A 284642-nucleotide genomic window follows, 5' to 3' on the forward strand; every position below is an offset into this window, starting at 1 on the left:
GCGTAGGGAGGCTCGACACAGCCCTTTAGCCTACAAGCACCCCCACACCTTCAGACCCAATCAGTGGGTGGTGAGGCCCCGGAGTCTGGTTGGGGGGAGCATTGTGCATGCTGAACAACCCCAATGTCCAGAGTCCAGTCCTGAAGGACAACAGGGGCTTGTGCCAGCATCTGAATGAGGACAGTGCTGGGCTCTATCATCTCTCTGTGGGCTGTGCTGTCACAGCCTGAAGTTGTCACATTGCAAAACTGCTCCCTCTGGGCTTCCCTTGCCAGCCTTGCTACCTATTAGAATCCCAGTCCCTTCAGCCCCCTAGACCTACTCTGGCATCTGGAAAGCCCACTCTAGACACAAGAGCACATTCTGGAGGGAAAAAGACATGCAATTTGGATGCCAGTAGACTTGGGTACGAGTCCTGGCTCTGTCCTCACTCTCTGTGTGGCCTCAGGCAAGGCACTTCCCCTCTCTGATCCTCAGTTTCCTCATCTGTAAAGTGGGGATCCACTCAGGACCGCCGAGGACTGTCCAGAGACCTGAGGGAGAGGATGGACATGAGGAAGCTTGAGCACAGAGGGGAGCTCAGCAAGTCTCCTTGTGGTGAGGCCTGATCAGCTGATTGCCTTGTGCCCTGGGGCCGTGGTCGAGATCCCCAGAATCAAAAGAGGCCAGCTCAGGGACGGTAGGGAGGGGCAACCCCAACTCAGGAGAGGCTCCAAGTGAGCAATGATGACTGAAGGCGCGACAGGTCTGGGGCTGATGGGAAGGGAGGCCGAAGGGCCAATGCAGAGGGAGGAGGGATGTGTGGGCACCACTACTCTCAGGTAACAGAGCTGGTGTTCCCCTGCCAAGTTTCTTTCTGTTCTTGGAATAGCCCTCCCAGGGCCTGAGTAAGCTGGGCTGGGAACCGGGGAAGGAGAGGAGGCAGTGGGTTTAAAATCCAAGAGGAGGGGCTGCAGGCAGAGTAGGGGAGGGGCTTGGATGATGGCTTCCTGAGATCCTAAGAGAGGGTTGGGGAAGAGGACACTCAGCCTGCCATTCAGAACATCACAGGACTCCATCTGCCACCGCTTCTGGACAGCTACAGGCCCAAGAGTTATTTTAAGGTGGAAGAGGCCCATGCCAAAATTATGATGACACCCCCTAACATCCCCCAATTCTTCCATCTTTAAATTGTAGTTGAGGGATCAATATGATCTTTTCAGGCAGTGTGATTGGAGTCTGTGTCCACACCTATTATCAGGGAGCGTTTATTGAGCATCTGCTGTGTGCCCGGCACTATTCCAGGCACTTTACAGTTAATGATCGTTCAATGCTCTCAGTACATCTGTGAAGGGGAACACTATCACTGCCCCCATTTCACAGATGGGAAAACTGAGGAACAAAGAGGTTAAATAATTTGCTCAAGGATACACATCCAGTAAATTGCAGAGCTGGATTGGAACCCTATTAGTGAGCAAGTGTGTGTATGTTTGGTGCTTATCTGTGTCTGAGAGCATCTGCCAGTACCTCGTCTGGGTGGCGGGGTCCAGGTGTCCACATCTGATCCCGCAGCACCCCCTGGTGCTCACACACTCACACAGCTCACACAGGCCTTCCTGTGACTTGGCCACAGGGAGGCTCCCTGGGTCCACGAGTCCCTGCCCTGCAGTGCCCAACAGGTCTGAGTCTGTGGGTGCCCCCTGGCTTGCTCTCCCAAGCTCTGCATGGCTGCTTGGTCCTTGGGGCAGGGCCATTGATCGGCAGGGGAGGGACACTCCGTGAGCCTCAGGGGCAGAGGCTCAGGGAAGAGAGACTAGAAAGGCCAGAGGCCTGGGATCCCTGGAGCGCCCACCTTGTGTGAATTCCCCCCTGGCCACTGGGCTGGCGCCAGGCCATTCCCCACCTCCCCGCATGGAGGAAGCCCTAGGAGCCATGAGGGGAGAGGGGGAGGGAAAGTTGGCAGTGGGACAGGGTCTAAGGCCTTCCCTACCCTTTCCAGAGCCCTCTGGTGATGGTGACACCAAAGCCCATGATAGTGCCCCCCCATGGCTGCCAGATGTGGTGCACCCCCAGGCTTGGTTATTTGTACGTCCAGCGTGGTCCAAAAGAGTCCTTGATTCCCAGCCCACTCCTGCTTGCCTCCAGGTTGCCCCTGGGGAGTCTTCCTTCCCCTCACCTTCGTGTCCCGTCAGTCACCGGGTCTGTCTGTAGACTCTAAATCTAGAGCCCTCCAGTCCCCTCCACCTACCTGGAAACCGGTGCTGGTGCCCTCCCTGCTCTGCAGCCCCACTCTCACCACCACCCCCAACCACTCTCCAAATGGCATATCTGTTCATGTCGCCTTTCCAAGACTCTCCATTACCCTCAAGTCCATGCCCCCGTTGCAGCCCACGAGGTCACTAGTAGTCTGACCTCTTCAGCTGTGCAGAACTGTGTTTCCTCAGCACATCTCAACCTCCAGGCCTTTGTTCCTGCTGTTCCCTCTGCCAGGAACACCCTTTCCACCCGCTCCCTACCCCTCGAGTCTACTACTCTGGCTGCACATTTGAGTTAAGCTCTGCTTGTCCTTCAGGTCTCAGCTTAGGTGTCCCTCCTTCCCCATCCCCCAAGGCAGGGCCAATCTAGGCCTCTGTGCTCCTACAGCTCTTAGTGTCCCCAGGAACACACTGTGTGATTGGGGCCTGCTTCCCTGTCAGGCTCTCTACCAGCTTGTGGGGACAAGCTCCCCTGGTGGAGAGAAGGGGATGAGAACAGGAGGCCTTCAATGTCAGGGAAAGGGCTTGGACTTGCCCTTATGGTGACGGGAGTCACTGGGAGCTTTTGAGCAGGGGAGTGCACGACCCAGAGCCCCTCTGGCTTTCTATCTTCCCTTCCTGCCCCAAATGGACTGCCCAGAACAGAACTGGTCCTCATTCCAAGTGCTTTTCATGTAACCGTCAGTAGACAGGAACTTAGTCTGATTGATGACGGGTATATGTGGGATTGGAGCTGGTAGGATGAGATAGTGGGGGCAGGGGAAGCCATTGTGATACGTATTAATATCCAGATATTTCAAGGGAACAGTGCATTGATCCTTATGAAAAGAAATATTTGCCCCCACTCAAAAACCTCTGGCTGCTTTTCACCTATTGTAGCCTGAGTGGGTAGGCCTCTTCTTTTCTCTGTGACAACAGCCTGACTGATGCACTAGTCCAGACACCCTACCCCAACATGTTCTGTGTCCTGGTAGGTGCTCTGGGAGCTGTGCTGAGCTCCCCCAGAAGTGGTCTCCCCTAGGTGGGAGGGGTGGGAGGATCCCCCCAGGTCTCTGCCTTTGGAGTCTGTCCACCCTTCTGTCCAGGGAGAACAACATCTGTGCAGGACGAGCATAGCTTTGGCACCTCAGGGTCCTGGGTTCATGTCCAGCAGCCACTATTCACTTACTCTCTCAGTCTTTCACTGACTCCAGGTCCCGCCCAATCCTGGTGTGGGAGACGCAGAGTGGGGTCAGGCTGATTTCCACTCTCAGAGAGCGCCTCAGAGAGGGAAAGAGACACAGACCCAGACAGTGCTAGCCTAGACTGGGCTATGCTGTAATGGACATAGACCCAGGGCCAGGCCCAGAGAAGGCAGGGAAGGCTTCCTGGAGGAGGGGGGTCCTCTAGGGAGCTTGAGGAATGAGCTGGAACTTGCCATGAAGCAAATGGGAAACGCTCTTCAAGAAGAGGGAGGAGTTTGTGCAAAGGACCCCAAGAAGGGAAGCAGGTGATGTTTCAAAAGAGCACAATGCCAGTCATGGAGGGGCTGATGCTTTAAGGGACATGACCACAAATCAGCCTGGTTTGGGTAAACATCTCCTAGCAGGGGGAGAAGGAGGCTGCCCTGCTGGGACTCTGCCACCCCTAGGGTAGGGCCCCAGCCAAGAAGGCTCAGGCCCTGCCTCAGAGCTCCTCCTGGGCCTTCCTATTCTTCTGCTTCTGCTGCCACTGCCAGAGCTTGGTGGACAATGTCTCTTCCCAGAACCGCATTTGGGCCTCCTTTAGCTTTTCGCTGACCTGTGGCACCACGCTGATTTCCAGGTATTGCTCCGACTGGTTGAATGGGGGCCAGGGAGGCAGCCCCTCGCCATTGGGTTTCCTGGGTGGGAGGAATGAATGAAGACCAAGGCCTCTTGTGTCGGTCCCCTGGGGGCAGATCTGAGTGGTCTAGGCCCAAAGCCGGGCGTGCCTGCTCACTCACTCACCCTGTCCGGGCAAAGTGGGTCCACTGGGCCATCATGGTGAGGCTCAGCTGCTTCTCCTCCTCTGTGGCTTCTGGAAAGGCTATGGGAGGAACAGTCCTGGATCAGGGTCAGGTGGGTCCTAGGGGAGACTCAAGCGTTCCTTGTGCTGACTGGACACCTCTGTTCCTGCAAGCCCCACCCTGGCCCTGGCAGCCTAGGGATCACATGTCTGTCTGTCCTCACCCAGTAAGGAGCGCTCATCCGTGAGGAAGGACCCCCGAAAACGAAGGCAATCTCAGTCCCATGGTCAGCCTTCACCCAGGCCGGCTTGATCTTCCCAAAAGAACTGGGTCGGTGCTGGAACTCATAGAAAAAGACGGAGACCCCAGAATCTGCAGAGAGAGGGCTGGATCAGAGTTAGGTACTCACAGCCTGATCAGGTCCTACCTTTGGCAAGACAGGCTCATAACAGCACCAAGGCCAGTAATAATAATGATGATGACCAAATGATTGGCAGCAAGCATTTACTGAGCACTTGTGAGGTGTCGAGCACCATTGCACGGGCTTTATATGTAATCGTTCATTTGATCCTCATAACAACTTATGGATTAGATTCTATTATTATTGCCATTTTACACATGAGGAAACTAAGGCACAGAGGGGTTAGGTGTCTTGCCCCAGGTCACTAAGATAGGAATTTGGAGCTGTTCCAGGGCTGTGTTAGGGATTAGCCTCCAGGTTTGGAGGAAGCAAGATTTTTCTCTCAAGAGAATTGCTGAAAGCGGGAGAAACCATTCCTGAGTAAAATGAATCCTTGAGAATCGGTGATGGGCACTGCTGGGTGACCTTTGACAAGTCACTGCACCTCTCTGAGCCTTGGTTTTCTCCTCTGCAGGGTGCCCGGCCAGAGTCACCTCTCATTACTGTGACACTGCATCCCAGAGAGGAAGCAGGGTGTGGGGGTAGCAGTGGGGTGGGGGACCATGTCACCTGTGATAACTCAGCTCCTGGGCTGAAGTGGGAAGGGTGGGGCAGGTGGACAGGGATAGGCTCACCTCGGAGGTTTCTTGAGAAATTCAAGATGGGAAAGTTTATAATAATGTCGCCCAACAGTTCCTGGAAGACCTTGCATTTGCCTTGTACATCTGATCTGCTGTCTAGGTATTCGGCTATGATGGTGGACATCACCTCAGCGGGCATATCCTGGGGCAGGAGGCCAGGCTTAGGCCTACTCAGGTCCCACAGCCACAGCTGACCCTCCCAAGAAGCCTCACACCCTCCAGCCTGGCCTCTTTCATGTCCCAGGGCTCATGTGCCAGGGGCCAGCCACCTGCCTTCCTTGGGGTTCTAGATGATGCCTGGGCAGGATAAAGTCAGAGTTGGAGTCAAATGCTAGCTTTGCAATCACTGCTTGGCTGTGTGACCTCAGACAGGTTGCTGAGCCTCTCTGAAAGTCAGTTCCTGCCTGGGAGAGTTGTTTGGCAGCCTATGTGAAGTCCTTAGCAGAGGGTCTGGCTTGGAGCAGGTGCTCAGTTGAAGTTAAGCAGGAAGTTGGTGAGAGAACAAATCATGGGGGCTCCCCACAGCTCCAGAGAGTAGTGATGAGGTTGTGTGAATGGGGAGGGCTCTGGAGGTCCCACAGAAGGGAAATGTGCAGAGATTGAGCACCTCCTGGGTACCGGCTCCCTGGAAGACTCTTCAAAAGCAGCATCCAGTTTCCTTCTTACAACAGCTCACGTGGGTGGGAATTATCATCCCCATTTACAGGTGAATAAATGGGCTCAGAAGGGTTAGGTTAACTGTGGACAAGTAGCCAGGGTTGGGATTTGACCCCAGGTCCACCTGGCTCCACATCTGACAGCGTGATCTTAACAGCTGAAGCTCTGGGATCAGACAGAGCTGGCTCAAGCTCTGCCTCTGCCCTTTACCCACCATGAGACCTTTAGCTTCAGTTTCCTCATCTGTAAAATGGGGATGATGGAAGTTCCTACTTGACAGGCTTGTGATGAGGATTGAAGGAGATGAATGCCTGTCCTAATGCTCAGCACAGCACAGTCTCTGGCATAGTATGTGCTCATTAAGGGACAGTCTAGGATGACAATGATGATGATGATAATCTTCCTCTAAGAACCACATTGACTCATATCCAAGGGGATTCTTGGGTGGAACTAAAAGTTAGCAGTTGGACCAAGGCACTTTGTGGTAGGTGGGTAGCTGCGGGTGTTGGAGGGTAGGAGCAGAGACTATGCTGGGTAGGAGGACACCCACTGGACCACCCCTTCCTGCCTTTTGTCTCACCAGAGTGCTGAACATGGGCCTCAAGGTGGTCAATATGTCCTCCAGGTTCATCTGCTCCATCTTGTCCAGGAAACCCCAGCCCTGTGGGGACACCAAGACCCTTTCAGTATGGCTTGATCACTGCCCCAGTTCCAGCCACGAACAGGTGAGTGTTCACAGCCCTGTGCCCATGAACTCGTTATAGAGCCAAGTGTGACCAAACCCACAAGTCCACAGACCCGAAGAGATAAACTTCATACCAGAGGGAGAGGAAGCAGCATCAAAAACAGCAGGCAAATGGTTAACAGCAACCCCAGAATTTGTTCCACATTTTCACAGAGTAACATCAAGACCCCCAGGTGCTGTAGCAGGGGCTACAGGAAAAGTTAAAATGTTGTCTTTAAAGTCAAATGTTGGCTTTGTATGTTACAGTTTTAAGGGCACAGTCTCTGGGTTCAAATCCCAGCTCTGCCACTTACTAGGTGCATGACCTGGGGCCAGTTACTTAAACTCTCTGTGCCTCAGTTTCTTAATCTGTGAAAGAGGAATGACAATAGCCTCCTCATAGGATTGTTGTGAGGACTGAGTTACTACATATAAAAGCCCTGACACAGAGTAAGCAGTGTGGAAACGTTAACTGTTAAAGTCAGTTTCATGGCTGGTAGGCTCTTTGTTAATCTTTGTGAGAACAGGAACAGAAACTCCACAGATGAATAAACACAAAGGGTGTACACCCAAAGGGCGATATTAATCTTCACTAGAAATTAAAGGACTAAACTAAAGGCTATAGAAGCTAAAGTAGCAAAACTTTTTAAAAATGTTGGTCTACAAGATCAATATACAAAAATCAATTGTATTTCTATACACTAGCAAGGAACAATCTGAAGATCATATTAGAGAAACAACTCCATTTACCACAGCATCAAAAAGAATAAAATACTTAGGAATAAATTTAATAAAGGGAGTGCAAGACTTGTACATTAAAAATTAGAAAACATATACTTGATGGGGCTGGCCCAGTGGCGTAGCGGTTAAGTGCGCGAGCTCCGCTTCGGCAGCGCAGGGTTCGCAGGTTCGGATCCTGGGCGCACACAGATGCACCACTTGTCAAGCCATAATGTGGCGGCGTCCCATATAAGGTGGAGGAAGAGTGGCACGGACGTTAGCCCAGGGCCAGTCTTCCTCAGCAAAAAGAGGAGGATTGGCATGGATGTTAGCTCAGGGCTGATCTTCCTCACAAAAAAACAAAAAAGAAAACATACTTGAAAGAAATTAAAGAAGACCTGACTAAATGGAAAGACATCCCATGTTCATGGGTCGGAAGACTTAACGTTGTTAGGATGGCAATTCTTCCAAACTGATCTGCAGATTCGGCATGATCCTTATCCACTCAGCTGCTTTTTTGCAGAAATTGACAAGCTTATCATAATTCATATGGAAATGCAAGGGACCCAAATAGCCAAAACAATTGTTATGGATTGAGTTGTATCTCCAACAAAAACAAAGGTGGACTCATCAGCCCCAGTACCTCAGAATGTGATCTTATTTAAAGATAGGGCCTTTACAGAGTAGTCAAGTTAAATTAAGGTGATTACAGAGGTAATCATTTGGGTGAGCCCTAGTCCAGTATGACTAGTAACCTTGTGAAAAGGGGAAATTTTGACACAGAGACAGACAGTACAGAGGGAAGACAATGTGAAGACGGAAGGAAAAAGCCAAGGAATGCCTGAGGTTACCAGAAACTAGGAGAGAGGCATGGATTCTTTCTCACAGCACTCAAAAGGAACCAACCCTGCTAACAGCTTGGTTTCAGAGTTCTAGCTTCTAGAACTGTGAGACAATTAATTTCTGTTGTTTAAGCCACCCAGATTGTGTTCCTTTGTTATGGCAGCCCTAGCAAAGGAATATAGCAATCTTGAAAAAGAACAAAGTTGGAGGGTTCACACTTCCCAATTTCAAAACTTACTAGAAAACTAGAGTGATTAAGATAGTGTGGTAGTGGAATAAGGATAGACGCATAAATTAATGGAATAGAATTGAGAGTCCAGAAATAAATCCCTACATTTAGGACTGGCCCCGTCACATAGCGGTTAAGTGCGCATGCTCTGCTGCTGGCGGCCCAGGGTTCGGATCCCGGGCCTGCACCGACGCATCGCTTGTCAGGCCATGCTGTGGCGGCATCCCACATAAAGTGGAGGAAGACCTGCATGGATGTTAGCTCAGGGCCAGTCTTCCTCAGCAAAAAGAGGAGGATTGGTATGGATGGTAGCTCAGGGCTGATCTTCCTCACACACACACAAAAAAAGCCTATATTTACAGTCAATTGATTTTTAATACAGGTACCAAAGCAATTCAATAAGGAAAGAATAGTTTTTTCAACAAATGATGCAGGGAAAACTGGATAACCACATGCAAAGGAATCCCTAACTCACATCATATACAAAAATTAATGTCAAATGAATCATAGACCTAAATGTAAGAGCTAAAATTATAAAATTCTTAGAAGAAAATATAGAGGTGAATCTTTATAACTTTGGATTAAGCAATTGTTTCTTAGATATGACACCAAAAGCACAAGCAACAAAAGAAAAAATAGATTGGACTATCATCAAAATGAAAAAGTTTTGTGTTGCAAAGGACACCATCAATGAAATGAAAAGACAACCCATGGAATGGGAAAAAAATACTTGCAAGTCATACATCTGATCAGGGACTTGTATCTAGAATATATGAAAAACTCTTACAACTCAACAATAAAAAGATAAATAATCCAATTTAAAAATGGGTAAAGGATTTTAATAGACATTTCTCCAAAGAAGATGTAAAATGGCCAATACACACATGAAAAGATGCTCAACATCTTTAGTTATTAGGGAAATGCAAATCAAAACCACAACGAGATACCACTTCACACCCCCTAGGATCACTATAATCAAAACGAAAGACAATAACAAATGTTGGCAAGGATGTGGAGTAATCCTTATACATTGAAATGTATACATTTATATACATCCTTATACACTGAAATCCTTATACATTGCTGGTGGGAATGTAAAATGGTGTAGCCACTTTGGAAAACAGTTCAGCAGTTTCTCAAATGATTAAACACAGAGTTACTATATGACTCAGCAATTCCACCCTTAGGTATACAACCAAGAGAAGTTAAAACATATGTTTGCATAAAAACTTGTCCATGAATGTTCATTGTAGGATTATCCATAATAGCTGAAAAGATGGAAACAACCCAAATGTCTGTCAACTGATGAATGGATAAACAAAATGTAGTATATCCATACAGTGGTCTATTCAAGCCATAAAAAATAATAAAGTACTGATACATGCTACAACATAGATGAACCTTGAAAACATGACATTAAGTGAAAGAAGCCAGACACAAAAAATCAGATATTGTATGATTCTATTTACAGTCATGCGTCGCTTAACAATGGGAATACATTTGAAAAATGCGTCAGGCGATTTTGTCGTTGTGCGAACATCATAGAGTGTACTTACACAAATCTAGATGATGTAGCCTACTACACATCTAGGCTTTATGGTACTAATCCTATGGAACCACCGTCATATATGCGGTCCGTCATTGACTGAAACGTCATTATGCAGCACATGACTGTACATAAAATGTCCGGAATAGGCAGATCGGTAGATTTGACAGAAAGTAGATCAGAGACAAAAAGTAGATTAGCGGTTGCCAGGGACCAAGGCAGGGAGGAATGGGAAGTGACTGATAATGGGTACGGGCTTCTTTTTAGGGTGTTGTAAGTGTTCTAGAATAGGATAGTGGTGATGGTAGCACAACTTTGTGAATATACTAAAAACCACTGAATTGTACACTTTAAAAGGGTAAATTTTATGGTATGTAAATTATATCTCAATAAAGTTGACATTTTAAAAGTTATGGTCTGCAAATGCTGGTAAAGTTACAACAAAACCTGTACACCCAAGCTGCTGGCAGCTGTTTAAATTGGAGTAGCAGTTTCAGAAAGTGCTACGCCAGTGGTAATATGTAAGAAGTGGCAAGATCTCCATAAAGGGTATGAATTACTTTCCATGGCTAAAGCTTTCACCGTGGATATTTCGTAAACATCTAGTTGGCTAAAAAATATACAGTTGTGCTCATATGGATACAGGGGGAGTGGGGGGAATGCCTTCACCATCAATGAGGTGAGCAGCCCTCTGAGCCACCCAATTCCTGAGAAACATCCTTGGCTACAATTCCTGGGCACAGCATTCACACCAGACAGATTTGCCCAGGTCTTGGGACCCAGCCAGTTTGGCTCTCTTGCACCATTATACTCGTAACTTTAAGTTGACAGCGTGGCAGCAAGGCTTCCTCCCAGTCCAGGACACTGTTTCTCCTTAACTCTCTTCTGCCATTACACACACACACACACACACACACTCCTGGCCTGGCCTAGAAACTTCTACAAGCTTCGTCCTTGAGTGTCAAGATTGTGTGAGCCTCTCATCCAGCAAGCACCCAAATGCCCCTCCTAGAGATTAATTCCAAAGGAATAAGTCAGAGGACAAAGGCCGTGGACATGAAGCTGTTCACTGAACTCTTAGATTCAGTGGTAAAAACTAGAAGCTGCCCAAGTGCCAAAATGAAGGAACTTTACGATGGGACCCTCCCTTTGTGGAAGGTTTTGCAGTCATTACAATCGATTGCCGTGAAGATGGGTAGAAGGGTGAGAATGATATGACAAGATGCTCAGAAGGAAAGCATGATGTTGACACTCTGTGTGGGGAGTTCTGTGCACCTGGAAAGGACTGGAAGGCACTTGGGCCATGACTTAATGTTTCTGGCCCAGTGGCTTAATGTTTCTGAAGCCTGAGCATCTCAGGTACTTAGTCTCTCAGGTACGGAGTCATGCTAATCAGTCTCACAGAGCCTGATATATAAACCAGACATAAAGGCATGAATATGCCTTGGATCAGCATTGCCCAGAAGGCCACTTAGTGCAAAAGCTTGGCCCCAAGAAGGATACATTTGCTTTGGGAAAATTAAGCTGGGTAACCTTGAGTAAGTCCCTTAAACCTCTCCGATCCTCAGCTTTCTGACCTGTTGAGTGGGAGTGCTCCGCTCACAGGCTATGGTGATGATGTTGGGGTGGAAGAAGACTGGCTGGGGCAGGGCCTTGAAGGGCACAGGGGCCATAGGACACTCACTCTGGGGATGAGCCAGCTAAACTCATGATTGTTGAAACCCAGGAGGAAGGGCACAGAGTGGAACAGCCTCTCCCTCAGGAGCTCCTTGGGGTTCTTGGGAAAGAAGTTGCCATCAATGGTGTAGGAAGCTACAATTCTCTGCAGGAGAAAGCAAGACAGGCCTCCCAGTCACGCCCAAGTCTCAAAAGATGGGACCCCAGAGGCCACCCGGCTGCATGCCTGAGTGGGTGAGCCTTAAGGGAAAGAAAGGGGATGGAGGCCACCAGGGTTAGAGGACCCAAGGGGAGTCAGGAGACCAGGCAACTGATGCTTCCAGGCAGGCCACTTCCCTGGAAGCCAGGGCTCACCCTCGGGGCTGCGGTGGCCCTCCGTTCATGCTCCCAGGCCTAGTTGGGCCCTCAGCCCCTTCCCCTCATGGGTGGCTGCCCCAAGCCTCACTCCAGACTGCTGATTGTCCCTCTGTTCCCACAGGAGCTGGACAGGACCCCCTCTGTGCTATTGCCCGTCACCATCCCCCAAGGGTGGGCATACCGACATCTTGGGAGGGATCAACTCCTTGTCTGCCTTCTGCCGAAGGCACGGCAACATCTCAGCCGAGGAATTAGAGCTGCAGGCCAAGAAGTCCACGAAGCTCTGGGGACAGACAAAAGGGTCTTCCCTCCCTCTCACCCATCAACCCCCACCTTCCAGCCCTCCGCCTCCCGTAGAGAGATGCATCTGTAGGAGAGCTGGGGCACCGATGTCAGAGATGGGACTTCAAGACCAGCAAGACACCTGCCACCATCCCTGAGAGGCCTTCCTTGCCCACCAGCTTGGGTGGTCCCCAGGGTCCCCATGTGTCCCCCATTGCATCACACTGTCATTATCTGTGTGTGTGGCTGAGTCCCCTTTATCCCTCCAAGAACAGTGTCATTATCTAGTTAACTATATTCTCAGAGCCAGTGGCGTCAATAAAGTTTGGCGGAGTGAATAAAAAAATGAGATAGGGTTTAGAGGGGGAGGGATTCCAGCACACCCAGTCTGGCAGGGAGGGGGTGGTGGAAAGTGCTAAGGCTGGAGCAGGGTTGGGGAGTCAATGGGAAGTGAGGCTGGAGAGATGGGTTCCTGAATTATCTCGCATCCAGCTGGCACTGGTGGTTTTCCCTGAGCATCCAATGGCCCTGTGCTTCCTTCATCCCGGTGAGTCCCTCTTAGCCAACAAAGAGCTCCCTACTGGTAACACCCCCTCTGGGACTCCAGGGCAAGCACAGGGTGGGGTGAGGCAGGTACATGGTGGGTAACAGAGTGAAAGAAATGCAGACCTGAGCCTGGGGCCATGGGTCAGAATCCAGTAACCCCGGCATGGTGATGACTCCACTCTGTGCTATGGCTCTGTGGAACAGCCCTGCAGCCAGCGGGGACAGAACCTGTGGGCAGTGGAGGACAGAGGGCTGTGAGAGGAGGGCAGAGGAGCTGGGAGGTCTAGGACCACAAGAGACACCATTGCTAGCCCCCTGGGGTGACTCACCAGGGCAGAGACAATGCAGGCACCGGCAGATCCGCCAAAGATGGTGACAGAGTTGGGGTCACCCCCGAAGGGGGTGATGTTCCCCTGCACCCAGCGCAGAGCAGCCACTACATCTAGGAAGCCCCAGTTGCCAGGTGCATGCTTGTCCCCAGTGCTGGTGGTAGAATGGGGGAGTGGTTAGTGCGGACTGGCTCCCCCTGACAGATTTTCCTCAGCCTTTGCAGGTTTGCTTTGAACTAGCCATTAGGACTCCACACCCTCCCCTGCTCCCCAAGTCTGACTTGGCTATGAGCCACACTTGGTATCCACATGCCCAGCACATGGTGTGGGTGGTCCTGGCTGGGCAGCCTGCCCTGGCTCTCGAGTGGCTGGCAGAGCTTGTTGTTCCTTGCCCCTACCCTCTGCTGGGATCCTGGCCCCAGACCAGAGCCAACGCCTTCTGCCCAAAGGACCAAGTTCACTGTATAATTCTGGTTTTGGTTGAGCTCCTCCACCAGAGTGGAGCCTCAGGGAGCACTCTACTCTGCCCCAGACAGCGTGGGGGAGGGGCACTTGGTCTGCAGCCCCTCTGTTTGCCTGAGAGATCTCCATTCAAGCTCTGGACTCTCACCCTAGATCCCCAATTCCTCTCACAAGCTGGCCTCTGCTCAACGCAGTCAACACAGCCCGTGCTCTACCACCTCACCTGAAGAAGCCAAGGAACCCCAGGCGGTACTGGACTGTGACCACTACCACATCTCCATAGGCAGACAGGGCTGACCCGTCCTGGGAGGTGGCAGCGCCAACCATGAAACCGCCCCCATGGATCCATACCATGACCTGCAGAGATGGCGCTGAGGCAGTTACCCCCAGCTCTTCGGGCCCCAGCTGCCCACGCACCAGCCCAGGGCATTCTTGGGACCCTTGGAGAGCTTTGGGGGCAGGGATGGGGAGGGGGCAGGCCAGGCAGAGCTGGATGGGTGGACAGTGCCCTCTGGGCTGCACACCGGCTTCCCGGCCCCTGCAGTGGCCTCAGCCGGGCTGTAGATGTTGAGGATCAGGCAGTCCTCCGAAATAGGGAAGATCTGGTGCTTTCTGTTCAGCATGAATCTGCCGTTGTTCATTCTCTCCGGATCTTGAAGGCACCTGCGGCCAAGAATGAGCCCGAGGGCCGGCGGGTCAGTCCTACAAGCTCCAGCAGCTGGACCTCTGCCAACCTGCTCACTTGCCCACCTCCACGGGGGCTACTCACATTGGGGGGGCAGTGCTGGCATCTCGCACACCCTCCCAGGACTGCGCTGGGCGCGAGGCTGAGAACCGGCCAGGCCCCAGTGGTGGCTGGGCAAATGGGATGCCCAGGAAGACATTTACAAGGCGGTCTGTGCCCTTCACGCCCACCTGTCGGCCTCGAACGCGGCCCAGGGTGGTGTCCACTTCAGGCTGAGCGACCTCCAAACCTGAGGGCAGGACAGAGGGGCCATGGCGGATGGGACGGCAGATGGACTCATTAAACATTCACTCTCTGAGCATCTGCTATTCCAGGCCCTGTTCTGAGCACTTGCGCACAGCACTTGGACTAAGCTTCCCAGCAAGCCTGTGAGATGGGCCTTATGATTAACCCCTACTTTCTCCTCCCTACTCACTCTCCTCCAGGCCACACCAGTACACCGAGGGAAGGAACCAGGCTCTTCTGGGACCCACAGACCTATTTGTGGGGCCTTGGGTCTTGGGCCAGCCACTCACCCTCTCTGAACCTCAGAAGACTCATCTGCTAAATAAGATGTGATGACCATGTCTTTTTATTTTATCTCTTCTGATATTTTGACATCGGGAGCCTTGCTGACCTGGGAGGGACTGCCCCTCCCAGGGCTAGCCAACTCTTCGAAATAGTAAATAACTCACTGGGAAGTGAGACTTTTATTTTTTATTTTTTTTTTTTAAAGATTTTATTTATTTATTTTTCCCCTCAAAGCCCCAGTAGATAGTTGTATGTCATAGCTGCACATCCTTCTAGTTGCTGTATGTGGGACTCGGCCTCAGGATGGACGGAGAAGTGGTGCCTCGGTGCGCGCCCGGGATCCGAACCCGGGCCACCAGCATCGGAGCACGCGCACTTAACCACCAAGCCACGGGGCCGGCCCGGAAGTGAGACTTTTAAACGGGAACCAACCAATCCAGATCCCACCCGCCCTCTGTGGGGCCCTCGGACTTCAGGCCACTAATCACCTGCCCTAGTCACTCCAGAACCAGGTACCAGACACTAGGGACAGCCCCATGCCCCAGGGCCCACTGAAATTATTCAAGCTAGCCAATGCTAAACCTGCTCAGCCTGCCTCACCCATTCCTTTCCCAGGAAACAACCACAAGGCTCTTGCCCACATTTTTCCCTCACCTTCTGCTTCCTTGCATGCCTCCTGCCTCTAGGCAACTGTGGGTAAACTTCTTTCATGACAGTCATTTCTGTGTCTGTGTCTTACTGATTAAAACAAATCCCAGGGCCACTTTAAAAGTAAGGACAATCATGTTGCCTGGCAGGGCTATGTGTGTATGCCCATCTCATACACAACAGCGAGGGCAGACCCCCTGCCCAGACAGGATGCACAGCCCCTGGCATTCCTATGAACTGAGGGCTCCTTCCCTGAGCAGGCTGCCCACTCCTCCCTGTCCCTACCTCACTCTTGCCCCCTCCCCCCAAATCCTCCCACCAACCCAAAAGCTCCCACCTCTGCAGGCCCTGTAGCTGTGTCTTACCAGGGGCTGTGGCAGGGAATGCCAGGAGCAGACAGGCCACCGCGACCAGGACCCTGGATCCAGTTCTTACCACTGTCCCCATGCTCCTCACTCACAACTGACTGGGCGGAAGTGGGAGAATGTAGAACAAGGTCCTTGCCCTTCGGCACAACCAATCTCTAAAGGATTACTTCATGAAAACTTCAGTGGACTTGCCCACCTGGCTGGTGGCCAGCCCTAGGTCTAGTGCCTAGTGCTCAAGCTGGGAGAGGAGGGGGTTGGGACTGGAGAGTACCCCGAAGGGGCCTGGATGATATGACAGGCCTAGGCACGCGAAGAAGCCTGGGTTTGGGGCTCTACAGCCCTGGGTTCAAATCCCTGCTCTCTTGACTCAATGACTTCCATGAGACACTGTGCACTCATTGTAAGATACACACATTACCAACCTGAGGGAGTGGCGGCCAATGACCCTGGCGCTGCTCCAAGTGAGCCAACAGTCCTGGGGTGGGGACTGGTGTCCAACCCCGCCTGCTAGCATGTGCTTGAGCCCCGATGAAGGGTGGAGGGAACTGAAGTTGAAGCTCTTTTTTTTTTTCAACTAAGGTTAAAGTCACATAACGTACAATTAACCAACATAAAGTAAACAATTCAGCGACATTTAGTATATTTGCAATTTTGTGCAACTACCATCTCTCTCTAGTTACAAAATTCTTTCATTATGCCAGAAAAAACCCTGTTCCCAGTAAGTAATCATTCCCCATTTCCCCTGCTATCCCCTCACCTCCACCCCCATCCCCTGATAACCATTAATCTGCTTTCTGCTTCTATGGATTTACCTATTCTGGATATATCACATAAAAGTAATGTTGTGGAAGAGGGAGAATTGCCCCCCACTCTTTCCCTTAAGGTTCTTATGGCTGGCCAAATAATTAAAAAGGCAGGTTAATAGGAGAAAATAAAACAAAGTTTAACAACATGTACACATGGGAGAGACCCAGGGGAAGTGAGTAACTTGACAAAATGGTAGAGGTTCTCATCTTAAGTACTATCTTCAGCTAAAGACAAAGGAGGATGTTGGGGGTGTGGGGAGTCAGTTATGGGAGATTACCAGAAAAGCACAGTAAACAAGAATAAGGTTATTATGTAGATTTAAGGCCTCACCTTCCGCACTGATAAGTTTCTAGAGATGAGGTCATCCCCTCTTCTTCTCAGTACAGAGAGGGAGATACCTTTACAAATGGAGATTTCCCTTACAAATGTAAATCTTTGGTAAACAGAATTTTGATAAGAATGGGCTTAGCAAGGACCCTCCCAGTCTATCTATACCCAGAGTTATCTATGGTGATGGCCTGTCCTGGAGACAGGCCTTCTATCTTAAATTCTTTTAGGCAGGTAGTGGTGGGGGGAGGTCAAAGTTTCTTTCAGAGGAAATAATCAAGGTAAAGAGACATATTTTGAGATGGCTAATTCTGATCCCCTACAGTTCTGCCTTTGAAACTAAGAAGTTTCACAGTCCTTTTGTAACTTTAAAAAGTTTCATAGTCCAGAAGCTGAGTTGGTAGATTGTTCCATCTCACTGAACACATTTCTTAGTCCTGATAATAGATCAGGCCAGTTAAGTTCATTTTAGAAGGCAGTGATGCAGGTGGGCTCCCAAAGTTAGGCCTATATTGTGGAAGCAAGCAATCAGGTATTTAATATGAAGCATTTCTATGGAAACAAAAGAAAAACAAGGTTAATGGTTGGAGCAAATTATAAAACAGTTTCTGAGCTCAGAGGATAGCCAGTTAAGAAGACTTCTAGATGTCAGCATCAAAGCATCTCTTGTAGCTTCCCTTTGAGTGGCTTACACAGCAACAGGCATGCTATCATGGTGATCTCTCTTAAGTTTATATCAAGTTGTTCTGCTTCAGTTTGCAGGGCTTCAGAAAAAAGTGCAGGTTCAGTTCTCAATGATTCCAAATGAAAAGTATGCGAAAATTGAAAATGTTGGTTCAGAGATTTGTAGCCAGATATTTTGGGAGACTAGAAGAATTCAGGATCCAGTCCAGTCAACAGATATAAAACAGAATCCTCAAAGACAATTAACAGAACTAGGATCTAATATCCACAAATGTGTACTATAGTTTCCACTGAAATAATTTTTCTTTCTAAAATCACCCTCATTTTTACAAAAGATAGCCGATTAAGACTAACTAGCTTGTAAAATAAGTCTAGTTTTAATAAATTTGGCCCAATTACTTACATAAGTACAGCAAGAATAGCAACTGATCACATAGGCTCTTTTAAATCTGCTTTGCTGGAATTTTTTATAAGGAATCTCAGATTGAACTTCAAAGGCCTCTCAAGGCCAGGAAAGACAAGCCAAGGACTTTGTCATTAGACTTGCCTATAATACCTACAGATTTGGGTGAGTTCCTCTCTTTTCAAGGTTCCCTAAAATATTTTGAGGTTCCTTGCACCTGCCAGATAAGTGACATTCCTTACTCACCTGGGTAAGATTGCTTGGAACTTCTGTAAACAAGGTATAAGGCCAATATTTCCAAGTAGCTTTACTCCAGAAAGTCAACCTTTATTCCTCAAAAGCTGTCTTGTCATATTTGAGTCTGTATGTTTCTCTCAAAATATGACACTCTAGTCAAAGCCTTGGTAATATAACCAGTGTTTCCAATTGTGTCCTGTTATAAAGAGAACAGGTTCTTATTGAACTTATGCAAATAACTATATTGTCATGAAAACAATATTCACTAAGAGTTTCCAAATTCTGGAGAGATCAAGTAGAGAGAAAAATATAAATGTTTCAATTCCGTTTACAAAAGTATAATTCACCAAATTGCTGTAAGTCATAGTTAGCTTAAGAGAAAAGAGAAAATGTTTTCCTTAAATCTGAAAAAATAAAACATTAAAAAAATCAGCAATATTTCAAACAAAAGTCATAAAAATTATAATCATCCTCATCAGTTCATTCAGTCCTATGTAATCAACTCTTGATCCTGACCTTTTTGCTATCTGCTTCATGAAGTCACCAGTCTCTCCATCAGAGTTCTACAATTTTTTTTTCAGTTCAGTTTTATAATCTGAAAGTTTATCAGAAATCTGCATTCCAGAGAAAATGTCAGAGTCCTTTCCATGAATCTCTCTGAAGGTGAAAACATTTGTAAAAGCATCAGAGTAGGGCCGGCCCCGTGGCTTAGCGGTTAAGTGCACGCACTCCGCTACTGGCGACCCGGGTTCGGATCCCAGCACGTACCGATGCACCGCTTCTCCGGCCATGTTGAGGCCGCATCCCACATACAGCAACTAGAAGGATGTGCAGCTATCACGTACAACTATCTACTGGGGCTTTGGGGGAAAAATAAATAAATAAAAATTATAAAAAAAAAAAAGCATCAGAGTAAAACAATAACTGTAAACAACAGAAGACTTAAAAATGACAACTGACAAAGAAACTTATTTAATTTCTGTGACATACAACACTTTAAGATAATAACTAGAACTATTACTGATAACCAGGACAGATCAGAATTCTAGGAATGTTATATAATTTTTAAAACACTTATATCAATAATATTTACCCACATAATACCACCTAAGAAGGTTTATCATCACTTATTTGACAATGCTTCCCATATAACTTAACATACCAAATAAGCCTAATAAGTTTAGTATCTTTCTCCTTATAGGAAGAGAGCAAATTTCTTTGAGAAGTCCCAGGGGCCCTCTGAAAATTCTCAAAGGAAAAATAAATTTCTTTCTTCTTCCAGGTCAAAAGAAAAACTTCATTCAGGATTTGAATATTTTGTGTGTGTGTGTGTGGGAAGCTTGTCAAAAATATCAAAAGGTTTTAAAACACCTGATCAAGTAGGAAACAAGGCTCACTGTGAAAGAACGCTCAGTTATCCACTTAATCAAAGTGACAATAGAAACTGTCAAGGGTAAATAGAGAGTTACAACAGTCAAAAAAAAACTTAATAGAGAGACATCGGTCCCTTCGAACGTAGGAAATTATTATTGTTATTTTTTTGTGTGTATGAGGAAGATTAGCCCTGAGCTAACACCTGTTGCCAATCCTCCTCTTTTTTGCTGAGGAAGATTGGCCCTGGGCTAACATCTGTGCCCATTTTCCTCTACTTTATGTGGGATGCCTGCCACAGTGTGGCTTGATTAGTGGTGCGTAGGTCTGCACCCGAGATCTGAACCTGTGAACCCCGGGCCACCAGAAGCGAAGCGTGTGAACTTAACCACTATGCCACCACGCTGGCCCTGCGAACATGGGAAATTATTTTAACATAGTTTTTCTGTCTTTTAGGTAGACTTACTCGAAGGTAAAGAAAAACCTTTTATAACCTCTCAGACGAAAAGTTCAAGAAAATTATCCTTTTAAGAGAAAGAAGACCAAATTTTAATTTTGCACCAGTTTACTTTTGACATTAAAACTCACTTACTTAATTGGATTTAGTTTAATCTTAGCCAACTTGACCACGCATAAAACTTCTCAGGGTTTTACTTTCACAAACTTTCTGTCACTTACTTTTTACATTCAGAATTTGTCCCATGCCTTCCTTTCTTCCCTTCTAGTACTTTCGAACAAATTTATCTTTCTTAAGAAAACAAACAAAAATATTCCATTCTTTATACTTTCTTTACTGAAAACATATCTTACTTTCCTTGAATACAAACATATTTTCCTCATTAATTTCTAGCAGCCTTAATCACATAGTAGAATTTTTAACCTTAGAAACCTTAATTTTTGAGTAAAAACTAAGTAAGCAGTTACAAATTGTCTTTTACATTAGCAGTCTGTGGCTTGGCAAGTTTATAAACACTTTTCATAATTTCTAGAAACATGTTATGTTATGGTACAATCTTTTATTAAAACACAAGACATTTTTACCAACAGACCCCAAACACCTTTTAGTTTTTCTGTAATAAAAAGCCAAAAGTAGATAATCTTATATTTAGTAATTAATATCTAACATCTTATCTTATTTGAAAATGAACTAAATACTCAATGAATTCTTAACATTTAATTTAATTTAACCTAGTAAAACTTCAGTTTCAAGTTACCAAAGAGATTTTGGAAGTTATTTTAAGTGCACATGTCACAAACTATAATTATTGCTAAAAGTTTATCTATAAATTCTAAATCACTTACATCTAAATCATTTGTGCCCAACCATTATGTTTAGATTACCCAAGAAAACTTCATGAGACATTGGACTAAATGAGCTATCATTTTAAGTTATGCTGACAAATTTGTAACAGGGATAATGTGAGCTTATTTAACTAGTAAACCTAGGCTGTAGGTCTACATCATATCCAATGCTGTTAACTCTGAGGACATGTCTATTTTAATCAAACCAACAAACTTAAACTAGCTTTCATTTACCAAAGATTATTTTACATCGCATTAACTTGAAAGACATATAAGAGCTTACTTTAAGCCAATTAAACAGAGCTCTTAATTTTGGCTATACCATCCGAAGGTAAACTATCTCACATATATAATACACATATAGACACACATACACAGAGATTCCACAGCTATTGTTTTAAAATTACTGTCATGGATTGGCCATGTGGCGCAAGCGGTTAAGTGCGCGCGCTCTGCTGCGGTGGCCCGGGGTTTGCAGGTTCGGATCCCGGGCGCCCACCGACGCACTGCTTGGCAAGCCATGCTGTGGCGGCGACCCATGTAAAGTAGAGAAGATGGGCATGGATGTTAGCCCAGGGCCAGTCTTCCTCAGCGAAAAGTGGAGGATTGGCAGATGTTAGCTCAGGGCCGATCTTCCTCACAAAAAAAAAAAAAATTACTGTCATGAATCAGGTACAGTAACACAAAGCTCCCTAGTTATGAATCCAAATTTTGTTTTAAGCCTTTTTTTTTACTATTATTTGTGGAGAAGACACTCAAGATGCTAGACTTTTGACAAGGGTGCTCTTATGGCCATTTTTTTCTGGCCTTTTTACTTTTTTTTTCCTTCAGTCCTAGGAATTAGTGACGGGCTAGATAGCAGTTCCTGGAGAGGCGAGATGATAGTTCTCTTTGAGATAAAGGAACTGGGTGGAACCTGAACTGCCTCTGGAGTTGCTTTTCCATTCTTGCAAGGAAATTTTTAAGGACAATTGCTCTTGACTTCTCAGAAATTGAGTTGTAACTCAAAAACTGACATTGTAGGTTGAACTACCTGTCCAGCTACATTACAAAGACACAGAGAAACCACTCAAGTTTTCTCCAAGATGGAGTTCCTGGGGCATATCTGCCTTACCTGTTTCTAATGTCTCAATCTTTTGTCTCAATCAATATCTAGGAGCATTCTGAGTAACAGGAGAGGCTTTGGGATTGACAAAAGACAGGTGAACTTTGAACTGCTTTCTAAAGTCTTACCTCTGGCCTTGCAGAGATTTGTAAGACAAAGATGTTTGCTTCCAGTTCCCCCAAAGAACTGGATTACATTTTGAATGACAAAAGAGGTTGATCCACCCTTCCAGCTACATTTTTTTTTTTCCATTTGCTTTTTTTAGTATCTGGGAAATATTTAACTTAAGAAGTGAATCAAAAGATTGGTATATTCTAATACTTCAGGAAAATGTATCACACCTTTAAAAGTCTGCACACAGCATTTAACAAAAGGTCCCTTTTCTTAGTGTCAAAAAAGAGATACAGGGCCGGCCCTGTGGCTTAGCGGTTAAGTGCGCGCGCTCCGCTGCTGGCGGCCTGGGTTCGGATCCCGGGTGCGCAGGACACACCGCTTCTCTGGCCATGCTGAGGCCGTGTCCCACATACAGCAACTAGAAGAATGTGCAACTATGACATGCAACTATCTACTGGGGCTTTGCGGGAAAAAAAATAAAATTAAAAAAAATAATAATAAAATTAAAAAAAAAAAAAGAGATACAATCGCTTCACACAAAGCCCATAAATATACCAGTTTTTCTACAAAATTTCATTTAAATTCCATCACCTCTTTTATCTCTAATCATAGTTTTCATTAGGACTTTATCAATAGGTCTTGGTCTTATAATTTTGGACAGGAGAAGCATTCCCACTCAGACATTTTAAAACATACTCTGGCAAAGTTGATATAACCTCTTTATATGAAATTAGTTCAAACATTCCAATCTTTATAATCTTATCAACACTTACACTTTTACATTTTCTCAATTTAATTGTAACATGAGTCAGGGTCTTAAAGCTAGTCATTTTTTTTCTCCCTTTTTTAATTTGACCTTTTCATAGGTATCAATAAAACAATTATGATGAGAGCTCTCACAAATTTTTTCCCCAATTTAGAAGTTTTCCCAATTTAAACGATCTATCGTCTGGCCACATTGACGAGTAGGATCTTAACCGCGACTTATACCAAAGCTTTACTATGGACGCAAGAGGCGTCCCAAAAAGAGATCCAGAGAATTCACTCCCCAAAATAGCCTAAGACAGCAAAGGCCACCGTTGCACAATAAGCAACGAAGGTTGAGATGACAAAGTCCCCTTATGAAAGCAAATGGGACCCCTTATGACAAACCCCTGAGAGCAGACATAGCCAGACGATGAGTGTGTCCCAGAGCCCCAGTCTACTTGACTGGCTACCAAGATGCACATCAGGATGTACATCCTCCAGATGGTGGACACCAGAAAGGTCACAAAGCCAAGCTCTCAAGACATAGAACAAGACAAAAGAAAAAAATCTCATAACCCACAGACTGCAGGACCAGCCCAGACAATGGGCTTATGGAGATGTCTGCATCTTGCCCTATGGTTTTTCCTTTTTATAACAAATGACACAAAGACAGAGACAAGGAAAAATACTATCTCTGGGAGAAAAAGGATCTACTTAACCAATGAGTACTCAACCAGATCCTAGCATTGCTGAGTCCAAGAAGGTAGCTTCACCAATATTTTCTCCTGCTAACCTAAATTTAGAAAAGAAAAAAAAACTCACCACTCTCACTTCCACTGGACCCTGCAGGCAGAGATCAGGGAGACTGACGTGGTAAGAACTCTTACCTCCTGCTGGCTTTTGTCAGGGGTCCAGGATCTCTCTGCTGTACTAGTTCCAGGAGAAAGCAGTTATTCCAGCCAGAGAAGGCTACTTGTTAGCCAGTGGGGATCCTGCCGACTATGCCAAAACTGTTGGGGAAGGAGAATTCCCCCCCACTCTTTCCCTTAAGGTTCTTATGGCTGGCCAAATAATTAAAAAGGCAGGTTAACAGGAGAAAATAAAACAAAGTTTAATAACATGTATACATGGGAGAGACCAAGGGAAAGTGAGTAACTCAACAAAATGGTGGAGGTTCTCATCTTAAATACTACCTTCAGCTAAAGACAAAGGAGGATGTTGGGGGTGTGGGGAGTCAGTTATGGGAGATTACCAGAAAAGCACAGTAAACAAGAGTAAGGTTATTATGTAGATTTAAGGCCTCACCTTCCATATTGATAAGTTTCTAGAGATGAGGTCATCCCCCCATCTTTCTGGTACAGAGAGGGAGATACCTTTACAAATGGAGATTTCCCTTACAAATGTAAATCTTTGGTAAACAGAATTTTGATAAGAATGGGCTTAGCAAGGACCCTCCCAGTCTATCCATACCCAGAGTTATCTACGGTGATGGCCTGTCCTGGAGACAGGTCTTCTATCTTAAATTCTTTTAGGCAGTTAGTGGAGGGGGGAGAGAGCAAAGTTCCTTTCAGAGAAAATAATCAAGGTAAAGAGACATATTTTGAGGTGGCCAATTCTGATCCCCCACAGTAATCATACAATATGTGACATTTTGTGTCTGGCTTCTGTCACTTAGCATAAATTTTTTGAGGTTCACCAAATTTGTAGCATGTATCAGCACTTCGTTCCTTTTTATGGCTGAGTAATATTTCACTGTATGGCTATAACACAATTTGTTTATCCATTCATTCATTGATGGGCATTTGAGTTGTTTCTACTTTCTAACTAGTATGAATAATACTGTTATACACATTTGCATACAAGTTTCTGTGTGGTCCTATGTTTTCGTTTTTCTTGGCTGTTTTACCTAGGAATAGAATTGCTGGGTCATATGGCAATTCTATGTTTAACGTTTTGAAAAGCTGACAAGCTCTTTTCCACAGAAGCTAGATGATGCTCTTACAGAGCCTCAGGGTCTGGGGCCTGAGCACCCCTGCATGGAACCCCAGGTCTGAGGATACCCAGGGTGCATGTTGGGTGTGACTTTCTCATGTAGGGCTACTCTCTTGGAGGATCCTCAAGTGACAAGGCAGATGCAGGGCACTGCCCTCAATTAGCTCTAAGACTCCTGGGCAGGGGGAGCTGAGATCTGCAGACAGGGATGATGTGGGAGAGGGGGCAGGAAGATTCCTATTAACAACTCCAATCCCACTCCAAATGCCAGGAAGATGTGACTCAAGAACCAGACCTCCTGCATTCAAATCCTGGCCCTGCCAAGTGCTAGCTGTGTGACATTGTACAAGTTACTTCACGGCTCTGAGCCTAGTTTTGTCATCCATAAAACAGTGATGATAATATGAACAACTTCACAGGGTTGAAGTGAGGTTACATGTGTGAAAATATGAGGCATGGAACCAGAGCCAATGGAAGCCTATTCTTGTCTCCGGGCGGTGGTCTGTTAGGGTATCTGTCTCCCTGCTGGCTTGGGGGACCCCCACCCCAGGGGAGGGCAGGACTCACCTCTGGGCCTCAGTGTCAGAAACACGGCTGGCTGGGAGTAGGGTGGGGGATGGGCAGAGAGTGTGAGGCAATGGCAAACATTTGCTAATTCAAACAGTTGGAAGTGCTGGCTCAGTGGGGAACAGGGTGAGAGTCACGCCGAGATAAGATACCAGACTCTCTCCTTGGGTTCCAGCTGGCACCTAGAACTGGAAAGCCTCAGGCTCAAACATCTCCTGCCAAAAGTAACCAGTGCAGCTGCCTGAATCCTTTTTTGGCAGCCTCCCTGGTGGGACCATTTCCTCTCCCTTGATCTCTTTTTTTTTTTTTTTTTTTTAAGATTTTTATTTATTTATTTTTTACCCCCAAAGCCCCAGTAGATAGTTGTATGTCATAGCTGCACATCCTTCTAGTTGCTGTATGTGGGACGCGGCCTCAGCATGGCCGGACAAGCGGTGCATCGGTGCGCGCCCAGGATCCGAACCCAGGCTGCCAGCAGCGGAGCGCGCGCACTTAACCGCTAAGCCATGGGGCCGGACCCCTCTCCCTTGATCTTGATCAATGAACTTTGATTCATAGGCTTGGGCACGCATAAGAGAGAGAAAGAGAGGGAGAAACAGGGAACTAACCACAATAAGATACTGCTAAACACCCATTAAAATTAATCTAATGTGAGAGACTGATAAGACCAAGTGTTGGTGAGGATATGGAGTAATTGGAACCCTCGTATATGGCTGGTGGGGATGCAAAAATGGTATAGTCACTTTGGAGGACAGTTTGGTATTTTCTTTCAAAGTTAAACATACATTCACCATATGACCCAGGATTTCCACTCTTAGCTATTTATCCAAAAAGAAATAAAAGTATACGTCCACACAAAGACTTGTCTGAAAATGATCATAACAACTTTATTAAAAATAGCCAAAAAAGTAGAAATCACTCAAATGTCCATCAACTGATGAAGAGATAAAATGTGGCATATGATTTACGGAATACTACTCAGCAATGAAAGAAAAGTACTGGATGAATCTCAAAAACGTTATGCTAAGTGACAGAAGCCACTAAAAAGTGATTCTATTTCTATGACATGGTAGAAAAGGCAAATTATAGCAAGAGGACGCAATTTGGTGGTTGCATGGGACCGGGGTCAGGGAAATGATTTATTGCAAAGGAGCACGAAGGACCTTTTTGGGGCAATAGAAGCATTCTAAAACTTGATGTGATGGTGGTTGTATATCATATACACTGGACCCAAATTTATCAAACTGTATACGTAAAATGGATGAATTTAATTGTATGTAAATTATTCCACAATAAAGCTGTTAAAAAATAAGATTACTAAAACTAGACCTAAAAACTAGTCCTGGGAACCCACTTTTGGGAAGTATACTGTGCATTTGCAGGACTGAAAAACACACAGACACATGCATACCATGAGTGCTTAACAAATGCTTTCAGGATGCAGAGGAAGCATTATGCACCAGTCAGTGTTCACTAAAAAGAAAGCTCCTTCCCTCTCCCAGTTCCAGCCAGTTCAGGCTTAAGGTTATCCTTGTCTGCCATCTGGTGGCCACAGCAGGCAATGCAGGAATTTCCATCTTTCACGCCCAACTTCAAGGAGGCTCTCTGGTTGGACGTAAACACAGTGGAGAGAAAGAAGGGGAACTTTCCTCCTGAGAAATCTAGTGCCTGGAGAGGGCAAGCTGGTCAGAGGTAGGGGCCTAGAGGGAGTCCTGGGTCTATGAGAAGAGGGACATTGCCTCTTAGTGACAGAGAGAAAGTGCTTTGGTGGAACAAAGAGGCAGGGTGAACACAATTTGGTACCTTCGCATGCTGGGATAAAATATAAGAGAGGGGTTTTTTTTGGGGGGGGAGGGGAGCAACGTTTAGGGAAAACAATGAGGTAAATAGGAAAACTAATCATGTGGATGCCCACGGTGAGTTGGAATATGCTCAGCAGAAGGGGCGGTTGTGGGAGGTGGCAAGGGGAATTTCAAAAGGCAAGAGGAGACCTCCCTGGATGGAGAGGCCCTTGGGAGACAGGGGACAAGAGTCTCTTCTCCTAGCTATGCCTGGACCTCTGACCTCTCAATCTTACTTCCAGGAAATATCCCACAGATAAACATCTTCACCCGTGTGCTACAATCGTCTAAAGTTTGGGCCCTACAGTGTCTGCATAACCACTGAGAACAAAGGCAAACTTCCAGAGGCAGGTGACTGAGGAACCTGCCTGGTGCTCCTGGCCACCGCATAGCTGGCCCAGGCTTCAGGGGCCCATGGACAGGCCCAGTCCTGCTTCTTACAAAAAATGGGGCCAGTCACTTCCGTGGGACAATGATAAGTGTGTGAGTGGGTTGTTTAAATGTCAATGATAGATGACATTTAATCTAGGGGGACAATGGGTGAGGACAGGGACTTTTATGTTCTCAGTAGTTGGTAGCCTCCGTGGCTGAGATCTCAGAGCTCCCAGGCTCCTGGTGTCCAGGTTTTCTATTGGCCACTTACAGATACAAGAGCATGTGGGGCTTGCTGAGAGCCAAGTGTGGGCAACATTCCCCAAAGCACCCTCCTTCCAAGGGAGAGGAGAGAGAGGTTGGGGAGTGGGTGGAGGTGAGGAAGGGAGGATGAGGCCTGGGGCCCAGTGGGGTGTTGGGGAATGTGAACTTCCATTGGGGTTTGCCCATCCACAGCTTTGTGGGAAAATTTATTGAGTGTGTCTGACAAGAGAGGATCCATGACGGGCTTGGCAACCAACATCATGCAGTAGATTCTTTTTTTTTTTGGTGAGGAAGATCAGCCCTGAGCTAACATCCATGCTAATCCTCCTCTTTATGCTGAGGAAGACCGGCTCTGAGCTAACATCTATTGCCAATCCTCCTCCTTTTTTGTTCCCCCAAACCCCCAGTAGATAGTTGTATGTCATAGTGGCACATCCTTCTAGTTGCTGTATGTGGGACGTGGCCTGAGCATGGCCGGAGAAGCAGTGCTTCGGTGTGCACCCAGGATCTGAACCCAGGCCGCCAGTAGCGGAGCACGCGCACTTAACCACTAAGCCATGGGGCCGGCCCATGCAGTAGATTCGTAATAGATGTTTGCTGGATGGATGAATGGAAGGATGAATGAATGGCTGTGTGAATGAAGGAAAAAATTAGTGGCTCCTCACTGTGTGTGGGCACATCTGGCAGACCCCTACCTGCACTCAAGCCCACCTCTACCCCCTCATCTCCAACACAGGGAGCTACAGCTCTGTGTGTTTCTCCTTGGCCTGCATTAGCTCATGGATCTTCTGGGGCAGGGTTTTCGTCCAGAACTGGAACCTGTGGGCCTTCAGGGCCCGGCCCACTGCAGGTTGCAGGTTCAGCTGCAGGTATTGGTCCTCCTGGTTGAACATGGGCCAGTGGGGCAGACCTTCACCGTTGGGGTTCCTGTAGACATGCCCTCCCACCAGGGCAGTGCAAGGGTCACTCTGAGCCCTATGGAGCCTAGGCCTGAGCACCTTGACTGGGGTCAGGCAAGGCAGCCAAACAGGCCAGGTGGGCATGGGGAATGAGAGGGGGAGGTTTCCAGATGTAGGAAAGAAACTACCTCCCGCTAGAGTGTCAACTCCACTAGGGGGCGGGGCAACCTTTGGCCCTCCCTGACAGAGGGAGGCTCTGCCAGCAACATAGCGCTTTCACTCCCCCTCCAGGTCACCCGGAGATGGAAGGAGTGTCCAGCACCCACAGGTCCCCTCTCTGTCCATATGGGTCCTGGAGCTGGGGAAGAGGCCGCCATGCAGTTAAGGACACATGTATGCTAATGAGGTCATCACAGACAAGGGGAGCCCTGGATGGGTTCAAGCCCCCCATGGAGGTTGAGGTAGGGCTGCGACATCTCACCCGTTTCGGGCAAAGTTGGCCCAGTACTTCATTATCTTTCTGCTCAGCAGCTCCTCCTCTTCAGTGATTTCAACTACAGAGAGCAACAGGACAAGGGTCCAGGTCAGGGTGAGCCCCAGTCTAGCACATAGGTCATCCCCCCCATACCTACCATCCCAGGTGTAGCTTTTCCCTGGCTCTTCCTCTGTCCTCCCAGGGCTGGCTCTCTGCCCACTCCCCCAGAGCCCAGAGGAGCCAAGCTCTCCCCTTGCCCAAATCCCGCATATTCATCCCGGCTTCTGGCTGACCCGACACTAGGCTCATTCCTGACCCAGAAGGCTCCCTTCTGCCTTCTGACACTGGGAAGGCATTTAAGAAACAAATATGCCTTTGAAACACCCCGCTCTGTACCGATGCCAGATATCCATGGTAGGGGTGGGGAGACGTGGAGGGAGCACAGGCCCCAGGCTGAAGAGTCTTGGACTCCAATTCTAGCTCAGCCTCTCTAGCTGTAAGATCTTGGACACATGATCCCATCCTCTCTCTGAGCCTCAGTTTCATCATCTGTACAGGGAGGGCAATCACTCTCACTCAGGGACCCAGCCAAGGTCCCATCCCACATCCTGGAAATGAGGAGCCTCTGAGGAACCTTGCCCAAGAAGACTCACTGTAGCTGCTCCAGAGGTAGTTTCCGAAGACAAAGAAAACCTCATCGCCGTGGTCTGCCTTCACATGGGGTGGCTTGACGTCCTTGAAGAAGCTGGGCCGATGCTGGAACTCGTAGAAGTAGACGGGGGCATGGAAACCTAGTGGGGCGGGGTGAACAGGCTGTGATGTGGCAGCCTCTCACCTGGAGCTTTCCTGCATCACCTATGGTGATGAGATAGCTAGGTCCAAAGCTGGTTGGAATCTGGATAATGGGCTGGGGAGCCCCAGGCTGGAGCAGGGGCAGTGGGAAAGGCCTGGGTTCAAATCATGGTGTTGGAACTTCCTAGCTGTGTGGTCTTGGGCAAGTCACTGAAGGTCACTGAACCTCAGTTTCCTTATCTGTAAAATGGGGAAAATGTCTGTCTCCCAGACTAGCCATGCGAGTTTACCGAGATGAGGGACATCAGTGCCTGGCACCCAAGGGCCCAATAAATAGACGTGGGTTGAGACTTGGACACAGTAGAACTCACCTGGGACCAGCGGCTCTGAGCCACCCCCTTGCTAGTCTGGCCTTTAGTTACAGATATACTCACGCTGAAAATTTGCTACTCGGAGTGCAGGGATCACGAAGATGGAATCCCCCATCATCTCATGGAACTGGATTTGGAGGGTCTGGGGGTCCTCACTGTCCCCCATGTACTCCTCCATCACCAGGTCACCAAACTCAGGAGGCAACATCTAGCCCAGGTGGATCAGGAAGAGTCAGGTTAGGCAGGCTGGCAGGGGCAGGGAGGCAGCAGGAGCAGGGTTGGGGAGATGGATCCTGATGGGATGGGGGTGGGGGGAAGGGGCTAAGCTCTGGGGTGACCCTGGCCTTTACTCATGGGGGACGCTGCATGGGCAGGATATCTGGGGAGTGGGTTTCCCCTGCCTTGGGACAGGAAAGGAGCCCTTCTCCACTGGGGTAGGACTCCAGGAGCCTCACCGTCATTGCTGATGTCTTCTGCAGAACAGCCTTCATGGTCTCTCTGTCCATTTCCCTCTGGGTGTCAGAGGTGCCTATGCTCTGGGTAATGGAGGAATCTCGAGTTGGGGATAGGAAGGGCCTGGACTAGGAAGCCCTGGGGCCCCGCCCACCGGATGGGCTCCCCAGAACCTGGGGGCTTGGGGCTAGGCCTCACCGAGGGGATGATCCAACCATATTCATCATTGTTGACACCAATGATGCTGGGGACAGGTTGAAAGTCGGCAGAAGCCAGCAGCACCTGGGGGTGCCTGGGCAGGAAGATCCCATCCACCACGCCGGGGATGATCTTGAAGGCCTGAGGGGGCACACAAGGTCAGGTCACAGACATTTTCTGATGCCCTCTGAGTGCCTTCCAACCCTTCCCAGCCCACCCCAGGATGCTCACACCCACCCCAGGAGGTCCTACATCTGGCTTAGCATGGCCTAGCCTCGATTTCCCATCCAGGGCTGTGAGGACACGAAGGCATGGGGATGGAGTAACTTGCCCGGGGAGTATGAAGGGCACCAGGTTTGCCTGCCCCACATCTATCAGCCCCCTTCCTCCACAGCCATGTTCATTCAGCTTGACCTTGTTGATGGCCAGAATCTCCTCTTCACTCTTGCCCCGCAGGCAGTCCACCAGGGCCGCTGAGTCAATCTGGCCACAGGCAGACAGGTTGGCCACCATCTGTAAAGAGACCAGGCAGGGGAAAGAGGTTTGCCCAACACCCCAGTTGGAGGCAGGTGCACCCCAAATCTCACAGAGTATCACGATACTTAGCCTCTGCGATGGCAGAGGTCTGTGGATTCTGACCCTTGAACCATCCCCGGATAGGCAGCACATCCCAAGACGCTCTGATGGCAGGGGAGTCCTTGTTATCCCCGCTCAACAGACAGAGTAATGGGAGCTGAGAAGTAAGAGATGAGGCAGCAGGTCTAGGCTTCCCACGGTTGGGGGCACTCACTGTGGAGACCACGTCAGATGAGTTGGTGATGAGGTCAGGCAGCAGGGCCACGCCACTCTCCATGATAGCACGGTGGAAGAGTCCTTGGGACATGGGGGACACAATGTGCGAGGACACACTTGTGCCACCCGCAGACTCGCCAAAAATGGTCACATGGCCAGGGTCACCTCCAAAGTAGGCGATATTCTGCTGGACCCAGTGTAAGGCAGCCACTTGGTCCAGGTAGCCCCAGTTGCCAGCTGCATGCTTGTCTCCAGTGCTGAGAGGTGGCAGGGACAGGGATCATGAGGCTGCCTGGCTCCACTCAGCCCATGTTGCCCAGCCCAGCCCCAGTCTCACCTGAAGAAGCCCAGAACACCCAGGCGGTACTGGATAATGACCACCACCACATCCTCGAAGGCTGCCAACACGGAGCCGTCATACATGGAGGCCATGCCCAGCACAAGCGCACCACCGTGGATCCACACCATCACCTGGGAAAACCAAGGCACAGACACTATGTGGCTCCCATCCAGCCCAAACTCTACCAGGGCTCTGACCTAGACAAACCACTGCTCAAGCGGTGACAGGGTGGTGTCTTCATGATCTGGACCAAAGGTGACTCAAGTTCTATCGGGAAAACTGGGCCTCCCATACTTTGGGGCCCACTCCATGTACCAAAATCTGGCTCCATTTCTCCCAGAACCTTCTCAGAGGTGGAAAGAAAAGGGGCATCTCCCTGATCATCCCACGTGCACATTAATTAAAAGTGATCTCCATTCTCAATGGCCCAACCGATAATCCACTGCTGAGGTCACTAGCCGCCTCCAAGTGCAGCCCTCAGGCACCTGAGTGGGTCTCCTGGGCATAAGTGGGTGAGGTGAGTCCTGGGTCCATCACAGAGCCACAGCTTCTGACCTCTGGCGGCAGCCAGGGTTCTGTGACCCCATGCCCAGGGGTGAGCCGCCCACACTGGGGAAGAAGCACTCTCTTGGACCTGACAGTGAGAGGCTTCTCTACAGGGTCCACACTGCAGTGGGGCCCAGGCTGATTTTCTCCTTTCTAATCTTCCTGCAGAACAAAAGTCCTCCCACATCCTAGCCAGCGTGGCCTGGCACTCACAGGCAGGTTGGAGCCCTCGTGGGTATGGGCAGGTGTGTAGATGCTGAGGTACAGGCAGTCTTCAGACATGGAGGTGGAAGGCAGGGACACATTCCACAGTTTCAGGGCTATTGAATCCATTCTAGCAAAGTTCTGCAGACACCTGGTGACCATGGCAGGCAGTCAGTCCAGGGACCATGCTGTGGCCAAAACTAGATGCTGGGCTCAGATTTGCTCCCAGCCACCCTAGTCCCCCTTCCCCTGATACCCTACTCATACTTGGTCCCTACCAAGTTACAGGCCACAGGCTCTGGGGACGCTGGGATGGACCCCAGTCTTCCAGGGAGGCCTCAAGGTTGTGAGGGCCTTGGGTACAAATCCTCCCAAGGCTGAGAAATCTTGACTCTTGGGGGTCTTTATGACAACCATCAGTTGCATGTGTGGACACTCACCACTGTCCCCCGGTACCCAGACAGGCCCGGAACAGGGGAGTAGGCCACATGCACGTGCTGCCTGAATGAATGGATGTTACCTTCTCATGAGAAGGGCAGTGGGACCCCCCTCATCCCAAGTCTAGATGCTCAGGGAGCCTCATCACTCCTGCAGTTGCCGGTTGTAAGAACATACACAGTCCCTTAGCCAGTGGCACCTGGCCCTGTCGGTTGGTACAGTGACTGTGGAGAGGGGGGGTTCCCCACTCCTCAGGGATCTATAGTATTGCTGCTCGAGTCAGGGGCTCCTACAAGGTTCAGGGAGCCATCCTGAACCCCTCCAGGAGACACCTCCCCCTGGGGGCAGAGAACACATGACATAGCTGGAACGTAGGCAGATGTGTGTCTCTGCTCATCTCGTCAGCACCTGGAGCTAATGCCCTTTGAGCGCCAAGCCCTGAGCCTGGGCAAGTTACTTCATCCTTCTGAGCCTCAGCATGCTCATCAGGAAAATGCACATGGGAATCGCCCAGACCTAGAAGGAAAAGTGGCTGTGGGGGTTTAGATGAAATGAAAACTGCAGCCTGGCCCAGAGTTCAGAATACCCTCCACCCCAGGGCTTGGAGTTCCCTGGACCCTCTGCTTACATGGCTGGGTGGGAGGTCCCATCCTTTACACCACTCCAAGATTCAGGGGGCTCAGGGGGTGCAAATCGCAGTGGCCCTAGAGGCGGCTTGGCAAAGGGAATTCCCAGGAAGGTGTGGACCCCCACGTCAGTGCCCTTCACATGCACGAGGCTCCCCCGCACCTGCCCCGTGTACGTGGTCCGGATGGGGCTGGCAGAGTCCTGGCCTGTGGGCAGAGAAATGGACATCAGGGTTGGGTTTACCCAATCAGCTGCCCTCCCAGACTATTAATGTTGCTGCCTCCTTCCCATCCGCAGCTCAGCTCAAGGGATCCTGATCTACAAACACTTGCTTTACAAATTTCCTGCCTGTAACCCTGCCCCTACTCCACTGCCTTCCCTAGGTCCGGCCCCAGCCTTTTCCACCACTCTCAGAGAGGCCCCTTGTGGCTTGGTATCATGGTTTAGCCCCAGGAGCTTCAAACAATGATCACATGAGCTTGATGGGCTGAGAATGTCCTTTCACTGACTGAGTGCCAGGTGAGATGAGGCAGCAGAACTGTGGGGCGTGGACAGACAAGGTTCCTGTCCTTAGGAATCTCATGCTCTAGGTGGCAAGAAATGACATAAGGAAAGTATCCTCCAAACAGAATGTTGTTATGAGGAGAACTACAAAAGAGAAGTGCAGCTGTCACTAGAACGAAAGAGCTCAGCCTGTCCTGCTATGGGGATTAGGGAGGGAGGAAGTGATTGAAAGTCACCTAACGGAGAAAGAGCCGATATTCTCAATAGATAAAGAATTTCAAGTGAATGAGAAAATGAACAAATGAATAAGAAATATGCCACCTGCGCATATTTGGGGAAAGGCTATGAAATGGTGAAAGGATCTGTTCAGACAGAATAAGGAAGACAAATAAATGGTTCTCACACAAATGAAGAGATGTTCACCTCACTTGTGCCTGGAGAAATGCACATTGAAATCTGACTGGGATGACAACAGTTTATTTTGTCACAGAAAGCAAGACAATCAGACATTGTGTGTTTTCTATTGAAGTCCCAGCACCACATACGAAGTAGTCTTGCCACAAAACAAAACAAAGCAAAACCTAACATCCAAATCTGATCAAGCCTCTAGAATATAAATACAAGTTTACAGGCATATAAATACAAGTTATACAGAGAAACAGTTAAAAGACACTAATCAGTTAAACCCAAACTCGGGATCCTCTCTAGAGAAATAAGCTGGTTTCTTCCACACAACAGCAAAATTACAAGGAAAGTAAAAGAAAGGCAGAGGAGGAATCTGAAGATTGAAAGAGACTCACAAAACATGTCAAAAAGATAGATAATAACAAACGTTGGTAAGGATGTGGAAAAATTGGAACCTTCATACATTGCTGGTGAGAGGGTAAAATTGTGCAGAAACTTTGGAAGACAATCTGGCAGTTCTTCAAAAGGTTAAATAGAGTTACCATATGACCCAGATATTCCACTCCTAGGAATAAGCCCAAGAGAATTGAAAACGTGTCCACACAAAAACTTGGACATGAATGTTCACAGCAGGATTATCTATAGTAGCCAAAATGTGGAAACAGGGGCCGGCCCGGTGGTGTAGTGATTAAGTTCAGTGTGCTCTGCTTCGGCAGCCCAGGTTTGCGGGTTCGGATCCCTAGCTCACACCTACACCACTCATCAAGCCATGCTGTGGTGGTGACCCATATACAAAAATAGAGGAAGACTGGCACAAATGTTAGCTCAGGGACAATCTTCCTCGCCAAAAAAAAAAAAAAAAAAGTGGAAACAATTTAAATGTCCATCAACTGATAAATGGATCAATAAAATGTATCATATCTACACAATGAAATATTATTCAGCAATAAAAAGAAGTACTGAACGTGATACAACACAGATGAACCTTGAAAGTATGATGCTCAGTGAAAGAAGCCAGACACAAAGGACAACACATTGAATGATTCCATTTATATGAAATGTCCAGAACTGGCATATCCATGGAGACAGAAAGTAGACTGATGGTTGTCTAGGGCTGAAGCTGGGGGAAAGGGGAACTGACATGGTGAACTCTGCGAACATACTAAAAACCATTGAATTGTACACTTTAAATGGATGAATGGTATGCTATGCAAATTATATCTCAAAGCTGTTATTAAAAAAAAGAAATACATCTACCAATTTTCAAAGTATGAACCTTATTTGAATCCTGATTTTTCAAAAAATAACCCTGTAGGGGCTGGCCCAGTGGGGTAGTGGTTAAGTTCGCATGTTCTGCTTTGGTGGCCTGGGGTTTGGATCCCGGGCGCAGATCTACACACCACTCATTAAGCCATGCTGTGGTGGCATCTCACATACAAAATAAAGGAAGATGGGGGCCAGCCCAGTGGTGCAAGCAGTTAAGTGCGCGCGCTCCACTGCGGCGGCCCGGGTTCACCGGTTCGGATCCTGGGCGCGCACCCGACGCACTGCTTGTCAAGCCATGCCGTGGCGGTGTCCCATATAAAGTGGAGGAAGATGGGCACGGATGTTAGCTCAGGGCCAGTCTTCCTCAGCGAAAAAAGAGGAGGATTGGCAGATGTTAGCACAGGGCTGATCTCATGAAAAAAAAAAAAATAGAGGAAGATGGGCACAGATGTTAGCTCAGGGCTAATCTTCCTCACCAAAAACAGGAGGATTGGCAATGGATGTTAGTTCAGAGCCAGTCTTCCTCACCAAAAAAATCCCAAAAACCTGTAAATATCATTTGAGATAATATGAAATAAGAATATTTGACTACATGTTTGATTACATTAAGAAATCATTCCTTTTCTTTTAGTAGGACACGATGAAAAATTTACAGATGAGGGGCCGGCCCAGTGGCGCAAGCGGTTAAGTGTGCGTGCGGTGGCCCAGGGTTCGCCGGTTCGGATCCCCAGCGTGCCCCAATGCACCGCTTGGCAGGCCATGCTGTGGCGGCGTCCTATACAAAGTGGAGGAAGATACACAGCATGGAGGGGCTCCCCATCTGAGGTAAAGAGAATGATATAAGAAACCCAATGTCCCATGATCTACCTTCAACAATTATCAAGACCTGGGCAACCTAGTTTTGTCTGGACGGCCACTTGTCCCTTGCATGGTTATTTGAAGCAAATCCCACACATCATATCATCTTCCTCACAAAAAAAAAAAAAAAATTAACATTTTTAAAGGGAAGCGTCAGCAAGGCCTAGCATATCACCCTGCTGGAAGGTCTCCATGACCTCCAAGAGCCTGGTCGGCTGCGGGTAAGAGCAGAAGCCCCGTTGGTGGGCCGTCGGGGAGGGATGAGTGTGGACGTCTCCTGGGCAGTTCGAGGGGAAGGGAGAGGATAGTCTAGTCGCACAAGTAGAGCCCTTTTGAGTGAGAGGGTCACGCCCCGCAAGAGGGGGCCCAGGAGCTGCAGAGGGCCCAGGCACGGTGCCCGCATATCTTTTTGTGTGTGTGTGCGTGGGTGAGGAAGATCAGCCCTGAGCTAATATCAATGCTAATCCTCCACTTTTTGCTGAGGAAGACTGGCCCTGGGCTAACATCCGTGCCCATCTTCCTCCACTTTATATGGGATGCCGCCACAGCATGGCTTGACAAGCAGTGCGTCGTGTGCGCGCCCAGGATCCGAACCCGGAACCCCAGGAACCCCAGGCCGCCGCAGCGGAGCGCGCGCACGTAACCGCTTGCGCCACCAGGCCGCCCCCCCGGTGCGCTTGCGCCACCAGGCCGCCCCCCCGCCCCCCCAATCTTAAACTACCGATGAGGGCTGGGAGAACCCGGAGCTGGACAAAGGGCGATCACCTTTGCCCTGGGAGCCAATACGTTCCCTCGAGGCCAATATGTTCCCTCGCCCCGGGGCGGTGCGTGGGGCAAAGTGAAGGACGCGGCAGTCTCTCCGATGCGGCGGTGGCGGGGGGCTTCCCTAGCTGGATTCCTGGAGGGCCAGTAACCTTGCCTGGGGCCCCTTTGGATGCGGGCTCAGGGGGTGCCAGGGCGCCCCTCTGGCCAAGGGCGCAACACTCAGAGCCAAATGGCGGCGGGAAGGTATTATTATTGCTGTTGTTGTTACCCAAGGGCAGCGCCAGCTCCACCACAAACACCAAGAGAGAGATGTCCTGAATTCCGCCCCTAGCCTGCCCGGAGGCTCCTCAGACCCCTAGGGCCGGCTTGCCCCTGGGTATTGTGCGACCACGGAAAGCCTTGAACCTCTCCGCTCCTCAGGGGGCCCACCCCCGCGGTGTTGCGATGAGTCAAGTCTAGCGCACGGTTCCCGCGCTGTCGTTCTCCCCCGGCTCCCACCTCCCTCGTGCCTTCCCTCCCGCAGCCTCAGGTCCTGCCTCTGCAGAACTTAGAAAGTCCGACCCCAGCCCCTGTCGCCCCCTGCGGGAGCCTCACCCTGGCCCGGCATGAGGAGAAGCAGAAGCCCACAGGCCACGGCGCTCAGCCGCGCGCGAAGTCGGTCCAGCCGCATGGTGGGCTCACGGGTCTTTTTTTTGCGCTACCGGCTGCAGGCGCGCTACTTTTCACCGAGAGGCTGCCCAGCTGCCGGTCCAGCCACAGATTAGTGAGTGCCTCGCCCAGGCGCGGAGTTTGGACTGGGCAGGGCGTAGGCGGGGTGCGCGGGGTCGGGGCCGTGGAAAGGCGAGTTTGGCAGGAGAGCGGGACTGAGCGGGTAAAGGCCAGTGGCAGGCAGGCTCTGGCACAGCGGCTTCCCCCCTGCCCGGGCCCCCTTAGGCCTCCTTGGAAGGGGCCGCGAAGCTTCTTCAGCCCCTCCGCAATACCAAGAACCTTGTCTTCAAAAGTGCATTCTCTTTCCTTATAGTTACAGGCCGACAAGGGTGTTTAGGGGTCGAGAGAGGGAGGAATAAACTGTGATTGGGGAACCCAGGAGAGCTTCCTTGAGGAGGTGCACGATTAGGATTCGCATAGATGGAGAAATGATAGCGAGCTTCACTCAGGGTGAAGGGAACCACAGGAGGAAAGGCAGGGAGGTGCGACTGCCCTTCATCCTGAAAGCTCTTCCTTGCTTTCAGGGATCAGTTTCTTGGGTCTGGCTTCAAGGTCCCTCATCCCTTACTGTCGCTTGTCTGAGGGTCTCCGCGGGCCCCTTCCCTACTAGGCCATGGCCCGCCTTTTTAAATGCACACGTGACTGTGGCACTTATCTTAAAGGACACTCCCAACCCCATCCGGTCGTTTTCCCTCTCCCCACCTCCCGCTAAGATCGAGTTCACGGTCATTCATCCATTTGACAAACATTTAAAGAACGCCCGCTGATCCGCGCGCTGGGGACCCGGCAGGGCACTCCTGGGCCCAAGGTACAGCAGGCGCGTCAGCTGGAGGTTCCGAAACGCAGTAAACTGAACCAGGATGGATATAACTCTGGGCACCAGAGCGCCCGCCCAGCCTAAGGGGCAGACTTCCCGGAGGAAGTGGTACCTAAGATACGCCTGGCTCGTTCTCAAACTGGTCTTCAGTGTCCCCGAGAACCAGCCTTGGCTTCCGATGACCAGCACGGGCTTGCGCGGCCCAGCGCCGCCGGGGTCCCTTCTCTGTGTTTTTGCTGGAGTGGTCTCCATTTTCCCGGGTCCGCATAGACAGCCCTTCGAGGCCACCGCTCCTCCCAAACCCGAGTGCCGGCAGCGCGGCGTGTCCCTCGCGCGACCCCGTCGCCCCGCCACGCCCCCTTCCCGGAAGTGCGCGGGTAAGAGCGGAAGTGCACGCCGACAGCGGCCTGTAGCGGTTCCGCAATGGTGGGCGGCGGCGGGGTAGGGGGCGGCCTCCTGGAGAACGCTAACCCCCTCATCTACGAGCGCTCTGGGGAGCGGCCGGTGACCGCGGGCGAGGAGGACGAGCAGGTTCCAGACAGCATCGACGCGCGCGAGATCTTCGATATCCGCCGCTGCCGGGCGCGGGCGGGTTCGTGGGGTCTGGGAGGGGGCTGAAGTGATGTCCAGCAGGCGGTGGAGCTGTGTCGGGGCCGGGCGTTCCCGGCAGAGGGTTCTGAGTGGGCAAAGGCGCAGAGTCCTCTTTCCTTCACGTGCCACATCTGATTCGCTCCATCAATGACCCGGAGCATCCACTGACGCTGGAAGAATTGAACGTAGTAGAGCAAGTGCGGGTTCAGGTGAGTGACTCCCAGCGTCCGAGGGGAACGACGTGTTGGGGAGAGTCAGAAAGCCTCAGCTGTGCACCAGGGGGCTGGCGTTCTCTCAGCTCACGGACTCCTCAGGGGACCTTTGGAAGAGGGGATTGCTGTGCCCATTTTATGGATGAGGAAACAGGCCTATAGTGGTCAGACAACTTGTCTGAAGCAACAAACTAAGAAGAGGGACTCCGGGCTGGGACTGCCGTGACTCTTGACATCCCACCCCCCAACCAGGTGAGTGACCCCGACAGCACAGTGGCCGTGGCCTTCACACCCACTATTCCACACTGCAGCATGGCCACTCTTATTGGCCTATCCATCAAAGTCAAGCTTCTGCGATCCCTTCCCCAGCGTTTCAAGGTAAGTTGGAACTGAGCTTTGGGGGTGGGGCAAGCGTGAGCCTCTGCTCCTGAGGACGACATGGAGAGCAAGAGCATGGACATCAGAGTGAGGCCTGGAAGGATCCCAACTAGCAGAGATGAAACTGGGAGGAAGCTTCCCACTTGAATGGGACAACAAGAATAAAGGCCTGAGCTGGAAAGTGCAGAAGGGTAGTGAGGAGTGTGGCAGGAAAGGCAGTAGGGAGCTGTAGATAGGTTTGGAGCAGGGATGGGGCACAGGCACACCTTTAAGTCAACAGCAGTTGGCCAGTCCTTTGGGTAGAGATGGAGTGGCTGTGGGTGTGTTTGGGGTGTAATGGAAGGGCCAGAATCTGAAGGCATGGTTAGGAAGAAGGATCAGCTGGAGGTGGTGAGTGGGGCAGAGAGAAGGGGATAGACAGGGGAGTGAGTGCTCAGGCCCCACCCCTCTCTCTCCCAGATGGACGTGCACATTACACCTGGGACCCATGCCTCGGAGCATGCAGGTAAGTGTGGGCTGACATTGGGGCACTGGCCCTGAGGCTTCCCCCTTGCCATGGCGGTTGGTAGGGCAAGATGGCCGGTGGGAGAGGCACTGGGTGGGTGACTCTGCAGTGGAGGTGGCAGCCTAGAGCAAAGCTTGCCTGAGTTGACTTGAGTCTTCTGTGCTTACCATGTTCTCCCACTCCTGCCCTCTCCCTCTTCTCAGTACACAGGACCAGGGTGTGTCGGGCTTTATAGTTCAGGAGGCAGGCAGACATGAGCAGCCAGGTGGGAGGGGTCCCAAGAAGGTGGGCTAAGTGTGGGCTCAGGTGGTTGTGGTAACCTGATCCAGGCTTAGGATCCTGGGAAGGAGATGACAGGAGGGCCTTGTTGGTAGGGGTGTATGTGTATTTATATACACAAAGACTTAGAGGTAGGGCTGCCAGCAGGCCTGGCTTTGATCCTCCTTCCCTACTCCTTTCTACCCACCCAGTGAACAAGCAGCTTGCGGATAAGGAGCGAGTGGCAGCTGCCCTGGAGAACACCCACCTACTGGAGGTCGTGAACCAGTGTCTGTCGGCCCGCTCCTGAGCCTGCCTTTTCGCTCCCAGCCCCGCCCAGGGCTCATGGCCTTGTTTTCTTGAATCACTGAAAATGAGAAACTAACATTTTGCATTTTGTAATAAACCCTTAATTTATATTCATTTCCCAGTGTGCCTTAGAGTCTTTCATCTTGCTGGGGTTGCTCCAGGTTTGAGAGGGGGTGGTGTAGTGAGTGCCTAAACAGGCTGGGTCAATGAGGCGCAGTTCCAGTTTATCTTTAAAATTTCTTCCGATGGTTTGATTACGAAAAGTCGCAAGTATACCAAAAAATGGGAAGAGTAGTATAGTGAAGACACTTGTATACCCACCAGCTAGACTTAACAGTTGTTAACATGTTGCAACATTAGCTTTATTTATCTGTGTGTGTATAGTATAAATAAATTTGAGAGTAAGCTGCAGACACATGACCCTTCACTTCCAAGTACTTCATCCTGTGTCTTCTAAGAGTAAACCTGTGTAACCACAGTACTGTTATCTGGCCAAAGAATGAACAATTCCCTAACACCATGTACTATCCAGTCATATATAAATTTCCCCAAAATGTCATTCATAGTTTTTTTTTAATCAGGCTCCAGTCAAGGTTCATGTATTGCATTTGTTTTTTTTTTTTTTTTTTAAAGATTTTATTTATTTTTCCCCCCAAAGCCCCAGTGGATAGTTGTGTGTTGTAGCTGCACATCCTTCTAGTTGCTGTATGTGGGACTCGGCCTCAGGATGAACGGAGAAGTGGTGCCTCGATGCGCACCCGGGATCCGAACCCGGGCCACCAGCATCGCAGTGCGCGCACTTAACCACCAAGCCACAGGGCCGGCCCCCATGTATTGCATTTGGTTGTTATCTCTCTTCAGCCTCTTCTAGAACTATCTCCCCCCCCACACCTTTTATCTTTCTTGACACTGACTTTTTTCAAAAGTCCAGGTGAGTTATCCTAGAGAAGTCCCACCGTCTGATCTGTTCCTTTGCCTGCTGTGTTTCCTGTAGACCAGAAGTTGATTGAGTTCAGGTTTGAGTGTATTAATGACAATCTTGCCCAGTAGTGTTGTATGTATCCTTCAGCATCCCCTAGTAGCTGAGTGATGCCAGCTGGGCCCACTGTTGGTGATGCTCAGTCTGGTCCCCTGGTCAGGGCAGTGACAGCAGATTTTTCTGTTGAAAGGAACCTGAAGCACCCTCTCCACCAGTGCCCCTGGAGGTGTGCATCACCCCAAGTGCTGAAGTCCAGGGCCTCTGCTTCCCCCCACCAGGTGCCGGCCACCAGGACAAACCATAGGACTTAGACCTCGGCTCAGCCAGTTAGGAGCCGTAATACCACGATTCCCTGCTGCAGTTTCTTTCTCTGAGGGTAAATGAGGATATTAAGAAGCCTTGCCCCGCCCACCTCATCCCTTCTGAGGCTCGGATGCGATTGTGGGCAGAGACTCCAGAGGCCTCGGGAGCCCGGGCACTTGGCAAATCTGTTCTTGAGGGCCTGCTGACAACATTGAGCCTGTCCTGGAGTGGGCACTGGCCGAGGGCTTTACATATACTACTTGATCGGTTAATCCTCGATCCAGCCCTGTGTGGTAGTTGCTATTCTTTTTGTGTGTGTGTGTGAGGAAGATCAGCCCTGAGCTAACATCCATGCTAATCCTCCTCTTTTTACTGAGGAAGACCGGCTCTGAGCTAACATCTATTGCCAATCCTCCTCCTTTTTTTTTTTCCCCCAAAGCCCCAGTAGATAGTTGTACGTCATAGTCGCACATCCTTCTAGTTGCTGTATGTGGGACGCAGCCTCAGCATGGCGGGGAAATCGGTGCTTCGGTGCGCGCCCGGGATCTGAACCTGGGCTGCCAGCGGCAGAGGGCGTGCACTTAACCGCTAAGCCACGGGGCCAGCCCTGCTATTCTTTATTATCCTTATTTTGCAGGTGAGGAAACACACTTCTAAAATAAGTCATTTACTTCCCAAGATCTCCAGCTAGGGAGTAAAGAGGAACCTGAGCAGTTTAGCAGGCACTGCTCAGCTGGCAGGGGGCGCTGTTGCCTGAATGGAAGAGCCTACGCCTACCCCCAACGCCAGATTTCAGGAGGGCGTGGCTTCGCTACCTAGTAAGTAAGATCTGGCTGCCCAAGCTCAGAGAGGTGAAACCATCAACCCATGTCACCTAGTTTCATCACGTGTGATGTGGGGGTAGTCATGAAAATTGCTTGGGCGTTCTCTGTGAAGATTTAAAATGGATCTGGGCCCATTTCAGGTGATCTTCCAGGCATTACCCCCCATTGCCACAGTTGAAGCTCCCTGCTCCAAAGAGTGCTCAGACCCCAGGGAGCCTTCCCAACCACCAATACCTAGCTGTGGGTTTCCCCACATGTGCTCCTCTGCAGTGACAGCCCAGATCTGGCTAAGGTGTCTGTGGTGTCTCTTTTCAGCTGGGGATGGGAGGTGGTGGGGGTGACAGGTGTCGCTGAGTCATTCAGCTGGCCCTCCTGGCACCCAGGCCTCGGTGGGCAAGGGACATCAAGCAGCTCATGTCACAGCTGGCCTATCAGATAGTCCCTTGTCAGTCTTGACTCATCTGTGCGTGGCCCCTGGCTGCCTGCAGGGACACCATCTGTGAAACCTGGGCTAGCGCCCAGGGAACTTTCTGGAACTCCAGCTGCTGTCTGAGGACACGGGTAGGGGGTGGGGGGTGAAGTTTTAGTTCCCTGAAGCCCTACACCAGGTGTGTCTGGCTCTTCTGTTTCTGGCCTGTGACTTCTCAGGCCTCGGTTACCATGTCTACAAAATGGGAATAACAAATCATAGCTATGTGAGATCGACCCAAGGATTAGATGACACGTATGAACATGAGCACAAGGGCCTTCCACACAGTAGTACAAATCAGTGGAATGAATGAATGAATTGAGCCTTAGAGCAGAACCAAGCAACTGGGGCTTGGTGGCTGTTGTGTGAGGAGGGCTGGGGATACAGAAACCCAGCCAAGTTCCCTTTGCAACGTTTTGCTACCTGAGGGGGAAGGGTGTGGGGTCCCACTGAGAGAAGGTAGGTATGGGAGAGAGGTATCTGCATCTGCCCCTAACCAGGACAGACCACCATTCTGGACAGACGGGAGCAGAAGCAGGAAAGAAGCAGCAGGAGAGGGCCCATGGATTCACTCAACCTGTCCCCTCCAACCAGGATGATAATAAAAGTGTTCTTACTGAGATATTACTATATGGGAGACATGTGCCCACCACTTTACCTCAGCATTTCATGTTATTTATATCTTATAACAACCCCCATAAAGACATTATCCCTGTTCTATACAGTGGGAAACAGAGGCTCAGCCAAGATAAATAGGCAGAGGTGAAACAGCTAGCAAGGGGCAGAGCTGGGATTTGAAGGTTGGGCTGTCCTAGGAGTGTTCCAGCGTCAGTTTGCTCCTTCTGGACAGCCAAGCTCAGCCCAGAGAGGTGGGGGGGGGGGGGGTCTCAAGGTCATGTCCTATTCTAGGTGCCCTGGGCCCCTGGCCATACCTAGGCTTGTGGTGAGGGTGTCTGGCCTGTGGGGGAATGGCTGGGGCCTAAGTGGCCCAATGTGGATGCAGTTCCCTTGGCAATGAGGAAACACTCCTGAGGTCAAGAGCTCAGATTACCAGAGGGGAAACCCAGCCCTAATTCCTTGCATGGCTCCCTGCTGGGAAGGGCCACAGCTACCCCCCACACCCACCCTCTGCTGGACATCCAGGGGCTCTTTTCAGCAGCAAGGTCATGTGTGAGGTGGGTGGGAGGGGCCATAAGCAGCCCAGCCAGGATTCCTGATGGGAAGTGGTTTGCTGGCTCTTGAGACTTGCGTCCTCTGACAGGAGAAGTGACCCACGACTCCCTCTTCCCACTGAACCCTGTCCAGGAAGCTGGAGCCATCATTGGTTGCCCAGCCCTCCAAGACACCCCAGGCCATGTGAAGGATACAAATGAACAGGCTACCCCTCAGTCCTGCCCTTGCCTACTTTGGGGACCTCAAGAAGAGAGGGGCCTGCATGAACCCCCCTAACACTTAGCTAGCCAGGCCCTTCTCACTCCAAGACCCTCTCAGATGTTGCCAAGGAAACTGATAGAGCAGCCAGAGAGCCAGGCCCAGGTCTCCATGACAACCTACAACAGCCCACCAGGATCCATCCATCTGTGATATCACCTGAGCCCTGAATGGATGCCCCCCACCCCTGCCACACTGTCACACTCAAACGTCAGAGTCTGATAGCAGGTCCCTGTCACAAACTACCTTACAGCCTGCCTGCTCCTAATCCTCACACACCCCAATTTTTTTTTTTTTTTTGTGAGGAAGATCAGCCCTGAGCTAACATCCATGCCAATCCTCCTCTTTTTGCTGAGGAAGACCGGCCCTGGGCTAACGTCTGTGCCTATCTTCCTCCACTTTATATGGGACACCGCCACAGCATGGCCTGATAAGAGATGCATCGGTGCGCATCCAGGATCCGAACCCAGGCCACCAGCAGCGGAGTGCGCACACTTAACCGCTATGCCACAGGGCTGGCCCCTCACACACCCCAATTTATAGCTGGGCAATCTGAGCCTGGGAGGGAGGCAAGACCAAGGAGACTGGAGGCAGAGCCGGGACTAGAAACCAAGCCTTCCCATTACATGTCCCCCCTCTGTGCCCCTGTGCCCACCCTAGGTCTAAGGAGGAGGTAAGCTCTGGGCAGTAGTGGCTAACCACTCCCCACCATACTCTACACCTGTGCCCCTCTTGGATGCGAGTCTGGCTCTCCAGGCCCTGCATGTGCCCTGAACAGAAGGCCCAGTCTGGAGCTGGAGGGAAGGAGAGAGACACTGAAGACTCTTCAAGTGGCTGGATCCAGCCCTGACCCTGGTCCAGTCCCACCCCTACCCGCTCCTGCTGGCATCTGACACCTGTCTGCCAGGATTTCCTCAAGTTTGGGCAACCTCCAGCCCAGGAGTGGAACGACCAGGAGCGGAATGACCAGGGCCAGGTATTTTTAGCAAGTTGCTGGCAGCTGCCTGGAAGGTGCTGGGGGGTGAGGTGGTTCATTCTTTCCCTTCTCTGGGCCTGTATTCCTCCCCAGGATTCAAGCATGCACCTCTACCTGCAACACACAGCCAGAGGCCTCCCTTCCTTGCCCCCTCCCCAAACAGCTCTCTAGGGGCCCCCAGGAGCTCATGGGGTGACAGTAACCCTCACCCTGGAGGGCAGGCTCATCAGGTAGAATCTTCAACTCCCCAGGGCAGAGAGGGGACGGGGAAGGACTTGGTGTTGAGGCTAGAAGCCAAGAACCCCTACAGTCTAGCTCAGATATGGGCCAGTGGGGAGTGGGTGTCATGGGCAGAGAAGGGTGAAGTCTGTCCAGCCTATAACTGGTCTGCTTGCTTGGGCAACAGGCCAGGACTTGGGGAGAGAGAAGGGAAAATTCACTTTTAAAGGGCCAGCCTTATTCTTCCCCAGAGGGGAGTTGGCGCACTTGGTTGCTCTGGCTTTCCCTCTTGCCCTCACCCATGATGGCACCCTCCACGCCGATCCCCCTGCCCCTCACCATTCACATACTCTCCCTCCTCCTCCCCCCTTCTCTGCCCCCCACCAACCACACACTCAGACCTGGGCTTTGTCTGCCGAGTCCGTCCCTGCCCCGCCCTGACGGGTGTGAGGTCCTCCGAGGAGGGTAGGGGATTCCCCTGGGGTGGGGGGGGACCGACACGTCAGCCCCCGCATCCGCGTGGACGGGGGCGAGCGCGGGGGTGGGGGCGGGGGCGGACAGAGGCTTAAATAGGCGGCTCTGGAGCCCAGACCCAGTGCGGACTGAGAAGGCGGCGGCTGCGGCAGCGTCGAGTGTCCACGAGCCGGGGTCTGCGAGTAGATTGTATTCGAGCCCGAGACTAGTCTTGACCGTTTCCGTCTGCGAGTGGGTGAGTGTCCTGGCGGAGCGGGGTGCGGGTGGTCGCACTGTCTGGGTTGCGGATGGACGAGTCGGGAGGCTGGGTCACCAGTCAGGGTGCAAGGACCTTCACGGCTGGGAGGGGACTGCGGCAGGTCCTCGGCCCCACCATCTTGCCTGACCCCGAGTGGGGCAGGCGCGCCTGGGGTCCAGCCTCTCATACCATTTCCACCGCGGCTCACGCGGCCATGGCGATTCCCGTTCCCCAGACGGCGTCAGACGCGATGACTCTGAATGGCGGCGGCAGCGGAGCGGGCGGGAGCCGCGGCGGGGGCCGGGAGCGCGAGCGCCGTCGGGGCAGCACCCCCTGGGGCCCCGCGCCCCCGCTGCACCGCCGAAGTATGCCAGTGGACGAGCGCGACCTGCAGGCGGCGCTGGCTCCGGGAGCTCGGGCAGCGGCTGCAGCTGGGACCGGGGCCCAGGGTCCAAGGCTGGACTGGCCCGAGGGCTCCTCCGACTCGCTCAGCTCAGGGGGCAGCGACTCAGACGAGAGCGTTTACAAGGTGCTGCTGCTAGGGGCGCCTGGCGTGGGCAAGAGCGCTCTGGCACGCATCTTCGGTGGTGTAGAGGATGGGCCTGAAGCAGAGGCTGCAGGTGAGGGGCTGGGACTATTCAAGGGAGGGGAGATCCCAGGCTTAGGACTGGAGTCTGCAGGGCTGGGGACCTGTGTTAAAAGCGGCGAATAGCATAGGATTCTGAAGGCACTTTCAGAAACATGTCTCTACCTACCCATTTCACAGATGGGGAACCTAAGGGAAAAGGAACTCCCATGGGTAGGGGAAGAAATGCCCAGAATAGAAGGCCCAGGGCATACATAGACAACTCTGTAGAATGAGAATAGGACATCCCTCCCTGCCAGGGCTGACAAGAACACAGCCAGAAAGAGTTTCTACAAGAAGAGCCCTAGGTGACCAAGGCTCCTAGGAGATGTGACGGTCCCTGTTTTAACAAAGGCGACTGTGGTCAGAGCTGCCCTGGGGCCCAGGCAACAGGAGAGCAGGGAGCACAGGAGTGGCCACCCAAGACATTGCTAGTTTGGGGAAGGGGAGTCTAGGTGGGGGTCAGGCACACCATGCCCTCCACCCCCCACTTCCCAGTCCTGTCACTTCTGTTGCCACATAGCAGCCTTCAGTGGAGGGGAAGGTTAGGGGGGCATTAGGGAGGAGTTGGAGGGTGTAGCCAGAACAGGAAAACTTGTGCATGGTGGGCAGTAGTAGGTAACCTGACTACTGGTCTCCCGCCTAGGGCACACATACGATCGCTCCATCGTGGTGGACGGAGAAGAGGCATCACTCATGGTCTATGACATTTGGGACCAGGTAGGATGCAGGCTGAGATCCAGGGCAGGGTGGGAGGGGTGAGCTAGGGGTAGGGGCCTGCTGAGAGTGATAGCCTTGTAGCCTTGGCATGAGGACTATTGGGTAGATGTGTGTGTGTGCGTTCCCTAGGATGGGAGCCGCTGGCTACCAGGCCACTGCATGGCCATGGGAGATGCATACGTCATCGTGTACTCAGTGACAGATAAAGGCAGCTTCGAGAAGGCCTCAGAGCTGCGGGTCCAGCTGCGGCGGGCACGGCAGACAGACGATGTGCCCATCATCCTGGTGGGCAACAAGAGCGACCTGGTGCGCTCTCGTGAGGTCTCCTTGGATGGTGAGTAGGGAGCGGGTTGGAAAGGGAGGGAGATCCTGGCTGGGCTGTGGTCCACTCAGTCTTGACTCAGCTTGAGTCCCCAGGGATCATCAGTGGCTAAAAATGTTCAGGAAGAAAATTTGAGGTGGAGATCAGGAGAGCTGCTGCCCTCCCAGAGTACTCCCAAAGACCTGAGAGTGCTCGGGCAAAGACTAAATGCGCTAGGAGAGGTGGAGGCTGCTGGGTGCTGAGCTGGGGCACCTCAGGGCCCTCGGATCCTGTCCCCTTTGGCCATGGCCTGACAGACGAGGGGTGAGGAGAATGCAGGGAACCGGGCCAGGAGGTCAGAGCGTGGATTCCAGGCCCAGGCCAGTCTTGGTGTAGGCTTGCCCATGGGGAGAACTGTCTCCTCTTGGGCTTCTCCCCTGTGGCCCCCAGAACTGAGCCTCTCAGAGGAACCCAGCAATGACTTGGTGACATCCCCCCCACCCCACCGGTCATTCATTATGATGTAACATCAAACCACAAAACACTAAGCTGTCCAATGAAGTTCTCATTTACCTGTGTTGACTATCGCAGCACTTCTATTTACATATCAGACTGCAAATTATTTCAGTAAGTGAGTCTCCTTTTGTGGGCCTTTGTGAGCTCCTCAAACACGGCACACTCTGCCAGTTGGGTGACCCAGCCATGCCTGGGACCCTCCCTAGGCATGGGAGCATGCCTAGGAGGCATGGGAGCTGGGGTCTCTGTGTTTCTGGGGAGGACCCAGGGCTCCCCTTTCCCTTACCCACAGATTCCTGAGTGTTAGCTGCCATCGGGTGGTCGGGGTTTAAATGGGCTCCTCACCCACCCACCCTTTGTTTACTGGGGTGTGCTTGTTCCCACTCACACCAGAGGGCCGGGCCTGCGCTGTGGTCTTCGACTGCAAGTTCATTGAGACGTCAGCTGCGCTGCACCACAACGTCCAGGCACTGTTTGAAGGTGTCGTGCGCCAGATACGCCTGCGTCGGGACAGCAAAGAGGCCAACGCACGTCGGCAAGCTGGGCGGCGAGAGAGCCTTGGCAAGAAGGCGAAGCGCTTCCTGGGCCGCATTGTAGCACGCAATAGCCGCAAGATGGCCTTTCGTGCCAAGTCCAAGTCCTGCCACGACCTCTCAGTGCTCTAGGCCCCACAGGCACTCACTGCGTTGTGCAGAGAGATGGGCAGGTTGGTGGGCTGGCCCAGCCAATGCCCTAGGTGCCTCAGGGCTGGCGCAGACTCTGGGCATCCCCCACCTTGTGGTCACGGACAGACAGACAGTGCTGCCCAGGGAGGCGGCTCCCAGTGGCCATCAAGGGCTGGGCCCACAGAGATGCGTGTGCAGGCCCATGTGCGTCCCCAGCAGCAGCCTGAACCCAGCCCACGGGACAGGCCTGTGTGTGGGGAGAGGATTCCCTTTCTCCACACCCAGGTGTGCATGCCCTGGTGGGAGGCTGTTCAGTGCAGTGGCTATTTGTTTACATGCAGATTTTTGTAATAAAGACTATTTCCTGAGAGGTCAGGGCTGTCGACTCTGTTTCCTCCCGTCTGGGGGCTGCAGGATCAGGAAGTGTTCCCGAAGTTGAGGGACAGGGGCTCACTGCCCCACCCTAGTGCGTGGCCTTGACTCTCCTAATGTTTGGGCCCAGATATAGCCAGCTGCATCAGAGGGGGCAGATGTGGGTTGGGGCTTGGTTGGGGGTCCAGGCAGCAGGAGGAGACACAAACCCCTCCCAGCCTGCTATCCAGATTTTTCTCCTGCACAGGGGCCTGGCATTGCCCAGCTGATCAAGGATTCAATCACCCCACTGCATGTAAGGGAAACTGAGTCAGAAAGAACCCCGGGTATGGCCCCCAGGCTGGTGTCTCTGCCTTTCTCCCTCCTCAGGGGCTGGAAATCTGCTGAGGTGGAGTGGCTTTGGAAGAATTCTGAGACTTCCTGGCTGGGGAGGGAGGCGGCTGGTTTGTCAAGTGTGAGATGAGGAAGGCACACTCAGGTGGACTTGACTTTGGATGGCTCCCCACCTCCTGGCTGAGGCTGGGCTACTGAGCGGGCCTCACGGTTCTCTCCACTCTGGAGGCCAGGCCAGAGCATCCCATGCTCAGCATTGGCTAATGTGGTCTTGGTGGGAACTGGTCCCTGGAGCCCTCCCTGCCTGGAACAAGAGGCCTTACATTTGTGTGGGAATGTGTACGTGTTCGCTTACAGTTGGAAGTGTGCCTGTGTCCCCACCACCCACACCCAGGAAGGGGAGCCCTTCTGGGCACAGGTGCCTGCGAGGAGGTGACCTACATCGTTTCGGGAACAAGCGTCCCCCTTCAGCAATGGCAGATGCCGGAGGTCACCCAGGCTGAGTGGGGACTCGTATACAGGTCTGCCCACTTCCAGAGCCTGGAGGCAGCCTGGGACAAAGCTGGGGACAGTTTCTGAGAAGGTTCTGGACCAGGGTCCATACATTCCTCCAATAGTTCAATTTATTCATTCCACAGACCCCTAGGAGCCCTCAGGAGCTGGTTAGAACACTGATTACAGTTGTTCAACAGCAGGAGGTTCGAGGGCCACTCCTCAGTGTGTGCGACCTCTGTGACTAACCCACATGCCCCTCAGGGCAATGTTAACTGCTCAAAGCTGCTGCTTCTCCTCATTCCTGCCTCCCAACACACTTTGGGGCATGTGGAAGGCATGGTTTTCTCAGAGCAGGTGAAAGTCCTGGGGTCTGAAGAAGAATCCAGACCTTCCTGGCTCTGCCACTTGTTGGCCATATAACCCTGGGCAAACCACTCAACCTCTCTGTGCTCCAGTGTGTGACATGGGGACAATGTCCACTTCAGAATGGAGTGGGGTGGAATAGTGGAGGTATGTGCTTAGAGCAGTGCCAGGTACATAGTGGGAACGTGACACACCTGAGATTCTTTCACCACCCCCCACACCACTGCTCCAGGCTGGGGTGCCCCAGTGACCCTGAGGCAGGCACTCAGCTTGTGACAGACAAGGCCGGGGGCAGTGGAGGGTCCTGGCCCAGCCCCCAGCCTGAGGGAAGCGAGGCAGATATTCATGGGAAGGACTTGGGGGAGACCATGGGAAGCTCTGAGGACAAGGAGAGACTGGAGACCAGGGTCCCTGACCCTTCCTGCCCTCCCTTCTCGTCCCAGACTCCCAGGCTCCAGAAGCTTCTCCTGGCTCCACTTGGCTGCCTTCACTGGGGGAAGGGCACCTGGTCAGCCCTGCAATTCCCTCAAGGTCACCTGAGCTGGCTCAATCTTCTCTTTCCTTCTCAGAGGCATGAGACCATCCATTGCCCCAGCCCTGTCAGTGTCCAGGGGCTAGTGTGAGCACTTAGGGAGCCAGAGGGGATCTCACAGGTCACTGTCCCCCTCCCTACTGGTCCCACTGCTGGGGAGTCTAGACCCTCGAATACCCAGTTCACATTGCACACTGCTCAGCTATCCTTCATGTGTAACCTCTAGCTCCTTGTCTTAGTTCTGTAAGCCAGTCAGGAGCTGCCAGGGCCAGGCAAGGGCCAGGCCATTGCTGGGTCCCTGAGTCTTGCCCTGGAGGGGCTCTCAGTCTGATGAAAGAGACAGAGACAATCTGGTGTTCTCTCTGCTTTGACAGAGGTAGCACATGGCATGGCAGGGTTGGGGTATTCCCAGAGGAGAACCCTGAACAAGCCTGGGAGCACAGGGAAGGTTTCCTGGAGAAGGGAATATTTGAGCTGACTACTGAAGCCTGAGTGGGTGCTCACCAGACAGATGAAAGGGTGGGAAGGGCATTCCAGACAAAAGGGACAGAGTGGGCCAAGGTGGAGCTGCAGATACTGGCGCATGGGGGAGAAGTGGGACAGAGTCTGGAGCCACAGAGAAAGAAGTAGTTCCCAAGGCCAGAGGGCCAAGAAGTACCCACTGGGCTGTGTAGGGGTGGGAGAAGTGCCAGGCCGATGATCTCCCCACCTCCTGAGGCTAGCAGTCACGGATGCTGAGCAGCCCCCAGCCTTCTAAAGTCAATGAGTAACTTAGGGGGCTGGGCAGGGCCAGGTCTGCTGCTGTGGGCCCAGTGGTGTTTTCCACTCCTGAGCAAGCGTGGCCGGACCGCCTACCTGTTCAAGTGTCCTCCCTGCCCTACCGCACCCGACCCGGCCTCGCCAGAGCTCCCTGGAGAAGGAGGCCTCTCGCCTGGTGACTGGACCAAGGGAGCCAGCCTTAGGCACCAGTGGGTGAGGGCCTGGGAGCAGAGGGGTGGGCAGGGCTGAGGCTGGGATTGGTGGGGCCGGGGCGGGGGGGGAGAGAAACACTACGCTGCCCTCCCATCGTCCAGGGAAGAATTCCCAGGAGTGGTCGGAGTGGGTGTCCATGTTCTGTGTGCCCAGCTCCGTGCCAAGTGCTGGAAAATGCCCAGATGAGGGCAGGGCTCCTGCCGAGGGGCCTCCGTGTCTGAAGGATGGCAGTGGGAGGTAGAACAGTCCTGGAGATCCTGACCTACGAGTTCTCTGTTCCAGGAGGACTTCTCCTGTGGTCAAGTTCTCTGTGACCTTGGTCAGGCCCTGCCCTTCAGGCCTTGCCTGCAACATGAGGTGACTGCAGGAAGTGACCCTCAGAGTCGTCAGGGTCTTTCCAGCTTCAAACTTCTGTGCTTTTCTGGGCTGGAAATCACCACTTTGGGATCGACAAGTTGGGGAGTCTGGGTGGGGAGGAGACAGAGCTCTGGAGGTGAAATTCCGGTGGAGACTCTTGTGGGGGCAAGAATGGAGAGGCAGCAGGGTGGCTAGGCCTGGGGGCCGTGGTGGGCCTGGCCGAGGAGCTGGATGCTACCCTGCAGGCGATGGGGAGCCACAGGCCCCATTCAAAGGGAAGAGGAGGCCAGTTCGTTGCGAGGTCCCTCTGGCTATGTTATGCAGCGGGCTGAGGCAGGGGACAAGGGTGGGAGTGGGCGGGGTGCAGTGTCCAAGTGGGTGGAATGGGAGGGGCAGCTCTGAGGGTTGCTGGGGCAGCATAGAAGGACAGGGGGCAGGAAGAGGCCTGGCTGACCAGGTAGTGACCAGGTAGGGGGAGTCCAGCTAAAGAAGGAGGGACAGTTGTACCCCCTGGGGCTTGGGGAAGCTACGGCCTAGGGCTGAGTGAGGATGAGGGGAGGAATACTTTTTAGGTTGAGGGTAATGGAAGGGACCCCTGCCCACCAACCTGGGCTGGATCCTCACTGCCATGTCCCTCAGGCCCGTCCTGATCATGGTCCCTGCCTGGCTGTGGCTGCTTTGCCTCTCCGTCCCACAGGTGAGCTGGGCCCTGCTTCTCTCCTTCAGATCCTGGCCTTGAGGGTTGGCACCCTCGCCTCCCACTCCACCTGGACCAGTTGCACTGACCATGGATAGTAGTTGTGGGGGTGGGGTCAGAGCTGGCTGGCCTGTCATGGGATCAGGAGGTCAAAGGCCAAAGGGTGGATGGACTAAGGTATGGCCAGTCCCAAGGAAGGGGCAGAAATTCTCCTTCCCTCTCAGGTCCCTGGCACCCATGGCAGGAAGATAGAGCCTGGGGACAGGGTGAGAATCCTCCCACAGACTCTCCCCGAGGCCCAGCCTGCAGAGCTGTATGTGGAAGTACCAGAAAACTATGGTGGAAACTTCCCTTTGTACCTGACCAAGGTGAGCCTGAGCCCTGGGTAGGCTGCCATCCCCACAAGTCCTGGTTTTGTTACCTCTAGCATCCCTTTCTCTTGCTCTGGGTCACTTTTAAACCCTGCTCTCCGGAGGTGGTATAGTGTGAATGACTAACAAGATTTTAATCTCAGAAGAAAGTAGAGCTTTAAGTTAAAGAAGGAAGTATTGGTGGTGGGGTTTCAAGCTTTAAAAAGAAGGGCAGGGAGTATTGGGGAGCATCAAGTACAGGGAAAAGATCTCTGACCTTGAATCTCAGTTCTACTACTTCCTGATTGTGTGACCTCAAGCAAGTGCTAGTCCTCTCTGAACCTCAATTTCCCCACTTCTAAAATGGGGCCATTGGGTGGAGGGGACATCCCCCAGGCCTGGCCCCTACTCCCTTCACCTCTGTTCTTCCCTACCAGCTGCCACTGCCCCGTGAGAAGGCTGAAGCCCAGATTGTACTGTCAGAAAACTCAGACATGGCAGCTGAGGGCCCCTTTGCTGTCGATCTGGAGTCTGGCTTCCTGCTGGTGACCAGGGCCCTGGACCGAGAGGAACAGGCAGAATACCGGCTACAGGTACGGCTGGGCCAGGTGTAGGAGAAAGCAGGGAAGGCAGGGCCAGGCACTGACTACCCTTCCCTGCCAGGTCACCCTGGAGACTGAGGATGCACGTGTCTTGTGGGGCCCGCAGCCTGTGCTTGTGCATGTGAAGGATGAGAATGACCAGGTGCCCCATTTTTCCCAGGCCATCTACAGAGCTCGGCTGAGCCAGGGCACCAGGCCTGGTGAGTGCCCAGGGCAGCCAGCTCACAGCAAGGTCAGGTGGGCACTGATGGGAAAGTAGAGAGTGCAGAGGTGGCCAGAGTCCGCACAGGGACAGGGCAGCCAGGTCCTGGGATTTCTATCCCATCCTGCACCCCCTTACACCAGTGAGGCTGTTCAGGTGAGTCCCATCCACTCTTGGCCTCAGTTTGCTCATCTGTGAAGTGGAGTGAAAAGCCATGGCTCACCTCCAGAGTCCCAATATGATGATAATATGGAAGGAAGGACTAGGGAGAGATAGGGGAGGCATGGGAGACTCTCCCCACCCCTTTCACCCCTAATGGTATACTCTCTCCACACATACCAGGCATCCCCTTCCTCTTCCTTGAGGCTTCAGATGGAGATGAGCCAGGCGCAGCCAACTCGGATCTTCGATTCCACATCCTGAACCAGGCCCCAGCCCAGCCATCCCCAGACATGTTCCAGCTGGATCCTCGGCTGGGGGCTCTGGCCCTCAGCCCCGAGGGTGAGCCTGAGCTGGGTGTGATATTGAGCGAGGGTCAGGGAAAGCTGGGGAAAGTGGTGTCTGAGATGTAGGATGGGTTGGAGCTTGAGAGATAAAGGAGGAGGAAAGAGTATTCTAGGTGGCGAGAGCAAGCAAGGAAAAAGGCCGTGCTTGAACCATGCATGGAGGCAGGACCACGTGTGGAGGCTTCAGATGGGGATGAGCCAGGTGCCGCCAACATCCCCATCTGAAGGTTAAGAAATGGTGTGAATGGAGGGCCTCAGCTCTGCACTCTGGAGACCTGGGCCTAAGGGACAAGGATAGGAGAGACCTGAGGGGTTATAGCCTAGGATGTTGCTGGGAGACCTTTGGAATGATGGCAAGAGAGACCTGGACCTGAGAGTTCAGAGGCATGGGCTGGGGATGGAAAGAAAAGCCAGTCATACACCCAGCCAGCCAGCCACTCATCTTCTCACCTACCACCCAACAACATATGCAGTCCATCTATCTAAACATCCATCCAAACTAACTCAGCCAAACACTCTAATCCTGTCCATCTTACCCCACACAAACCCTCATCCATTCACCTAGTCAACTATCCATTCATTCAACGGTCATCTACCTATCCACCCATGTACCTCTCCCCTCATCCTGGTCATTCACTCATCTAGTCCATCAATCATTCATTGCGTGAATAGGTATGGAAGTGAATTTGAAAACTTCCAAGTCCTGTTTGGATGCTCACAATGGTGCTAAAAGTCCCTCTCATCCCTTGGCCAAGGGAGTATCCTGAACACCTGCCATATGCTTGGCGTTTGGTATTTGGTAACTTGCTGAGAAGGATGACCTGGCCCCCTGCTCTCTGGCCCCCTGCTCAGCTGACCACCCTGCCCCTTCTAGGAAGCACCAGACTAGACCAGGCCCTGGAAGGGCCCTACCAGCTGTTGGTACAGGTCAAGGACATGGGTGACCAGGCCTCAGGCCACCAGGCCACAGCCACCATAGATGTCTCCATAGTAGAGAGCACCTGGATGCCCCTAGATCCTGTCCACCTGGCAGAGAATCTCCAAGTTCTGTACCCACACCACATTGCCCAGGTGAGTGAGTGGCTGTCAGTAGCTGAGGTAGCCCTGCAGATGGTACAGCTGGGACTGAGTCTCGTGGAGATTTAGGGGGTGGGTCTGGGGCCTAGATTGACCCCTGCTCCTCCCCTACCTATGCTCCTCCCTCTACTGTCTCCCTTAATTCCCATCATGTAGTGGAGCGTTCAAGGCCCTGGGACCAGGCCCACAGCCCCTCACCTGCTCTCCTCTGGCAGGCACAGCTCTGTGCTCTGACCTCCTGAGCTTGCCCCAGGCTTCCTCAGGGAGAACAGCTGCCATCTCCCTGCTGCCATGGGGATTGTCACCCAGGCCAGGAATGTCTCAGGCTCCCTCGAGGAATGCCCTGGGGTCAGGCCCAGCCTGAGAGGGCAGAGAATTAAAAAACCTGGTCATTCAGGCACTTTGGGCAGGGTCCAGGCTTGGACCAGGGCCAGGTCACCATGGAGTGGCCACAACCGTAAGTGCCCCAAGCAGAAGGACTCTACCTGGACTCCAAGGAGGACAGAAATGTGTGTGGGGACACACAGCAGTCGGGGCCCAGGCTCCCCATCCAGGAACAGTAGGAGCATAAAGGCTGACATGTGTTGTCTCTGCCCCTCATCCTGGGATGCCCTCATCTGTGGCCCTCACCCAGGTACACTGGAGTGGGGGGGATGTACATTATCATCTGGAGAGCCAGCCTCCTGGACTCTTTGATGTGGACGCAGAGGGGAAACTCTATGTTACCAGCGAGCTGGACCGAGAAGCCCAGGCTGAGGTGAGGTGAGGGGGAAGCCAGGACAGCAGGCTGAGGGCTGCTTGGTCACTGCCCGTTTCGCTTCTGGGGGTGTCACATCCCCACAGGCACTGAGGCAGTGGAAGAGTGCCCAGAAGAGCTGGCGCTGACCACCAGAAGGGAGCCCAGACCCAGGCCAGGCTGGAGCTGCCCTTGGCCTTCGTCTGAAGCCCCCCACTGCCCACTACAGTACCTGCTCCAGGTGCGGGCTCAGAATATCCATGGCGAGGACTACACAGAACCGCTGGAGCTGCATGTGGTGGTGATGGATGAGAACGACAATGCGCCCGTCTGCTCCCCACGTGGCCCCACAATCAGCATCCCTGAGCTCAGCCCCCTAGGTGGGCTATGGGCCTTGTCAGGGGATGGGGGAGGAGTGAAGTCCCTATGAACCATTCCACCTTGCTCTTCTCTGGGATGGGGCTAGACTCAGGCACCTATATCAATGTCCCCCCCAACACACACACACACACGCACACGCACACGCACACGCACACACACACGCGTGCGAGCTCAGGTTTAGTCCAGCACAAAAGAGGAGTGAGTGAAGTGAGGCCTCCAGGCTGGGCTGTGGTCCCACCCAGGTTGTTGCTGTTTTTGCAGGCACGAATGTGACTAGGCTGTTGGCAGAGGACACGGATGCTCCTGGTTCCCCCAATTCCCACATTGTATATCAGCTGCTGAGCCCTGAGCCTGAGGAGGGGGCAGAGAAGAGAGCCTTCGAGCTGGATTCGACCTTGGGCAGTGTCACACTGGGGGCTGTCCCCCTCCAAGCTGGCCAGAACATCCTGCTTCAGGTGCTTGCCATTGACCTAGGAGGAGCAGAGGGCGGTAAGTGCCCTGATGGTGACCCTGATGATGACCCGGGCTCCCCACCCCCTCTCTTCCTATCCTGGCCTCCCCAATATGCCCTTCCCTGCCTCAGGCCTCAGCAGCACATGTGAGGTCACTGTCACGATCACAGACATCAATGACCATGCCCCGGAGTTCACCAGTTCCCAGGTAAGCAGGAGCAGGGAGGAGACCTTGGGAAGACACTGATGGGGGCTCATAGTCCCTCCCCATCTCTCCAGATTGAGCCCGTATGCCTCCCTGAGGACACAGAGCCCGGGACTCTGGTGGCCACACTCATGGCCACTGATGCTGATCTTGAGCCTGCCTTCCGCCTCATGGACTTTGCCATTGAGGCGGGGGATGCCGAGGGGACCTTTGGCCTGGATTGGGAGCCAGACTCCAATCATGTCCAACTGCGACTCCTCAAGGTAAGAGGCTGGGGGTGGGGAAGGGGCACACACATGCATACATGCTTGCACAAGGGTGCCACACCCCAGCCCACACAGTGACCCAGGACCCACTGGTTCCAGAATCTCAGCTATGAGGCGGCTCCAAGTTACAAATTGTTGGTGGTGGTGCAGAGCGTGGCAGAACTGGTGGGGCCAGGCTCAGGCCCTGGAGCCACAGCCACCGTGACTGTGCTGGTGGAGAGGGTGGTGCCACCCCCCAAGTTGGACCAGGAAAGCTACGAGGCCAGCATCCCAGTCGGTGCCCCAGCTGGCTCCCTCCTGCTGATCATCCAGCCCTTAGACCCCATGAGCAATCCCCTCAGGTAAGCCAGAAGCCCAGTCCCTTATCTGGGCTGGACCTCCCCTGCCCCCAGGGATGACCCCAGGGCCTTAGATGGGACTCATATTATCTGTGGCCTGGAATATTCCTCAAACGGTGGCTCATGGCAAGGTTGTGACTCCAAGGGGGATCAGGGCTGAATGAGCTGGACAGGGCACACAGAGGGGTGTTTAGACCCCATGAGAGCTCAGATGATGTCTTTCCATGCTGTCCTGGACTGGGCCCTCCTCCAACCCCCTCCCAGAGTAGCACAGACAAGGCTGTTCCCAGACTCTGGCGCCATCCTGGCCCATTTGTGGTGACCTGGGACTAGTGGAGTTAAGTCAGGCCCCCGAGGCTCTGATGGTCCCTCCTCCACCCACAGTATCAGTGGTTCAAGCCCTGCCCCTTGAAAAGTCCCTGAAACTGGGGAGAGAGACTAGGCACCCTGGGCACTGCTGCTGCCCTCAAGTCATAGAAAGAATGTGGAACTTGACCAGGTCACATGGCCCTGGAGGTCTCTGGGCAAGACCCCTCAATGCCTCGCTGCCCCCCATCTTCTCTGGGCCTCAGGTTCTCCCTGGTCAATGACTCAGAGGGCTGGCTCTGCATCGAGGAGGTCTCCGGGGAGGTGCACACGGCCCGGCCCCTGCAGGGCACCCGGCCTGGGGACATGTACACAGTGCTTGTGGAGGCCCAGTATGCAGGTATGGCCAGGCAGCCATGGGGGCCTCTGGGAGGGAGAGCAAGCCTCAGACAGACAGAGGGGTGGGCAGGACCGAGCTTCCTCCTGGGAGCCTTGCTGGCATCCACTCTGCCCCAGGCAGGAGGGAGGGACAAGGGCTGAGTCCAATGTCCCTCTCTGAGAATGCCTGGCCTCTGCCTCCCATCTCAGACCGCCCTCCTCACTAGACATTTGCGATTCCCCAACCCTGCTTCTTAGCCGCAGAGGGCCTCTCAGGACATCTGCCTCAAACACAGGCTGGAAGCAGGGGCTGGGCATGTGGAAGGAGGGCCAGGGGCTGTATCTGGAGCAGGCCTGCCAGGAGGTGAGCCTGAGCAGGACACTGAGGCCAGGTGTGGAGGACTTTGAATGCAACTTTGATGGGACGAAGAGCTGGCCCAGGGGTGGGTATGTCAAGGAGGACGGTTTCAGCTCTAAGCTGGGCTGCCCCGTGGTGCAGGGCAGACCCAGCAGGGGTGAGCTCCTCTACAGTCAGGGCATCTCCACCTTGTTGGGCCCTGGCACCAGTGGTGGGATTGGTGTGTGTGTGTTGAGGGGGGGGCAGTGAAGGCAAGCTTGGCATCCAGAAAGGCACAGAAGGGTCTGAAAGCTGTTTGGATAGTGAAGGGGGTGAAGTGCACTGTAAGGAAGAGACTAGCATGGACATGATGATGAGGATGGAGAGGAAGGGTAGAATGGAGAGGGAGTGGCAGGGGAATCAGCAGAATGAGACTGATGGGCTGTGGGGAAAGGGAACACCCCAGGGTCCCCCCACCCTCACAAGAGCCCGCACAAGGGCCAAGGCGAGCTCAGTAATGCCTCCTCCACAGATGAGCCGACACTGAGCACCTCTGCGACTCTTGTGATCCACTTCCTGAAGGCCCCTTCTGCCCCGGCCCCAACTCTGGTCCCTGTGCCCTCCCGACACCTCTGCACACCCCGCCAGGACCATGGTGTGGTTGTCAGTGGACCCAGCGAAGACCCTGACCTGGCTGGTGGGCACGGTCCCTACAGCTTTGCCCTTGGTCCCAACCCCACAGTGCAGCGAGATTGGCGCCTCCAGGCTCTCAATGGTGTGTCGTGGGGGAGGGGGAGAGGCTGTGGCCAAGGCAGGGAGGGGGTGGCACTTGGAAGTGAGATGCCTTTCCACCATGGGGTGGGGGTGGGGATGGGCCTAGGGGGCCCTGTCCCACTAGGGGGACCCCTGTCCAGGCTGTGACTCTGATCACTGCTTACGGTCCCAACAGGTTCCCACGCCTATCTCACCCTGGCCCTGCATTGGGTGGAGCCACGTGAACACGTAGTCCCTGTAGTTGTCAGCCACAATGCCCAGATGTGGCAGCTCCTGGTCCGAGGTGAGGCCAGGCTCAGGTGAAGCCAAGGTTAGGGGCCTGTAGTTCTTGAGGGAACCACTGAGATGCAGGGGGAGGGGCTGGGTACACATGCATGCAGGCTTACATGTACAGCATACACCTGTGCACATCTGCATATTTGTGACCAGGCACACAGACCCGTGTGCAGGCAGGCACGGGCACAGAGGAGCATGCATTCACACATACATGAATACATATGCGTGCACAAAAACACACATACCAGCCAGCTGGGGCGGGCTGGGGACTCTGAGCAGCTGGGGAGCCTCCCTCACTGCCCTTACCTTCCTCCCTTGCCTGCCCCCAGTGATTGTGTGTCGCTGCAACATGGAGGGGCAGTGCATGCGCAAGGTGGGCCGCATGAAGGGCATGCCCACGAAGCTGTCAGCGGTGGGCATCCTCGTGGGCACCCTGATAGCAATAGGTAATGGAGGCTGGGCTCCTGCATGGGGGAGGGTGATGGATGGTCGGAGCCACAGCCTCTATAAACAGTGCCCCTGTCCCATGGTGCCCCCCAGGGCTGGAGAAGGAACCCTCCAACTCTCCTAGTCATTATGCTCCTGCCTCCTGTCATCATCATCATTATCATCATCACTGATAACAGCGTTTACTGTTATAGTATTACACATTGACTGTGTGACAGGCCCGATGCCAACCATAGGATTATCGCATTGAATCCTCCCCACAACCCTGTGAGGTTGATCCTGGCATCTCCCTATTTTCCACATGAGGTCACTGACCCTCAGAGAGGTTAAGTGACTTGTCCAAGGTTACACAGCCAGAGTATGGCAGAGCCCAGGTCTTTCCAGCCTAATTCCTTCAGTCCAAGCCTCCCTCTCTATCCCCTTCCTTTATTTAGCCCCCTAAATTTTTCCCTGGCTGATTTTCTTTGCTGGTTTTAGCACAATAGTACAATGTGCCTTTCTCTCTGAGGTCCGTGGGAACAACTCACGGGACTCCCAGATGGCCCCCACCCCCAAACTGTTCCTCAGAGAAGGGGACCTTGGAGGCTGGGGTGTTCTGGAGTAGCCTCAGAGTGGCAGGCACCTGTTGAGGGCTGAGCAGACCAAGAAGTCAGGCTTCTCCAGGCATCAGGACCACAGAGTCATACCCAGCCCAGCTTCAGGGATGCTGTCTAGGAAACTTTGCTTTCTTATTAAACCAATACCAAGGAGTCCCTAGTGATGGACAAGTCGCATGGGCCCTTCTGAGGGCTGATCCATCCCTCTCGGGCCTCTCAGGCATCTTCCTCATCCTCATCTTCACCCACTTGACCCTGGCAAGGAAGAAGGACCTAGATCAGCCAGTGGACAGCGTGCCCCTGAAGGCAGCAGTTTGAATGGTCCAGGCAGCCCCAGCTGGGAGCTTGGCCTCTGGCTCCATCTGAATCCAGTGGGAGAGGGCCCAGTACTACAGATCCTCAGGGGCCAGGACAGAGTAGAAGCCCCTTCACCTGCCCTGGGGTGGAGGCAACATCACCAGGCATGTCTGCAGAGCATGAACACTGACTTTATGGGAATGCTTCAAATGGTGGCATGTTGGTCCAATAATAAAGCCTCAGAGAGCTGGGCATGGGCTATAAGGGACTGCTGTGCTCATGTCCAAGTGTCGTGTGTGTGTGTGTATTATCTGTATCCACCTACGTCTTCATTCCTTCCCCATCTCCTGCTGCACAGAAAGGATCTGGGGGCTTGAGGGACAAGTATAGGGTCCCCTGTGGGAAAGGACATGGGGGCATCATATGGGCTCTTGGTGAGAACTTGAGGTTGGAGCAAGGTGGGTCATATCCATGGGCATTCGAGACCACTGGCTGCAGACTCTGGAAGGGTCAACTCTGTCTAGGTGATGGCTGAGGAGGATGTCCTTAACAGTGTCATTTCTGTGTTTTCCTGGTCATCACATTTGCTATGGGAGGGCACTATGTCCTGTGCTCATGTGTGAGCACACTCATGTCTCTGTGCATAAGTCACCTGCACACGGGGGTTGGCAGGGGTCCCACAGACTCAAGAGGGGTCTGAGCAGTAATTGTGAGGGCCCCATGGAGCTGGAACAGGAGAGGTAAGGCTGGGAATGGATCCCCCTGCCCCAGTGCAGGTCCCAAGGCAACTTTGGGTTTCACACACTGGCTGGTGAGTGCATGGGGGTGGTCTGCAGAAAGTCAGAGAAGGGGAATCACTCAGATGGACAGCATCAGGGTGGGACAGGAACCCCTGTGGCTCACCCTGGAGCTGCCTCTGTCCCAGATGAACCCCTTCCCTTGGCCCAAGTTTAAGCCATGGCCCTGGTGTCCTGCTGAGCCCTGACCACACCACCAGCCTGACGTCCAATCCCTGACCCCAGATACTGGCTGATCCCCCATGCCCCCATCCCAACAGTCCCTAGGGAGCCAGGGTGAAACTTGCTGTCCCAGGCACCCTGATGGTAAATCACGGGGAAGGGAGAAAAACAACCTCTCTGGGGCCCAGGCCCTATTTTTAGGAGATAATCTCTCCACTCCTGGCAGATTCTATGGTATGGGGGCCAAGCCCAGCCAAGAGAGACAAGGTGGCCATCCTGGTTGGCCTGAGGAGACTGGGAGACTCAGCCAGAATCCCCAGCCTAAGAATGGACTCTGAGGCTGATCCCAGCCATCCTGGGCACAGGCTTCCCCTCTGGAGGCTCTGTGACTACTGTGGTTCAAGCAGGGCTTCCTGCTCCTCTCCCAGGATCCTCTGCTCTACCTGCACCGACTCAGAAGTGTTCATGGCGCAAAGCTCTTTGAAGGCAACATCTCATCTAATCTTCTCATCAATCTGCGAGGGTGGAATTATTGGCCTCATTTTCCAGTGGAGGATCTTGAAGGTCAGGGAGATTAAGGGCTGTAGCTGGAAGTCTTGGAAGCAGGGCACAAGGTGGGACTGTCTGGCCGAGGTTTGTGTTGTCTCTCCAGAAGTGTCCACAGCCTCCAGCTGGTCTCTGCTCCCATGAGATCCCCTAGAGGGCCTTAGAGATCACCCAGGCCAGCTCCTTCTTGTGAAGCTGGGAAAGTGAATTGCAAAGAGGTGGAGGGAACTTCCCAAGTTCATTCAGCCAGCAGGAAGCAGCACCTGAGCTGGAACGCTGGAATCACCCTGCTCTCTGGGTCCTTTTTCTGGATGGTAGATCTTGTTCTAGATAGGTAGATAGGTGGGTGGGTGGATGAGTGAATGGATGGGCGGGTTGGTAGATGGTGGATGGGAGATGGGTGGACGGGTGGGTGGATAAGTGGATGGATATATGGGTTGGTGAGCAAGTGAGTGGGGCATGGAAAGGAAAGGGTGGACGACAGGATACCAGGACAAATTAAGGCATCTGCCCCAGTTTGAGGGCTTCTTTCTTGGGCCTCCAGGCCCCAGGCCACTTTATGATTGTGTCAGTGCTAGGGCCAACCACAGGAAGTCCACAGTCCCCAGGGACACAGGCTCAGTTTGCCTGAGCATCTGTGGACATAAGCCTCTCCTGTGATCCTCAGCCCGTTCTGTAGAGGAAAGTGAGGGTCAGAGAGGGGGTGTGGCTTCTCCTGGGTCACAGAGGGAGAGAAACATGAAGCTGGCCCTTCTGTGGGTCAGTGTGTGCTTGTGGAAATTCACACTAGTGAGACAGGCCTCACTTCGCAGGCAGGGCCTAGACCCTGCTAGGGCAAGGCGGGGATAACTGGCCGCTCGGTGTGGATAGAAGACCATGTAACCCATGCTCTTCCTCATCCTTGCTGTGTGTTCCCAGATGAGTCATTTCACCTCTCTGAGCCTCAGTTTACTTGTTGATAACATGGGTGTTGTTGAGGACTACATGAATCTGCAAAACGCATTTAGCACAGTTCCGGGCACACAGCAAGAGCTCAATAAACGTGGCTTTTCCCGGCCTATGGAGTGTGGGGGGACTTACCACAGATGCCTACAGCCACATACTCTCCCACACTCCCCAGGGGCCCCATGAGGCCCACGCTTTTGGGAGGGAGCCCCAACTCCAGCCCCCACATGGCCCTGCTGGGTGACCCTGGGCAAGACAGCCCTCCAGCCTTGGCTCCCTGCCAGCTCCAAGGTTCTCTCTGGGTGCTGCTGTGGGGTCTCACAGGGTTCAGACCAGTCTGGAGCTGGAGGGAGTCATGGGGTCTGCCCTGGTGGGGAGCTCATGCTCCCCCTCTCCCAGGCCCCTTCCAGAGGCACAGGGCCAGATCAAAGGGACCCAGCACTGAGGATCGGGAGGCGGGCTTGGAAAGAATGTAAACATGAGGATATTTTTAAACTTTTTCCAGCCCTGGCGATTAGGGCTCTTGAAGCAAGAGGCCCAGAGGTCAGTCCGGCCCTCACTCACAAAGAGAGAAACAGTCTTGGGACCTCGGAGACCCCCAAGCCACCCCTACCCACCCACACTCCCTGATACCCATCCCAGGACTCTTGCTCCAGCCTCAGGGCAGAGTTTCTTCCTCTGATCTCGCCTCCAGACGTCCTGCAGCTGCGGGATGGCATGTTTCTAATGAGAGGGCCTCAGAGATGGCGGTGGGGGGGACCCAAAAAATTGCAGGGGTTGTGGGGGCCTTCCTGGAGGGCTAGTGTTGGGAGACTGAGCTTGGAGACCCCTTGGCAGCCCTGTCACTCCATCAGGCATGTATGTGTGTGCACACGTGTGTGTCTGTGGGTGTGTAAGTGTATGCTAAAGTCTGGTCTGCATGGTGCCTATGTCACGTGTAAGTGTGCCAGGAGCTCACCTCAGCCCCTCCTTTCCTCCCCTTTCCTAGCATTCCTGGCCCCCTTCCCCGGGACTCCTTGGGGTGGTGGGGGACGTGGGAGGGGACAGGAGGTAGGCTTGAGGGTCAAAGGGAAGAGAATGGGGAAGATGAGGGTGCTGGGAGCGGAGGAGTGAGGGGGCTGGGGGCGGGGCCTGGGTCCGGGGTGAGCCATGCAGTAGTCAGTCTTCGAGAGCTGCAGGGGCCGCTGATGTGGGGACTGGGGGACTCGGCTCCCTCGATTACCCCCAGGTGTCACAGTGACTCAGGAACTTGGACACAAGGCTCTCTAGAGCTCCTTGCTATGGATGTCACCGTGACGCTCACTTTGGGTTCCATGACAACAGCCTCTTCCCTCACAGTGATGTGGCCACCCTCGCACACTCATGCGACACAGTGGAGCACACCCACAGGAGTGTCATGAGGAGACTTACAGAGGGAACTCAGCCACAACATGCCCCCCCAGGGACTCCCACAACCTCACCTTATCCACATCCCTGCTGACCAGGAAGTCAGAGGGTCAGAGTTCACAGGGGCATTCAGGAGCCAGGCCGGCTGTGGTTACCAGGACAACGAGGGGCCCTCACCCTAGGAGAGGCCTTGCTGGCTGTTTCCCATGCTTCAGGGGGCTGCTGTGCTACCTTGCCTTGCTTATGGACCCAGAGAGAGACAGTGTCCAGCTCTAGGTCATACAGCTCCTCAGTGGAGGGCAGGGCTCAGGCCCCAGGCCAGGATCGACAAGGTGGTGTGCTCCCCATCAGATCCCCTCCTCGGAGGCAGCAGGCGCAGAGGATGAGACTTGGTGTTTTATCATAAGGGGTTGTGGGACTTCAGGCCCGGGACAATGAGGGAGGTGGATGGGGCTAGAACTGGTGGGGAGGGGGACCTGGAGACTTGTCCTCAATCTGAGGGCCGGAGCTGCCTGCCTGAAGCTGTTGCTGCGTGTGCCCACTCACCGGGGCTGTTGCTATTCTTACCCACCTGGCAGTGGCGGCAGGGTCACAGATAGTGGCTGGGTGGGAGCAAGTCATGAGCACCAGCCCCTTATCTGACACATTCCCTGGAAACTTGGCAGGGGCTGCCAGGCTCTGGGGGCCTGGGCAGGGGGGCAGTGAGGTGGTCACAGGGACAGGGTGGGAGGATGGGCTCACCCAGGACAAGGCCCTGAGCCAGCTGCCTCTCCTACAGCCAGGCAACGTTGCATCACAACTAGGGGTTTCCAGGGGGATTTCTTCCCATGTGGTCCTCAAGACCCTCAAGTCATCCTCAGCTTCGTACTCAGTCCAACCCAGAATGCACCACCTCTGAGCTTTCAAGACCCCAGAAGACAATGTGTTGGTTTCCCCAGTGAGGCCATAGGCAGGGGCTGCCTCTGTGGGGACAGCACCGTACTGTGAGCCACAGAGGCCCAGGCTGCCCATGTCCTGCCCACTTCTAGGCTGTGTGACCTTGGGCAAGTCACTTCCCCTCTCTGAGCTTCAGTTTCCTCATCCCTTTCCTGAGCTGTTGTAGGGATAACAAAGTCCAACAGTTGGGAAGGTGGGCTAAGGGCTGTAAGTTTGTGTGTGTGTGTGCATATGAGTGTGTGCGGGGCCAGGAAGGAGAGAGGGAGGCACATGGGTCCCCCAACTTGGAAACTCCCGCCCCATGGATTTTCCATTGGCACGTCGGCACTCTCTCCCCCAAAATAGGCCCTATGAGCCGTGTTCGACAGAGCCCAGACTGAGGGGACTTTTTTTAGCTGCCCTTTGATTGTCAGCTCTCAAACGGCCGCTATTTCAAGCTCCAGCGCCTTGAGAAGTAGGGCCAAGTGGGGGCCGGGATCAGCGCAGAGGGTCTGGCTGGCTCCCTGAAGGCATCCCCACGGGGGCCAGCCATGCCCTCTCACGCCCAGCACTGCTGGCAGGGAGAGCACAGCATCCCCAGTACTGGGCCTGACGGCTCTCGGTCCAGCTCCAGGGAAGCTGCAGACCTGGCAAAAACCAACCTCGTTTATAGCGCTCACCCCATAGCCACTGGCCACTGGCCACTGCCATGGAGAGAAGAACACATTGTGAGGATTAACTGAGATAATACAAGCAAAGCCCTTACTTACCACAGGGGCTGGTCCATAATTGGCCCTCAAAAAATGAGAAAAGCTACTACTATTATTGCCGTTATAGCTATAGTCATTCTTGTTTCTGTTGTTACAGTAATATTTTTATCAGGTTTCCTTCCAGTCTTTTTTGTATGCATTTATCTTATGTTGCTGAGTTCAGGTCACAACACTTCTCCCCCCACACACACTTGGCTTCAGCAGAAAGGAGCAGCTCCAAGTCTGCTGGGGTGCCCCTCTATGCATCTCTGGGCCTCACCCCCAGAGATCAGCCCTCTATAAATGGCCTTTGGGTCCATGACCCCTGAGATTGTACTTGACCTTTCAGAGTGTCTGTGGTATGCCCACAGCTTCTGTCATCTCAGATGCCATCAACCTCTGCCCCATAGGATTCCAGAGCCCCAGGTTCTGAAAGTCAAGTTCTAGATGTTGGATCTCCAGATGGCCCCTGCAACTGGATTCTAGAACCCTCTGGCAGGAACCTAAGGAAATGGGCTTGTTTCCTCAGCTAGCCACGAGAAATAATTTTCTGGCTGTTCAAGTGCATAAGATTTGGCAATGGATCATGAGGACAAATGAAGATGCTCTCAGCTTCCTGGTCATGGTGTGTGTGGAGGAGGGTGTGGGCTGCCAAGAAGAGGGGATAGGGTAGGAAGCCAGATTCCGGGAAGTGGCTGGGCAGGGAGAGAAAGGGAGCATGGTGGAGCCAGGGTTATTTCCCAGCAGGGCAGCAAGGTCAGCTGGGGTCAGGGGTCACATGTTCCATCCTCACTCCAAGTGGTTACTGAACAAGGTGAGACTTCCTTGTTACCCGAGGGACAAAAATAGGTACCAGGTGATGGCTAGTGATCTATGCCCAGAACCAGCAGGGTTATTCTGAGAATGGCAGGCACAGGGCCAGGCCAGTCTTGGTTAAGTGGGATTGAGCTGGAAGTGGCATCCTCAGTCTGTGGGCTCACCCTGTCCTTTTGCGAAACATGAATGAGGTGGGAGGACTGGAGCCATATGCAGGCCGACCCTCAACACATGGGCCTGGAATCCTGGCAAGCCATTTGGCATCTCTGAGCATCAGCTTCCTTCTTGAATGATGGGGACCTTGATCCCTGCCTCCGAGGGTAGTAGAGAACTCTGTGAAGCTGACAGATGGTGCTCAACAGATGTATGAATCTCCACTTGAGCTATCCCATAGTTCTGGCCCAGGGGCCCAGAGAGGGCAAGGCCTTGCCTGAGTAGCCCAGCCGCCAAAAGCCTCCTTCCCTGACAATCTAAATGAGCCAGAGTGAGGCACAAAAGCACGTTTCTGGCAGGGCTTGTGGAGATTTTCCAGGAACAACTCCATCCAGCTGGAGAATTCCTTTCTCAGCTCTACTGCCTAGGGCCCAGGCTAAGGAGGGACCGTCGGGCTCATTCTGGTTCTGCTCAGCTCCTGCTTCTAACCTACAAAGCCCAGGTCAGGGTGTCCCACACGATATTCTCTCGCTGTTTGCTATGGGCTCTGAGGGGCCTGAGGCTCTGAGGTCCCCCTCAAGACCCTGGCACACAACAGTGCTGGGCACACAGTTGGTCCTCTCCTGATCCCACATCGCTTCCAGGGGCCCTCCCTTTCCTTCATCCAGCATGTCCTAGCATTTTCCCTGGAGCCAGCCTCTGCCCTCAGGGTCACCCCAGACGAACACGGACAAGCCAGCGTGATGGACACTGACTTGGGGAGAGATGGCACCTGACCCAGCTTGGTGGTGGGGGTTGACAAAGGCAGCTGGACTGGGGACAGGTAGCCAGGCTGGGACAACTGCCTTGGCAAAAGCTCAGAGGATTGGGACACACTGTTTCTGTGGGGCTGGAACACAGGTCTGAGGGAGTCTGACGGGCATTGAGGTCAAGGTGTGACGTGAAGTGAACTCAGTTCTTTGCTGAGCTGGAATTGGACCTGGAAAGTTCCCTTCCCAACCCAGACCTCTTCCCCTCACAGGTACCCCCACCAGGGTTTTCCCTGGGTTTGGCCAGAAACAGGGGGACTCCTCTCCAGGGAGGGCCAGGCTGGCAAATAGGAATCTCAAGACATAAAAGGGTGTTAGACCAGGGCCCCAGGGGACCCAGCTCAGCTTGCCATAAAGTGGCCATCCTCTGGGATATTCCTTTGCCCACAAAATGCACTTTCTGCCCACACAGGTCCCTGGGGAGTGACAGGACACTCAGATCTGCTGGGAGCAAAGTTCTTGGAGCGTCCCAGCTGGGCTCTGGGGACCCTCAGACGACCCTGCCATCTTATCTCAACTTCAGCCCAGCACCTGCGCCTATCCAGCTTCGGCCGCCATTTCCACCCATGGGGAGGGGGATCATGGTCCCCCTCACCCTGCAGGCTGGCGCCAAGGTTTATGAGCCAGCCTCTGAGAGCCACACGGGTGGAAAAAGTTACCCGGTTCTAAATCAGCCAGCTTTGGGTGATCTCATCCCCTTCCCAATATAGTCTCAGTCCCCTCCCCCGCTGGCTGGCCCCTGGCCAATGGCGCAAGTCACAAGGGAGCTGGTAGAGGGGTGTGTGTGAAGGCTGGGGGAAGGATTTCAACTTGGGGTCACACTGTTTTGTAGTCTGTTTTGTAATCTGATTTCCCAGCCCACCCCACTCCCTCATTTACAGGATTTACTTTTAGCGGTTTCCCGTCAAATAATAAAGATCTTCCACCATCACTTTTTTTTCACTATTGCTTTTAAAATCCACCAGGATGGATGCACCAGAATCTCTTTGTCCAGTATACAGGGGAAGGACATATCAGCGGTGTCCAGTTTCTCTTTCTTACAAACACTAGTGCCATGACCATTTTTGTTCAAACTCCCTTGTGCAGTTGCCTGACCCTCCCTCTCTCTCTGTTTCTCTCTCTCTCAGATAAATTCTGACAGGTGCTGCGCTGGAGAGCAGGCTTCACTGTGTGATTGATGAGTTCCGAGCCCTCCCACAAGCCAGGAGTGCCAGGCCCAGGGCAGGGAGGGGATGAGAGATCAGTCGGGGGGTCGGGGGGCAGGGTAGGCTGTGGCTGCTGGTTCCTCCCACCTGCTCAAGGCCAGCACCCCTCTAGCTTCCACCTGCTCTTGCCCTCCCAACCCCAGAGGCCAGGCTGACTGGGGACACAGGGAAGGGCCATACACAGGGTCTGGCCTGTGTTGCATCCACACAGCCCCACCCCAGGCACAAGCAGAGGACCCAGCCTTAGGGTGGGGCCCCTACAGTCCACCCAATTCACATCTTGCCAAGTGGCCCCCCAGCTTCTGCTAGAATGCTTCCATGGATGAACAGCTCACTCCTTCCTGTCAGGCTTGTGGGGAGCAGATAGCACATGCAGTTTTTCACCAAATGAATAGAATTGAATGGATATTCAACAGAATTGCATGATCACTTAGCAATCACATGAAACCTAAGAGGAAGCTTTGGAATCAGACACCAGGGTTCTAAGCTCAGCTCCATATTTACTAGTTTTGTGACCTTGGGCACATCATTTTACCTCGCCAGCTCAGTTTCACCATCTGTAAATGGGTTCATAATACTTGCCCCGTACAGTTGTGAGATTTATTATGATGGATTGGCTCTTGTGATTATGGAGGCTGAGAAGTCCCACAATCTGCAGCCTGCAAGCTGGAGGCCCGGGAAAGCCAGTGGTGTGATTCCAGTCCAAACCTGAAGGCCTAAGAACCAGAGGAGCCAATGGTGTAAGTCTGACTCAGATTCCAAAGGCCCGAGAACCAGGAGCACCGGATGTCTCAGAGCAGAAGATGGATGTCCCAGCTCGACAGAGAGCAAATTTTCTCTTCCTTCCACCTTTTTGTTCTATTCCAGCCCTTAACTGATTGGATGATGCCCACCCCCTTCTTTATTCAGTCTACTGATTCCAATGCTAATCTCTTCTGGAAACACCCTCATGGACACACCCAGAAATAATGTTCTACCAGCTATCTGGGTATCCCTTAGCCCAGTCAAGTTGACACATAAAATTAACCATTACAACCATCTGTCAGATTCACCAGTTATCAAGACTGCTGCACATTAACTTTGTCAATCCCCAATGTCACTTCTGCTGTATTCTATTGGTTACAAGCAAGTTGCTAAGGCCAGCCCAGATTCAAGAGGAGGGGAAATAGACCGCTTAATGGGAGGAGCGGCAAAGAATTTGTGGTTATCCTTTTTTTCTTTTGGTGAGGAAGATCAGCCCTGAGCTAACATCTGATGCTGATCCTCCTCTTTTTTGCCAAGGAAGACTGGCCCTGAGCTAACATCTGTGCCCATCTTCCTCTACTTTATATGGGTCACCGCCATAGTATGGCATGACACATGGTGCGTCAGTGCACGCCCTGGATCGGAACCCGCGAACCCTGGGCCGCTGCAGCGGAGCGCGTGCCCTTAACCACTTGGGCCGCCGGGTAGGCCCTGTGGTTATCCTTAAAACCACAACAAGGAGCAAGAGGTGGAGGGTTCCAGGCTCCATCCTAGGGGTAACCAGGGGGCTGGCTCAAGTCTTGGAAGAGGTGACTCCAGCTTGTGGGGGAAGACAAAGACCTCTTTCTCTTTTCTCACTTCTTCCTCTATGTGTGGTGGTAGTGCCCACACAACTGGGGAGGAGGCAGAGGAGGCCAGTGAGGCCAGTCTGGGGAAGAAGATTCTGAGCTTTCTCCAAGGGTGATGCGAAGAAATGGAAGGGTTCAGAGCAGGGATGTGACACAGTCAGATTTGAGTCTGACCAAGATCACTCCGACTGCTGTGCGCTGAGTGGAGCTGACTGGATTGGGGGTGGTGGAGGATAAGGGTGGTTTGGACCATTTTGGGGGCTGGGACAGGAGCTGGGCAGGAGGGAACAGAGCCCAGAGCTGTTGGAAAGGTAGCTGTGGGGACTGGTTGCAGAGAGCAGGGCCGGGAACAGGGTGGGGAGAAGGGTTCAGAGGCGTGGGGCAGTCCACAGAGGGGAACGCCCACATTGGGAAAGGTGGCAGCCACTTCCTCACCATCTGCAGCCCACCACCTGGCTCTGGCTCTCTTGGGACCCCAGCAGCTCCCTCTCCACAAGGCCAGGCTGAGTGACCACCAGATAAATTCCTTCCCCCACCCCACACTCGTTCCCAGCGCCAAGGACATCCAGGGTCTGGTGAGGCTCCCTGAAGGGTGTTCCAGGCTGCAGGCCCAGAGAGACCCTGCTCCAGCTGGGAGCGAGCCGCAGGGCCTCCTCAGTAACACTCTCCTCCCACTCCAGCTGCAGCTGACACCAACGTGGCCAGATGGCGACATCTAGAGGCAGCCTTCCGCCTCACATTGCTTCACCACAGAACCCTACAGCAAAGGGCCTGTGTCAGCCCAGGGCTTCCCATTGGTGTTCCTGTCATGCCATCCTCAGGATTTAGTGACCAAGCCACCAGGCAGAGCCACCCAGTTCTCCATCCCTCCATACCAAAGCCCCATGTGGGGTCAGCAGAGCCCATGGAACCCCAAGTGAACCCATGGATACTCTCCCCTCCCACAAGCCCAGGTGCACGTTGGCTTGTTGAGGACATTCCCCGTCCCCCACCACTGCACTGCTTTGTTTGGAGGAAGGGTCAGCCCAGCAGCTCAGCCAGCCTCTTCTCACAGAGCCAACTCCTCACCCCATCTCACCATCCAGGCCTATCCTCGGTCCTGGGTCCCAAGTGAGAACACACAGTGGCCTTCACCTTTCCTTTGTGATCCTTTTTTAGCTAATTGTTCATTTCCATCCATCCATACCCATGGTCTTTTCTGGTACCAGACACTCCTCATCCCCTCCCCTCACTTCCACACCACTACTCACGGTTTTCCTCCTACTCCTCTGACCTCTCTCTTTTGCTGATTCCTCTTCATCTGCTCCTCCTTTAATCATCCATCCATCCTCTCATCCTTCCTCATTCATTCTACAATCAGCAGGATGTTGGGGGTGGGTACTGGATGCCAAGGCTGACGTTACAGGGATGGGGATAGGGAGGAGGAAAACAAAGACAAATGTTCAACCACACCTGGTTGAAACACAGCAGGGAAAGTGGCGGGATGGAGGTAGGACTTTCTGCATGGCTCGCACCCCACGTCCACGCTGATGAAAAGCAAGCCATGCTCACAGTCCTTTCTGAGGTCGCTGCATGGCCTCGCTTACTTCCCCATCCCTGGAGATCACCTGAGGGGCTCCTTCTTGCCGGCGCAGCCACATTTGGCTAGCTCCCACTCAGCCTGCACTGCAACTCTCACCTCTATGTCCACAAAGCCCCTGGAGACCGACCCCAGACCCGCTGGACTGGACCCACCCCTATGCTTTACTCCTCTTGTTCCTTTCCCTGGAGCGGCTCCTCCCCATCCCCATTGTGCCCAGTGTCACTGGCCTCTCAGCTCCCAGCTGGATGGGCCATCCCTGGACAGCTCTGCATACCTGGCCCCAGGGCATGCAAGCTTTATGCAGGGTGGACTGAACAAAGCAACAGCTCATTGCACACATTCCTTCTGTTCATCTGCTGCAGGAGAATGGGGTTGGGCGAGTGAGGGCTTTCCAGAAGCCAGAAAGGCAGGAAGAGTTAAGATCTGACATAGAGTGGGCTTTGGAAAGTCCCTCCACAGACCACTTTCCAGGAGGTGAGGGTAAGTAACTCGTCCTGGCCTATTTATTCCCTTGCCAGCGACAGTCAGAACTGGAACTCTGGCTCCCTCTCTCTCCCCTTGCTCCTCTCAGCCAGGCGATTCCCATTTGAAACAGATAAGGTCAGGGGCCAACGGAGCAAAGACACTCTGACCCACAGAAGCCCACAGAAGTGAAGGTTCACCTATCCCAGGCGGAGCCGCTTGGAGCGCTGGCCACCCATGATTAACAAGGTCACCAACCTGGAAACCACTTAAGGGCATTTAATGGCATCAGTAAAATGGAAACAAAAACTCTAGAGGTGAAAGGAAGAGTATAAATTTAATTGTCCCCCCTCTAGTTAAAGAGCCCAAAGAGCTCAATTTTTAAAATTTAATTCTTCCTGTTTTCCCTCTATTTTTATCATGTTCCAAAATGATGGGATATCGGAATGTACATGTTAAGTATATCTAGCTTGACTCATAACAATCAAAGGAATACCAAAAGAGTTAACAGAATTCTATTTTATTCTCAGCAACAACCGAAAAATAGCCTTCTAGCTTCTTTTCAGCACCACCTACCTCTCCACCCCCTCCGCAACCACCCTGGGCCAAAATTACAGTGAGGTTTTCTGTGCATTATTATCCGTTTCTGAAAGCCCAGTCTTCGGACAAGTGGATGGGCTGTGGATTTGGTTCAAATCCCAGCCCTATCGTGATGTCATGAGCAAGTTTTTTAATCTCTGGGCCTGTTTTATCATGTTAAAAAGGGGTAATAGCCCCTCTTGTTATCCTTACCAGACCCCAGACACTTCCTTCCACCTTCCCCTCCCCAAAATCTGCTCCTTCTCAAAGCCTAGTTTAACCACCCTCGCTCACACTAAAGTGTTAATGACTTAATAGTTGTTTCTGCATTTAAAGAAGCACCTATTACAGCAGGCCATATAACTGAGCTGTATCACTCCTGAGGCAATGATATATAGCTCAGTTACTGGGGGTGGAATGGACTGGGGTCTTCAACTTTATGTAGGTAGCTGCCTAGACCATTGCCCCAAAGCTGGCTCTGCATTTAAGATTAACACAGAAACTAGTTTTACAAGTTCAGTTAAATAACATGAAATCCCAGCAGACCTTGGCACTGAGTGTGTGGCGACCCTCAAAACAAAAGCCTTCACTTCCGTTTCCTTCTTTTCAGGCCCTCGCCCACACTGTTAATACTAAATGAGGATTTCCTCTGTGGTCAGCAGCCACCAAATATTTGCAGAGGACCAAACTTCTCTTTTGGGTGGACTCTTGAACAGACTAAAATCTTTCATGGCCAGATAAAAGTGGTGAAACAAAGGTTGCCCTCATCTAGTAACCTAAGGGCCTACAAAAACTAGTATTCAAGCCAAAAGAAAGCAAATTTCATTTTGCCTCTTTTATTTGCAACTTTAAATATCTCTAAAGGTTAGAAAATCGATGTCAAATACGAACACTGGTATACAGCTTAAAATTCAAAAGGTCATAATTATTAAAGAACATGGTTAATAATTTTTCCAAGTAAATGCTTGACAAGAAAGTTTTCCAGGAGGCAAGTTAAATGACAGGCGCCTGAGGCGTTAGGGACAGAGACTCAGTGCACTCAGGAGACGAGCAGTTCAACCGTGTTTTCCACTCCGTGATCCACACGGCTTCTTGCATGACAAGTGGTACCACCAGCTTTTATATCCCAGCTCCAAGGCTACACCCAGGCTTTTCCTGCCACTGCAAAGAGTCGCATTCAGAAACAAATGAACCACTTTAAGATGAAACTAGGATGGGGCCGGCCCGGTGGAGCAAGCGGTTGGGTGCGCGCGCTCCGCTGCGGCGGCCCGGGGTTCGCTGGTTCGGATCCCGGGCGCGTACCGACGCACTGCTTTGGCAAGCCATGCTGTGGCGGCGTCCCATATAAAGTGGAGGAGGATGGGCATGGATGTTAGCCCAGGGCCGTCTTCCTCGGCAAAAAAAGAGGAGGATTGGCAGATTTTAGCACAGGGCTGATCTTCTCACAAAAAAAAAAAAGATGAAACTAGGATGGCTCAGTTCCAGAATATTTTGGTTTGAGTTGGGAAGATAAGGCTTCCCAAAAACTGTCAGATGAAGATAGGTCACCAGGGGCTGATGGTCAAAAGAGTCAAGCCAGACTCAGTCTGAATATATTTTTTTTGTGCCATACAATTAATTATTCTCTTCTTGAACTAACTCAAGTTTGAGCTATTTATACTTCACTTCTGTATAAAAGGTGTCAGCTTAATTGTGTCTAATCTGAACTTGATCCTGTGTGCTGGATACTAGAGATCTTTTAAGCTAATTGTACTTCTGGGAAAAAGATGTTTCTATATTAACATACCTCAGAGTTTACATTTTCATTATAATAAATCAGCTTTAGTGTTACAAATAACATCTCAGACAGCTGACTCTAACTTGACCTAGCATACTAATTCGAATTTAGAACTAATACCATCTTCTCTATCCATTTTGAGCAATCTCTAGAGCCCGCAGAATCACATTATTTATCTATAAAACAATATCTAAATTATGCCAATAATACCAAAGTTTCTTACCTAAAATGATACACACACAATTTTAGGCACCAAAGCATACTTTATTCAAAAGTTACATCCAAAATATTATATGTTCAATCTTAATTTTGAGTTCGTTTAAAGTCTCAATATTGAAATCTCTATGTAAAAGGAATGATGGTCTTTGGAAGACTTGAAAGTACCATCAAACCCTCTCAAATCCCAGTGTCTTCACACAGCAATCCACGTGCCTCAGGAAGGCCGACGACAGCAGAATTGTGGGCAGGGAGACAGACACACTGGGGTTTAACCAGGAGGCACTCCTTGGAGCATTCATGGAAAGAGCTGACAAGAGCTCACAGTGGAAAAAGGCGGACGATCAACTGGCCTTTCTTCTCCCTCAATATACCAGTTAGAAAGCAGGAAATCTATTAGGCAGAGAGAAAACACAGATACTCCTGGAGAAACAGGTGGGAAGTCTGTATTCTCTCAGCTGTCCCACAAGTTACTGAATCAGATACATTTATGACCCATGCTAGGCACCAAAACAGGACTCTGTAATCCTGATAAATGCTCCAAGGGTATGCCAGGGTTTTGTTGGCATAAAGAACAAAGGACGTCAGACAAGCAGAGTCCTCAGCTTTAGCAACAAATCTTCACACTAGCGGGAGGGTAGTGATTCACATTTTATTTCTGAGTTAAGATCTAGGAGATCAGAAGGAATACTAATGGTTTCAGAATAAAAGGACCAAGGTTTAAGCACCCAAAAGAGAATTTTTTAGATGAACCCATAGCACTAACAGTTGCACTGGAAAATGTACAGGGAAGAGTCCCCAAGCAAGAAGTATCCCAACACTTGAACGAATGTCATGGGGATGTGGAAAACGAGGAAGCCAAACTTAAGTTATTTGCTTTTATTTTCAGTGGATGGCACGATGGGGTGAGATGACGAGAGGGATCAACTAGGAAAAGATAAAACTGTCAATTTTGTGGGATTGTATTTGTGTTTCCATTTAGGGACACATTTCCTGTCGTTTAAATGCCACAGCAATTTATGAGAACATGAAATTCATCCCCCTAGAAAAGATCCACATAGTTTAATTTTCAAGTAAACATACGACTGTACAGCCCACAGAAGCAATTACAGGTTACACTTTTATTTTTGCCACAAATCCTATTCTAAATACGGTCTAGTCCCTGAAGAGTAGCAACGGCAATTTATCCCAGTCTAGGGGCAAGTGTCCCATCTGCCCAATCTCACGCCTTTCTCCTCCTCACTGCATCTCAGGGTGCAGACAGGGAGCCTTGGTTAGCGACTGTTCTCAAGTCCTTCATGTATCCATCTCTCTAGATTCAGGCTGAAATCTTCAGTCCACAATCCACTACGTAAGCCAGTCCTGCCTAAACGTCTGTCATAACTACCACATGCGATCACTTTTCCTCTTTCCCTGCAACCAACTGAAGAGGGAGCATTCTTTCCAGACAGCATCGTGCAGTCAGCAGCCGCAGAGTGAGGGAGCTCAGCAGAACAGAGGTAGGAGTGTCAGGTGGAATTAACAGAAGAATGCTTGAGAGGTATAATCAGAAAGGTTAAGTGTTATGAATAAACTCCAGAGGCTAAGCCCTGGGGAAACTGTTATTAGTGCTGGAAAGAAGAGTTAAGGCTTAGACAGCAGTTATCTCCTAGTGCGGCTCACAGGTTCAGGGGATGGGACTCAGTGGAAGGGACCGAAAAGTAAATCCAGCTGGTCCAGAGGCCTAGCCCCTCTCACCCTCAGCTGAAAACCAAGACAAGGCATTCCAAGCGTGCTTACAGCAGGCCTGTTTGCAGGTTTGAGGACTTGGTTTTAATATAAACTAAAAACAGAACTAGAACGCAGTATTACAAAATGTTTTCACAAGTATAAGTACAAAAAAAAGTTAGAATGTTGCATAAGAGCCGGCCCCGTGGCGTAGCGGTTAAGTGCGCGCACTCCGCTTCAGCAGCCCAGGGTTTGGATCCTGGGCACTCACACGACGCACTGCTTGTCAAGCCATGCTGTGGCGGCGTCCCATATAAAGTGGAGGAAGATGGGCACGGATGTTAGCTCAGGGCCAGTCTTCCTCAACAAAAAGAGGAGGATTGACATTGGATGTTAGCTCAGGGCTGATCTTTCTCATCAAAAAAAAAAAAAAAGGAATATTGCATAGAAAAGTATCCTGTAATATGCTTTGTAAACCTAGGTCTTAGGCATTTAAAAATTAAAAAAAAAAAACCTCCCTTCATAGTCTAGAAGTCCATGATTGTGAATTGAGAAAAATTATCAAGTTTGCAGATTTTGTAGCAAGATCTCAGAAGATCCTGAAGTTCTCCATAGTCTTAGAATCATGATTAAATTTGCCCTTTGAAGGCCCCGGCTGACACAGTTTAACAACAGTGTCTTTATAAAAGGACTTGGGCTGTGTGAGCCCAAGCCAGCTCTACAGTCTCTACGCTCTGCCCTCTCTGTGTAGAAGAGCTCACCAAAACACACAAGGACATGAAATCACTGCTACTGTATTTAAACCTAGCCTGCTTTTCTCGTGTTAGTCTATTATTAAGCAAGCTACATAACAGTAAGGGTTGAATAGCCAGTTTAAGAACAAGAACAAGTGAAAATGTCTTAGAAGAGCATTTAAGTTAACCTTGGCAATAGGATGGGAGACTCTTAACCCCCCTTGTAATAGGCATCAATTGAGTCTGAGTTAAAATACACCACAGTGACAGTGATATCATCCCGGTACATCCTCGCCAAGTCCTCTGGCAACGTCAGCATGGCTGTCAGTCGCTCGGGCTCCATCTCCCCATACTCGTTGCTCCCTATGGCGTGTCTGATCAGATGTGTGGCTGCATTCTGGTCAGCAGCATGGAGCCCCTGGGCTTTCCTCTGCAGCAGCAGGCTCTGCATGAGTCTCAGGTTGGCAGGTCTCTGGGCCAGGTCTGGCTTGTGCCGACCAGCTTCAGCCAGGTGCTCCACCACCAGCCTCACTACATCCTCATTGCCCAGCACGTCCCACAGGCCGTCTGAAGCCAGCACGAGGAACTTATCCTGGGGCCTCAGCCTGTGGTATGTGACCTCGGGCTTGGCAGTCAGGTACGGTGGAGTATAGTAGTGCGGGGGGGTGAACTGGTAAATGTTGAGGGCCTCGGTGTCAAAGCCCCTCTCTAGGACACTGCGCTGCAGCTCCTTGCTCCACTTTAGCTGCACATCCCCGAAGGCCCTGCAGGGCATGAGGACACCCAGCAACCTGTCATCCATGATGACTGTCCTGTCCTCTGACGCGGGATGCTCCCTCTTTAGCCGTGATAGCTCAGCCTGGTTCCAGGCATTGTGGTCACGGGTGAGGGGCAGACAAGACCACATGCCATTGTCCTCCTGAACACCAAGGATGGCCCGACAGTCACCTGTGTTTGCCACATGCAAGTGAACTCCATCAACATGGGCCATGCAAGCTGTTGCCCCGGAGAAAGCGACCTGGAGTGAAAGGTTCCTTGTCATCTCATCTTCCAGGGGGGCCTGGATTTCCAGCGAGATGTCAGAATCCAGTCTCTGGAAGGAATACATTAATGCTTCCTCAATGTTCAGTCCCATTTCCATGTGCAGGTCAAGCAGCTCCTGCCAGTAGACACGGAGGTGATCAAGGTGTACTGATGTAACATCCTTGTAGATACTGTCCCCTGGGTGCTTGAGCCACTGCAGGATGGGCAGCAGGGGCTTCATGCTTTCCACCGCTCCCTCCATCTGCTCCAGGGTCTGCTGGGACATCAGTGACACTGCCACATAGTAGAACAGCCTCTCGCTCACTGCTTGAGCACATGCATGGCCACCATGTCCATCAAAGATGCCAAACATCAGCCCATTGGTCTGTAGGCAGGAGGCTACACCTCGCCGGTCCTCCACTGGGGAATTGGCAGCCAGCTGGTTGCTCTCAAACCGCAACACGGAATTTGGGACTCCATTGAGGTCAAGAATCTTGTGGGCCGACTCGCCGGCTCGAAGCACTTCAGGTACCTGCTCAGGGTTGAGCTGTAAGTGGAAATCATCTTCCTCTGTCCAAGTGTGTCTGTAGGCTTTCCGTAGAGCAAACCCACCACATGGGGCATTGTTTTCTAGGGTGGCTGGTGCCTGGGAAAAGAGCCTCCATTTTGATTTATTCCTATTTGAGGCACACCTTGAATATAAACGTCTGCCTCCTTGTAATGTGGCAATGCTGTTCCTTGCAGAATTTAAGATCCAGTAGGACACAGTACTTGACATTCTGAGGCTATATCTATCAGCAAATGTATTCCTTCAGCAAAAGGGTATTTTTTTTTCAAACCTGAAAACTTAGAGTTAAAAAAAGGTAGTTATTACTTTTATCATTAGGTGTATACTCCTCCAGTTACTCTGTACACATTGTTATATAGTTGTAACCACAACTTAGAATCTGGTTTTCCTGTTAGAGCATTTTATTTATATTACATTTCATGGATGCATAATATCCTATTTTGGCATAAACAATCAATTTACTTAACTATTTTCTATTGTTGGGGATTTGGGAGTCCTTTGCACTGGCTCACTATTTATAAAACACCAAAGGGTACTGCCTTATGCATCAATATTTTCCCTACTTAGGTTTTAACCTACTTATTTCCCAAAGGAGGAATCAGTAGGTCAAAGGATGTAGACTGACGTTGCCAAACTGATTTTCAAAAAGTTCACATCTGCCTCCACAAGGGCATGAAGGAAACAGTTTCCCAGCACCTTCAACAGCCTCTGGTGATATTGTTCCTTAGACAAAAAAAGCTGCTCTATTTTCTAGGGTGACACGGGGGGAGGAGCGTTTCCCACGTGTTTTCGGATTTTGTTAATGAATAATGCCCTCCCCAAGTTTGTCTATTAGGGTATCGACAGCTCCCAGAACTGAGGACCGTCCCCCTCTCCCCAGCCCACCCGTTGAACCTGGGTCAGGAGCGGCCGGTCAGGGCATGCAGAGGGCCCCTGGGGCCCTCCACTCCTCTTCTGCCTGGTAGAGAAGCCAGGCAGTGGTGTCCGGCGCAAGGCGGTCGGCCGCAGTCCAGACCAAACAATATCGCGTCCCTAAAGAAAACAAACAGGTCCCAAGTTCAAGCCTGTGACCCACAGCCTCATAGATAAGAGCGTGGCCTCCAGGGTCCACCGCGCCGGATCTCCCTCAAACCCCGGCGCAGCCACGTCCCTGAGCCCCAGCGTCCCAGCCTGTAAAATAGGGGAATTCAGTCGAGACGCCGAGCTCACAGGGGTGTTCCAAGGGTTAAAGCATGTGCGTGCCCCAGTTGCCAAGCGTTCCCGGCGAGAACGCGAGCCCACGTGGCGCGTGCGCGCGAGTGGGGTGACCGTAGCTGCGGGCCAGGCCCTTCCCTGTCGGCTGCGGGCCCGCCCCCTCACCTCACCTCACCTCCGCTCTCCAACCCATCACAGGAGCCGATGGCGCGGGCCGGAGAGGGCCGGGCGCCGGCGTTGCCCGGCAGGGTTAGAGGCGTCCACATCCCGCACTCATCCCCTTCCCTACCTCGGACCCTCGCCCTCCTCTCACCAGTTTGCCCCACTGCCGCCGGGTCAGTGCCGTCAGCTTGGCGCCTGCACACGATGCCGCTGCTGCCTCCACCCTGGCCTCGCCTCCCTGAAGCAGCTCCCACTGCAGATCCAGCTCTAGAAGGAAGCATCCTCTCGCCAACCTTTATTGGCTCATCTGCGGAGGCGGGCGCTTGACGGACAGTGGAACTGCCCAATGACTGAGCAGGGCGAGTGGGCAGGCAGAAGGGCTGGACCCGGAAGGGCCAAATCCGGTTGATCCCCGCCCACCCCGGGGCTGTGAAGGTGGCTAGGCTGCCCAGGGGCGATGGGATCAGGTCGTCATGTGGCTGGGCATCACCACTGTGTGACCGCCTCCACTCTGCACACCCCAAGCTCAGCAGCCTCTCCAATTCTTTTTTTTTTTTAAAGCATTTACCCTTTTTTGTGTGTGTGAGAAAGATCAGCCCTCAGCTAACATCCATGCCCATCCTCTTTTTTTTTTTTTGCTGAGGAAGACTGGCCCTGAGCTAACATCTATTGCCAACCCTCCTCCTCCCCACCCCCACCCCCGCTTTTTCTCCCCAAAGCCCCAGTAGATAGTTGTATGTCATGGTTGCACATCCTTCTAGTTGCTGTATGTGAGACGGCGCCTCAGCATGGCCCGGCAAGTGGTGTGTCGGTGTGCACCTGGGAACAGAACTGGGTTGCCAGTAGCAGAGCGCAAGCGCTTAACTGCTAAGCCAGGGGGCTAGCCCCTCCAATTCTTTACTGTTGTGAATAATACCCCACGGCTTCTTCTCCATTTCTGTGCCAGTCAGTCCAGATCCCTCTCCGGGTGCCACACCCTTATATTCAACCACTTGGACACCTAAACACAACCTTCCGGGAGCTCTTCCTGCCAAACCTTCGCTTCCTCTCCTCCCCTAACCCAGTCACGGCCCTGCCATCTGCCCAGACACCCAAGCCAGAAGCCTGGGAGTCAAGTCATCTTGACCGTTTCCTCTCCCTCACCACCACCCCCACCCTCTCTCATCGGTTATTTAATCCTGTTAATCTTATCCCCTAAATCTCTCTCCAATCCAAACGTTTGCCTCCAGCTACTCCACCACCCATTCCAAGCCTTTCATCTGGTCTCCTCACCTCCGACTGCGATTCTTAGGCCCCCTTCCTCCACAGAGCAGCCGGGAGTGACCCTTCTAGAATTTAAATTCCTGCTCTATAAAGTCTTCATTGGCTTCCCGCTGACCATTGGGCCTTGAACTAACAATTATGTTGGCCTGGCCACTGACCGTTAATGACAAATTGTTAAGTGGTTGGTAGGTTGAGAAAGGCTGAGAGGCAGGACACCAAATATTTGTTGTGAGCTTCCAGTTATTGCCTGCTTCCTTATAAGCTGCTTTAGTAGAACCTGTCAGACTTGCCCCTGGTCTGATATTTATACTGCCACTCACCCTTGCTCCTTTCTGGAAGTTCTACCAGTAAGTCAGAATTTGCAATATCTTTCTTCCTGGATATTAAGAGGGCTGTTTCAGACTCAAACTAAAAATAACCCTAACAGATTCTAAAGAAATGGGCGCAATTTTCTTTTTTCTCATACAGAGAGTTCATTTGGGGTTACAGAAGGTCATCCTTCAGGACAGAGGCAGCACAGTTTAATTATGCAATCTGCAAGCATTTATGGGTGCCTACAATATGTCAGCCCCTGAGCCGACTACTGGAGACACACAGATGGCCACCCCCACCGCACTTTCCTGAGAAAAATTACACCACTCTGCCAAGTCTGAAACCACTCTGTTACCACACTCACCACTTCCAAGAAAAAATGCACCCTTGAGGATTTTGTGTGCACTGGAACTTTTGTTTAAAGGCTATAACCAGCTCAGTCACCCTATACATGATGGCCAGCCCCAGAACCCCACCCAGTCTCCCAAGGCTTCCTTGTCCCAAGGTCTTATAAGAAAAAAATGAAGGGAAAGGACCTATGTCTCCCTTGGGAAAGGGAAAGCAGCAGCTAGCTCAGCTGTCATTTTCTGAGAAAATATGTAAAAATATTCAGCCTCACTCAAAACCAAGCAAATGTGAATTAAAATGAGATACTGATTTTTGTCAATCAACCTGACAAATATTAAAACGTGATTAATACATAATGTTGGTGAGTGAGCCTTGCCATCTTGGCAGATGGGAGTGTAAATCGAGGCTACCCGATGGACAGATCTTTGATCCTCTAATTCTACTTCTTTTAATTTAGTCTGAAGAGACAGTCAAAGATAAATATTACAAATTTCCTACAATAAACATACACATACATTACTCCATCTGGCATATCTTGTATAATCAGAAAAAAAAAAAAGGAAGCAAAACAGTATCTTAAAACAGCCGGAGGTGTGATGGGGTAGGGAGATAGATTTCTTGGATGATTCTGGCAAAGTCCCCTGATGCCTTGGCTACTCAGATAAGACCTTCTATGGAATGTTAGGAAAGCTAGATTTGAGGATGATCTTGTGTCAGGAGGAACTGAGATGTGGCACCCAGTTTTTGTCTGTTGAAACTATAACATCTGGCCTGATATCTGGGAGAATTTGCTAAAACCTCAGGTGTCTTTCTTCTTTGCCAATGAGCAGATGAGCTTGACCTTGCAGTGGTTCTATGAGTCATCACTCCCCAAGGCATCTGAATAAACCCAGATCTGAGCATATCTGTGCCTTGAGACAATTGTCCCAGAGATCGGTGCCATCCCCAATCAAGTGATTTAACTTTACCACCTTTTAGCCAAAGCAAGTGGCTTTTCCTGGCAGTGTCCTCTCCCAAACTGACTGCACACATGGGCGTACACACCCCATAGCGCTCCCTTTCCTTCAGAGGGAATGGTTACCAATCCCTGCAGAGCAGCAAACTCAGGAACATGTTTAGCAAGTCTTGAGGCTGATAGTGACAAAGGCTTGGGAATTTTTGAAAAACACAAGTCCTGCCTCAGCCCTCTTCTCAAACCTGCTCTGAAGCAGCAGCACCAACAGGCTTGCCAGGTTATCAGGCCTCAAAAGGATTGTGTTAACTCCTAGCTCATGAGCCAAAGCTAAAGATTGTTCACTAGAGGATGGACAGACCTTTTCAGGTGAAGCACCACCTGTGTTTGGTTTCTCTGTCTCTGTAAGGCTTCTTCAAACACAAGTCAATCTCTTTCACTTGTCTGATGAAGCCACTGCACCCAAGGCTGCCATGACCTAGGCCAGAGGGGCGCCTTCTCCTGTGACCCCAAAATAATCACTCCCTTTGCCACCACCATCCCCACTCAGGCCTTATTCATTGGCAGGCCCAGAATTTTCCATCACCCTGGAGTCCCAAGCCTGAGGCCCAGCTCTGCCACTTACTTGCTGTGTGATCCTGGGCAAGTCACTAGCTCCCTCTGAGCCTCTACAGAACTACTTGGAAAGGGCAGTTGTGTGGGCCTTGTAGTTGTCATTTGCACTCCAAGTTGCCAATGACTCACATCGTTTCTTGATGTAGATTTAGACAGGAGTAGAACAGCTCTGGGGGTCTGGTGTGGGGGAGAGGAGGCGAGAGGAAGGTGGGAGACAGCTCTGGAGCTGCCTCCAGAAATACACACTTCTTATGCTTTTGCTTCTGGTGACAGGCCCACCCCCTGCAGTGAGAGACCCTGGAGCGGGCTCGGTCAGCAAGTAATGGCCCTCGTGTTGTTGCGGCCTGTGCTACCCTTTGAAATGGTGGCTCTCCAGGAAACTGTGGGTGCCCAGGGGCATCACCCCGCCACTCCTGCGGAGGCCCCGCCCAAGCACCAGGAACACACCTTTCCAGCCCCCAGAGACAGCTAGGGAGTGACAGGGGTTAGGGGCAGGGGTGGGGGTGACGAGTGTCAGTACCTTGGCCTGAGCAGGGGCCCCAAGAATGGGGTTAGACTGGGCAAGAGCTATTGGCCAGGACAGGATGTCCGATGGAGAAACCAGATTACAACAAAGAAGAGAAGGCATTTTGATAATAACAACAATTATTTATTTATGCATTTCTTTTTTTTTTTTTTTTGTGAGGAAGATCAGCCCTGAGCTAACATCTCCCAATCCTCCTCTTTTTGCTGAGGAAGACTGGCCCTGGGCTAACATCCGTGCCCATCTTCCTCCACTTTATATGGGACGCCGCCACAGCATGGCTTGCCAAGTGGTGTGTCAGTGCGCGCCTGGGATCCGAACCGGCAAACCCCGGGCTGCCGCAGCAGAGCACGCGCACTTAACTGCTTGCACCACTGGGCCAGCCCCTATTTATGCATTTCTTCTTCTCCTCCTCCTTGTCCCTTTGTGCATGCCTCTTTTTCCACAGAGGAAAGTTTAGTAGGACACACACCAGCAGTTAACAATGCTTATCTCTGGGTCATGAAACTCGGTAAGAATTTTCGCATTCTTTACCTTTCCATTTATTTCTTTATTTACTTGAAAAAATTTTTAACATGCAGCATGTATTTAATAATCTGGAAAACCCCAGTAATGTCTGTCCTACACGAAGAAGTGGGAGGGAAGAAGGCACAGCACAGCTGGCTGCCCTGGGACAAGGGATCAGCAGGAGTGAGGGCAGGGCCCACCCTCTGGCCCTGGGGATGGGGCCTGGAGGGGAATGCCATTTTGGATTGAGAAATCTGGGAAGCTGCTCTGATAAGATTGGCCTTGGAGAGAGAAGATAGGCTTTGGAGAGAGATCTGAAGGAAGTTAGGGAATGAGCCTGGCAGTATCTGGGAGAGAGCATTCTGCGGGGAGAAAACAGCAGGGACAAAGGTCTTGGCCTTGAATTTTACGGCTAGGGCTGCCTGCCCCCATCTCCAACCCCTGGACCAGGGCTGGAAAGGACCGAGAGAGCATCTCACCCATGCTTTCCTAAAGTATGCTCCATGGAACCCGATCCCAGAAAATGTTCTGAGAGAAAAGGGCCACACCTGGAAGAGATTCACAATGAACAACGGCTTAGTCAAGGCCCTGAAAAGCAAGCAGTAAAAGGAATTCATCCAACTTTATTGCAGCAGCTCTAAATATTTCACCACCAACCTCCTTGTTCCTGTAAAATCTAGGTACTTTGTCAGATGCCATATATGCATTCTTTGAAGAGCAAAATAAAGTCCAGAGACCTGAACTGATGTCCCCACGTTCCCTGGGGTCCCACTTTAAGCTTGTGGCTGAGAGGAGTCTGAACCCTGCTTTCTGGACTCACAGCCAAGCCACTCTTCTAGAAGCTTCTTATTACATTTAGTAGCCTGTGGGGCCAGTTTAGGCTTCTCCAAAGCCAGAGGGAGAGCTCCTGTACACTCTCTTGCCATACTGTGTTTTTGTTTAGCCATCTTTAGATGAAGACTGTGATTTAAATAGGGCCTTCATTCCATGCGTGCTAACATTGTATGCGTCTTTTTTTTTTTTTTGTGAGGAAGATCAGCCCCGAGCTAACATCCATGCCAATCCTCCTCTTTTTTGCTGAGGAAGACTGACCCTGTGCTAACATCTGTGCCCATCTTCCTCTACTTTATGTGGAATGCCACCACAGCGTGGCCTGACAAGCAGTGTGTCGGTGCGTGCCCGGGATTCGAACCCAGGCCGCCATCAGCGGAACGTGCGCACTTAACCACTACACTATGGGGTGGCCCCTGTACGCATCTTTTCTGGTCCCCTAGCGGGCAATGCAGGGCTAGTGCATTTCAAACACACTCATGGAAAACCAAATATACTTTAATCAGCCAACAGTGGCAATCAAAGCCTCTACCTGAACACCCCATATCTCATAGAAGGCTGAGAATCCATGAGCTGGGTATTTTTGCTTCCGTGCTGACGACCAGGGTGGCAGTGTGGCCTTGGGGCTCATTTATGAAGTGCCAAGCCCCTGAATATTTTTCACACCTGCTTTTCCAAAAGACAAGCGTCTCCTCTGCACAGGGCACCCTGTGTAATGTGCTGGTTTCAGAGGCTGGGCCTTGGGTCAGGCAGACACGAGAACTCCAGCACTGCCATCGACTGGATGCATGACTTGGACAAGAGACCTCAGCTGAATTTAGAGCCTCTGTATCTCCAGCTGCTGAATGGGGGCAGCCATTTTCATGCAGGTTGCGGGGCAGACCCCTCCTCCCAGCTGTATAGTGACTACAGAATGGGGGCAGAGGGAAGTATGTGGGGGTGTTGAAGTGAGCTGTCCTCCTTTCCTTGGCTCTGGAGTTATTTCTGTCTGAAGAACAAGAATCCGTCACTGTAATCAGGGCACACCCATCCCCAGGCTATGCTGGAGACTGGGTCAAATTTAATTCAGCTTTTTTTCCACACTAACCTTCAGTTCTAGGCCTTTGGCCCTGCTGTTCTCCTGCCTGGAATGCCCTCCTTTGTCCTCCATACCTTTGGGGAACAGTGAGGCCACTGCCTCAGCTCTCCATGCATGCCCTTTCCCCAGGAGACCAGTGGTACTGACCAGCTGCCCACTCTGCCCAGTGCTGGAGCCCCTGGACATCAGGGAAAGCAAGAGCTTAGAGTGCCAGTGAGGCAGGAGCACAAACAGCAATAATATTTTAACATTTTTAGCAAGTAGTAACCTGCTGGGCAAGGTTCTTTCTCAGCACAATTTCCACCCCTACTTGTGGATCAATCGCTGGCTAGGATGGACTGGAGACCAAGCTACAGCTTTACACATGGCCACCAGGGGGCGTAAACACACTGCGGAACATACCTGAGCATCTCTCACTTCCCAGAGCTGGTGGAGCGCGCGCGCGCGCGCGCGCGTGTGTGTGTGTGTGTGTGTGTGTGTGTGTGTGTGTGTGTGTGTATCCCTCGACAGTGCTTAGCACCAGGAACTGACACTGATGACAGTGGTGGGGAGGCTGACAAGCACCTTTTAAGGGCCTAGAGAGTGGTGGCTCAGGCTTGACTCTGAGGTAGGCCAATCCTGGCCCCAACAACTCCTAGCTATGTGACAGGTAGCAAGCATCTTAATCAATCTGATCCTCAATATCTCGTCTGCAAAATGGGAATGAAAATGGTACCCACCCCAAAAGATCGTGGGTCTGATTAAATGAGTCCATCCATGGACTGTGTTCACTGGTGGGTCACCCCCCAGGCACACGGAGCATGTTCTTAGGGGCACCAAAGGAAGGTGCTTTAAAATCATTTAATATTTTATTAAAATAGAAGCATAATGAGAGAAATCAGAACTATGTTTATCTTTTTTAGTTACCTGTCAGTTTAGTATCATTTTGTATTATTTTTATATTTAAATACATAAGTGAGGGCCCCATAATCCTTTTGGTGTGTGGCTTGGGTGGGTTTTCAGCCCATTGAGGTCCCCACAGGGGCTACAGCTGATGGGGCCCCCACTGTCTGTTGCGGGGGCTGCAGTTCCTGGGGGGCCCAGAGCAGTTAAGCAGATGTCCATGCAGGGCCCAGGAAATTGTAGGTTCTGGTGGCATCCTCTGAGGTTTGAGCTGGGTGACAGGCAGCAAGATCCACATAGGGTCTCCCAACCCTCCGTCTCCAGAGACCAGCCTGCTACCCTAGGAGTTGGCCATGAGGAGGCGCTGCCTTAGAGTCCTCCATCAGTGTTCTCACCTGGGCCCCCACCTCCTTCAGGCCACACCCAACCCTCTACCCTACACCCTCCTCAGGTGCCCCTCCCTGTGGTTCTCTGAGCCCCAGATGGCCTCCTCTCTCATCCCCTAGACTTGTGGTATGACCCTGGAAAGCGTTTGGGGAATCTGAGGGCAGTTGTCAGGTGGCTGGGGAGACCCCTGGCATTTGGGGTGGTCAGTGGTGCTAGGAGTCCTACAGGACTGTTTCACACAACAAAAGATTGTCTGAGTCCTTCCCTTTCAAACGTCCCACCTGGATATCCTGACAGGTGAAGAATCTGTTTATCTTCCTTTGAGCCTACAACCTTGTTCCGTTTTATTCAGAAACACAAAGTAATGCTTGCACAGTTTTAATACATAGCAAATTATTGTATTTTGTGATGTTTGGAATTTTCCCAGGAGTTGTTCTAGTTTCGTCTAGGAAAATCACATCATGTACGCAACAATATTCACATTCCTCTGCCTGGAATGCATCTATAGCTGCCACGTTATGGGGCTTCTGAATATGAGGACAAACATCGGAAGACCTCATCACATCTTTAGTGTCCTTGTGCCCCAGCATCTACATACTGACACACATATTATTTTATTAAAATTACATATTTGTATATATAAATATACTTTATTATATGTTATAAATGACTGTCCTTTGTATTACAACCAAAGTGTTAAATTGATTTTTTGAAATTACATGTATAGATAAGTTATATTTTCTTTGAATCTCACTTAAAGCTCATAATTGGAGGCACTGCATTTATTATTATAAAAAGTAGACTCTGAGAATCTCACAAGCGTAATACGAGCAAATAAAACAGAAGCTAAAGAGTTTTCTGAAATGAATTTCATTTATAGTCATGTGTCGCTTAATGATGAGGACACGTTCTGAGAAATGCTTTGTAGGTGATTTCGTCATTGTGCAAACATCGTAGCATGTACTTACACAAACCTGGATGGTATTGCCTACTACACACCTAGGCTATATGGTACTAATCTTATGGGACCACCGTTGTATATGCATCTGTCGTTGACCGAAACATTATACAGCGCATGACTATGTTTGAAGTTCAAAACTAGACAAATGTAATTTATGCTATTAGAAGTAGGATGGTGGTTGCTTTGTGGAGGTAGGAACTTGATGGGGACATGGAGGTTTTTAGGGTGGAAATGTACTTTTGCTGATCTGGGTGCTGCTTCCATAGGTGTGTTCAGATTGGGACAGTTCATTGAGTGTATGTACTTTTCTGTGTATGTCATGTTTCACTTAAAAAACACAAACAAAGTCAGATCACCAGTAATGAGACAAATCAACATCATGTACCTAAAACACCATGGGATCATTTTTGTGATATTCCTGTGAAAAGTGCATAATCTGAGTCTCTTCATGAGGAAACACCTGACAAATCTAACAGAGGGACATCCTACTGGCCTGCCCTCTCCAACTGTATCAATGTCACGAAAGACAAAGTCAGACTGAGGAACTGTTCAGGGAAAGGGAGACTAAAGGGATTGGACAACTGAATGCCATGCATGAACTGGGAATTTTGGGGGGTTACAAAAGATGTTATTGGGACAATTAGCACAATCTGAATAAGGTATGTTGATTAGATAATAGTAATGTAACAATGTTAATTTCCTGGTTTTGATTCTTGTACTGTGGTCATGTAAGAGAACGAGCTTGTTTTTAGGAAAAACCTCTGAAGTATTTAGGGTACAAGAGTATCATGACTGAAGCCTATTCTCAAACAGGTTTTAAAAATGTATATATATGAAGAGAGAGAGAGAAGAAAGAAAGCAAATGTGATAAAACAGGGAGTCGAGGTGACCAGTCTATGCCTATTCATTGTATTAGTCTTTCAACTTTTCCATAAGTCTGAAATTATACTAAAATAAAAGATTTGGGGGGTAAGGACTCTGGGTCTGCTAGTGGAACCCTAAACACTGGCTTTTCCTTTCTCTTTGCCCACGGCTGCAACCCCAGTGCTCTGGGGTGTCCATGTGACGAGGGGCAGGAAAGAAGGCATGGAAGCCTGACATTTCCTGACATGGCCAGGTCTTGCGTGCCACAGGCCCTGAGGGTCCATCTCTAGGGGTCTTATCTTCCAACAAGTCTTAGTGAAGTTGGCTGACGTTGGTCAGCTCTTGCCTGCTGCCGACCACCAGACTTTCTTTCCTCAGCATGACCGCTGACCTTAGGGGGTGCTGGGATTGAGGCAGGCGCCCCAAAGAGCTGTAGCGCTGGCTGCTGCTGCCCTGACCCGAGCCCCCAGGAGTTGCTGGAGCCGCCACTGGCGCCAGTGAAAGCGACCAGGTTGGTGCTCAGCTCTCCACCCCTGGGGTCAAAGAGTCCATGTGAGCAGCTCTGCACCTAGCAGACCTGAGCTGCACAGGGGTGAGGAGCTCTCCTCTGGGTCCCCTCTACTGTCCCCAGAAACCACAGGCTTCTGGATTTAGGGCTGGGGCCGGGGCTTCGAAGGCTTGGCTGCCCCATTATATCTTTACAGTTCACCTGCCCCTGCCTGAAATTGTACCATTAGAGCTCTGCTCTCCTAGGAGAGAGATCATTTCCAAACACTGACTTCCCCTAAAGTACAGACGTTGTTGTTGTATGGGTCATAGTTTATGGACTTCAAGATGTGAAACTTGTGGAAAATCTTTATTTTCTGTAAGTCAATTAAATCTAGCTCTGAGCCCCCCTTACATGGGGGTGGTTGGAAATTCAGCCCAGGCGTTCTCCTGTCACACTGATGGCCGAAGTCTGGGGGGTTTGGGAGGCTCTCGCAGTTTTCTGTCCCTGACGGTTTTGGCCCAGCACCATGGCCCCTTTCAGTTTAGGGGGCATGTGGGGTGACCTACATCCTGAGATCCACAGCTGTCTGCCCCCCAGCTTGGTCACAGCCTGACTCTGCCTCCGGCAAATCTTTCCTCTCTGAAGTCCTACCGTAGGCCCCTTGGGCCTCCCACTGACACACTTTACGGACGGGGAAACCGAGGCCGAGGGAAGAGGTCACACAGCAGACTGAAAAGGAGGTGATAAAATCATTCCCCCGTAAGGTGTTACTGACTGTGTGCGCCTCCTACAGGCACTTGTATTTCATCAGGGGACCATATCTTAACTGAGCACTGAAGCTCAAATGACAGGATTTCAGGCTCCATGACAGACAAGCAGGGAGTTATTTGATATAGGGGTATTTTGAACACATAAAGCTCTCCTGATAGAGTAAAGAGCACTGTACCAGGAGTCATAAGTCCTAGCTCTCCCACCAATTCACTTTGGCAGACTCCACTCCCTCTTTGGGCCTTGGTTGTTCTATCTGTATAGTGGAGTCACACCAGAAATTCTTTCAGCTTGGATGCTCTGGGATTCCCTGGGAAGTTTTTTGATCCTTGCCAATGCTTTCTCTGGCTGAAAAAGTTGGACCCCCCCAAACTCTACTCCTGAACACTCAGGAGCAGCAACAGCAGCAGCAGCAAGGACTCACTGCCCAGTTCCTCGAGAGGCCTGGGTAACTGGAGAGACAGGACAGTGAGCCCTCTGGAGACACCTGTGCCCAGAGCAACCAAGGACTTGTCACTCAGAGCAGGAGCTAAGAGAGGAGGAGGTGGAAGAGCCTCTTCCCGAAAACTTTGAGGGATCCCTGGGAGCCCAGCTGACCCTAGGGCCCCTGTGTCCCCATGCCTTTCCTGCAGTGATGTCCCAGGAGGGCAGCTCAGTGGGAATAGAGAGCTACCTGCTCATCCTTTCATGCCGCTGAAGACAGAAACATTTGGGTTGAAGCTGGAGGGATTTTTAGATTAGGCTCACAGACTGCCAAGCCAGGACCTGCCAGGGCCCAGGCGTGAGTCCATTCCGCAGGGCCCAGGGGATGCAGAGCTGATGAACTGCACCTGCCAGAATTTGTACTTGAGCCTGTGTCAGAAGGCGAATTTGGGCCGAGGGATGCCCAGTGCTTCCTGAGCCTGAGGGAGAGCCCTCTTCCTCCAACCCAGGAGGCCCTCAGCCCCTGCTCTAGATCTCCAGTGGCTCCTCATGGCTCCTGGATGTAAAGAGAAACTTCTTCCTGGAATGTGAGACCTCCAGAGTCTGGGACCCCTGTGAACCCAGCCACACATCTCCTCTTTGTCGATACATGCTGGGTGAGAGCCAGATCTTCCTCCTCTCTGTCTGGTAAGTGTTCACTGCTGCAGAGGCTTCTGTGCCTCTGTTGGGATGCCCACTCCTTTCCCCTCTTCCAGGAAGCCCTCTTAGACTAACCAAGTCTCCTCAACCAAGCCGGGACCCTTCTCCAGGGTACTACCATCTTCCCTCACTCTGGACAGGCTCTTGTGGTCAGTTCTTTGCTGAGGGTTTTGGCTTTTCTCCCAGTGGAACAGCCAAGGTCCTGCAGAGTGGCTGGGGCAGGGCCAGCCAGGTTGGAGCGTGGTGGGAGGTTAGGGAGGTTTCCTGGAGGAGGAAGGCCCTGACAGAGGGAGCCAAATTGGCATCAAATGTTCTGAGGACAGAGGCTTGGAGCAGATCTGACTCCTTCCTGCCACCACCTTGCCTGCTACCGGTCCTGCCAGAGGGCCTGTTTGGACATCTTGCTAGCAGATGGCCCTGCAAAGGGTGACATCCGTTTCGGGCTGCACTATCCAATGCAGTAGCCACTGGCCACATGTGCTCTTGGGCACTTGAAATGCGGCTAGTCGAATCGAAATGTGCTGTATGTGTAAAATACATGCTGAATTTCAAAAATTTAGCATAAAAAATAATGTAGAATATCTCATTAATTTCTTATATTGATGACGTGCTGAGATGATAGTATATTTTGGTTTTTTGGGGGTTTTTGTTTGTTTGTTTGTTTTTTTATAATTTTATTTATTTATTTTTTTCCCCCAAAGCGCCAGTAGATAGTTGTATGTCATAGCTGCACGTCCTTCTAGTTGCTGTATGTGGGACACGGCCTCAGCATGGCCAGAGAAGCGGTGAGTCAGTGCATGCCCAGGATCCGAACCTGGGCCGCCAGCAGCGGAGCGCACGCACTTAACCGCTAAGCCATGGGGCCGGCCCTGATAGTATATTTCGGATATAACTGAGTTAAATAAAATGTATTATTCAAATTGAATATTCTTGTTTCTTTTTTTCTTATTTTTGTGAGGAATATCAGCCCTGAGCTAACATCCATGCTAATCCTCCTCTTTTTGCTGAGGAAGACTGGCTCTGAGCTAACATCTATTGCCAGTCTTCCTCCTTTTTTTTTCCCCAAAGCCCCAGTAGATAGTTAATTTTATTTATTTGGTTTTTTCCCCCAAAGCCCCAGTAGATAGTTGTATGTCATAGTTGCACATCCTTCTAGTTGCTGTATGTGGGACGCGGCCTCAGCACGGCCAGAGAAGCAGTGCGTCGGTGAACGCCCGGGATCCGAACACGGACCGCCAGTAGCGGAGCGCGTGCACTTAGCTGCTAAGCCACGGGGCCGACCCTACTTGTTTCTTTTTATCTTTCAAAATAGAGCTACTAGAAAATTAAAAATTATATATGTGGCTCACATGATGTCATTTCTGCTTTACAGAGGAGGCCAGAAGCTTCAAAAGGCTTAAGTGACAGGTGGTGCAAAGCCCAGGTGTGAAGGCGGGTGCATCTGCCCTAGAGTTTGTGAGCAGAGAAGACTCCAGAAGGGATGCATTCCCCAGGCCCTGCCTCTGGCTGCAGGACAAATACCAGAACCTTCCATGCTCAGAGTCACGTTCCTTGGCATGAGTTCCTTGGCATGGCAGAGTCTCCTTGGCATCTTGACAGCCAGAAGTACATTCTGCCTTTGACGGTGAGCTCAGAGTTGACGCTGTGACCCACGGACACAGGAGGCTCCCAAGATGCCCAGGCTGGGCGGATACTCTCGTCGGACCTCCCGCCCCACCCGAGGCCAGCTCCAGCTGCAGCTGATAAGCCTCTGTCCTGCTCCAGGCCCTATTAGCTTGGACATCAGTATGGTCCCCTCCCAGACATCAACTCTGTCAGCAACTCTATCAGGATACCTTGTAACCTCCGCCTCAGGCCGATCTTTGTCTCTATCCCCAACCCTTGCTCAGGCCACAGACCACTCTGTCCACAGACGAGCACCTTGGCAGGTAGGTGTCATTGGCCAGCCCTAAGGGGACCCTTGCGCCCTCCGACCACCCAGGCCTCTGCAGCAGCAGCAGCTGTAGAGGTAACCACGGGGTTGGGAGCAAGTCTTCTGCAGGCAGAGCTGCAGGGGGCTGGGTCTTCACAGCCACCCCATCTCCTGAGGCCCACCCCAGAGAAAGCAGATGCTCTGAGGCCCAGGGTCTGGCTTTGGAGGGAAGCCTGTGCCCTTAGCCTGGGCACAGACTCAGCATGCTATGGCCACTGGCCTGGGCTACCAGCCCAGATCTCTTCAAGGGTCCCCCTGGCTGCCGTGGGATCTTGGGAGCAAGCAGAGCCCATCTTGTCTTGAGTGCCCCAAATGTGCCCAGCATCAGCTCTAGGAGGCAAGTGTGCCCTGGGCGAGGATTCAGGAGGCAGTCCTGGGTCCTTCGAGGCCAGGTTTGCTGGAAGCATTTGGGATCCAGCTGGGGCATCACATTTGGATGTAATAGGGTCAAATCTTGGGCTGTGATTATACCATAAGGAGGCCACTTTTGGTTTTAAAATAGTTTTAAATTAAAAAAATGAATTAAGGGGAAGGATTTAAGGAGTGAGGATTCTTGGCAGCCTTGGGATAATTATTATAAAACCAGCTCCCATTTTTCAAGTCCTCTGTGGTGCCAGGCAGCTAGTGCCACCATCCCTGGGAGGGGCTGGCCAAGGTCCCTGGCATAGCCAGCAGCATCAGGCCTGTTGTACCAAATCCACATGGCCACCACTGTGCCCATCCCTCCCTCCCTCTGGCTCAGAGCAGAACAGTTAAGGGACAGAAACAGGGTCAAATCCTGCCCTGCCACTTGCTTACTTAACCTCCCCTGCCTCATCATTCTCATCTGTAAATGGGGGTAATAACAGTAATAAAATGGGGGATCACAGGGAGAGAGCCATATCTGCCCCAGGCCCTTTGCCCACCTTAAGAGGCAGCATTACTAGCATTACTTCCCTGCTGCTGCCTGTCCCCAAGCTGAGCCAACACTGTCCTCCAGACACTACACTTCTCACGGTCTCCTGAAATATGGAGGGAGAAAATGGCCCATAGATCAGGCCAGGCTGTCTGCAGGGGTAAAGCTGTGTCTGGCCCCTCATCTGGGGCTAGGATGCGGTCCTGCCTCTCCTGTCCCCGACCTCAACCCACTCTAGGGACAGGTTTACTTTGAGCATAGGAGTGGAAGAGGGGTCAACAGAGCAAGCCTCTCCCCTCCCTGCTTTCTTGGGCTCGAAGCTAGAGGTCTAAGGCCCAATTCCTCCCTCTCCTCATGGCCTCACCCAAAGCCCAGGAGTACCCCGTGACCCGGGAGTGCCCTTCCAGTATAGTGACAATTACAGGAGCTCTGGCTCTCCTGTGCCTGCAGTTGGGCCTCCTTCCCGAGGGTGTTCAGATAGCCTCCGCCCATCTTTCCAACAGTCTCGACCCCGTGCCCCCTCAGCTATCTCTTTCTCCCCCTTCACAACCTAACCATTTGCTATCCTGGTTTCTCACCTCCTCTCACTCCTCCACCCCTAGCTGCTGCCTGAGGCTGCCCCGCTCCTCTGGGGCACAGTGATGGCTGGGTCTCTAAACCTTAGGCAGCTCTCCAGACTTGGGCTAGGGCTCAGGTGAGGCAAGCGAGGCCCTTAGGGTGCACATTTAGGGAGGCATGCACTCTCAGGTTGTGCAAATGTGGGGTCGGGGCCTCAGGGTGCGTGCCTTCTTAAATTTTGCACCCTAAGAGATCGCTTGCCTCAGCCCTGCCTCAGCCCCTTTCCAAACCCTCTCTCCCGGGTGTTGTAGACCCCACTCTCTGGCTTTTCTCCCACGTCTCAGCAGCTCCTCTTCAAGGTTCTATGCTAGTTCCTCCTCCAGCCATGCTGGGACCCCCTCACTCACTGTGCACCTCCCACTCCAGCCCCTCAGCCTCACCCACCACCTTGAGTCAAGATACCCCAAAACAGCCCCTCCACCCTCCACCTCTCTCTTTGGCTCAGACCCCAACATCCCGCTGCTGCCTAGCACTCCCTTCCAGGGCCCCGCAGATGCTGTGTGTCCACCCTGGTCAGCTCCTCCCCAGGGTTCCCAGTCCACAAGAAGACTCCCCTCTCCCCTCAGGGACACTCCCCAGATTCCCCTCTCCCTCCCAGACAGCCAAACACTATCTTTTGGGCTCTACCTCCTGAATCTCTTATCCAGCCCCCTGCTCCTCACCTCCATCACTCTGTCCTGGCCACTGGCCACCACCTCCTCCCTGCCACCACTCCTGCCTGCCTATCCACACTCCACAGGGATCTTCCCCTTCGCATATCTGGCCCTGTCCCTCTTCTCCTCCAGACCTTTTATGACTCCCCATTAGCCTTGATCCCACAGGGCTCCAGCCCCACCAGTTGTTTTCAGCTCCATAAACACTCTGGATTCTTCTCACCTCCAAGCTTGCACACCTGCTTTTCTCTTCTCTCTGTCTTGGAATACTGGATGGAATTTAATTTCTTCACCAGACAAGGTAGGCTCCCCCTTTCTCTGCTCTTACAGCCCCTGCCCTGCCCTGCCCTCTGTGTAACCCTCACTTGCTCAGTACCTATGTCCCTCCCAACATACTGTGCCTGACTCACCCCCTTCAGCCCCCGATGCCTAGAACCATACTTGACATAGCACAGGCATTCAAGGGGAGTTTGTTGCATGGATGAATGAATTTATTAATCAATGCATGGATGGATTGTCATGTAGGTGGCTCTGGTGGCTGGGTGGGGATGAGAGGAGATACGACATAATCTGTAGCCAGCATCTGCCCATGGCAGCAGGGGGCTGGAGGGAGAAGGCCATGTCACCTCCAGCAGGCTGGGTGCTGATTATAATGGCCTGGCAGATGTATGCATGGCAGAGGCCTGCAGAAGAGGTAACACCGAGAGGGCAGCTCTGCCCACCTCTAATTATTGCTTGAGTCTTTCTGGCAATGCCAGCTGCCTGCCCCAGAGAGCTGGGTCTCGTCCATCACAGTGTGAGCTCCGGGTGGGGCTGCTGCCACTGCCATTGGGAAGACAAGAGGAGGTTCCTAGGGGCCTTTGGAGAGCAGAGGCAGCCCCAGGCTTGGACCACGCTCAGCTCCTGTCCTTCCTGTCCCCAGGGCAGCTGAAGGGTGTCCCTGACTCCAGGGTTCCGTCAAGAAGCCTCCAGGGTGGCCAAGGAGCAAGCCAGCTGAAGGGGGGACCACAGCACCCCTCAGGCAGGGAGCCTCGGATGGTTTGGTGTCTGCTGACGTGGAAGCCCTTGGGAAGATGGTGCCCTAGTGGCCGGCTGGGCAGGAGGGCATCTCAGGCCCGGAAGGAGGCCTTGACCACACGGCCCTTCAGTGGCTGTGGCGGCCGGAAGTTGTTCACCATGTGGATCCTCTCATCATCCTCTGAGGTGAAAAGCAGGCTCCGGAATTTTTCCATCTTAAGAAGGCAGAAGAGATACTCAGGGCAGAATGTGAGTGCTGTGGTCCTCTCTGATCCCAGACATGTCATCTGGCATACCCTGCCCAGCCAGCCCTACCCACCCCTCCTCTTGCTCCGAGGGCTTGTCCTCTCTTCTCGCCATTCATTCCCTCTTTGGGACCTCAACCTTAGTTACTTACTAAAGGGCTTCTGAACCTAGACCCTGATCCACCTAGTTCCAGTTCCAACCCCATCTAGCTGTGACTTATCAGCAAATGCAGCATTCAGATTCTAACACAGCAGGGGTGGTCCCAGGATCCAGAGATCTCCACCCCCCAGCCTGTGCCTACGTCCTAATGACTAATAATCAAGGTAACTCCCAACCAAAAATCTAAACGTTTATTAGCATATGGGAGCCTTGACGGTGGGACCACAGGCTGCGGGGTGCTGGCTGGGGGAGTCACACCGCCCAGGGTGGGCTCTGAGTGCCGCATCCCTCCACTTGGAGCTCTGGGAGGACTCACCTGCCTCTCAGAGATGCTGATGGGCTCCCGGAGCACGATCCAGGTGACACTCTCGCTCAGTGGGGGCGTCGTCAGGGACCCGGGGTAGGTCCAGTAGTGCCGGCTGGCGGGCAGGAGACACTTGGGGTTGAAGCAGCTGAACTGGGCCTTGGTGCCCTGGGGCAGGGCAGGGGAACCCGGGAGTCAGCACAGACCCCCCCACTAGGACCAGACCAGCAGCCTCTCCACCCATTTCTATCAGCAGGATTTAGGTTTCTCCTTGGCCTGTTGATGCAAATTGTGGGCAAATGTCTGTGATCCCAGATGCCATCTCCCAGCCTGGGCCAGGCCCTCTCCACCCATTTGCTTGTATGTAAAAGCTGCAGCCACCATGTTCTCTCCCTTGCCGTCAGCTGCCCTTGGTGGCTCCGCTTGTCAGATGGCCATTAACATGACAAGCATCTTATCAATCCTGTATCAAGCCCAGATTGCATGCTGGGCACTCAATGAGGCCATGGACCCTGACAAAGAGGAGTCAGCTGCAGGGCTCCACAGGTGCTGACCTGCACCCTGACAAGAGTTTGCTGCCAGGTTGGAGGAGCAGATGGGCCCACTTTATGATCCAGCCTCTTCCTCCCTCCCCACCAGGCTGCTCTGAGTCAGAGGCATGGATCCCCCTCGTCTCACCTTAAACCGAACCATGTAGAGTGCATCTGTCAGACGGTTCATGCTGGGGTGCTCGTCCCCCGTCTGTCAGGGAGAGGGTAGTGTGAGCTGAGCACCCACTGTGTTCTGGCACTAGAGACAGTGCCCGGCCTCTCGTGCCCCTCCTGGCCCTGGGTAACCACCCCTCACCTCCAGGAAGACACCGACCACAGCCAGGCCATCGGGTGCGGACGCGGCCTCCCCAAAGGTGCTGTACTTCTTGGCATTCCAATGAACCAGGTGCAGCTAAGGCGGTAACAGCAGGCCAGTGTTTAGTGCCTCCAAGGGGCCATGCGAGCTCAGAGCCAGGCTTCTCTCACTCCCACCAGACTCCTGGCCCCTCTGCAGGAGGGGTAGACTCAATCTTCCCAGGCCTAGGGTCCTGAGGGGCCTAGGGGAGCCCCTAAGGGCCACAGATAGCATCCACCCTGCTCTGGGCCAAACCCTTTCCTGAGCCCCAGGGGACCAAAGAAGAATCTGGCTCAGGCCTTGCCCTCCATGAATGAACTGTGAAATAGATGATGGCCGTCCAGTGTGACACCTCCCTGAGAAGGCGGCGCCTGCAGCTGTGTCCAAAGAATAAGTAGGGGGTTATCAGATGGAACCCTTGGGGGAAGGTATTCCAGGCAGGGAGAACAGCATAAGCAAGAGCCTGGAGGCGTGAAAGAGCCAGGTGTGGGCAGGGGATTCATCACATGCAGGGCAGTATGGGGAGAGGTCAGGGAAGACGAGGCCAGGCAAGGCCAGGTCATGCAGGGCCCTGAAGGACAGGCTCAGTTCTTGAAGTGTTGTTGGCAAGGGTGTAGTGGGGCTGGATTTGCCCTTCAGAAAACTCCTTCTGGTCACACAGACTAGGACAGCAGTGGGCAGAGTTCAGGTGGAAGACTCTGTGCTGGGGTGGGTGGAGGGTGTCCCTCTCCAGGCCTCCTGGGCACTCCTCCTTGCCCTCTCCAGGGCCCCACACCAGGCACCTGTCAAGCCCCTGACCATCCAGTCCTTCCCCGGATAGTAGAGGGATCAGGTAGAGGAGGGCTTACCTCGCTGGGGAACGACTTGCCGTCCACCGTGTGCTCTGAGCCCACACTGTGCTTCTTGCCCCAGTGGAAATGGAACTGCTTGAGCCGGTAGGGCCCATCCAGGGGGCCCCCAGCCATCACTGCGGGGAGAAGTGGGGTGTGTGGCCATCGACGTGAGGGAGCCCACACCGACAGGCAGGCGGCAGTGCCAGCATCAGGGCAGTGCCCAGGAGGGGGATAAGTTTATCATCTAGAAAACTCGTTGGGCTAATTGTGCTTGAGTCAGTTCCCACCCAGTTCCCTGGGCTCTTGCTGGTTCAGGGCTGAAATATTGGCAGCTGTAGGTGGCAGAGGAGTCTGGTACTGACAGAGTAGATCTCTCCATCTGGCCATCCTCCCCGTTCCTGCCCAATTTTGCATGGAAGCTGGGACCTTGCCTCTCAGGTACCCATTATCACTAACAACAGGCCTCCCATGTCTGGAACCCTGACTCAGGGCTGCATCAGAAGGACTATTTTGTTTATCCTCATAGTAGCCCATGAGGGACAGAATCTATTATTATCTCTATTTTATAAAGAAGGAAACAAAGGTGAGGCAAGGGCAAGGCATTTGCCCAAGGTCACACAGCATGACACTGAGCCAGGATACAAGCCTGCATCTCCTTTATAAGTCCAGAGCCCAAGCCCCTAATCACCAAGGCTGCACTGCCTCTCCAGAACCTTGAGACTCTCCAGGACCTGATGCTGTCCAGAGGTCAGCTCCCCAGGGGCCCCACTCGAATAGCCAGGCCCAGGTACCTCCAATGCCCTCCCCCATGTCCTCTTTGGCAGGCCCCACTTGTGCTGGTTTTGTGACTTTCCCACCCTGATACCCGGTGAGCTGGGGCCACGCACAACGCCTCCGGGGACTGATTGAATTTCCAGCTGAAAGGGATCTGGCAGTGGAGGGAGCCCCAGCCAGGCCTGAATGTGAGCCCCTGGATCAGGTGACAGCCCTGGGCTCAGAGTTCCACCAGGCTCCTCGAGGATGGGTGACCAGGGCAGGGCCTTCCCCCGGAGAGCTCCTTGAGGAGGGGGAGGATGACAGGACAGTCCAGAGGCCCCTCATTGCTGCCCTGCCTTACCTGAGAAGCAGGGCCTGTCCATGGCAATGCTAGGTGGCTGGCAAAGGGAATCTGGGGGTAGTGGCCATGGGCAGGGGCCCCGTCAGGCTGCCCCATCCTGGGGAGGCAGGAGCAGCCAGGCCTGCAGGCTCAGCTCTCTAATATGGCCTGTGGGGGCCCACCCCTCTGAGCATGCCACAACTGGGACCCCACAGTGTGGTTTCTCAGTGAGTGAACTCCCTCTTTAACCCCTTGAGCTTGGCTTCCTTAGCCCCCTCCCTCCATCTTGACCAGAGAACACACTGCCATTCACTGGACACTATGTGTTCAGCACTCCGTGGGCATCCACCCCCACAGCGACCTTGAGGGGGACACATTGTTACCCCCATCGGACAGATGTGGGACTGAGGCTCGGAAAGGTAGGTATCCTGCCCAAGGGCACACAGCTGGTTAGTGGCAGAGGCCCAACTGTCTCACTCCAAAGCCCACCTTCTTTCCACTGGCTCCCTGCCCCCTCAGGCCTGGGCATTCTGGTAGAGGGGGGTACCCCAGCCAGGCCTGAAAGTGAGCCCCTGGATCAGTGGTCCAGAAGCATGCCCCTTTGACCCTTGCCCCTCAACAGTGGCCTTCACTAAGCTACTGATGTCTGAATAGAATCCTCAGTGCCCTCTGAAGGCTGTTTAAAAGGTACAACCATATGAAAATTTCTCCTTCATCAACTGTCATCTAGGGTCATCAAGACCCCCACGTCCCTCCTCAAAGCTCTAGGTGAGAGGCTTTTCTTAGAATTCAGTACCAGGAAATGCTGTGTCTCTCTGCTGAGGATCTGCTGGAATTCCTCCTTCTTCAAGAAGAATTATAACTGATTCTCTTTCTCTTTTTTCCTGGCTTCCCAGGGAACTCAGGACTAAGCAACCAAGATCACTCCTATCTGGCTTCCCTCCTCTTCTCTGCCCTTTGACCCTCCTCTTCTCTGCCCTTTGATTTTTCTATTTGATTTGTTTTTTTTTTTAATAATTTTACTTATTTATTTTTCCCCCAAAGCCCCAGTGGATAGTTGTATGTCATAGCTGCACATCCTTCTAGTTGCTGTATATGGGACGTGGCCCCAGCGTGGCCGGAGAAGCGGTGCGTCGGTGCGCGCCCGGGATCCAAACCCGGGCCACGAGTAGCGGAGCGTGCGCACTTAACCGCTAAGCCGCGGGGCCGGCCCTGATTTTTCTATTTGAAACTTGAGTTCCCTTGAGTGCTTTCATTGTGTGGCGGCAGGTGGGGGGAAGGTTGGGGGGACAGAGTACCAATCACTTCCTTACGCAAGAAACTCTAGCAGTTTCTCTTGAGGCCTCTGCCTCGGAATTTATCATGAAAGAACCTGGACTCTAGTCCCAGGGCAAAGAGACCTTGGAAGGAGCTCCCACAAGTTCCCGCTGGCCTCTCTCTGGCCCAAGATGGTTGGGATTGAGGTTGTGGGTACCTTGAAGAGAAGACCTGTGGAGTTGGACCAGCCTGGTTCGGGCCCTCCGCAGCTCACTGAGTCTCTACTTGCCCATCTTAGAGGTGGGTTCTCAAGAGGAATAAAAGAGCTGCCTGTGACCTTATCAAGGGGCCTGGCACACAGAACATTTCAGCTCCCTTCTGTCTCTGCTGGGCTTGGCCAGATCACACAGAGAGGAGGGCTTGACCATAGGCCACACAGCAGGTCAGTGACGGGGCAGGGAATGAAAACAAACCCGACCTAAAGCACTAAGTGGAAGACAAGGAAGGGAATTAGCATTTCTTGAGCATCTGCTATATGCCAGCACCACAAACATCACCTCAGGTTTTCATCTTTCCTCTCCACAACCCTAGAGAGGAAAATAGGGTCTTATTGCTCCCATTTTATGCCGAAGGAGACTGAGGCTCAGCTCAAGTCTTCATAGCTGGTGAGAGGTGGAGCCGTCCTTCCCCAGCGCAGCATGCTGTCCCTCCTGAGCCTGCCCAAAACAGGGTCCCCAGGGGGAGAGGTGCAAGGGTCTGGCAGGAGCCACTTACCAGTTCGGTCATCGCTGTCATTGAAGTCCACCTGGACAGAGTGGCCATTGTTGGCAATGCTGAGGGACGTGCAGGCCTCGTAGGAAAGCTCCAGTGGCTTCAGGCTGGGCGAGTACACAGCCTGGCTGGACACGATATTGATGGGTGATTGGCGGTCTCCCTGGGCAATGGGATACAGCTTGTGCCACTGTGAGGGGCCTGCAGGTGGGGACAGGGCGAGGACTCAGGCCAGGCCTGATCTCTGGGCTGCAGGCTGAGGGCACTTGTGGGGACGGTCTCCTTTCAGAGGTTAGCCCCTGCTTTGGAGCTTTGCGCTCTGGAGCTCCAATTCCAGCTCTGCCACCTCCCTCTCAACCCTCATTTCCTTGTCTGGGAAATGGCCTCACTAAAACTCACTGCCCAGAGCTGATACGAGGCCCAGAGAGTTAATGCACGGAAGAGAGCATAACACAGCTACAGACTTGGGGTGGTCCTGGCAGTAGTTGGTTCTCCCCAACCCAATACATGCTCGGAGAGGCCTCCGGCCATCCGGAGTCCCTGACCCGACCCTACCAGGTATCTGGCCTCTTCTTGCATAGTGAGCATGTTCGTGATGGTGTTTGTGATAATAATAACAAAAGCTCACATCAACTTGGCTTTGGCTCTGTGACATGCTTCTCACAACCACCTTGTGAAGTAGAAACCAGAGTGATCCCCATTTCTCAGATGAGGGAACTGAGGGCCACTCACACGTATGCCCATATACACTTGGACTCTGGTATAAACACACAGCATGTGCATGCACTGCCCCCAGCTGCCCTCCCCAGGCATGTGCCTATAGGTCCACAGAGATTTTCATGTGTGCACACATATGTGCACAGTGACCTGGGCTCACCACGCCCAGAGAGGCTAGGCCCAGCAACACATGTGAACAAACACACACACAGCTCTGTTGACTACATCTGACACACACATATACACCCTCACATACAAACACCCCCTGTTGCAAACCCAAGTCTGCACTAAGAGACTACAGCAAAACACATGCTCGTGCACGCACACACACCACGCACACACCTGCATGCACACCCACAGGCGCCCACCACCTGCCTCCCAGAGGCTCCATCTGCAGCCGAGAGGCTCGGCATCTCCCCGGGAAACATCCTGAGATGCAGCCTATTTTTAGAGCTATTGCCGGCTGGTGCTTCTCCCCGTTTTTGGCTTCTTAAGTTTTCCTGAGAAAACAGCAGCAGGTGCCGACAGAGCTGTGTCCCTATGGATGACTCAGAATCGTGGCCCAGACCCACTGGGTTATTTTTGAAGTCCTGTGAGCATGCCGCACGCCGGCACCTCTATCCTTCTGTCCTTTCCTCCCTCATTGCCCCTACACTGGATGACCCAGGTCTGCCTGGGCGAGGGGCAGTGGCCTGAGGGTGGCAGGCCCTACAGGATACTACATGCTCAGAGCTGGTGGGCAAGACGAGCAAGAAGGCCGGCGTCAGGGGCCTCTGACTCTGGGGGAAGCACCCAGAAACTGGCTCTGAGCAGGTGCTGGGGGGAGATGATCGTCTATGGGTTCTGCCAACCTGCACCTTCTCTGCCTCTCTCTCCATCTCTGCTGGTCTCTGTTGCCTTTTTCTGAATGTCTCTTTCTAGCTTTTGCATGCCCAGATCTGAGGTTCTCCCCTCCAAAATACGCTCCTGTGTCCTTGAGGTCCCAGAGGGGGCCAGAGACACCACAGCATCTCCCTAACTCCCTCTGGCTCATTGCAACCTCCTGACCCCCAGACTGTAGCCCAAGACCACCACTCACCCTCACAGAGTGACTGCCTCTCCCCAGAGAAGTAGGGAGTGTTCCTCCCACCAACACTTCTCCTTCTTCCCACCCCGACCTGCCCTGCCTGGGTTTCCTCATGGCAGCCTGGATCTCGGGTCCTCATTATTCACCTCAGCGAAAGGGGGAAACCCTTACCCCTCACGCCCACCCAGGTAAGAAGTAGCCCAAAAGGGAACCGACCTGCCCCAGACCCACCCTAAGCCGTCTGACTCCCACCTTCTGCCTCCTCTCCCTTCCTCTGCATCCTGAGGAAACTGAGGCAGGGTGGAAGAGCTATTTTCCCAGTCAGAACAGGAGGCTGATGTGGGCCACGGGTTCCCACGCCTCACACCGGGACGTGCCCAGACACCCTGCTGCATGCAGACACATGCGTGCGCCTCCAAAAGCCCGTTCTCTCTCATACCTCCCGGCACCAAAGCTCGGACACTTTCCGGGGAAACTCTCCCAGGGACACTGCGCCCTTGCCCACGCGGAGTCCAGCTCCCGGGAGGTCCGCACACACACGCCGTGCGCGCTCCCCGCACAGACACCCGCGCACAGCGCTCCGCCGCGACCGCCTCCGGCTGCCCTGGGCCACCGCCACCCCCTGCGCCGCCGGGGGTGAGTGAGTGAGCGTCTGCGCCGGGGTCGAGCGAGCGCAGCCGGCAGGGGCTGCGCGGAGGAGGCGGCAGGAGGCGCTCAGCCGCCCGGTGGCCCATTGGCGGCGGGGCCGGCTGGGGCGCAGCGCGGACTTGGCGCCAGGCGCGGGGGAGCCAGGTTTCGGGCCGGGTAGGTGGGCCGGGTTCTGGGGGCTGGACGGGAGGGGGGTCCCGGTCCGGCCTGGCAGATGAGGGGCTTGCCAGCCGGGTAAACCCGGTTGGGCGCCAGGGTCCAGGGCGAGTCCCAGCAGGTCGAAGCCAGCCGAGATCTCTGCCTACCGTCGTCCTGGCCGTAGCCCCAGCCGTGGTGGCCGGTCATGCCGCTGCCGTCCCCGAAGCCGTGCACCTGCCCGCTCGGCACAGTTCCGCTCGCCCGGGCTGCGGCTCCGGCCCCGATCGCTGCCGCGGAGCAGCCTCTTAAAGCGGCGGCGGGCGGGAGGAGCGGTTCCCGGGGGACCCGCCCCCCCCACCCCCAGCAGGGCGAAAGAAGCCGGCCCTGCCTCCCCCACGCCCCCGCCGCCCGCAGGCCAGTTGAACCCGGGATCGAGATGCAGGGTCAAGGGGACCTAAATCTCTTCCCGCACCCCCACCCCCGCCTTGGCCCGACGACTGTCCCTCTTTTCTCCAGCACGTGTACAGGCTCCAGGACAGGAGAAACCGTCCATGCTGAGGGCCGCCTCTGTTTCCCCACATCTCATCCCCTCCCTAGGCTGTCCTTGAGCGGTAAATCCTACCACCGGGGACCAGGGCTCTGGGACCTCAGTTCTTTGGGATTGGAGAGTCCCCTTTAAGCTACAAATTGCACTGACATCAAGTGTCCAGAACTGGAGCTTCCCCTGTTTGCCAAACACTGTGGCAGGTGCTGGGCCAACGTTGGGTCCTTCCTGTCGTCTAACCCTCTCAGCTACCCTACAACATTGGGTGGTACTTCCGTTAGCCCTATTTCACGGAGTAACAGACTGAGGCCTAGAGAGGTGAAGTGACTTGCCTGAGGTCATCTAGCCAGAGAGTGAGGGATTTGCTCCCAGTTTGTCTCACTTCATACACCACTCTTCACCACTTCCCCTTGGTGCTGGGGGTGAGGGGGTCCTATGGCTGTGGGGGTCCAGGAGCCCTGGGGTAGGGGGAGAGCAGGACTGGCAACCCAAACCCCTGGCCCAGACAGAACCAGAGCCTCAAAGGGGGAATGGAGAGGGGTGGCATTAACCAGTGAGCATGAAGACAGACAGACCCACAGAAACCAGCTGGCTTCCCCATGGAACCAAGTCAGAGGCCCTGCCTCCCATGCTCATTCTCTCCGTTGCTTCCTCCTTCTGTCCAGGACTCTGCCTGTCACTCTACAACCCGCTGTTTGTCCCTCCTTTCCTTGTCTCCCCATGACCTCCGGCACACCTACTGGGACCTCCACCCTGCACTCAATGTTAGTGCCAGCCTTGGCCCAACATTTTCCCACCCATGAGCCCTGGTCCTTGCTGTGCCCTCCACCTAGTATGTCCTCTGCCTTCCACCCACTGGCTCCAGCCGGGACAATCTGATTCATCTTAGGATGTGGCCTTGTGCCAAGGCTAGGGCTTGTCTCTGGCTAGGCCTCAGCTGGCAGTTTTGGGAAGACAAACAAATGGGTGGATGGAAGGAGAGACAAATGATCCCACCCAGGGGCTTGTACTCAACGGGAGTTGAAGGGCCGTTTGTACAATGTCTGCTGGTCTGACTTTGACCAGAGGAGACTATCTCAGGCCCTGCTCTTGGCTGACCTTGTGGAGGAATCTGCCATCTTGTGTGCCTGGCTCCCCTACATCTCTGTGACTGTCTCAGTTTCTCTCTCCTAGGCCCTAAACCCCAGTTCCCCAGATAGAGTTGTGGAGATTAATTGACAACTGGTTGGTTGGGCCAAGGTCAGTCAGTGACTTCCCAGCCCTGCCTAGATGCCCATTCTCTCATCCAGGAGCTGGAAGGAGCCCTTAATATAAATCTGACCCTGGGGTGGGGGCAGGGGACTCATGATAGAGATGCAGGGGGTGGCCCCCAAGACCAGCATGTGACAGAGAATGCAACATTGTCAAGGCCCCGGAAATATCATCTTCAGACCAAGAAGACAAAGGCTCGCTTTGGAACGAGACTTGCAGCCTCCGTCCATCTCCCAGAGGAGCCAGCCACCCTTCTCCTGGGGGAGTTGCAACACTCTCAGGGCCTGGGGAGAGGCCCAAATGTGTACTTCATTGACCCACTTCCCCTTCAAGTGACCCAGGCCTTTTCCATATTTATTTATAGTGTTTAAAGAAATTGGAATTACTTATATAGTTTTGAATCCAGCTTCATCTGCACAGCAACCCTGCAGGCAGATTTTCACCCCCTTTTACAAGTGAGGAAAGCAAGGCTCAGAGAAGATGAGGTAGGGTGCATAGTGAGTGACAGAGCAAGGATGAAAATCCAGGGCTGCTGAGGCCCTTATTCAACCTGTCTAAAATCGCAGGGATGGGAGGAAGCAGATTTTAAATTTGATTGTCATTTGCGTATAGATGCAAGACTGTCTCTAGAAGGACTTAAGGGAAGCTGGGGAGAGTGTTGGCTTCTGGGGAGAAGACTGGGAGACCAGAAGGGTGGGGGAGGGTGCAGAATGGGGTGGGAGGGACCGTCTTTACTGCTCACTCCTTTGTACCTTTTGAAAGAACTAAAGTGAGGATTACCTCTTTGACAACCAAATAAAAGTTGAGCCAATTCTTTCCTTCCTGCAGCCTGTCTTCAGTGCTGGAGTGCTGGGAACTCAGGCAGGTGACAGGAGCCAATGGAGTCTGCCTGTCTCAGGCAAAGCCCCAGTTGTCCCCGCAGCCCACTCAGGTCACCTTGGGAAAGTCTGTGCCTCCATTCAGGCGCCTCCTGTCTCAGTTACATGCTGTCTTTAAAGCTGAATTGCTTTTACTGCTCCGGAGTTTACTCTTTGGTCTTGCTGGCGTCAGTAGCTCCTGGATTTCACTGTTTCTGGGAGAGGGGAGCACAGGATGTGAGGGCTATTATGAAGGGCTGGGGCACGAGGGCAGGAGTAGCTTGCACAGCCACACCTCATTCATCAAGTGACTTTGACCACATCTTACTTCCCCTTTTGGAGACACAGTATCTTTGCTCTACAATGAGGTCTTGGCCGGGGATGGGGAGGGGGTGTCCCTGCCCTGCCCACCTCATGGTCCTATGAGCACTGGTTGAGACAATAGATGTCCAATGCTGCACCAACAGGCAGAATCGTGTCTGCTCTTCACTGTATGTTGTGCACTGGGCCAATGGGCCAGGCTAGAAGCCCTGTGGCCTAGAGACTTTAAGACCAAAATTAAAGTTCCTTGTACTTTTTAAAAACATTTGCACTCCAAGTGTGTGTATGTATGTCTGCACATAGTGGGATGGAATGAGCCTGGGCTGTGGACTCAGATAGACCCGGGCTAGGCTTCCAGCATCACTGGCTGTGTGACCTGGGGCAAGTTGCTTCACCTCTCTGTGCATGTTTTCTCATCTATAAGATGGGAATAGAGAGTCTAGAGGGCTAATAGGATAATTGGGTGAGGTGATGTCTGTGAGACTCCAGTACCAAAGATGTACTCCTCAGACCTAGAACCTCTGTTTTTTCTCCTTTTCCTTGTTGGGCACATTTAAAACTCCAAAAATTCCTTTTCGAATTATAGTAGTGCACCTATTCATTGTCGAAAATTTGGAAGAATCAGAAAAGCGTATACAAGAAAATTAAAACTACTGGTCATGTGACCCAAGAATCACCACTGTTAACATTTTGTGACCAAACTGCCAGGCTTTTTCGATACGTATTCACAGTACTTAAAAAACAATAAGAATCATATGTATAGCTTTGTGACCAGTTTTTTTTTTTTTTCACCTAATGCCTATGTCCAATGCTGCACCAACAGGCAGAATCGTGTCTGCTCTTCACTGTATGTTGTGCACTGGGCCAATGGGCCAGGCTAGAAGCCCTGTGGCCTAGAGACTTTAAGACCAAAATTGGACACCTAATGCTATGGTTAGCATTTTCCTGCTCAATCAGCCTTGGAGAACTTGACACTTAATAATTGCCCAGTGCTCTAGTGGACGGGTTATATCCAGTTTTCGCTTTTGTGAATAGCACTGCAGTGAACATCTTTATTGATATATCTTCGTGTGTGTGTCTGCTGATTTCCTTGGGATAAACTGCTAGAAGTGGAATTACCAAATCAGATGATATACACATTGCCAGTAGGGCATTTTAAAATGTAGAAAGTATGGTGGAAGTAGTTTCAGAAATTTATTCTTTCATTCTACAAGCATTTAGTGAAGACTATTCAATGCCAAGTGCTGCGCCAGGCATGGGTGATAGAACTGTGAACATTACAGACCCACAGCTGCCTCCGGGGAGGGTTGGGGGAGAGAGGGAAGAGATTGGCCAATGAGCACCAGGGTGAGAAGGGCTAGGATGGGGAAGTGCAGGCAGGGAGGGCTAGTGGCCGAGGCCTGGGAGGGTGGACTGGGTTGTGACTCATTCTTCCCAGCTGGTTTCCCACAGACTATAAGCTCTCCCAGGGCAGAGCTCGCCCCAAACTTCCTGGGAGCCCAAGGATCCAGTCTCCCCCAGCCTCCCATCCAGTCTCTCTCCCTCATAATAGACCTGAGCTGGGGTCTGGCCAGATCTGTTGGGGTGTTTGTTTCTAATCCCTGTACCACCTTTTAAGGGCTTTGAGACTTTGGAGTTTTACTCATCTCTCCAAGCCTCTGCTCTCCTCTCTATAAAATGGAGTAAGCAACAGTATCTATTGCATTGGGTGAACACAAATGAGCACAAAATGGGGTGATGCACATCAAGGGCCTGCCTAGCATATAAATTCTCAGTAAATGGGAGTAGTATTGGGGTTATGGGGCTCAGTTTTCCCACTTGTTCAGTGGGAGCTTGGCCCAGATCAGTGGGTCTCAAACTTGAGACTGCATCAGAATTACCTGGAGGCTTATTAAAACAGTTTCCTGGGCCTCATCCCAGAGTTTCTTATTCAGCCAGTCTAGGATGGGGCTGAGAATTTGCATTTCTAACAAGTTCCCAGATGATGTTGATGCTGCTGGTCCAGGACCACACTTTGAAAACCAATGGCTTAAATGAATGCAGCCATGATTTCCTGGTCTGATGCCTGATTCTCTGTCCTCTACAATAGGAAACTCATCAGTGGGCCCTGAGTTCCTAGATGGCAGATTGTGTTTCTGATCAACCCCCACAGCCCCAACACAGGCCCCTTTACCTGCTATTATGGGTTGAATTGTATCCTTCAAAAAGTTGTTGAAGTCCTAACCCCCAATACTTGTGAATATGATCTTATTTGTAAATAGGGGTTTTGCAGATGTAATCAAGTTAAGATGAGGTCATTAGGGTGGGCCCTGATCCAGTGTGACTGGTGTCCTTATAAGAAGAGATACAGATAGAGACACAGGGGAGAATGCCATGTGACAATGGAGGCAGAGACTGAAGTGCTACAGCTGTAAGCCAAGTATTACCAGCAAACCAGAAGCTAGGACGGCAAGAAAGGATTCCTCCCTACAGGCTTCAGAAGGAGCATACTTCTCTCACCTTGATTTCAGACTTGTAGCTTTCAGAACTGTGAGACAATAAATTTCTGGATTTTTAAGCCACCCAGTTTGTGGTACTTTTTTACGGCAGTCCTAGGGAACTAATACACTGATGTATTTTTTTACAGATACCACCAGCGCAAACCTTTTCAAAATCACACATTTCTTCATAGGCATAGGACTCCCTCCACCAAATTTGGGGATGGTTCCCTTCATGCAGTCCACGACTGCACTGAGCATGAGAGGCTAAGCAGTGAACTCTCACCTGTCGCGTTTTGACTCTCCCACATTCCCTGGGCGTATTTTATTATCCCTTATATTTCACCCGTCCAACTGGAGAAGGAAATGTGACAGCATAAGCACATGACGAGCTGGGAGAGCCTCACATCTCTGTTTCCCACCAGTTGTGTTCCGTAGGGGCCAGGGAAGTCATGAGAGGGTGTGCCCCCATCCTGATCCTAGAGACAGCACCCAGGGGGAACTGCATCCATCATCACTGCATCATTACTGTCAAACTGCCCTCCCTCCCTTGACCCCTCCCCTGTCCCCATCCCAGAGTGGGTTGGGGGTTTGGATCTGTGCTCATTTCCACTTTATTTCAGGCAATTATTAACCTGATGTAATCTGTAGAGTCTGGGAGATAGAGGGGAAAGAATCCTCGTCTCCCTCCCTGGTGGTCTCCTGGCCTTCAGCCCCCTTTTTCTCCCCCTTCCTCATGGAGTAACCTCCTTCCTTGGCACTCATCCCCACAGGGTAGCCATCCTCTTCCTAAAAAATGGCTCTTTTCGGAAAGCAGAGGGCTTTAAATTCCTCCTTGCTTTTATGTTCACCGTCCTCATAACCTGGCCCCTGCTGTCTCTTAAACCTTCCCTGACCGCTCCCTACCCCTTACCTAACTCCCCACCACACCAAACTTCCTTCAGTGCCTCCAGCCTCCATGCCTTCTCTGCCTCCCAGAGATGACACCTGCTGTTCCTTCTGCTTAAATTAACATGCTTCCTTGCCCACACCACATGAAACATTCCTGGGAGGAGGGAGTGAGGGGGTTTCTCTGTGCACCTCCCAGCATCCCAGCTTCCCTCTATCTATAGGAGGGCTACGTTGTCTAGTAAGACCTTGTTAATGTCCTTTCCTCCTCATGGGACTGGAACTCCCCAAGAACAGGACCCGGGACTTATTTATCTTTGCATCTGCAGTTTGGGAGCAGCTAGCTTTGTGGTTCAAAACAGACCTTCAGTGTGGGCTTGTTGCATCAGAGGACGGAAGAAACGAAAGAACAATAAAGATCATAATAATTAAAATTACTATCCATACAGGATTTTTTGTGAGTTTGGCTCTGTGTATTTAAAATCTCATTTAAGGCTAATAGAACCCTGTGACGGAGACACGTTTAGCCCCATTGCACAGGTGAACAAACTGAGGATTTGACAGGTAAAGAGCAGATCTCACAACCAGTAAGTGGTTAAAATCCAAATCTGCCTGATTCCAAAGCCCGAGTCCCCCACAATTATTGCACGTACAAAATCACCGACTGGCGACTAGCGAGGCTGGTCTATCAGGGAAGACTGGACCACCAGTTCGGATCCCAACCGTGGCCGTGTACACCCGGGAAGACCGGCGACGCGTGCGCAGTGCAGTGGCGGCGCCCCCTGCCGGCGGCGCGCAGGAGGCAGCGGCGGAGGGGGGCGCAGTGCGCGTGCGCGCTCGTGGAGGTGTTGGCGGTGCTCGGCGGGGTTCGGCTGTTATTCGCGCGGCGGGCGCGGCCATGGCGCAGGCGGGGAAGCTGCTCAAGGAGCAGAAGTACGACCGGCAGCTGAGGTGAGCCGGGGCTCAACACACGGGGCGGGCGCGCCGGCGGGCTCGTCTGCGTCCGGGCCGGGCCTAAGTGAGCGGGCGGGGCGGGCGGGCCTCCTTCAGGCCTCCCGCTGGGCCGGGCCGGGCTGTGCGGGGCTCGGGGCTCCGGCCTGGGCTCGGGGCTGCTCCTCGAGGGCCGGGACTCCCCTCCCCCGAAGGGCGCGCCCACCGCCACGCGGTGTGCTGTTGCAGCGCGCGGTCGCAGCGTCCGCCGGGTCACCAGGGCGGCTGCCGGCCCCGCCTCGCTGCGCTCAGCCTGCTGGTTTTGCAGAATGGGGGCATCGGGACTACCCGTCCCGGCCGCCGAGAGCGTTTGGTATGGTTCTAAGCCAGCAATGGAAATATAATGCTTGTCTCATGTGAACCACATATGTTGTTATACATTTTCTGGTAGCCACATTGAACAGAAAAAGAAACAGGTGATATTACTCTTAATAATACAGACTGTTTAACCCAATATATCCAAAATATTACCATTTCAACTAATCAGTATAAAAAGTTATTAGAGATATTTTGCTTTTTTTCATACTGTCTTCGAAATCCGGCATTTTACACTTACAGCACATCTCAGTTCAGACTAGCTTCATTTCTAGTGCTCAGTAGGGACATGTGGCTAATGGCCACCTTAATGGACGCTGCAGGTCTAAGCCATCAGGCAGGTTCTTGGCTGCTGCTTCTCCCTTGCTTTTTCTCCTTACACTCCCCATTCCTTATTTATTGAGCAGCTTCTATGTGTTAAGGCAGTGGTAGTAACAAAAATGCTTGTGACACCCCCCCGCCCCCCCCAGGGGAAGTTACAGTATGTCCTTAGAGACTGAAACTCCCGTTTGCACCTACAGCCTAGTGCGGTATTAGGGGCTTTAGGCACTCAATTCTGAGAGCAGACTTGAAGCCAGACGTTCTCTGTTTTATAGATGGGGAATCTGAGTCTTGGAGAAGTTAGATAACTTGCTCAGAGTCTCTGTTTTTGAGCCAGGCTATAACTCAGGCCCTTCTGGCCTTTTCAGTGTTGGTACTCAGTCACATCACTCTGCTCTCAAGCTTCTGGGGAAAGAAGCAAGATGGCAGAGCCCTTATAACCAACTTGGGTTCTCTTGTAAATTCTTAGGAGTTCCTTGTGTTTTGAATGCAGATATAACAATACATGATAGAGCTGAGAAGATATTTTAGGTTACTAAGTAACTGTAACAAAAGAGAGTTTTTGCTGAGTCCAGTCCGTTTTAAGGACCAAACTTTACCTTTCATAGTGAGAACTGGTTATTGCTTTTGAAGTGTCAGAGGGAAGCAGTTTAGAAGTAAAGTTGTGCAGCCAGCAAACAGTCAGCAGGGCCCTGCTTTCCTTCATTAGGCCAGCAAGAGAGTAGAGAGGATTGATTTCTTGTTTGGGCCCTTTTCTTGAAATATGTTACCTAGAGATGCACCAGTATTCTCTTAGGCTCGCCCTCCAACTACCCAAGCATCCATCAACCAAATATGTCAGGTGTCTTCTCTGTGCCCTCCTTCCGTTAGAAAAAACACGTTTCCAGTCCGTCTGGTTCTTCTAGCTATTCTTCCATTAATTTGACAGCTGTTCAGTGATCACTTACCCTGGGCAAGGCATTGTGCCAAGCATTGCGGCTCCAGTGGTGGATATAGGGAGTGGTCTGGGCCCTTATGGAGCTTAGAGTGGGACGGAGAGATGGGTGTTCAGCAAATGAAAAACCAAATGAGGCACTTAAGTTGTGATGTGCTCTGGAGGACATTCTGGCTACACAAGAAGACTGAATCTGCTTTAGATCAGGTGACAGAGAAGGCACATTAAGTCTATCAGTCCTCCAGGCTTTGGCATTTTTCTTATGATTTGGGCTCCCCGCTTTACTGACAGGAAAAGATAATTTCGTTAATAGACTTTGTGGGTGAAGGTAACCAGGTTGGCCCAGATGCCGTGATACATGTGTGATCATGTGCCTTGCCCTGTTAATAATATGCCAGCGTGAATCAGGTTATAACGTATATTTCTAATCTTTATTACATCTTTTTGTTTGTTAATGTATGCATTTATTAATCATGCTATTGGAATGTTCATCTGGTATTATAGTTTAAAGCGCTCCTGTAAAAGTCCATGTGAGGCTTTTCAGATAATAATTCAGTTTTCTTGGTAAAGCTCTTGCTTACTGTTGCAGATGTCACAGTGATAAATCCTATGTTACAATCTTAAATACACTGGATCCATGTAACTTAAGGAGAAATCAAATAGAGAACAGAATAGGTTTTAAATCCAAGGCACTTGTTTAATGTTAATAAATATATCTAAAGACTTTTTGTTCTGTAAGTTATCTGGCTTTCATAAGAGTAATGACAGTTGAAACGAGTAATGGTGGGGCTGGCCTGGTGGTATAGTGGTTAAGTTTGCACGCTCCGCTTCGGTGGCCTGGGGTTCGCAGGTTCGAATCCCGGGTGTGGAGCGACTCACTGCTCATCAAGCCATGCTGTGGCAGTGTCCCACACACAAAATAGAGGAGGATGGGCACAGATGTTAGCTCAGGGCCAATCTTCCTCAGCAAAAAGAGGAAGATTGGCAACAGATGTTAGCTCAGGGCCAGTCTTTCTCACACACACACACACACACAAAAGTAAAGAGTAATGGACAAGGAGCTACAAGACCAAGTTTCTAGTTCTGATTTGACCCCCCTTTAACCATGCAAGGCATCAACCTGTCTGAGTCTTAGATTACTCAGTTATGTAATCTCCATAACACCTTCTGCTTTTCCTGCCTCACGTTTGCCAGGGTTATCACGTCAGTTATTCTATGCAAGAATACTTTAAAGATAAAGATCACCATTCAAATAAGAAAGTTGTATTTTCATGAAAGTTTTTAAAATGTTGGATTTGTGTCTTGTTTTGTAGGTTGTGGGGTGATCATGGGCAAGAGGCTTTAGAATCCTCTCATGTTTGCCTAATAAATGCAACAGCCACAGGAACTGAAATTCTTAAAAACTTGGTACTACCAGGTAATGTAGTTTTGGGGTTGTGTTCTCAATTTTCTTCTTTAAGGTTTTCAACTAGAAATATGTATTCTTTACTGACTCTGTTTTATCTCCCAGGTATTGGTTCATTTACAATTATTGATGGAAATCAGGTCAGCGGGGAAGATGCTGGAAATAAGTATGTTTTATTCTTTTCAAATGTATGCATGTTAGGGAACACAGTGCACCGTCACGGGAGAGAGGCCTAAATCCTAGCTTTACTTTCTCAGTCAGAGTGCCTTGACTCTCAAGTGGATATAATCCCCATGTTTAGGATTATGGTGAGGATGAAGTGAGTTAGTATAGGTAAAATGCTAGCTCATCATCGGCAAATAGGGCATTAATAAAAGGTACCCATCATTACTGTCTTTATTGTTGTTATTAATGCAAAGGAGTAGTCATTATTCCTTTATTTGTGAAGTCTGGACACTTCCTAAATCCTTGCGTTGATTCCTACATGTTAGTATATAATTAACAATAATAATATTTTTGGATTGTAAGAATAATAAAAACCACCTTTTATTTGTGATGTCTTCTAAGCTTAGTCCAGGTATCTCTCTCTACACTCTACTGTCGTTATAAACATGCTATTTTAAAGATGGCCTGTATATCATTCTTTAAAGATGATCATATTTAGACTTTCAGAGCATTCCCAAATTTGGATTTCAGGCTTGCCTTTTCAGGGACTTGGAGTCTGAGATCTCTCTTTATGTTTGTCAGTATACAACAACAATGCGTAAATACAAGGAAAATCAGAATTTGGTTCATATGGAGCTTTGATATCTTTGGGTGGTAGTGTATCCATGACACAGCCCTTTTATTGGTATCTATAAAGAAAAAGTCCTATTATCTTTGCTTACTTGATTGGTTAGAGCAGGCTGTGATAAGAATAAGGTTTTTTTTTCCTTATGGAGCCACTGCGCTTGTGCTACAAAATAGCACACTCACTCTGATCAGCAACCTTAGATGTGGGTCTTGAGACCTGATGGGGGCATGCATGGGAAGAAGCCTGAATAAATCTGTTATAGTTATCTGCAGAAGCAAACAGTTCAATATAGCATTTCCCAAGTGTGGTCTGTGGAACACTGCTTCTAGGGAATGTTACTAGCTGCTCAATGGGCAAATGGATTCCATGGTCAAATGAGTTTGGGAAATGTGTCAAATGAAGTTAAACATTTTTTTAAGGTGTTACGTTTTATTTATTTTTATTGAGATATAATTGACATACAACATTATATTAGTTTCAGGTGTACAACATAATGGTTCGATTTTTGTATAGGGAAATGATCACAATAAGTCTAGTTAACATCTGTCGCCATAGGGGCCTACCCGGTGGCGTAGCGGTTAAGTTCCCGTGCTCTGCTTCGGCGGCCCGAGGGTTCGCAGGTTTGGATCCCGGGCACGCACTGATGCACCGCTTGTCAAGCCATGCTGTGGCAGCGTCCCATATAAAGTAGAGGAAGATGGGCACGGATGTTAGCCCAGGGCCAGTCTTCCTCAGCAAAAAGAGGAGGATTGGCATTGGATGTTAGCTCAGCGCTGATTTTATACACACACACACACACACACCAAAACAAAAAAATCCGTCACCGTACGTAGTTGCAGAATTTTTTTTTTTCTTGTGGTGAGAACTTTTAAGATGTACTCTCTCAGCAACTTTCAAATATGCAATACAGTGTTATTAATTATAGTCGCCATGCTGTACATTACATCCCATGACTTATTTATTTTATAGCTGGAAGTTTGTACCTTTTGACTCCCTTCACCCATTTGGCCCACCCCCCCCAACATTTTTTAATATAAGACTTTAGTATCATGGGTATTATGTATGTTGGGAATTTCAAGAGGGAAATATAACATATGGTGTTTCCCAAACTTTTTTAAGCCAGGGAGCCCTTTTCTCTCAGAGCATCTCATGAAATTCATATTCTGTGGTACACACTTTGGGAAACATTGATTTATTAGCCTATCTTTGATTACAAGTTTCGTCCAGTTTTCTTCCTCCAGGAAGGCTGTTACAATCTGTAATCAAAATATAGTTTGTGGGCCGGCCCCGTGGCTTAGCGGTTAAGTGCACGCGCTCTGATGCTGGCGGCCCGGGTTCGGATCCCGGGAGCGCCCCGAGGCACCACTTCTCCGTCCAACGCGAGGCCGAGTCCCACGTACAGCAACTAGAGGGATGTGAACCTATGACGTACAACTATCTACTGGGGCTTTGGGGGGAAAAAACTGAATAAATAAAATCTTTAAAAAAATATATATATATATATATAGTTTGTTTTCTACTGTGAATGAAATACACCTCATATTACAAATAACCTTTCCTTTATAGTCAAAGAAGCCCTTAAGTTTTTTTTTATTCTGTTTTAGTTTTTTCCTTCAAAGAAGCAGTATCGGCAAGGTAAGCGATCAATTTGTTATAGAATCAATATAGTTGTGCTTGAGCATCTAATGATACCATTATGTTTTGATTGCTTGAAAGGCTTTGACTTTGAAAGAGCTTATTCTTTCTCTGAGAAAAAAGTTAAATTAGCTAATTTTTTTTCTGATCTTGTAAAGCTTTGTATGCTTGGTAGTTTAACTTAGAAGTACTGTCTGTGTTTTTACACTGTATCCTGTATTAAAGCTAAATCTTGGCTGATGTTACTGTTCAGAGGATTCTGGTTAACCAAATTTTTAACTAACAGTTAGCCAGAATATCCTTTATTTTTGTATTTCATATTAAAAATCTTACAAAGCCATATTAGTCAACTTAGTACAATATTCTGAGTGGAAATGACTGTATCTTTAATGATTGACCTCTCTTGTATCGGACTGTAAATGTGGGAGGTTAGAGTAAATCTGAGCTTGAGCCAGGATGTCCCCGCCTGCTACCCAGGGTTTTCTGGTAATTTGCTTAATCAGAAAAGTATGGTGCAAATAATGTAGTCATTTAAGAACTCTGAATAATGACGGTTTAGCTCTGTTTTAAGTGATATTCTGGTTGAGTCTCAGTCTGAATACTATGAAAAGCAGAGTCGTTATACCTGTGCATGAAATTCGGATAGTTTTACATGATGTTTGCCTGACCTATAAATTGAAAGGTTATATTTTAACCAAATTTTTTTCTAATTCAAGTCAAATGCTTTGTTTTTAAAAAGAACCGAGCTCAAGCTGCCATGGAATTCTTACAAGAATTAAATAATGATGTCTCTGGAAGTTTTGTGGAAGAGGTATGTGTATATGTTATTATTTCTATGTAGAAATATCATTTTTTAATCATTCAAAGCCCTAGGAATTTAGAATTTTGAACTTTGTATCATTTATGTTTAGTTGATAGTCGAATTACTTTAACACTGGAGTCTAGCATGTTGCCTCATTTGTTCTAAAATAGCTTAACTGTTTCTGCCATGTTTAATATGATTGTGAAATTGTTGGATTTTTTTCCTCTGCCCTATTTAGAGTCCAGAAAATCTTCTAGACAATGATCCTTCATTTTTCTGTAGGTTTACCGTTGTGGTTGCAACTCAGCTTCCTGAAAGGTAAATTTTTATGTTAACATGTTATTTTGATCTCTTATTAGATTTGTGTAATTTTGTTTGCAGAGTCTATGGTTTTTAAAATTCTTAACTCCATAGAAACCTTTAATTGGAAGCACTTATAAATCTCTAGCATCAGAAACATAGGGAAGAGAAAAATATTGAGATGTGAAACTTTTTTTGATATATTTAGAATGGTTAAATTGAATATTGGTTATTTTTTAGTGAAAAAACTAGTTAAAATTAATTATAGGGAATGCTTAGGGGTGTGTGTACAAGGGTTTTATAAATATTTTCCTCTTTATTATGGAATTGTTTTGGAAGTGTCTTTCAGTAACATTCTCCCTGATATGGAAGACGAGGCTTTCATAGCCCTCTAGTCCAAAAGTCCAAAAGGCTTTCATAGTCCTCTAGTCTTTGAGACTGCAACCTTGTGGAAGTGCTTGCTTTTTAGTGTGTCCTTGACCTGCTTATGTAAATACAATAGATGTATCTTTGTATTTATTACTTAGTAAGAAAGTTGCTTTATTTTAAGGCTTTTCATGTTTGGCATATATTCATTTGCTTATGTTCTTATTTATTGTGCTTTCCTTTACAGTACATTACTACGTTTAGCAGATGTCCTGTGGAATTCCCAAATCCCTCTTTTGGTCTGTAGGACATATGGACTAGTTGGTTATATGAGGATCATTATAAAAGAACATCCAGGTAAAATTGTTGCACATATGGGCTTGCTGTTGGTTGCTTTAGCTATAATTTTAGAAATTTGATAATTTAAAATCGACTTTCTAAATTACAAAGTAAATTTGTAGCAGCAAGTCCAGTTATAGGTTCAAAGTGGCAATCAGAATCAATAGGCTTTAATCTAATATTTCCTCTAGTTAGCATTATTGAAGGATACAAAGCAGGAGATACAATTGGTATAACTTCATCGACTATTAGGAGGCCCAGCAGCTATGCAAGTATCTAGCTTTTTTTTGCCTCCTAACCCACATAGCGCGTGTATGGGCTGCCTCGGGTGAGAGCCAAGTTATTGTAGGTCACACTGACACAGAGGGCACTCCACTTTTTCCCTCACCAGTCTTTCATTCCATTCTCATATAGGCCTTAGGCTCCCCCATTCAGGTACAATTCCACACAGCAAGCATGGCATTCACCTACTATTCCAAGGAATCAGTGTTATAGGAGACCAAAGTCATTCATAGGCAGCCTTGCATCAGCTCAAGGCTTATATTAGCCCTTCACTAAAAAATTTTAATCTTAAATCATCATAAAAATTTCATTCAGTCCTCATTCATCGCTCTGAGCCAGGTACTCTGCTAGTGCACTGATAGCCACTGGCATTGGTGGCATCACTGAGGAGCAGTATCTGTTTGGGCAGTTAGGGAGTGACTTGTGAGGATAAGCTTCTGGCAGGTGGTGCTGGGCCATTTAAGAGTTGTAAGTGGGAGAGTGACCCGGTAAAAATTTTATTTTAAATGGGTCACTCTGAAGCTGGGTGGAGAATGAATGGATTTGAAGGGGCAAAGATTGGAGGAATGGGTTGCTATTAGGAGATTTCCAGTGGTCTAGGTGAGAGTGAGCAAGCAAGAGCGCGCCCCTGACTGAGGGCAGAGGTTATGAGGATAGGGAAGGGGGGTAGACAATAATGAAGGTTAACATATTGCTAGCTGTGTGTCTGCCGTTATGTGGATTCTTTCATTTAATCTTTCCAAAATCCTTATAAAGTAGATACTGTTTGATCTGCTTTTTACAGATGAGGATGCTGAGGCACGGAGAGATTAAGGAGAGATTAAGTTATTTGCCAGAGGTCACACAGCTAGCAATTGACAAAACTGAGCCTACCTCTAAACACTCACTGAAATTACACGCTTTCCTGTACTTCTCTATGTAGAGAGCTGTGTACAAAGTGACAGGAGTGACTAATGTTGGGCCAAGAAAGCAAGAAGTCAAGGATGACCATCAGGTTTCTAGGGAAGAGGTCTAGGTAGATGGTGATACTGTCTGTTTAAGACCACAGGAGGAGGAAGGGTAGGTTGTTAGGTGCTATCTGAACACACATTTGATCCATTTTGATCTTTTCCAGTTATAATAAGAAAATTCTACTTTAAGGGAATCTTGGTTTTACTTTTATTAAAACTATAGTCCACTTATGATTTGTGCATTTAATAAAATGTAAATGTATATGTAAATTTACCTCAGTAATGAACAAAACAGTGAAAAAAACCTGTAGGGGCCGGCCCCGTGGCTTAGCGGTTAAGTGCGTGCGCTCCGCTACTGGCGGCTGGGTTCGGAACCCCAGGCGCGCACCGACGCACCGCTTCTCTGGCCATGCTGAGGCCACGTCCCACATACAGCAACTAGAAAGACGTGCAACTATGACATACAACTATTTACTGGGGCTTTGGGGAAAAAAAATGAGGAGGATTGGCAATAGATGTTAGCTCAGAGTAGGTCTTCCTCAGCAAAAAGAGGAGGATTAGCATGGATGTTAGCTCAGGGCTTATCTTCCTCACAAAAATAAATAAATAAATAAACTGTTAAAAAAAAAAAAGAAAAAAACCTGTAGGCCCTATGCTCATTTAAAAATTATAGATTTCCTGGGGCTGGCCCCATGGCCTAGTGGTTAAGTTTGGTGTGCTCTGCTTTGGCGGCCTGGGTTTGGTTCCTGGGTGCAGACCTACACCACTCAGCGGTGGCCATGCTGTGGTGGTGACCCACATACAAGATAGAGGAAGATTGGCATGGATGTTAGCACAGGGCACATCTTCCTCAAGCAAAAAGAGGAAGATTGTCAACAAATGTTAGCTCAGGGTGAATCTTCCTCAGCAAAAAAAAATAAAAAAATAAAAAAAAATTATAGATTTCCCAGGTTCCTATAATGTAGTATATTGTTAGCAATATCGATAAAGAAGTAAGTTTATCTTTTGGGATTATTTGTTTCACAGTAATAGAATCTCATCCAGATAATGCATTAGAGGATCTACGACTGGATAAGCCATTTCCTGAGCTGAGAGAACATTTTCAGTCTTATGATTTGGAGCATATGGAAAAAAAGGTTTGTAGTGTGTGACCTTCCATTTATAGACAGACTTAAAGCATTTTTTTTTTTTCTGATGCCTGGGCCACCTCCAGAGATTCGAATTCATCTCCTTAGGGTGGAACATGGGCATCAGTATTTTTTTATTTTATTTTTTTTGGTGAGGAAGATTAGCCCTGAGCTAACATCTGTTGCCAGTCCTCCTCTTTTTGCTGAGGAAGATTGGTCCTGGGCTAACATCTGTGCCCATCTTTCTCTGGTTTATATGGGATGCCTGCCATAGCATGGCTTAATAAGTGGTGTGTAGATCCGCACCCCGGGATCCAAACCTGTGAACCCTGGGCCACTGAAGTGGAGCGTGTGAACTTAACCACTATGCCACTGGGCCAGCCCTTAAAGCATTTTTTTAACCTAAGGTTTTTGAATTACACCAAAGTGAGAAAAGACTATAAACCTCCATATTCCTGTCATCCAGATTATAATAACATTGTACCTAATTTGTTTTAAATAAATCTGTTTTCTCCCAAAATTCAAGAAAATTTTTTATTGACAAAAAGTTCATTAACTGAACATATTTGTGTAATCAGTACCCAGGTCAAGAAATTGGACATTGACATGTTCCAGAAGCCCTCTTCATGGCCCTTTCCTAAACAAATAGATGGGCTTTTTAAAATAGTTTGAATTTGGGATGGGTGTTTGTTGAAATTGATTTCTCTTAAAACTTCTTTTTAGTGTTTGAGAATTACCAAGGCAACTGCATATTTCATTATAGTAAGAATGATATTTATGACAGACTATATAATTTACGGAGTATATTTATTTTTTCCTAGGTACATATTAATTGAAATGCAGGTATTTGGTTCATCAGAAAACACAGAGAAGATCCTCTTTCCTTAGTCTCTCGGGTTGGCATCTGAAATCAAGAGATTTGAACTTTATTTTTGGGTGGCAGTCTCTGAGACTGTTTTCTTGATGGTGAAATGGGGACAATCATAGTACATACCTGCCATATTAGGATTAAATTGGACTCTGCCTCTAAAAGAATTTGTAAGGCAGTTTTTATTAACCCATTTCTTTTCCCTCCATTCATTATTCCACATATATGGGGAGATGATCATAAATATTGTTGAATTTGTTGAAAATGAGATGGTGTAGTGAAGAATAAATGTTAACTAATTAATGTTAACTAATATCAACATTTTCTTTCATTTTTCTCTCATTTTTAGGACCATAGCCACACTCCATGGATTGTGATCGTAGCTAAATATTTAGCACAGTGGTATAGTGAAGTACGTCCTTTTTTAAAAGAAGAAATTCCATATGGGACTGTATTTTCAATTTATTATACAGAATTTCATTGGAGGGGAGTGGTAGATTAATTTTTTTCCTTATGTAGTTATAGGGCAGGTGGGTGCTTTTCAGTTTAAATTTAGCAGTTCTTCTTTTGATACTAATATTTTTATTAACAAAATGAAATTTGAATAAATATTATTCTGAAACCAGCAATGGGGAATCAATGTAGAGAAATGGCCCACAGTTTCTGTTTTCTATCAAGTCAACCTCTGATTTTACCGAGGTATGTTTGCTGATGAAATCTTATGTAGATGGGAGAATGGGGAAACTTTGGACTCTCAATTTCCATGTTTTGATTTTTTATAACTAGATTTTTAAAATTTTTAACCAATTTAGACAAATGGACGAATACCTAAAACGTATAAAGAAAAAGAAGACTTCAGAGATTTGATTAGACAAGGTAATATTATGGGATGTGACTAAATGTTATATAAAGTTTGAAAAGCAAATTGCTTGAAGCTAATGTTTGTTGGATTTCTATCAACACCTTTGTCAGATGATGCCATCATGAGCTTTTATTTTTCCTCAGAGGAGGTTTAGGAGCCACTGCTTGTATAGTTTTAAGAATGACTAATGAGGGCCAGCCCCATGGCTTAGCGGTTAAGTGCGCGTGCTGCGCTGCTGGCGGCCCGGGTTCGATCCCGGGCGCGCACCGCCGCACCGCTTCTCCAGCCATGCTGAGGCCGCATCCCACATACAGCAACTAGAAAGATGTGCAGCTATGACCTACAGCTATCTGCTGGGGCTTTGGGGGAAAAAATAAATAAAATTATAAAAAAAAAAAAAAAGAATGACTAATGATAAGCCATATTTCTTCATAAGTTTCAATATCCAGTCATCCCTTCAGAATCTGACAAGGGTATATCCATAATGTTGAGGGGAGAGAAGGAGTGAGAAGAAAAGGGCTATTGTTTGCTAACCAATTTCTTTTTTAATAGGAATTCTAAAGAATGAAAATGGGGCTCCAGAAGATGAAGAGAATTTTGAAGAAGCTATTAAAAATGTGAACACAGCACTAAATACAACTCAGGTATTGAAAGTGTTGCTGAGGGATTCATATAAGAAGGGTGTTTTCTGAGGTCCTCATATGTGAAATAGTTGATTTTAAATTTAAGTTAATATTTTCTAAATTGAATAGTTGGTTAGAAATTAATATCTATAATACAGATCGAATCTTGTGTTAATAAGATTCTGTATTGTCCTTGTTAAAATGGATGTCAGTGCTTCAGCATATAATAGTGATACAATGATTTATATAAATTATTTGAAGTACATGATTTCTGAATAGTAACAGTTTGGAGGTAGGAATTATATAATAAAGGTGATATTTTCTAGTCCAAAATAGTGGTGCCTGAAAAGTTAAATCGTACCTTGCATTTGCTTTCGACAGTAATTATTTGGATAGAATGGAAGATGTTCTTTTTTTTTTTTTTTTTTTTTTTAAAGATTTTATTTATTTTTATTTTTCCCCCCAAAGCCCCAGCAGATAGTTGTATGTCATAGCTGCACATCCTTCCAGTTGCTGTATGTGGGACTCGGCCTCATGATGGACGGAGAAGTGGTGCCTCGATGCGCACCCGGGATCCGAACCCGGGCCACCAGCATCGCAGCGCGCGCACTTAACCACCAAGCCACAGGGCCGGCCCGTGGAAGATGTTCTTAATGACATTTTATACCTTAAAAATTATTTGGAGGATAGCTCAGTGTAGATGCCCTTTGTTTTATTTTGTTGTTGAAGTCTGGCCAGTGAGATTTTTGGGAAACTTTAGAATAACACAGCTGGTAGTTTAAGTTAGAGTTTTCTTATAATTTAAAACAGCAAAAAATGCTGCCTTTCAAGTTAGGAAAGCACTTAAGCTGTTATTATAAACTTTGGAGACAATGGGGTAGTGCTGCTGGGTGATTAAAAGTGTGCTTTGTGGGCCGGCCTGGTGGCGTAGTGGTTAAGTTCGCGCACTCCACTTCGGCGGCCCGGGGGTCGTGGGTTCGGATCCTGGGCGTGGACAGATGCATTGCTTGTTAGGCCATGCTGTGGCAGCGTCCCATACAAAGTAGAGGAAGATGGGCACGGATGTTAGCCCAGGGCCAATCTTCCTCAGCAAAAAGAGGAGCATTGGCATCAGATGTTAGCTCAGGGCTAGTCTTCCTCACACACACACAAAGGTGTGTGCTGTGTGAATCAGTTTTCTGGGGTGATGAAGATTTTCTATCTTAATTGGGGTGATGGTTAAAAGTAGGTGTGTAGTTATCAAACGTATCAAATTGTACATTTGAGATTTGTGCATTTCACTGAATTTCCAGTTTACCTCAATTAAAAAAAAAACAAAGTTCTCATGGCTGGAGGACAGTGAACTAAGCAAATAGATAAATGCACCAGGTGCTGTAAACAAAATGGTAGAGCATGATGGGGAGGAGGAGCTCTGGGATCGGGAGGGGGCCGGGGAGACTCTCAAAGAGTTTAAGCAGAAGCCTGAGTGAAGTGACATGCAGGGATCTGGTAGAAGCTCTTTTCAGGCTGCGGAAGCACATGTGCAAAGGCCCAGAAGTGGTTGAAGCTTAGCATTTGTTCAAAGATCAATAAGAAAGCCAGTATGGGGCTGGCCCAGTGGCGCAAGCAGTTAAGTGTGCGCGCTCTGCTGCGGCTGCCTGGGGTTCGCTGGTTTGGATCCCAGGTGCGCATCGATGCACTGCTTGGCAGGCCATGCTGTGGCGGCGTCCCATATAAAGTGGAGGAAGAAGGGCACGGATGTTAGCCCAGGGCCAGTCTTCCTCGGCAAAAAGAGGAGGATTGGCAGATGTTAGCACAGGGCTGATCTCCTCACGAAAAAAAAAAAAAAAAAGAAAGCCAGTATGATTGGACTGAAGTGAACAAGGGGGAAAGTGGTGGGAGGGATTAGAGTTTGGAGAGGCAGAAAGGGCCGGATCATAATGGCCTTGCAGGCCATTGAAGCGTTTTGAGCAGGAGAGTGGAGTGACCTGATTTATATTTCTAAATAATCATTCTAGCTCTTGTGGGGAGAATAGACTGTAGGGGGCTGGGAGTGGAAGGAGAGAGACCAGTTAAGAGGTTACCAGTAAGAAATTTCTTTTTTCCACACAGCAGTAGAATCAAAGCCTACAGTTTCTAAGGTTTTTGTTAATGTATGATGTTCTTGCTAGCATTTAAAGTCCTTAATTTAACTATCTAGTTTTTGTCAGAGTGGTTGTCTCTTCCATCATCACTAAATAGGATGTAAGGGTTTTAATTTTTGACGAGATGGAAAAACATGAAGGACTGCAAATCTAGCGTGATAGTGATGTCTGTAATCGTTGCTATATCTTCAAAAGTAACTATCTTAAAAAATTTACTTTGACCCCTTCTTTACTCCATTTCTGATGTAAGAGAACAGGTCAGTCTTTAATGCTAATACCAGTGGGCAGGAGGGGACTTTCTTACATTCTCTCTTTCCCATCAAATCTCCATCTGGTACTGATATCTAAATAAAAGTCTAAGCAAATCAGAAGTTTGTATTTGATTACAATTTGAGAATTCAAAGAACTTGTTTGAAGAAATAGCAGTGAAAATACAGGTGGGCAAATTCTTCATGTAAGTAAATGTTTATGTTCCTTTGTTAGATCCCAGGCAGTATTGAAGCTATATTTAATGATGATCGCTGCATAAATATCACCAAACAGGTAACAACAACAACAAAAAGTAAAATAGTGTTCCTTAAACCTTAAGATCAAATTCAGACGGCACTTAATATTAATTTTTTTTCTTATTCTTTTAGACTCCATCATTTTGGATTTTAGCTCGTGCTTTAAAAGAATTTGTGGCCAAAGAGGGTCAAGGAAATTTACCCGTTCGAGGCACAATTCCTGATATGATCGCAGATTCGGGCAAATATGTAAAACTGCAAAATGTGTAAGTCTCTGTTTTCAAACTATGTAACAGAAAAATTAATCTGTTTATATTAGAGATGAACGTATTTTACCAGTCCATCAGAAATCTGTTGGAAAGTCTGTTATACTCTCATTGCTTTAAAAATGAGCTAAAGAACTTAAGGGGCAGATTTTTTGTAATAGATTTTATTTTTTAGAATACTAGTTTTAGGTCACAGCAAAATTGAGCAGAAAGTACAGAGAGCTCCCATATACCCCCTAGGGGGCAGATTTTTTCTTACCTATTTCATGATAAAACCTAACATTTGAGCACTTAACTCTGCTATGAACTGTTCTGTGTATTAACTAATTTAATATTTACAACAACCCTATCAAAGAGATACTATTATTGTCCCAATTTTACAGATGAAGACAGCTGGTAAATGGCAGAACCAGGATTTGAACTCATGAAATCCAGCTCCATACTCTTAACTGTGGCCCTGTTCTGTCTTTTATCTGTAACTTAAAACTTGCAAGTCTTTGAATGAATTTTTTATCATTAATGTTTCATAATTTAAAGAGTTCATGACTATACACAGACACCTGCTATCCAGGTATCACTAGCCTGAACCCAGATAGATTGTCATAAGGATTGGTCTCAGTGGATATTACCCTTGTGGAGTTCGGGCATGGTGCTGATGAATCCAGGGCCGCTGGCTTGCTTTCCTCAAGGGCCAAATAATGTCACACAGAGAAGATCTGTGTTCCCTAGACAGATTATACTCTTCATCTCAGTCACTGTCTAACAAATCTTTGTTGTCCTAGCCTAAAAGTTCAACTGCTTAAAACTTGGAAAAAGTCAACTGAGGATAGAAAGAAGTGTGACCTCACAGTGGTGGTAGTTAGCTTAACACTGATCATCTTTAGAGGGTGAAAATGTAAATAGACTTAAAGTTTTACATGAATTTTTAGATGGACAGTTTTGAAGTATTTAACTTTCCTTGGACTTGACTTCAAGGAGAGAAATCATATTCTTCAGTAATATATTTTGTCAGGTCCTCTGTCAGAGAAGCATAGATCATGGATCCCTCTAGAGTGCAGTTTTTAACTTGGGTGCTGTTAATTATAGAGGGAGCCCAGGCATTGGTGGATTCCAAGAGTCCATCACCAACACTGGGATGATCCCCAACCACTAACGGGTGCTGCTGGTAGCATTTCCATGACATTTTCACATTTTGTATGTTGCCAGACCAGTATTTTTTCATGAAAAGGAAAGAAATTTCTTGTTTGCTTCATGGTGATATTTAAATTTTGCTAATTTTAAAGTTTGTTAATAGTAGCTTTTTGTTTTTCTTTTCCAGTTACCGTGAAAAAGCAAAGAAAGATGCTGCTGCTGTGGGTAATCATGTTGCCAAATTGCTGCAGTCTATAGGCCAGGTAAGCTGTGGGGCACACTGTGCCTTTGTTGGACAGTACAGCTCCCTATAGGCCTGACTACATAACTCCAGCCAGAAAAGGTGGCACTGGCTGTGAGCTTCCTTAGAGGGATCTCTCACTTGCCTGCCTAATGAGAAAGCCTGTCATAAGGAAACAAGGTGTTGCACAGTGCTCTCCTAGCACTTGAAGAAAGCCTCCCCATCTCACAGTGATTGACTTTGTGCTGCACCCTCTGTTCATCTTCTCTTTTATACTGGAGCAAAACTTGCATTTCTCTCTTTACAGGCACCAGAGTCCATTTCAGAGAAAGAATTAAAATTACTCTGTAAGTCCCCTTGAATTAATTTTCTTATTTTGTTTGATAAAAATGTGCCACAGGAAATGTTCCTGTGGCAATTTTAAATGGTTGAAATTTTAAATTTTCCATGGTCTCAATGATATAGATGTAGATAATTATTGGGTAAAGTTTTTTTTTTCTCATAATATAATAAATGGAGAGGCTATTTTAAGACTGGGTCAGAGGTAGAGCATTTCTATCTATGGCAATGCTAAAAAGACATGAAGCTCAATTAATTGAATGTTGTCATTAATATAGAATAATTTTCGGTTTATTAATTTTAAATAATTTGGGAAAGTTTTATCTGAAGGCTTTGGGTGTGAAGTCTGGAGTCACATGTACATTGACAGTATTGGTTTAAATACTCATTTTGATCTGTGTTAAATGACCATAATGGAATTAAGAATTTGACATCTAGTTTTGAAGCGGCTAGGCTCCTGGGGTCTTCTCGATAACTCCTCAGGAGGCCCAAAGCATTTTCTTATTTAACAGTTAGTTTAAGAATAACACAATCTGTTTTTCATGCTGTTTGAAGATTTTTCCCTATAGCTACTGCCCCTAGTTTCTGCAAAAGTCTATTTTGCATGCTTCCAAGCCTTAAAATATATTTATGCAAGTTCTACCTTTCATGACTCCTCCACAATGTTTGTTTAGGCTTAGTTTTAATGTGTTGTTCCACTACTAATCTTGCACCTTGTTTCTGCATTAGTGTTTGTTCTACGAGATCATATGATACCAGATTAAAAGCTGGATGTTGGGTACTTGAGGGTTTATTATTCTTTTTTCTACTTTGGGTATGTTAAAAAATTTCCATAATACAAAATTAAAAAAAAAAAAGCCTTACATATACCAAGAGCACAGTATATAGAACACTCTCCTTTAGGACTGCTTATCCATAATAATGATAAAAACTACTATTCATTGAGCCCTATCAGGCATTGTGCTAGGTGTGCACTTTACACAGTCGCACACTGGATCCACAGAACAACTCAAAGGTAAACAATATTGTCTCCATTTTATAAATAGGGATGATCTGAGGCTCAGAGAGATGCCATCACGAACTTACTCATTGCTGAACTGGTTGTAATGCCAAGGGCATGAATATTAGATGACTTATGTTCTAGTGCTTTCTCTGCTAACAATTAGAGCCAAATAGAAGATATTTCTTTACATTTCCATGTCTGTGAAGAGTGTACACACAATTTCCTGTTCTTAAAGTGACCTGTGATTTGGAATATTCATGTGTCTTGACCATTTACTTATATAATGTCTTTCCTGTGTTCAGGCAGCAATTCTGCATTTCTTCGAGTAGTAAGATGTCGATCCTTAGCTGAAGAATATGGCTTGGATACAGTCAACAAGGATGAAATTAGTAAGTATAATAACCTTTTGATGCTAGTTTATTAATTTTAATGATATAAATTTTTTTGTATAATAGTATTGAGTGTGTGGTGATAATAGAAATATTTATACTTTAAATTTTATTCTATAAACCTATCTAAGTAGTCATATTGCAAATAATAAAATTTAATATATACATAAACCCATATTTAGGTCACTGAGTAAGTTACATGATATGTAGAAGAGCTAAAGTCAGCATGTTACTACTTCAGTAGAGATTATGTGACTATAGCTAACAGTCTGTAAGACCACTGGGTTTCATCTTAATGTATCTCCCTTTATTTTACTATTATTTATCATTTTCTATTTTATTGTCACAAAATATTTAAATTTTGTGATAAAATTGCCTTCTGTCCTAAAACTTTAGTATATAGTAAATTCAGTCTTGAATTGTTTTTATGTTGTAAATTACCCATATTATACTGAAATTTGTTTTCCTTTCAGTTTCCAGCATGGACAATCCAGATAATGAGATAGTATTATACTTAATGTTACGGGCTGTTGATAGATTTCATAAACAACATGGTAGATATCCAGGTAAGAATAGAAATCAAATTATCAACTATAATAAAATCTTGAATGAACACTTAAATTGAATTAAACCTTAAAGTGTTCTCGGGGTGTTTGCAATAGTGATACTTGAATTTTACATTGTAAACAGTATACATCTAGTTCATTTCAGTGAGGAACTACCATTTGTTTTTTTAAATATAACTATTTGCAAATAGTATTTGATTCTAAACTATAACGAGAATGTTGGTGGAATGCATATAGAAGAAAACTTTTTTTCTGTCAGTTTCCATAGTTTACTTCTAAGACTCACAGTGAGTTTAATTCAGTGGAATAGGAAAGCCACAAGAAGTAGGCCAGTGACTTCTGAACTCATTAACTCTGAAGATGTAGGGATTTCTTTGCTTAGTATCTATTTTTTGTTACCTGTAAATGTGGTATTTGGGGCATTGGCATAATATCAAAGATCTTCAGTTGCCCAGAATATCTTTATTAAGATGCTAATTTTAATTGTGCAGGATTATTCCATAGCAGCACAGTCTAGGTGTATCATAAAACCTGTTGCCCTTGGCCCAGCCCCAGTGGCCTAGCAGTTAAGTTTGATGCACTCCACTTTGGTGGCCCTGGTTCAGTTCCTGGGCATGGACCTACACCACTCATCTGTCAGTGGCCATGCTGTGGCAGTGGCTCACATACAAAAAGAGGACGCCTGGCAACAGGTGTTAGCTCAGGGTGAATCTTCCTCAGCAAAAAAACAACAACAACAACAACCTGTTGTCCTAACTGATGTAGTATGCCCTCCGAGTTGTAGTCTTAATGAGCAAGCTTACCAGAAGAAAGAAAAGGAATAAACACCAAATATTTATTGCATTATTTGTATTATTTGATTAGAATGTATTTTTGGTTATCTATTGTATAACAAACCATCCCAAAACTTAGTAGTTTAAAACAATAAATTATTCTCTCTCGTGATTTTGAGGATTTGTTTGGCTCAATTAGGCAGTTCTCAGAGGGAGAGGGGATCTCATGGAGTTGCATGATGCCTGGGGCTGGAGTCATTCTGAAGGCTTGATTGAGTTACACATTCATTCATGTGTCTCGCACTTGAGTCAGGATAGCTGGAACTGCTAGGGGCTGGTCAGGCATCTCTCGCCACATGGCTAGCTGGGGCTTCCTTTTAGCTTGGCAGTCCTAGGGTAGACTTCTTATGTGGTGGCTGGCTTCCCCAGAGTTAACATTCCAAAATAATCCAGGTGGAAGGTACAAGGCTTTTTGTGACTTAGCCTTGGAAGTCACACAGCATCACTTATGTTCTATCGGTTTCACAGGGCTGGCTTAGATTAAGAGTGGGAGGGGACTACACAAGGGCATGAAGGGGTGTTTATTGGGGAGCCATCTTGGGAGACTAGCTACCACATAGAGCACAGGCTTTGGAGTTAAACCTAGGTTCAAATCCAAGCTCTACCACTTACTATCTCTTGACCTTGGGTGCATCACTATTTCCCTCCAAGCCTCAGTTCTCGCATTTATGGAATGGTGATAATAGTATCTACTCTATTAGATTGTAAGGGTGAAGTATGTGATGTATGAAAATCACAACACACTGCCTAGCACCTTGTTAAGTATTCAATAACGAGTAGGTAGTACTATTATGAGGAAGAGTAGTGATGATAGTTTTTAAACCAGAGGGGTTAAAAAAATTGATAATACCTGATTTTATGGCAATTATATTTTTATAATACCTGAATGTTATGGCAATTATATTTTTCCTTCCAGTGGTAATAATAATAATAGCTTACTTTTGGAGACATTATAGTTTAATCATTAAGTACTGCTGGGGCTCATGTCTCAGTTTTGCTATATATGAGCTAATAACTCAAGAAAATAACTTACTCTGTCTGTGCCTCAGTTTTCTCATGTGTAAAATGGGGATAATAATAGTAATGACTTCATAGGGTTGTTCTGAGGATTAAATCAATTTATATATATATATGGTGCTTAGACAAATGTCACCTATTATTATAGCTTTATGTCCTCAGTGTCATTTAATCTCCCCAAAATAGATAATAAATACCACAACTTCTATAAAAGGAATAAATAGGATGTTACTTTCTCATTCATTCAATTCTTTTATCAAATAATTATTGAGTACCAACTGTGTGCCAGATCCTTTTCTAGATATTGGGTATGGAGCAGTGAACAAAGCAGACTTATCAAATTCAAATTTTTAATAGGTTTTAGATGGTTTCTTTGTTACAGATTTGTGATATTTGCAAATATTGGTCTCATACTTGCCATTATTTTTGTTCTTACTTCAGTTTCACACCTTAACTGTTTTGACTAGAACACCTGAAACTGGATTAAATAAAGGAGGTAGCCATTAATTTTGAATTCTACATTTATTTTAATGAAAACTAATTTACATATTATTTTTAGGGGTATCTAACTATCAAGTTGAAGAAGATATAGGAAAGTTGAAGTCTTGTCTCACTGGCTTCCTTCAGGAATATGGATTATCTGTAATGGTGAAAGATGATTATGTCCACGAATTGTGAGTATTTTTTAGGGCATATAAGAGATAATACCTGTCCTGTCATAAGCTAATCTAAGTTTACATCTCCATCTTTTCCTGTAGTTGCCGATACGGAGCTGCTGAGCCACACACCATTGCTGCCTTCCTAGGGGGTGAGTTCCATAGATGAGAAGACTGGCATCTGTTGTTATATAGTACAGTTAGGAATTTTTGTTTTCTTAGTTATTTTAACTAGGGAGGTCAGTGAAGCAGGATGTTATATTAGGTGGCACCATGCCATTATATGCCCTCACTTCTTTGAGGCCTTTGTTTAAATGTTACCTTCCCTGTGAGGCCATTTCTGACTCCCCCATTTAAAACTGAGTCCCTCCTCTTGCACTGGTATCCCACTCTTCCTTGCTTTTTCTCCTTAGCACTTAGAGTCATTTGACATACTATACATTTTACTTATTTATCTCTCTCCTTGCCCATGAGGCAAGGATTTTTGTCTTTTGATCCCTTCTATATCCCAACGCCTAGAACAGTATCTGGTACATAGTAGAGTCTCAAATTTTATTGAATCAATGAATGTGAAAGATGAAGCTTCAGATTATAAAAGAGGAAGAATTCTTTTTCTGGTAGTTTTTGTTTTTTCTATTCTTTGTTCTGTTTTGAGTAGTTACAGTAGTCTGTTAGTATTTAATATAGATTCTTTCCAAATTACAAATGTATTTAGAACAAATATTTACTCTCTTTTTATTATAAAAATAAAACAGGCACAAGGTAAAATTCAAATGCAACAGAAGAGTGTCCTTTGAGAATCTTTTCTGCCTGTATGTATTCTTTAAAAAAGTGCAATCAACCATACTACTATTTTGACTTCTTTTACTTAATATATCTTGCCAATCTTTCTAAACTACTATAATTAAAAATACTTCATTCTTTTAAACTGTGGCATAATATTCCAAGGTGTGAATGTATAGAACAAAACTTTTATTTCCTTTAATAACATAGGTGTAAAAAATTGTTGTTGATTTGATATGACTCAGTAAGCTATGTCTGTTTTGGATTACTTTTAAACACCTTGGCTTTTGGAAAGGAAAGGTTTTCTTTACAAAATTGAATATTTTTTTGTAACTCTTGAAATTTACCTTTTTCAAAGATTTGCTTTTCTCCTTTTTCCTTGCAGGAGCTGCTGCTCAAGAGGTTATCAAAATAATCACCAAACAATTTGTAATTTTTAATAATACTTACATTTATAGTGGCATGTCACAAACTTCAGCAACTTTCCAGTTGTAGAATAAGCACTCTATGTAGTGTGTTAATGATTGAAACTGTAATTGCCTTCAGGTTATGCTCTAGTCTGTAAAATTCTGCTAAGGGAGAACTGTTAAATTGTTTCCTTAATAAACATTATTCTCATTTGTAGCAATGTAGTCTTTTTATTTGGAGGGGAGGGGAAAGGAAGCAGTCATTTTCTCAGAGAATAAAAGCTATCCATTTCTAATTGAGTTTATTATTTCTGGCTTGCTATTTCAGAGTTACTTATCTTAGAAATCTCTTATGTTTCATTAGAAATAGCTTAAAATATTTTTCTTACATAAGTCTTAAATCATGAATTTAAGCTATGTGCAGATTTTTGCTATAGACATCTTAGGACCATCACTATTTGTTAAAACTAATAGAATTTTAAAAGATGTATATTTCAGATATACAGTTTTTATCGGAAAACAAGGACAGGATACAATGCAGAAGGAAGGTTGGGTGCGAGTTCGGCCTCGGATGCCCTCCCTTCCCCACCAGGCCTGTGCATGTGCTGCCCACGTGTGCCCCGCCGCCACGGCGCCGGCGCCAAAGCCCGAGCCGGCTCTCCTACCTCCTTAAGGCGAACGCCCCTCTGAGTAAAGGAAGCCCTCAATCCCGGGGGTGGTGAGATTAGAGGATTTCCCCTTCAAGTAGTGACTTTCCACTGTTTAAAGACGCCGCATCCACATCCTTGCTACCCACCCCCCGCCCTCGGGAACGTCCTGGAACAGCTGCCGACCAAGAGACTGTGGGGGCGGGGCCGGGCAGCCGGAAGTCCCGCCCTACGGAAGTGCCTCTGGCCCTCTGCGCGGGAAAATGGGTCTGGCGTTGTGGTAGGCCCTCGGCTGGGGAGAAAGCGGGGGAGTCCGGTTTGCTACAACTTGAGGGTAAAGGCCACGGCCTCCGCTCCTTGCGCTTTCGGGTCCTGCCCCAGCCCCGCCCCGGAACCGTTCAGTCGCCTCCCGCGGAAGGCAGGCTGCAGCCGCAGGCAGCCCCGGGTCGCCCCGCTGTTCCCTCCTTAACCGGCCCACGTGAGGCGATGGGTTGAGGGAAGGGGCCTTCCTGAGGAGGCAGCAGACCCCGCTCAGTCCCCGCAGCAGCCGGTGGGGAAAGGGATTGTCACGTACCGTTTAGTCAGGGGTCTGGAGCCTGGCGGTTTCCGTCGGTGCTTGAGAATACCTAGGCCTCCCCAGGTGATTCTGCTGTAGGGAAGGTGTGGGAGCCGCTGCGGTCACTTCTGAGATCGAGGGCGGCAGCCCCTGAGGGGAGGGCGTGTTAGATGGGCTGATTTTGGGGCCCACTTGCTGCTGGTGAAGCGCCTGTTTAACCGGCGCGTTTAAACGGACCACGCGTTTAACCGGCGCCCGGTCCCTCACAGGAGCTGGAGAAGCCTGGTCTCAGAAGAGCCTGAGAGACGACTTCAGAAGGAGCTCTTCCCGCTCTTTAGGTGAGCCAGGCCCTGGTGTACGCGCAGAACGAGGAACAGGGTGGAGGAGGCCTACCTCCTCGGAAAGATCATGGGTCACTTACCTGTGGACACTGGGATGGGGCGATGAGGATTAATGCGAAGCGGCTGTTCCAGGCTACCGAGTCTGAAAGTTAATGTTGCAGAGTGACTCCTGGTGCCCTCGTCTTGTTTTCTGGTCCTGAGTGGCGGTTATTTCTCTATCTAGTTAAACTGTTGTAACACAAGGTTTATACTACACGTACTTGTATATCGACCCTTTCTCCATTGCCTCTCCTACTTTAGAGGAAACTTTCCGCTATATATGAGTCCAGGCTGGGTACTGGCTGTCAACAATTTAGTGATGGCGGTTAGTGGTAGGATTTTCAGCCCTGCCAGCCTTACACAGAAAGATACCATTTATCTTTTGGATATTTTGGGGTGATATTCAGATTTCTAAAAGCTTTTCATGTTACCATTTTCTAAGCCGAGTAAAAGAGTTCAGCTAATTTTCTTGCTTAAATTTGAATTTGAGTTAACAGTACTATTTTTGGGAGTAGATTGAGTGGATACGGTAAATGGGATAGTTTCTTCCTGTTACCTGGAAAAAGCACTTTTCTTCCTGTGAAAATACAGTAAATAATGAAACCTTGTTGTTCCTTACAGTTTGCATCTGTTCACTAAATTACTGTCTTCAATCTGCTTTATTGGGCAGATGCTTTTGTTCTTGGGAATAGACTGTATTTTATAATTTTAAATGTAATTTTTTAAATTATCAATCCCTTGAAAGTTATAACTTGTCCTTTGCTGTGGATGTTTTCAAGCACTTAGCTAGTAAATAGATGGCTTGTATAACTGCTGCTAGGTACTTGGCAAACTTGAATTTTACTGTGCAAAGTAACCATTTATTAGAAAACAGTATAAGAAAGACAAAGGGGAATAGGAGGTAGTGTATGTTGTCAGTTTCAATTTCAGGACATTTAGATTTAAAAATTATATCCCTCTTTAAAAATAAAATTACATTAAGAAGCAGAATAGATTGACTAATTAAAACTAAGGAAATAGTCTTTAAACTCCCTCGCAAAGCAAAAACCTCCACATATAATACAGTAGTCCATTTTTTTTTTTATTGATGTTTTAATGGTTTCTAACATTGTGAAATTTTGGGTTGTACATTTTTGTTTGTCTATCACCACATATATGACTCCCTTCACCACTTGTGCCCACCCCCACTGCCCTGGTAACCACAGTCCAGTTTTCTCTGTCCATGTGTTGGTTTATATTCCACATATGAGTGAGATCATACAGTGTTTGTCTTTCTCTTTCTGGCTTATTTCACTTAACATAATACGCTCCAGGCCCATCCATGTTGTTGCAAATGGGACAATTTTGTCTTTTTTTATGGCTTAGTAGTATTCCATTGTATATATATACCACATTTTCTTAATCCAATCGTCAGTCAAGGGACACTTAGGTTGCTTCCACTTCTTGGCTATGGTGAATAATGCTGCAATGAACATAGGGGTGCATAAGCCTCTTTGGATTGTTGATTTCAGGTGCGTTGGATAGATTCCCAGTAGTGGGATGGCTGGATCATAGGGCATCTCTATTTTTAATTCTTTGAGGAATCTCCATACCGTTTTCCATAGAGGCTGCACCAATTTGCATTCCCACCAGCTGTGTATGAGGGTTCCTGTTTCTCCACATCCTCTCCAACATTTGTTGTTTTTGTCTTGGTGATTATAGCCATTCTAACAGGCGTGAGGTGGTATCTTAGTGTTGTTTTGATTTGCATTTCCCTGATGATTAGTGATGTTGAGCATCTTTTCATGTGCCTATTGGCCATCTGTATATCTTCCTTGGAGAAGTGTCTGTTCATTTCCTCTGCCCATTTTTTGATCGGGTTGTTTGTTTTTTTGTTGTTCAATTGTGTGAGTTCTTTATATATTATGGAGATCAACCCCTTGTCAGATGTATGTTTTGCAAATATTCTCTCCCAGCTGGTTGGTTGTTTGTTCATCTTGATTCTGGTTTAATTTGTCTTATAAAAGCTCTTTAATCTGATAAAGTCCCACTTGTTTATTTTTTCTTTAGTTTCCCTAGTCTGGGTAGGCATGTCATCCGAAAAGATTCCTTTAAAACCAATGTCAAATAGTGTGTTGCCTATATTTTCTTCTATGAGTTTTATAGTTTCAGGTCTCACCTTCAGATCTTTGATCCATTTTGACTTAATTTTTGTGAATGGCGATAGCACATGGTCCACTTTCATTCTTTTGCATGTGGCTGTCCAGTTTTCCCAACACCATTTATTGAAGAGACTTTCCTTTCTCCATTGCATGTTCTTAGCACCTTTGTCGAAAATTAGCTGTCCGTATACGTGTGGTTTTATTTCTGGGCTTTCAATTCTGTTCCATTGATCTGTATGTCTGTTTTTGTACCAGTACCATGCTGTTTTGATTACTATTGCTTTGTAGTATGTTTTGAAGTCAGGGATTGTGATGCCTCCTGCTTTGTTCTTTTTCTTTAGGATTTCTTTAGCTATTCGGGGTCTTTTGTTGCCCCATATAAATTTTAGTATTCTTTTTTCTATTTCTGTGAAGAATGTCATTGGGATTCTGATTGGGATTGCATTGAATCTGTAGATTGCTTTAGGTAATATAGACATTTTAACTATGTTTATTCTTCCAGTAGTCCATTTTTTTTAAGTCTGTTTTTTAATTTAGTTTTCCTTTTCCAAATCTTAACCCATTTGCCTAAAGGTAATGCATATTTACATATGAGAGACAGTATACTAGAGGATAAGAATGTAGGGCATGGCCTCAGATTTTTTTGGTTCCCATTCCAGCTCTGGCACTAACTGGCTGTTTGAATTTGGGCAAATTGTTTACCCTCTCATTGTCTATCTCCATCCTTACAGCTCCCTCGTAGGGTTGTTGTAAAGACTAAAAAGATAATATTTATAAGGTTTATAGAACAGAGCCTGGCCTATGATAGGACTTGCCAAACATTAGAAGCTTTTACTATTATAAAAATTGTGAAAAATAGAAAACAGTGGAATAAAACACCATAAAACCACCAGCTAAAGACAACAAATGTTAACATGTTACTGTTTTCCACCTAATTTTATTTTCTGTTTGGCTATACATAATTGGGATCATGCTATGGGTAAAATTTTGTCTTCCTCTTTTTGATTAACATTGTAACAGAAGCATTTTTCCTGGCTATTAAGCATTTCAAGTAAACATCAGTATTCTTGTAACAATATCCTGTGGATGTACTATAATGTACCTAACCATTCCTCTTTTAATGGAATACTTAGGTTAAAAAATGGCAAAACTAGTATATATTTGTACATTACTCTATAAAAAATTCTCACATTTATTATTAAATTTCTTTTTTGTTTGGGAATTTTATTTTTATTTTGAGAGAATGAAAAATAAAAAGGATAATTAGGTATCTCCCTTTAACCACATAGTATTGAAGTAAATAGGAATTTTAGAGTTCTGAGTCCTGATTCATTGCTCTAAGAAGTTAATTGGACTCTGACACATTTTTCTAAAAAATCAGTTTAGCATTTTAAAGCATATGAGAGGCTATATCAGGGTTGCCAATTATTTTAAAAATTCTTTTAACAAATGATACATAAAAAAAGACTTAAGCTTGATAGTGGAACACTATGTCGAAAAAACCATGGGTTGTTAGAAAAATTTTTAGCATTACTTATGAAGAGAAATGCAGTTCTAAAGTGTATGTGTGTGTGTGTGTGTGTGTTTGTGTTTGTGTGTTTAACTTCTGAATCTGATTCATGGACGGGTGCCCACTCTAAACAGTGGTATGAAAATTTACAGGGAGGAAAATGAGGAAGTAGGACCAGAAGAGGATCAATTTGATTCAGTCAACCAATCATTCGTGTGTTTATTTATTAAAATGCATTGAATGCTTGTAGTACTTAAGAATGCCAGATGCATTTATGTATGTTTTCAAATTTAATTCTTATAACAACTTTATGAAGTAGGAATTTCTTATTTTACATATGAGGAATCTTAGCCTCAGAGAACTTAAGCACCCCCTAAATCACACATCTAATAAATTGTAGATTCAATCCTTGTTCTTCTGGCTTCAGGAAAACTATTCTTTCCCTACCCTTTTGCGTTTATAACTCTGAAATTCTCAAACATTGATTTAAATTGAGAAAATACTTTTATCTTACAGATTAAATATAAGGAAAAAGAATACAGAGAAGCATGGAAAGTGAGGACACAAAGAAAATACAAGGTGAGAAATTCGTGGTTCATAAACAGTCATGCACTGTATAATGACGTTTTGGTCAACTACAGACCACATATACAGTGGTGGTCCCATAAGATTAGTATCATATAGTTTAGGTGTGTAGTATGCTATACTATTTAGGTTTATATTAGTACACTCCATGATGTTCACACAGTGCCGAAATAGCCTAACGATGCATTTTTTAGAATATATCTGCCACTAAGTGACACATGACCGTATCTGGAATTAGTTGTTGTTTTTGTGTTGTTTTTTTTTTTTTTTTGGTGAGGAAGATTGGCCCTGAGCTAACATCTGTTGCCAATCCTCCTCTTTTCTTTTTTTTTGCTTGAGGAATTGGCCCTGAGCTAACATCTGTGCCAGTCTCCCTTTATTTTGTATGTGGGTTGCCACCACAGCATGGCTTGATGAGTGGTGTTGGTCCATGCCTGGGATCCGAACCTGTGAACCCTGGGCTGCTGAAGTGGAGCGCGTTGAATTTAACCACTATGCCACCGGGCCACGCTGGAATTACTTTTATAATATATTTGTGGGATATACTGCAGATTATCTGACAGGATCCAGGAAATGAAAGAATCATTCAGCAATTTATATAAATATTTATTGTGTACCTACTCTGTGCCTGTCACACTGACTTCGGGAAACTGACATTCTAATAGGAAAAGGCATGCTGATAATTAGAATACCATATGATATCTGACTTAATGGAGGTATATACAAGAACAGTGGGAACCTGAGAGAACCACCATCAAAGTATACCTGGAAATACAGATTTCAGAGTTGTCATCAGAGAGTTGGAAATTAAATTCATGGGCATGGAGGAGATTAACCAGAGAGGAAATATTTAAAAAGGAAAGGATGAGAAATAGTGTTCCTTTTTGTTTTTTTAAATCCTTTATTTTTTACTTATTTATTATTATTTTTTTTTGGTGAGGAAGATCAGCTCTGAGCTAACATCTGATGACGATCCTCCTCCTTTTTGCCAAGGAATATTGGCCCTGAGCTAACATCCATGCCCATCTTCCTCTACTTTATATGGGATGCCGCCACAGCATGGCGTGACAAGCGGTGCGTCAGTGCAAGCCTGGGATCCACGCCTGAGAACCCTGGGCCGCCGAAGCGGAGCATGCACACTTAACTGCTTTCGCCACTGGTTAACACCCAGAATAGTGTTCCTTAATGCATACCATTACATAAGAGTTTGGCTGAGGAAGAGGGCCCTCAAAAAAAGACAGAAAAATTCTGAAAGGTGAATGAAGAGTCAGGAATGTGGATTTTGGAAATCAGCCTTTGGAGAATGCTTCGTGAGAAAGATTCCTTGAGAGCATCAGTGTCAAATGTCCACGGATGATGACTGAGTTATACACTGGATTTTGCATTTAGGAGGTCGTTTGTTTTATTAACAGTAAATTTAATAGATTTCAGCCAGATTGCAATATACTGAGGTCTCGGTGGGAAATAAGAATCTGAAGACAATATGAATAGCTTACTCTTCTTAAAAGCTTGACTGAAGATATATGGCAGTAACTAGAGGGAGGTTGTAACATTAAGGGGGTCTTATAAGGGGTTTAGAGACGAGAATGTATGAAGAGTGAATAGGGATTCTGGAGAGAGAGAGGTTGAAGAAACTAGAGGATAATGGTAGATGCCGCTCTCAGACCATTTATCACACTATGGGAGTTACCTACATCCTTCTCTGTCTCCATCACTGGATTGTGAGTTCCTTGGAATCAGAATTCCCATCTGGTACAGAGAGGATGCGCAGTATACATTCAATAAAGATTTGTTAAATGAATAGTTTTAAGGAGGTCATGAGCCTGTAATAGTGTCTTTTGAGTTGCATGTGAGAGAAATCCAACTCAAACTAGTTCAAGCAAAAAAGGAAATGTATCAGTTCATACAACTGGGAAACCCAGAGTTGTAAGGAAGAGCTCTCCAAAGAAACCACAAGAAGGAGGAGGGAAATCCTTCTGGACAGGAAAAAAACCCACCAAACTATGGTAGTTGTGGTCACTACAGGGTCCCAGAACACAGGTGAATGGATTAACCATGAACAGGAAGGGAACTGGATACCTGTTCTGATATTGTAGAGGAAGAGATAAGAATGGGTGTGGTTGTAGATATTTTGTAGGAATTCTGTATTGTAGAAAGTGTTTTGGGAATTCTGTGAGGCCTAACATCTGTGTCTTTTTGGCTGAGGGTTTATTCTGGCGTTGGTAATCTGCTTTGCCCAGAGAGCAAGGCAAGCCAGAGATGCCAGATAATTAATGGCTCTTTCCCTGGGAGCAGCCCTAAACAAATGACTGATGGGAAATGATGGATAAATACTCTTCACCCTCTGGCTGGGATGACTCTGAGACACATGGCTGTACCCTGGCTTCTAGAGTTTCCCAGTGAGACTAAGCTCCAGTTACCCATAATGATAACTTACTTTTGTCTGCCTTCCCTTTCCTATCTCACCTTCTCAGAAAAGTATTTGCATTCAAGTCCTTGTCTCATAGTCTACTTCTGGAGAAACCCAAATTAAAACATAAAATGGGGGCCAGCCCTGTGGCTTAGCGGTTAAGTGCGTGCGCTCCGCTACTGGCGGCCCAGGTTTGGATCCCGGGCGTGCACCAACGCACCGCTTCTCCAGCCATGCTAAGGCAGCGTCGCACATACAGCAACTAGAAGGATGTGCAACTATGACATACAACTATCTACTGGGGCTTTGGGGAAAAAAAAGGAGGAGGATTGGCAATAGATGTTAGCTCAGAGCCGGTCTTCCTCAGCAAAAAGAGAAGGATTGGCATGGATGTTAGCTCAGGGCTGATCTTCCTCAAAAAAAAAAAAGAAAAACATAAAATGGAAGAGAGTGAGATGTGGGTCTGGGGTTGGAGGTTTGAAGAGAGCTGAAGATTTGGAATAGCCATTGAGGAAAATGGGAGATAAAGCAGAAGGGAATGGGAGATAGAGCTGACCTTGGATGAGATTGCTAAGTAGAGTTGGGGGTTGTAACTTGGAATGCATACAAAATATTTGTAATGGCATAATTGCTTAAATTTTTTTTTTCCTTTAGCAATTCCCAAATTTGAGCTGAACGAGCAAAGAAAGGAAAGTGTTTTTGAGTCATGGTTAGGATTATAAAACATGCTTAGTAGAAGGACAAGGGGTCAAAGGAATCCTAGCAAGATAATAAGTGAGGTGATGAATCCTGGTATCTGGGATGAATAAGGAGGGAAGTGAAACTAGAAGTCTTGGAGAACAGGAATAAAGGAATTAGAGATCTTAGGGATCAAGGAGTAAATGTAAGAATAAGAAAGTACGACAGTTGAAAGAATTAGGGGTAATATTCAAGAAGTAAAATTATAGAGTTGAAAATATCAGTGATAGAGCTGTTCTGACAAATGACAACAGTCCAGAGTTTGGCCTAGGAAGTGAAGAGCCAAATTTACATACATTTTAAGATTTGGAAAGGAGAGAGACTCTTTCCCAGCGTCCATGTCAATCACCCAAAAGAACTGTGATTGGGGCCGCTTTGGTCATTTGGTCAACTGCAAAGCGTACCAGTAATTTTTTTTTTGTATGTAGTAACAACTTTATTAAGTTATAATTAACATACCACACAATTCACCCATTTAAAATATACAATTCAGTTGTTTTTAGTGTATTCACAATATTGTGCAACCATCACCACAATCAATTTTAGAACATTTTCATCACCCCCAAAGAAACTCCACTGCTTTTAGCAGTCACCAGCCCCCCACCCCCACCCGGCGACCCTAGGTACACTAATCTATTTTCTTTCTCTAGATTTGCCTATTCTGGACATTTCATACAAATGGAATCTTATAATACGTGGGCTTTTGTGACCGGCTTCTTTCACTTACCATAATGTTTTCAAGGGTCATCCATGTTGTATCAGTATTTTCATTCCTTTTTGTTGTTGAATTATATTTCATTGAATAGATACATCATATTTTATTTATCCATTCAAGAGTTGATGGACATTTGAGTTTCCATTGTTTGGCCATTGTGGATAATGCTGCTATGAACATTTGTGTATAAGTTTTTGTGTGGATATATGTTTTCATTTCTCTTGGGTGTGTACCTAGGAGTGGCATTGTTGAGTCTATGGTGAATTTTTTTTGTGTGAGGAAGATCAGCCCTGAAATAACATCCATGCCAATCCTCCTCTTTTTGCTGAGGAAGACCAGCCGTGAGCTAACATCTATCGCCAATTCTCCTCCTTTTTTTTTTTTGCCCTTTTTCTCCCCAAAGCCCCAGTAGATAGTTGTATGTCATAGTTGCACATCCTTCTAGTTGCTGTATGTGGGACGCCACCTCTGCATGGCTGGACAAGCAGTGCGTTGGTGCACGCCCGGGATCTGAACCCGGGCCACCAGTAGCAGAGCGCACGCACTTAACCACTAAGCCATGGGGCTGGCCCCTCTATGGTAAATTTATGTTTAACCTTTGAGGAACTGCTAGACTGTTTGCCAAAGTGGCTGTACCATTTTACATTCCTACAGCAATGTATGAGGGCTCCAGTTTCTCCAAACCCTTGGTCACACTTGTTATAATTTGTCTTTTTGTTTATAGCCATCCTAGTGGATGTGAAGTGCTATCTAATTGTAGTTTTGGTTTGCGTTTCCCTAACGATTAATGATGTTGAGCATCTTTTTGTATACTTATTGACTATTTGTGTATCTTTTTTGGAGAAATGTCTATTCAAATTCTTTGCATGGTTTTTAATTGTATTTTTTTTTGTTATTGAGTTTTAAGAGTTCTTTATGTATTCTGAACATAAGACCCTTATTGGATATCTGATTTGCAGATATTTTCTTCCAGTCTGTGAGTTGTCTTTTCACATTCTTGATGATATCTTTTGAAGTTCAAAAATTTTCAGTATTAAGTCCAATTTATTCGTTTTTTTATTGCTTGTGCTTTTGATATAGTATACTTCAGTTTTTGTTGGCTGATTTATTTTCTTCAGGAATTATGGAAGGAGCTAGGTTACATAGCCTGGAGAAGATAAAACCACATTGTAGATGTCAGTAGTTGCTTTCTCTGGAAAGGGAGGGATTATGATAGGAAATATCAAAGTGTGAGAGGGGAGTACATAAAGAAGTTTCTTGCACTCTGCAGTTGTGCCTAGGATTGAAAATCACCATGTCCCATCAAAAATCCTTTCTAGCATGTTGTTAATTGACAAGTGGTGTATTGATATCCATACAGTCAAACTAAGCTCCTTACAGTTTCTATTAATGTAGAACATGATCAATAAACGTTTGCTATTGCTCCAAGACAACTTAGGGATAACCTTTGTACTATGGTTTTTCATTAACAAATTGAGTCATGAGTTATTTCATTGAACCAGATTGTCAGTTGAATTTCTTTCAAGAGGAAAACTAAATATTGATTGACAGTAGATCTTCATTTCTTTTAGTGTACTCCTCTATAATTTTTTGTCCTCCCTTCATCATATATCTTTGAGAACTTTAAATGTTAATTCAAGCATTATGTCAAAATCTATATGCAATTTTATTTAAATCCTTAAAACCAAGAGAATAAATTTCTTTTAATTATTTTATTGAGGTCATAATAGTTTATAACATTGTGAAATTTCAGTTGTACATTATTATTTATCAGTAACTGTATGTATGTGCCCCTTTACCCCTTATGCCCACCCCCCAACCCCCTTCCCCTCTGGTAACCACTAATCTGTTCTCTTTGTCCACGTGTTTGTTTATCTTCCACATGAGTGAAATTATGCAGCGTTTGTCTTTGTCTGGCTAATTTCGCTTAACATAATACCCTCAAGGTCCATCCATGTTGTTGCAAATGGGACGATTTTGTCTTTTTTAGGGCTGAGTAGTATTCCATTGTATTTATATACCACATCTGAGAAGAAATTTTTTAAAGGGTATAGTAAAGAATTATATAGGAAAATGACTGTCTATTAGAGATTCCTTTTTAGTTGCAAATAAATATTTAAATTTATATTTTGATAAGTTTTGACATATGTATATACCCATGGAAACATCAGCAGAATCAGGATAGTGAACATATCCTCATGCTCTCTGTAATACCTCCTTCCTGTCTCTTCCCAGACTCCCTTGCCTCAAGTAACTGCTGATATGCCTTCTGTTATGCATTTTTTCAATACATGGAATCATATAGTATATACTCTTTTTGTGTGGTTTCTTTCACTCGGCATAATTATTTTGAGATTAATCCATGTTGTGGCATGTATCAATAGTTAATTTTTTTTATTGTTAAGTAGTATTCCATTGTATAGTTATACCCAAATTTGTTTATCCATTCATCTGTTGATGGACATTTCAGTTGTTTACAGTTTTTGGCTATTACATATAATGCTGCTATGAACATTTGGATACAAGTCTTTGTGTGGACATATATCTCCTTTTCTTTTGGATAAATACTTAAGAGTGGAATGGCTGGATCAAATGGGAGGTGTATGTTTAACAATTTACAAAACTGCTAAACTTTGAAAGTGGTTGTACCATTTTATGTGTCCACCAGCAGTATATGAGAGTTCCAGTTCCTTTATATCTTTGCCAACATTTGTTATGGTCAGTCTTTTAAATTTTAGTCATTATAGTGGAAATGTAATGGTATAGCCTTGTGGTTTTAATTTGCATTTCTCTAATGATTAATGATGTTAAGCAGCTTTTCATGGGCTTGTTATCTGTATATCTTTTTTGTTGAAGTGTCTGTTCAAATCTTTTGCCGATTATTTTATTGAGTGGTTTGTTCTCTTATTGTTGAGTTTTGAGAGGCGTATATATTTTCTGGATGTATGTTCTTTATCAGATATGTGCTTTGCAAAGATTTTCTCCCAGGTCGTGGCTTGTCTTTTCTATGCTTCAGAAAACACTATTAAGAGAATGAAGTTTTTAATTTTGATGAAGTCCAATTTATTCATTATTTTTCTACAGATTATGCTATTAGTGTCATGTCTAAGAAATCTTCACCTAATCCAAGGTTGCAAAGATTTTCTCCCATGTTATCTTTTAAAAGTTTTATAGTTTTAGGTTTTATACATTTAGGTCTGCAATCCATTTTGAGTTAATTTTTATATATAGTGTGAAGTATGGATTCAAGTTTTATTATGTTTTTTGAATATGGATATCCAGTTTTTCCAGCACTGTTTGTTAAAAAGGCTATCCTTTTCTCTCTGCATTGCATTTTTGCCTGTGTAAAAAATCAGCTGTTCATATATGTATGGGTTTATTTTTGGCCTCTGTTTCATTGATCCATTGATTTGCATTCTGTTTCATTGATCTCTTTGTCTATGTTGGTGCCAATATTATACTCTTTTGATTACTGTAGCTTTATAACAAGTCTTGAAATCAGGCGGTGTTAGTCTTGCAGCTTTATTTTTTTTCAGAATTATTTGTCTAGTCTAGGTCCTTTGCATTTTCATATGAATTTTGGAACCATCTTTTTTTTTTTTTTTTTTAAAGATTTTATTTATTTTATTTTTTCCCCCCAAAGCCCCAGTGGATAGTTGTATGTCGTAGCTGCACATCCTTCTAGCTGCTGTATGCGGGACTCGGCCTCAGGATGAACGGAGAAGTGGTGCCTCGATGCGCACCCGGGATCCGAACCCGGGCCACCAGCATCGCAGCGCGCGCACTTAACCACCAAGCCACAGGGCCGGCCCTTTGGCTTGACAATCATCTTGTCAATTTCTACCAAAAGAGCCTTTTGGGATTGCATTGAATCTATAGATCAATTTGGGGAGAATCGACATCTTAACAATTAATCTGGGGCTGGCCTGGTGGCATAGTGGTTAAGTGCACGCACTCTGCTTCAGCAGCCCAGGGTTCACGGGTTTGGAACCCCAGGCGCCCACCTATTCACCGCTTGTCAAGCCATGCTGTGATGGCGTCCCATATAAAGTGGAGGAAGATGGGCACAGATGTTAGCCGAGGGCCAGTCTTCCTCAGCAAAAAGAGGAGAATTTGCATCGGATGTTAGCTCAGGGCTAATCTTCCCCACAAAAAAACAAAAACAAAGAAACAATTAATCTTCCAACCCATGAACAAGGTATATCACTCCCTTTATTTCAATCTTCTTTAATATCTCTCAGCAGTATTTTTTAATTTTCTGTGTACATGTTCACATCTTTTGTCAGATTTATCCCTAAGTATTTCATATTTTTGATGCTATTATAAATGACGTTGTTTTTAAATTTCAATTTCTAATTGTTTATTGCTAGTATATAATTGATTTTTGTATGTTAAATGAATATTCTAAAACCTTACTGTACTCGCTTATTAGTTCTAGTAGGTCTTTTGTAGATTCCATCAGATTATCTGTGTAGAAGATCATGTTGTATGGGAATGCAGATAGTTTTCTGTTTCTTTTCCCATTTGGACACCTTTTATTTCTTTTTTCTTACCTGAGGGCACTGACTAGGCTCTCCAGTACAATGTTAAACATCTCTGTCTTGTTCCTGATCTTAGGGAGACAGAATTCAGTTTTTCCCTGTTAAGTATGATGTCAGTGTACGTTTTTTGGGGTAGATGTACTTCATCAGGTTGAGGAGATTTCCTTCTATTCCAAGATTGCTGAATTATTTTTTATTGGAAATAGATGTTGGATTTTATCAAATGTTTTTTCTACATCTATTGAAATGACCATATGGTTTTCCGTTTTAGTTTGTTATATTACATTGATTGATTTTTTGATTCTTAAGCCAACCCTGCATTCCTGGGATAAACCCTCTAGGTCATGATGTATTGTTAATTCAATATATTGTTGGATTCAGTTTGCTAAAATTGTTTAGATTTTTTGTATGCATGTTCATGAGGGATATTGGTCTGTAGTTTTCTTTTTTTTCTTTCTAATGGCTTCAGTTTTAGTATAAGGATAATGCCAATCTCATAGAATAAGTTGGGAAGTATTCCTTCTCTCCAAACTTTGGGAAGTTTGTGTAGAACTGATATTATTTCTTCCTTAAATGTATGGAAGAATTTACAAATGAAGTCTTCTGAACCTGAAGTTTTCTTTGCAGAAATATTTTTAACTATGACTTCAATTTCTTTCATAGATATAGGACTATTCAGGTTATCTGTTTCTTCTTGAGTGAGTTTTGGTAATTTGTGTCTTTCACACAATTTCTCCATTTTACCTAGGTCATTGAATAGGTATGAAGTTGTACATAAACAATATCATCTTTTGAATATCTGTAGAATCTGTGGTGATGCCATCTTCCTCATTCTTATGTTGGTAATTTGTATCTTTGCTCCTTTTTTCCTGATGAGTTTGGCTAGAAGTTTATTGGTTTTATTGATCTTCTCAAAGAACCAGCTCTGTTGTTTCCTGTTCTCTATCTCATTGATTTCAGCCTTGATCTTTATAATTCCCTTTTTTCTACTAACTTTGGGTTTAATTTACCCTTTTTCTAGTTTTTTAAGGTGGAAGCTGAGGTCGTTGATTTGAGACCTTTCTTGTTTTCTAATATGGGTATTTAATGTTATAAATTTCCTCCTAAATACTGCTTTAGTAGCATCCCACAAATTCTAATATGTTGTATTTTCATTTTCATTCAGTTCGTTTCTAAATGGCAGATATTTAAACCAGTGTAGCTTTATTTATTTGTTTTTAAACACTCAACAAATAATGTTAGGTTTTTTTAATGCCTTTTTTCTTTTGGAGGATGATTGGCCCTGAGCTAACTTCTGTTGCCAATCTTCCTCCTTTTTTCCTTTTTTCTCCCCAAAGCCCCAGTAGATAGTTGTATCTCATAGTTGTACATCCTTCTAGTTGCTCTTTGTGGGATGCCACCTCAGCATGGCTTGATGAGCAGTGTGAAGGTCCATGGCCAGGATCTGATCCGGCAAACCCCAGGCCACCAAAGCCGAGTGTGCGAACTTAACCACTATGCCACTGGGCTGGCCCCTAAAACCAGTGTAGCTTTATTTAAAGAGAATAATATTGGCTTTTTCTATTTCTATATTTCATGCAAGGGGAAAACCAAATAATTATAAGTTCATTTAAAGCTCTTTTATTTAAGGAACATACTCCTTTTATGTATCTTTATTGTTTGTTAGATTGTAAAAGTAATACATACTTATTTACAAAAACTTTACAAAGATATTTAGAAAGTGAAACTTAAGTGGTTTTTGAAAGAAAACATTTGGTTTAAAATAATGAAATTTTTATTCTTTAGAAATGAAGACTGACCTGAACTTATTATTGGAGTGTCTGAAGTATCAAATGGACAACCCTTTTTCACAAAAGGATGCTTTGGTCACTATTCATTCAATTTGTCAACAAAACAGTAAGACATGATAGTGAATTTTTATCTGTGATTCTAATTCTTTAGTACTGTGGTGTATGAAATATGCATAGTTCTTTCTCTTCCACTCAGTTACTCTACATGTTATATTACTATGTTCATGTGATTTATTTTATCTTTAAAAGAATAATCAACATAAATATCATTTCTATTTTGTTTTCTCTGCACACCCTACAGGTAATGCAGCTGTTTATTTTCGGGATATCGGTGGTTTGATATTTGTAAAAAATCTTGCAAAGTCAAGTGAACATAGCATGGTAAAAGAAGCGGCTTTATATACATTAGGAACTGTTGCAGAACAAAATGGTAAAATATAAAAACTATATTTCATTGTCCTTCAAGCATTGTGTTATACTTTAATGAACTACTTAAAAAGTAATTTTAGAATTAAATTTCCTTTTTTACATGTCTGGATAGTTTTATCCAGGTATTTTATTTATTTATTTAAATTAATGCATACCAAAGATTTTATTTAACTTATCGATTAATGAAGGAACCAGTAAAATATTACAACTGTTTCAAAGTCAGTGGCAAAAAACAATATAGGCATTTGGGAATGCTGAAATAGATTTGCAAATAGCCACATAACTGGTCAGTATTTGTAGGGCAAAAATCAATTGCATTCCACTGGCCAAAATGTTTTGCATTTCTATGAACAAGAATAACTTGAGTTACTATCAGTTTTCTACAATTTACAGAGTTGTAAAATAGCCCAAAGACAGTGAAAGGCACAGATAATCTAGAAGGGTGTGCTAGACAGGACATTCAGTAATCATTTTCATCCGTTTCAAAATCGTTCACAATTTTTCTTGCCATTAGTTGGAAACATTTTTTTCATTTTGTCTTTTACTATGCTTACCTTTTTTTTTTTTGCCATGCAAAAGTTTTTTATTTTTATGAAAATGAAATTCATCAATCTTTCTCTTTTTCTTCTGGATTTTGAATCATAGGAAAGTTTTCCATACTGCCAGGTTATAGGGGAATCCACCCACATTTTCTTTTGGTACCTGTATGGTTTTATTTTTTATTTTTTTTGTGAGGAAGATTAGCCCTGAGCTAACATCTGATGCCAGTTCTCCTCTTTTTGCTGAGGAAGATGGGCCCTGGGCTAACATCTGTGCCCATCTTTCTCTACTTTATATGGGACACTGCCACAGCATAGCTTGACAAGCAGTGCATTGATATGCGCCTGGGAGCCAGACCTCCGAACCCCAGGCCGCCCAAGCGGAGCTCGAGCACTTAACTGCTATGCCACCTGGCTGGCCCTGGTTTTATTTTTTACTTTTACATTTTTTATCTTTTTGGACTTTCCTGGGGTATGGTGTGATGAATGGATCTACTGTTATCGTTTTTGTATGGCAATCCATCTATTCTAACATTTCTTCTTTCTTTCTTTATTTTTCTATTATATTTATTACGTTGAAACACGGTAGTTGTTTCCTGTTTTACACTTACTAAAAAGTAAATATTTTTCACGTTGATTTGAGGTGCTGCCATTATCACTTAATGAGTTTTAATATGTGGTGGTCTATCTCTGGTTTTTCCATTCTGTTCTTTGTCTTTATTTCCAGATACTTAAATCAAAAGATAAAGATAACCCACAACCATCTTGTATGTGGACAAATATGCTCTGTGTATAGAAATTCATTTGGGGAAAATATTTTCTGTAGTATATGTGAAATGAGGTTGAATCTAAACTATTGTTTGTCAAACAACTTTATATTCTTATCTTTTCATCCACTAAATATATCTTCATCACTTATTAAGAACTAAGCTCTGTGCTGGGCACTGGGGATAAATAAAATATCGTCCTTGCCTTTGAGAGAGAATCTAATAGCTGGTTCTAGACACTAGATAAAATGCTGATTATATGCCTGTTTCAAATTACTTTTTAAAAATTCTGTTTATTGCATGTTTATCACACACACAAAAACCCCACTGTCAGGTAGGTATCATTTTTGCTTTTTGAAAAGATATTTTTATTTCTAGAAAAGTCTTAAAAAATAGGACAAATATCATTTGTACCTCTGCTTTCTAAAGCAGGTTTCTGATTTTTCTTAAAATTTTCTCTTGCTATGTTTTGTTACTTACCCATCCTCTTAAAATTTTTTTTGTCATATTTTATTTTTATTTTTGGTTTAGTTAGGTTTTTATTGGAAATTCTGGGGGATTGTGATACATCTTTTAGAGGCTAGATCAAATACTTCTGGTTAAGATACTGCTGCTTTGATCTGCTAACTGAGTAAGCACATATCAATTTGTCAGAAATCTTGTTGTATGACTAATAAATGTCAATGAAATGAGATCTGGTTAAGAACCATCCTATTTGGCAACTGTATATTTTGTTCAGCATATTTTAAAACTTGTTCTAATGCATAGAAATTAAAATTATATTTTTATATTTCAGTTTACTGTCAGCAGACTTTGTGTACTTCAGAATTGTTTGATGACCTAACTTGGTTCTTATCTAATAATGATTCAAACACAAATTTGAAAAGAATGTCTGTCTATGTTATTTTGGTTCTAGTTTCAAATAATAGTAAGTACCTTTTCTTATGTTGTAGAAACATTTAAAAAAAAACAATAAATTGGAACAGTCATTATCAATCTTTTTATTCTAGTCCTTATATCAGTGTCTTTTTAAAGTCTTACTAACTTCTGAGAGCTACTAGCTTTAAAGAAAACAGAATTGATAGCATACATTTAATTGTTTGATATTTGTTAATTTTAAGAAATGATAAAGTGATTTGTACTGTTTAATTAACATTGAAAAGGAACAGCTTTAAAAACAAGAGAGGCACTTAATGAATTAATTTGGTTGATTTATCCACTGAATTGGGCATTTCGTTACAGTATTTACTGTATCAGCCGACAATGGCCTTAAGTTTCATGTAGCTCTTGGCTAGTTTTGGGGGATTTTTTAGTTTTTATTTTGGAATAATTTTAGATTTGCAGAAAAGTTGCAAAGATAGTAGAGAGTGTTCCTGTATACCTACTGCCCAGGCAAAGTTTATTTTTAAACATTGCTTTATTTAAGTCTTCAAACTGTTAGACATTTTATAAGCATTTAAAACACTTCTATGGGCTGGCCCTGTGGCTTAGCGGTTAAGTGCGCATGCTCCACTGCTGGTGGCCCGGGTTCGGATCCCGGGCACGCAGCGACACACTGCTTCTCTGGCCATGCTGAGGCTGCGTCCCACATACAGCAACTAGAAGGATGTGGAACTATGACGTACAACTATCTACTGGGGCTTTGGGGAAAAAAAAGGAGGAGGATTGGCAATAGATGTTAGCTCAGAGCCGGTCTTCCTCAGCAAAAAAAACAAAAGAGGAGGATTAGCATGGATGTTAGCTCAGGGCTGATCTTCCTCACACACACACAAAATAAATAAAACGCTTCTAGATTTTTTTTTCTATTTTGAATTTTTTTTTCCTGTTTTGGAGCATATTTTGGTATTGTAACATAGAATCATACAAGATAAATGTTTTGTGATTTTTAGAGGAAATTTGAATGCTGTCATTCTCTAAACATAGTTAAGTGTATTTTCCATAATAATCTTGATGACTCATATTTATCTATGGTAATTCTTATATTTAGTAATGCTTTAAAGTGATTTAAAAGTTATTTGTTAAAAATACTACTTAGATATTTTCCATTTCTGCAAAATTATTTCTAAATAAAAGTCATATTCATGTAATATGGCTATTTTTTTAAGGGGCTGGACAAACGCTTGTGAGAGAAACAGGGTGTATTACAGTTTTGTCACAGTTGTTCAGGTGAGCAAATATGAATTTCTTGTTATTATTCATTTCTTAAGACCTTAACACATTTGTATTAATTTACTTCCTGTTCTTTTTAACCTAATAGGTCAGTTCTTTCAAAATATGAGTTGAATTTGTCAGATAAAAATGTTTTCCAGAGTTATCAGTTGTGGTCTTCAGTGTGTAGTACTCTGTGTGTCTGTGTCAACAATCCTCAAAATGGTAATTATCTCAAATATTTAAAGATAAAAATAAAGATAAAAACAAATGGAAAATGATATTTTCCAAATATATTAAAACATGATTGACTTTGTCTCCTTTCAGATGAGAATCAAATGCTTTGCTGTTCACTTTTTCCACATGCTAATGACTGGTTAATAAATTGCGTGAAACCTGAGATAATTCGCCCTATTTGCTCATTTATTGGACTCACTCTTGCAAATAACAGTAAGTATTTATTATTTTCTAAGTTATACTTGAAGAGACATATTTCAAAGCATAACAAAAACCTATTGAATTAATTATTTAATTAATTGAATTAATGAATTAATTTTATTCCAGTAACTTGGGTCATTTTGGATGCATCTAGACTGTTGCAGATATGAAAATCTTAAAAGTTAGGAAGATAGTGGGAAGATGGTAGTGGCAGCATAGTTTTGAATTTCCCCAGGTACCCTCACAAAACAGAACAAGTAGACAGAAAAACTAAAAACCCACCGAGTGTGTTCTCTGACCACATTGAACTAAATTAGGAATGAATAAAAATAAAACATCTAGAAAATCCCCAAATATCTGGAAATTAAACAACTCAGTACTAAAACAAACCAAACAAAAACAAAAAAAACCACAAACCTATGAGTCAAAGAATTAATCATAAAGGAAATTAGAAATATTTTTAATTGAATGATAATGAAACTACAACATTAAAAAACTGTGAGATGCTGCACAAGCAGTATTTATAGGGAAATTTATAGCATTAAGGCTTGCATGAGAAAAGAAGAAAGCTCTCAAATCAGTTATATTAGTTTCCACCTAAGAAACTAGAAAACAAAGCAAGTTAAACTCAAAGTAAACATAACAAAGGAAATATTAAAGAGATCAGAAACCAATGAAATAGAAAAACAACAGAATAGAGAAAAATCAATGAAACCAAAAGCTAGTTCTTTAAAAGGATCAATAAAATGGATCCTTTAGCCAGACTAATCACGAAATAAAGAGAGAAGGCCTAAATAACCAATATTGGAAATGAGAGGTAACATCATTATAGATCTTAACAGACATTAAAAAGATGATAAAGGAATAGTAGAAACACCTTTGTGACACTGAATTTGACAACTTACATGAATTGGACAAGTTCTTTGAAAGACACAAACTACCAAAGCTCACTCAAGAAGACACAGATAACCTGAATGTTCCTATATCTAGTAAAGAAAACAAATATTTGGAGAGTGATGTCAGCATCATGGCAGAGTGAGCTTTCCTGTAAACTCTTCCCCCAATAAGATACAACAAAAGGTCAATCATAGACCAACAAGGGACTCTCACACAGCACAAAGGGACATCAGAAAGACCCACAGTGCCACACATCTGAGAGTGGACGTGCTGTGGCCCCCAGAGGAAGTGGGGAGAGGTAAGGAGAAATCTTCTCCCTCCCCATCAGATCAGCAACTTGTGTCATGTGGCTCCCAGAGAATGGGGAGGGACAGCCCTCTGTGGGGAAACCGTAGCTCTTTGGGCTCTCTCAGCCAGTGGGAAACTCCCACACAGAGGACTCAGACCTGCTGCAGGGGTGCCATCAACATTTGAGCGCTCCAGGAGAGCAGATAATGAGGGGCGAGTGAGAAGCACTCCCTCCCCCGGTACCCAACGGGCAAAAGAGAGAGCCCCTGCCCCCCGCATGCCTGACACTGCAGCTCAGCCGACCAGTCAGAGCAGCCAGGGTGGAGTGCAGGGGGCTCAGATTACATAGCCTTTGACCCCCACACGATGCTGGCAGGTGGAAACTGCAACCAGATATTTCCAGGATGAGGAAAAACAAAGCCAATATAACAACCATGATGCAAAAGTACATTAAGTCGCCAGACCAGAAGGAAAATGACAAGCACCCAGAAATCAACCCTGAAGGCACAGAAATCCGTAACCTAAATGACAGAGAATTCAAAATAGCTATCATAAAAAAGCTCAACGAAATACAAGAAAACACAGATAAACAATTCAACAAGATAAGGAGTTTCTTCACAAAAGAGATTGAAATCATGAAGAAAAACCAATCAGTATTGATGGAGATGAAGAACACAGTGGAGGAGATAAAGGAGAATATGGAGTCTTTAAAGAACAGAGCTGACAATATGGAGAAAAGAATTAGCATTATAGAGGGTAGGAATACAGATATGCTCCAGATGGATGAGGAGAGAGAACTAAGACTATAAAGAAATGAAGAAAGTCTCTGAGAAATATCCGACTCAATTAGGAAATGTAACATAAGAATTATAGGTATTCCTCAGGGAGAAGAGAGGGAAAGAGGAACAGAGAGCCTATTCAAGGAAATAATAGCTGAGAACTTCCCAAATCTGGGGAAGAAGCAGGAAATACCAGTAAGTGAAGCCAATAGGTCGCCTAAATATGTCAACAGGCAAAGGCCCACTCTAAGGCATATAGTAGTAAAGCTGGCAAAAGTCAATGACAAAGAAACAATATTGAAGGCAGCTAGGGCCGGCCCCGTGGCTTAGCGGTTAAGTGCTCGCGCTCTGCTGCTGGCAGCCTGGGTTCGGATCCCGGGTGCGCACCGACGCACTGCTTCTCCGGCCATGCTGAGGCCGCATCCCACATACAGCAACTAGAAGGATGTGCAGCTATGACATACAACTATCTACTGGGGCTTTGGGGGGAAAAATAAATAAATAAATATTAAAGGCAGCTAGACAAAAACAAAAAATAACGTACAAAGGAACTCCCATCAGGCTCTCAGCGGCTTTCTCAACAGAAACTTTACAGGCTAGGAGAGACCAGAATGATATATTCAAAATACTGAAAGACAAAAACTTTCAGCCAGTAATACTCAATCCAGCGAAAATATCCTTCAAATATGTTGGAGAAATAATAACTTTCCCAGATAAACAAAAGCTAAGGGAGTTCATGGCCACGAGACCCCCACTACAAGAAATGCTCAAGAAGGCCCTCAGGCCTGAAAAAAAGAAGAGAAAGGGAATACAAAGCTTGGAGCAAGGAGAAAAATAGGTAGACAAAGTCAGAAAAATAGTAGATCTTTACCGGAATAGATTAGCAACCACTTAGATACCAAAATCAAAGATCAAAGGAAGGAAATCACCAAAAATAAATATAACCTAATCACTTTAAACAAACACCCACAACACAAGATAGAATAAGTTGTGACAAGAATAACTTAGAAGGGGAAGAGGAAAGAGATTGAATTGACTTAGTATAAGGAAATAAAAGGCCATCAGATAATGGACTATCTCATATACAAGATTTTTTATATAAACGTCAAGGTAACCACTAAACAAATAATCAGAACAAAATCACATATGATCCTAAAGCGAAACCAAAAGAGTCATAAGACAGAACAACCAAACAGAATTGGCAGTCTGAAACACATGGGACAAGAAACAAAGGAAATGCAAAAGAACTGGAAAATAAGCTATAAAACAACAACATTAAGGCCTCATATATCAATAATTACTCTAAATGTAAATGGATTGAACTCTCCAATCAAAAGACACAGAGTGGCAGGATGGATTAAAAAGCAACACCCAACAATATGCTGCCTCCAGGAAATACATCTCAGCTCTAAAGACAACCACAGGCTCAGAGTGAAAGGATAGAAGACAACACTCCAAGCTAATGGCAAACAAAAGAAAGCAGATGTTGCCATACTTGTATCAGACAAAGTAGACTTCAAGATAAAACAGGTTAAGAGAGACAAAGAGGGGCAATATATAATGATGAAAGGGACACTCCACCAAGAAGACATATCAATTGTAAATATATATGTACCCAACATAGGAGCACCAAAGTACTTAAAGCAACTATTAACAAACCTAAAAGGAGATATTAACAACAACACAATAATAGCAGGGGATCTTAATACCCCACTTACATCAATGGATAGATCATCCACACAAAAAGTCAATAAAGAAACAGTAGACTTAAAAACTGGACGAGATGGACCTAGTAGACATATACAGAGCACTCCATCCAAAAATGGCTGCCTACAGATTCTTTTCAAGCATGCATGGAACATTCTCAAGGATAGACTATATGTTGGGAAACAAGGCACGCCTCAATAAATTTGAGAAGATTGAAATCATAACAAGCATCTTTTCAGACTATAATGCTATGAAACTGGAAATCAACCACAAGAAAAAAACTGGGAAAGTGACAAAGATGTGGAGATTAAACAACATGCTACTGAACAAGCAATGGATCATTGATGAAATTAAAGGAGAAATTTAAAAAATCTGGAAACAAACAAAAATGAAAATATGCCATACCAACTCATATGGGATGCAGCAAAAGCGGTCCTGAGAGGGAAATTCATAGCAAGATAGGCCCACCTCAACAAACAAGAAAAAGCCCAAATAAGCAACCTTAAATTACACCTAACAGAACTAGGAAAAGAAGAACAAACAAAGCCCAAAGTCAGCAGAAGGAGAGAAATAATAAACATTAGAGCAGAAATAAATGAAATTGAGACCAAAAAAAAAAAAAAAACAGTAGAAAGGATTAATGAAACAAAGAGTTGGTTCTTTGAGAAGATAAACAAAATTGACAAACCCTTAGCCAGACTTACTAAGAAAAAAAGAGCAAAAGCTCAAATAAATAAAATTAGAAATGAAAGAGGAAAAATTACAACGGATACTATGGAAATACAAAGGATTATAAGAGAATACTATGAGAAATTATATGCCAACAAATTGGACAATCTACAAGAAACGGATAAATTCTTAGACTCATACAACCTCCCAAAACTGAACCAAGAAGAAATAGAGAATCTGAATAGACCAATCACAAGCAAAGATATTGAAAAAGTAATCAAAAACCTCCCAAAAAATAAAAGTCCAGGACCAGATGGCTTCTCCAGTGAATTTTACCAAACATTCAAAGAAGATTTAATACCCATCCTTCTCAAACTATTCCAAAAAATAAAGGAAGATGGAACACTTCCTAACTCATTCTACGAGGCCAACATCACCCTGATACCAAAGCCAGACAAAGACAATACAAAGAAGAAAAATTACAGGCCGATATCGCTGATGAACATAGATGCAAAAATCCTCAACAAAATATTGGCAAACCGAATACAGCAATACATTAAAAAGATCATACACCATGATCAAGTGGGATTTATACCAGGGACACAGGGATGGTTCAACATCTGCAAATCAATCAACATGATACACCACATCAACAAAATGAGGAATAAAAACCACATGGTCATCTCAATAGATGCAGAGAAGGCATTTGACAAGATCCAACATCCATTTATGATAAAAACTCTCAACAAAATGGGTATAGAAGGAAAGTACCTCAACATAATAAAGGCTATTTATGACAAACCCACAGCCAACATCATACTCAATGGGGAAAGTCTGAAAGCCATTCCTCTGAGAACAGGAACGAGACAAGGCTGCCCACTCTCACCACCCTTATTCAACATAGTACTGGAGGTTTTGGCCAGAGCAATTAGGCAAGAAAAAGGAATAAAAGGAATCCAAATAGGCAACAAAGAAGTGAAACTCTCACTATTTGCAGATGACATGATTTTATATATAAAAAACCCTAAAGAATCCATTGGAAAACTATTAGAAATAATCAACATCTACAGCAAAGTCGCAGGGTACAAAATCAACCTACAAAAATCAGTTGCATTTCTGTATGCTAATAACAAACTAACAGAAAGAGAGCTCAAAATGATAATACCATTTACAATTGCATCAAAAAGAATAAAATATCTAGGAATAATCTTACCAAGGAAGTGAAAGAGCTATACAATGAAAAGTACAAGACGTTATTGAAAGAAATTGATAATGACAGAAATGGAAAGATATCCCATGCACATGGATTGGAAGAATAAACATAGTTAAAATGTCTATATTACCTAAAGCAATCTACAGATTCAACGCAGTCCCAATCAGAATCCCAATGACATTCTTCATGGAAATAGAAAAAAGAATATTAAAGTTCATATGGGGCAACAAAAGACCCCGAATAGCTAAAGAAATCCTCAGAAAAAAGAACAAAACTGGAGTCTTCACAATCCCTGACTTCAAAACATACTACAAAGCAATAGTAATCAAAACAGTATAGTACTGGTACAAAAACAGACACAGATCAATGGAACAGAGTTGAAAGCCCAAAAATAAAACCACACGTATACGGACAGTTAATTTTCGACAAAGGAGCTAAGAACATACAACAGAGAAAGGAAAAGTCTCTTCAATAAATGGTGTTGGGAAAACTGGACAGCCACATGCAAAAGAATGAAAGTGGACCATCTGCTATCGCCATTCACAAAAATTAACTCAAAATGGATCAAGACCTGAAGGTGAGACCTGAAACTATAAAACTCAGAAGAAAATATAGGCAACACTATTTGACGTTGGTCATAAAGGAATCTTTTCGGATGCCATGCCTACTCAGACTAGGGAAACTAAAGCAAAAATAAGCAAGTGGGACTTTATCAGATTAAAGAGCTTCTACAAGACGAAACCAGGATCAAAATGAATAGACAACCCACCAGCTGGGAGAAAATATTTGCAAAACATATATCTGACAAGGGGTTAATCTCCGTAATGTATAAAGAGCTCACACAACTGAACAACAAAAAACAAACAACCCGATCAAAAAATGGGCAGAGGAAACGAACAGACACTTCTCCAAAGAAGATATACAGATGGCCAATAGGCATATGAAAACATGTTCAGCATCACTAATCATCAGGGAAATGCAGATCAAAACAATGCTAAGATATCACCTCATGCCCGTTAGAATAACTATAATCACCAAGACAAAAAATAACAAATGTTGGAGAGGATGTGGAGAAACAGGAACCCTCATACACAGCTGGTGGGAATGCAAACTGGTGCAGCCTCTATGGAAAATGGTATGGAGATTCCTCAAAAAATTAAAAATAGAAATACCCTATAATCCAGCTATCCCACTACTGGGAATCTATCCAACGAACCTGAAATCAACAATCCAAAGAAATCAACAATCCAAAGAGGCTTATGCACCCCTATGTTCACCGCAGCATTATTCATTATTCTGCAGCCAAGAAGTGGAAGCAACCCAAGTGTCCCTCAACTGATGATTGGATTGAGAAGATGTGATATATATATACAATGGAATACTACTCAGCCATAAAAAAGACAAAATTGTCCCATTTGCAACAACATGGATGGACCTGGAGGTTATTATGTTAAGTGAAATAAGCCAGAAAGAGAAAAACAAACACTGTATGATCTCACTCATATGTGGAATATAAACCAATACATGGACAGGGAAAACTGTATTGTGGTTGCCAGGGGCAAAGGGGGTGGAGGGTGGGCACAAGGCGTGAAGGGAGATATGTATATGGTGATTGACAAACAAAAATGTACAACCAAAATTTCACAATGTTATAAACTATTAAGACATCAATAAAAAAAAAAAAAGAAAAAAAGAACCTATACTAAAGTAAGACAGACTAAAAAAAAAAAAAGAAAACAAATTTGTAGTTTAAAACCTTATCACAGAGGAAATTCCAGGCCCTTATGGCTTCACTAGTGAATTCTACCAAACATTTAAGGAAAAAAAAAAAAAAACAATTCTACATTAATTATTCCAGGAAATAGAAGTGGAAGAAACACTTCCCAACGTGTTTTATAACGTTGGGAAGCATTATTCCCGTACTAAAACTTGAAAAAGGCATTTCAAGAAAACTATAGGCCAATATCCTTTATGATCATAAATGTAAAAATCCTTAGCAAAATATTAACAGATCAAATCCAACAATATTTGGAAAGGATAATACGTTATGACCAAGTGGCATTTATCCTAGAAATGCAAGATTGGTTTAACATTAGAAGATTCACCATATTCACAGACTAGAAAAGAAAAATTAAACAATAATCTCAAAAAATGCAGGAAAAGCTTTTCACATAATACAGCATACATTCATGACGAAAGCTTTTGGTAAACTAGGAATGGAAGGGAACTTCCTCAATATGATAAAGGACCTCAACAAAATATTACAGCTAACATACTTAATGGTGAAAGACTTGATGCTTTCCCCCTAAGATTGGAAAAAAGGCCAGATTGGCCACTCTCACTACTTTAATATTTTACTGGATGGTCCACGCCAGTGCAATAAGGCAAGGAAATAAAATAAAAGGCACAGAGATTGAAAAGGAAGAAGGAAAAACAGTGTTCATTCATAGATGATGTGATTGTCTATGTAGAAAATCCCAAGAGTCTACAAAAAAGCTACTAGAACTAATAAGTGATTTTAGAAAGGTTGTAGGATACAAAGTCATATATAGAAATTAACTGTATTTTTATATAATAGCAACAAACAATTGGGAACTTAAGGAAACTATCATTTACAATATCAAAAAAACTATATACTTAGGGATAAATTTAATGGAATATGTGCAATGCCCATATGCTGAAAACTATAAAACATTGCTAACATAAATTAAAGAACACCTAAATTAGTGGGGAAATATATCACACTCATGGATTGTAAGACTCAATATTGTTAGAATGTCACTTCTCAGATTCATCTCTAGATTCATGGCATTCCCCATCAAAATCCCAGCAGACTTTTCTGTAGAAATTGACAAACTGATTCTAAAATTTACACGGGAAATGCAAAGGGGATAGGATAGTAAAAACTGTTTTGAAAAAAGACAAAAAGTATAGGATTTATGTTACCTGATTTCAATAATTACTATACAGTAATCAAGAAAGTGTGTCATTGGTGTAAATGTAGACATGTTAGATTAATGGAACAAAATAGCCCAGAAATAGACCCATACATATATACTTGTTGATTTTCTGCAAAGGTGCCAAAATAATTCCATGTGGAAAAAGATAGTATTTTTAATAAATGGTGCTGGAAAAAGTATCTATATGCAAAATATGAATCTCAATCCTTATCTTACACAGTATACAAAAATTAACTTGAAATGATCCATAGACCTAAATGTAAGAACTAAAACCATAAAGCTTCTAGACAAAAACATAGGAGCAAATCTTCATAACTTAGGAATAGACAAAGATATCTTAGGACACAAAAAGCATGAACCACTAAAGAAAAAATGATAAATTGGACTTCACTGAAATTAAAATCGTTTGCTCTTCCAAGATCCTGTTAAGAAGATGAAAAAGGAAGTCATAGACTGGGAGAAAATATCTGTGAAATATACATCTGATAAAGAACTTGTACCCAGAATATATAAAGAATTCTTTCTTTCGATAAGACAAATCGATAAGACAAAAAACAACCTAATGATTAAAAAATAGGCAAGATTTGGACAGATACTTAAAGAAGATATGAATATTAATTAAGCACTTGAAAATATGCTCAGAATCTTTAGTCATCAGAGAAATCGTAACTAAAACCCCAAGGAGATACCACTACACACCACTAGCACGGCTAAAAGTAAAAAGGCTAGAAATATTAAATATTGATGAGAATGTGGAGCAACTAGAACTTTCTCACACATTGCTGGTGTATGTCTATATTCAGATGTTTAAAACAAATAGTCGTTTCATATACAAAGGAACATTTCTCTATAATTCCAAAAATTGGAATCTATTTCCATGATGCCTTCACATTTCCTCTTTCTCTAAAAGCCAACTTGGATGACTAATAGTTATAGGACTTCTATACTCTCAGCAAACTGGTATGAAATACAGATTAGAGGAAATTTGAAATATTCAGTGTACGGTATAGACTAGGATGTTCTGCTTATAAGCCTGAATTTTCATTAGATAGGCTATAACTAAAATTCTTTGTGGTAACTGCCATTTTCATCTAAGCATTTAAAAATACTTCCTTTTTTCAAGATTTTTTTTTAATGAAAATGCTTGGTAGTGAAGAAGCCGATTTTGGAGTCTCCATAATTTTGAAAATATTCGTTTGTCCTTACGTAACATTTCCTAACAGTTCTTTCCCAGATGTAGAAAATTCTGAATGTGATTTTTTTTAGATTAAGATCTTTGTGTTTTATTGAACAATACAAAAAGTAATTTTTGTGTTTAAATCATCTTGGCTCAATTTATGGTTTTAGAGTAGACTGGGAAGAAGGTTTGTGGCAGAATTATAATCACTAGCCCATATATCCATTTGTTAAGCCCATTGCTGGGATAGGGGCTGTAGAGACTATTGAATGTACAGACCCATGGAATACTTTCCTGTCAGAATCATTTTCAACAGGGGAGCAAAAGACTAGATTTTTAAAAATTTTATCTGTCGTTAAGTTTTTGCTTAGGATAATGGTTGGAACTCTGAATAATATGTTATAATTTTATGCTCCAAGAAATAAAAGAATTAGGCTTAAATAAGATGGATGAAACGTGTTCTTTTGGAACATTTAATTACTTTACGCTTTGTAGATTCAAGCAATCTGAGGAATGAGTTTTGTTGGAATTCAGAAATAGGCAGCTTGCTAATTGCAATATAAAGCTAAATGAATGCATTTATTCTTTATAGCTCTATTGAAGGACTTAAGTTTAATAATGTCGTTCTTGCAAAAATATACCAGTTCTCGCTAAATGAAACCAAAGAAATATCTAAAACACAGGAAAGAAATACTGTACTTTACATGTAGTTGTACTATGTCAAAGTGAGTTTCTCACATAAGTAATCTAGCTTATGATTATGTATATGCACAGGTAAAAATTAGATTTTTAATTCATTTTGGAATTTTTAGTAAGTATTTGAAAAAGTCAATGTTATATTTAGTGCAAATTAATTGAATGAAACCATACACCTGTCTTGTTTGAGGTATTAATAGTTCTGCTACTTTCTTCCTTAAGCATATGTTCAGAAATACTTTATATCTGTGGGTGGACTGGATGTATTGTCTCAAGTTCTTGTGCAACTGGAATTGGATTCACACAAGACTGTTTCTAGTGCTAAGCTTGCAGTGGTGGTGACAAAAACAGTGGATGCGTGTATTGCTGATAATCGTGAGTGAAAATGCCTAGTAATTTTTCTACAATTGCATTTTGTTTGAATTCAGCATAGTGAGTGTCAAAATGATAGATTGAACACTAACATGGATTGGACTTCCAGTTTCTCACAAGTGGAAGAGAATCTGAGGAGTTATCTAGTCCAGCTCCTTATTTTCCCATGGAGATTATGACTTCCCTAAGGGTTCAAATCTAGGTCTTCTGACTTTAAGTCTAATGATAGACTCAAGATAAGATCCTATCATTCCTAAATCTTTGTTTCACTTAAAAAGCAGCATTAAATTAAAAAATTTAGATGAGAAATCCAGGGACGTTTTGGAGACATAAGGAATGGAAAGCCCAATTTATAGATTTTTTAGGATTATATAAAGTATTAAGGTATGCCTCTTTATGATAGGTATGAGGTTTGACTTAGATAATGCACCATAACTAATGAGTGGCCGAACCAGACTTGAACCCATGGCTGCTTCTCACATGCACAAACACTAAGGAATAATAGTCTGTGAATCTTTGTAATAAGCAACTCTTTTTTTTTTTTTTTTGGTGAGGAAGATTAGCCCTGAGCAAACATCTGCTGCCAGTCCTCCTCTTTTTTGCTGAGGAAGGTTGGCCCCGAGCTAACATCTGTGCCTATCTTCCTCTACTTTATATGGGACACTGTCACAGCATGGCCTAACAAGCAATGCATCTGTCCGCGCCCAGGATCCGAACCCCTGAATCCTGGGCCGCCGAAGCGGAGCACACGAACTTAACCACTACACCACCAGGCCAGCCCCTGTAATAAGCAACTTTTGACATACACAAATAACTGAAAAAGTAGATGATTTAAAAAAATCAGGGCCCGCCCCGTGGCTTGGCGGTTGAATGCGCGTGCTCCGCTGCTGGCGCCCGGGTTCGGATCCCGGGCGCGCACTGACGTACTGCTTGTCCGGCCATGCTGGGGCCGCGTCCCACGTGCAGCGACTAGAAGGATGTGCGACTATGATATACAACTATCTGCTGGGGCTTTGCGGGGGAAAAATAAATAAATAAAATCTTTAAAAAAAAAATCAATTATTGAGGGCCTGTTATGTGTTGGGCTCTATGTGAGCTCTAGAGATACCAAAATGATTAAGATATAGTCCCTTGAGGAATTCACAGCCTTATTATTGATATCAATATTGTTAGACTCTGGATGAACTCCATTAAAAGCCCCATGAGGAGAAGTATAGCTTAAAATGGCGGACTTCTTGAATTTTGTCACATTTCAGCGTAGCTTCAGGTATGCTTCATTACATCATTAACATCCGTAGAACCATGGCCAGTTAATAGTGTATTTCAGTGATGGACAGGAACTGGTTACATAGGAAGGTCTTTGCTGTCCAATCTAGATGAGAAGATGTGTGTAAGGTGAGATTCAGCATATTCAACTTTTAGGAAGGTAGTATTATTACTTCATATTCACAACATTATGCAGGACAATTAAGAAGAAACAATTCTTCAAAAAATTTGCTTTAGTAAAATGTCTTTAATATGGAAAGAGGGATTAATGAGGGCTATATAAGCCACCATCTTACTACAACACATTTATTTATATTCACACATATACACACACATATGTTAGATGTTATATGAGATATGAATATTAGAACTTGTATAGATATATAATATTCTCTCAGGATAAAATCTGAAAAATAGTATATGTATAGTTGTAAGTTTTAAGTTTGTACTTACTTTTTTTTTTTATTTCTGTTTTGTACTAATAGCTACTTTTGGGGTAGTATTATCCAAATACCACATTGTTTCGAAACTTCTGGCATTACTGCTTCATGAAAGTCTGGATTCAGGAGAAAAATTTAGCATCATACTTACTCTTGGTCATTGCACAGAGGATTGTGGTAAGTATTGGATTTATTTAATGTTCTTATTAAAACAGTGGAGTGGAAATACACTTTTGTTTTTTTCCCCCTAGTTGTATGAAAGGCTATACTGCCTTTCTCCCAGTCATTCAGGCCCCAAACCAGTCATTTTGCTCCCCTTCCTTCTTCATCCATTGAATGCAGTCAGTCATTAAGACCTGTGGTTCTACTTCTGTTTACCTCTCTTTATCCCTTTCTGCCTAATTCCAGTGCTACCTTCCCGATTTAGGCCCTCACCTCATCAACATCTTTCACCAGTGTTATTGCAATAGCTTCCTCCCTGTGTTCCCTTCCTTCTGTCTCTGTTTTTCAATCCACTCTTCGTACTGCTGGATAGATCTGAGACTGTTCTCCCTTGCTGAAAACCTTTTAAAAGTTCTGTCTGTCTTTCTCTGCCTATCATTCTCTCCTCTCTCTTTTTTCTCTTCCTCTTCCATTTTCCTCGCTCTCTCCAATCTCCTCCCACTCTCCCTCTGCCCACTTTCCTCCTCCTTTCTGACCCTCTCTACTTTTTCTCTCTCTCCCATTGTCTCTTCTTTGAATCTCCTCCCTCCCATTTTTCCACCCTCCTCTCTGCTCTCTTCCTTCCTTCATTTTCCATTCCCTTTACCAGTTTATTTCTCTATTCTTTTTCTTAACCTTTGTACGATTTAGGATTTACTATACCTTTTTTAAAAACAAGTGAGGGCAGTTTGTTTACTTTTATGAGGTATGACACTATTCTGTGGCTGTTTCAGAGATCATCACTTTTGAGACAGGTATTTTATATAAGTGGATTTTTTTCTAAATTGAAAATTCTTTGAAACTATTGTTTTTCTCTATTTTTAAAATTTGAACTATGTTAGTAATTATCACAAGGAGGAATTTTGACCTCATGCAAATAGTTTTTGATAAAATAACTATCTTCTACTTTAATTTTTGATGTTTTCCAGAAGAAAATCAGTATGACCTTTTTAAAAACAATGGGCTTCCACTCATGATACAAGCTTTAACTGAATCTCAGAATGAGGAATTAAACAAAGCTGCAACTTTTGTGCTTCACAACTGCAAAAAAATTAGTAAGTTTTCTGTTACTTTAAGAAAATACCAGCAGGGCCGGCTCCGTGGCTTAGCGGTTAAGTGTGCGCGCTCTGATGCTGGCGGCCCGGGTTCGGATCCCGGGAGCGCCCCGAGGCACCACTTCTCCGTCCAACGTGAGGCCGAGTCCCACGTACAGCAACTAGAAGGATGTGAACCTATGACATACAACTATCTACTGGGGCTTTGGGGGGAAAAAACTGAATAAATAAAATCTTTAAAAAAAAAAAAAAGAAAATACCAGCAAAAGTTTATAAAGGGTAATTTATATCTGCTTTGATGGGCCAAGTCCCTTTACCTCCCAGGATCTTCTTACATTTGAGAAGCAGAGTATATAATTTGGACATGACAGCTGGAGTATTTCAGCATATAAAAAACCTATATGGAAGAGAGCAACAGTATAAATAATTCACTTATTCATGCAATGTGGACAAATTTAGTTGTAGGACTTAAATTTGAGGGCTAAGGGTGCTTTATGATTAAATCATAATATAAAGTACCTTCATTTATTTATTTAAAATATGTTTGAATGCCTATTACTTGCCAGGCACTGGGCTAGGCATTAGGGATACAGTGGTAAGAAACAACAGTCTGTGCACTCTTAGAGCTTAGTTTAACTAGAGAAATAGACAGTAATTGAATAATCTCAGAAATGAATGTATTATTATAAATTAATATAAGAATTGTGAAGGGATGTAGCACAGATCTTAGCTTGTAACAAAGGAATCTGACCTAGACTTGGAGCAGAAAAGGCGTGGGGAGGAAGTGATTCTTGAGCCAAGATCTGATTAGAGTTAATTAGGTGAAAAGAAGGGAATTTGTTATGGACGAGTGTCTCAGGCATAAGCAACAGTGAGGCACAAAGGCATTGTGATAGGAGGGAGCCTGATGCATTGAAGGAATCGATGGCCAGTGTGTGTGGAGCACAGAGGGCAGTGGCCATAAAAAGGATTTTGGTCTTTGTGTAAGAAAAATTGCTGCCACAATATCTGAAAAGAGAATTTAAAAGATTATAGGGGGCCAGCCCCATGGCTTAGCGGTTAAGTGCGTGCGCTCCGCTGCTGGCAGCCCGGGTTTGGATCCAGGGCGCGCACCGACCCATCGCTTCTCCGGCCATGCTGGGGCCGTGTCCCACATACAGCAACTGGAAGGATGTGCAGCTATGACATACAACTATCTACGGGGGCTTTGGGGGAAAAAAAATTAATAAATAAAAAATTAAAAAAAAAAAAGATTACAGGAAGGAACTGCTTTATGAAAACTGTTTGTTTTTGTTTTAGAACTTCTTTAAAACCAGTATCCATACACCTGTGGGTATTTATGTATCTGGCATAACGTATTTTCATGCTCTTCTTTTTCCTATAACTCTGAAGAGTAAAGTCTAATTTATGACTGTTTGGGTCCTGGGCCTCTGCCAAGCACTTGCTTTCCACTTATTTTCAGTACCACTTAGGCAGTTAAGATAGTCTAGCTGGGAAAAATTTAGAGAAGAAGGTGTGAGCTTTGAGGTTGTCCTTATTTAAAGTGTTAAAATAACATTTCTAGTAATGGATAACTCACTCTTTTTTTCCCATATTACAAAGCTGAGAAATTATCTCTAAGTCTAGGAGAATATTCTTTTGATGAAAATGAAACAGAACAATTAAAGGACGTAAATGTGAAAGAGAAGAATCTTGAAGAGCACTGGAAGAAAGCAAAGGAAATTCTACACAGAATAGAACAGCTTGAAAGAGAAGGAAATGAGGTTGGCTTCTTTGTTTCAAAGAATGTAGAACTTTTTTCAAATTTTTTTTTTTCTTTTTTGTGAGGAGATCAGTCCTGTGCTAACATCTGCCACTCCTCCTCTTTTTTTGCTGAGGAAGACTGGCCCTGGGCTAACATCTGTGCCCATCTTCCTCCACTTTATATGGGACACTGCCACAGTATGGCTTTCCAAGCAGTGCATTGGTGTGCACCCGGGATCCGGACTGGCAAACCCCAGGCCGCCGCAGCGGAGCGCGCGCACTTAACTGCCTGTACCACAGGGCCGGCCCCTCAAATATTTTTTAACAATAGAGGTTGGAGGGTAAAAATTTTTCTTGCCAAGTTACTTTTTTTTATTTGAATGGGTTTAAAATTAAAATTCAATAGTAATACTTGAAGAATCATCCTTGAACATAGAAAAAAAGATTTTTAAAAAGTGGAGGGCCGGCCCCGTGGCTTAGTGGTTAAGTGCTCGCGCTCTGCTGCTGGCGGCCCGGGTTCGGATCCTGGGCGCGCACCGACACGCCACTTCTCCGGCTATGCTGAGGCCGCGTCCCACATACAGCAACTAGAAGGATGTGCAGCTATGACATACAACTATCTACTGGGGCTTTGGGGGGAAAAAATAAATAAATAAAATCTTTAAAAAAAAAAAAAAAAAGTGGAAATGACGACTGAAAAAATAAGAGACATGGAAGGTAGAGCCAGGAGATCTAATATCTGTATAATAGGTGTTCGAGAGAGAAAGGATGGAGAATTAATAATTTTTCTCTCTTTCTCTCTCTCCCTATATATATGTATGTATGTATGTATTATACACACATATCCATATTTTTTCTATGTATGTATGCTTTGTGTCTTCATATGTGCATGTATTTTTAAAAATAAAAACATAGTGTCCAACTTAGTGTAGTATAGTAATTTCATTCTTTTAAATGACTGAGGGGCCAGCCTGATGGCACAGCAGTTAAGTGCATGCACTCCGCTTCAGAGGCCTGGGGTTCGCAGGTTTGGGTCCCGGGTGCATACCGACACTGCTTGTCAAGCTGTGCTGTGGCGGCATCCCATATAAAGTAGAGGAAGATGGGCACAGATGTTAGCCCAGGGCCAGTCTTCCTCAGCAAAAAAAAAGAGGAGGATTAGCATCGGATGTTAGCTCAGGGCTGATCTTCCTCACCAAAAATAAAAAGGAAATAAATAAATAAATGACTGAGTAGTATTCAATATCATAGATGTACCATAATTGATTTAACTAGTCCTTTATTGATGGACATTTAGATTATATTCAATTTCTCACCAATGTAAATAACTCTAGAGTAAATATCCTGCTACCTATATATATATTTTTGTTGTTGTTGTAACAGCTTTATTGATATATAATTCACATACTGTACAATTTACCCAATAAAAGTATATGTTTCATTAGTTTTTAGTATATGCACAGAATTGTGCAGCTATTACCATAATCAATTTTAGAACATTTTCATCACCCCAAAAAGAAACTGCATACCCTTTAGTGGTCACCCTCTCTATTCCTCCCATCCAACCTCCCCTCAGCCGAGACAACCACTCATCTATTTTCTGTCTCTATATATTTGCCTATTCTGTACATTTTATATAAATTATATATAATATGTGGTCTTTTGTTATTGGCTTCTTTCACATACATACAATTCACCCATTTAAAGTGTACATTTCAGTAGCATTTAGTATATTCATAGATATGTGCAACTAGCACTAAAGTCGATTTTATAATATTTTCATCACCTTAAAAACACCTTTAGATGTTTCCCTGTACCCCTCACCCCAGCCGTAAGCAACCACTACTCTACTCTCTATAGATTTGCCTATTCTGGACATTTCATAGGAATGGAATCATGTAATATGTGGTCTTGTGTGCCTGGCTTCTTTTACTTAGCATAATATTTTCAAGGCTCATCCACAGTATGTATCAGTACTTCATTCCTTTTTATGGCCAAATAATTTTCCGTTGTATGGATATACCGTATTTTGTTTATCCATTCATCAGTTGATGGAACTCTTCTTTTACCTGTAACCTATGTCTTTATAGTTAGCATGGGTTTCTTGTAGACAGCATCTAGTTTGGTCTTTTTTTATCCTGTCTGACAATTTCTGCCTTTTAATTGATGTGATCACTCTATTTATGTTTAATGTAATTACTGGTGTGTTTGGGTTTAAGTCTACCGTATGGCTACTTGTTTCCTATTTGTCCCATTTATTCTTTGTCCTTTTTTCCTACTTTCCTGCCTTCTTTTATATTATTTTAAGATATTCTATTATATCTCATCTTAGCTTATTGGCTAAACATTCTTGTTTTTTTTTAGTCACTGCTTTAAGGTTTATAATATACATCTTTAACTTATCATGGTCTATATTCAAATAATATTATTACACTTCATGTATGTTATAAGACCCTTATAATAGTATGCTTACATTTCCCTTTGTTTTTTGTGCCATTGTTGCCATACATTTTACTGCCACATTTGTTGCAAACTGCCCAGTAATGTTATTATTTTTGCTTTAAACAGTTATCTTTTTTCTGAAATATTTTACTTTTTATTAAGGTATTATTTACATACAATAATAATAACACATTTTAAGTATACAGTTTGATGAGTTATGATAATTTTATACAGTGGTGTAACTAACATGACAATCAAGATATAGAACAGTTCACTCACCCTGAAATGTTTTCTTATGTCCCTTTGCAGACAGGTACATTCCCCATCCTCAGGCCCAGGAAATCACTGATCTGCTTTCTGTCACTAGTTTTCCTTTTCTATAATTTTACATAAATGGAATCATATATTACATAATATTTTGTGTTTGACTTAATTCACTTAACATAATGTTTTTGAGATTCACCAATGTTTTATTAATATTTTATTCCTTTCTGCTGCTAAGTAATATTCCATAGTAAGGCCATACCGCAACTTGTTTATTCGTTCGCCAGTTGATGGATATTTGGATTGCTTCCAGATCTTGGCTACTATGAATAATGTTGCTGTGAACATTGGTATACACTTCTTTGTGTGAAATGTACATTTTCATTTCTCTTGGGTAAATACCTACGAGTGGAATCACTGGGAAGTTATACTTTAAAGAAATTATGAACCTCCTTTAACATTTCTTATAGTGCGTCTGCCTATTCACTTGCCATCACTCAGAACAACAGAACACCAAAAGAAGAAAAAGTCCCTTCTTTCTCTTCCAGCCTTGTATTGGCCCTCTAGCACTTTCTAACAGCAGAGCCTAACATCAAGCCAGCTATAGAATAGTGATCCATGGAGTCTAGTTTCAGTTTTATAAGGCAGGGCAAAGAAGGATGGGTTTGGAGCTAAGAAGCAATAAATTAATAACTGGTACACCCTTTATGCCAGGTACACAACTGTTACCTGGGGTACTCCTTTACCATCATCTTATAGATTCTCTTTGTATCCTTCCTTGTTTGCTTCCTTGTTTCCTGGATCCCATGTCATCTTCTCTTTTTTCGGTTTAGTCTCTCATTTTGGTGGAATACATTCTTCTGTAGCTTTCTGAGAAAGGGTACATAGGATTTAAATTTTTTGAGACCTTACAAATATGAAAATATTTTTATTTTACCTTCAGAATTAATTGATAGTTTGGTTGGACAAAGTATTCTAGATTGGAAATCACCTTCCCTCAGTATATTAAATGTGTTGCTTCACGGTCTTATAGCTTCCAGTGTTACTCTTGAGGTCCAAAGTCATTCTGATCCTTTGGTGTGACCTGTTTTCTCTCTTTGGAAGCTTGAGTAATCTTTATTCCCAATCTTTTGAAATTTCACGCTGAGGTACCATGGTGTCAGTCTCTTTATCCATTATGTTGTACACTTAGTGGGCCCTTTCACTCTGGTAACTCGTATCCTTCAGTGCTAGGAAAGTTTCTTGCATTATGCTGTGCTGATTTCTTCTCTGTTTTCTCTTTGCTCCTTTTCTGAAACTCCTGTAATTTATTTGTTGCACTTCTTGAGCCAGTCCTCCTTCTTATCATTTCTCTCTTATTTTCCTCTTTGTCTTTTTTGTTCTCCATTCTGGGAAATGTGTTCATATGTACTTTTTAAACTAATCTATTGCGTTTTTTACTTCTATCCTTTTTAGTTACCAAAGCCTCTTTTTCACTCCCTTTAAATTATTTTATTTCATGGACTTAAGATTCTTCTCTTAAATATTCTCTTTCTTCACTTAAATATATAATGATAGTTTTCATTTTTAAAGTTTTTTTCTTCCTACCCTGTCTTTCTCCTCTGAGTTTTTTTTTTTTCTTTCTTTCTTTCTTGGTCTTTCTTCAGATTTCTAGTGGTCATTGGTTGCTGCTCAGATTTAAGACTCAGACACTAAAAGTCTCCTTGGAAATTTGTTGTGGATTCTTATAGGATGAATTAGGTAAGTCCCTTTTTTGGAGAACCTCCAATGTCTAATCTGCCTAGAGATTGTCAGCCAGTGTTCTGGAATCAAATGGGGGAAGAGTTGGAGGTCTTAGTATTTTGTATGTATTTACATACATTTCGTATGTATTTACATACGATTTGCTTAGTCTTTTTTTCTTGGTAGTATTCTGCTTTCAGCTTTGCTTGGCATCCTCTAGTGCAGAGACTATTTTATCCCCTCCAGAGATTGAACTTCCAGCCTTGGGGAAGGAGGAGACCTTCTGGTGTCATTCAACTGCCTGCTAAGTATGTGTATGTGCGAGTTGGGATCTAGTAATCCAACTAATTCTTAAACAGACTTTCATTCAATCTTCCTATTTTTAACACCACCTTCACTTCACCTTCTAGAGGTTCCTGCTACCACCAATTACTAAGGCTTTTGAGAATTTTGTAGCATATCTTAGGTAGTTTCTGGGCTTTTCCCATTGCCAGCTTTGGATTCAGCTTTGTCAAGTCGGCTAAGTAGGTTATCATTCATCTATCTGCTTTCCAGTTTCCAAAATTTTGTTGCCTTTATTTCTTCTTCCATTTCTCCTTGTACTTATGGGTTTATGCCTTTTTAAAAACTGTTGTTCTAGTTGGTTTTTTGAAAGAACCAAAAATAAATATGGATGTTAAATTCATCATCTTTACCTGGAAGCCCACTTTATTCTTTTTTTTCATAATTACAGAGTATTCCATTGTATGGATATGCTAGCTCCCTTTCTGATGAACATTGAGGTTATCTCCAACCTTTAATGATTAGAAACAATGCTGCAGTTAATAACATTAACATTTTGCATATGTAAAAGTATATCTAGGATTTTTTAAAAAGATATGCATAATTTTTATTATGAAAGATACTGTCAAGTTGTTTCTCCATAGAGGTTGTATCAATTTACACTCCCACTCATAATGTATGAGAGTGTTTCCCTTATACCCTTTTGATCTTTGCTGATGTCATAGATGAAGAAAGATATCTCAGTGTAGCTTTAATGTTGATTTCTCTTATTACAAGTGGCATGGAGCATTTTTTCATGTGTTAAGAGCTATTTATATTTCCTTTCCTGTGAACTGTTCATCTCCTTTGTCTGTGTTTCTACACTATTGTTGATCTTTTTCATATTTCATTGTAGTAGCTTTTTATAAACATTATTAGAAAAATTGTACTGTGGCCCAAGATATGACTTATATATATTTTTTCTAGGTGTTTTGATTATCATTTGGTTTTGCTTCTGTCCCTTTTTCCCTCTTAGTCCCTCCCCGCCATATTGTTCTTGGTCTGTAGCAGAACTTTATAATTTTATTTATTTATTTATTTTTTTGCCCAATGTAGCAGAACTTTAAAAACAATTTTAGGGCTGGCCCCGTGGCTTAGTGGTTAGGTGCGTGCACTCCGCTGCTGGCGGCCCGGGTTCGGATCCCGGGCGTGCACCGACGCACTGCCTCTCCGGCCATGCTGAGGCCACATCCCACATACAGCAACTAGAAGGATGTGAAACTATGATGTACAGCTATCTACTGGGACTTTGGGGGAAAAAAATAAATAAATAAAATTGAAAAAAATAAAAAATAAAAACAATTTTATGTGATAAACTATATTAGCTTTTTCCTTTTATGATTTATTGATTTTATGTAATACTTGGAAAGGTCTTCCTCCTTTGAGAATATTAAAATGTCATGGTTTCTTTTAGAACATATATAATTTCAATTTTTTATATTTAGTTTGAGTTTTGTGTAAATTGTGAGATACAGATCCAATTTATTTTTTTCCGCAGATGGCTACCCAGTTGTCCCCAAATCATTTATTGAATAAACTCCCTTTTCTTCCTAATATAAACTGCCCCTTTTATCACGTATATTCTACTGACAATCATAAACTTTTTCTGCGTTATTTAAAGGGGGTGTAAATTGGATTATAAAGCAAATAGATTATCTTGAAATTATTTACTTGTCATTTTTACATTACAGGAAGAAATACAAAGAGAAAAATATAAGGATAATATTTCATCTGTGAACATAAATATTCAAAATACATTGAAACACCTCCATGCCGATAGTATTGGTGGAGGTCCCAAAGCAGAAGATAAGGATAAAAGCCAGTCTAGAAGGCTTCAGAGTTATAAGTCCCCTGGAGTCATGTCTCAAACATGTACAAATGATGACCAAATGAAGACCCTGTTAAAGAATGCAAATCCAGTTAATGCTTGTTATAGGGAGAGTGGGCAAAATAAGACTTTATGTAAAGCCAATTCAAGCTGCAGTCAAAACTTACATGAAGAAATAACTTTTGAAAAAAAGAATTTTGTTTCTCAATCAAGGTATAGTCGAATAATTGTTTTATTTATTTATTCAGCAAATTTTTTTTGTTCAGTTCTATATGCCATACTGTTAAGCACTGGGATATAGAAATGATGAAACATACTCTTGAGAGGAGCCTAAAGTAGGAAATGTTGGGAAAGGGGTTCTGATGGGGAGGTACGGGCCAGTTCATCTAGTGCCTTGCATTTCATATTCAGGATTTTCGGTTTTAACTCAGAGAGTATAGGGAGCCATTGACAATTTTAAATTGAGTGACATCATCAGATTTGAATTTTAGAAAGGATACTCAGAAAACTTAAACTGAAACCCTATACCTGAATTAGGAATGCATGCATTGATAATCCATCAGCAATGTAGCAAAAACCAGTTTGCAAGTTTAATATGATAAAAGGCAGTAGGGTGTGATGAAAATCTGGTTTAGGCTTGCCTTCTCATTTTTTCCCTGCACCACCCCTCCAGCACATGTCCTTTCTCCCTCAGAATTAGCCATAAGAATATCTGTTGATTGTTTATTTTCACAATATGACTTGTGTGATGGGTGTTAACAACCAGCTCTTTTGTGTTTATTTGAGGAACTTTAAATTTTATATTATTTAGTAATTCTATATTAGAAAAAGGAAACTATGATTGCATTTTAAGTGTTTTTTTACTTCATTATGAGTTAAAATGACTATTTGTACCTTGTAATATAAATAGTATTTTATGTTGTATTAAGCCCTCAAAAATCCTACTGCATTACAAAATGTAACTTTTTTAATAGTCTGTCCTGCTTTAATTTATAAACTAGATGAAAAGCCTATCTTTTATGCCCTCCACTGAAATTTATTTTTCTAAAAATATTTATTGAACAAACACTTTATGTTTGTTCACAGGTAGCCTGTGGGGCTGGACCTGGGATTGTAGCTTTTCTTCTTAGACCCTTTCTTGTGTTCTGCTCTTCTGATGGTTACTATGCTAGGAGGGAAACTGAAGAGGATGCTGCTACATTCTGGGAAGGTTGTAGGGTGAACTAAGTATTAGGAAGATGGATTGCATCATCACCACCCCTTTTTTACTTTTTAAAACCATTCTTGATGTTAATTTTAGCTTGATTTCTCAAGGATGTGGAATTGGGAAGCAGTGAGATATGCTCTTGGGCCAGCCTTCTTACTCTCTGGCCCACTGATTTTCTTCTCTCCTTTTTTTGCCCTCCTTCCTTCCTGTTTTCCTTTTTTTTTTTTAATAACTTTTTTCTTCCATGTTTCTACTAGCATCAATATTATCACCCTCTAGAGTCTTGTTTAACTCCACTTTTGGAAATGAGGCTATAACGGTTGCAGACCCTACTTTGGCAGAATTTGGTAGGTTTTGGTAGGTCCTGGCTCCATCTCCTTCTGCCTGCCAGACGTCCAGAATCACACCACTGCTTACAGAAACATTTGTCCACATACCAAACAGTATGTTTAATTTTAGTAATCTGGTGTCTATTTTCTTTTAGCAACCATGTTTTTAAACATCCAACTCCCATTGTCAAAAATAGAAAGCAGCAGTTACCAGTAACAGGTATGATTTTAAATGTTTCTTCTTTGACTAATAGAGGTGACTAATATAGCTAAAAGTGTACATTGGTATATTTGCCCTCTAACACATAAACCACGCCTCTGTTTCCAGTATAAGTGCCGCAGTCACCTTTTATTGATACCTGGAACTTTCTGTTTATCCACGAGGATGACTGGATGTGTAGTGCTGGGCTAAAGTTTATGAAAGTTTTGAGAATTAATAAATCTTGTGGGCCTATCCTGGTTTCACAGTGGTTAAGTTTGCGTGTGGCTCTTTGGCGGCCCGGGGTTCACCGGTTCAGATCCTGGGCGCAGACCTACTCACGGCTCATCAAGCCATGCTGGAGCAGCATCCCATATAGAAGAGCTGCAACTCTACAACTGTGATATACAACTATGTACTGGGGCTTTGGGGAGAAAAAAAAAAGGAAGATTGGTAACACGTGTTAGTGCAGGGCCAATCTTCCTCAAAAAAAAAAAAATTCTTGTAAATGTCAGGTCCTTTTCATTAATCAAAAAAAATCCTGCATTTTGCCATTTTTTTCCTAGATCCATTTACATTATGCTCAGATATAATAAATAAAGAAGTCATCAGTTTTCTAGCAACCAACAATTGTTCCAAAATGTTGAAGTATAGATGCCCAGGTAAATATTTTTTTAATTGCAGTTGTTTCATAATTAAAGCTTTATATGATATTAGTTAACTAGAATTTGTAGTAGTTCTACCTGTGTGATTTAAACTTCATTTCCTTTGGAGAAGTAACCAGCAGGATTATCATAAAACATTCAAATTAATACCATCTTGGGCCGGCCCCGTGGCTTAGCGGTTAGGTGCATGCGCTCCGCTGCTGGCGGCCCGGGTTCGGATCCCAGGCACGCACCGACGCACCGCTTCTCCGGCCATGCTGAGGCCGCATCCCACATACAGCAACTAGAAGGATGTGCAGCTATGACATACAACTATCTACTGGGGCTTTGGGGGGAAAAAAATAAATAAATGAAATTATTAAAAAAAAAAAAAATTAATACCATCTATCTGCATTAGCCTGTGCTCCCAATGTTTGTTTATATGAATCAACACAGCTAATACTTTTTTTTATTACTTTATTCTCTTTTTGTCACAATTAATACCATCTATAAGTTTAACATTTTTTATATTTTCAAAGAGCCAATAAATAAATGAGCATTCTGGACTATGCTCTAAATATTATAGGCATTAAGTATGAAACAATATCTACTTTTATGTGTATAGTAAATATATAAATGTTTCTAGTGTTCCATGGCCCATTATTTATTTCTTCTGCCCGGGTCTTGTAAATGTTCCACAGTGCTTATTCCATCCCTTCTCCTTCTCCTTCATACCCTGGTATTTCCTCTTTGTTTACTCTTTCTGTCGCACTCTGCTCTATAGAGAAAATTGAGGCAATTCCACAGTAGGCTCAAAATATCATTATTTTTTGGGGCCAGCCCAGTGGCACTATGGTTCGTACACTCTGCTTTGGCAGTCCAGGGTTCGCAAGTTTGGATTCCGGGCATGGACCTACGCACCGCTCATCAAGCCATGCTGTGGCGGCATCCCACATACGAAATAGAGGAAGGCTGGCACGGATTTTAGCTCTGGGCTGGTCTTCCTCAAGCAAAAGAAGAGGAAGATTGGCAACAGATGTTAACTCAGAGTAAATCTTCCTCACCAAGAAAAAAAAAGATCACTATTCTTCAGTCTTGGAAGAGGAGTTTATTACTCTAAAACAGATATATAGCCATAATCTGAATCCCATCTCTTTTTTCTCCCCCTTTTAATACTTGTGAGGTCATTCTCTTCAATCCCTTTCTATCCATTAACTCCTTTAGTCTCACCTTAAACTATGTTCATTTCTCCTCATCTTAAAAAAATCCTGAGCCAGCTTGGGTGGTCTAGTGGTTAAAGTTCGGCGTTCTCATCACCATGGCCTGGGTTCATTTCCCGGTCGTGGAACCCCACCACCTGTCAGTCAGTTGTCATACTGTGGTGGCGGCTCACACAGAGAACTAAACTAACAACTAGGATATACAACCATGCACTGAAGCTTTATTAAAAAAAAAAAGCCAAATACTTTGTGTGATTTGCTATCCCTTCAAGTATTCCTCTACTCTTTCTTCCCCCGTTTATTACCAGATTCTTGCTCTTACTCCCTTCTGTTTCAGTGTATTCATTCCCTTCTTAACTCCCTGCAATCTGACTTCTTTTATTGCCATTCTGCTAAACTTTAATGTCAAAGGTTACCTGAAGGCTCTTCCTCCCGGCAAAACCAATGACTTTTAAAAATATTCTTATCCTCTTTAGTATCTGCACTGTTGACTACTATTCCTTGAAATCCTTTCCTCTTAGTAGTTTAAAACCACAGTTCCCAAACTGTCCACCCAGGCTCCCTGGGGCTCTGCAGTGAACTCACAAGGGCACTACACAATATTTAAAATTTTATAAGTGAAACACAAAACAGTCAACATCTTTTGGACACCACATGAAGTACAGGTCAAAGTAGTTCATAGTTTCAACGTTAGATTGCATTACTTTCCTTTTGATGATGTCATGTCTTTGTGGAGCTGGGTTTTCAGTGTTGTGATAAAAAGCATGCATCACATGAAAATCAATGTGGAGGAAGTGAGAGTGGCAATGTTCAGTCTGATTCCAAGGTTTGAGAAGTTGTGTACTATCCAGTAGGTGCACATATGCCATTAGGAAGTAATTGTAATTAATAAGAATGAAATACAAATATATTCTTTCAATTTAGGTGTGCTATTTTTTCATGGGCCTATGAAGTTGTTAGAACATAAATACTTATTAAGTCATTTTGGTTTTTTTTTCTTTTTTTTTATAATTTTATTTATTTTTCCCCCAAAAGCCCCAGTAGATAGATAGTTGTATGTCATAGTTGCACATCCTTCTAGTTGCTGTATGTGGGACACGGCCTCAGCATGGCCAGAGAAGCAGTGCGTCAGTGCGCGCCCGGGATCCAAACCCGGTTCGCCAGCAGCGGAGTGCGCGCACTTAACCACTAAGCCACAGGGCTGGCCCTAAGTCATTTTGGACCTAACAGAATGGTTGGTATTTCTTTTGGCCTAGGGGTGCCATAAAAAATCACCTAGATCTTAAGGGTGCCATGAAGCAAGAAAGTTTGGGAACCTCTGGTCAAAAGGATTCCAGTTGGCAGAGTGGATGCTCTACAACTGTTAACTCCCTTTCATCCCTTAGTTTGTTTGAGATGGTTCTTTCCTAGTTCCTTTCTTCCCTCAATGACGACTCACTCATTTCACAGACACTAGGGAGTGGTTATTCTGTGGCAGGCACTGGGATCAAAGATGAGTAGACCTGAATTCTCACCTCAAGAAGTTTACATTCTAAAAATAACTCCATTTTATCACCTTTATTGCTTTGTCTTTCTCTTCCCGCCAAATTTCTACAGGTATGCCCCCCAAGACATAGTCTACGGCACTTTACTCCTTTGCAACATTTACTTTTGTGGCATCCACTATCATTTTACTGATGATTTTCAAATCTGTATCTTTATACTTGGCTTCTACCTTGGATTGTAGCCTCATTCTTCCATTTCCAGCTGTACTCAGGACATACTCACTTCAATATCTTGTTATTTCAAACTTAATATATTCAAAACACAGCATCTTTCTCTCTCTTAAATTGCCCTCCCTCCAGCCACTCCATTTCTATTAGTGTTGCCACTATTCTTCTGGCCTCCTAGATTTCAAACCTTGAATCATCTATAACTATTTTTTCTCCTTACATGCCCTATTTCTTCTAGTCTATCAGATTTGGTTCTTTTTTTCTTTATCACATAGGCACTTTTTGCTTTATGCCTAAATTACTCCAGAAAATTTCTAGCAGTCTTTCACCAACCCCCAACTATAATGTGCATATTGCTATTAACTTTTCTTCCTAATATGTGCTTTTTATCATGTCACCATGCTAAAGAACCCTCAGTGCTTCTCTGTAACTCACTGACTCAAACTCTCTGCCTGGCTTCCAAAATTTTGTGGAATTTTGTCCTGCCTCCACTTGTTAAATTTTACTGTACATTTGTTCTCTTTAAGTCTGCCAGAAATGTGCCATGCTTATTCCAAACTTTGTCATTCAGTCAACTACCAAATTACTTAAGAATTATCCTAAACTTCCTTCTTACCCTAGCAGTTCATTATTCACCAATTTTACCTCAGAAATCTCTGAATTCTCCCTGTAAATGCCCTATTTTAGAATCCCCTCATTTGTTTTCTGCACTATTGAAGTAACCCCTCAACTGATCCTCTTACCTTCAGCTGGACTTTCTATAAGACAAATAAAATTATGTAATTTCCTTGCTTAATAAATATCCTTCAGTTCCTACCCTTTTACTTGAAGATAGTTAAAAATCCTTAGCATGGCTTTCAAGACACTTCTTGATCTGGGAAACCCTCACCAGCCTCAACTTTTCTCCCACACTTCTCTCATACCTTATATTCCAGCCACACCAAAGTATCTATGGTTCTTTGAACACACTATGCTATTTCACTCTTCTCTGCTTTTGCACATGTTCATTGTATTCAAAATGTCCTCATCCCAGCCAACTTTCTGCCTGGCTAACTTCTCCTAATCCTTTAGGCATGGGCCCCTAATACCATTAGGTGACAGGCAAATGGAGAACTTTATTGTGGATGAATGTGGCTAACATTACTTGAACCTACTGATCGATCTTAACATTAAAAAGAGAGAGAGAGATAGTCAGACTTTATGTGCCTCTTAATATGATGTAGTAAGAAGTACACGATACTGCCTGTGAGGAATGCTACTAAAAACAATTGAATCTGAATCTGATCAATTATCTAGATCTAATTACTAGTTTATTGGGCGCACAGGAACATTTTAAAGAATGCAACTAGAATGTAATCAGCAAAACCCAGCCTTTGGGAAACTCCTTAGTACAAATGACCCAGTGTCTACAATGAGTAAATGATAAAGAGGAAGCAAGGAGAATTTAGAGATTAAAAGAAACTCAAGGGCCGGCCCCGTGGCTTAGCGGTTAAGTGCGTGCGCTCCGATGTAGGCGGCCTGGGTTCGGATCCCGGGCGCGCACAGACGCACTGCTTCTCTGGCCATGCTGAGGCCGCGTCCCACATACAGCAACTAGAAGGATGTGCAGCTATGACATACAACTATCTACTGGGGCTTTGGGGGAAAAATAAATAAATAAAATTATAAAAAAAAAAAACTCAAGAGACATATCAACTGAATGTAATGGTAGACCTTGTTTGGATCATGATTCAAACAAACCAACTGGGAAAAGAAAGTTTTAAAATAATAGGGAAATTTGAACACTGAGTGGATATTAGATTATATTAAGCATGATTTTCTTAGGTGTGATAATGGTTTTGTGTTTTGAAAAAAGAGTCCTTATCTTTTAGGGATGCATACAAAGTATTTACAGATGAAATGATACTTTAATGTAAATTCCAGGCTTCATGATCCAGTGTGTACATGGTGGGCAGAGCAGAGTAGGTGGGGTATAGATAAAATATGATTGGCTATGAGTTAATAATTGTTGAAGCTGGGTGATAGATACATGGAGGTTCATCATACTTTTCCCTTTACTCTTGTGTTTTTGAAATTTTCCATAATAAAACACTGGGGGGAAAAAGAAAGACGACTGAACATAAGATCACTTCTTTTGGATATCTTCCCTAACAGTGGCTCCTGCTCAGAACCAGACCAGACTAGATGCTCCTTTTCTATATCACCATAACTCTGTTCATGCCTTTATTGCAACACTTACTTCACTGTGTTGTATTTGTTGTCTTTACTCTCTCACATGACTATGAGCTTCTTGATGTATTTATAATTAAGTTCCTGATTTCACTTCAGTTACCATCATAAATATATTTGTTTTCATAGATATGTTGTTAGATATTTTGTAACATCTATACATCACTTTGATTTGTTTTCTTTTAGGTTGCATAGCAGTAGGAAAATCTCTGAATAGCCGAAATTTTAGCAGGCTCTTGCACTCTTGCCCATACCAATGTGATCGTCACAAAGTCATTGTGGAAGCTGAAGACAGATATAAAAGTGAACTAAGGAAATCACTTATCTCTAACAAAAGTAATTTTAAAACTGTAATTATGACTAGACCTTCTGAACTATGATCTAGAACATTAAGTATGTTAAAACCTAGAGGGTAAAATAATATTGAAAAGAAAATCTGTCACTGAGCAACCAGTGCTTTAAGGTGTACCCAGCGAGTAGATTTAGTTTCTGGTGGTTTAAAAATTTTTCCTAATCCACCTAAGAATTCCTATTAGAAGGGGGAAAAAAGGAAATATCACACCAATGGAATTGATGTGCCATTACTCAGATTGATATTCTAAATATGCTAAATGTTTTCCATATTTTTCAGAAATTCTGCTGACCCCACGTAGAAAACGACAACTCAGTAATGAATCTACTACCCCTGGAGGAATAAGTGAATATATTTAATTTTTAAATAAACCTAAGTTTCATATATTCCTGAGAAAGAACAGCTGAATGATCCTTCTCAGTCTCATCATTAATGGCTCTTAAATGATAACACTTGGTTCTGATGAGGGTCATACTTCCTAAGAAAAGAGGCTTCCCTCTTCCCTTCCTCGTGTTGCTTGCTCATCCATTGCTTGCCGGTTGGGGAAGGAGCAGGAGGAAACTAACATTTATTAAGCATATACTATGTGTTAGGTGTTTTATGGATGTTGTTTCCTTTAGTTCTTATAATAACATTGTAAGGTAGGTATTATTTTATTCCCAATTTAAGGCAAATGGCAGAACTTAGATTCAAATGCAAACCTTTCTCCAGAAGCCCCTGTTCTATCCTCTGGATCACATTTCTATTTTAAGAGCAAAATTATTCCTATGCACAAGTGCTTCAGAGAGATTTTGCAGAAGATTTTGATTTCATAACTAGCACTTCAAACAATCAAAATTGCAGAGACAAATAGTATAAACCTGAAAACCCTGCTTAAAAATCAAAATACTTCTTAAATGATTAGTTAATATATGGGAATTTTTATTTAACTACAGGGTTAACATTTCAGGTTTATCACCATTGCAAATTTATCACAGAGACTTAAAGAACAGTACCATTTTCTTCCATTCATATGGAATTAGTACCTGTGAGTAAGAATAAGCAGTTGAGTACATTACTTGTCAAAGTAACCTGGAAATGAGTATCATCTATAGAGCCATTCTGTTTATTGCAAAAGCATTTGGACTTGGTACATCCAGGAAACATTTTGCCACATAGTTTTATTTGACCATTTTCACTGCTAAAACCTTGAAAGAAATTTCAAATTTACTTGTTATATCTGGATCTTTTTCTAGGTTAAAAGTTCTGCATGCAGGGGCCTGCCCGGTGGCATAGTGGTTAAGTGCACGTGCTCTGCTTTGGCGGCCCAGGGTTCCTGGGTTCAGATCCTGGGCACTCACCGACGCACCACTGCTTGTCAGGCCATGCTGTGCAGCATCCCATATAAAGTAGAGGAAGATGGGCACGGATGTTAGCCCAGGGCCAATCTTCCTCAGCAAAAAAAAAAAAAAAAGTTCTGCATGCAAATTAAAATTAAGTACAGTACTACTATAGGGTAGCCCACTTTTGAAGTAATATTTTCTGTAGAAACTGTTAGAAAATGGATATTTTTCCATGGAAACATGTTGCACTTGGAAATCTTATTTTTGACAAGGAGTGGCATCAAATTAATAATAGATTTTTTTCAGTAACATGTCTTTTTCTTTTTTTGAGAGGAGGACTAGCCTTGAGCTAACATCTGATGCCAATCCTCCCCTTTTTTCTTGAGGAAGATTGGCCCTGAGCTAACATCCCTGCCCATCTTCCTCTACTTTATATGGGACGCCGCCACAGCATGGCTTGACAAGCCGTGCGTCAGTGCGCGCCCGGGACCCGAACCCGTGAACCCTGGGCTGCCGAAGCGGAGTGCGCGCACTTAACCGCTTGTGCCACCGGGCCAGCCCCTTATTAACATACCTTAAAAGCAAATATATAACAACTAAAAATATTCTATAATCATTTTACATAGTAAAGTCATTTGCAGAGCCTCCTGAGATGTACATAATTATGGTTACACATTGATTATACAGAGGCATCCTAAATACTAAGTGACATTCAGCTTATAAATACATCTTTTTTTGTAGGTTAGAATTGCTTTAGCTAAAATCAAATAGTTAATAATTTGGCCCGCTTTTTTAGAATTTAGAAAGGCATCTTGAGGAGGTAGTGATTAGATTGGTCTTATATCTCTTTCACAAGCAGGCCAGGGATATTTGATATATAGCCATTTTTTTCCCTCTTGATAAATTTCCCTTTTGTATTAGAGACATTCATCACCATTCATTTGGTTACAGGTTACACTCAAATTTGAGACTATTCTTTTGAGAAGCAACCATTGCGGCGTCTAAGTATTTAAAGAGCCTTGAGGACAAGGGTCTCTTTTAAGATAGATTGGTATCTTGAGAGGGTTTGAAAAATAAGAGTCTCTAGAACTGAGCCTTCTTACCTATTTTTCCCTGCCCTTTCCTAACCGCCAATCAATATTCGGAGGAGCACTAAAGAAGCCAGAGGGGAGCCTTGTGGTGTAGAGAGCTGCTTCCTCCTTCTAGGCTGCCCACTACTCTGCTACAGTTAAGGAACTGGACACAGATATTAAGTGTCAGAGTCAATGAGATGACAGCTGCAATGGAAAAGTATGGATTGGCCATACATGAATAATTCCAGGACCCCAATATTCTGAATGTTATAATAATACATCCAGTCCTGACTATAATGAATTCAAATCATTTCACAAGTGAAATTGAAATAATCTATTTCTTGGATAACCAGAGTTTTCCAGTAGACCCAAAAGTAAGGAGTAACTTCATTGTTAAGTTTTGAAACAGTTTTTATAGATAATAAGATTTTTTCTTTCAACAAATATTTATTGATCACCTACTATGTGTCAGACACTGTTTTAGGCACTGGGGATCCAATGGTGAGCAAAACAGACAAAAATTCCTGTCTTCATGGAGCTTGCATTCTAAGTAATACCATTAAGTTATAATCAGACATTATTTTCATTCATTTCTCAGCCTTCTGCTGGCAAGATTTTCTCTTCTGTTTTAAAAGATCTGAACTGTGGCTCCTGTCCTAGGAGAGGTGGACAAATGGCTAACAGTCTTGACCTGCAAGGGCAAGATTTTCTAAGGGTGTCCCAGCACAACTATTCCAGGTCCTACTAAAGTAAATAGCAGCCTTAAGTGGAAATACAAAAAACTCCTCCTTATCCGCATCTATCTACAATGGTAGCATGAATTAATGATGAATGAAAAAGCTTAAAAGAAAACTATTTCCTAGTAATCATCACCAGAAGATATTTATGTTTACAGATACCAACTGTGCATCCTTTCTGTTGTAGAAAGTATCCCTAAAAACCAGATAGTTAAAAACTTCCTTCCTTCTTGTGCAGCCTATTTTTTTTTTGAGTTTTAATCAAGCTGAGCACCTATATAGGTAGTGAACGTGTATTTCAAAAGACCCTTATTCTTTAAAAATATTAATCAAGCCTGATAATTAAAGTAACAAGTGTTGATATTCTTTTCTATTCTATGAAGTTATGGAGCCCTTTGGGAAGACTGTATCTATAAGATAGGTAAGCTGTTTATTAACTGTCCTCACAGGAATGTTGAGAGAATTAAAATTCAAATGTTTAAAAACTTGTGTTTCTTGATTGAAAGATGTTGCAAGTATTATTGCAATAGGATTAAGTTACAATTATTGAAGAAGTCACAGTGATAGCATCTAGCTTAATAGTAGGCACTCAATTTTTAAAAATGAAGTAGATTTCTATATGATAAGTAACCCAGGTGTGAGGTTTTCTCACTGTATAGTTCATATCCTTAGAATAAGTTAAGCACTTATTTGGGTCTCAAGAAGATCCCTTTTTCAGTAAGTACTAATATATTCTACAATTCTCGTTAATTACAGAAAAAAGAAGAATTCGTAAAAACTTTACTAAAGAAGAAGTAAATTACCTTTTCAATGGAGTTAAGAAAATGGGAAATCACTGGAATTTAATTTTGTGGTCTTTCCCCTTTCAGCAAGGACGGAAGGCTGTGGACCTTGCTCACAAATACCATAAGCTGATCAAACGCCCCAAGTGTGCAGCTCCTTGATTGGAAGACTTGTCAGTTTTTAGTTTGAACTCTTAAAATACAATGCCTTGAAGATACAAAATTTAAAATATTCTTCTAAACTCTCATGAGACAGGGAATGTGGAAACAGGGATACTGCTTTAATTAACTACTTTTTGTGATGCTGTAGCTCATCAAATTATTAAAATAATTTATAAAACACGTATGTTTTCAATGTATAAATTAGTAAGACAAAATTCCTTTATGAGGTCAAACATTTGTTCAGAAATATGCTTTTATTTTTCCTTAAGCTCAAAGAACATAGGTCAGAGAAAAAAAATTATGAGCCTTTAAACATTATTTGATATTACATTGCAATGAATACTATGTGAGACATTTGAATTTTAGTATTCCTACACAGTGAAAGTCCCTCCCTAGAACTTAGCAAGATAGAATAGTTTCCCAAGCTATTCAAGTGAGGTTCCCACACACTAAATCAATGGTTGACATTTTGTTAATTAAATTGTTTCCTCATATAAAGGCTAATTGTGCAGTTGCTTTGAATACTCCTGAATTGTACGGTCAGGTTCACTTCTTTTTGGTGTATGTTTATTTGCTTTTGCTTTTTAAAAGTTTAAAACAATTTTTTATTGTTTGCTTTTAAGTTAGTTTTCTTCTAGTGGAAAACCAAACTATTAGATCTCAATTTTCTGTTTTTCTTACTCTTTTTATATTCCATCATGATCCCCAAAGGATGCTGTTGCAACTTCCATTGTACTTAAAATGCTGTTGCTGTGGCAAAGTGATCAAGTATCAGAGCCTGAATGCTCAGCTGCGCTTCTGTACCCATTAGCTCACTGTTTCATGTCATTCTAGTAGATTCTTCACTCCCAAAGAGTATTTCCTTCTAAGTATGTATTCTTTGACCTTTTCAGATCATGCCTATTTCTTAGATAAAGCAGAATTTTTATTAAATTTCTTATTTTCTGATACACGATGAAAATTCCAGAGGGTCAATAAGTAGAAAATTTTCTATTTAAATCCAAAATTTGGGGCCAGCCCGGTGGCCTAGTGGTTAAGTTCGTGCGCTCTGCTTCGGTGGCCTGGGGTTCACAGGTTTGGATCCCGGGCGTGGACCAATGCACCACTTGTCAAACCATGCTGTGGCGGCGTCCCATATAAAGTAGAGGAAGATGGGCACAGATGTTAGCGCAGGGCCAATCTTCCTCAGCAAAAAGAGGAGGATTGGCAACAGATGTTAGCTCAGGGCTAATCTTCCTCACAAAAAAAACAAAACAAAATTTCCTTTAGGCAAAAGAATAATTTACAATTAGGAAAATTCCTTGCAGCATTTAAAGTGTGAATGAATTTAGTCCATTATCTGTCTATTTCCTAAGCACTATGGAGATGATTTAAATAATCTGCTCGGTTATTTTGATTTGTATTTCTCAATATATATGAAAGTTGTTTTAGGTCAAAGGGGAAAACATTTTGTCTTATGACTTAGATAATCCTCAGCCTTATTAGCTTGGATAATCAGAAGTTATCTCTTACCATTGTTCTGATATGATTTAAACATTTTTCCACTTTAAATGGGTCTTAGGTAACAGTTCGTTTATTGATTGGAAATTATTACGTAGTAACAGAAAAATCAAACACTGCTCACAGAAGCATCCCCAAGAGTATGACATACTGTAGCTTAGACACTGTTTTGTGTCAGTCAGTGAAACTATATTTAAAATAACCTCGGGCCGGTCCTGTGGCTTGGTGGTTAAGTGCGCGCGCTGCAATGCTGTTGGCCCGGGTTCGGATCCCGGGTGCGCATCGAGGCACCACTTCTCCGTCCATCCTGAGGCTGAGTCCCACATGCAGCAACTGGAAGGATGTGCAGCTATGACATACAACTATCTACTGGGGCTTTGGGGGGAAAAATTAAATAAATAAAATCTTTAAAAAAAATAAAATAAAATAAAATAAAATAAAATAAAATAAAATAACCTATACTGGGCCTGCCCCATGGCTTAGCGGTTAAGTGCTTGCGCTATGCTGCTGGCGGCCCGGGGTTCGGATCCCGGGCGCGCACCGATGCACCGCTTCTCCGGCCACACTGAGGGTGCGTTCCACATACAGCAACTAGAAGGCTGTGCAACTATGACATACAACTATCTACTGGGGCTTTGGGGGGAAAAAATAAAAATAAAAAAAATTAAAATAACCTATACTGCCTTCTGAAACCTTCTTGAAATTTTATCCTAAACCCTTGGCTAACTTTTGGGTAACATGAGCTGCTTTTTTCCCTCAAGTGGAGATATTTGGTAATAAAATAAATGAAGACGCATCAAAAGGAAAGCCAAAGAATGATGACGTATTAGAGGGCTGTATGGCTTTAGGAATTCAGACCTAGCCAAATCAACAGGGAAAAAAATGATTTTAATGACAGACCCTTCAAGTTGGAACTGACTTTAGTTATAGTTCCCTGCCAGAGGCATGAACTGCTGTACGACAATCTGGACATTACTGGCTGTCTTTAATTTTGCGTATATCCACAGAAACCTGGAATTTAGTATTCACAGAGTGATAATTGATGGTCAGTTCTTCCTTATGCTAAAATGAAATGGGCCTTCCTGGAGCACCTTCTGCACAACCACAAAAGTTGAAACTCTGTTCCTCATGCCAGCCCTTGAGAGAGTTGAAGATAGTTGTCTATCACTTTGTTTTCCCTCTACATCCTTTGTCCTTCATGCTGATGAGCCCCAGCTACTTCATGCTTCAGCAGAACAGTGTCATGTCCCCTTATGAGCTCAGTCACTGACTACTGGACACCTCTTTGTTTATAAACTGTGTCCAGAAAGAAATGTGGCCTGACTGGCAGACTAGGAGATCAGCTTCTTTGCTAGGCCCAAACAGGTTTTATGGACCTTACCTAAGCTGCATCTTGGCATTCTACATGACCAACTCTAATTACAGTTAATATAATTAAAAATTATAATCTGTCTCATTAATTCCTATCTTATGCATTTATTTTAAACCCCACTACAGGACCTTAGTAGTCCCTGTTAAATTTTCATCTTGTTAGATTTAGTCTGTACTCAGTTTGTCATCCAGTATATTAGGCCTCCCTTCCTGCTTCAGGTCATCCACAACTTCTATGAGTGTGCTGCTGCATTCTCATCCAAGTCACTGATGGCACCCTGAATTGGTTGGGCCAGGGTGGGAGATTGGGGCAGGCCCCTAGCAGCCTCCTTTGGTGGTCCCTGCTCATCAGCCCCCTCTGGGGCTGGTCTTTAACAAGCCTCAATGCTATCATCCAGCCTATGTTTCACTTTCTTGTCTATGATATGAATTGTCAAATGCCCTGTTGAAATCTGCATTTGCTATGTCTGCAGCATCCTCCTACCTGGTATTCCTGATTTCTTAAAAAGAAACTGTAAATCTGGTGCTATCTTGTCCTTTTTAAACTGGTCACGAAGAATTTCAGCTAGGTCATGAAGTTCACCGGCCTGTAGTTTTCAGCTCCATCTTCTGTCCTGTGAAAATTCAGACACTGCTTGCCCTTTTATGACTTACAACACTTTGCCTGCTCTTCCCAGACTTCCAGGGGTGTAACTCTTAGTGGGTTTTCACTCCCATTGTCTTGTTTGAACCTTACATTCAGGTTGGCAGATGATATGCCCATTCGTTAGAGCCTGTAATTCATGCTGCCAACATTTTGGCAGAGCCAGGATGAGAATCCTACTCATCTGAAACCCACGTAGGTGGCTGCTTTTCTGCCATATTCCACTTTCTTGTGATATTTAGAAATGCCTTGTAGAGTGAGCCTGTTGCCATAGAGGATAGCAAGAGCCCTCAGGTAGATATCACACCTAAAATTAAGCTTCATAGGTAAAATGTGTTTTTTCTTTCCTTTTCTTCCATTACCCGCTTCCTTCCCCTTTCTCTCCCTTGTCCCTTCCCCTTTCACTTTCACATCTCTTCCTTTTTCTTTCCTTTTTTTTTTTTTTTTATCTGAGAAGGGAAATTAAAGCTTCATATTTCTGGTCTCAAATGCTGGTTCCCTGAAAATATTTTTAAAAACCTGTTAAAAGTAAACTCAAATGTATTGTTCACTACGGTAAAGACCCCTACCTCACAATCTTAAATAGAGTCAAGGAAGGAGGAGGTGAAAAGTGGGATATTTATGAGGATTTGGGGGTCTAGCTTAAAGCTGGTCTTTCAGTGCGGGGCTTGATTAGGATTAGGCCAAATTCATGATAATAGGTTAAGATGGGTGAATAAGATTGGAAGTGCCGGGATGCTATCTTCCAGCACTGGGTCCTTGGACAGGTTTCTTAAGCTTTCTGAGCTTCAGGTTCCTCATCTGTAAAAGGGTTAGATACAATTCAGTGAGATAACGCGTGACTCTGGCACACGCTCAGCGCTAGACGAATGGCGCTATCACGTGTTAGTCTCCCTCCAAAGCCTGAGCTTTTCGCGTCAGTCCATCTGACTGCCTCCGCCCCGACGGCGCAGCGGGAGCGGCCAGCGGGGCGAGGACCCGGGGCGGGTGCCGCTGCGCCCCTCCGCCGGCAGAGGCCGCCAGCGTGCCCTCCGTCCGGGCGGCTCCCGCTCCCGCCCGCCTCCCTGCGCATGGCTGCCCTGGCGGCTGCCTGACCGCCGCCCACCTCCCGCCACCGCGGCGGCCTCACGACCCTGTGGGAGTCCGAGGACATCGCGGGCCCGGCAGAGCGCGGCGGGCGGCGCTGACCCTGCGGGGCGGGAGACGCGGCACGGGGTGCGGCGGGCGGCGGGCGGCCCGGCCGGGGTCCTCGCGGGTCCTCGGCGGGCCCGGGGGAGGGCCCTCTTTGTGGCTGCAGTTGGCAAGATGGCGCCGGTGGGGGTGGAGAAGAAGCTGCTGCTGGGCCCCAACGGGCCCGCGATGGCGGCCGCCGGCGACCTCACTAGCGAGGAGGAGGAGGGCCAGAGCCTATGGTGAGACCAGGAGGCGGCCGGGCCGGGCCGTCGGATAGACTGATGGGCCGTCGCGGGCTAGTCAGGTCCATCCTGGCCCCTGCACTGACCGCTTTGCTGTTGTACCCACAGGTCCTCGATCTTGAGCGAGGTGTCCACTCGCGCCAGGTCCAAGCTGCCGTCCGGCAAGAACATCCTGGTCTTCGGTGAGCCCCGGCGGCAGGGCGTTGCCCGGGGAGCTGGGGCGGGCGAGGCGGGCGCTCCTCGCACGGGTCCCAGCCTTCCTTTCCCCGGCCGCCTGCCCGCAGCCTTCCTCGCCCGGGAGGGCCTGGAGACTTCGGCTGGACAGCCGGAGAGTGGCCAGGGTCCACCGCATCTGGGGTTAGGATGCTGCCCCTTTTGGAGAGCCCGTGATGCTGGCATGGGATTGTCGGCACACTCCTTAGGCGTTTGGTCCCAGCATCAGCCTTGCTTTAAATGCTCACGAGTCCCTGCGCTCATAGCCTCGAAGTTCACTAAATTGTGGGCATGGAGAGGGGAGTGAGTAGATGAAAAGGTTAAGTGGAGGAGGCCGGGGAACAGGTGACTTGGGAATGGGGGCTGTGGAGAGATGCTGCAAGAGCCATTCTTCAGTCGTCATGAGCAGTGCACCGTCGGAGGGACTCTGCAAAGGACAGCAGGGCTTGGAGTCCTCACCAGGGACTTTCCTGCATTATTGCATCCCTCGCTGCTGGGTTACCTGGGTCAGGTCCTGTAACATCTCTCATCTCAATTTTTTCATACAAATGAGGGAGTTTGATTGGGTTCAGTCTTACAGCAAACCCATTTGTTGATTGGGTCCTGTAGGCTGGGCACTGGGACAGCACAGACGTCCCCCAGACACTACCACAAGAGTCTCAGTCTAGTGAGAGACAGACGTGTTGGTGATTGCACTACACCATACTAGGAATGGGTAGATTATCGTGCGAGCATCATGTTGCTTGGTGCTGTTTGTAAGAGGGTATTTTGGGGTCAGGTGTTTTGAAGGATAAGTCTCAACAAGGAGGACCACGGAGGGTTAGTGTTTGCAGGAACAGAGAGGTGACAAGAAGGTATGGGGGGTTGGAGGCTGCCAGAAGCTCCTTGTGGAAGGCGACTGATGAGGTAAGTTGGGGGCAGATTGTGGAAACCTGAAGAGTTGATGCTTTTTCCTGAAGGCCCCTCATTCTCAAGGGCCTTTTATTTCACCTCCATTCCCTAATCCTCGTGGGAATCCCTTCGAGGGTGGTTTTCCCACTGGTTTTCAGGGAAGCATATGGTCTTGTTTAGGTGATGACCATTGTAGTGGGTAATAGAAGACCCATAAAGATCTTCAAGAAGTGGGGGATCAAGGTCACCAGATCTGTGTTTTAGAAAGAGAACTCTGGCAGCAGAGTGGCAAGTGGCTCAAAATGAGCAGGTACTGAAGTCTGGCTGACAAGTGCTCCCATGGTCCAGATGAGATGTGGAGGGCCTGAATAAGGTAGTAGCATCGGGGGTGGAGAAGAGGCCTTTGATCTGTGGAATGCCTTGCAATTCTCATGTTCTGTAATTCCATATCATTAAATCCTAGGGGTCTGTAGTGATGTTTCTTGCTAGTTCTTGATGTTTAAGGTTTCTTTTTTGGAGTAGGGGTTGGTTGTTAGTTGGGTGGAGGGGGATGAGGAGGCGCTTGATGATTATTGAGATTATCCTTAAGAGTTTTGCTTAGGTCTGGAATTATTTTCATCAGTTTCCTAGCCTTCAGGATGCTTGTGAAAGAGATGTACTAAAATCAAAAGTGAATAATAGTTTCCATTCCTCATGATTGTGAGGCAGGATCAGACTTTTTTAGTTCAGAGTTCCTGGGCTTTAAAGTTAATTATATCTTGAAGATTTCTTGTATTTCTTGTGATAAAAGTTTATTTTGTGAGAAACTAGCCCCACCATTTACTTTCACTTCTCCAGATGCATGTCTTGTAAATTGTAGGTAGGGCCTGTGGACCTGCCTTACTGCTTCCATTGTCAAGGAAGGATAACTTCGGTAGGATGTCATTTTAAATCTTGGAACTTGCCGCCTTCATCACCCTCCCCACCCCAGCCACTCTTACAGCAAAGCCTGCTGTGTTTATGAATGCAGGTGAGACAACAGCAGGCTTTGCACAAAATTCTTAGTTGTTCCTTGTGTGAATGTCAAGACGCCCCATCCGTGCTTAAAATGAACAGTACATTTTGTCCTCTTACATACCTCGTTTGTAGGTGAAGATGGTTCTGGTAAAACAACCCTCATGACAAAACTACAAGGAGCTGAGCATGGCAAAAAAGGGAGAGGCCTGGAGTATCTCTACCTCAGCGTCCATGACGAGGACCGAGATGGTGAGTGAGGCGTTGATCCATAATAAGGGGTGTATGCAGGTCTCGGACTCCTTGGTTGTGGCCTGCAGCATGGCCAGGCATTCTCAATTTTCTGTTTAGTTCTAAGAGAATTAGTCACAGGGGAATAGAGGAAGTGTATGTCTCTGTAGGACTTCACTCACTTTCCTTTATAGAGTATGTTAGCAAAAATGGGGAATGGGGCTGTTAGCTGCTGCTCTGGGTAGCCCCACTTCAAAGGAGATACTGAAGGTAAAGTTTCAGCTGCACATAAAGGTAGTAAGAAAGATGTTTTTAAAAGCTTTGGACTTTTCTATGAGAAGCGCTTGGCAGACTGATCTGGGCACCATTGTCACTCTGCCTGGTTCTAGTGGAAAATCTGAAATGGGTGTGGTTCAGAGTGTCACAGGCGAGTTTTCTGAGTCTCTTTGTGACGGTAGAAATGCTAATTTCCTGTGTTTCTTTCAGTGGAGGGAATAGGGGCTCAGAGGTGACAATGTTCTTTTTTCATTCCTCATCTCCAGAATGTGGATGGTAATCGTTTCTACCTACTGGGTAGTTGGGATGGTTAAAAGTATGTGGTAAGCACTCTTATAAGGATTAGATATCATTTTAAAATTCTTTCTTTCAAGTATAATTCTGAGTTGGACTGGAGTAATGGTTTTTGGTTACCACAACTCAGTAATGCTTCCTTTATAAACTTTAGGGTTTACGTTAGGTCTTGAATGGCTCTAAAACAAATAATTATTGGTGCCTAGCTCTTTTTATTTGTAGGAAAGTTATCTCTACAGCCTAAGGATGAGATATCTTCATTAAATTACTTTCTTTATATTTGCCTTTACCCATTTAAACAGTAAGATCATGGTGTAAGGGAGATTATGTAAGTGGGCAGATCCCACCACTTCTAGTCCTTCGTTTCCTTATTGCTAAAATGAAGAAGCTGGACCCAGGTCCTTTCCAGCACTATAATTCTTCGATCTCCAAGAGTCATTTAGTAGAGGACATGGGTAAGGATCTCTTGTGAAAGCTTGAAGACCTGCACTGTATTAATGTTAACTTAGTGGTCATCTTAGAACCCCAGGGACTTTGTACCTGCTCCTCCTCCCTCAGCTTCCTCTGCCATGCTGAACATTCTGTGAAAGATGTGAAAGAAAGGTAGGAGGTAGACCTGGTGCTGAGGGCTCTCCTTGTGTAAGGAGGACAGGCATTCAGGTGCCCATTAGAGGCCCACCAGAGTCTGTGTGGGTAGAGCTGGGACTCAGGGGCCACTGAGCCGGGCCTAGAGGGCCTCATATGTCTGAGTCTTTTGCTTCCTGTCTTTGTTGGGCAGCATGGTTATTATGGAAAGAACTTGGGCTTTGGAGCCAGGTAGAACTTGTTCAGAATCCCGCTCCCATAGTCACTAGTTGTGACTGACTCAACCACTCTGCACCTCAGTTTCCTGATTTCTAGATGTAGGTAACGATACCTATTTTGTAGGTTGACAGAATGAGAGTTGGCGTGTGACAGGTGCTTGAGACAAAGTGGTAGTTCTCCTACCCTTTTGAAAGTATAAAACATGGTGTAGATATTCTGTGAATCTCTATAGCCGCTTGTTTCGTATTTCATGCCAAAGCATCATATTAACCATATTCACTTGCCTTTGAGTTGAAGTACATGTTAACTTTTATTTCAGATTCCTCAAGGTTGCCTTAAAAACTTCTTAGTCTCTGCATTTATGGGATTTTTTTTAGGCCACCTACTTGCAAGTTTCTCTTTGATGGAAGAGTTGCCCTTAGCTGTGGTTAATTATACATCTTTCAGCTGTAGTCTTTTTTTTATCGTGTGGTGTGACTGGGTTATTAATATACATTTTGTAGGCAATCAGGTAGAGAAAATAGTCTCTGGCTTGTCCTTTGTTTGTGGTGTGAGGCATAACATGTCAAAGGACCACTGCCTCCAAGGTTGGGGGCATCCATTTAATGCCACGTGTGTGTGTGATATGCATGCATGTGGGTGAGTTATGTGCAGTGGGCAGTGAGAAGAGAGGCTGAAAAAAGGAATGATGCCTGGTGAGGGGCAGGCATTAAAATCCATGGGCTTCAGAGCAGTATTTTTGAAGGCATTCATAGAACCCAAATCAAAACCACTATCTAAAATGTACTGGAATTTTGAAAGTGTAGCTAGATGTAGATAACTTATTATTCTGTTGAAATAAAGGCATGCATATGAATTTTTTTACAACATGTTAATGATTGATTATACGAACAGGTAGCTAACAGAAGACAGGTTTTTGAAGTGTATCTTGGAATTTATTGGGAAAGAAGTTAATGAAATGGTGTTTTTGATGGTAGGAGTTCTCCTTCCAGGCACTTTTGTAAAAAAAAATATTTCTCAAAAATGATGTCTAAAAATTTTTATTATCATTTTAGAGAATTATCTTTTACAGTTCAATCATCCAGGTATGATTTTGGAACCGCATGCTTCATTAAATGTCAGCACTTGCATGTATGTGTGTCTATGTTTTTAATTTTATTATGGAAAACAAAAAATACAATATAGACTAGTGTCATGAACCCCAATATATCTATCACCTGCCTTCCACAGTTGCCAGTTTTGATCAATTTTATCTCAGTTATACTCTCACCCTCTTCTGCTTTCACTCCACACTAGATTATTTTGAAGCAAATTTCAGACGTTATATCATTTCATCTGTGAGTACTTGCGTATGTGTATCTAAAAGATAAGAATTTTTAAAAACATAACCATATTATTATCATACCAAAAATAACTAATTCTTTAATATTATCAGGCATCCAGTAATTCATATCTCAATTTATATAAGTAATGATTTTATCTTGGCATTTAGGTACAAAGGTCCTGTCTCTTTGGCACCCTTCTTTGTGTGTGAATGCGGTGCTTAGTGACTGACATAAGAAGAGCTTGTTTAACCGTAGGCTCTTTGGCACAGCTTGCTGCCTTACAGATTGCTGATGTCTTAGGAGAATGGATTATTTAAACTATGGCACAGTTGACCAGTGAATATTTGTAGCTTTTATTGTTATCTTTTGATTCTTATTGAAAGCTAAAATGTCCTTCACTCTTTACTCCTCAGACATTGCTGGAATTTTTTTAGATGTGGACACAATACATTATGGTAGTTAAAAAATTTTATAGTTTAGACAGTTCACCAGCCACCTTGACCAAGGATTGCAGTCCACTGAGCACTTGGGTCCTTTTCTGGTTAGGATTTCTATTTGTGTCCTGTATGAAATTCTGTGGCTGTCACCTTCAAGTTCTTCCTGGTTGGCTCTTCTTCAGCTGTGCTCATGGTCGTTGTCAGGTAGTAACTTAGCTTCACTTCTTTCCTTAGATCACACGCGCTGCAACGTGTGGATTCTGGATGGAGACCTGTACCACAAAGGCCTGCTGAAGTTTGCAGTTTCTGCTGAATCCTTGCCGGAGACCCTGGTCGTTTTTGTTGCAGACATGTCTAGGCCTTGGACTGTGATGGAATCTCTACAGAAGTGGGCTAGTGTTTTACGTGAGCACATTGATAAAATGAAAATTCCACCAGAAGAAATGAGGGAGCTGGAAAGGAAGTGTAAGTAAAATAGCATTTTCTTAGTTGGAGAATTCACTAGTCTCTTTGGATGGTTCCAATCACCTTCCTTTTCAGTGTCAAGAGGCTGCAAAGCTTCCCTTAGGGAGTGTTTGTGTTTTGTTGGCAACATTTATTTCAGAGTTGCTCTTGTAAATTCAGCAGTCAAGAAGTATTCAAAGCAGTCTTTATCTCATGTGTCACAGTGGAAGAACATAAATGAGTCAGTATTCCTTATTATCTTTATTGGTTCTCTTTTAAAGTTAAGGATTCTTCCCTCACCCCCCAAAATGTGATCAGTTCTGTGGGTCTTTTTGCTTTTCTGTTACTCTGTCTGCTTAGTTAGCATCAGTGGGTATGGAGATTTACCATGGCCTTTGTAGCTTGAGTCCATTGCCCTGGGATTCCATTGAGGCCATGTTGGCACATTTAAAAGAAGCCCTACAAAAGACGAATCTTTCAGCTCTTTACCTTAGTTCGTTTTGGGATCCAGCAAATACAATTTTAGCTAGAAATAGCAAGGTCATTTTTTTGTCATTAAAATTAAAGGTTGTTTTAAGACTAAGGACATCCAAGTCCTTTTGAGAACAAAGAACTTTCAAATGAAAGGAAGTTTATTTTTGTTTTTTGTCCTTAATGTGGTTCAGAAGCTTGTTTTTCCTTTCCCTTGCTTCTGTGCAGTTACATCAGCTTCTGTCCACTTGCCAGGGAAATGGGAGGGGCAGGAACTGGACCTGTGGCAGTGGCGGCCACAGCAGTCTTGGCTAGGGCAGGCTTGGCTCAGCCTGGCTCATTTCCATAGGATGACATCATTCCCTTTAGTGAATTAATGAGGGCTGCTGGGGCACGGCACATGGGATCTTCACAGTTACTGGCAGAAGGGATTAGAAATTTTGATGTGCTTTTCAAATCAGACTTCTTGCTATGTGTCTTCCTGTCATAACTTCGTCTTGCTCCTGTCCCACATTAGCTAAAACAGGGAGGTTTTTTTTTTTTTTTGAGTTTTTTTGTTTGTTTGTTTATTGCAGTAACATTGGTTTATAACATTGTATAAATTTCAGGTGTACATCATTATACTTCTATTTCTGCATAGATTAGTTTATTGCAGTAACATTGGTTTATAACATTGTATAAATTTCAGGTGTACATCATTATACTTCTATTTCTGCATAGATTACATCGTGAAAACAGGGAGTTGAACGTCTAATTCTTTGGTTTGCTGTGTGCATGTGTGTTTCCCGGGTCACTTGCACGTGTGCTGCAGTGATTGTTATGCAGCTCAGCTCCTCTGTCTGCAAGCACTGACCTTTCTAGATAATGCTGCTTTTTCCCCTGAAATAGAGACCCTAAAGACAATTTCTCAGAATAGTTCTGAGGCTGAAGAGCTGTTTTCCGTTCACTGCACATTTAGCATCATACCCAGACTAGTGGATTAATGCACTGCAGATTTCAGTTTCTGAACCTGTTTTCTCAGAGTGATAGCCTTGTAAAGATTTGTTAAAACAGACAAAAAAGAAGGAAATTGAGCCAAGGGTATTGCTCTTTCCCAGATAGGGGAAGTGTGCCTTGTACCAGGTCCCTTCTAGGCGATGGGGATGCCTACAGCAAACTAGATGCCTGCTCCTGGGGAGCTTGTGTTCCCATGACACACTGAATTTATTTTGTGGTCTTAGTCATTGATATCTGTGTCACTTAGGATTAGATTCAGCTGCATGTGACACAAAACCCAAAATAGCAGTGGCTTAAACAAGACTGAGGTTTATTTCTCTTTCCTGTAAATGAAATCCAGAGGTAGGCAGTTCAGGCCTGGACAGCAGCTGTGGGAATACAGGTCAAGGATCCTGGCTCCTTTCTGCTTACTGCTTTGTCATCTCTAGGGTGTGGTTCTCTTCCTCTTGATAACTAGAACTCTAGCCTTCACATCCGTGTTCCAGGCAGCAAGATGAAGGAAGAGGAAAGAAGGGCTGAGGGGCGTGTGCCTGCTGTCTTTCTAAGGAGGCTGGGAAATGTAGTCTGTGTGGCCATGTGTTCTAAGTATCAGGGTTTGGTTCATTTATAAGGAGGAAGAGGAGAGAGGACACTGGAGGGCAACTAGCAATTGCTGGAATCGAGTGCATGCCTCATGACTCGTTAACCTTCTGAGGGCCTCTCTTGTTTTCACTGCCCCTCTGAGATGTTTGGAATGGTAGTCACGCCTTTGTGTTGCATGTTGAAGGAATGCCTTTGTTAGTGCTCGTTTTAGGTTACATTTTAATAAAGCAGTTGGCCATCCTCATGCTCAGAGAGGACTCCCGCTTTCCAGATTAATTGGACTCTAGGTATGGAAGGAATGAAGGGCTGTCACTCAATGTAGTTTCCCATCTATCACCAGTCTCCAGTCTGCAGAGTTTGGAAAGCTGCTGCATGGGGGGTACTCTTTCAGGATTAGGTTCCCCAGTGGTCCTGAATCTGTGGCAGCTGTTTGGCTGCAGGATCCATTTGAGTGAGGGGGAGGGCAGAGCAACCCCCAGAGCCGCCAGAAGGTGGTGCTTGTGTGTAGATTAGTCTTATCTTTCCTGCTTTATGCCTGGGGCTTCGCCTGCTTATCAAGTAGAGGAAAAAGATTAGATGCTGTCTGTGGGGTCTTCTCAGGACTGTGAAACCAATGGGTGATCAGTGAGATAAGAGGGAAAAGATGAGAAGGAGGTGGCAGCAGTTAGGGTAGCGCGCTCTGTGGGCCCCTGCTGTGAAATACTGGCCATCCCACCATCTAAAGAGGAATGGTTAATACTATGGTGTGTGTGTACCCTAAGGGAAATGCACATTTTATTATCCGAATTACACAGTCGTCACTATGTTTTTATCCTCCCTTTTCACCAACCTGTTGTGAACATTTGCTCTGCCTTCCAACTTATTTTCTAAAATTCTGAGTTATTAAAAACACATGTTTTTAATACACATTCCTACTGTTGCTGGACAACCATAATTAAGTCATTCCTTTAGAGAGTGAATTGTCTAACCCAGGGCTTCCTGGCCATTTTTACATCATGGCATATGTAGAATACAGCAGAATTTGTGCAACACAGTGGGTAATGGAGGGTCACGGAGCAGACCGCCAGAGCTGCCCTGCCCCTGCCTTGCTTCCTGCAGTCACTTAGCTCACCTGTAACCTGGTCCAGGCTCTGCCATGCTCATCATCTTGGAAGCCCTGGTTGAGTGCCTCATGTGATCTCGGGCAGTTATAGATATCACCCAGACAGTTAAGCCATTGTATTTTTCATTGATTTGAAGATTTATTAAAATGCTTTTAAAGAGAAAATGTGAGAACCTTTGATTCCTTCAAGATCCTTCAATAGCCATGCTAAGTTCATCAGAAAACACTTCTCTGTTTTTGTCCAAAATGCAGTAAAGATGTCTTGAGTAGATTGTTTATATTGGCAATGAGATTATATGAATGAGCTTAATTAAAGAGAAGTTGTAAAGATGAAATGTTATCATATCTGCACTTTAGCGCATAGTCAGTGGTTTTCAGTTTGCCCAGTATTATATGAAAGACAGTGTGTTTCCAGATAATTCCAGAAGCTTATATAACGATGACCTAAAATCTTGGTAAATTTAAACCCATTAAAATGTTTAAAACCTGTGGGTGAAGAGGAGTATGTGCACCTTTCTCTAGGTTCTCTTTAATTCTGCTTTTTGCATTTTCTTAATGAGCATGTTGTGGATGAGAGTAAAAGGCCTTTTGGTCCTTTAGTCCTGTTGGGCATAGAAGGGTAGAGCTGCCTGCTTGCTCTGGCTCGAAGTAGCTTTGATCACCATGTCCTTGTTCTCTGGCCTGACATGTGAGCCTTGAAGCACCCATGAAAAGGTGCAGGTCTGTGGGCTTTGTGTTTACTTGGCTTAACCAAGGCCGTGGACCAGCTTGAAGGCCCTCCTGTGGGGTTGCACCCTTGGCCAAAGTAGTGACTATATGTGCCAAGAAGTGGATGTTGTACCACTGACCTGTTCTTGTGTTAGGCAGGAACAGGTCCATGAACACTGCGCATGTGACTCAGGATCTCCTAAAGATGAGACTGAGTCTACGAGAGTGAGGATGATGAGGAGATGCAGACAGGCCTGGGCACCGCAGCCTTGCTATTTAGTGCCGACATACCTCAGCTGTATGGAAACAGCATGTTCTTGTGGAATTCCGGTGGTTTTACTATTTCTATTGAGGACTCGAGTTTTATAAGTTATAAGCTACTTCTAGTGGTCGCCTCTGTTGAAGTAAGGCAGTTCAACTCTTCTGATGTTTTGAAAGTGTAAGATATATAAGAAAAGTGGGCTTTTTTCATAGTGAAAATTATTGAAGTTGAGAAGTTTTTAAAAACCTGTTTAAGAGTTGGATACAACGGAAGATGTCCGGGGGAATGTCTTTGCTGCTCTGAAGTTATAATGCTCAGACTGAATATGTCAGAATTGGCATTTTGCATCACCATTCCCAAATCCCTAATATTGCAGTAGGGTGCAGTTAGGAAGTTTGTCACAATTCTTTATGTTTGGTGCTTGTTACTACCTTTTTCAGTTTTCTAAAGCTGGCATGTGTATTTTTATTTGTGTGTGTGTAATTTTCCTTTCCTTTTTCACCTGTAGTTGTGAAAGATTTCCAAGACTATATTGAACCTGAAGAAGGTTGTCAAGGTTCCCCACAGAGAAGAGGGCCTCTGACCTCAGGTTCTGACGAAGAAAATGTTGCCCTGCCTCTCGGTGACAACGTGCTGACTCATAACCTGGGTATCCCAGTGTTGGTGGTGTGCACAAAGGTGTGTGCCAGGGAATTGTAAACTTGGCTAGTGAACAATCACCATCTGAAAGAAACTTTGAGAAGCTTTAATGAAGTATTTTGGGAGAGTTGGGCTAATTCGGGGTTCATTAAGGTACATTGAATATGTCACGATAGAAAATATTGTCATTTAATGTTGCTTCTGGAAACATGGCATTACTCAGTTTGCTCATAGTCTGGGTTAATCTCTCCATGAAGCACTTTGAGCTTTATTGAGTGATCCAAACTGAGAACTAAAAGCAGTTTTCTTAAGGCTGTGTACAGCAGTTCATGTAGCCTGAACTAACGATGAAAAGGTAATATGAAAGAGCAAAATTCTTTTGGGCTTTGGTCTCCAAAGTCTGTTGGACTTGAGATGATTTTCGGAAAGGAACATAATGACCCTAGAAAAAGAAGGAAGAGAACTCAAGGTTTGAGTTTCTTCTTGTAGAAGAAACTTGTAGAATGATGAGATGGGAATAGAAATTAAGTTCAGTCATAGAGAAATAAAGTTGTGTCTCTGACAAAAGAAAAAGAAATGGCTTTAAAAACATTTTGGGTTTCAAAAGTACTTTATTCCCAGTGAGAGCCACTGTGTTGCCCAGCTGCAGGATATACCATTCACATCATATTCTGGGAGAATGGAGCCCTTTGGACTGTGGAATGCCCAGCCATGTCCAGTGGGCCTGTTTCCTGATGTCACCTTGTTGGATCCTTAGAACAACTTTGAGGTGATGGGGGCTATTATATCCCCATTTTACAGATATGGAAACTGAGGTCCAGAATGAAGGAGAAAAATCTCCAGTTGCTTTTCACTCTTGGTCTGTTTAATTAATGCTTGGACCTTTGGCTTTCTTCTTTAAAAAGATGATAATTTATTTCTGAAGATGCTGTTCCCATCCTCAGCAGGCAGAGGGCAAAAAATTGACTCCTTTCTCTTAACTATCTTCCCTACAGTGTGATGCGGTGAGTGTCCTGGAGAAGGAACATGATTACAGGGACGAGCACTTTGACTTCATCCAGTCACACCTACGGAGGTTCTGCCTCCAGTGTATCCTTGGGGTGCTGTGTTGGGGCCTGTGGGCACGGGCTCCTCTCTATGTGCTAATTCAGGCTTCCCTCCAAATGGGGCATCTTCAAAGAGATAAAGTTCTTCCTGAATCCAAAATAGTCTTTTTCAAGGGAGAAGTTGTATACATCTTTTTACTAGTTTTGTATTTTACTATGTTGGAATTTGAGACTTACCAATTTGCCTTTCTTTGATCACTTTTTATTTCTAATGCTCTACATTTGATAGGCTTTCATATTAAGAAGAAAGCTGATATTTGAAAATTCTATTACCAGATTATTTTTATCATATCTTGGAAATCTTTTTTTTAAACTTTCTTCTTTTGCAGACAAGGTTAATTACTCAACACAATATTATTTTAGATTCTACAAACATTTCCCATATGTTTGTTTTCTGTGCTGTCCATGAAAGGGATGCTTTGTCAGCAGTCTTTTGAGTCTTGTTTCTGTAAAAATCCAATAGCAGTTAGTGCTATAGTCCCCACACCCTGGGGTGGGGGGTGAGGGATGGGTTCCTACTACTTCCTTTGGACTCTTCAGCTTATCTAGCTCAGTGGAGGGTGCTGATTCATGTAGGTGCCTTTCTCTCATAAAAGGTGTGCTTAATGATAAACTTGATTGCATGTGAGCATCTGCCTGGGAAAGAATCTGTGTGTCTTAGATGTGCTGAAGGTGTTTTCCTGGGCTAGCCTGAGAGCCATTCACTTGACTGCTTGGGAAGCAACCTGATGGCTCAAAAGACAACAGTTTAGATGTTAAAAAATGAACTGCATGGCCTGCTAGCATCAACATGCTTTATGCTTTTGACCTAGTTTATCTGCTACTATCACCTTTTTAGTTTTTAAAATTTTAACACTTCCTATTGATCAAAAACTGATCAACCTGTGAGTAGTACTGTGAAGGTTGTGCTTGTGTGTGTTGGTTTTGTCTCTTCCTGCAGTGAATTTGTTCTCCTTAAGCAGATTGATTAGATGGAGCTGCCTTGATTTACACATCAGTGAAGGAAGAGAAAAACCTCGACTTATTGTATAAGTACATTGTTCATAAAACGTACGGTTTCCACTTTACCACACCTGCCTTAGTTGTGGAAAAGGATGCAGTTTTTATGTGAGTTCTTTATAAGTGATGCTTTCAAACTCTTCTCTTTGTAGTACATTTCCTCTTTACATTTTACCCTTCCAAGTGAGGTCCCTTCTGTCTCTGTCTTGTACAGCCAGCTTTTTGCTACCTTGGGCCGAAGTGCTTGGGCTGGACCCCATGGGTGATAGATACATTCAGCTTTCTCTCTCTGCTCCTTTCCAGATTACTTGCCATTCTGCCTCCATCTGAGGGAAGTGAGTGGTATAAGATCAGGGGTGTTGTCTGTCTGTTTTTTTGTGTGTGTGAGAAAGATCAGCCCTGAGCTAACATCCATGCCAATCCTCTTTTTTTGCTGAGGAAGACTGGTCTTGGGCTAACATCCATGCCCATCTTCCTCCACTTTATATGGGACGCCGCCACAGCATGGCCTGACAAGCGGTGCCTTGGTGTGCGTCCAGGATCCAAATCCGGGCCGCCAGCAGCGGAGGGCACTTAACCGCTATGCCACAGGGCGGGCCCCAGGGTATTGCCTTTCTTAATTGAAAGCAATTTACCAAAACTTAGCCAGCCATTTTTGCCACTCATTCTCAACTCTGGTACAGTACTGGCTGGGGGAGGGAATTGAAGTGTAGGGAATTGGCACTTTGGGGATCCTGAATGTTTTCTGTTGAAGCAGCTGGTTTCTCTGTGCATTGGCAGGGGTGGTTGCGAGCGCCCTCGCTGGTGTCCCTGTCAGCGTGGGGTTTGGCTATGCTGCATCCTTATTGTGTTTCCAACATTTCACATTTTGGGGGCTCACTGGAGAAGGATGAGGGTTGTGGATGCATGAATAAATGTTGAAGCTCTGGTCTCTGAGAGGACTTGTGCTAGTAGAGCAATGTTTTTAGGCTTAGATATCCTCTTGATCTAAAAGAATTATAATTCATTTAGCAAATACTGAGCATCTCCTAGGTGCCCAAGTTCTATGCTGAGAACACAGAAATGAATGAGCTATGGTCCCTGCACACAGCACTGTAGGGGACACACACACACAACTGAGGAGGGGTAGGAAGTAATGGGGTAGTGGGGGTAGTGTGGCGGGGAAGGCAGAGGGAGTGATACTAGAAGAATGAGTGGTGTATGCCAGGCAGGCCCGAGGAATGGAAGGGCAGGGGGTACAGTCTGTGAGAAGACTGAAGGTGTGAAAGCCAAGAGCTCTCAGGGGACTGAATAGGTTGCCTCCTGGACCTTCAGGGAGAGCCTCACTCCGACTGATTGAAGATCAACTTGGGCTGATTTTAGAGAATCGTCCAGAGAGGTCAGGCAGGCACCAAAGACACAAGCTCCGTGAGTGGTATTTTTTTGGAGTCAGCCAGTGCCCAAATCATACGTGATCCTGAAGAACAGGAGGAGCAGGGAGACTGGTTGGGTTTGGGGCTGGTCTGGAGTGGGGAAGCATCTTATCTTGCAGCTTATGAAGGCTGCATGGTCATGGCAGTATCTTGACCACACCCTGTCCCTTTGTACCTTTCGTTCTGTTGATAGTTGCCTATTTGGGAGCTGGTGAGGTCAGCAAAGCCATTAGGGTGGAGCACCCTGGCTAAGCATTGTCTTTGTTATAGAGTTATGGAGCAGGAGTGGGATGGAGAGTGAGAGGCCTGTGAAAACAGTCAGTCACCATCTTTTAGAGCTTCTAGAGTTCAAAAGTATATTATGTAGGGCATTTTACAGTTGCTCCTTTAGGGGAGTCTGGTGGGAACTGTAGGCTGCAGCTTAATGGAACCTGGGTGCCATCCTGCCTTGTGATGTTGACCCATGTAAGAGTCTCAAGGACTCCTTGTGTCCCTCTGGTTTGGGGCCCAGGATAGTGCAGGTCCTAGTACCCTCCTTGGCTCCAGGGTACATCTTTCTACACTAGCAAAGTTAATGAACCAATCCACAAGAAAACTGTTGACAAAAAGAAGAGTTCTCAGAGAAACAGCTCACAGGAGGGGTGCCTCTATGGCAAAGCCCAAGAGAAGCAGTCCCATCCTGAGCTCTGTTTTTTGTGCTGCTCTCTGCATTCTCCACTCTGTTGGAACAGGGTCCCGTTGTGTCTTGCTCTTCTGGGTGGAGTCATGGGAAAGCTTTGAATACTTCCTGTGGGGGGTGGTCAGCATGTGAAGTCAGTAAGATCTCATTCTGGCTCCTTAGGCTTTGGGCCTGCTGAGCTCAATATGGAGCAGGACCTACAATGTTGGTCTGATGGGTTATACCTGCAGTAAATTTTGGCTTGTCTGCCGAAACCTACAAGCCAGCCCCAGCAACTACAGACCAGATCTTGTGGGAAAGGATCTCACCCAGGAGTCCTCTCTAACCCAAAATGTGCTCTGAGTATGCTGTAAGGCAGTCCCAGGAAAAGCAAGTCAATCCCTCTTTGCCTTTAGACCTGCAGGCTGGGACAATGAAAAGAAAATAGCTATTTTACATGAAAATTTCACAACTGTGAAGCCAGAAGATGCGTATGAAGACTTTATTGTGAAACCTCCTGTGAGAAAGGTACCCCAATCAATCATTTTAAGAGTTGTAGGTATTTTTTATGGGAAAAGAAACCTGTAAAGAAACAGATCTTACACGATGAACCGTTTTGGGGGTGGGGGGGAGAGTAATCCAAGGGCCTTTAAAAAAAAGTCTTTAGATGCAATGTGGTGTTATATAAATGGCTCTGGGTGGTGGGGCATGAGTGTTGGAATGCCCACATAGAGTTGGGTTGAAGTTTCCCATTAAGTCCTGACAGTGCCACCACCCCACTGCCTCTGGATTACTGTTAGTAGACCCTTTGCTCCTGTGATCTCCTGTAGACCTCAGTCTGGGAGGTGTTGTTTAGAACCTCCCAGATTTAAAAATGTCACTTGGCCACTTGCCAAGGCTGGTCTTAGAACAGGGTCTGTGCCAGGCTAGAAAAACATAACTCTGCTATCTCAGCAGGGGCTCTCCCCAGACCCATGTTGAGCACTGAGGCTAAGCTTTTTTCAGCGTGTATTTTGACAGTAGTTCCAGTGTTCTTGGCCTGTGACCACAAACGAGTGTGTCGTTTCACTTCACAGCTGGTCCATGACAAAGAGTTGGCAGCAGAGGATGAGCAGGTGTTCCTAATGAAGCAACAGGTACGAAAACCAGTGAGGCCAGAGCAGAGGCTTTCTCATGAGTGAAATGGCAGTTCCCTGGGGCGAGGTTGGGGGTATCACAAAGAGCTTGCAGCATTACAGGGGTTGCGACCCGGTCTCCTTTTTCCCTCCCGGTTCTAGGATTGGTACAGAGTAGGGCTTAAACCACCTGCCTGAGGGGATCGTCTACCTGCCTTGCAGATTCTCCTATAGTGATGGCTTAGTATCTTTTTAGGTACCCTTTCTTTTTCTGGAAATGTAGGTTTTCTGGCATAATACTTCCTGTGTCAACGGTTTACCAAGTGCCCTGACCTCAGTTCTATTATTTCACATAGCCCCACACAGCCCTGTGCATGAAGGTAGGTGAGCTGATACACCCATTTTGTAGGTGAGGAGAGTAACTTCCCCAGCCTGACAGTTCAGAATACAAACCCAGTCTCACCTTTCTGTTTTACGCAGACTGTTAGACGTGTCACAGGTCTGCGTGATGGTGCAGGCAGGTCAGCAGGGGGTGTTGATGTTCTTTTGCCAACTGTTTCTCCCATCTGTGCTCTCCTTGCTTCCTTAACTTCAAAACTGGTTACTTGGAGTATTTGTTTCATATACCAAAGTGCTCAATGTAAATTTTTTGCATTTAGAGTGTAAAACCTATGACTTGGTTGTTGTTAATGGTGCCCTCTAGTGGAATACTTGGAAGTGTTTTTCCAGACCTTCAGTGCACTCTGCAGGCCTCGGTTAATGGCCATTGCCTCCCTCTCTTTGCAGTCACTCCTTGCCAAGCAGCCAGCCACGCCCACGAGAGCCTCCGTGAGTACCTTAAACTAACAGAGGGTCAGGGCCTACTGTTGTGCATGTCTTTAAACTTTATATCATTATTTGTGAGAGCTAGTGTGGGCTTTTGTATTTTCAAAGGGAATTTGGTCCCTCCAAAGGCCCAGGGCCAGGAACATAGTAGGAACTCAGAAGATGTCTGATGAAGGAATATAGCCCTGGGAATTAGAGTGAACAGGCTTTGTTATCTTGATATCTGTTCTCTCAGGAGAAACGGAGGTCAAGAAAGGGACTGAGTTGGGAGCAAACTCCCAGTCCTGCCACCCTTCTCCCTAGACTGTAAAATACCCTGCAGAAGCATGTCTTCATTTTTAGAGTATTTTTTTTTTTATTTTTATGCCTGTGTGTGATGTGAGTTGGTTTTGGACTTAGGAATCCCCTGCGAGAGGACCCTCTGGCTCTCCAAGAACCCAGGGCCGGGGAGGGCCAGCAAGCGTGCCTAGCGCCTCCCCAGGCACGTCAGTAAAGAAGCCGGACCCAAACATCAAAAGTATGTATCCTGTCTGGAGAGTGGTTTAGTTTTAGGCCTGAGCCCTGCAGGGGCTGCCTGTCCGGGTTTAGAAGGTGGAGACTCACGGCACCTGGGCTGTTTTCTTCCCCAAGAAGGGCTGCTTCCCGCTTGCCCTCTCAGGGAGGGGGCTCATGGTCAGCAGAGCCCAAGGCCTGTTCCTTGGTTGGAATCGGTGGCTCTTGCACCTGGCCTTTTGTAAGACCTCGGGTAGGCCCTGCAGACTCCTTCAGAGAGAAATACAGTGTAAGAAGACACTTGAAAATGTGCATTTTGAGTCCTTAGTTTTGTTTCTCATCATGTTTTTATTATTACCATTTATGAATTGTGGGATTTTTTTCTCCCTTCACTTCTCTTGTCAAGCTCAATTACTTACTAGTTTAAGTACCCCTTATCCCAGTGACTTAGTAATACCCCAAGATGTTGGCTGCAATAAAACGTTCAAAACAAAATTTTATTTAATTCTTGCATGTTCCCTGACTGTCTTCTATTCCAAATGAGAGCTTTTCACAGCAGCTTTGGAGTGTTATGGGCTTATAAACTAAAAAACACTGCCTCATGGGCAGGGAGGTGTTGTGGAGCACAGGTTGTCTTCTATGCCCCCAGACAGGTGGAAAATCTAAACGGGTTTCTTGTTATTAATCATGCTAACATGTAATTAGCCTCAGCAGTGGCAGTATATAAGGCAACATAGGAGGGCCGGCCCCGTGGCTTAGCGGTTAAGTGCGTGCGCTGCGATGCAGGCTGCTCGGGTTCGGATCCCGGGCACGCACAGACGCGCTGCTTCTCCGGCCATGCTGAGGCCGCGTCCCACATACAGCAACTAGAAGAATGTGCAACTATGACTTACAACTATCGCTTGGGGCTTTAGGGGAAAAATAAATAAATTAAAAAAAAAAAAAAATTTTTTAAAGGCAACATAGGAAATAAATGTGCTCAGTATTGTAGGAAGATGATAGCCACAAATAGATAATTCCAAGCTGAAAACTAGTTTTGTTTGTTTGAGTCATTCCAGTTGTGTGATGCTTTTTTTCTTAATGTTTCCTTAGATAATGCAGCAAGTGAAGGGGTGTTGGCCAGCTTCTTCAACAGTCTGTTGAGTAAAAAAACAGGCTCTCCTGGAAGTCCTGGTGCTGGTGGGGTACAGAGCACAGCCAAGAAGTCAGGTACCGAAGGGCCCTTGGAGACTTAGGACACTTGTGGTCACGGGGTGCTAGAAGGTAGGGAGGTGGACAGGAGTGTCTGCTTTCACCTGACCTGCAGACCCTTCGGTGTTCTGAACAGCCAAGCAAGGAAGCCCATCTCCACTTTATATTGAGCAGTGTACTTTTTGGTAGGATTACCTTATTACCATGCAGGTTTCCTTGGCACATGTAAGGTGGGACTTATGTACATTCAGGTTCATAGGAACTGACTGTTGGGTGAGTTCAGGTACCATACACATAGCCCTGGTCTAGAAGCTCTATCCATTAGAGGTCATGGTCTGTCATGGGTGTACCATTGACATTTTATTTATTCTATTTAATTTTCTCTGATGCTTTATAAGGATTTTTGTTTACTCCACTGCTCCCAATCTTGCTGTGAGCTGAAGCCCGTGAACCCTCACTGTCTCACTGGAGGGTCGTCATTTTGTCCTCCGTGACACTTGCCCCCTTGTCACACATACACCTCTCTGTGGCAGCCCACCCATCTGTCCTTCCATGTGGGCCGATAGGGCAAATCTGTGTCTTAGAGGTCTCTGAAACAAAAATAACCAAATTCCTTGGGAATGACACATTTTCCCAGGAAGCTTGAGGCCATTTTAAAAGGGTCTTGGCTTTTAATTTTCTATTGGCTGTAAGGAATGTTAATACTGTGTTTTCCCTAATTGATGTTTTCAGATCAAAAGAGGCCCTCAGGAAATCACCCATCCTCAGGTTGGCCTGGGCCTGCAGGGGCTCCTGAGTTCTTAGAGACTCAGAGTCTGGTCTGGTGGCCCAGGCTGTGAGCTGGTATTACCTGGCAGAAAATAGGGGTCATTTCCAGGCCCCAGTTAGTGTTTGACAACAAAAACATATGAGCACCGACTTTGTGCAAGATTGAACTGCCTGGCCTTGGTCTTATATTCTTATTGAAATACAGTGTTTCCGGGCTATCCATATGAGTCAGTCTGGAGTGTTGTAATTAGAAACAAAACCTAAACACCTTTTCTGTCTGAGGCACAGAAAGTCTGAGGCTGCATGCCAGAAACTCAGATACCAGCTCTTGGAGGATGGTGATGAGCGTGCATAGGGGTTGGGGTTGGGTGGCCAGAGCATTTTCAAAAAGGCCCTTGAATTTGGCTCAAAGGCATCCCCACCCAGGGAGCTGGGGCTCCTTGGAGCTCCCAGGGAGCTCCCCCAGTCGGGGGAGCACAGACCTGTAACATTTGGAATTAAGAAGGGCTCAATTGGGGTCTGTCTCCTCATAATCATTGCAGTGAAAAAAGGCTTTCCTCATTCTTATTGAGGTTCTTATCACCACAAATGATTACAGAAGTCTGTATAATTTTAATTTTAAATGTTCCTTTTTAAAAATTCTTTTGTGGTCTCCCATCACTACCTTTTTTTCTTTTTCTTAAGGACAAAAGACTGTGTTGACAAATGTTCAGGAAGAACTGGATAGAATGACTCGAAAACCAGACTCCATGGTAACAAACTCTTCAACAGAAAATGAAGCCTGATCCTCCTTAAAAAGTGCATATGTAAAATGACCAAATAACTATGTATATTGATCTGCTAAGACCAGGATTTTTCTGATAACGGCACATGCTATCAGTTTTTTGGGGCAGGGGAGATGAACTTAAAAAAAAAAAACTTCATTGGCTTGTCCGAGTGTGAAATGCACATGTAGGAAGGTTATGTGTCAGACCCCTTTGTTAAGGATCACCCTTGGACTCGCAGGCATGTGGCTCTCTCGTGGGAAGCAAGTGCAGCTGGGCTTCTTGTGGAGGGGAAGGTAGATCGAGAGAAAGAGGGCCCACTTTCTTTCAGGGTGGAGGAAACGAGACCAGGAAATCATTGATCAGATGGTGGTTAGTCTGACCAGTTGCGTGTTAGCAAATTCACTTGTTCTTGGGAAGCAGATTAAGTAGCAGCAAGTCCAGGAAAAAGAACGACTGAAAGGAGGCATGAGAAAAGTGATGGTGGGGAAGGTGAACGTTGAAGGAGGTGGAAGAAGGAGGAGATGAGTGGTGTTAGTAAATACTGTGTGTTCAGTAGAAGTCGAATAATCATTTTTGAGACTTAACATCAAAAGCATTTCCAAACTAAACACTAAGCAAAATGGGAATTAGACTTGTTCTGAATGCATCTTTAACTTAAGAAAGATGTGTTAAGTGTGGGGGTTCCTGAGTCAGGTGGAGCTGACACAGGGGTGGGGAAGATGGCAGCTGCCCAGGACTGACGTGCTTGGCCCAGGCCATGCCGCGTGGGAGGTGCTGGGCTGCACATTTGTGCATTGTGGGGCAGACAGTCACTGTGGAGTGTGTTTAAAGTCAGCAGTTACAAAGTTAGTTTACTTTGAATTGTGTTTTCTACATAGCTCCTGCTTTGTTTTTTAAATTTAAAAAACTTTTTTTTTACTGTCACAGGCTGGCCTACTAATAGAAAATGGGTGACCAATGTCTCATTTTCCCATAATGCATTGTGCTACAGAAAGTTTGAGGGAGGTTTTTAATGTAATCGCACTCTGGTTAATTGGCTTGCACCAATCCCTGCCTTATGGTCTGTGGAAACCTTATGGATTTCCATTGATGCAAAAGGGTCTTATCCTAGCTCCCTGGTCTGATCAGTGCTATCAGATGGACAAATAAGTGTGAATGTTTTATATTCAAAATGGTGATGATACATTTCTCTGGTTTTGTGTTTTTCATAAAATGTAGCATTTTTTTCTTAAGGAAATAAGAGTTTCAGATGTCTCCATTTAGAGCAAATTCATGCACATTGTCATGTCACACCACAATTCTGGAAATGACTTCTGTGGATTTGAAATGGCACTTTTAATTTTATACAAGACACAGAACATTTAAATGCAAACACTACCATTAATGTAATGTATAAAATATTTGTTGTCAAACCAAGGGAAAAAACCACAGTTCACTTATGTGGAGTTTACTTTTTTTATATGAACGTTCATTGTACTGTGTCTGAGCATAACTTCCCTAATGTCATTACTTTTACATACCAGATTTGACTGACCACTAATAGTACTGGGCATAACTTAATATCTTATGTTATATAACAAGACTCTAAGACTGTCTTGAATTGCTTTTTTGTAAAGGTCTAAACACTGTTAAGGAGAAAGCTGAGTATTTACTTGCCTTTCTGACAAACATAAAAACATGTTTCTTGTGCCAGTTTATTGTTGAAAATATACTCTTTTTTCCCTTTTTTAATTCAGTTATTTTTTTAAAAAATGTATTGTGGCTTCCAATTACCAGATTGTCCAGGTAATGACAGTAAACTGACTGTGGAATGATAGTTATGGTATAGTGACCAATAGATGCCAAACAGCTTGTGGCCACGCTAATGGTGGGGTCAGTTAATCCCTCTATATAGCAGCTGGGGGCGGGGGCAAAATGAGTGACTTCAGAAACAAGAAAGATATTCTTGGAAAGGCACATGCCTAAGAGGGATACAGTGTGATTTTACATTTTAATGCAAAATTTTACTTTTTATTTTTTATCATTTAAACTGATAAGCACTTTTTGTGTCAATATAAAATGTACTAAAAACGAAATGCTAAAACACCTGTCTTGTGAAGGAAGGTTTCTTGGAGATCACTTTTAGTTTCTTATGACAATTGGTTGCTCCTAGTATCAGAAGAAACTGATGCATAGTGTCATGTGCTCAGTGATTGCCAAAGTCTACCAACTTTGGGGAGCTACAGGGTTCTTTTTGGGGCTGGGAGGAGGGGAGATATTTTTTGTTATTTTGGGGTTTTCAAGCATTGGAACCAAAGGCCAAACAATAAACAGCCTTTACTTTTTGAAGTAAAATTCATTTTATTTGCAGAATATACTTGTATGGTAGACTGTTAAAAGACAATTTTATGACTATTTATATACATTATAGTGATTACATCTGCTGTTTGTCTTTAAAATGGAAAAATCAAAGAAATAAGCCCAACCTTGAAGATGTGGCCGAGATAAAGGCCATGAATTGGTCTTTCCTAAAATTGCAACGGGTATGCTGCTAGAATTATTTAATTTTGTTTGCACTTTTTTTTTGATTGGCATTTTAAAATCAGTATTTAAACTGAATGACATTGTGTTTTATTAGTTTAATGAAGTTGAAAGTGACTGCTCTGTACATCATGACCTTAACAATGTTGATGCTGTAAGTAAAAGTTCACTGTTGTCTCTATACTAAGTTTATCGGTGTTTTTAACTTAAAATTGGGACTGCGGATTATTCCCCCACCAGCCTTAGTCCAGGGGTCTGGCTCTATCTAGATACAGTATGCGGTCATGTGGAACCTTGCTTTCTAGTGCTGGAAAAGAAGATGTCTCTAATTACTGGCTTCAATAAACACGAATCCAGACTGCTTACAATTTTTGGTGACTTTCTTTATGATAAATCATCCCACTGGAGATACATTCAATTGTCTGCTAATCATATGAGGTATCTGACTAAGTGGCTAAAAATGTATGCCTCTCTCACTTGAAGTTATCAGAAATTCTGTTAAAGACAAAACATTTTAAAGCCGTTATTTTGAGGTATGTGGAATTCCAAGCTGTGGGTAAAGTGCAGTGAGCTTTGTGAGTTGTCCAACATATTTTCTTGCCTCTTGGAAAAATTTTTGATTGTCTGAATTGGGCTAGCTGATTTTCACTTAATTAATTTAGAAGTCTTGAGGATTCATAGAGGAATCTCAGAGCAACTATACCATAATGCTTTTCACCTATTTTAAATGGGGCGCAATAAAATATATTCAAGAAAATCGAATTCTTTATATTAGAGATGCATTATGTTTCTGATTATTACACTTCATTCAACATGCTTAATAAGCATGTAGAAGTTTTTGTTCTTTAAAGCTGATTTTTTTTTTTTTTTTTAAGATTTTATTTATTCATTTCTTCCCCCCAAAGCCCCAGTAGATAGTTGTATGTCGTAGGTTCACATCCTTCTAGTTGCTGTACGCGGGACTCGGCCTCGGGTTGGACGGAGATGTGGTGCCTCGGGGCGCGCCCGGGATCCAAACCCGGGCCGCCAGCATCAGAGTGCGCGCACTTAACCGCTAAGCCACGGAGCCGGCCCCTTTAAAGCTGATTTATGTTAGCTCGGCGCTAATCTTCCTCAGCAAAAAAAAAATATATATATATATATATATATATAAAACGGGCCGGCCCCGTGGCCTAGCGGTTAAGTGCTCGCGCTCCGCTGCTGGTGGCCCGGGTTCGGATCCCGGGCGCGCACCGACACACTGCTTCTCCGGCCATGCTGAGGCCGCATCCCACATACAGCAACTAGAAGGATGTGCAGTTATGACGTACAACTATCTACTGGGGCTTTTGGGGGAAAATAATAAATAAATAAAATCTTTAAAAAAAAAAAAAAGCTGATTTATCATATAAATCTTCTCCCCAGCTTTTTATTTTGTGAAATTGTAAACCTACAGAAAAGTTGAAGAGGGGTATGTTGAATATTCATGTTCGTTTACATAGATTCACCAGTTACTAACGTTGCTACATTTGCGTTCTCTTCTCTTTCCCTCCCACCTCTCTCCATCTCTCTCTCTCAGCGCACACAGACTCTCTCTCTCTCTCTCTCTCTCTCACACACACACACTATTTCTGTGAGTCATTTAAAATACATTCAGGTTAACATTTTTTTACAAGAATGCTGCATAAGTGAGGTTATATATTTTCCAGTGTGTCACATCAGGTTGTCCCTGTATTGGTGATGCTGGGTTTGATTCCTCGGTTAAGGTGGTGTTCCCTGACCTTTCAGGTAAACTCTGGGGTGATACCATTGAATATCTTGGTCTTCAGCCACCTTTTACATATTGCTTATAGCATCCACTGATGATCCTTGCCTAAATCAGTTGTCACATTAGAGGTTCTTAAATGGTAGTTTTCTTATCCCATCATTCCTCCTACATTTATTAGCTGGCATTCATCTATAAAGAAGAGTTTTCTTCCCTCTGCCCTTTTTGGGTGGTGGTTTTTACTATGAATTTACAGTTTTGTTTTTTTAAATTCAAAGTGTTATAATCTAACAACTCATTCTTTTTGATGTTCAAATTGCCCCAAATATGATGAGTGGGAGCTCCTTCAGCCAGCTGTGTCCTTTTTTCTTTTTATTGAGATAGAGTTCACAACACAAAATTCACCATTTTAAAATGTTCAACTCAGAGGTTTTTAATATATTCGCTATGTTCTGCAAACATTACCATGATCAAATTCCAGGACACTTCCATCACCCCAAAAAGAAACCCCATACCTATTAGCAGTTAGTCCCAATTTTCTCTCCCCCCATTTCCCGGCAACCACAAATTTTTCTATGTCTATGGATTTGCCTATTCTCTGGGTATTTTACATAAATGGAATCATACAATATGTGGCCTTTTTGTGTCTGGGTTCTGTTATTTAGCATAATATTTTTCAGGTTCATCCGTGTTGTAGCTGGTATCAATACTTCATTCCTTTTTATGGCTGAATAATGTCCCATTGCATGGATAAAACCACATTTTGTATATCCATTCATCAGCTGATGCACACTTGGGTTGTTTCTGCTTGTTGGTTATTATGAATAATGCTGCTATGAACATTCATATATAAGTTTTTGTGTAAACATTTGTTCTTTTGGGCGAATATCTAGGAGTGGAAGTGCTGGGTCATACAATAATTCTGCTGTAACAGTTTGAAGAATTGCCAAACTGTTTTCCACAGCAGCTGAACCATTTTACATTCCTACCAGCAATGTGTAAGGATTCTAATTTCTCCACATCTTGGTCAACACTTGTTATTTTGTGGGGTTTTGTTGTTTGTTTTAATTATAGCCAGTGAGTGTAAAGCTAGTGAGTATAAAGTGGTATCTCAATGACTAATGATGTTGAGTATCTTTTCATGTGCTTATTAGCCATTTGTATATCTTTGGAGAATTGTCTATTCAAGTCTGTTGCCTGTTTTTAAATTATTTGTCTTCTTATTGTTGACTTGTAAGAATTCTTTATATATCCTGGATACTAGACTCTTGTCAGATATAGCTGTGTCCTTTTCACGTGCCCCCATTGGTCTTTGAGCATTTCCTTACTTTCTGGCACAAAAAGATGTTCCAGGCTCACTTTGCATTTTCCCTGCCGTTGACCTGTTTCCTTTTAGTGGGGATTGGTATTTAGAAAACAAGATCTGGACTGTAGGCATGCTTAATGTTACTGTTGCCTATTACATCTAGGCCCTTTCAATGGATGTGCCATACGTACATTATTAACATTACCTAAAAGTTGGTTTGTGTCAGTTCAGTCTTTTTTATTCTTGTTTATGGCTTTGTACTACTCAGTTAATGTGGATGTACCATAACTTATTCAACCAGTCTCCTCCAGCTAGACATTTAGGACATTTCTAGTCTTTTGTTTTTACATATAATGCTGCAATGGATAACATTGTGCATATGTTGTCTTTATTTGTGGAGATGAATCTTCAGGGTGGGATGAATTTTCCTAGCAGTGGGACTACCTAGTCAAAAGGTAAATGTTAGGTGTTATCAAAATTCTTCCATAACGGTTATACTATTGTGCACACCTATCAGCAGTTGCAGAAATTATTAACTCGTTATATTTTGCCTTAAAATTGAGTTTAGGAAATTTGGTGAATACTTATTTTGGGGATTATTTTATTTGATGATACTAGCAGTAACTTTTTTTTTTTTTTTTTTTTGGTGAGGAAGATTAGCCCTGAGCTAATAACATCTGTTGCCAATCTTCCTCTTTTTGCTGAGGAAGATTGGCCCTGGGCTAATATCCATGCCCATCTTCCTCCACTTTATACGTGGGATGCCTGCCACAGCGTGGTTTGATAAACAGTGCATATGCCCATGCCCGGGATCTGAACCCTGGGCTGCCGAAGCGGAGTAGGCGACGTTAACCACTAGGCCACTGGACCAGGCCCTAGCAATAACATTGTAATAGCAAATACTTACATTAGAGATTGCTGTATACCAGCGAGTTCTCTAGATGTTTTATATAAGTTGATTTAATCTTCACAACAACTTCCAGGCAAATACCGTTAGTATCTCCATCTTAGTTTCCAGATGAGGAAACTAAGGTACCGATAGGCTAAGCAGCTAATAAGGTCAGAGCCGGAATTTGAACCCAAGCAGTCTAGCTTCTGAGTTTGAGCTAATTGTGGTGCTATGCTGGTATTCATTTTACTCGTTTAAAGCAGATGGGGAAAATATATCAATTGAAAGTGTTTCATCTGTGGTCCTAAGCACATGTGTGCTGCTGTTCAACATTTTTCCTTTTCTGTCATAGATGGAAGAATCATTCTTATTAGGTGGGCAAAAATGGCAGGTAGAGAATGTACCCAAAGCGAAAGTATACAATACATCCATACAAAGGGAGAAGGGGCCACGGTTATAGTTAGCTGCTGGGAAAGGCATGTTGAGGTGCCTGCCACTCTCCTATCCTGGAAGGACCTCTGCCTCTTGAGGTGTGAAGAGCTTTGAGGGTCACCTGTGGCAAGGGCTCTTGGCAGCCCCTGAGCCGTAGACCTTCAGCAGTGCCTATTTCTGAGTGTATGCAAGGCCAGCCCATCTGTTTACCTGCCTAGTGGCCCTCACACACACTGCTGGCCAGCTCTGGTTTCCGTCTCCTGCCGCCTCCGGATTGGTAGTGGCATATAGAGGGAGGCAGCCAGAATGTTGGGGAGGGCATAGGCTCCAGTGGATTTTTAATCCTAGTGCTCCCTCTGACATAACAGAGTCTTACATTTGAAATCAGGCAAGTACAGTTTAGGCAGATGAGAAATTGATCAAGAAGCAGAACAAGAAAACAACCAAAATTGAGGAAGTTCACTCTTAGGCCTCCTTTCTTTGTCAAGTGGGGATAAAATTTCTTTCCAGTCATTGTGAAGGTTAGAGAGGTACACATGTGCCTGGCACATGGTAGGTCTTCATTGTGATTGTTGACCCTGAAAATACCTCTAGGAAACTCCCTGATTAATATTCTTCCAGCAACCCCATTTGTACCCTTTGTAGAATCTATCCTTTCCATTTGTGGCATTTCACAGTTTAGTTTAAATATCATCTCATCTCTAAAGAAAATAGAGGTTGGAGAGATGGATATCCTGTAACCACTCGCTTAGTGCAATTCCCGTGCTACACATGAGTCCAGGATTCTGGAGGCAAGGACAGTGCTGTTTAGTACCATGTTCCTTACCCTGCAAGGCCTGCAGATAGCCACAAGGATGCAAAGTGCTATCTTGATGTTTTCTCTGACTTGCTTGATGAGGCACAGATGGTGTGTTCTCACTAGGAGGAGACAGAGATGACAGGCCTGGAGCAGTGTTGTTGGGAACAGGAGGAAGGAAGAAGCCAAAACTCCCACTGTGGAAGAACAGTACACCCTGCTGGTGCAGTGAGCCAGGCTGCAGTTGAGACATACCCCAGAAGTCTCTCACTGGGCTCTGATTCTGAGGGAATCTTACAGCTTGAAGAGAGAGGAGACGCTGTGCTGAGATAGCAGGGGTTTGAGAGGGTAGGATACCAGATCACTGGGGACCGGGGTTCTGTGTGGGAGGGTTGAGAGGTCATGTTGAGAGGTCGTGAAGTCCTTTCCCCATCATTGGGCAGCAGTTTCAAACAGGAGGAGCCTAACCTTTCAAGTGTTTCTAATCTTGTTAAGAAATTCCTATGAGGGTAAAGTTAAAATTTTTTCCAGTACCGTTAACATTTAACTTTGTGTTCCGTCTTGATTGTTTTCATCAAGCAACTTAAGATAAATCACAAGAACATCGAGATATTTTCATGTGTGATACTTTTCTAGAACATTTAATTGAACCTATTTCTTGTATAGAACTGAATTAACATTCCTAAATGATCATCAGCCTCCTGCATCTTCCCCATCCTGCCTTCCCCCAAACCCATCTCACACAATCCAGCTTCTTTAAAGAACTACCTATTTAAAGTTCTAGAAAAGACAAACAAGATGTTAACTTCAGGTTATAGGCATCTTAATTTTTGTTTGGGGAAGAATTCAGCAATTTAAAACCATGTCCCTTTTTAAGGCAGTAATTTATTTTAAGGGGGGGGGCTTGGTATATCTGTCAGCAGCCTGTGGCATGTTACATCTGTCCTTGATATTTAAAATATTTGGCACCATTTTACTGTGAATCCATTTTTGACCTACTCAGAATCATCTAACAAATGCTAGCCTGGAATTAAACTTTAGAGTATGTAGGAAATTAAACACGATAATTGTTTAAACTTTGTTATACAGATAGTATGTGCATGTTGAGAAGGTATTTCAGAGGTTCCAATTAATGGTAGATGAGTTTGCACCCTGAAAACCCACCTGAGAGGATCTGTTCTCTCTCTCAGCAGGCTCACAGGAGGTGAGCAAACAGCAAGGATTTGCTTTGCGCTGCAGCAGCTGCACAGCAACGGCCCTGGTTCTGGGGCAGGCGCTGCCCCTCACTGGCAGCCTCGCTCTTGACATTCGTCTTCCCATTTGTAAAAGCCTAAATCTAGGTTTCCCAAAGTATGTTCTGGGCATATCATGTTATAGGTGCTCAAGTAGGATTGGAAGACTCAAGGTTAAACTAAACAGATTTTTGTCTTATGCGTGACTGGGTAGGTGGAACTCTTCAGAAGGGCTCAAGCATGGGCTTTCCCAGCCCGCTGTGACTGGACATCCTCCGGGTTCCACAGAATGCACTTTGAGAACATTCACACTCAGCGTTTTTAAGGCTTGGTCAAAATCCATGTTTTCCTGACTCTTGGAATTTGGACTCTGGTGATCTTTCCGTGTGACCTCTCAGTTTCCTCTCCTGCCACACCTTCTCTTCCTTCTCACTTTCCCTGCTACAGGGGAAGTCAGATCTGTAAATTGGTGGATTTGCCATAACTAGGACACCTCTCACAGGTTTGCCCCCAGAAGTAGGAGGTGAGCAAACAGTAAACAGTCTCCTGAGACTCCCATGGGCAGCATGGGCCTAGGCACAAGGAGGAGTCCAGCAAACACCTCCTTGCCGCTGGCTCCAAGTCCTCAAGGGAGGCATCCTCAAACCAGCCACTCTGCCAGATGGTTCTCGCCCACGCTCCGAACCATGAGTATTTCTGGCATTGAGCTGAACTGGAATTGCTCTGACCTAAAAGGAAGACTAGCCCACAGCTCCAGCCCTGATTCCTGGCCTGTTGCAGCTGGGAACCCCGAGTCAGTTGGACTTGAGTTTGAGTCCTGGCTCCAGAACTTGTTTAATTGTAGACAAGTAAGTCACTTAACCTCTCCATATCTCAGCATCCTCATCTAGAAAGTGGTGAGGAGAATCTCACCTACCTGTTAGGAGGCTGGATGCATTAAGATGAGTGCTTGCCGCAGTGCCAAGCATGCAGACAATCCTGCAACAGAACCAGCCTGAACTAATTGTGTGGGAGACAGACTTTAATTCTCAAAAGGGCCTTAGAAATCACCACTTGGGAGATGGGGAAATAAGGCCAGGGAAGGAAATTACTCATCATGGTCACAGAAGGGAGCAGAATTGGGACTGAGAATCCAGTGTCATTGCTGCTGCCTCATGCCGTCCTGTACCCAATCTGCATAGTTTCCCCCAGCCCGGGCAGTGCTAAACACCAGGTCTTAAATCCAGAGAAATAAATTGCTAGTTTAGACTGTGAGCAAGAGAACTATTTTAAGGCAGACAAGCTTTCAGCCCACCATAAATTCCATCACCTGGGCAACTGCCTGATTTCTTGGGTAAGGCAGCTCTCCGCCATCTGCATGCGTGGGCATCCGAATACGTGGCTGAGGTATATGGCCTCCTGTGCCTCCTCCCTGCCTCTCCCCAGCAACCACTGCCATCTTCTGAGGAACTGTGGGCACGGGTGGGTGACACTTGAGATGCTGGTGATAGAGAGGTAAATAAGGTGGGCCCTGCCCCTACAGGGCTAATAGTCTGGGAGCAACAGATAAGCCAACTGATGTCTCTAATACCACAGTCAGCTTCTCTGCTCACAAAACCAAAATCTTTGTGATGCTTTTCTCTTCCCCACTGATTTGGTAGAACATGGTAGGCGTCTGGGGCTGGGGTACGGAGCTGTGGTGACCCAGAGCCTGTTTTTGGAACCTGAGCAGGGTAAAGAGTGTGTCCCTCTGGGTGGGGATGGGGAAATGACCTTGCATGGAGTGTTAGCCTGAGCAGGGTGAAGAGAGCATCTTCCTGCACGGGGTGGGGGGAGCAAGCAACAAGGAGGGAAACGGGGTGTCAGAGCCCAAGTGTGGTGAGGAGGGCATACCCCTGGGCAGCTGGCTTGACTCGGTATCAGCCCAGGGTGGTTGAGGAGGGCATACCCATGGGGAGCTGGCTTGACTCAGGGTATCAGCCCAGGGGGGATGAGGAGGGCATCCACATGGGTTTTCAGAACCGGAGTAGGGTGAAGCAAGCCTCCACATGAGAAGGGTGGCCCAACATGGGGTCATGTAGTAGGAGGGCATTTGTGCAAGGATGGGGGTGATGGTGGGGATGGGAGAGAGCTGCTTACTCACAGGGGCATTCATGAAGTAAGTTAACGTATAAGAGAGAACAGCTGGGTTTCTCAATGTAAGAGAAGGGAGTTGCACATAATGGAAAGAGAAAACTAGACTCTTGGATTGAAGTTGGAGGTATCAGTGTGAACTCATGGTTTTCATTACATATACACATAGATATAAAAAATATACATGTAAATATGTGCATGTGTATGTGTGTGTTTATATACATACATATATTCCCTAGCTGTTTGCACTGAGAGGGCCTGGGAGCAGCAACAGCCCAATGAGCGAGCACACCTCGTGTCTAGATCTCAGTTTCTAAATACCATTCTCCAATAAAATAAATTAGGGCCCCTGGAGAAATGGCTGATTCCAGGGCTGGAGCAGGGAAAGTGTAAGTGAGCTTGGAACATCTGTGCCAGAAAGTAAGATAGGGCTCAAAGAACCGTGGAAAAAAAAACACAGGAGCCCGCTGGCCAAATCAGGGACAATTTGAGTGTCAAAAAAGTAATGATTGGGGGCCGGCCCCGTGGCTTAGCAGTTAAGTGCATGCGCTCCGCTGCTGGCAGCCCAGGTTCGGATCCCGGGCGTGCACCGACGCACCGCTTCTCCAGCCATGCTGAGGTCGTGTCCCACACACAGCAACTAGAAGGATGTGCAGCTATGATGTACAACTATCTACTGGGGCTTTGGGGGGAAAAATAAATAAATAAAATTATATTAAAAAAAAGTAATGATTGGAATGGATTATTATAACCCATTGAGTAAAACAGGAAGTCATGAGTCTATATTGATATAAATCAATAAATTGAAAGTTTAATGAGAAACAGCATTCCATTCCTCATCAAAATTTCAGTTTCTGTGCTTTATTCACGGGGTTATAATCCATTACAATCAATATTTATTTGGATGCTCAGATTGTCCCAGGTTTGTTTATTACAAGAAGAAAAAACTTTGTAACAGTGGAGAAGCCTGGTAGACACAAGCCTAATCAACTGATCAACGTGATCGTTAGTAATAGGACAGATAAAAATCTTGTGCTTCCCGATAGGCTGTACTGAGAAGAACACATCACTTCTAGGGTATTTCTGTCAAAAATGTATAACCTGAATCTAATCGTGAGGAACCATCAGACAAAACCAAATTGAGGGACGTTCTGCAATATAATTGGCTGTAATCTTCAAAAGTGTGCAGGTCATGAAGATCAAGGCGAGTCTGAGGAACTGTTCCAGCCTTAGGGAGACTAAAGAGACATGACAGTGAAAGGCAATGCATGATTCTTAATGGGATCATTGTGCTGCAAAGACATAGGGACATTTGGCAAAACTTGAATGGCATCCGAGGGTTAGATGGTAGTAATGTATCAATAATTTCCTGGTTTTGATGGTTGTATTCTGGTAAAAGAGGAAAATGTCCTTATTTTAGGATGTTCACGCTACTGAAATATTTGGGCGTAATGGCGTATTGGGTTGGCAACTTACTCTCAAATAATTCAGGGGAAAAAAGTTCTTTGTATTGTGCTTTCAATGGTTTAAAAAAAATTTGTTTCCAAATAAATACATTCAATTAAAACAAACAACCTTCAAGTCTGCCCATGTATATAGGCTGATGACCAAAAGTGGGGTGACATTCAGGCCTTTCACAATAGCTCCTAAAACCTCTCCACCCCCATGACTTCTTTAATAAGTGTGTTCCTCAGCCACTATTTCGTTCCCCCTCCCGTAATCTTCTGGCCTCCCAGACTCTGCCCTTGGCATGTCCTACCATCATGCTTTCCTGCCCACTCTGATCACTTACCTAAGGCCTGTCCCTCCTTTGAGGCTTAGCTTGGGTGCCCACGGATCTCGGGGCCTCCAGCCGCCTCTCCAAGCAGAAGGCTCCCTGAACTCTTGGGGCATTTCTGGCTGCCCTAGGGTTTCCTCGAATGGGTCTGGGAACCCCTGGGCATCTACAGATATACTCTTGGGGGCTCTGAGACCTTTTTTCTTTCAAAAGGGCTCTGTACGTTATTCAAGGTAACAGTGTCTCTACCACCCATTTGATAGAGAGGAGATAAGACTGAATTATTCATCTGTCCTTTTTGTTTTCACCCGGATCTGATCATGTCAGTCCCCTGCTTCAAGAGCAAAGTGCAGCTCTGATGGCTCCCCTGAGTGCAGGAGCCTTCAGGATCTGTTCCGGCCTACCCTGCCCATCTGTCCCTGCTCCTGCCCTTCACATACCTTTTAACCCTCCCTGTCTGAACAAGAACCCAGACTGCTCACCTGTTTCTGAACCCCATCAGGGCCTTTGCTTAGGCTGGCCCTTTCCAGAATGCCTTGCCCTGCCTTGCTTGTTCAGAATAATGACAACAATAGTGAGTAAACATTTGCTGAGTGTCTACTTTGTCTCAGACACAATTCTAAACCCTTTATAATTTACAGATGAGGAAACTGAGGCCCACAGAGGTTAATGTCTTGTGTGAGGTTACACAGCCAGTGAATACAGTCCTGTGTCCACAAATGGTTCCTTGCATGCCTGCCCCACATCTGGCCCTGAGCCAGGACCAGAGGACACACAGAGATAAATGAAGCCTTTGCTTTCTCGGAGCTCATGGTCTGGGAGGGCTGCAGAAGGATGGGTAAACAGTGAGTCATAACACAGTGTAATAAATACTTTGATGCAAAGGGCTGTGGAAGCCAGGGCTGGAGCACCTGACCCAGCCTGGGGACTCAGGAGGGTGTTCCTGGATGAGTTGACATCTAGCCTTGAGCCCTACAGGATATCTAGGAGTTAGCCCTCCTCATTGGGCTGTTTTGAGGATTAAATGAGTTAATATATGAAAACCAAGTAGAGCAGGGTCTAGCACATGGAATGCACTATACAAGTGCCTCTTCCTCCTCCTCCCCCTATTGGCCTCATGAAGGAATAGGTGTTTTTATTGCAGGGAGGGCAGCAGGTGAGATTATGAATTATGTTTTGGCCTCATGGAATTCAGGACACCCAAGGGTAATTGTCTAGTGGGAAGTTGGAGCTAAGTGGCTGGAGTCATAGGACAGGAGATGAAGCCAGTACCCTGAGCTAGTACACTGAACTCGAGGGGCCAAAGCCTAGATCATGTGGCAGAATCACATGCTGCTGAGTGAACTCCTACTTAGCCTTCAAGACTCGAGTTAGCTCCTTGAGGCTCTCCCTGCCCTCTCCTGCCCCAGGAAATTGTACTGGCCTTGTAGTCCTGTAGATACTTCTAGCAGCAGATTCCTGTCCCCCACCTTCAGCCTAAGCATCAGACTCTTGGAGGAGGTCCTGAGAATCTACCCCTTGAGTGATTCCTATGCACATTGATGTTTGCGAACCCCTGCATTCTAAAGAGAAAAATCCCAGGGTGGGATTCTCATTGGCTCAACTCAGGTCCCATACCCACCCTGAGCCAATCTAGGGTGGAAGGGAACCAAGATCGGTCATTCTTGGGTCAGGTGCCCACTCTTCCTTGGTGGTCATCACCTGGGAGATGGGAGGTGGGTGTTGAGCAGAAGAGGAGCAGCCCCCAAACAAGGTGTGGGTACTGTCATTAGAAGCAGGGGGTTGGATGCTGGGCAGACAGAAGCAAGCATGTCCACTATGGTTCCACAATTACTATCTCCACAGTTCTTTTGTGAGAGCCTTGAGGCCGCAGCATGTGGCCCAGTGCCAGGCACATGGGGGTGGCCCATCAGCAAATGTTTGGTTTATGTATGTTGCCTCCTGGCCACCTCAGCGGCTCCCTGAGGTCACAGGCTAGTTTAGCCAGCACCCAGCCCGCATGGCCACGGGTACTGGAGGTAAGTGAAGGCAGTGCCCACATTTCTTTGTAGGCATTCATTCCATCTTCATCCCCAGAAAACCATTCTCCTTCCTTTGCCATGGGAGGATACAGTGGAGGATCAACCAGGGAGAAGCGAGGCAGCTACTGAGCAGGCGAATCTTCCCCTGAATCATCAAGTGCCAGCAGGGTTTGGAGGCAGCAGGAACTGCCAACTGGAGTCCCATGGAGGGTGGGATTCCACTGGAGGCTCTGGTAAGGGGTGCAGATGGATTGGCTCGGGTCGTCCTCGGTCACAGGAACCAAAGGAATGTGGAACTGGAAAATCCCAGCGAGCACTATTTTTAGAGAAGACTTGGAGAGAATTTCTCCGGCTGAAGGGACAAGTTCTTTCAGAAGCGGCAGTTAACTCTAACCCCTGAACCGCTCCCGCCTGGAATTCGCCCAGGCCCGGCCCCTCCCTCCAGGCACGCGGGAACACTGCTGGAGGAGTCCAGTCAGTTCCGCCACGGAGGACAGGGCCATCTCCTTCTTTCAGACACAAAGATGGGTTGTCTGTTTATTTTTACATCTTTGAGTCTAATCCTTTAGACATAAGGAATTTATACGGGTACTTCTCTTTGAAAGGTCTTTTAAAAGTAGAGAGAATCATTTGAAACAAAGTTGTTAGTCTTGTGACATTAAATATATGATTTTCTTGGGTGTTTGATTCATGCTGACTATTGATAATTGTTAATGTTAAACTTAATGTCTTCCCACTATAGACTTTATGCTTGAAATGTTCTACTTCACCACCACTGTCTGTATTTTTCTCTTTGAGGCAGAAGTCTCTAGGGCTCCTGCTAATTACTAAGCTTATTAAAAGTAGTAGATTAGATCTATTGCTTAATTGAAGTTACAGGAAAAGCAACCCCCACCCCCAACACTCACAGGGATGCACTGGGGAGAGGCCTTAGTAAGAAACGAGGTGAAGTGCGAATCCCCTCTCCCCTCACCATTACCAGGCGTTCAGGGACAGGCTTCCAAGGACAGGAACCCTCCAGGGACAGAACACACAGGAACCACTGTTTGGGAAGGTGTTTTGCTCCCAGCCCTTCAGGGAATCTAGAATCTAAAGTCTTTGTAAGACCAATGCCTTTGAAGTTAGGACTCTCCGTGAGTCCATGGAATTAGTGTGCTTTTGGAGGGGGAGTAGAGTGAGGAGTCCCCCAGACTTAGAAGTGGTTGCCCTTGGAGGCAGCCAAGCCCAGGGCTAAATGAGAGGCTGAGGGACTTGGGAAGAGGCCAGGCCTGATCCAGGTGAACCGGAATATTGTGGGGAATAGCCCATATCTAAGGATGATCTACTCTGAGCAGCAATTTCAGGATGAGTTCAGAGACTGAGATAAGAATCAGCATTCTGGGCTGGCCCCGTGGCTTAGCGGTTAAGTGCGCGCGCTCTGCTGCTGGCGGCCCGGGGTTCGGATCCCAGGCGCGCACCGACACACTGCTTCTCTGGCCATGCTGAGGCCCCGTCCCACATACAGCAACTAGAAGGATGTGCAGCTATGACATACAACTATCTAGTGGGGCTTTGGGGGAAAATAAATAAATAAATAAATAAAATTAAAAAAAAAAAAAAGAATCAGCATTCTGGTTGCTGGCAGAGTCTATCCTCTGGCAGCAATTAATAAAGTAGCATCTGGTTTATTCATCAGTTTCTTCTGAGTCTAGTTGCCTTGAGTCAGCCCTGGATATGTGGACCAGACCCTGAAACCCAGGGACCTGTCCCAAGGCTGCCCGCTTCTCTATCATTTATCATCCTCATTTTGACTTCAGCACTCGTAGCCACTTGGAGGCACAGCTATAGCTACGGACTCAAGATGTATTATAATTTAACACTGAGGAAGGCACCATAATACCAAGTTTTGTCTACTATTGCTATGTGGGATTCCCAACAACACCCTTTGGAAGTCTGTGAACTTCTGTTAAAATCCAAAAGTAAAAATTTTGAGTCTGTCCCTGGAACTAAAAATAAATGTAGGCTAGTGTCCAGGAACAGGGAACAGTTAAGTACTGGAGGGGAGCCTCCAGTCTTGCTTCCGTTCAATTTATCTCCCTCCATGAAGCCAGAGAAAGCATTCTAAAAGGCAGGCCTCACTGGGCCACTCTCCTGCTTAACACTCTTCCTTGCAGAGCCCACCCCCTCACATGGCCCACGAAGCCCTGCAGGGACTGGCCCAAGGCTACCTACCTTTCAGCCTCAAGCCTTGTCTGCCAGTCCTCCTCCCCTTGAATTCGGGCTTGAGCTTCTTCCTGTGCTTTGCTTTTGCTTGTCTCTGGGCCTTTGCACATGTCATTCCCTCTGCCTGGAATACTTTTCCACCAACCCTTACCCTCTCTTTGGCTAGCTAACTGCTGTTCATATTTCAGATCTCAGTTGAAATCCTCACCCACACACTCAATTAAATCCTTGCTAGAAATTCCCATACTGCCATGAACAATACTCAGCACATGTTCTGTTGTGTTTATTGGTTTTGATACTTGCTCTCCACGTCCATGCTGGCAGGGACTATATCTGCTGTGTTCTCCACCGACTCTCAAGTTCCTTTTTTTAAAAATAGTTTTTAATTTAGCTTTTATTAAAGTTATGTGAGCACATAGTTGAGAGAATCAAATAGTTATACAAGGCCTCTAACTCCCATTAACATTTCCTGCTCCCCAGAGGCAACACTTTTTAACTTTTAACTGATTATTTTTGTACTTACCTTTATATATATATATTTGTGTGTGTGTGAGGAAGATTAGCTCTCAGTTCACATCCGTGCCCATCTTCCTCTACTTTATATGTGGGACACCTGCCACAGCACGGCTTGGTAAGTGGTGCATAGGTCCATGCCCGGGATCCGAACCCTGGGCCGCCGAAGCAGAGTGCGTGAATTTAACTGCTACGCCACTGGGCCGGCCCCAACCTTTATATTTCTAATTAACATGTATATAGTGCTACCTCTTGATTTTTCAGTTTTAAGCATCTACTGTTCTCCCACGATGGATGATGGGTATTTGGGTCTCTTGTACACCCTTCCCTTCTCCCTATCACACAGGCACACATCCCGTCCCCTTATCCTTTCCTCCTAATATGATAAGGTACTTTCAGTTAGATCAGCATACATTGTTTATAATTATGCAAATATTCACAGCTGAGCTATGTGATTTTTCCATACCTCTCCTTTTCTTTTTTTTTTTTATTGATTAAATGACTGTCTTGCTCATCTGGGGTCCGACTTGGGAATTCCAGGTGGGTTTGCCCCCATTTCAGGCTGGCCAATGGCAGTTCTTCATCACGTGGCTTCCAGAGTTGTCTAAGTTGTGGCCAAGCCAGACTGATATCCATTCGCACACTCAGCCGTGGCATTAATTGACCCGCCATTTATTGTGCGTGGACTACGTGTCCCAGGTAACAGTGGAATGGCTTGGAAGTTGTGACTGTTCCAGGAGAGATATTTCTGGAGGCTGGAAGTCCAGGATCAGGGTGACAGCATGGTTGAGTTCTGGTAAGAGCCCTCTTCTGGGTTGCAGACTGGCGACTTCTCATTGTATCCTCATATGGCGGAAAGAGAGAGGAAGCAAGCTCTCTCATGACTCTTAAAAGGCACTAATCCTCTCCTTTTCTATACATCATTTTGTTTTCCCAGCAGTCAATAAATATCTATGACTATTTGCTTAGTTTTCTATGCATTTATCACTAGTTTATCTCAAAACTTTCCCAAAACTATGAATCTTTCTTTTCTGTGTATTCAAACACATTCTTAATTTCATCTTTTTTTTTTTAATTTTTTGTTTATTGCAGTAACGTTGGTTTATAACATTGTAAAAATTTCAAGTGTACATCATTGTACTTCTATTTCTGCACAGATTACATCATGTTCACCACCGAAGATTTTATTTATTTATTTATTTTTCCCCCACAGCCCCAGTAGATAGTTGTATGTCATAGTTGCACATCCTTCTAGTTGCTGTATGTGGGACGTGGCCTCGGCATAGCCAGAGAAGTAGTGTGTTGGTGCGTGCCCGGGATCCAAACCGAGGCCGCCAGCACCAGAGCGCGAGCACTTAACCGCTAAGCCACGGTGCCGGCCTTAATTTCATCTTGAAGAAGTCTCTGGAAGCTTCTGGCTGCTCCAATCTGGGCTTGTTGACTCCCAGCCCTGCTGCACAGGGGCCTCTGCCCCCTTCACCGTAGGGACCCTTATCACCCCTCTCCAGGCTGCATCCACCCTTTTCTGGATCCAGTGTCCTCTGCTTTTGATATAAATCCTTGTTCTGGTGGTGTCCTCCTCCAGCAGCCTCCTGAGAGACAGAGGGAATCTGCGTGTCTGAGTCTTTCATCAACCCTTATAACTGACCGATACTCCAGCGGGAGCCTGACTGCTAGGTGGGGATCATTTTTCCTCAAGATGTGGAAGGGTTTGCTCTATTCCCTTGAAACTCCCACAGTTGCTGTGGAAAAGTCTGATGGCTTTCAGGGGCCAGCCTGGTGGCACAAGTGGTTAAGTGCACAGCCGGCCTGGTGGTGCAAGCAGTTAAGTGCGTGTGCTCTGCTGTGGCGGCCCGGGGTTCGCTGGTTCGGATCCCGGGCACGCACTGACGCACCACTTGTCAAGCTATGCTGTGGCGGCGTCCCATATAAAGTGGAGGAAGATGGGCATGGATGTTAGCCCAGGGCCAGTCTTCCTCAGCAAAAAAGAGGATTGGCAGATGTTAGCTCAGGGCCGATCTTCCTCACAAAAAATAAAAATAAAAAAATAAAAAGTCTGATGCCTTTGAGATTCTTAATCCTTTATAATGAAACCTGCCCTGTTAACTTTGAGGATCTACTCTTGGCCCCAGTGGTCTGATGTGCCTGGGGACTGGTCCATGTTCATTCACTGTACTGGGCAATGGTGGGTCCTTTAAATCCAAAACTCATGTCCTTTGGTTCTGGAGAATGTTTTTGCAGTATTATTTTATGTTTTCTTCCCTCCATTTTCTCTGTTCTAACTTTATGGAAGTCCTATTAGTCTATTATTCTCTTGGACTAGTCCTCTAATTTTCTTATCTTTTTCTATCATTTTGCATCTTTTTTTTTTTTTAGCTATATTTCCTGTGAGATTTTCTTTTCTTTAACTCTTCTATTGAATTTTTAAATTTTTTTGCTTTCATATTATTTAATATCCAAGGCAATACACATACATATAAATATATATATATATCATATTCAGTATTTCCCCTGCCCTCAACTGTGCCTAGTGATCCCTAGCTAAGATTACCTTCTCCAGCGACTACAACTCCAGTCTCGGGTGATGGACATGAGAGGGGATCCAGGGATCCAATTGCTTCTTAAGAAGACTTTCAAGTGATTTTCTTGTTTTTTCATTCTTGCCTCCACCCCCACTTCTGGTTGGCTTGCTGCTGCCATTCCGGAGCCTTTGTTCTGTGATATGACCTAGCTTGCATTTCAGCCTTTCCCTGTCTGTGCCAGCTTCGAGTTCAGCTTCCTTGAATCTGCTAAGTCAGTAGCCACTTGCCCATTTGGTTTTCTGCTTCCAACATTTTGTTGCCGTTGTCTCCTTTCCCATTCTTTGTCTCAGTGGTTTTATGCCCTTAAAAGAATAAATCCCTGTAACTGTCATCTCACTGGGATTTGAGGAGAGAGCAGAGGCCAGAGACTACATCCAGCCATTCAACTTGTCACCTTTAACTGGCACTCTATCTCCAGTTCCTAGCATATTGCTTAGCACATAGTAAGTGCCCAATAAATATTTGTTGGTTGAACAAAGTATTAATTAGAGTCATTACCTTTCCTATCTTTTTTTTTTTTAAAGATTTTATTTATTTTATTTTTTCCCCCCAAAGCCCCAGTGGATAGTTGTATGTCGTAGCTGCACATCCTTCTAGTTGCTGTATGTGGGACTCGGCCTCAGGATGAACGGAGAAGTGGTGCCTCGATGCGCACCCGGGATCCGAACCCGGGCCACCAGCATCGCAGCGCGCGCACTTAACCACCAAGCCACAGGGCCGGCCCTACCTTTCCTATCTTTGGTAACCAAAAGGTGAGAGCCCTTTAAATTGAAATCTCCTTAGTTATGGTATTTACTGCTTCTCAGCTTGGAGTTCAAAAGCCCATCTGAATTATATATTAGACAACATTGTGTAGTGAAAAAGTTGGAACCTGGGCTCTGTTCACCAGCTAATTGTGTGGCCTTGGACAAGCTACCTCCACCCTGGAGCCTTAGTACCCTCTTTTGTAAAATGGGAACAATAATACCTTCTTCAGGTGCCCAGAGCATGGGAAGCTCTCGGTATTTGTGGTGTGGAAGTGTTCAATATCAAAGTGCCAATTCTTAGAAAGTTAGTGTTTTACTTAAGCTTAAAATTAGCCTTCACACTTGAATTGCAAATTGGTCCCTAATTAATGCCCTTCAGCGCAAAATCTGTGTTTAACCTGACTTGATGCTTAGAGCAAAACCTTTTGAGCCGAGAGGAAACTAACGTTAGTCACCAGGGTCTACTGCGTGCCATCGCCCCTTCTCGGGTGAGGCCGGTGGATCCAGAACTTACACTGGGAGTTATTCACAAATATTTACTGTGTCTGTCCTGCAGACCCAATACTAAGCGACCTCACTCACCCTGACTCTTCACCTCTGCCCGGCTCGGCCCCTGGCCTCAGATCTGGTTTGTTGCAAGGCGCCCAGTGTGGGAACCCAGACACTTAGTTCCCTCTTGTCAGTCAAACAGTCCGAGTCAGGCCCACTCTGAGCCACGCACTGTTCCCAGCACGAGGGTCACACAGCACATCTAGGTCTTCAGGGGGATGTCCCCCATCCTACCTGCAGAGGACCCCACCTCCCCCAGAGGAGAAACTGAGGCAGCGCCCCAGGAAAGCAACTCCAGGTCCCCTAGGTCCACCTCGACTCTTCCCTCAGCCCCCATTCCTCCCGGTCCCCACGACCCCCTTTCTCGGACCCCCACCCTCGCTCTCCCGGATCGCCACGCTCGGAGCCCGCGGCCCGGAACCCCACGCGCGGGCAGGTGAGGGCGGGGCCGGAGGAGACGGCGCCCCGCCCCGCCCTGCCGAGGCCCCTCGGCGCGGCCGCCACCTCCGCCTCGGCGGAACCGCGGAGCGCCGCCGAGCGGCCGGCGGGCGGGCTCTCGCTCCGCCCCCTCCCGGCCCGCCGCGCCGGCTCCCGCCTCCTTCCCTCTCCGCCCGCTCCCGCCTCCCTCCCTTTCCGCTGGCGAGGCGGCGGGAGCCGAGCCCGAGCGGACCGAGCCGCGGCCGCAGCCGGGCGGCGGGCGCAGAGGAGGCGGCGGCGGCGGGGCGGGCCGCGGCGGGCAGTCGGGCGGCGGCGGCGGCGGCGATGCGGCGGCCCCGCTGAGCCCGCCAGCTCCGGGCGCCGGGGGGCGGCCGCGCGAGGCGGCCGGGGCCGGGCGGCAGCATGCGGGGCGGCGAGGAGCTGGACGGCTTCGAGGGCGAGGCCTCGAGCACCTCCATGATCTCGGGCGCCAGCAGCCCGTACCAGCCCACCACCGAGCCGGTGAGCCAGCGCCGCGGGCTGGCCGGCCTGCGCTGCGACCCCGACTACCTGCGTGGCGCGCTCGGCTGCCTCAAGGTCGCCCAAGTGGTAGGTGCTGGGCGGGGCCCCAGGTGCCGGCGGGCGGCCTAGCCGCGCGCCTTCCCTCCCCACTCCCGCTTCGGGGGCGCAGGCCTGGCCGGCCTCCGCCGCGCACCCGCTTCCCGCGCCTCGCACCCCCTCTCCCTCGCGAGTACCCGGGCCGCCCTCCCGCCTGCCCAGGGGACCCTGCCCTCTCCAGCCCTGCCGTCTCAGGTGTGCACCAACCACCGGAACACCTGCCCCGGGGCCTAGCTGTCCACTCCCGCCTTCGCTGTCGCGAGCCTGTTTCATTATTGGGCTTGGTGGTCCGCGGAGCCCAGTGCGGGGGTGATGCTGTCCCCAGGGTACTTCTGGTCATGACACTTTGTGGCAGGTTTTCGAGCCCCCACAACCTCCACTCCTCCTGACGGTCCTTGTCTGTCTCTGCTTCCACCACCCAGGACTGTGGCTTGGTTTCCTCCCTGGCGCCTAGCAGAGTGCTGGCATATGGTAGGCGCTCAATAAATGTTTGTTGCATGGCGGCATGTAGCCTAGGTGCAGTGGGGGAGCTCAGATCTGGCCACAAAAGTCTCCAGTTTACACTGGAGAGGTTTGATTCCTCTTAAGTAACCGAGAAGACAGAACCAGCATCCCTGAATCCTCCGCTCCAGCACGGTGCTGGCATCGCCCAGTTGGTACCCAGAGTTAAATCACTCTGGGAGGGCAGCCAGTTTTGGAGGTAACAGAAACAGGGAACTTTTTGTTGGACTTGTCTATAGTAGAGCTCATTTCTCAGAATTCTTATTTTTAGTTTCCAGGGTGTTCAGGACAGGGGCCTGTCAGCTCTGCCCCTCTTTTGTGGTTTTGTGACAGGCTGCTCTGGGCAGTTGCTTAGCTCTGTTGTGGACAGGGCATGCTCCATTTCAGTCCGGATATTCCCTGTCACAGGTAGGCCTTCCTCTGAGGCCGGGCAGCAAAACTTTGTAGACTTCTCAGCCAGAGAAGCCATTTGCATCGAGCTACAGTGTATGTGCATTCTGTTTCTTCCAAGTGTTCGGCTTCTTGTGCTTAAGTGAGTACATAGATAAACATTCCTTGGGAATAATATAATATGTGGACACTCTTTAAATAAAGGTCTCAGTGTTGGTAAACTGCAGAATCATAGACTCGTTTATCTCTCTCTTGGGTGAAAGGCTTGTTCTGCTGATTGCCAAAGGGTATTTTTGAAGGGATCTAAAGAAAGACAAATGGAACAGGTTATCCCTCTCTAGAATTTTAAACTGACCTTATCTGGTAAACTGGAATGTTCTCAGAGATACATTGGTTCTGTAGTTAAGTATTGCTGTTAGCAAAGAGGATGGAGGAGTGGGGGGAGGCAGATGACTGCTTTTTAAAAGAGGCAGCTAGCCAGTGTTTTCGGACAGCACAGATAATCAGAAATAAAAAAGAGCAGGGCGTGAACTTGGACCCAGGTGGAATATAGGCCCTTATTAAGTACCTTGTTTTGTTTACTCCGTGGACTTTTGAAAGTAAATAGAATTTGCCACTCAAAGGATCTGGTAAAAGAATTGAAACCCAGTAGTTTGTATAAAGTGTTAATTATCACCTCATTGCTGGCACTTTGTCACCTAAGGCCAGAAATGGAAGCCAGTGGTATTTATCATGGCCTTTTGGTAAGGTGCTGTTTTGTTGTAGAGTTTTACTTTTCATCTGGAAGAACTTTGGGGCCCAGCCCCACAAATCTCGCCTAACTCTGCCATTTGTCTGATTTCCAGAATTTAAATGGCAAGAGGTAATGCGTGGGTGAGTGAAGGAAAGGGACCTACTTGAAGGGTATGGCAACTTGAAACAGTCTTCCGTGTACTTGGCTTCTCAGCCTTGATAAAAATCAGAGTATTTGCGGGGGTGGGGAACAAACCCCCACAAAACTCCAAGAAATTGGAGTCTACACAAGAAGTCATTAAGATATTTCTAAGATGTTACAAAGCTCAGAATCCCATCAAGAAATATGGAAAATATAAATTCTAATTCTTATATTATTAGATAATATAATTCTTATAGTAGAACTTATGTTATGGTTAACTTATGGTTTTTGAGAAAATTTTGACTTCTTTCATAAAAAAAGTGGTGATCTGTGGCAATCCTTGCTACTCCAAGTGTGGTCCATAGAAGAGCAGCATCGCCAGCGCTTGAGAGCTTGGTAGAAACACACAGAGGCTCACCTCAGGCCTTTTGATTCATAATCTGCATTTTAAAAAGAGTCCAGGTGATTCATTTGCACGTTAAAGTTCGACTTGCCTTTATATCATTGTAGTGTTAAAACCTCAGGTTTAAGTGTTAAAACACAGGTGCTAGCAATCAGTTCTCTATCAGAACCAGTAAGAGTTCACCCCAAGGCTGAGGTTTTTCTGTAAAATGAGCCTATACCTCCCTCAAAGGATTAAGAGAATGAGCTAACATGTAGAAAGTAGCACCTAGCTTATTAGGCGCTTAGTGTGTAATAAACATTAGCTATCGGTGTTGCTAATTAATATTTCCTGTCTCTAAAGAAACTCGGTGAAAATGCCACCCCCAAAATATGGTTGTATATTTGAATTAAAGATAGTTTACTTCCTAGTGATTTAAAAGTTAAATTGATGTTTTAAATGGCATATGATTTGATAGTAAAACTAATCTGCAATATTATGAAAATTAATCAGTGCATTTTCATAGATTATCTTTTGAAAATAAAACTCATACATATCTCTTTGTTGGGGAGAATGTCTCCTGTGGTTATATCAAACAATAAAAATGTACTCTTTGTGGGGAAAAAAGTTGGTTTAAACTACTGAGTTAAATTACCTTCTTCCTTATGGTGTGGATTCTGTGAGAGCTGTGTTTTTTAGCTCCCAGACATCATGTAATGAAATAGTTAATGTAGGCTTTTTGCTGTTGCCTGCTGTTTTGTTCCATCGACTTGGTTGAAAGCAGTTTTGCTCTTGGGATGGAGGACGGGAGGGCACACTCTTACATGTACCCTGATGTGAGGGTGTGGTCAGAAGGGGACAGGCCCCGGATTGGACAAGACTTACTGCATAATAATAACGACAGGCATCACTTAGTGAGTGCTTCGTCTACTGTTGTCACCCCCATTTTATGGATGAGAAAATTGAGGCACAGAGGTTGTGACTTACTCAGGTTCCATGGCCAGTGTGTGGCGGAGCTGGGATTTGAATCCAGACAGTCTGGTGTCAGGCTGAGCTCTTTGCAGCCTCCTGAACACATCATTTTGAGTTGTTCCACGTAGCGGAGCAGGAGACCTTGAGTCCAAGGACATTTCTGTGGTCTTTGGGCAGCCTGGCGACCTTTTGAGTGACTTTTACATGCTGGAGTGATGGACTTACAAGGGTTTTGATTTCTCAGTGGCCGGTGTGCTGTTCCTAGGTGTGCAGCTAGTGTGTGGTGGCCTGCTCCTCTCCCAACTGGCCTACCCACTTCCTACAGTGAGGCGATGGGCCTTCTCAACAGTGCCAAGAGTGGAATCAGCATTTCAGTTCTGAAAAGACACCCTAGGGAGCTCTTTTGCTTCAGATCACTTTCTTGAGCCCTTCCCATGCCTGATTGACCTTGGGACATTGCACTGCATTTAATTAGGACTTATAACAAGGTTGCATAATAGATATTTTAAATTCAAATTTTAGCTCCTCTGATTTCCTTGAAATCTCTTAACCTCATCATCTCTTAGCTTCCTCAGTAGTGGAATGTGCGTGATAATGACAGCATTTTAGAAATTGTAAGAATTAAAGGGTTAATGTTTGATAGGTGCCTTCTTAGGTAACTCAAAGACAAATGTGAGTATTTGCATTCAGGGTTGGGTAATATATCTTGTATTCGCTGGAAACCTTGTCAGTTTTTCATCTCAAGCCAATCAGCACAGTCCCTCATGTGTCTGCTCTCTGGGGAAGTGCTGGGGCGGGGCATGCAGATAGTGGCAGGTGAGGTAGTAGGTTTCCCTGCATTGAATTCTCAGGTCTACCTTCAAGTGCCTCCTTGTAAAACAGTCTCATTTTCCCTTAGGAAGATTGTTGTTATCTTTGGAAGTTGTCTTCCTGGTCAAGAACTTGGAATTAAATAAGTTCTAGCAGGAAAGCAAAGATAAAACCCCTCATAAGTTCTTATGATGATTAAAAATCGTAAAATTATCATCCATGACCTCAGAAAAGTGTATAGTACACACCTGTTTTACAAAACCAGACAAAGAGAGTTCAAGAAAAGAACATTACAGATCAATCATCCTCTTGAACACAGACACAAAAATCCTCAACTAGATACTAGGAAATCGAATCCAGCAATATTATGTAAAAAGAATAGTACACCACAACCAATTGTTTATCCTGGGAACAAAAGACTGGTTCAGTTTTCCAAAATCAATAGATGTAATCCACCATATTAACAGCTTAAAGAAGAAAAAACACATGGTTATGTCAATGGATGCAGAAAAAATATTTGACTAAATTTAACATTCATTCATAATAAATGCTGCCGGCACACTAGTAAGAGAAGGGAACTTCCTCAACCCCAAAAAGGGCATCTACCGAAAATCTGCAGCTAACATACTTGGTGGTGAAAGAATGGATGCTCTCCTCCTAAGGTGGGGAACAAGGCAATGACGTCTACTCTCACCGCTGATATTCAGCATCCTACTGGAAGTGCTGGCAAGTGCAAGGAAAATAAAGGCATACGGATTGGAAAGAAAGAACAGCTGTCCCTATTTGCAGATGGCATGATTGTCTACATAGACAATCTCGTGGGAATCTATAAAAAAGCTCCTAGGACTAATAAGTGAGTTAGCAAGGTTGCAGGATACAAAATCAACACAAAAAAATCAATTGTATTTCTATATCCTAGCAATAAATCATCAGAAACTGAAATTAAAAAAAATAAACCCATATCGGTTACAATAGCTCTGAAAAGAATGAAATACGTAAGTCTATATCTAACAAAACATGTACAACAGGATCTGCACACTGAAAACTACAAAACACCAAAGAAGGAAATCAAAGACCACCTAAATAAGTGGACATACTATGTTCAGGGATTGGAAGACTCAATACGGTTATTAAAATATCAGTTGTCCACAATTTGATCTGTAGGTTGAACATAATCCCAAAATCCAAGCAAGATTTTTTTAGTTAGAGACAAGCTGATTCTAAAATTTATATGGAAAGTAAGTTATCCAGGCAAAGGGATGGTGAAGGATGGTGAAAAGTGTTCGGGGCAGAGGGAGCAGTGTAACGTGAAGTCACCTTTGTTTAGGGGTGTGTGTGTATGTGTTGGGGGTAGGATAGGGACAGGTTCTGAGAGTATGGACTTTACGGCTCTTGTCACCGTGAGACTTTTGGCCAGGTGCTTGTTCACTTCTGGCCACAAGCAGGTCTCCTCACTTCTAAATTGGGGCAGATGAGAGTACTGCCTGCATTGATGAGCCTTCCATACAAAGTCCTTAGCCGAGTGTCTCACATACAGTCATACCAACCTCTTGGTGCTATAGAATATCTCTGCAATGATACAGACTGGGGAACTGGGTGGCCGAGGGCCAGGGTAGAAAGGAGACATTTTTCACTGTATGACTTTTTGAATTGTATGCCACATGCAAATATCTTCTATTTAAAAAATTACTAAAACATTAGCTGTTATTAGCTCCACCTTAGTACAGATTAGCCTTAAAACTAATATACTGACCATAGTTTTTAACCTTTTATTACTTTCTTTACTTTGTATTTTGGAGGCCCTTGGGGAAAATGATTTAGATAATACAGACCTCTTGAAGAAATTTGAAGCTTAAAATTTTTTCCATACATTTTCCGTAAAAAAACAAGCATTCCGCACAATAGCAGGTGTTTAATTTATTTGTTGATACTAATGGCAAAATTTCTTCTGTTTGAAAGGAATTTACCCTCATTTTATTAGTTAAAACATTGTATGGGGATGTAATGTACTATAGAATGGTGACTATAGTTAATAATACTGTATTGCATATTTGAAAGTTGCTAAGAGAGTAGATCTTAAAAAGTCTCATCACAAGAAAAAAATTTTATAACTACATATGGTGACAGATGTTAACTAGACTTATTGTGGTGATCATTCACAATATATACAATTATCGGATCATTATGTTGTACACCTGAAACTAATATCATGTTATGTCAATTATACCTCAATAAAAAAACATTGCAACATTAAAGGAAATTAGGGAAAAAATCTTAGTATGACGGACTCAAATGAAAAGATCTTTGGAATTTGTCCCTTCTAAAGGCTGCATAAGATCATGGTTTCCAATTTTTTGCTGTTAGGAGGAATGCTTCAGTAAGTGTCCTTCAGTCTTTTTTTTTTTTTAATTTTATTTATTTTCCCCCAAAGCCCCAGTAGATAGTTGTATGTCATAGCTGCACATCCTAGTTGCTGTATGTGGGACGCGGCCTCAGCATGGCAGGAGAAGCGGTGCGTTGGTGTGCGCCCGGGATCTGAACCCGGGCCGCCAGCAGCGGAGCGCGCACTTAACTGCTAAGCCACGGGGCCGGCCCCTTCAGTCTTCTTTTGAATTGTTATTGTGTTTTTGTTAAATTTTAGGGAGTGCTTTTACTAGATTAAAGGGCAATATCATTAAATTTCTGACCATTTAAAAAATTGTGGACTTGGTCAGCATTTCTCCCTACAACATACCTGAATGTCGCAGTTTATCCCAAGTCTCCAGTGTGCTAACCCACAAGTACTTACCAATGGGGAACCGTGAGCTTAGTAAGTCCTTCTGGCTCCTCCTTGGTCACAGGGCCAAATTAATTCTTTCTTGACAGCCCTGGAGGACCTTAGTTCTTAATTAGAATGTGGTAAGAGCCTTTCTCAGGTCATGGCACTTCAGAGGATGCTTAGAGGAGGTGAGACAGGAGTGTATGTGCCCTGCCAAATCCATGACGCTTCTCCCTCCTGGTAGAATGGATGCCTACCTGGGTGCTCCAGAGAGGCATATTTCCAGCCTAGAGGTAGGGAGTTCTTCATATAACTAATCCACCCCCATTAAGGGCTGAGGTCTGTACGGCAGCCAAGGCTGATTATTTTCCACGATGGTCCTGTTAGCTCCCTGAGTAGTTGAAATAACCTGGAAATACCAGCATTCTGACCTTCAACCCACAGCTGCTATCACTGCCTCTTTATCCTTATTCCTGGAAGTAGCCTCAAATCCTTTTGTAGGATGATGTCAGATTTCTTTGGAAAATCAAGTTGTTTGTTAGAGAATAGAGCAGAAGTCAAAGGCCTGTGACTGTGATCACAGATCCTAAATTTTCCCAGACAGTCCTAATTTCCTGTGCTGTCTCATCAGACCATGTATAAATACATTCTAAATTTTTTTTGTGTGTGTGAGGAAGATCAGCCCTGTGCTAACATCTGCCAATCCTCCTCTTTTTTGCTGAGGAAGACTGGCCCTGGGTCAACCTCCGTGCCCATCTTACTCCACTTTATATGGGGGCCCGCCACAGCGTGGCTTGCCAAGCGGTGCGTTGGTGCGCACCCAGGATCTGAACCGGCGAACCTCGGGCCGCTGCAGCGGAGTGCACACACTTAACTGCTTGCGCCACCAGGCCGGCCCCCAATACATTCTAAATTTTAAGAGATTATTTTACTTTAAATTATGAAATATTCCAAGCATTGAAATTCTAGCGATTCATATGACAAGTACTCATGTACTGATAATGTGTCCTGATATTTTTGTTTGGAAAATAAGATTATCCTGGGGGATAGGCTGTGTGTCCAAGAGAGGTAAAAAGCAGAGTGAGATGAGCTGGGATTTAGGTTCATTTGTAAGGTGGGACATCAGAGGGCCCAGAGGGAGGAAGGATAGTCTAGAAGAAGTAGAGAACAAGAGAGCAAGGCACTCCTGGCCAAGGGGATGGCCTCAGCATCTCGTGTGGTGGCGAAGAGCCAAGTTAAACTTTCAAAGGCTCAGTTCAGAGTGGTCCAGGGCTGGGAGCAGGCTTGCAGCTGGCTGAAGAGGGGACAGATGCATGGAAGGGTACAGAATTCAGAAAGCAACACCTCCTTCGGGAGAAGATCTTGCTTTTTTAGTGTTTGGAAACTATCTTATTTTTAAGCAGTTTAACTTCTTGATGGGAAGGATTTTTGTGTGATTTTGTGTGAAAAATCCTCATCTAAGCACCTCTCGTGTGTGGCCTTGTCTCATCCCATAATAAAATGGTGGGGGTCTGTCACTAGTTTTCAGAATGGGGTCCCCTGGGAACCCTAGAGTTTATTAATGTAGAAATGGAGGATTGAGAGTCAGACTGAGGGGCTAGGTACTAATTATATTTCAAAAAGTCTAATGTAACTGCCTTAAACAGAATAAGGCCAATTTCTTTTTTGACTATAATTTTATGGTACTGATTATTTCATGTTGATCAGAAGCTTCTATTAACATTTTGAATAACATATTCCTGCCTCAGAGTCTTTGCATTTGAGGTTTATTCTTCCATCCTCTGCCCTGCCCTCACTTCCCCAAAATGCCCACTTGGCTCTGTTCTTCAGACCTACTGTTGTCTGTTCTGCTCAGAGACCTTCCCTGACCACCCTCTCTGAAGTACAACACTCCCCCATCCCCACTCTTTATCTCCCTCACCCCGCTGTACTTTTCCTCATGGCATTTACTGCCAGACTACAGTATCAGCTCCACGAGAGCTGAGGTGCTGTGTGTGAAGTTCCCTGCTGTATCGGCAGCCAGTAAGGCGCTGAGTAAACAGTTTAATATACAAATCTGTTTAATAAAAGAAAGAAAAAAATAATGGATTATTACTTAACACAGTTTGTAAGGTCAAATTCTTTAAAAACATGGGATCCATAAGGGAAAGATAATATATATTTATATATTTATAAATAAATAAACTTCTGGACTCTGTTCTAAGTGGAAAATATTGGGGAGAAAGTATGGAAATAAAACGCCATTGTAATTATTTATTTATTTATTTTTTACTGAGTTTTAAAAAAAGTGTGTGTATTGCTGCTAGGAAACAGAAGCTTTTGCTTAGGAGACAGATTTTTGTAAAAAGGGGGGAGGGGGAACCATAAGAGGCTTTGCCAAGCTTTTTGCTTAGAAAAGTGTAAAATGAAAACCAGGGATTCTGTAATTATTATTGACGTCTGCTTCCTGATTAACATGTTGGGAGAGAGGGTCACGCAGGAACTGCCAAGGCACTATTTTGAGAACCCTTAGAGCAGACACTTAATGTGTAAAGAATAAGTGGCAACTGGGATTGAGGCTGAGGGTCCTAGTGGTTGTTTTTATAAAGCTCTCTGATTAAAATAAAAGAAGAGCAGTTCTGTGGGGCCTGAGAAGTGAGGCCTTGATCTTCTGGAGGCCGGGGAGGGCTGTGGGAAATACTGTAATCCAGAATTACGTCTCTGAACATTTCAAATGCCTGGTTAAACTTGGGAATTAAATGGGTTAATAAAAGCTTAAAATGTTCAGAGTTTAATCGAATGTGGATAGTTTTGGATGATTTCTTTCTTGCCACTACGATTTGAGGACTGACGCAGTGGAAGCCTTCATTTTTGTGGTTTCCCGTTTATTCCAGCACAGCTATGAAAAACAGTTTAAGGCTAAAAGATTTTTGTGCCAATGGAAAAAAAAAAAAAAAAAAACGCCCCAGGAACAATGGCTCTTCCAGCGGTAGCTCCTGCTTTAGCTTGTCTACTTTCTCGACCATTTCTGGTCCAAACCCTCTACATGTGTATAATTTGAGGTTGAGTTGGCTAAATAACTTTAGAGTTAAATCAAGATCAGTAGCTAGATACTGGTAAAAGTTCTAAGATATTCTTGCCCTTTAAAAAAAATCTTATATATGTTTGAATGCCTGGGCTGGGCCAGGTACTGTTAGATGTACATAAATAGGACAGAAGTCCCAGCCTCCAAGGGGCACACAGTCCACTCGCAGGTGAGGGTTTGGTATGGGGCAGAGAAAGTACACAACCCGTTCTCTAATAGAGGCCGGGGACAATGGGCTTGGCAAGGAAGCCAAGCTGTGGGAAATGGGCACATTCACATGTTGAGTGCTGAACAGCCAGTGCCTGGCCTAGGTGTGGTGTGTCCTGTGGAGAAAGAATATACCAGGTGCTGGGAGTTGAGGGCAAGCCCAGGAGAGGAGGAGTAAGGTGAACCAGGTGTGGTTCACCAGGCAAAGATATGGAAGGGGGAGGGCATGGGGAGGAATGAGGAGCCAGATTGGAAAGGGCCTGGTTTGTTAGGCTAAGGAATTTGCATTTTCTGAAAGAGATGGGGAGCAGTTAGAGGTATGGCTATTGAGCCCCTGAGATGAGATTAGTACAGATTGAGATGTTCATAAGTATAAAATACGTGCTAGATTTCAAAGTCGTAATAGAAAAAAAAAGTAAAATATCAATAATTTTTTGTGTTGATTACGTGTTGACATGATAGTAAATAAATAAAATATACTATTAAAATTAATTCCACCTATTTTTGCTTTTAAAAATATGGCTATTAGAAAGTTTAAAATTACATGTGTGGCTCACATATTTTGTTGCATGTCTCTGGGTTAGAGAGTGCGAGGAATAGCTTTGAGAAGGATGAGATGACAGCAGCAAGGCCTCGTAACAGACTTCGAGTAATTCAGGTGAGAAACGAAGACCTAGCTGGTCTTTTGGCAGTGGGGGTGGAAAGGACATGACAAATGGGAGTTAAGAGGTGGCAATCATGTTTTAGTATATTCCTTGTTTTTATTTTATGTGACATTAAATTAACTTCCCAATCAAAAAAAATACTGAAGCTAATAGTGCGCATGTGCCAGACTAAGTGTTTTACATGTGTTATCTCATTTATGCTCACAGCAATCCTCTGAGGCAGGTACTTCACAAGTGAGGAAACAGGCTTATTCAGATCAATAACTTACTCAGGGTTCCCACAGCTGGTCCTTGAGGAGCTGTGCAGCCTACCTTCAGAGACCACACCTGGAACCCCCATGTGTGTCTCTTTCTGGAGGCTTCAGGCAGATTATGAGCATTGTTCCAACATCACTTGTCTCTCCCATCCTACAAGGACTTAGTACATTTCTATTTCCCCTCTCCTGCTGGTGCCATTCCTGGTGGGTCTGCCAGCCTTGAGAGCCCTTCTGGTTCCCAGTTCTTGCACATTACATGGGTCACATGTGTCAGAATTGGGGAGGTGATGGTTTCATTATAAAGGGAGGCCCCTCAGCCCTTCTCTTCTAGCTCCTTGGATTATCAATGAAATTTAAGAATTGCTGAGATGAGAGCCAATGAAAGTCATGAGGAAGTTGGAGACAGTGTTAGCTGGTAGAGAAGGGGTTGAGAGGTAAAAGTTGAAACTTAGTTACCCTGCTGTTTGCTGGAGCCAGCAGACTTCAAAGTATTTGGGGTAGGAAGAGTTATTGACCTCCTGAACCTTTTTTCCCTTCTTAGAGAAGCTGATACAAAATATCGGCACCCTTTTGGACTTTAACTTGTTTGTGGGCACTAAAGGATAATTTTTAAAAGATAAAATCATGGCTCTCATACAAATATAAAAGATTTTATTAATTAATGAGGGCATTAGTGGGATGTTACAACTTGTTCAAAGGAAGATTCAAAGAGTAGATACATACACACATACAAAAACACACACACACTAATAAATGAATTTCAAGTAGATGCAACTCTGGCTTTGAGTCGAGTCCACTGTCTCTCTACCGGACCATTCATTTGCCTGTCTGCAGACAAAAATTATTTGCATTACTGTTAGTTATGTACAACTTAACAGAGTTGCAAAATATCTCAAAGACAATGAAAGGTGTAAATCTTATACGATCAGATAACTTGGAAAGTTATGTTCTAACAAGTCCTCTTCTTCCATTGAAGATATTTAATGATCTTTTTGGTCCATTTCAAAATCTTTCACAATTTATCCTGAGATGGGAAATATATGGGGAGGGGCCTGAATGGGCTGGATTTTTATCCAACTGGTGCATGTTACAACATCCTGGTTTCATTTATCCCTTTCTCTCCGTTTCCTCTGTTTCTCCAGCCTGACAGGTGATCCTTGCACTGTTGGGTTGCTGGAGGAGCATCCTTTATGGCCTCCTGCACCACACTCTAGATTTCCCTGTTGTTGTTTTTCTTGTTTTTCCCTGGTCACTTTTCTTCACAAAAATAGATCTTTTTTTTTTTAAATAATTTTATTTATTTATTTATTTTTCCCCCCAAAGCCCCAGTAGATAGTTGTATGTCATAGCTGCACATCCTTCTACTTGCTGTACGTGGGACGCGGCCTCAGCATGGCTGGAGAAGCAGTGTGTCGGTGCGCACCCGAGATCCGAACCCGGGCCGCCAGCAGCGGAGCGCGCACACTTAACTGCTAAGCCACGGGGCTGGCCCTTCACGAAAATAGATCTTGATCACCTACACTTAGGACCATGCTCTTTAGGCCTCAGCCTGGCTGTTAGGGTCCTGAGTCAGGCCAGAGTGGTAAGGAGTACAGGTACGAGGATTGCCTGCTGCCCACAAGGTTGGTGTGGGGTTGAATGGAAAGTGCCTAGCACAGAGCCTGGCCATGAAAGCACTTGGTGAATGCCAGCTCTTATCCTTAATGTCGATGGGTCCCACCTCATATAGCCAGGTTCTGGTCCAGTTACTCCCATTCATATTCTCTCCATATAAATCTGCCCCCTCAACCTGGCTGAAAGCTCCTTGTTCCCACAGTAACATGTTGCTGCTGCAAGGCTGCTCCAGCCCTTTGCCCAGCCAGAAGATACCCCAGGTGTCAGTGGGCCGGGGTGAGGCAGGGTCCTCTTTCCCTTTTCCCTACCCTCTTCCTACTGGCCCTGCCATGCCCATCCTCTTGGGTTTTTCTTTGTTCTGATTGATGTCCTGTGTCCTGTGATGTCCTACTATGGAACACTAGCTTCATTATAAACTGGCTTGCATTACATATGTATGGCCCTCGCTCTCTGGCTTTCTGAACAGATTTGGATATACTTATAGTCTATTGTAGTAAGTTTATAAGCACCTGCAAGGCAGAGACCCAGTTTTCTCCTGTTTAGTGTTCATAGTATGAATACTTGGCTGCTTGGTAAACACTTACCAACTCATCCAAGTTCAGTTGGATGTATTAGTGAGTTTGGGACAAGTTCCAAATCCAGGAAGAAAAGAAAAACAGCCAATTGATGTTGAAGGTGTGTCTTAGTCTGCCATAACAAAATATTGTAGATCGGGTGGCTTAAACAACAGAAATTTATTTCTCACAGTTCTGGAGGCTGGTCTAAGATCAAGGTGCCTGCAAGGTAGGTTTCACTCTGAGGCCTCTTCTCCTGGCTTTTAGGTGACTGTCCTCTTGCTATGTGCTGACATGGCCTCTTCTTTGTGCATGCATAGAGAGAGAGAGAAAGATCTCTCCCTCTTCCTCTTCTTATAAGGGCACTAATCCCATGAGGGCTCCATCCTCATGACTTTATCTGACCCTAATTACCTACCCAGGGCCCCATCTCCAAATACTGTCACATTGGAAGTTAGGGCTTCAACATATGAACTTGAAGGGGGATACAATTCAGTCCATAGCAAGGTGAGAGCATGGTATAAATCAATACTGGAGGTTCAAAATGGCTCCAAACATCATGAAACTCAGAATTTTAGCCTAGAAGGAACCTTGAAGCCATCCCTTTGTGCCCCTCCTTTGTTATACGGGTGAGGACTCTGACCCCTAGAGAAGTTGTGACTTACCTATGGCTGTCCAGTTGGTTGGTGGTCCCGGAACCTGAGCCTCAGGCTGGCGTGACTCGCTGCTGCTCTAGGGGTGATAGTTTGATTCCTTTCTGTGAAGCCAGATGTGGGATACCTCTGTGAATTCTGATAATCTTTCTTATCCTTTATATGATTATGAGAGACGGATGCATGGTAAATACCCTCAGGTGTTTTCTAGGATGGTAGGTGTGGGAAGGTATACATGACAAATCAAGTCTTTGCTTGTGATGTTCTGTTTAAAGTGCAGGTATTTAACCAGCCTGGGCAAATTGCCCACTGAATGTACTAGGACGGGCAGCTGACTTGGGAGCCCCCAAATTTGGATTGTAACAAAACCCTGATGTTGGTAGATATAAAATTTACTCTTAGTTCCTTAATTTCTCTGATAACAAATTGACATCAGGATAATTTGCCAGCAAATTGGTCTATATTCTTTTAGAGTATGGTTTTGGAGCTGAAACTGGGAAACCAGACCAGCACTGGTGACAGGTGAGTCCATCCACATGGCTCTCTGCATGGTGCTGAAATGTGTGATGGTGGTAGAGGTGTGATGAGGGTGTTACTGGCACTGTGGTGCTCAAAGGTGGTTTTGGTGAGGTAGTTGGGGAGATGCTGCACACGCCTCACCATCACTAGACGCTTTGGAAAAGCTTCAGCTATTGGTCTGGGACTTTAGCGGCCCAGGGGCTACCACACTAGTTAGATGAGCGAAGCCCACAAAAAATGCCTAATTGCCAGGTTGAGGGAAGCCTGGGGGAGCCCAGCAGGGCCAGTAGTTTGTGGAGCCTCTGCTCTGTGTCTAGCTCCATGGAGTTCTGTAGGAGACCTGCAGTTCTTTTTTTTTTTAATGGACTATAAAATCTTCCATTGTGTCTCAGACTAGATCAGTACAAATGAAAACAAAGTTAAAAAAAATTTTTTTAATTCTACCTGTTTATGACAATAAAATTCTTTATACTTGACACACAGATCATCAAGACCTGACATATACAGGATTTAGCCAGATTGGTTCAGCAATATTATTGTCATAGAGGAACAAAGAAAATCCTCGACATCCTGGTCTAAGTCTCTATTGTTCAAGGCCACTTTGTACAGTTGGGCAGGTTGTGCATTGCACAATAAGTCTAGCTGAGATGGTGAGGGAGGCTGAGATCCAGCCTGCATGCTCTGCTTGCCAAGGCACATGCCCTGGCACTGGGCAGCGTCCACCCAATTCATCAGGCTTCAGAAGGGTTGCCTATTCCCAATTCATCAGCCCAGAGCGGGTGCCATTTTTAATTTGCTAACTTCTTGCCAAACCAGGCTTCTACCCAGATTGGGATCTGTTTCTAACCGGCACAAAGGTGCTGTATGGAGCTACTTATGTCTTGATTATTTAATTGGAAAACTTATTTTAGAGACATGGCTTAGCTGTGATATTAGGCTAGATAGGAGAGTGTATTTTTAAATAAGATCAACTAAAGCAAAAATATAAACTTTAATTTTCCAGATATAGTATTTTAAACAGATTTATTTTGAATTAATATGCATGTTCAGGGCCTTCCCTCATTTTTTGTGGTCCTCTGTGAGGTATGTAGATGATGGTATGTTCACTTTTGCAAGACTGAATGAATGAATACAGATAAAAAGGTAACTTGCTGGCTTTCGACAAGAGCTCCCATGTTGTTGAAGTTAAAAACTTTCAGTCCCGCTCAGAACCTAAATTATCATTAGAACATCTGTCAAACAGTTGATGATATGTGACGGGTAGTAGAGGTTGGCGCAGATATCCTGGTACAGCTTCCCCTCTGGGAGTTCCTGTAGGTGTGTGCACAGAGGGGCCTTGCTGACTGGGTGGGCTACTCTCAGGGCCCAGCCCATCTCTGCAGTGTTGGTCAGCTCTGAGTTGCCAGGAATAGACACAGGGGTTCCTTTGGGTTTACTGCAGGACCAGGTAAACTAGGCCTTGGAGGGGAGCCTGGGTGGGCCAAGCAGCCAGGCCTCGTGAATCTTGGGGGTTTTACTTGAGTCAGTACTTCAGTCAATGGGACTTAGCTTTTCTTTGTAGTGCCTAGTCAAGGGCAGCTTGTGGCTCGTGGGTCACAAAGGGCTCATGTCCTCCCCTCGTAGACTGGACTGTGACCTAATCACATCTGAAAGAGGACTGGACTCTGCCCAGCTCCGTACTGGCCCCGTTCTAGACTGAGGCCAGCCACGTGCTTCATCCTCTGCTAGCTGGGCCTGCTTGTGGATGGGATCTGTCCATCGGGCTTATCGGCCAGGGGCTTCTGAGCACTGACTACCTTGGTCTGAGAACTTGGGGGCAAAACTGGCTGGTGGGGCCCAGGGGCCATGGCCCTACTGTGGGGGTAGCATATGGCACTGTCTGTCTCAGATAGCCTAGGACTGGCTGCCGTCAACCTGAAAGATTCCCAGGAGCAAGTCTGCTTAAAGGCCTGAGTGGAGGTTGAAAACCATGGTGAAGGAAAGTAGTTTTCCTAATAAAATGTGAACCTTCTGCTTGGTTGCTTCCAAGAAGAGAAAACTGGCTGAGGAAAATATTGTTTTAAAGCAAGTAGACTGCAAGGAGGAGTATGTAAAAAACATCGCTGCCTAACTTGTTTGCAGTGGGAAACACAATCTCTTGCAGTGGGAAACACAATCTCTTGCTGTAAGGAATGCCATATTAAGAGGCCCTATGGAACAAACCACATTTCGCTGTTACGTAGCTGCAAAAAAGTGTAGGACAGCACTCAGACTCTGCAGTGTGTACGCTTAGGTATTTTCTGTTAATGATAGCATAACCCAAAAAGCAACTCCTAGAGGTCAGAGGAATCATGCAAGAATGCCTAGGCAAAGTTGCAGGCGTTGCGTTTTATGATAGGGATATATTTATACATATTATAAATATATTCTGATAGGTGATTTAGAATGTTCATCCCAGGTCTGTCTGCTCTCTCTAACACTGACTTGCTGACTGCCGTTGAATTTCAGAGACCGTCTGATTGGCCTGATGACCACTGACTCTATTTGGGTGGAGCTTTCCCAGCCAGGCCGAATTAGAGGTGCCTGGCCAGCAGTGGGTTGGCTGCCCTTGGGTTAGGTGTCCCATCCCCTTATGCACTCAGGGTCCTGAGCATGACCCCCCTGTGCAAGGAACAGCCTGGGGTCACTTCCCTTAGGGGTGGAGAAGGCAGGGGAGAGGCGAGGGATGGAATAGTTAGCTCTAGGAGGCATCAGTGAGCATACCGATCTTTTCCATGAAACACCTGTTACTCTCCATCACAAGCCTTTGCTTCAGCTCCACCCTTCCCTTCACACCTCTTCCAGATTTCCTGGTCTCCCCCTAGGTCCACTGCTCTGCCTTTGTTTCATGTCAGGAGCCATTCTTCCTCTTCATCACTCACAGGCTTCCTTCTACCCAAATACCTTTGCCACTTGCCTCTTCCTTCCCCCCTCTTTATTTAGAGACACCAGAGAAGTTACCGCTTCTCTTGAGAAGCTTTCCATGTCTCTATTCTTCTTTCTCCAGCCACACGTCTGGTAAAGTGTCTTTTGGGAATCTGGTACTGTATGAGCCTTACGAAGCTCCTTTATGTCAAGAAGTGCATGGTGTAAGTCATACACAAATTAATGTGTAATATAAATATCACATTTTTAACTTGAATGCTATTTTCCACAGTGGAAAAAACTTATTTTCTGATTATAAAAGTATTTGTGTCTGTTGTTTAAGAAAAATTAGACTACTATAGGAAAATGAAGAAGAAAGTAAAAATCACTAGTATTCTCATAAGCTAGAGAGGACTTCCATTAACAGTTTAATTATGTATTGTTTTAGACTCCTGTGTGAGCATACTTATAAAAATGGGACATTATACATACTGTTGTATAACTTGCTTTTGGGCGTGGTGTGGAGTGTTTTTTTTTTTGAGCTGTAAATATAGACTTACATTACTGATTTTAAGAACTTTTTATGGAAGTACAGGATACATAGAGAAAAGTGCACAAATCCTAAGTACACAGCTAACGTCTGAACGTTATGCTCATTATGTGTTAGACTCTCTGGTTGGCCTCGTCCAGTACTCTGTCTTCCTTTATTTTGGTTGCCTTTTGGAAATTGATCTGTTTCTTTCCTTAGATTATTTTTGTTGTTTCATGACTGAGTGGCAAAATTGAAGGCGTTTTTCCCCTATATTTTGAATCTGGAAGAAACAACATTTAAAAGCTAATTTAGAATTTGTCATATCATAGTTTTAAACTAAACCACCAACAAAAACATCTAATAAGGGAGTGTACACCATTTTCATTCTGAGAGCATAAAAAAACTGGCAGAAGTTTGAGCTGTAGAGGTTTGGGCACATGCCAAGGATGTTGGTGGTCTCCATATGTTCTATTTTTTAAATTAAAATGCAGTAATACTGACTTTTTTGGGTGTACAGTTCTAGAAGTTTTAACACATATGTACATTCCTGTAACCACTACCACAATTAGGATACAGAACAGCTTCATCAACCCACAAGACTTCCTCATTCTCCTTTGTAGTCCCACCCAACCCCTGACAACCACTGATCTGTTCCCCATGGCTATAGTTTTCTCTTTTCCAGAATGTCATATAAATGGAATCATAGAGTGTGTAACCTTTTGAGACTGCCTTTCACTCCGTGTAATGCCTTTGAGATTCATTCATGTTGTGTTTTATCAATAGTTTATTCCTTTTTAAGGCTGAGTAGTTTTCCATCGTAGGTATGTACCACAATTTCTTTATTCATTTACCCCTTGAAGGACGTTTGGGTTGTTTACAATTTTTGGTGATAGTGAATGGAGGTGCAATAAATGTTCGTATACAGTTTTTGTGTGAGCATAAGTTTTTATTTCACTGGGGTCAATACCTAGGAGTAGAATTGCTGGATCATATGGTAAGTGTATGTTTAACTATATAAGAAACTGCTAAACAATCTTCCAGAGTGGCTGTACCATTTTGCTTTCTCACTAGCAGTTTATGAGAGTTACAGTTGCTCTGCATCCTGGTCAGCACTTGGTATTGTCTTTTTTGTGTGTGTGTGGGAGGAAGATTAGCCCTGAGCTAACATCTGTTGCCAATCCTCCTCTTTTTGCTGAGGAAGATTGGCCCTGGGCTAACATCTGTGCCTGTCTTCCTCTACTTTACATGGGACGCCGCCACAGCATGGCTTGACAAGCGGTGCATTGGTCCATGCTGGGGATCAGAACCTGTGAGCTCTGGGCCGCCGAAGCGGAGCATGTGAGCTTAACCACTATGCCACTGGGCTGGCTCCCCTTTTTTTTCTTTTCTTTTAGCTGATGTAATAGGGGGGTAGTGGCATCTCATAGTGGTTTCAATTTCCATTTCTCTAAATGGCTAATGATGTCAAGCATTTTGTGCTTATTTGCCATCCATATATTCTCCTTGGTGAGGAATCTGTTCAAGTCTTTTGGCCATTTTTTATTGGACAGTTTGTTTTCTTATTGTTGAATTTTGAGAATTCTTTTTTTTTTTTTTAACAACTTTATTTATTTATTTATTTTGTTTTTGTTTTTGTGAGGAAGATCAGCCCTCAGCTAACATCCATGCCAATCCTCCTCTTTTTGCTGAGGAAGACCGGCTCTGAGCTAACATCTATCACCAATCCTCCTCCTTTTTTTTCCCCAAAGCCCCAGTAGATAGTTGTATGTCATAGCTGCACATCCTCCTAGTTGCTGTATGTGGGACGCGGCCTCAGCATGGCTGGAGAAGCGGTGCGTTGGTGCACTCCCGGGATCCAAACCCAGGCCGCCGGTAGCAGAGCGCGCATACCCAACTGCCAAGCCACGGGACCCGCCCCTTGAGAATTCTTTATATACTTTGGATATAAGACCTTTGTCAGATACATGACTTGCAAATATTTTAACTCAATATGTGCCTTGTCTTTTTCTCTTAACAATGTCTTTTACAGAACAAGTTTTTAGTTTTGATGAAATTCAGTTTATCAAGTTTTTCCTCATGGATTGTGCTTTTGGTATCATATCTAAGAACTAACTTCAGGTCATGAAGATTTTTTCCCATGTTTTCTTCTAAGAATTAAAGTTTCATGATTTACATTTAGATCTATGATCCCTTTTGAGTTAATTTTTATACAAGGTGAAAACTTTAGGTTGAGGTTCATATGTTTGCCTAATGATGTCTAGTTGTTCCAACACTATTTGTTGAAAAGACTATCCTTTTTCCATTGAATTGCCTTTCCACCTTCATCCAAAATCAGCTGGCCTTGTTTGTGTATATCTGTTTCTGGGCTCTTGATTCTGTCCCATTGATCTATGTGTCCCTCTTTTCATTAATATTACCCTGTCTTGGTTACTGTAGCTTTATAGGAATTCTTAAATCAAGTAGTGTGAATCCTCCAACTTAGTTCTTTTTCAAAATTGTTTTAACCATTTTAGTTTCTTTGACTTTCCATATAAATTTTAGAATCAGTTTGTCTCTGTCTATAAAAAATCTTGCTGCCAGCAAACTAGTAAGAGAAGGGAACTTCCTCAACCCAAAAAAGGGCATCTACCAAAAATCTACAGCTAACATACTTAGTGGTGAAAGAATGAATGCTCTCTGCCTAAGGTGGGGAACAAGGCAATGACGTCTACTCTCACCGCTGATATTCAGCATCCTACTGGAAGTGCTGGCGAGTGCAAGGAAAATAAAGAGAAGGCATACGGATTGGAAAGAAAGAACAGCTGTTCCTATTTGCAGATGGCATGATTGTCTTTGTAGACAATCCCATAGAATTTTTTTTTTGGTAGTAGCCATCCTAATGGGTGTGAGGTGATATCTCCTTGTGGTTTTGACTTACATTTCCTTAATGATTAGTGACGTTGAGCATCTTTTCATGTGCTTGTTGACCATTTGTATATCTTTGGAGAAATATGTCAATTCAAGTCCTTTGCCCGTTATTTAATCTGGTTGTTTGTTTTTTTGTTGTTAGTTGTAAGAGTTCTTTATATATTCTGGATATTAACTCCTTATCAGATATATGATTTGCAAATATTTTCTCTCCTTCCATAGGTTGTCTTTTCATTCTGTTGATTGTATCTTTCGATGTACAGAAGTTTTAAATTTTTGTGTAGTTCAATTTATCTATTTTTACTTTTGTTTCCTGTGCTTTTGGTATCATATCAAGAAATCACTGCCAAATCCAGGGTCATGAAGCTTTCCCCCGGTGTTTTCTTCTAAGAGTTTTATTGTCTTAAGCCTTAAGTTTAGGTCTTTGATCCATCAGTACTTCTATTCTTGCTGATTTTCTGTCTACTAGTTCTATCAGTTATGGAGAAAGGAGTGTTGAATTCTCTAACTACATTTGTCCATTTCTTCTTTCAGTTTCATCAGCCTTTGCTTCATACATTGTAAGACTCTGATTAATTGTATACTCATTTAGGATTATTATATCTTCTTAGTGAGTTGTATCTTTTTTTTTTTTTTTGTAATATGCCTTTTTATCACTGGTAATTTTCTATGCTCTGAAGTCTCCTTTGTCTGATATTAATATAGCCACTCCAGCTTTCTCTGATTGGTGTTTGTATAATGTATCCGTCATTTTTCTTCTAACCTACCTATATCATTATATTTGGAGTGAGTTTCTTACAGACAACGTATAGTTGGGTCCTATTTTTTTAAATCCATTCTGACAATCTCCGTCTTTTAATTGGTGTGTGTTTAGACCATTTACATTTAATGTTATCATTAATATGTTTGGATTTAGGCCTACCATTTTATGATTTATCTCCTGTTGTTCCCTCTGTGTTTTGTTCCGCTGTTTTCCCTTTCCTCTATTCTTTTGGATTATTTGAATATTTGCTAGTATTCCATTGTAATTGATCTACTGAGTTTTGACTATATCTCTTTATATAGGTTTTTTTAAATGTTTGCTCTAGGAATTACTTTATACATAATTAACATAACATTAACATTTTATGGTCTAATTATAATTACTATTTTAGTACTTAGGTAAAATATAGAAACATTAACACCACATAGGTCTGTTTACTTCTTTACCCTCCTCCCATGTTTTCTTTGTCATATACATTAAAACCCCATCAGACAGTGTTATAAATTTTGCTCTTAACCATCATGCATACTTTAAAGAACTTAAGAGGAAAAGAATTATCTATTATATTTACCCAGATTTTTACCATTTCTGTTGCTCTTCTTTTGTTCCTGATATTCCAAGTTTCCCTTTGGTATCACTTCCATTTCATCTGCTGATTTGAAATTTTAGCATTTCATTTAGAGCAGGTCTGCTAGCTATGAATTTGGTTAATTTTCTTTTATCTCAGAATGTCTTTATTTCACCTTTATTCCTGAAGGATAATTTTGCTGGATATAGAATTCTAGGTTGTCAGTTTGTTTCTCAACACTTTAAAAAATATTATTCCACTTCTTTCTGGCCTCCATGGTTTCTGATGATAAATCTGCATCATTTGAATCATTGTTTTGGTATGTATAATGCATCATTTTCCCTGGCGTCTTTTAGGACTTTTTCTATCTTAGTTTTCAGCAGTTTGATTATGATGCATGTGAGTATAGATTTCATTGAGTTTTTTCTGTTTGTGATTTGCTGAGCTTCTTAAATCTTTAAATTTATATCTTCTGCCAAATATGGGAAGTTGTCTGCTGTTATTTCTTCAAATACTTTTTTCTGTTTCACGTTCTTTCTCTTCTGCTTTTGGGACTCTGTAATCACACAAATAGTAGACCTTTTGGTATTATCCCATAGGTCCCTGAGGCTCTGTTCATTTTTTTCCCTCTTTGTTGTTCAGATATGGTAATTTCTATTGATTTATCTTCAGGTTTACTGATTCGTTTCCTCTGTCAGCTCCATTCTGCTATTGAGGCCATTCAATGAGTTTTTTATTTTGGATATTGTGTTTTATAGTTCTAAAATGTCCACTTGGTTCTTCTTTATATCTTCAATTTCTTTGCTGAAACTTTCTGTCTTTCCATTCATTTCAAAAGTGTTCATCCTTTTTTCTTGGATTATTTTTATTATAGCTGCTTTACAATCTGATAATTCCAATGACTGTGTTGTCTCCTCGTTGGCATCTGTTGATTGTCTTTTTCCATGTGAATTGAGATTTTCCTGCTTCTCTGTATGCCAAGTAATTTTGGATTATATCCTGGACATTTGACTATTATGTTTTGATACTCTGGTCTTATTTAAATCCTGTGAAGAATGTTGAGTTTTGTTTTGTTTTGTTTTGGAAGGCAGTCAGCCTGATTGGATACAGGCAGCAAGTTCTGACCAGCTTTCTGTGGGTTGAGGATTCAATGTCAATTCTGTTTCAAAGCCTTTGCAGTGCTATTTAGATCTTTTCTTCATCTGTGCCATCCAACGGCCAGTCTGTGCTGGGACCTGTGTGGTGACCTATCCCATAGTTCAGTTCTCATGGTCTTACATTCAGATCCATGCATGCACAGCTTGGGGTGAGCCCCTGAGTTTATAAAGAACCATATGGATTCGCTTTCCCTTTCTGCTATCTCCTTGGTACTTTCCAATTCCCTGGAATCCCCCTGTCAGGTCTGTGTCCAGAAAGTTGGCACTTTAGTTACTATTGTCTACTTCCCACAACTGTGCCCACATCTGAGGCCAAATGTTGGGAGGACAGGGAAAGAAAAACATTCCACCCTCTTGGAGCTGTAGTTCCTCTGATCATAGAGGAAGAGTCTCCTCCTTCAGTGTTTTGGGTGTCTGCAGGCTCCTGCTGTGGTTGCCTCTACCACTTAAGGATTGCCTGGAGTCTGAAATATGAGAGAATGAAGGAAAAATATTAAAAAATAGAAAACAGGACTTCCCCCAATATCTAGTGTTAAGAATCCCCTTGCCCACTTCTCCAGCCAAAACTGGAGGGATTGTCCTGGGGTGTTCTTTGTCCACACCTGGTTCCCTTGTCTGGGTTTGAGGCTGCCTTGAGTCTAAGCTGGGGCATGCTGGAGGAGAAATTGGAAACTGACTGCTGGGTCAGTGGAACTTTGAATTCTGGTCTTCTTCCTCCAGCTACCTACTACTGTTTATTTTTCAGAGTCCTGAAATAGCTGCTCCATGCATTGTTTCCTGATTTTATGGCAGCATTCAGTGGGAGAGACGGGGTGGAGGGTACTTACTCCATTAACTGGAACTGGAATTACAAAATTGTGATATTTGGAAGTTTTCTAATTCATTTTCATTGTCTGTAGCAAATGGACTATTGGCTTATATGCTGCTGGGGCCCTGGTCTGCTTAGACTAGAGATAAATCATAGTGCTATGGTGTTTTGTTTTGTTTTGTTTGTTTTTGCTTTTGAAGTAAGGAAATGTTTCAAATATCACTCTGGATATTCCTGGCATGTGCAGGGAATCATAAAAGTATTGGTTTTAATAGAGTCTGGACTTAATATCAGTATCTTTTCCAACTAATGAACAGACTTCTGCCTATAGATGTGAGAATGGAGCATCCTAGATGAGAAGAGATTGTGACTGCTCAGCTCAACCCCTAGCACCAACATTTAAGTCTTTTACTTCATCCTTAACTGACAGACATTTAGCTTCAGGGTGACTGATGTCACCTAAAATGACCAAGTCTGTTCTCACATGACTGCTTTTGTCATCTGCTCTCCTCTGTTCTGTGTTCCTGTAGCTGAATCTTTGAACCTTAAATATATGCCAGTTAGAGTCCACCTTGTGGCATCGGCCTGGCCCTCTGTCCTGTTGGGATAATTTTGAAGCTTATCATCTTACATATAATAATCCCAGTCTCTTATCCACAAATATGGTAAGTGATGGGCCAGCCTTGGATGTTTTCTCCCCAATAATTTCTAGAAACATAAGTGGGTAGGAGCCATGTCAAACCTGAACCTGTGTTCTAGGATGACATGAAACATTAATTATCACCCTTTGGATAGTGTCCACTTACCTGTGGATATGGTTTAACGGTCAGTTATTAGATGCCTGTTTGTTCCCAGTTGATCAGTTAGTCACTGGCCAGCTCTTTACTGAGTGCCTGTTTCTGGAGGATAGAGCAGGGAACCAGATAGACATGATTCCTGAGACAGGTGTCACCGTGCAGTCAACAGGAGTGAACACAGGAACAAGGCACTTGTGGAGGTACTTCCTCATTCAGCTCAGTTAGCAGGAGAGGCCAAGGCTACAGAGAAGGAGGCCACAGGGCAGCCTATGGTAAGTGCCAGGAGGAGATAGGGGGGAAGTCTGGTGGCGGAGAGGCTAATGGTGGAGGGATCAGGAAAGGCTTCCCAGAGGAGCTTGCATTTATCTTTTTATCTGCTTGTTTTAAAATTACTTTTTAAAGAAATCACACAAGTAATGCTAATTTATTTTAGGAAAGAAAATTGGAAAATACCAGTATGTTAAAAGAAGAATACAGATTTCCTGGAATCTTACTAATCAGAGATGAGCACTATTCACATTGTGCATAACACTTTTGTCTGTGTGTACGTTTATTAACGTGTATATATGGGGGTGTACATACACACTAAATACAAATTGCTTTATAACATGACTATTTTATGCATGTCTCTCTATGAATAGGCTTCACAGCGTTTTCTTTTCTCTGTTTTTATTTTTTGTTTATTTTAATTTGCATACAATAAATTTCACTTTTTATAGTATACAGTTCTGAGTTTGGACAAATATGTAAAGTCATGTGTCTGCTACCACAATCAAAGTTCAGAATAATTTCATCACCCATCAAAATTGTCTCCTGCTGCCATTTTGTTGTCAGTCCTTTCCTCTACTTCCATCCAACCCTGGGCAACCAGTGATCTTGTTTCCATCCCTATAGTTTTGCCTTTTGCAGAAAGTCACATAAATAGAATCATACAGTGTGTAGCCTTTTGAGTCTGGCTTTTTTCACTTAGCATAATGCATTTGAGATATTCTTCCATGTTGCTATGTGTATCAACAGTTTGATCTTTTTTATTGCTGGGTAGTATTCCATTTATACCACTGTTTGCTTATCCCTTCACCCATTGAAGGATATTTGGATTATTTCCAGTTTTTGGTGATTATCGAGCTGCTATAAACATTTATGTGTAGGTATTTGTGTGATCATAATTTTCATTTCTCTAGGGCAGATACTTAGGAGTAGGATTATGAGCCATATGGTGAGTGTATGTTTAACTTTATAGGAAACTACTGAACCATTTTCAGAGTGGCTGTACCATTTTGCATTCTCACTAGTAGTGTATGAGAGTTCTCGTTGCTTTGCATCCTTGCCATCACTGGGTATTATCTGTTATTTTAAAAATTATAACCATTCTAGTGAGTATGAAGTGGTTTATCCTTGTAATTTTTTTTATTTTATTGAGGTCATAATAGTTTATAACATTGTGAAATAACTGTTGTACATTATTGTCAGTCGCCATATATATGTGCCCCTTTACCCCTTATGCCCACCCCCAACCCCCTTCCCCTCTGGTAACCAGTAATCTCTTCTCTTTGTCCATGTGTTTATCTTTCACATATTATCATTGTAATTTTCATTTGCATTTCCCTAATGGATAATGTTGTTAAGATCTTTCCATGTTTGTGTTTGCCATCTATGTATCTTCTTTCATGAAGCGTCTGTTCATATCTTCTACCCACTTAATTGGGTTATTTTCTTATTGTAAAGATTTGAGAGTTGTTTGTATATTCTGAGTATAAGTCCTTAAACGTTCTTTTTAAATTTAGCTTTTTATTATGGAAAATGGCAAACATTTACTAGTTGGATTAATCAGGGTTCTCCAGAGAAACAGAACCAATGGGATATAAAAGGAGATTTATTATGAGAAAATGGCTCATGTGATTACGGAGGCTGAGGAGTCCCATGATCTGCTGTCTGCAAGCTGAAAAAGGAAAGCCAGTGGTGTCATTCAGTCTGAGGCAGAAAGCCTGAGAACCAGGGTGGCTGATAATGTAAATCCCAATCCTGGGACAGGAGAAGGTGTGACAGATGTCTCAGGTCAAGCAGCGAGGCAGGAAAAAGGAGCGAATTCCTCCTTCCTCTGCCTTTTGTGTTCTAGTCAGGCCTTCAGTGGATTGGATGATACCCACCCAAAAAGGGGAGGGCAGTCCACTGAGTCCACTGATTTACCTCGAAACACCCTCGTAGACACACCCAGAAACAGCATTTAATCTGGGCACCCTGTGGCCCATCAACTTCACACATAAAATTAACCACTGCATTAGTAAAGAGAATAGTATATCGTACCCCCACATACCCTTCACCCAGCTTCACCAGTTACCAACATTTTGCATTTTTGTTTCATCAGCTCCTCCCCCTTTTTTGGCTGTAGTATTTGAATACAAATCTCTGATACCATAGCATTTCAACTGTAAATACTTAGTATGTATCTTTAGCAGTTACTTTTTTCCCAAATGACACATCCACAATATTATCACATCTAAATAATTAATAATTTCTTAATATCATCTAATATCCAGTGTGTGTTCTTGTTTCTCCAGTGATCTCAAAAATGCCTTTTTGGTTTGTTTAAGTTAGAATCTAAACAAGATCCCCATATTGCTTTTGCTTGATTTGTTTCTTAAGTCTCTTAATCTGTATCAGCCCCGTCCCCTTTTATGCTATTTATTTGTTGATGAAATGAGGTAATTTGTTGTGTAGAATTTCCCACATCTTGGATTTGGTCGATGGCCTCCTCATGTGTAATTTTAACCTGTTCCTCTACCTCTTCTATTTCCTATAAGCTGGTTAACTCTAGAGGCTTGATTTGGGGGGGGGGGTGGGGGGGGCCCAAGAAAGCTTTATAGGTGCTGCTGTGGCCGTCCTGCTGCATCCATCAGAAGGCAGGAGTGTCTGATTGTCTCACTTTTAGTGAGGCTAAGATTGGTTGGTGGGTGCAAGTGTTGTGAGTCTGACCCATCTATTTAAAATTCCTCATCAGGGGCCGGCCCCTTGGCTTAGCGGTTAAGTGCGCGCGCTCTGCTACTGGCGGCCCAGGTTCGGATCCCGGGCGCGCACCGATGCACCGCTTGTCCCGCCATGCTGAGGCGGCGTCCCACATACAGCAACTAGAAGGATGTGCACCTATCACATACAACTATCTACTGGGGCTTTGGGGAGAAAAAGGGAAAAAAAAGGAGGAGGATTGGCAGTAGATGTTAGCTCAGGGCCGGTCTTCCTCAGCAAAAAAGAGGAGGGTTGGCATGGATGTTAGCTCAGGGCTCATCTTCCTCACACAAAATAAATAAATAAATAAAATAAAATAAAATTCCTCATCAACCTTTCACCTAGGAGCTTAACAGCCATTGATGATCAAGATCTAGATCAGTGTGGTTCCTGTTGGAGTGGGGAGGAGACTTCCCCCCGCAAGGGGACATATTGACAATATCTGGAGACAGTTTTTGGTTGCCACCACTGGGGTTGGGGTGAGTACTGGCATCTAGTGGGTAGAGGCCAGGGATGCTGCTAAACATCATACAATGCACAGGACAGTCCCCACAACAAATTTTCTGGTCCACAATGTCAATAGTCCTGAGTTTGAGAAACCTTGTTCTGGAGTACGGTGTGGGTATCAGAATTTTGAAAAGATCCCCATATGAACTAAGTATGTGAACCACTAGTGCAGACCAAGAGCTACAGGGACTCAGAGAGAGAGAGAGAAGACTGGTTGGAGCTGAAGAAAGAGCCAGACAAAGCTTCAGTGGAGGATGACTTGAATGGGAGTTAGAAGAATGACTTTGATAAGTGAACAGACAGAAAATATTTTTTGATTGAGCCCAGCAAGTTAACATCTTGTTTTCAGGCGGATTGAGAAACTCTGGCCTAGGTCTATTTAAAAATGGTGATTTTTTTAATTCTGTCATTCTTTCTGCATTTGTTAGCTGGAATTCTATAAGGAACTTTTCATCCATTTGATTACCCTGAAATACAGTTTTTACAGGAAAGGCAAGGTACACGCTTGATTCTTTTCCTTTATTTATCAATTTTCCTAATAACAAGCTGATACTTTAGCAGCCTCCACAGGTGAACAGTTGGGTTCTTCCCCCTAGTAATGCCCATACAAACTTGTGCATGTTTATGTATTTAATATATTTCAATATTTGCTGGTCATTTAAAAAGAATTTTTGTTTTGAACTAATTTCAGACTTACATAAAGATTGTAAGAATAGTACAAAATAATATATACTTTCACCCAGATTCTCCAAATATTAACTTCTTACCACATTTGCTTTATCCTTTTGCTTTCTCTCTGTTTATGTGTATGTATACATGTGTATATATATATTTAAATAATATTTTAAGTCTTTTGAGAGTATATTGCAGACTTCATGCCTCTTTATCCCTAAATACTTCAGTGTCCTTAAAGACAAGACCACTTTCTTTTTTTTTTTTTAATTTTTTGTTTATTGCAGTAACATTGGTTTATAACATTGTAAAAATTTCAGGTGTACATCATTATACTTCTATTTCTGCATAGATTACATCATGTTCACCACCAAAATACTAATTACAACCCATCACCACACACATGTACCGAATTATCCCTTTCACCCTCCTCCCTCCCCCCTTCCCCTCTGGTAACCACCAATCCAATCTTTGTCCCTATGTGTTTGTTTATTGTTGTTATTATCTACTACTTAATGAAGGAAATCATACGGTATTTGACCTTCTCCCTCTGACTTATTTCACTTTGCATAATACCCACAATGTCCATCCATGTTGTCACAAATGGCTGGATTTCATCGTTTCTTATGGCTGAGTAGTATTCCATTGTGTATATATACCACATCTCCTTTATCCATTCGTCCCTTGATGGGCACTTAGGTTGCTTCCAAGTCTTGGCTATTGTGAATAACGCTGCAATGAACACAGGGGTGCATGTACCTTTACAAATTGGTGTTTTCAAGTTCTTTGGGTAAATACCCAACAGTGGAATAGCTGGATCATATGGTAGTTCTATCCTTGATTTTTTGAGGAATCTCCATACTGTTTTCCATAGTGGCTGCACCAGTTTGCACTCCCACCAGCAGTGTATGAGAGTTCCCTTCTCTCCACATCCTCTCCAACACATGTTGTTTCCTGTACAAGACCACTTTCTTAACATGAGCACATAAAATGACCAAAGTCAGGAAAAGAACACTGCTACAATATTATAGTTAAACTGTAGACCTTATTCATGTTTCCCTGGCTGTCTAAAAACTCTTCTTTATAGTACAAGAAAATTCTGGATCATGTGTTGCATTCAGTTGTCACATCTCTTTAATCTCCTTGAGTCTGGAATAGATCTTCAGCCTTTGTGTTTCATGACATTGACATTTTGGAAGAATACAGGCTAGTTATTTTGTAGAATGTCCCGCAATTTCGGTTTGTCTGACGTTTTCTCCTTTTTAGAGTCTAGTTATTTTGTGTTACTGTCAGGAATGCCACAGAAATGATGGTGCATTTCTTTCAGTGCATCATATCAGAGGCAAGTGATGTAGATTTGTTCCATTACTGGTAATTTTTTTTTTTTTTTTTTTTTTTTGGTGAGGAGGATTAGCCCTGAGCTAACATCTGTTGCCAATCCTCCTCTTTTTGCTGAGGAAGATTGGCCCTGGGCTAACATCCGTGCCCATCTTCCTCTACTTTATATGTGGGACGCCTGCCACAGCATGGCTTGATGAGTGGTGTGTAGGTCCGCGCCCGGGATCCAAACCTGCGAACCCCGGGTCGCCGAAGTGGAGCGTGCGAACTTAACCACTACACCACTGGGCTGGCTTCCCATTACTGGTGATTTTTAACTGGTTAAACTAATGTCTGCTAGCCTTCTCCACTGTCAAGTTACTATTTTTTCCTATGTAATTAATAAATATTTTGGTGAAGAGATACTTTTAGACTATGTAAACATCCTGTAACTTCTCAAACTTTCACTCATTCATTTTAATATTTTTTGATGATTCTTGCTTGAATGGGGTATTGTTATGATGGTTGCCAAATGGCGATTTTATAAATCCCTCGTTCCTTCTGTATTTATTAGCTGGATTTTCAACTGTAAGGAAGAGTTTCCCTTTCTCCTCTGTTTGTTTATGTCGATGTGGACTCATGGGTTCATGTTTTATTCATAGATTTTGATACTTAACTGTCATTTATTTTGATGCTCAAATTGTCCCAGATTTGGCCAGTGGCAGCCCCTTTGAACTGGCAGCACTGTCCTATAGACATGTTCTCTTCGTTCTCTGAGCACAAGATTTCCAGGTGCATCTTAGACTCTTCTACCTCAGCCCTGGAATTCCCCAAGGAGTCCTGCTTCCTTTCAGTGAAAAATGGTAGAATTTAGAAACCAAGATTTGGATGTTATTTGTGTAATTCGATGCTTTTATCGTCTCATTGTTGGCCACTGGGAGCCCCTTCAAGTTGACTCCTGTGTCCTTCTGACACAACCTCAGTAGTCTTTGGTAGTGTCCTTGCTTTCTGATATGCTTATCTTGTGTATGTCCTACTCCAGACCTGGAGTCAGTCATTTCTCCTAGAAGTTCTTGTTCCTGTTAGTGGGGAATAATGTTTAGAGACCTCAATCTGGGCGCTAGGGGTGCTCGTTGTTATTGAGTTATTATTTCTAGGCCTTTTCAGTGGATACAGCTATTTTTTTAAGAAAACAAAAAATAAGTTTATATTAATATTTTCTATTCAAATTTAAGGCTTAAGGGTTTTTGCTTAATTACTTTGATTTTTATACTTTCATCTCTTTTCTCTTATGCTGAAATTTTTGATTCCTAAAAATTAAAGGTAGCATTACTGTATGATCCAGTAATTCCACTTCTGGGTATATACTCAAAGAAATTGAAAACAGGGACTCAAACAGATGTGTATATACCCGTATTCATAGCATTATTCATAATAGCCAGAAGGTGGAAGCAACCCAAGTGTCCATCGACAGATGAATGGATAAACAAAATGTGCTATGTACATATAATGGAATATTATTGAACCTTCAAAAGGAAGGAAATTCTGTGCAACATATACATACTCATTCCCCCACCAGACTCAGCTTGGTGAAGATGTGCTGTGTCTGAGTTCTGTTGGACCCTTCACATAGTAATGACGATGGCTACCATTTTATATGACACTCCTACGAGCCAAGGTGCTAAGTATTTTAGATTTAATCCTCACAGCAACCATATAAGGTAAGAATTGTCCCCATCCATTTTATGGATGAATAAATAGAGGCCCAGAGAAGAGAAGTAACGTGCCCAGAGTCACAGAGCTCGTAAGTGGCAGAGCTGAAATCAAAACTCTGGACTATGAGACTCCAGAGTCCCAACCCTTGACTACAATGCTAAGTGGCTATGCTAATGGCTGCTGATGCCATTAACTGAGTCGAGGAAGGGGATTTTTTGCTGAGTGCTCACATTTGTGGGTGCCTAGGGATATTTAGGTGGAGATGCCCAGTGAGGGAGAGTGTTGCAGCATGGAGCTTAGAAGTTCACACTAGGGAAGTAGATTCGGGAGCGAGAATCCAGGTCAGGGAAACCTGTTGGGGACGTGTGTCTGATGAGAAAGCAGCAGAGGCCAAGCCCTGAGGAGCACCCACCATTCGTGGGGAGGCAAGATGAGAAGGGTGGGTGGAGGGGTGATCAGCACGCAGTCCTGTAAAGGGTTCAGGGACTGGGTTTCCACCCCAGCTCTGCTGGAGACTTTGTGATCTTGGATGGGTTGCTTAACATCTTTTCTCTTCATTTTCCGCATCAATAGGATGGGGATTAAAAACCATGTTCCTCTTGGGGTGATGAAAATGTTCTGGAATTACATAATGATGATGGTATAAAACTTTGAATATACTAAAACCCCTCAATTGTGTACTTTAAGTAGGTGAATTTTATGGTATGTGAATTACATCTCGATTAAAAACCAACCACCCAACCATGTTCCTTACAGGGTGGAATGGAGATTAAATAAAATGAGAGTATGCTTGTGGCAGTGCCCAGCACAGCACTGGACCCACAGCAGAAGGGCTCAGCAAAGGCTGAATTTCTTAGGAGGGTCACATTCTAGGGGCCATTGTTCTTATTGTCTCTGGAGCTGGGGACATCATTTACAATGACTGCTGATGGGTAGTCCTTGAATGTGTGTGGTAAGGTCCGAGTCTGCAAATCCCTGGATCTGTGCTCAGGGCCCTTGGGATCGTGTCACGGGTTTGGCCACTTGAGGAGGCCCCACTCCTCCCTGTACTGCTAACCCTTAGCTTGCAACATCCCCCCAGGAACTGGTGCTGGGGAAGCTGTTAGGGCCATGGGTCTCACGGCTGAGCTGGGTTTTCCAGGTGGACCTCCTCCTGGCCTCTGAGGATGTACAGTTCACTATTTTGGCCTAAATTAATCTTGAGCAAAAAGCTACTCTTGGCCTGCTGGTTTCTCATTCAATGAGCTAAGCAGCACCCTTCCTCCCATTCGGGTAAGGTGGTTTATCAGGGATGTTAGGGTGGGGAGGTGCCCAAGAATTAACTGGGAGAGGAAGGACAGGGGGACGGTTTTGTTTTTGAATCATGTAGGGATGTGACGCTGCTTCCTGAGATTTCAGCCTCATCCATGAAGCTAGGACATGAGAAAGGAAGGAGAACAAGAAAACCCCAATGCTAGCAATATAGTTAAACACCTTCAGATGTGTATGGTTTGCAGGCAGCTTGTTTCCTGTGTCCTCTACATGTGCGTTGTTTTTGCTCCATTACTAATTAAAACGGTCTGAAAATGTAGCTTTTGGGGCAGGCTGGCATTTGCAGTAAAATGTTGTGGGCATTCCTTTGGCAAGAAAGATGCTGACCGTCCTGTGGTTTTCTGAAATCATGTGCACTTATATCATCAAACCACATAATGTTTTCTAGACTTTTTTCAAAAACAAGAAAATGTTTTGCACCTCATTGAGTAATACTGTTTGTGTGCTCTAGGTAGTTGAATGTCCAAAAATTAGCCTATTATATTTTGTCCGAGACTGTGCTGTGGCCAGCCATTGTCGATGAGTAACCTGTGGGTTTAATACGTGTGCATTAGAGCTCGCTTATGCAGTAAGTATAATAATTTATGTTAGAGGTGAGAGTCTTGCTAAAAAAAGAAATTGAAATGCACTTTCCTGATGAGTTCAGCTCTTAACTTGTATATGGATTCCAAAATAACAAAATTATTTACGCAGTAGAACCCAGCTTGAAAAATGTGTCGGGAGCACTGGTTGGATAGGCCTTGTGACACGGGCCAAGCTCAGACCAAACCAAGCCGACAGCTTGCTGGAGAGGTAACAGCCTGAGCCCTTTGTCCTCAGTCGAAAACAAAGCCTTCAGGGGTTTGACTCCGGCACAGCTTGGAGTATGGCTGGCCGAGCTGCCCACTGGGCATACCTGGCAGAGCTGCCACCACCCTGAGCCTCTGTTCCCTTCCCACAGCCCTGAGCCCTTGGCAGTGTCCCACTTTTGTCCTCATCTCTCCCTTTCTTCTCAACAATAGGGAACTTACTTGCCTCTGCCCCTTGGCTCCTTTGCTTAACTAATCATACTGCCTAAATCCACCTGCCAGCCCAGGTGGCTTTGGCTCCTGAGGGCGTCCCTGCCCTTCCAGAGCAGGTAGTTTTCTTTTAATTCTTTGCATTTCTCAAATCCATAGCTTGCACACTGTTTAGTTAGCTGGAGAAAAACAATAGAGCCAAAGATCACATGCACAGACATTGATTGCAGGTTAAATCATTTACACCTGCAGTTGGCTCCTTTGTTTCGGAACCAAAAAATATTTGTTCGTTGCTCTATTGCCTCAGGGGAGAGGAAGGTAATATTTTACATCTACCTTGTACATGGGATGGCCTCCCTAGAGAGAAGCAACTCATGGATTATTTTTCTTAAAAAAATTAAGATGTTACTATAGTTAGATCCCTTTGAGAATGAGTAATAAGGTTGTGTGCTTTGTCAGAGACCCTCATGGCACTGGCTCCCCAGGCCTCATACTGTGTTCCTTGACGAGAAATCATACAGTGATTCTTTCCATGGTCAAGGGTGTGGGGAGGGACTGGACCCTGGGTAAGGTATGTGTTTTGCATCTGGTGTAGGAGAACGAGGTCTGTGGAAGAACTAGCTTTGGGGCCTTGGACAAACTTTCTGGGCCACACGATAGAGATGCCACCTGCTTCCTGAGTGGACGTGAGAATCAGAGATAACAAATGGACTATGCCCAGCACAGGGCCTGAGAGCATCCTTCCGTTATTGATGCTCTCTAAATGCCGGCCGTTGTTATTCTGAGGTGTCTGGCAATGCACAGCTAGCTATTTGAGCCCCTTTGCAGACCATACACCATGGCTTCTGGCCTGGGCGCTTAGTTTTAAGGTGATCTGTCATTTAGCAAACATATGAAAACCCCTGGCTTCAGGACTCAGAGAGATGGTGGGGAAAGGCCTTATGCTTCTTCTGTAGTTCTAGCTCCAGGATCCCATCTTAGCATCCACTGTGAGGTGAGAAGAATGGAGCTGGTTTCCCATCTTAGCCTCCAGTGTGAGGTGAGAAGAATGGAGCTGAAGTGCAGTCACCACCTTGCCCCTCTTCTGCCCTCTCTGGATTCTCTTCTGCACGTCATGAGGTCTTCCAGCAGAAGCAGCATTTTAGCTACTTGCCTGTTGGGTCTTTGTGGCTAAATACAAGCCATGTCTCATCTTGCAAATATTTTTCAATATTGGTGGGAAGAGAGACATTTTAATTTTGAATGTGCTAGAGTTGATTAGAGCTTGGTCTGATTCTGAAGGCGCTTTGGACTCTGCTCTGTGTGTGTGTGTGTGTGTGTGTGTGTGTATCACTCAGTTAACAGGGTCCCTAGTAGTTGCTACCCTGGGTAAATGAGCTTCTGTGTTTTACCCTGTAAACTGCATGACCTGACAAAGTTGAGTACTGAGCAGCACATGCTTTTTGTGTTTCGCAAACTGGTTTCCCTCCAAACACTGCTGTGTAAGGTGTTAATAGGTGTGCTGAGGAAAAAAAGATCAGTGTTCGGGTAACATAATCCATGTGTCACATAAAGGTAAACAGGTCTTTTACGCTGAGGCTTTTCAGAACTGTCAATACGCTGGTGTGCTCAGAGTGCCCTAAGACCAGGGATACAGTTATGATGGAAATAGCATGGAGCTTAGCATGAGAAAACCCAAAGCTGTGTGGCTGCAGGGGTGACAGCCAAGCACGCTGTGTGAATTCAGGGCAGCTCCTCTGTAACGGGAAGCATCAGACTGCATTAGTAGTTTTCAAACTTAAAAAAAAAATTTTTTTTCTAAGCACAGCAGAAATATTTTCCCACTGTATAAAGCAGACTGATGATTTGTAGATATGTTCCCTTGGATCATTAGTTCTGGAGGCTATTAACAGGTCGGTCTTCTGTTCTCTGGTCAGAAAAGTTTAGAACCACTGTTAATGGGAATATAAACGTAAAAACAGAGGTACTTTGGTGAGGGGGACTAGCATCTGTCCCTACCCTCTACCTCACCCCCAAACAAAGAACTTAGTTTGAAAGAGAGGCACTAGCACCCACACTTCCCTCTCCTGCTTTTCCTCTGAGACCACCTGAGTCCAGTGCTCTCCCGGAAGCCTGAAGCCTTCTGCTGCTGCCCACACCCTCAGTGATCCTCCGTCTTCCAAACCTCAGCACCTCCCTGGGCACTGAGCCCCTGCTACCTGGCTCATTATCTGTCATTGTGTACATAATGGGGTTTGTTGGCTGAGTTGGAATTGGGAGCCTCAGTACAGCAAGCCTCCAGGTACCACACAGTGGTGAGGGTCACTGAGGAAGTGGTCTGGCCACATAGGAGCCACTGCAGATTCACATTGTCGTAGACATCTTCAAATGGATAATTATTGTTGCATCTGGTGGTTTTTAAGGCTCCTTAAAATTGTTTTTAAATGCTGTGAGTTTTGCTTGTTTGTATATTTTAAAACGAGCTTCATTAGATCCTTTGAGAAAGTAGTGATCAAGGAAGGTTAGGATTTTGTCTAATCTTCAAAGATGTCTTTGTAAATATTAGGGACACTGTTCCTTCTTGGGGGTCCTTCCCATCACATTAGTGAAGGTAAGGCTGGTCTTTTTATTATGTGCCGGCCTTGAGGCTGTTCTGTGCCCACTCTCTGCACTTAACAGTGCAGTGGTGGCCAGGGAGTAGGACTGTGTGCTATCAAGGAGGCTTTAGAGATGATAAATTCTTCTGATAAAGAAATAGGACCAACATGGACTTGCAGAGTGATTTTCATTTTCCATTAAAGTTTTTAATGTCATTTAAAAATATTCATGAATGTTTTCAAAACAAATAAGGATCGATTCTTAGAGGTTACTAACATTTAACTCATAATAATCCTGGATGTTTCAGAAAAGTGTTTATACATAGAATATTTAATTTTTACAATAAAAACACACATACTGGGCCAGCCCGTGGCTTAGCGATTAAGTGCGTGCGCTCCGCTGCTGGCAGCCCGGGTTGGGATCCCGGGCGCGCACTGACGCGCTGCTTCTCCAGCCATGCTGAGGCTGCGTCCCACATACAGCAACTAGAAGGATGTGCAGCTATGACATACAACTATCTACTGGGGCTTTGGGAGAAAATAAATAAATAAAATTATAAAAAAAAAAAGACAGTACATTATCTTAAAAAAAAAAAAACAAAAAACACACATACTCATTGTAGAAATTTTGGAAAATAAAAGAAGCCTAAATTTAAAAAATCTATCTATAATCCTACCACATAGGTGGATTCTTGAAATTCTGAATATTTTATGCTTTTCTTTGTTTTGAAGGAATTTAAATAACACGGTCAGTTACCTTGACATTCTGGTAAGAGTTTGTCTGTAAAAACCATTTGGGTCTGGTGTCTTTAAGAGTGAGTGGGGGTGGTAACATATTCATCCTATAAAATTTGCAGCTTCGTAATAGACACCCAGGACATGTTGTGTAAATTTAACATTATGCCAAAGTGCCCTTTCTAGTCAGCACGAGCTGAGTTATGCTGTAGTAACAAATCTAAAATCTCAATGGCTTAACACAAGGAAGGTTTCCTCCTCACTCATGTTACACACTCCTCTCAGGTCAACGGGAAGCTAGCTGCCCCTCACCCTTACTAGAGGGTCCCCCCACCTGGAACATTGCTGGCTGCTGTGGAAGGGGGTGGGAGCATGGTGAAATTGTTCATAGTTCCTAAAGGCTGCTGCCGGAAATAACAGATGTCTCATTCACTCAGTACCTTTCATTGCCCAAACTCACAAGTAGATCCAGGTTTTGAGGTGCTTGAGACTCATACAATTTTGGAGGCCCACTTTAAGGAGAAAGATATAAAATTAAACATATAAAACTAGGTACAATAGTATTTATAATGAGAAACACTAAATTATGAATTTAAAAAGTATTTTTTTTAAAAGATTTATTTATTTATTCCCCCCCCCCCCCAAAGCCCCAGTAGATAGTTTTATGTCATAGCTGCACATCCTTCTAGTTGCTGCATGTGGGACGCGGCCTCAGCATGGCCGGAGAAGCGTGTGTCGGTGCACGCCCGGGATCCGAACCCGGGTCGCCAGCAGCGGAGCACGCACACTTAACCGCTAAGCCACGGGGCTGGCCCTAAAAAGTATTTTCTTTCTGTTTTTGTTTTTGGTCTCCACTAAGATAGATCGTATTTGAATTTTAGTATGATCAGTTAATTCTGAAAAAGTATACAAAATCAATCTGAAATGTAGGTGTACACCAGAACCATTCAGATTTTAGATTGCCACTACATTGTATCGAGCGACATCATTGTACAATCAATATGCTCTTGTGAAAGATGACATGAGTGGAGCCATATTAAAATAGAGCTGGAGCGGCCATTTTAGAGGAATTGCCTTGCACATCTTGTTTGCTTTATCTTCCAAACTGGACCAAACCACCAACATTCCAAGAAGTCATTAAGCACAAGAATATCCTATCTATAAGGACTAATGGAATTGGACTTTGCTGATGACCCACTTGCTAACCAATCGATGAAGCACAAGTCTAGCCTTTTGCCTGATGACCGAACCTCAAGCCAGCTATGAAGTGCAAACCCAGCCTTACCTCATCTAGCACCAATGAACTCTTCTTTAATACAATTCACCTCATCCTCCCTTTTTCCTATAAAAATCCTAAGTCCCTCTCCTGTAATGGGGACACTATGTGGTTTCTGCCTGAATCTGTGCTCCCCGAATTGCAATTCTTTCATCCCAAAGAAACACTTTGCCTCTTAAAACCTGGTTTCTGTTTTTGTAGGTTGACACTATGCTACATACGACAACTTACTAATGGATAGGTGTAGGAGGTTGTCAGTGGAACATTTGTTTCTTCAGGCTGTTTCAATGCGTGGGAAGCAATTTTGTGTGCCATTTTATTTGGGACTGTCAGACTTTGTCCATTCAAGATTTGTCAGAGATACCACGATTGATCTCATACGTTGGGATCCATGAATTGTAATCTCCCACACATATGTACTCCCTCTTTGTAGTACCGTTGCAGGTTTCTGCCCTACGAATCCTGGAGTTCTGATAAATTCCATTTCATATGATTCCCACCAAAAAGGAAGAAAATGTATAGTGTGGTTATAATTGCATACTCTGCATTATTGAATATATTCCTGATAGGGCACAACTTCCACTTAGGCACCGATGAAACAGAATTGTCCACCTACAGTTTTCTGCATTTGATGATCTGAAGAATTCTTCACAGGCAAGCTTCTGGCTCTATGTTTCAAACCCCGTTTCTCCCTCACCACCCACGTCCTTCTAGTTGGGCACTGCAGGACACATTTATCTTATGAGTTTGAGGGCTGTTTCTTAATCATGATGTTGGATCAGAGCATATCTGGAAACCATTCCTACAGTGGGAAGGCTACAACAACTACTCATGGAAGTGACAGCTAAACCCAAATTTAACATATCTCTCACTCAACTTCCAATTAGCCGAATCCCCAAAATGCCCATTTCTCTTCTGTCACCACCTGGCAAAATGAGTTGTGATAGAAAAGAAGTTGAAGTGACAAGTGTGGAGTTCTGAACCTAGGCTTCATCATCTTGAGAACAAATCTGCCTTGGGGCAATCCCACAGCACAAATCTCCCACCCTACGATGTGCCTGGAAGGAGGAGAACTAGGTGTACCGGTGAAGGGGACTGCTGATTACCACAGCCCTCCAGGAAGGCTGGCAGTTTACACTCCCGCCAGTAGTGACATGGGGCTTTATGAAATTTTAAGTTGTATGGTAACTTAATCGGCCAATCTTCTCCCTCCCTTCCTGCTTTTTGATGTTGCCAATCATAATTAGCTGCAGTTGTGAAATCTGACAACTTTTTTTTTTCTGACAACTTTTTAATGTCAATTCACTTATCAACTATGAAAATATTTATTCCTGGTCAACTGGTAGGTGCTACCTGGAAAGAACTCTCTCCAGGGGCACCCATGGTCTCCTGATTAGCAGATGCGATAGCTATCGCTTATTTACATCTTCTTCAACATCTCTGTACAGTTTTACATGTGACATTTGTCTACTGCAAAATTGTTACAAGTTGAGTTACCTTTGACTCTTTGGTTGCCTTGAAGTTGTTGGCTTCCAGTTTAACTCTGTCCTTATTTTCTTCTTGTTGGTTAATGTGTAGGTTTTACTTCAACAATTGTTAGATTACACTGTGCTGGAGGAAAATCTGACATTTGCTGTGCCAAAAGGCAGGCAAAAAAAGTGTATTGCTTATTAGAAACAGAGTGTTAGAAACCACCTTAAGTACCTGTCACTCAGGGATTGATTAAATTATTGTGTATAGGTGTGTGTATGCATGTATTTATGTGGCTCTGTATCTCTCTCTACATATGAATACTTGTGATATTGTGATTTATAATAAATATATATTTGGTCTTCATTCCATTCCTGGCACAGAGCTCCTAAACCCCTTGGAATTTCCTAAGTAATAAGAGGAGTCTTTTAATATACAACCCCCTTTCAACCACACCTGAGTTTGTTACGGAGATGGCATTTGGAAAGCACCTAGGGATGGTGGCCGGTTGCCAGGGCAACCACACCCCACCCCCTGACCTCTGGGAAGGGGAGGGGGGCTACAGATGAAGCTCTCTAAATACTCTCAAACAGGACAGTTGATGACCTTCCAGGTTGATGAACCAAAATGCATCCACGTGCCCGGAGGGTGGTGCATTCGGAGGGTGGTGCATTCCAAACTCCACAAGGACAGAAGCTCCTGTGTTTGAAATCCTTCTGGACTTTGTCCTATGTGTCTCTTCATCTGGCTGTTCATTTATATCCTTTAATATCCTTTGTAATGAACCATAATAAACTTTTTAATAAATCTAGAATCTTCTCAGTGAGGACTTCCATGGTTACTCTGCCTAAAATTTCAAACACCCTTGCTCTGGTTATGTTTCATTCTCCTTCTCTGCTTTACTTTTTCTCTTTTGTACTTATCACTGCCTAACATACTATATTTTCAGTTTAATTTTTAAAAAGTCTCCTTCATTAGAATATGAGCTAGAAAGCAGGGATTTGTGTCTTTTTTGTTCATTGCTATGTTGAATGGCCTATTAGATCTGCATATTCTTTTTTTTTTTTTTTTTTTTTGTGAGGAGATCAGCCCTGTGCTAACATCTGCCAATCCTCCTCTTTTTGCTGAGAAAGACTGGCCCTGGGCTAACATCCGTGCCCATCTTCCTCTACTTTATATGGGACGCCGCCACAGCATGGCTTGACAAGCAGTGCGTCGGTGCGTGCCCAGGATCCGACCCTGCGAACCCCGGGCCACCACAGCGGAGCGCGCGCACTTAACCGCTTGCGCCACCGGGCCGGCCCCAGATCTGCATATTCTTGAAACCATTTTTATTTTAATATTTAAGAATGTAGGGGCCGGCCCCGTGGCGTAGTGGTTAAGTGCGTGCGCTCCGCTGCTGGTGGCCTGGGTTCAGATTCCGGGTGCACACTGACACACCGCTTGTCAGGCCATGCTGTGGCAGCGTCCCATATAAAGTGGAGGAAGATCGGCACGGATGTTAGCTCAGGGCCAGTCTTCCTTCAGCAAAAAGAGGAAGATTGGCATGGATGTTAGCTCAGGGCTGATCTTCCTCGCGCACATACACACACACTAAATAACTAAATAACTAAATAAATATTTAAGAATGTAGGTGTTACCTTCCCACACAAATATGGTTGAAGTTAGCATACCAGAAACATTTGTAACTCATCAGTACAGTGTGTTATTTCTTGCCCGAGATTACTAGATCCAATTACAGGGGTAAAAAGAAAAAGTTTAGGAGTTTTCCTTATATGAACTATTTCTTTGTGAATTGATTGCAAGTCAGGCATGTAATTCAGATGGAGCGTTAAAGTCTATGGTTCTGTAGAGAATTATAAGGAGAGCCATAGGAGACGCACAGTGTGTGTGTATAAAGACCCGTATCTTTAACGTGTTGACTTAGAAATGTGAAAAGACTGTGTATTGTTAGGAAAGGTGTCTTTTACAATCACTGTATGGAAGTATCGACCGGGGAAAAAGCAGAGCTTCCTTTCCTGTGGAAACACTGACAGGTACATCAGGAATTGTTGGTGTGGGTTTTTAGTGGCTCCCTGAGCCCCCATTTGCTGGCTGTGTGCAAGTTCCTGTGGTTGGTGCCTTGGGAGAAGAGAGATGGACTGGCCCCTGCTCTCAGAAAGCTCAGGAGGCAGAGATGCATAATGGGAAGCATAAAACGGGGTAGAATACAATCACAGGCGAGCAAGCTTTCCTGGGAGAGGGTGGAATCAGATAATGTGTGACAGGGAGAGACTCAATCAGGGAAGACAGGTAGGAGGTGGTGTTGAGTGGAGAATTGAAAGGCACGAGTGGGACTCCAGTGTGGCGAAGGGCCGCAAAGCAGCCTGTGCCTCGTATGCTTCCCACACTTTAATCATCTGGGGATCTCGTCCAAAAAGCAGATTCTGACTCTGTAGGTCAAGGAGAGGAGGTGGAGATTCTGAATTTTTAACAAGCTCCCTGGTGATGCTGATGTTGGGGCTCTAAGGACAAATCTGGGACCACAGAGCTTTCTGCCTATACTTCCTTGACCTTTGAGGTGGGGCCTGGCTTGGAAGCTCTGGCACAGGTTTGACAAGTGGTGGGCTGCAAGATGCTCGGTTAAAGAAGTGGAGCAGAGGGGCTGGCCCGGTGGTGTAGTGGTTAAGTTCAGCCCGCTCCACTTGGGTGGCCCGGGTTTGCAGGTTCAGATCCTGGGCGTGGACCTACGCCACTCATCAAGGCATGCTGTTGTGGCGACCCACATTCAAAATAGAGGGGGATGGTCATGGATGTTAGCTCAGGGCTGCTCTTCCTCAAGCAAAAAGAGGAAGATTGGCAACAGGTGTTAGCTCAGGGCCAATCTTCCTCACCAAAAAAAAAAAAAAGAAGTGGAGCAGGAGCCAGGAGCCCAAGACTGACCTGGTTTTAGGTGTAAGACCACCCGACCTTTCCTTGATCACAGGGCCATTAACTCAGCCTTTGAGCCTCCCCCTCCTCCTGAAATCTTCCTTTAAAAGTTCACCTGGGGGCCGGCTCCGTGGTGTAGCGGTTAAGGGCATGCGCTCTGCTGCTGGCGGCCTGAGTTGGGATCCTGGGCGCGCACTGACACACCGCTTGTCAGGCCGTGCTGTGGTGGCATCCCACATAAAGTAGAGGAAGATGGGCACAGATGTTAGCTCAGGGACCACCTTCCTCAGCAAAAAGAGGAGGACCGGCGTGGATGTTAGCTCAGGGCTGATGTTCCTCACAAAAAAAAAGAAAAAAAAAAAGTTAACCTGGTAATTTCCATTGATACTTCTTTGGCTTTATGATCTCCTGTCTCTTGGGACATATCGCTAGAATGTTACTTTGGTCCTTCAGAAAGAAATTCTATTACTGGGAGATTTTAAAATGTTTTTATAAACTGCCAGTCCATCTTTGTGATCAAGTCCAATGATAAACTTTTAAAGAGCATAGCTCATGAATTAAGTAGGCCTCATTTTTAGCGACTTCTAATTGGGGGGAAAGGGGAATTATACCAGTCCTTCTCTTGAAGCCTTCAGGGGTCCCAGTCAGCCTGTGTGACCTCAGGGTGAACCACCAAGGTAGTTGCAGATGCATAAAATGAACACCATCAGGATACTGCCCTCGAAATGTTTGGCATAATTGTGGTAGAGACTATAAATTAGAAACGTGCATGGGCAATGTCCCTTTACTAGTGGGAGAGGAAGAACTAAAAACATCGCAGAGATGTTCCTTTCTACTTCCTCACAAGAGCCACACCGCACCGGACTGATTTCAGCGTACTGTGGTGGGGGCTTAGTTCACATTAGGAATTTGATCCTTTCATGAAGGCCCCTATACCTGTTCTTATGTAAGAATTGAATCAGATCATATTCCTGACAGCGATACTGCTGTCCCCAGAGGAAAACTCTGTGGCTGTACATGGTGGTGGTTGTTGAGTTATATTTAAACGTGGCAGGCACATATGTCCATGGATGTGTACTAAATATACACATACGTGTATGTTTCCAATTTTCTTCCTAGATTTTGGCCCTGATTGCGTTCATCTGCATAGAGACCATCATGGAGTGCTCCCCGTGTGAAGGCCTCTACTTTTTTGAATTTGTGAGCTGTAGTGCATTTGTGGTGACTGGAGTCTTGCTGATTCTGTTCAGTCTCAACCTTCACATGAGGATCCCCCAGATCAACTGGAACCTGACAGTGAGTACAGGTCACCACTCTCTGACTCTGAAAGGATCGGGTGCAACTTGGCTCCAAGGGAAAGTTGGAATCTCTGCATGTCGTGTTTGGTTCCAGTTCATTTTGATACTTAAATATTCTGTTGTAATGCAACTGTGAAATTTTAAATTTCTTTACTGGGTTGAATGAAACTATGAAATAAATTGAAGCTTCACTAGTGGTAGAAACATCGTAGCAATTGTTTTGACCCCTTTAAAGATGTCATTTCAATTTCATGGTCTTCTGAGAAGATTGATAATGTTGATATTGACAGAGTATGGGAAAGAGAAAATGGAATTAATATATTTGCATATTTTTCACACTGGACCCAAAAGCCATTTACAAAAGTATTGATTCAGGAAGAATTGAAAAGATGAATAAAATGCCAATAACTTGCAAAGCCTAGGAATATTATTAAACTCAAAGCAACTGGGAGGACCCGGAGGGTTTGGTGGTTTGATCAGAGAGTCTTGAGTGGAAACGTGTCCTCTTCTTTCCGTAGTTTGGGTTCTTACCCTCTGATGGGCATGGGAAGCTCAGGGCTGGTCACTCCCAGGCTCCTTTTCCTGGACTTGTGTTACTTGTCCTTACC

The 284642-nt window shown here is 45.3% G+C and overlaps 11 protein-coding genes across 22 annotated transcripts in view; 7 read left to right on the forward strand and 4 right to left on the reverse strand.

The window, feature by feature from the left end:
• Positions 1-3899: 3899 nt before the first annotated feature.
• On the reverse strand, positions 3900-15963 carry CES3 (carboxylesterase 3). Its single transcript, XM_087420333.1, is given in 14 exon segments — positions 3900-4095; positions 4202-4280; positions 4424-4450; positions 4453-4572; positions 5236-5383; positions 6479-6559; positions 11645-11782; positions 12176-12277; positions 12946-13050; positions 13152-13305; positions 13837-13970; positions 14138-14276; positions 14383-14587; positions 15882-15963. Coding segments are annotated over 14 exon segments (1710 nt in total).
• A 4931-nt stretch (positions 15964-20894) lies between these two features.
• Positions 20895-39774, reverse strand: CES2 (carboxylesterase 2). 4 transcript variants are annotated; one of them, XM_087420144.1, is made up of 12 exons: positions 38545-39304; positions 34154-34358; positions 33097-33238; positions 32335-32468; positions 31996-32254; positions 31620-31718; positions 31206-31346; positions 31010-31090; positions 30618-30762; positions 30045-30182; positions 29398-29470; positions 20895-21647 (listed from the first exon to the last, which is right to left on the reverse strand). In XM_087420144.1, exons 1-12 carry the CDS (start codon positions 38618-38620, stop codon positions 21632-21634), a joined length of 1509 nt encoding a protein of 502 aa, XP_087276270.1. In that variant the 5' UTR covers positions 38621-39304; the 3' UTR covers positions 20895-21631. The 4 variants fall into 4 exon arrangements, with proteins under 4 accessions (XP_087276270.1, XP_087276272.1, XP_087276271.1 ...); XM_087420146.1 differs by lacking the exons at positions 20895-21647; positions 38545-39304 and adding exons at positions 26411-28944; positions 39588-39774; XM_087420145.1 differs by lacking the exon at positions 20895-21647 and adding an exon at positions 26411-27145.
• A 101-nt stretch (positions 39775-39875) lies between these two features.
• CIAO2B (cytosolic iron-sulfur assembly component 2B) lies at positions 39876-41842 on the forward strand. The gene is made up of 5 exons (XM_004431697.3): positions 39876-40040; positions 40196-40275; positions 40531-40656; positions 41116-41161; positions 41632-41842. The coding sequence occupies exons 1-5, from the start codon at positions 39899-39901 to the stop codon at positions 41727-41729; spliced, it is 492 nt and encodes a 163-aa protein (XP_004431754.1). The 5' UTR covers positions 39876-39898; the 3' UTR covers positions 41730-41842.
• Positions 41843-47539: 5697 nt separating this feature from the next.
• On the forward strand, positions 47540-50833 carry RRAD (RRAD, Ras related glycolysis inhibitor and calcium channel regulator). The gene is made up of 5 exons (XM_004431695.3): positions 47540-47638; positions 47877-48261; positions 48913-48986; positions 49116-49320; positions 50197-50833. Exons 2-5 carry the CDS (start codon positions 47892-47894, stop codon positions 50466-50468), a joined length of 921 nt encoding a protein of 306 aa, XP_004431752.1. The 5' UTR covers positions 47540-47638; positions 47877-47891; the 3' UTR covers positions 50469-50833.
• Positions 50834-53325: 2492 nt separating this feature from the next.
• CDH16 (cadherin 16) lies at positions 53326-63136 on the forward strand. 5 transcript variants are annotated; one of them, XM_087420334.1, is made up of 18 exons: positions 53326-53531; positions 53637-53652; positions 54886-54957; positions 55377-55532; positions 55603-55741; positions 56086-56244; positions 57124-57320; positions 57961-58083; positions 58292-58442; positions 58705-58932; positions 59027-59103; positions 59175-59363; positions 59466-59707; positions 60277-60410; positions 61258-61500; positions 61675-61782; positions 62105-62221; positions 63039-63136. In XM_087420334.1, the coding sequence occupies exons 1-18, from the start codon at positions 53326-53328 to the stop codon at positions 63134-63136; spliced, it is 2655 nt and encodes an 884-aa protein (XP_087276460.1). The 5 variants fall into 5 exon arrangements, with proteins under 5 accessions (XP_087276460.1, XP_014643932.2, XP_087276462.1 ...); XM_087420336.1 differs by lacking the exons at positions 53326-53531; positions 53637-53652 and adding exons at positions 54545-54589; positions 60846-60852 and having other exon boundaries at positions 54874-54957; positions 60277-60402; positions 61374-61500; XM_014788446.2 differs by lacking the exons at positions 53326-53531; positions 53637-53652 and adding an exon at positions 54533-54589 and having other exon boundaries at positions 54874-54957.
• Positions 63137-79929: 16793 nt separating this feature from the next.
• On the reverse strand, positions 79930-83476 carry PDP2 (pyruvate dehydrogenase phosphatase catalytic subunit 2). Of its 4 annotated transcripts, none has more exons than XM_087420149.1 (3): positions 83346-83476; positions 82733-82870; positions 79930-82109 (listed from the first exon to the last, which is right to left on the reverse strand). In XM_087420149.1, exon 3 carries the CDS (start codon positions 82046-82048, stop codon positions 80459-80461), a length of 1590 nt encoding a protein of 529 aa, XP_087276275.1. In that variant the 5' UTR covers positions 82049-82109; positions 82733-82870; positions 83346-83476; the 3' UTR covers positions 79930-80458. The 4 variants fall into 4 exon arrangements, with proteins under 4 accessions (XP_087276275.1, XP_087276273.1, XP_087276274.1 ...); XM_087420147.1 differs by having other exon boundaries at positions 79930-82116; XM_087420148.1 differs by lacking the exon at positions 82733-82870 and having other exon boundaries at positions 79930-82116; positions 83346-83465.
• A 16240-nt stretch (positions 83477-99716) lies between these two features.
• On the reverse strand, positions 99717-108579 carry CA7 (carbonic anhydrase 7). Its single transcript, XM_004431690.2, has 7 exons — positions 108540-108579; positions 105807-106004; positions 102695-102813; positions 101808-101903; positions 101640-101702; positions 100974-101129; positions 99717-100467 (listed from the first exon to the last, which is right to left on the reverse strand). Exons 1-7 carry the CDS (start codon positions 108577-108579, stop codon positions 100345-100347), a joined length of 795 nt encoding a protein of 264 aa, XP_004431747.1. The 3' UTR covers positions 99717-100344.
• A 6975-nt stretch (positions 108580-115554) lies between these two features.
• On the forward strand, positions 115555-138099 carry NAE1 (NEDD8 activating enzyme E1 subunit 1). The gene is made up of 20 exons (XM_004431688.3): positions 115555-115661; positions 118584-118687; positions 118781-118841; positions 121073-121103; positions 121843-121914; positions 122144-122223; positions 122819-122928; positions 125169-125278; positions 126487-126549; positions 126950-127013; positions 127552-127643; positions 130229-130288; positions 130384-130517; positions 131836-131911; positions 132197-132236; positions 133534-133620; positions 134094-134186; positions 136596-136710; positions 136795-136844; positions 137861-138099. Exons 1-20 carry the CDS (start codon positions 115609-115611, stop codon positions 137968-137970), a joined length of 1605 nt encoding a protein of 534 aa, XP_004431745.2. The 5' UTR covers positions 115555-115608; the 3' UTR covers positions 137971-138099.
• Positions 138100-138694: 595 nt separating this feature from the next.
• On the forward strand, positions 138695-192370 carry TERB1 (telomere repeat binding bouquet formation protein 1). The gene is made up of 18 exons (XM_004431687.3): positions 138695-139423; positions 143633-143695; positions 153891-154001; positions 154197-154325; positions 156427-156558; positions 157736-157796; positions 157888-158003; positions 158106-158228; positions 168825-168977; positions 170726-170857; positions 171811-171936; positions 173539-173699; positions 180120-180469; positions 181948-182012; positions 182558-182653; positions 187983-188132; positions 188428-188493; positions 192037-192370. The coding sequence occupies exons 2-18, from the start codon at positions 143665-143667 to the stop codon at positions 192222-192224; spliced, it is 2190 nt and encodes a 729-aa protein (XP_004431744.1). The 5' UTR covers positions 138695-139423; positions 143633-143664; the 3' UTR covers positions 192225-192370.
• A 4655-nt stretch (positions 192371-197025) lies between these two features.
• DYNC1LI2 (dynein cytoplasmic 1 light intermediate chain 2) lies at positions 197026-219857 on the forward strand. Of its 2 annotated transcripts, XM_004431686.3 has the most exons (13): positions 197026-197150; positions 197262-197335; positions 199386-199502; positions 202852-203082; positions 207691-207860; positions 208817-208910; positions 209899-210034; positions 212413-212524; positions 213073-213132; positions 213898-213939; positions 214336-214453; positions 215521-215637; positions 217072-219857. In XM_004431686.3, the coding sequence occupies exons 1-13, from the start codon at positions 197044-197046 to the stop codon at positions 217170-217172; spliced, it is 1479 nt and encodes a 492-aa protein (XP_004431743.1). In that variant the 5' UTR covers positions 197026-197043; the 3' UTR covers positions 217173-219857. The 2 variants fall into 2 exon arrangements, with proteins under 2 accessions (XP_004431743.1, XP_087276276.1); XM_087420150.1 differs by lacking the exons at positions 197026-197150; positions 197262-197335 and adding an exon at positions 199126-199266.
• A 19450-nt stretch (positions 219858-239307) lies between these two features.
• Positions 239308-284642, forward strand: part of CMTM4 (CKLF like MARVEL transmembrane domain containing 4) — a 56791-nt gene continuing 11456 nt past the window's right edge. Inside the window, exons 1-2 of the mRNA XM_004431684.3 lie at positions 239308-239601; positions 283856-284032. Coding sequence (XP_004431741.1) covers positions 239416-239601; positions 283856-284032 — 363 coding nt within the window. The 5' untranslated portion in view covers positions 239308-239415. The remainder of the gene's footprint in view (positions 239602-283855; positions 284033-284642) is intronic.

Source organism: Ceratotherium simum, chromosome 30 (assembly GCF_057802395.1).
Source record: "Ceratotherium simum simum isolate JZ-2026a chromosome 30, ASM5780239v1, whole genome shotgun sequence".
Classification (NCBI taxonomy): domain Eukaryota; kingdom Metazoa; phylum Chordata; class Mammalia; order Perissodactyla; family Rhinocerotidae; genus Ceratotherium; species Ceratotherium simum.

Excerpts from the sequence above, each read along its gene's own strand:
- CIAO2B (XM_004431697.3), top strand. The coding sequence starts at position 39,899 with ATGGTGGGCGGCGGCGGGGTAGGGGGCGGCCTCCTGGAGAACGCTAAC. Across the intron at positions 40,041-40,195 it reads CGACGCGCGCGAGATCTTCG|ATCTGATTCGCTCCATCAAT; the intron begins ATATCCGCCGCT and ends TTCACGTGCCAC. Across the intron at positions 41,162-41,631 it reads CCATGCCTCGGAGCATGCAG|TGAACAAGCAGCTTGCGGAT; the intron begins GTAAGTGTGGGC and ends CTACCCACCCAG.
- DYNC1LI2 (XM_004431686.3), top strand. The coding sequence starts at position 197,044 with ATGGCGCCGGTGGGGGTGGAGAAGAAGCTGCTGCTGGGCCCCAACGGG. Across the intron at positions 199,503-202,851 it reads CCATGACGAGGACCGAGATG|ATCACACGCGCTGCAACGTG; the intron begins GTGAGTGAGGCG and ends TTCTTTCCTTAG. Across the intron at positions 215,638-217,071 it reads GAGCACAGCCAAGAAGTCAG|GACAAAAGACTGTGTTGACA; the intron begins GTACCGAAGGGC and ends CTTTTTCTTAAG.
- PDP2 (XM_087420149.1), bottom strand. The coding sequence starts at position 82,048 with ATGTCAAGTACTGTGTCCTACTGGATCTTAAATTCTGCAAGGAACAGC.
- CES2 (XM_004431698.3), bottom strand. The coding sequence starts at position 38,620 with ATGCGGCTGGACCGACTTCGCGCGCGGCTGAGCGCCGTGGCCTGTGGG. Across the intron at positions 34,359-38,544 it reads TCTCCTCATGCCGGGCCAGG|GCCAGGACTCTGCCAGCCCC; the intron begins GTGAGGCTCCCG and ends CTCTGCCCACAG. Across the intron at positions 31,091-31,205 it reads ATGGTTGGATCATCCCCTCG|AGCATAGGCACCTCTGACAC; the intron begins GTGAGGCCTAGC and ends TCCATTACCCAG.
- NAE1 (XM_004431688.3), top strand. The coding sequence starts at position 115,609 with ATGGCGCAGGCGGGGAAGCTGCTCAAGGAGCAGAAGTACGACCGGCAG. Across the intron at positions 125,279-126,486 it reads TGGAGCATATGGAAAAAAAG|GACCATAGCCACACTCCATG; the intron begins GTTTGTAGTGTG and ends TCTCATTTTTAG. Across the intron at positions 130,289-130,383 it reads GCATAAATATCACCAAACAG|ACTCCATCATTTTGGATTTT; the intron begins GTAACAACAACA and ends TTATTCTTTTAG.
- CA7 (XM_004431690.2), bottom strand. The coding sequence starts at position 108,579 with ATGACCGGCCACCACGGCTGGGGCTACGGCCAGGACGACG. Across the intron at positions 101,904-102,694 it reads GCAAGTCGTTCCCCAGCGAG|CTGCACCTGGTTCATTGGAA; the intron begins GTAAGCCCTCCT and ends TTACCGCCTTAG. Across the intron at positions 100,468-100,973 it reads TCAGCATCTCTGAGAGGCAG|ATGGAAAAATTCCGGAGCCT; the intron begins GTGAGTCCTCCC and ends TGCCTTCTTAAG.
- RRAD (XM_004431695.3), top strand. The coding sequence starts at position 47,892 with ATGACTCTGAATGGCGGCGGCAGCGGAGCGGGCGGGAGCCGCGGCGGG. Across the intron at positions 48,987-49,115 it reads TCTATGACATTTGGGACCAG|GATGGGAGCCGCTGGCTACC; the intron begins GTAGGATGCAGG and ends TGCGTTCCCTAG. Across the intron at positions 49,321-50,196 it reads TCGTGAGGTCTCCTTGGATG|AGGGCCGGGCCTGCGCTGTG; the intron begins GTGAGTAGGGAG and ends CACTCACACCAG.
- TERB1 (XM_004431687.3), top strand. The coding sequence starts at position 143,665 with ATGGAAAGTGAGGACACAAAGAAAATACAAG. Across the intron at positions 156,559-157,735 it reads GGTTCTAGTTTCAAATAATA|GGGCTGGACAAACGCTTGTG; the intron begins GTAAGTACCTTT and ends TATTTTTTTAAG. Across the intron at positions 188,494-192,036 it reads TACTACCCCTGGAGGAATAA|AAAAAAGAAGAATTCGTAAA; the intron begins GTGAATATATTT and ends CGTTAATTACAG.
- CDH16 (XM_087420334.1), top strand. The coding sequence starts at position 53,326 with ATGAGTAACTTAGGGGGCTGGGCAGGGCCAGGTCTGCTGCTGTGGGCC. Across the intron at positions 55,533-55,602 it reads AGGCAGAATACCGGCTACAG|GTCACCCTGGAGACTGAGGA; the intron begins GTACGGCTGGGC and ends CTTCCCTGCCAG. Across the intron at positions 59,364-59,465 it reads TCCAACTGCGACTCCTCAAG|AATCTCAGCTATGAGGCGGC; the intron begins GTAAGAGGCTGG and ends CACTGGTTCCAG.